At 36.8% G+C, this 275,814-nt stretch overlaps 39 protein-coding genes, 1 long non-coding RNA gene and 2 pseudogenes across 58 annotated transcripts; 19 read left to right on the top strand and 23 right to left on the bottom strand.

Moving 5' to 3' along the window:
- The first annotated feature begins 1,526 nt into the window (after window positions 1-1,526).
- LOC117612265 (probable indole-3-pyruvate monooxygenase YUCCA5) lies at window positions 1,527-3,180 on the top strand. The gene is made up of 3 exons (XM_034341037.1): window positions 1,527-2,198; window positions 2,299-2,670; window positions 2,896-3,180. Exons 1-3 carry the CDS (start codon window positions 1,527-1,529, stop codon window positions 3,121-3,123), a joined length of 1,272 nt encoding a protein of 423 aa, XP_034196928.1. The 3' UTR covers window positions 3,124-3,180.
- A 3,928-nt stretch (window positions 3,181-7,108) lies between these two features.
- Window positions 7,109-10,375, top strand: LOC117612269 (glutaredoxin-C5, chloroplastic). Its single transcript, XM_034341042.1, has 5 exons — window positions 7,109-7,612; window positions 7,745-7,818; window positions 8,337-8,411; window positions 9,595-9,621; window positions 9,972-10,375. Exons 1-5 carry the CDS (start codon window positions 7,329-7,331, stop codon window positions 10,046-10,048), a joined length of 537 nt encoding a protein of 178 aa, XP_034196933.1. The 5' UTR covers window positions 7,109-7,328; the 3' UTR covers window positions 10,049-10,375.
- LOC117612268 (glutathione transferase GST 23-like) lies at window positions 10,354-11,127 on the bottom strand. The gene is made up of 2 exons (XM_034341041.1): window positions 10,819-11,127; window positions 10,354-10,728 (listed from the first exon to the last, which is right to left on the bottom strand). The coding sequence occupies exons 1-2, from the start codon at window positions 11,125-11,127 to the stop codon at window positions 10,369-10,371; spliced, it is 669 nt and encodes a 222-aa protein (XP_034196932.1). The 3' UTR covers window positions 10,354-10,368.
- Window positions 11,128-15,477: 4,350 nt separating this feature from the next.
- Window positions 15,478-16,526, bottom strand: LOC117612266 (glutathione transferase GST 23-like). The gene is made up of 2 exons (XM_034341038.1): window positions 16,170-16,526; window positions 15,478-15,987 (listed from the first exon to the last, which is right to left on the bottom strand). Exons 1-2 carry the CDS (start codon window positions 16,479-16,481, stop codon window positions 15,625-15,627), a joined length of 675 nt encoding a protein of 224 aa, XP_034196929.1. The 5' UTR covers window positions 16,482-16,526; the 3' UTR covers window positions 15,478-15,624.
- Window positions 16,527-17,166: 640 nt separating this feature from the next.
- On the bottom strand, window positions 17,167-18,086 carry LOC117612267 (probable glutathione S-transferase). Its single transcript, XM_034341039.1, has 2 exons — window positions 17,778-18,086; window positions 17,167-17,687 (listed from the first exon to the last, which is right to left on the bottom strand). The coding sequence occupies exons 1-2, from the start codon at window positions 18,084-18,086 to the stop codon at window positions 17,328-17,330; spliced, it is 669 nt and encodes a 222-aa protein (XP_034196930.1). The 3' UTR covers window positions 17,167-17,327.
- Window positions 18,087-19,932: 1,846 nt separating this feature from the next.
- On the bottom strand, window positions 19,933-20,816 carry LOC117612263 (probable glutathione S-transferase). The gene is made up of 2 exons (XM_034341035.1): window positions 20,508-20,816; window positions 19,933-20,417 (listed from the first exon to the last, which is right to left on the bottom strand). Exons 1-2 carry the CDS (start codon window positions 20,814-20,816, stop codon window positions 20,058-20,060), a joined length of 669 nt encoding a protein of 222 aa, XP_034196926.1. The 3' UTR covers window positions 19,933-20,057.
- A 1,090-nt stretch (window positions 20,817-21,906) lies between these two features.
- On the bottom strand, window positions 21,907-23,086 carry LOC117612261 (probable glutathione S-transferase). The gene is made up of 2 exons (XM_034341033.1): window positions 22,761-23,086; window positions 21,907-22,416 (listed from the first exon to the last, which is right to left on the bottom strand). Exons 1-2 carry the CDS (start codon window positions 23,067-23,069, stop codon window positions 22,057-22,059), a joined length of 669 nt encoding a protein of 222 aa, XP_034196924.1. The 5' UTR covers window positions 23,070-23,086; the 3' UTR covers window positions 21,907-22,056.
- Window positions 23,087-24,343: 1,257 nt separating this feature from the next.
- LOC117612260 (probable glutathione S-transferase) lies at window positions 24,344-25,134 on the bottom strand. Its single transcript, XM_034341031.1, has 2 exons — window positions 24,826-25,134; window positions 24,344-24,735 (listed from the first exon to the last, which is right to left on the bottom strand). Exons 1-2 carry the CDS (start codon window positions 25,132-25,134, stop codon window positions 24,376-24,378), a joined length of 669 nt encoding a protein of 222 aa, XP_034196922.1. The 3' UTR covers window positions 24,344-24,375.
- Window positions 25,135-25,834: 700 nt separating this feature from the next.
- On the top strand, window positions 25,835-26,891 carry LOC117612262 (probable glutathione S-transferase). The gene is made up of 2 exons (XM_034341034.1): window positions 25,835-26,218; window positions 26,349-26,891. Exons 1-2 carry the CDS (start codon window positions 25,910-25,912, stop codon window positions 26,706-26,708), a joined length of 669 nt encoding a protein of 222 aa, XP_034196925.1. The 5' UTR covers window positions 25,835-25,909; the 3' UTR covers window positions 26,709-26,891.
- A 78-nt stretch (window positions 26,892-26,969) lies between these two features.
- LOC117612259 (protein LOW PSII ACCUMULATION 1, chloroplastic) lies at window positions 26,970-29,365 on the top strand. The gene is made up of 5 exons (XM_034341030.1): window positions 26,970-27,292; window positions 27,758-28,330; window positions 28,427-28,477; window positions 28,749-28,907; window positions 29,050-29,365. Exons 1-4 carry the CDS (start codon window positions 27,090-27,092, stop codon window positions 28,885-28,887), a joined length of 966 nt encoding a protein of 321 aa, XP_034196921.1. The 5' UTR covers window positions 26,970-27,089; the 3' UTR covers window positions 28,888-28,907; window positions 29,050-29,365.
- A 59-nt stretch (window positions 29,366-29,424) lies between these two features.
- On the bottom strand, window positions 29,425-30,745 carry LOC117612264 (photosystem I reaction center subunit IV B, chloroplastic). The gene is made up of 3 exons (XM_034341036.1): window positions 30,327-30,745; window positions 29,788-29,853; window positions 29,425-29,690 (listed from the first exon to the last, which is right to left on the bottom strand). The coding sequence occupies exons 1-3, from the start codon at window positions 30,603-30,605 to the stop codon at window positions 29,586-29,588; spliced, it is 450 nt and encodes a 149-aa protein (XP_034196927.1). The 5' UTR covers window positions 30,606-30,745; the 3' UTR covers window positions 29,425-29,585.
- Window positions 30,746-31,608: 863 nt separating this feature from the next.
- LOC117612258 lies at window positions 31,609-34,753 on the top strand. Its single transcript, XM_034341029.1, has 8 exons — window positions 31,609-31,857; window positions 31,978-32,052; window positions 32,159-32,293; window positions 32,384-32,455; window positions 32,729-32,824; window positions 33,100-33,235; window positions 33,312-33,369; window positions 33,459-34,753. The coding sequence occupies exons 1-8, from the start codon at window positions 31,728-31,730 to the stop codon at window positions 34,536-34,538; spliced, it is 1,782 nt and encodes a 593-aa protein (XP_034196920.1). The 5' UTR covers window positions 31,609-31,727; the 3' UTR covers window positions 34,539-34,753.
- A 3,810-nt stretch (window positions 34,754-38,563) lies between these two features.
- On the top strand, window positions 38,564-44,122 carry LOC117612256. Of its 4 annotated transcripts, none has more exons than XM_034341027.1 (6): window positions 38,564-38,922; window positions 39,914-40,060; window positions 40,430-40,512; window positions 40,659-42,527; window positions 42,963-43,113; window positions 43,210-44,122. In XM_034341027.1, the coding sequence occupies exons 2-6, from the start codon at window positions 39,922-39,924 to the stop codon at window positions 43,914-43,916; spliced, it is 2,949 nt and encodes a 982-aa protein (XP_034196918.1). In that variant the 5' UTR covers window positions 38,564-38,922; window positions 39,914-39,921; the 3' UTR covers window positions 43,917-44,122. The 4 variants fall into 4 exon arrangements, with proteins under 4 accessions (XP_034196918.1, XP_034196917.1, XP_034196916.1 ...); XM_034341026.1 differs by lacking the exon at window positions 38,564-38,922 and adding an exon at window positions 38,945-39,041; XM_034341025.1 differs by lacking the exon at window positions 38,564-38,922 and adding an exon at window positions 39,097-39,672.
- A 1,733-nt stretch (window positions 44,123-45,855) lies between these two features.
- LOC117638719 (tetraspanin-18-like) lies at window positions 45,856-48,896 on the bottom strand. The gene is made up of 6 exons (XM_034373813.1): window positions 48,245-48,896; window positions 47,835-47,934; window positions 47,218-47,298; window positions 47,011-47,115; window positions 46,336-46,539; window positions 45,856-46,195 (listed from the first exon to the last, which is right to left on the bottom strand). Exons 1-6 carry the CDS (start codon window positions 48,553-48,555, stop codon window positions 46,139-46,141), a joined length of 858 nt encoding a protein of 285 aa, XP_034229704.1. The 5' UTR covers window positions 48,556-48,896; the 3' UTR covers window positions 45,856-46,138.
- A 1,739-nt stretch (window positions 48,897-50,635) lies between these two features.
- LOC117637709 (GDSL esterase/lipase At4g28780) lies at window positions 50,636-52,693 on the top strand. Its single transcript, XM_034372687.1, has 5 exons — window positions 50,636-50,924; window positions 51,025-51,152; window positions 51,302-51,544; window positions 51,795-52,044; window positions 52,283-52,693. The coding sequence occupies exons 1-5, from the start codon at window positions 50,657-50,659 to the stop codon at window positions 52,513-52,515; spliced, it is 1,122 nt and encodes a 373-aa protein (XP_034228578.1). The 5' UTR covers window positions 50,636-50,656; the 3' UTR covers window positions 52,516-52,693.
- Window positions 52,694-54,825: 2,132 nt separating this feature from the next.
- On the top strand, window positions 54,826-60,831 carry LOC117637994 (protein NLRC3). Of its 2 annotated transcripts, none has more exons than XM_034373079.1 (16): window positions 54,826-55,267; window positions 55,360-55,462; window positions 55,557-55,625; window positions 55,728-55,844; window positions 55,947-56,020; window positions 56,286-56,388; window positions 56,556-56,598; window positions 57,102-57,164; window positions 57,630-57,859; window positions 58,622-58,742; window positions 58,836-58,939; window positions 59,167-59,280; window positions 59,362-59,532; window positions 59,624-59,767; window positions 59,877-60,022; window positions 60,355-60,831. In XM_034373079.1, the coding sequence occupies exons 1-16, from the start codon at window positions 55,198-55,200 to the stop codon at window positions 60,504-60,506; spliced, it is 1,824 nt and encodes a 607-aa protein (XP_034228970.1). In that variant the 5' UTR covers window positions 54,826-55,197; the 3' UTR covers window positions 60,507-60,831. The 2 variants fall into 2 exon arrangements, with proteins under 2 accessions (XP_034228970.1, XP_034228969.1); XM_034373078.1 differs by having other exon boundaries at window positions 54,884-55,267; window positions 59,609-59,767.
- Window positions 60,832-63,473: 2,642 nt separating this feature from the next.
- On the top strand, window positions 63,474-73,441 carry LOC117636829 (CLIP-associated protein). Of its 2 annotated transcripts, none has more exons than XM_034371513.1 (21): window positions 63,474-64,141; window positions 65,151-65,306; window positions 65,413-65,475; window positions 65,653-65,721; window positions 65,861-66,026; window positions 66,520-66,681; window positions 67,037-67,134; window positions 67,620-67,694; window positions 67,805-67,873; window positions 67,962-68,047; window positions 68,194-68,311; window positions 68,411-68,509; window positions 68,596-68,944; window positions 69,114-70,915; window positions 71,152-71,253; window positions 71,862-71,966; window positions 72,066-72,140; window positions 72,222-72,290; window positions 72,466-72,534; window positions 72,802-72,903; window positions 72,999-73,441. In XM_034371513.1, the coding sequence occupies exons 1-21, from the start codon at window positions 63,809-63,811 to the stop codon at window positions 73,158-73,160; spliced, it is 4,329 nt and encodes a 1,442-aa protein (XP_034227404.1). In that variant the 5' UTR covers window positions 63,474-63,808; the 3' UTR covers window positions 73,161-73,441. The 2 variants fall into 2 exon arrangements, with proteins under 2 accessions (XP_034227404.1, XP_034227405.1); XM_034371514.1 differs by having other exon boundaries at window positions 63,502-64,141; window positions 69,198-70,915.
- A 2,277-nt stretch (window positions 73,442-75,718) lies between these two features.
- Window positions 75,719-77,028, top strand: LOC117637851 (two-component response regulator 24). 4 transcript variants are annotated; one of them, XM_034372889.1, is made up of 3 exons: window positions 75,719-76,011; window positions 76,236-76,554; window positions 76,648-77,028. In XM_034372889.1, exons 2-3 carry the CDS (start codon window positions 76,339-76,341, stop codon window positions 76,825-76,827), a joined length of 396 nt encoding a protein of 131 aa, XP_034228780.1. In that variant the 5' UTR covers window positions 75,719-76,011; window positions 76,236-76,338; the 3' UTR covers window positions 76,828-77,028. The 4 variants fall into 4 exon arrangements, with proteins under 4 accessions (XP_034228780.1, XP_034228779.1, XP_034228782.1 ...); XM_034372888.1 differs by having other exon boundaries at window positions 75,727-76,011; window positions 76,296-76,554; XM_034372891.1 differs by lacking the exon at window positions 75,719-76,011 and adding an exon at window positions 76,037-76,087 and having other exon boundaries at window positions 76,296-76,554.
- A 449-nt stretch (window positions 77,029-77,477) lies between these two features.
- LOC117637888 (chaperonin CPN60-2, mitochondrial) lies at window positions 77,478-81,607 on the top strand. 2 transcript variants are annotated; one of them, XM_034372937.1, is made up of 18 exons: window positions 77,478-77,675; window positions 77,795-77,819; window positions 77,908-78,039; window positions 78,220-78,379; window positions 78,470-78,645; window positions 78,742-78,837; window positions 78,987-79,091; window positions 79,258-79,344; window positions 79,427-79,516; window positions 79,621-79,701; window positions 79,817-79,885; window positions 79,994-80,071; window positions 80,170-80,265; window positions 80,419-80,518; window positions 80,601-80,704; window positions 80,860-80,965; window positions 81,081-81,159; window positions 81,266-81,607. In XM_034372937.1, the coding sequence occupies exons 1-18, from the start codon at window positions 77,638-77,640 to the stop codon at window positions 81,369-81,371; spliced, it is 1,728 nt and encodes a 575-aa protein (XP_034228828.1). In that variant the 5' UTR covers window positions 77,478-77,637; the 3' UTR covers window positions 81,372-81,607. The 2 variants fall into 2 exon arrangements, with proteins under 2 accessions (XP_034228828.1, XP_034228829.1); XM_034372938.1 differs by lacking the exon at window positions 79,621-79,701 and having other exon boundaries at window positions 77,501-77,675.
- A 4,479-nt stretch (window positions 81,608-86,086) lies between these two features.
- Window positions 86,087-90,293, top strand: LOC117637008 (transcription factor PIF1). Of its 5 annotated transcripts, XM_034371741.1 has the most exons (10): window positions 86,087-86,403; window positions 86,494-86,612; window positions 86,692-87,279; window positions 87,316-87,502; window positions 88,575-88,673; window positions 88,785-88,850; window positions 88,988-89,053; window positions 89,215-89,601; window positions 89,692-89,767; window positions 90,055-90,293. In XM_034371741.1, the coding sequence occupies exons 2-10, from the start codon at window positions 86,524-86,526 to the stop codon at window positions 90,057-90,059; spliced, it is 1,563 nt and encodes a 520-aa protein (XP_034227632.1). In that variant the 5' UTR covers window positions 86,087-86,403; window positions 86,494-86,523; the 3' UTR covers window positions 90,060-90,293. The 5 variants fall into 5 exon arrangements, with proteins under 5 accessions (XP_034227632.1, XP_034227631.1, XP_034227634.1 ...); XM_034371740.1 differs by having other exon boundaries at window positions 86,692-87,502; XM_034371743.1 differs by lacking the exon at window positions 86,494-86,612 and having other exon boundaries at window positions 86,692-87,502; window positions 90,055-90,237.
- On the bottom strand, window positions 88,826-89,873 carry LOC117637011. Its single transcript, XR_004587134.1, has 3 exons — window positions 89,662-89,873; window positions 89,243-89,455; window positions 88,826-89,113 (listed from the first exon to the last, which is right to left on the bottom strand). It is a non-coding gene; the product is annotated as an uncharacterized LOC117637011 (long non-coding RNA).
- Window positions 90,294-90,645: 352 nt separating the features above from the next.
- On the bottom strand, window positions 90,646-92,998 carry LOC117637009 (zinc finger HIT domain-containing protein 3). Of its 2 annotated transcripts, none has more exons than XM_034371745.1 (7): window positions 92,795-92,998; window positions 92,654-92,685; window positions 92,503-92,547; window positions 92,126-92,212; window positions 91,220-91,342; window positions 91,058-91,108; window positions 90,646-90,928 (listed from the first exon to the last, which is right to left on the bottom strand). In XM_034371745.1, the coding sequence occupies exons 1-7, from the start codon at window positions 92,866-92,868 to the stop codon at window positions 90,888-90,890; spliced, it is 453 nt and encodes a 150-aa protein (XP_034227636.1). In that variant the 5' UTR covers window positions 92,869-92,998; the 3' UTR covers window positions 90,646-90,887. The 2 variants fall into 2 exon arrangements, with proteins under 2 accessions (XP_034227636.1, XP_034227637.1); XM_034371746.1 differs by having other exon boundaries at window positions 91,254-91,342.
- Window positions 92,999-93,758: 760 nt separating this feature from the next.
- Window positions 93,759-96,872, bottom strand: LOC117636757 (26S proteasome regulatory subunit 4 homolog B). Its single transcript, XM_034371416.1, has 6 exons — window positions 96,296-96,872; window positions 95,628-95,873; window positions 94,771-94,940; window positions 94,472-94,688; window positions 94,230-94,370; window positions 93,759-94,084 (listed from the first exon to the last, which is right to left on the bottom strand). The coding sequence occupies exons 1-6, from the start codon at window positions 96,776-96,778 to the stop codon at window positions 94,001-94,003; spliced, it is 1,341 nt and encodes a 446-aa protein (XP_034227307.1). The 5' UTR covers window positions 96,779-96,872; the 3' UTR covers window positions 93,759-94,000.
- Window positions 96,873-98,994: 2,122 nt separating this feature from the next.
- LOC117638860 (S-protein homolog 24-like) lies at window positions 98,995-99,588 on the bottom strand. The gene has a single exon (XM_034374017.1). It carries the CDS (start codon window positions 99,550-99,552, stop codon window positions 99,112-99,114), a length of 441 nt encoding a protein of 146 aa, XP_034229908.1. The 5' UTR covers window positions 99,553-99,588; the 3' UTR covers window positions 98,995-99,111.
- Window positions 99,589-114,489: 14,901 nt separating this feature from the next.
- LOC117638634 (S-protein homolog 1-like) lies at window positions 114,490-114,978 on the bottom strand. Its single transcript, XM_034373729.1, has one exon. It carries the CDS (start codon window positions 114,976-114,978, stop codon window positions 114,490-114,492), a length of 489 nt encoding a protein of 162 aa, XP_034229620.1.
- Window positions 114,979-116,912: 1,934 nt separating this feature from the next.
- On the bottom strand, window positions 116,913-117,353 carry LOC117638633 (S-protein homolog 1-like). The gene has a single exon (XM_034373727.1). It carries the CDS (start codon window positions 117,351-117,353, stop codon window positions 116,913-116,915), a length of 441 nt encoding a protein of 146 aa, XP_034229618.1.
- Window positions 117,354-121,884: 4,531 nt separating this feature from the next.
- On the bottom strand, window positions 121,885-122,706 carry LOC117612200 (glycine-rich protein 23-like). Of its 3 annotated transcripts, none has more exons than XM_034340958.1 (2): window positions 122,266-122,706; window positions 121,885-122,226 (listed from the first exon to the last, which is right to left on the bottom strand). In XM_034340958.1, the coding sequence occupies exons 1-2, from the start codon at window positions 122,624-122,626 to the stop codon at window positions 122,138-122,140; spliced, it is 450 nt and encodes a 149-aa protein (XP_034196849.1). In that variant the 5' UTR covers window positions 122,627-122,706; the 3' UTR covers window positions 121,885-122,137. The 3 variants fall into 3 exon arrangements, with proteins under 3 accessions (XP_034196849.1, XP_034196850.1, XP_034196847.1); XM_034340959.1 differs by having other exon boundaries at window positions 121,885-122,247; window positions 122,287-122,706; XM_034340956.1 differs by having other exon boundaries at window positions 121,885-122,706.
- A 7,360-nt stretch (window positions 122,707-130,066) lies between these two features.
- On the bottom strand, window positions 130,067-131,227 carry LOC117638496 (annotated as a pseudogene).
- An 8,872-nt stretch (window positions 131,228-140,099) lies between these two features.
- LOC117637959 (B3 domain-containing transcription factor ABI3) lies at window positions 140,100-143,797 on the top strand. The gene is made up of 6 exons (XM_034373026.1): window positions 140,100-142,567; window positions 142,703-142,795; window positions 142,917-143,017; window positions 143,179-143,225; window positions 143,319-143,395; window positions 143,504-143,797. The coding sequence occupies exons 1-6, from the start codon at window positions 140,663-140,665 to the stop codon at window positions 143,660-143,662; spliced, it is 2,382 nt and encodes a 793-aa protein (XP_034228917.1). The 5' UTR covers window positions 140,100-140,662; the 3' UTR covers window positions 143,663-143,797.
- Window positions 143,798-145,166: 1,369 nt separating this feature from the next.
- On the bottom strand, window positions 145,167-148,780 carry LOC117638632 (LRR receptor-like serine/threonine-protein kinase RCH1). The gene is made up of 2 exons (XM_034373726.1): window positions 145,858-148,780; window positions 145,167-145,675 (listed from the first exon to the last, which is right to left on the bottom strand). The coding sequence occupies exons 1-2, from the start codon at window positions 148,778-148,780 to the stop codon at window positions 145,167-145,169; spliced, it is 3,432 nt and encodes a 1,143-aa protein (XP_034229617.1).
- Window positions 148,781-150,927: 2,147 nt separating this feature from the next.
- Window positions 150,928-153,489, top strand: LOC117636294. Its single transcript, XM_034370724.1, has 4 exons — window positions 150,928-151,274; window positions 152,404-152,465; window positions 152,596-152,700; window positions 152,988-153,489. Exons 1-4 carry the CDS (start codon window positions 151,043-151,045, stop codon window positions 153,135-153,137), a joined length of 549 nt encoding a protein of 182 aa, XP_034226615.1. The 5' UTR covers window positions 150,928-151,042; the 3' UTR covers window positions 153,138-153,489.
- A 171-nt stretch (window positions 153,490-153,660) lies between these two features.
- On the bottom strand, window positions 153,661-156,014 carry LOC117638630 (annotated as a pseudogene).
- A 502-nt stretch (window positions 156,015-156,516) lies between these two features.
- Window positions 156,517-159,567, bottom strand: LOC117636293 (alcohol dehydrogenase-like). Its single transcript, XM_034370723.1, has 10 exons — window positions 159,412-159,567; window positions 159,077-159,213; window positions 158,619-158,665; window positions 158,101-158,426; window positions 157,917-157,999; window positions 157,747-157,822; window positions 157,577-157,638; window positions 157,385-157,480; window positions 156,938-157,099; window positions 156,517-156,833 (listed from the first exon to the last, which is right to left on the bottom strand). Exons 1-10 carry the CDS (start codon window positions 159,446-159,448, stop codon window positions 156,717-156,719), a joined length of 1,143 nt encoding a protein of 380 aa, XP_034226614.1. The 5' UTR covers window positions 159,449-159,567; the 3' UTR covers window positions 156,517-156,716.
- A 165-nt stretch (window positions 159,568-159,732) lies between these two features.
- LOC117637232 (pentatricopeptide repeat-containing protein At5g48910) lies at window positions 159,733-162,048 on the top strand. Its single transcript, XM_034372072.1, has one exon. It carries the CDS (start codon window positions 159,927-159,929, stop codon window positions 161,832-161,834), a length of 1,908 nt encoding a protein of 635 aa, XP_034227963.1. The 5' UTR covers window positions 159,733-159,926; the 3' UTR covers window positions 161,835-162,048.
- A 1,420-nt stretch (window positions 162,049-163,468) lies between these two features.
- Window positions 163,469-166,577, top strand: LOC117637231 (putative kinase-like protein TMKL1). Its single transcript, XM_034372071.1, has 2 exons — window positions 163,469-165,048; window positions 165,690-166,577. The coding sequence occupies exons 1-2, from the start codon at window positions 163,626-163,628 to the stop codon at window positions 166,328-166,330; spliced, it is 2,064 nt and encodes a 687-aa protein (XP_034227962.1). The 5' UTR covers window positions 163,469-163,625; the 3' UTR covers window positions 166,331-166,577.
- Window positions 166,578-167,095: 518 nt separating this feature from the next.
- On the bottom strand, window positions 167,096-171,805 carry LOC117637229 (probable pectate lyase 8). Its single transcript, XM_034372067.1, has 7 exons — window positions 171,559-171,805; window positions 171,407-171,460; window positions 170,746-170,811; window positions 168,165-168,807; window positions 167,967-168,070; window positions 167,724-167,862; window positions 167,096-167,512 (listed from the first exon to the last, which is right to left on the bottom strand). Exons 1-7 carry the CDS (start codon window positions 171,678-171,680, stop codon window positions 167,297-167,299), a joined length of 1,344 nt encoding a protein of 447 aa, XP_034227958.1. The 5' UTR covers window positions 171,681-171,805; the 3' UTR covers window positions 167,096-167,296.
- A 4,068-nt stretch (window positions 171,806-175,873) lies between these two features.
- Window positions 175,874-177,782, bottom strand: LOC117637230 (protein LATE FLOWERING). 2 transcript variants are annotated; one of them, XM_034372069.1, is made up of 3 exons: window positions 177,426-177,782; window positions 176,774-176,871; window positions 175,874-176,682 (listed from the first exon to the last, which is right to left on the bottom strand). In XM_034372069.1, the coding sequence occupies exon 3, from the start codon at window positions 176,678-176,680 to the stop codon at window positions 176,045-176,047; it is 636 nt and encodes a 211-aa protein (XP_034227960.1). In that variant the 5' UTR covers window positions 176,681-176,682; window positions 176,774-176,871; window positions 177,426-177,782; the 3' UTR covers window positions 175,874-176,044. The 2 variants fall into 2 exon arrangements, with proteins under 2 accessions (XP_034227960.1, XP_034227959.1); XM_034372068.1 differs by having other exon boundaries at window positions 176,774-177,782.
- A 316-nt stretch (window positions 177,783-178,098) lies between these two features.
- On the bottom strand, window positions 178,099-183,758 carry LOC117637228 (sterol 3-beta-glucosyltransferase UGT80A2). The gene is made up of 14 exons (XM_034372066.1): window positions 183,288-183,758; window positions 182,886-183,076; window positions 182,499-182,741; window positions 182,173-182,284; window positions 181,814-181,984; window positions 181,416-181,479; window positions 181,239-181,296; window positions 180,943-181,120; window positions 180,392-180,522; window positions 179,716-179,818; window positions 179,490-179,566; window positions 179,138-179,185; window positions 178,904-179,053; window positions 178,099-178,500 (listed from the first exon to the last, which is right to left on the bottom strand). The coding sequence occupies exons 1-14, from the start codon at window positions 183,439-183,441 to the stop codon at window positions 178,333-178,335; spliced, it is 1,848 nt and encodes a 615-aa protein (XP_034227957.1). The 5' UTR covers window positions 183,442-183,758; the 3' UTR covers window positions 178,099-178,332.
- Window positions 183,759-186,010: 2,252 nt separating this feature from the next.
- LOC117638727 lies at window positions 186,011-193,295 on the top strand. Its single transcript, XM_034373825.1, has 9 exons — window positions 186,011-186,273; window positions 186,514-189,774; window positions 189,858-189,944; window positions 190,782-190,934; window positions 191,283-191,446; window positions 191,530-191,677; window positions 192,058-192,180; window positions 192,268-192,355; window positions 192,798-193,295. The coding sequence occupies exons 2-9, from the start codon at window positions 186,943-186,945 to the stop codon at window positions 193,001-193,003; spliced, it is 3,801 nt and encodes a 1,266-aa protein (XP_034229716.1). The 5' UTR covers window positions 186,011-186,273; window positions 186,514-186,942; the 3' UTR covers window positions 193,004-193,295.
- Window positions 193,296-193,425: 130 nt separating this feature from the next.
- LOC117638728 (3-ketoacyl-CoA thiolase 2, peroxisomal) lies at window positions 193,426-198,657 on the top strand. Of its 2 annotated transcripts, XM_034373826.1 has the most exons (14): window positions 193,426-194,003; window positions 194,199-194,275; window positions 194,390-194,474; window positions 194,579-194,705; window positions 194,793-194,891; window positions 194,967-195,034; window positions 195,118-195,225; window positions 195,311-195,388; window positions 195,460-195,592; window positions 195,739-195,835; window positions 196,106-196,229; window positions 196,322-196,430; window positions 196,649-196,732; window positions 196,851-197,168. In XM_034373826.1, exons 1-14 carry the CDS (start codon window positions 193,899-193,901, stop codon window positions 196,958-196,960), a joined length of 1,404 nt encoding a protein of 467 aa, XP_034229717.1. In that variant the 5' UTR covers window positions 193,426-193,898; the 3' UTR covers window positions 196,961-197,168. The 2 variants fall into 2 exon arrangements, with proteins under 2 accessions (XP_034229717.1, XP_034229718.1); XM_034373827.1 differs by lacking the exons at window positions 196,649-196,732; window positions 196,851-197,168 and adding an exon at window positions 197,393-198,657.
- Window positions 198,658-244,415: 45,758 nt separating this feature from the next.
- LOC117638629 lies at window positions 244,416-245,426 on the bottom strand. The gene is made up of 2 exons (XM_034373725.1): window positions 245,190-245,426; window positions 244,416-245,072 (listed from the first exon to the last, which is right to left on the bottom strand). The coding sequence occupies exons 1-2, from the start codon at window positions 245,424-245,426 to the stop codon at window positions 244,416-244,418; spliced, it is 894 nt and encodes a 297-aa protein (XP_034229616.1).
- A 9,038-nt stretch (window positions 245,427-254,464) lies between these two features.
- On the top strand, window positions 254,465-274,315 carry LOC117638628. Its single transcript, XM_034373724.1, has 5 exons — window positions 254,465-254,634; window positions 272,467-272,519; window positions 273,200-273,261; window positions 273,393-273,481; window positions 273,772-274,315. Exons 1-5 carry the CDS (start codon window positions 254,465-254,467, stop codon window positions 273,803-273,805), a joined length of 408 nt encoding a protein of 135 aa, XP_034229615.1. The 3' UTR covers window positions 273,806-274,315.
- Window positions 274,316-275,814: the final 1,499 nt, after the last annotated feature.

The following is a 275,814-nucleotide window of genomic DNA, read 5'->3' as shown; positions in this document are numbered from 1 at the left end:
CAATTGACGTGACAATTTATTTATTTATTTATAATAAATAAAAGGGTGTATTCAAACATGAACAACTGAAAACAAGATATCATTTGCAAAAAGAAATTGATAAGATGGTGTCTCTGGTACTGAATTGGACAAAGGTATCATCACTTACTTCATCAGTAAAAGAAAAAAGAAAAAGCCAACAGAATCTAACCCAATAAAAAAAGGACCTTAACTTATAGACTAATAGTCTTAAGTTTGAATTATCATAACAACTTCGTAGTGTGTTTAAACTATCATTTGTCGTTTGTATTTAAAAAGAAAAAAGGAAAGCAAATAATATCATAGAGCATAGCTAACAAATGAGTTGGACAAATGTGGGGCCAGGGAAGGCGCTAGCGTGGTGTGGAGGGGATGGGCTTTGTGGGCCGAACACAGCTTTACCAGTCGCGATCCCAATGCACGGAAACTTGCAATGGCGGAGGGGGTCCAGTTTCCTCCTTAAGTGAGCCCCCAACAGCAAGTTGGCTCCTTCACTCCACGTGGGCACAGTGCTCGTGCCTCCCAGTCAGCATCCTGCCACGTAGGCATCAACTTCTTAAGATTTTTTCCCTCTTTTCATTTTTCAATTATTTTTTTCAATTGTGGGCCTAATTAAATCAGTTGAGGATGACGTTCCTTTCCCAACATCCTCTCTCTCTCTCTCTCTCACACACACAATTTTGTGTATATATACGATGAATTATGAACAAATACTCACAATTGCATTATTTTGATATCTATAATTCCAATTTTATTTTAATGTGACTCATTTATAATTTGAAGACTTATCGATAAGGAGATATTCCTTTTTTCTACGAATTACAATTTGATACATATATAAAAATAATTCATCAAACTTCTGCACACATGTCACAGTATTATTAACATGAATATATAAACTTTTACTTACTTGGTAAAGAATGAAGTATTTTCTTTATATAAATGCATGCCTCCTTGGGTGATTGAAGCATATTCCTCTCCTTTCTTATTTCACACACAACAACAATCAATTCTTTAAAAAAAAAAAAAAAAAGGAAAAAAAAAAAGAGGCATCTTAATGAAAACTTTCCAAGAAAAGAATAATCCAATAAAATAATTGCAAAAATAAGATCTAATAATATAGTGTTGAGAAAATATTGTGTGATTATTAAATAAAATAATTAAAATAATAATAATAAAATAAAGCAAAAGGCAGCCCAAAGCTTATGACTTGGAAGTGAACTCTCAGAGGCATTTAACTCCGCACACTCCTATCACAGCACCTCTCTCATCTATTTAAGCACCCTCTCCCCCTCCAAACCAAACTCACTATTCTCTCAACAAAGTTCTTCATTTGCAAACACTTCAAAAAAACATCAACAACCAAAACCTTCTCATAGATCTTTGATCTATTGCAACAACAATCACTTCCAAAACAATCCCAAATTGTTTTGTGCTTCAATCCCATTACTCTCCCACAAACAAACAAAAAACTCACTCTTTTAAAGTCTACTTCTTTGATCATCAACATGGAGTACATGTTTCGTCTAGTGGATTATAAAGATTCCTTCGCTCGCCGTTGTATCATGGTCAATGGCCCGGTCATAATTGGGGCCGGACCATCAGGACTAGCAACTGCGGCTTGCCTCAGAGACCAAGGAGTGCCCTTTGTGGTGCTTGAAAGAGCTGAATGCATAGCATCCCTATGGCAAAAACGCACCTATGACAGGCTTAAGCTTCACCTTCCCAAGGCATTTTGCCAACTCCCCAAGCTTCCATTCCCTGAAGACTTCCCTGAGTACCCAACAAAGAAACAATTCATTGACTACCTTGAATCATACGCCAAACACTTTGAGATCAACCCAAAGTTCAATTCTTGCGTCCAGTCTGCAAGGTACGATGAGACAAGCGGTTTCTGGCGGGTGAAGACCGTTACCTCAACCGAGTCGACCCGGTCCGAGGTGGAGTACATTTGCAGGTGGCTCATAGTGGCCACCGGCGAAAATGCAGAGTGTGTCGTGCCGGAATTCGATGGCTTGTCGGATTTTGGAGGCAAAGTTGTGCACGCTTGTGAGTACAAGTCTGGAGAAAGTTTCAGAGGAAAGAAAGTTCTTGTTGTTGGCTGTGGAAATTCAGGCATGGAACTCTCTCTTGACCTCTGCAACCACAATGCCTTGCCATCAATGGTGGTTAGAAGCTCCGTAAGTGTTTGATATAATACAACTTTTTAGCTCATTTCCTTTGATGGGTTTTAATCTATTATGGGGTTCTGATAAGTTTTGCTCTGTCTTTGCTGTACAGGTTCATGTCTTGCCTAGAGAAATGTTTGGAAAATCGACATTCGAATTGGCGGTTCTGTTGCTGAAATGGCTGCCCATTTGGTTGGCTGACAAGCTCCTCTTACTGTTCTCATGGTTGATTTTAGGAAGCATTGAGAAATATGGACTGAACAGGCCTTCTGTGGGACCAATGGAGCTCAAGAACATGGAGGGGAAGACCCCTGTTTTGGACATTGGAGCGCTGGATAAAATTAAGTCTGGTGGTATTAAAGTGGTTCCTGGAATCAAGAGGTTCTCAAGTGGCCAAGTTGAGCTTGTCAATGGCGAAAGGCTTGATATTGATTCAGTTGTTCTAGCTACTGGCTACCGCAGCAATGTCCCTTCTTGGCTTCAGGTGAGAACATTTACAAAATGAAAATCCTGTGTTACTTTTGAAGAAAAGCCTTCCCCACAACCGTTGTATACAAACGGGGCCTCACACATAATTGTCACTTGACCAGTTATTGTGAGAGGCGAACTGCATACACCGGTTGTATAGGCGATTAAAAATGTATTGTATAGAATATTGTTTGGTATTTTTGTTTAGAGTCTAATCTATTTTTTGCTATTATGTTAACAGGAAGGTGATTTCTTCTCCAAGAATGGATTCCCAAAGCAGCCATTCCCACATGGCTGGAAAGGAAATGCTGGGCTCTATGCAGTTGGGTTCACAAGGAGGGGGCTCTCTGGTGCATCATCTGATGCCATGAGAATTGCACAAGATATTGGCAAGGTCTGGAAAGGAGAAACCAAGCAGATAAAAAAGAGAACCACAGCTTGCCATAGAAGATGCATTTCCCAGTTCTAAATATGTCCATTCATTCAGATTGACCGTCCATTGACTTCAGTGTTTAGTTGGGGTTAATTAACTCATGGTGTTTTAAATTTAAAAAAAAAAAAAAAAAAAAACTGAAAAGAAAAAAAAGTACTGTATATGCAAAGAAAAGAAACAAACAGATAGCACATAGACAGAGCCCTCTCCAAAGGCCCAAGTTTTGAAAATGTTTGGGCATTTTGTAATTTGAGGATGATGAGGCTTCTTCTTCTTCTTTTATTTTTTCTGAAATTCCATACAGGTTTTTTTTGGTTTTTTGTATCATATTAATCCAATGAACAAGTTAAATGACAGGGTTTCCAATTCAATTTCGGTTTTATTATTCTCGCAAACCGCCCAGACTAACCCTTCTATCCGACTTACCAACAAGTTTTCAGAAAAGCCCGATTAATTTACTTCAAAGATCAAAAAATCCCCATTTAGCACATACTCTTTAAATTTAAGTATAATTAAGAATCTCCATGGTTTAAGTTCAAGTGTTAAATTAACAAGTTCCTTCCCCACTTTCTCTCCCTCTTGCATTAATTTTAGAGGGATTTTCATGTGCAAAGGTTCCTCATTGTTAGCTAAGAGCTACTTGAAGTAATATAGCTCTAAGAACAATATTGCTTAAGCTTACACCATGTTTCCCAAAACCCATTAAAGAAAAGGGCAGCCCACTAATTCAGTGTTTCAGATTGTCAACTTGCCATAAGCATCTATATCATAAGATGGGTAGGACCCATCTAGGACAGTGCAACTCAACTCCTCCATACCCACCACCTTGTTTTCTCTCTCTTGAGAATTAGCCAAATTCCAATATGTCTACAGATCACCAGTCTTTAATACTATTATCTTGAGGTTGACCAACTTAATTATATGCTCAAATAAAATATCAATCTTTAAGCTTCTGTTGCCTTGCACATGGATAGAGCCACAAAGCCCTCCATGAAAATTACAGTTAAATCTTCTCTGTAAAGGGTATCTAGAGAGGAATGTATACACTTCAAAACTTTTGAACTGATTTTGTAATGTTATGTAATATTCAGTTGTTTAACACATTTGATTATGTAAAGGAGCTCAAGACCTTCTTGCAACTGTGCCAATGACAATTTTAAATTGCTCATCATGGAGAAAAAGGCAAAGGGGCATGATGCATATAATTCTATTAGCAGAAAGTAAAGCAAGCTGAACAGATATGCCTGTGGTGTTTAGGCAGCAGATTAGGAGATTATTAGGTCATTTAAGTGTGATTGTGACTAAGAAGTTATAAAGGAAAACTGGCACAAAATACTTTTCTAGACTTGAGAAAACTACTCAAGTTCCTTTCATCCACAAAAAAAACTTTGTATCAGCAGCCACACACATATAGTTTGTTTTCAGTGAAATAGGTATCCAACTATCACATTCTCATGCCTTATTTAGTTCCTACACATTCTATGCTTCATCATTCTGGCCAAGAGAAATACCAACCTCATTAAATGTGAATGAATCAATCTACATGGAGGGGACAACAAACTTCTTTGGAATTAGATATCCATGTGCCTTATTTAGTTCTTACTTATATCATCCCCATTGAATGCAACTGATTCAATGAACAAAAGACAGATTATTGGATAATTTTCATAAATAGAAACATGTTGCACTGTCAGATCAGACACCAAATTACCTGTTTTCTGCACAAAGACAAGATATTATCCAGATTACAGGCTTAGTTAAACTGCCAAAAATGCTACCAAAAGAAAAAAATTCTCAAGTTTAGTATCGAAGTTGACATTGTATGTGTTATTTGGATTTTGGTAGACCTTAAATTATTTTTTGTTGTTGTTGTTGGACTCAAAGGTGATAGTGTTTTATTATTGATGAAGGATGAAACAAGTATTAAAATCGGGCTCTGACCTAGAGGATTAGGTGAGTATCTCTACACCAAACCGGGCTCTAACCTTAAAATTAAATAACATGGAAGAGGGAATCCATACTTTTTGTTTTTGTTTTTCTGTCAGATGTTTTGAAATCTTTAACTTTCTAAATAATATGACTGAAGCACATCAACATAATAGATTTTTAATATCTTTTGCATTCTGCTGCACTGCAAAGTAGCACATGAAAGGTTACCATAAGAATTAAAATGAGAAAAAATATTTGGAAAAGAAAACATGGGACACAGAGAGCAATATCCATTGAGTCAAAAACAGTATGAGCTTTCCTCAAAAACCTGACTGCGGATAACAGCTGCAGTTTGTCCTCTTCTCTCTGTTCTTCTGCCAAGAGACATTTTCTGCCAGTAACACTAAAATAACACATGGGATGGCCACATTTCTTCATTGCCACAATCCCTTCACTTGAAGGGGCCAAGGGCCCATTTTTCTTCTGCTATCACAAACCATTGGAGCTTGTAAAATCAGAATTTGTTCCTTCACATGTTGTGTCTATTGCAGGCTGAGTTGGTGGACCTAAAAGGATAATCCGTAGGATCTGCATCCTAAAGTAAAAGAAGTATCACAGGAAATGCAACACTTTGTTTGGGCTATAAGCTTTCTGATAAATCAGTATCAACTATGAACAGGCAGAAAATTAAGCTGCAGTGTCTGTGTCCAGCTGCATCAACTGTTTTAGTACTCTTTTTAAGTACAATTGAATTGACTGGTGCAATCGTTTGCTGGATGGTACGTTGTGTTTGTAGGATGCTGTCACACACTCAGACAGATACCCTTCCATATTTCGTTCATCTCATGATTTCCTTTCCCACAATCACAATAAACTTTTCTTTTAATTCAATTCAGATATTTCATACTAAGGCGTTTTGGAAGTGATTTTGGGAGGGCCAGAATCAATTATGGGGAGAAGCAGCTCTCACGTGTTTTTCCATATAATCACTTTAAGTAAGCGATTTTGAGTTCTCATTTGGGAGTGATGCTGGATATCGACTTATGTAGAATCACTCCCAAACGAGTCCTAATTCCTCTTATATCATTTGCTTTAATCAACCCAAACTACTATGGTTATTCAAAATTATTCTTGACATTATCAATGGAGACTCCTCCAAGTTTATCTATTCTTCAGATGACAAATAATTCAAGAAACTTGATTTTGACTACACTTAACTTAGAGAGATCAAAGTCCAGCATTCAGAAACATGTATTAAACGCATGGAGGTAAACAGCAAAGATTCTTATGAGTATATCCAGGTTGGATAGACAAACTCAAGCTTCTTCAACTCAGGTTGTAACCTCTTACTTGACACCCTGAGTTGGCAGCCCATCCTTTTCTTTTATCTTGTCCAATGTGGGACATAAACTGCCTGTTCATAATTAAGGTTGTGTCTATATGGATCCATTGCAACCAAAACCTGAAACCAGACAGCAATGAGACTGAGCATGCAACAAGTCTTGCCTGACATAGAGACAGAATTCATAAATGTGCTATGATCATTACTCAAGTTTTGGCCTGAGATATATGCATGTATATCTGATGAAGCTGCAATGAAGGGAAAAAGAAATGTGGGAAATAGGTACGTTCCCTATTGTGTCCTCAAAGAACACACAATATATCACAGCTGGTTTGAAGAGTCTATAGAAATGCAGTAGCTGAGATCATGTTTCATCATATATATTGAGGAGACAAAACCTGCTATCATTTTACAACCAAAATGGTTATGATCTGTGGCCTAAAATGAAAAGGAATACTGGATTGTAAAACACAAAAACTATCACTGATTATAATCTGTGATTTCTTTTTACTATAAAATACCCAAGTATCCATTCTTTGTAGGAAAAGGAAGCCTAAGATAACTATCATTGGTGATGATAGCCAACTAGGCCCAGATTGTGATCAAGATACACAACTTAAACCCAATCTTTTTTACCCAAAAAAAAAAAAACCAATCTTTCATCTTTGAAGGCCCATCAGCCCATAGCCAACTGCAGGATATGATATGCTTGGCTTCTGTGGCTTTGTGAAACTTCCACAAATTAGTCCAACTGCCAAAGGCTTAAACTTAAACCAATGGCGCAACCCAGTTCCTGTTTTCTCTCTTCATCTGTGAGTGAATCTCAAAGAACCTGAAAACTAATAGTCAAAAACCCAAACAAGAAAAAGCCAAAAAGGAAGGAGAATCAAGCAAGCAAAGCAAGGGATTTGCCCAAACAAAAACAAAAATAAACAAAAAGCTCCAAGAAAGCTGAAGCGAGACAGCAACAATGGCAGTCTCGTATAACCTCACCAATTTCACATCTGTTTCTCTAAATTCTGCTCGCATTCTTTCTTCTACGAACAAGTCCTCCATTTGCTCTGCTCCTTTGAGCAACAATTGCAGCCCAAGAGGCAGCTCAAGCATAAGCCTTTTCAGCATCAATGGCTCAAGAAGATGGAGATCCTTCTCTGTTAAGGCCATGGCTTCCTCTTTCGGTTCTCGGCTCGAAGAGAGCGTGAAGAAGACGGTGGATGAGAACCCAGTTGTTGTCTATTCCAAAACGTGGTGTTCGTGAGTACATACATCTCATCAAATCCCCATTACTATTGGTTTCGTAAATTTTCAATTTTCATGTTGATTGTTTTGTCAATTTGGTTTCTTTTTGAGAAATTTGAAATGGGTTTGTTGGAAATTGGGTTGAAGGTACTCCTCTGAGGTGAAATCGTTGTTCAAAAGGCTTGGTGTGGAGCCGATGGTCATTGAATTGGATGAACTTGGTATGCTTTCTTGCTCTCCATAAAATGCCAACAATATGCAACTTTGTTTTTGTTATCAAATTTCAGTTTAGGTGCTTGATGGATGAAAATGCATTCTAAGTCTTTGCTTGCTTGAATTCTCGAGTGTGCAGTCATGTCCTTTTAGATTTAATGTAATTTGATAATTTAGCCTCAGTTTTCTGTGCCCCAGATGTAGCAGAACAGTTTGAATGGAAAATTTGAAGCTGATTATGCATACAAACGAACAAATTGTTGAGCTCCATTCACCTTATGAAACAGAAAGTTTCTAGCTTGTGCAATGTTCGAGATAATATGTTTCTAGAATTAAGAAAGGAAGTGTGCTTTTGTACACAAAATTCATAGGTTTTTCGTTTTCTCCCCAATTTGATAGGGTATGTTTCTGTTTGGCTTAGTTTGAATGTTGAGAAGTATTGTTTGATTCCTACTCTGTTTTATCACTTTTGTCTTTAGACTTGATCGAATTATGCTTAAATTTGAAAGCCATTTCTCTCTTTCAGGTCCCCAAGGGCCACAGCTGCAAAAGGTATTGGAGAGGCTTACAGGACAGCATACTGTCCCGAATGTTTTTATTGGTAAGAAACACTCTTTGTGATTCTTAGTGGTTAACCTAAACCATCTCAATTATGTTTTTCTCTGCTCAAATAACGAGACCTGCATTAATATATACATGATGGATCCAAGGGCGGACGCCCGTTTAGGCTACCCTAGGCTGCAGCTCTGGGTAGCTTAGTACAAGTATTTCTTCTATATAGTATCTCAACATGATGTTTATTGCAATTTGTATACAAATTCAATTGTCCTTGATACTCGTTAGGAACTGTAGTTCGTTGAGTGTGTCATTTGATAAGTGCAACAATAAATTCAATAAGTATATACGGGAAGTAACCGTTGTTGATAAATAACATACTCTTTGATCAACAAATTGTTTGTCTTCACCGCCAAATCTAAAATCAAGTCTAGATATTATACATATGTGGTTTGGGGTAGTTTTTTATTTTATTTTATTAAAAGTTTGAAAAGTTAACCAAAAGGTGACTTGCTGAATCCTTTTTTCCATTCTCTTCTCAAACACAAATGTTCCTATTTTTCATTCTTTTCTCCAAACTCAATCTCAAGGTTATATTCCCTTCTTAGTTGTTTTTTCAAACACTCAATCTCATCCTCCAAGGCTGCATACAAAAGTAAGTAAAGACTAAAGAAACCCCCTGAACTCTCTTTTGCTGTCTTTTTTTTCTCACTCTGTTTGGTTACTGAGAAAATGCTGGAATAGAAATGAAACTTCTTGGATTCTTTAACAGTTTGGAGATCTCATGGAGTCATTTCTTGAAAAATGTGATTTTATTTCTCTATCCCCTGCTCCCTGTTAATGGTCAAGAGTGTAAAGGTGTGAGACATACGACCAACACTGTTTTACTTTATTACTGTAGAAGCTGTTACTTCTAAATATCGAAATGGTTATAAATGTAAGATTAGGCAATATAGTAAAGTGCTATTAGAAGAAGAAAAAAATGTTTGCTGTTTTCCAGATTTTGACTTTATACTAGTTCTATCCTTAGTGCGATTTCTCAACAGTGGCTGATTGGCTTATCAGGCTTCTATGTTACTCTAGTTAAATTCTTTATTAACTGATAGGCACTACCTGAAGAATGATATTACCAACTAATGTTTTCGAAGTAAAGTTTGTCATATTTTAATTTTTATCTTATTGGCTCTTTAATGATACTAGAAGCTCACACGTTTGTTTCTTTTATGCAGCGGGGAAACACATTGGTGGTTGTACAGGTATGACATTCTTACATGAATGTTGTTATCTTTTATAGCACTGGTTTTTTAGCAAAACTTTGTTGAGTTAAAAGGGAGTGGAAAGTTCAGGGTTCAACTCCATGTAGGGTCTAAGGATTATAATACTCATAAAAACATACATGACCAATGTGCACGCAAAAGTTCAATAAACAAGCAAATATGCAGTACAGAGAACTCTTCCCTTTCTGAATAAAAAACTGTGTATCTTCGTGTTGGTGCTGCTAGCTAGTTATAAAATCTCTGGTGACACAAAGTGAAAAGATTAAAAAAGAAGTTGAACAAAGGGAAAATATTTTAATTCTAATGTTGCTCTTTATTCTGATATGCAGATACTGTGAAGCTATACCGAAAAGGTGAACTTGAACCTTTGCTGTCAGAAGCTAAGGCTAAAAACGCACAAAGCTAGCCCCACAACCCAGCATGTATTCACTTACAGAACCTGTCTCCTTGCAGTCTATGAGTTGAAAGAACATACGCCCCATTTCTGCTCAACAAATTGCAATGATTAGAGAAAATATATTATGAAGGCTAATTCGTTTTCATAAACCTTTATGATTTGGCAGTTAATGAAGGGTTTGTGAAGCTTATGCAGAGTTTCAAAGGTATCTAGATGTTGTTGGAACTATTCTCTTATTGGAATGTAGAAGCTTATTACTTTTATTTATTTTTGAACCTTTATTCTTATTGGGTTCATGTGGTATACTTGGAAATATTAAGACTTGGATATCAAGAAGTTGCTGGCTTGGCATGTACCTCCCTTAGTTGTTTCAAATAAGCTAACAGGCGGCTCTTATCAGGATGATTTCCTTTAATCACAGGAACTTCCTTGAAATTTTTAATCCATGCCTGTAAGCGAGGGAAGCTATTGACTTCCAGTACTTGTACACCAGCTGCTTCTTCGATGGCCTCAAGCCAGAATGCTATCCATCCAAAGGCTAAGTCTGTCATCCCGACCTTGTTGCCATCGAAAAACTTTTTCTCCCCAAGGCCATGCTGTTCTAAGATTGTCAGAAGTTCTTGGGCCTCTTTTGCTGCTTTTGCTTGCTCATCTCCAGTTTTTTTAAGGAATCCGAAAAAGTTTGGCCTCTAACTTACACAAAAGAACCAGTCAGTGAAAAGGTAACATTTTATATGAATCGAGGAGAACAAGCCAAAAGATAAGGGAGATTTGATTACCTTGTCATCTCCGAACTTGGTCCAAAACCGAGCCATGGCCCTTGCATAAGGGTCATTTGGTAGCAGAGGGTTCTGAGGCCACGTCTCTTCAATGTACTCAAGAATAACAGTGGACTCTGCAATTGTTTTTTCACCATGAAAAAACACTGGAACCTTCTTATGCACTGGGTTACAATGAAGAAGCAAATCACTCTTATTGAATATGTCTTCTTCTACATATTTATATTCGACACCCTTGAGTTTCAGAGCCCATATAACCCTGTAAGCATATGGACTTGCCCAGAACCCTAGTACCTTGACTTCCTCCATATTGGTTTAGTTTGTGTTCATCTTCTTACTCTGGTGGGCATATATATATGTATACCTGATTGAGTGCAATTCAAACCTGCTTGGGCTCCAAGATATGTTAGGTGGAGATTACTAATTATAATTTGCCGTATTGTTTGACCAAGTAATAATAATTCATTTAAATTTACTAATTAGTCTTCAAATCCTGTAATTTTCAAAACTTCTTTAGGGTGGGTGACTTTTCATTATTATTCATATAATATATGATGCGACTTATACGTTTGATAACTTCCCTCCGATTTGTTTTAAGGATTAAGATTTTTTATATTATCTGATGTATCTCTCTAGAAAGTATTGATATATTTAGAGTGCTGCTAAACGAACCCTAAAATCAACTGAGTACACCATACTATCAAACTATTTATTGAATTACTAATTTATCCTAATATAAAATGATCAAAAATAATATTTTGAATTGTGAAACAAATGTAATTTTAGTAAGTACACCCTACTCACCATATTCAACTCTAATCAAACATAAACGAAAAACCCTACTTCAAAAACTCTGTTATTTCCTTTTATTTGACGATAAAAAAGATTTAAAAAACTCCAAATACCAAGCGAGTTCATACGTGCTTACTTGGAATTGAAACTGGAATTCGGTAATTGTGTATTGAAATTCTAAAAAAATTGAAGAAACCCAATTCAATTTGGGTGAAAACTAAGAAAATAAAGATTGAAACTTTTGGGATTCGAGTTGAAGAATCTGCTTACCTGGGAAAAATAGATAGAAACCCTATTCCATTATGTAGTTGAGTGAGGTACATGGGCTAATTCATTCAAACTCGAATCAGGTAAAGTGATGCAGAGAGAATTCAAATATAAGGAAAATTAAAAGATAAAACTTAGGAAGGCCCATTTAGTGGTTGAAGGAGAAAAAGCCAGACACACTGATCATACAAAGATAGGATTTCTTAGGGGTATGACAGGACCCGATCCTAATTCCACTTTGGAATTCGAGTCGGACCCTGTGCGTGTCTGACACCTGGCGAATGACGGGCACAAAAGACCTTTTTACCCTTCCTATTACAACTACGTTTTAAAACCTCCTTAGACTCCTGCCAAAAATTCGGCAGAGTCTCCCCTGTAATTTGTCCAAACCCAAAAAATTTCACCTGTTAAACAAGCAGTAATATTCACACCAACTGCCAGAATAAGTAAATTAAACATTCACCAGTTCTGGTTCTCCACTCTAACCAGATATCAGAGCAGTTACTAAATATTTACAAGAATTTAAGTACTTTACAACAAAATCCTACTTTTCGTGGGTGACGCGGGAGTTAGGAGAAGGCCCGGTGGTGGATTCCTGTGCACGTCTACTGCCTGGGGGCGCAAAACAGTTGAAAGTGTGAGTGGACAAAAAGAAGGTTCCAGAAACTAATATGTGAACATAATAACCCCCATTATAGAAAAATAACTATGTAAATCTGAAATTCGACTGCATTCAACTATAAAGCATTCATATAAACATATATATATATATATATATCTATGCAGATGTAAAATATGCTCAAATGTCGAGAAAACTTGTATAAAATTTTTGAAATCAGTATTTGCATAAAAGCACTGAAATTCCTTCAAAACTACCACCTAGGTGTACCCCTGTAAAATCGTCAACTCCCCTGGCAGGTCTCGGCGACACACAGTCTATCCGAGCCTCAAACTGGTAGGATTCAGGGGACCGCAGTCAGCCTAATTCGCTGGCAGGTCTCGGTGACACACAGTCGACTCGAGCCGCACTGGCAGGATTCAGGGGACTGTAGTCAGCCTGATCCGCAAATCCTGGCAGACCTCGGCGACACCAAGTCAAACCGAGCTGCAAATCCTGGCAGACCTCGGCGACACCGAGTCAAACCGAGTTGCAAATCCTGGCAGACCTCGGCGACACCGAGTCAAACCGAGCTGTAAATCCTGGCACTCACGGTCCGAGCGTCCCCGAAACTCGTGAGGCAAATGTCAAGTGCACTGACAAAACTGAAAAATAAACTGGATGTCCGTAGACATCGGTCTAACTGAGGGTAATCACCATAACTGGATACATGGTGGTTTTAAAATAAACTATTCAAGAAAAGTCTGGTAATTAACTGTAATTTGATAAAACTGAACTAAGCTGTTATTTCCTCTGATATAAGTCTCACATTCTGCTTTTTATATTACTTTAGCATAATCGGCTAAGCAACGTATAAATGAGATATTTAATTTCACAATCAAGCTAGGAAAATCACAATGAATAAAACTTATTCAAGATCAAATAATGAAATTTATTTATAAAAATCATTTATGAAAGAAAAGTCCACTCACTTCTGGTCCGAGCTAGCTGGACCTCTTGAAGGTCCCTCCTATAGTTCAGTCTGGCCCCTGGTGCCTGATAAATCATGAATATTAAATTAATAAAACTGCTCAATAAAAGTATTAAATTAAAAACCCTGACCCCCGGCTTCTAGAATTGCATGCACTCACTTTAAAGTAAATCCTATGCCCACTTAGCATTTCAGACATTTACAACGGTCTTAGAAGACTTGAGACCTCAAGAAGCGATAAACCGCCAAACCGGTCGATCCGGAACCCCGTGGGGTCCATGACCTCCAATGGCCGATCTGGGATTCCCTAACGGTTCCTCACAGAGACAAACCCATAACCTACTGGTTTGACCCGAATTGGACGGTCGGATCAACCACAATTGTGTAATCGCTTAAATTCCAAACCCTAGCCCTAGGGTTCGCGATTTCGGAGTATCCGGGACTCCGATTCGTGATCCGTTGAATCCTACACGATCCTGAAATCATGTAGAACGAAATATCTGAAATTGAGTGCGATCCAACGGCTCGACGGTACTACACCCGGGAATCGCACAATATGAAAAATCCGTTCGGGACTCAAACGGAATCCAAATCGAGATCCGCAAAATCCTACGAGCTCGTGACGACACGAGGATCGCAAAAATACACAGAGTCACTACACTACCCTCACCCACGCGCCGCCACACACGCCGGCAGCTTGGGTGTCCAAAGCGATAACGACTCGCCGGAAAAACTCAAAACCAAGGCTCCAAACTCCTATCCTAGGTAAAACACCACATTTGGAGCCACTTTTGTTCTTGGACATACCCCAAAAAGTGGCCGAAAACGGCCGATCACGGAGGCCGACACTCGGCCGAATTTCAAGTCGAAAATTGAGTGATCTACGGCTAAAATCGATGAAAACCTATCCAACCATCAGCTAGAGCACAAAAAATAGGTGAGAATTCATACCTTACTCGAAAGATTTGGTTGAGAATTGAAGGAGAACGAAGGGTTGGAAATTTAGCCCAAAACCAGTCGGTTTTCTGGGCTTTCCGGCGAGCTCCGAGCGGCGCAAGGGTAGAGACCGGTTGTGGCGTGATGGCGAGGGCGAGGCGGTCCCGACGGTACCAACGCCGTAGGTCGGGGTGGCCCGTGGCGGTGGCTGGCTGATCGGAAAGGGAAAGGGGGGCGCGGGCGTCGCGGGAGGGAGGAGATCGAGAGGAGAGAGAAAACTGAGGGGGGGAGAGAGAGAAGAGATAAAATCTGACTTTTTTGTTTGAATTACCGTTTTGCCCTTCCCCATATTTTGACCGTATTTTCTTCGTTACAACTCCGATTCGAGTCCACTCCGTGTCTACGGACTCGATTCGTCGTGCTCTATGCAACGGCGTAAGTGGAATTGTCAAATTCCTTCTCGGTCAAAAAGTCAACTTTTTCCCAATTAAATATGGTGAGGGCAAAATCGTCTTTCTTCTAGAATAAATTAATAATTAATTTAGGATATTTTGTTTTGGGTTATTACAGGGTATCCCAACAAGATCATCATGATACATGCATCCCTAAATTGAACTTCTTATCTTTGGTTTTGTCCGTTCTAATTTAAGATCCGGTAAACATCATTTAATCAATTAAAGAACCACATAGCAATGGCTAATAATAAATCAAAGGGAAAACAAGGGGCTTTCTGATACCTTTGAATCAAAGCTTCTCAGTAATGATATCCGAATAATTTAGTATGCCACTTGACCTTGATAAATGTTGTTACCAGATTCTTATGGGTTTGCTGCTGTGTGATAGAGTTGATTAGGGTGTATTCGGGGTATTTTTGGTAATTAAATAGGGTGTACTTAGTTAATTTTACATTTTAATTTAAATATTAGGATATACTTAGATCATAGAGTGTACTCAATTAATTTTAGAGTTCGTTTAGCAGCACTCTATATTTAATGGACGGTTACAATGATGGTGCTCAAGTATAAGGCCGAGAAGGTCAACAGTAAGTGAAAAGAAAAAAAAAAAAATCCGAAAGTGGAGACATGTAAAATTGATCGAGCTCTTTTTTATTGGTGATTATTAATTAAGTAAAATACAGAAACAACAGTACATCAACTAATATAACATGAAAGCATGCCATTATATAACAAATCCTACACCAGCAGGTACTAGCTTGTTTTGTTTATGCATCTGCTGCAGAAGCAACAAATGTTGCTCTTCGGCCTTTGAAGTAGGTCAACATTGCACTGCGATCTGGAAGGCTCTCTTTGATTGTGGGAAACTCCTTGAAGCTTTGCATCCATGCCTTCAACTGAGGAAAGCTGTCATCTTCCAGCACCTTAACCCCAGCTGCTTCCTCCAGGACTTCCAGCCACCAAGCTATCCACCCGAATGCCAAATCAGCCAATCCAATCTCGTCGCCGCCGAAGAACTTCTTGTTTCCCAGGCCATGCTCTTCCAAGATTCCAAGACTTTCCTGCGCTTCTTTGATTGCTTTCACTTGTTCTTCTCCAGTCACCAAAAAGAAGCCCAAAAAAGCTCGGTTCTGCGTTACACAAAACAAATGAGTTAGTTCGCGTTCATGTATAAACATGCTATGTTGTTAGATAGTAGATATCACAAACATATATATATATATATATATTTAAATATTCATATAAAAATTCATTCATGGATGCAATTATTTTGACAACATAACGTGTCAAACTGTTGAGAGTGATTGATTACCTTGTCCTCTCCAAACTTTGCCCAGAACCGAGCTTCGGCTCGTTGGTGGTGGTCTTTTGGAAGCAGGGCGTTGTGTGGCCATGCCTCTTCAATGTACTCAAGAATGACAATGGACTCTGCAATTGGTTTCCCATCATGAACAAGCACAGGAACTTTCTTATGCACTGGATTATACTTCAGAAGCTGATCACTCTTGTTGAATAACACATCCTCTTCTACACACTCATATTCCACACCCTTGAGTTTTAGTGCCCATATAACCCTGTAAACATATGGACTAGGCCAAGCTCCTAGTAATTTCACTTCTGCCATTTTTGTTACGTTGTGCTCTGCGTTTCTAGATGTATTTATACCCAACCAGCCAACTTGGTTACCTGCTTGAGCTACAAGTACATGGTTTGAAGGATTGGTGGCGAAATTGGTTTTTTCATGACACTTTATAAAGTATGATATCCTTAGGTGTTTGGGTCAAGATTGAAGACTGAAAAAGATATGACCTCCTTTGCATGGATGGGGGGGGGTGCATGGGCGGACCTACGTGGGGCCCGGGCCGGGCACTACTCGCTTTTTTTTGTGAATCCGGGCACTACTCGCTTTTTTTTGTGAATTCTCTCTCTCTATTATTTGTTGCATTGCATTTACTTTTTGTTGTTTTTTTTTGTTTTTAATATTATATAAGATTTTATTTATGTATAATATGTATAAAGATGTATTTAGGGGTAATGTTCATTATGTTTGTTGATTATGTATATTTTTATTTATTTATAATGAAATTCAATTGTACCATCAAGTTTTTAATATAAATTTCACCCGACTAACTTTCAAATTCTAAATTCACCATTGTGGGGTATCTCTCAACTTTTGTCAATTAAAGTATATGTATAATGTCACAAGAACAAATCCAGACCAAACTATGCATAAAATATAAAGTTTTTATTGGGATTCTATAACTTCTATTAGTGATAAGCTGATACATAATATCATTGTTTAGAGGCTCGTGATCTGTGATTGAAAATAAACTATCTAAACCCAATGGGTCAAAACCTATTTTAGGCCGTGGCTATGAGCCAGCCGGCCCATTGCCGAATCCTAAAAGTTTAGAAGCTTATTACATTTATTTATTTTTGAACTTTTTTTCTTATTGGGTTCATGTGGATATCAAGAAGTTGCTGGCTTGGCATATACCTCCCTTAGTTGTTTCAAATAAGCTAACAGGCGGCTCTTATCAGGATGATTTCCTTTAATCACAGGAACTTCCTTGAAATTTTTAATCCATGCCTGCAAGCGAGGGAAGCTATTGACTTCCAGTACTTGTACACCAGCTGCTTCTTCGATGGCCTCAAGCCAGAATGCTATCCATCCAAAGGCTAAGTCCGTCATCCCGACCTTGTTGCCATCGAAAAACTTTTTCTCCCCAAGGCCATGCTGTTCTAAGATTGTCAGAAGTTCTTGGGCCTCTTTTGCTGCTTTTGCTTGCTCATCTCCAGTTTTTTTAAGGAATCCCAAAAAGTTTTGCCTCTAACTTACACAAAAGAACCAGTCAGTGAAAAGGTAACATTTCATATGAATCGAGGAGAACAAGCCAAAAGATTAGGGAGATTTGATTACCTTGTCATCTCCGAACTTGGTCCAAAACCGAGCCATGGCCCTTGCATAAGGGTCATTTGGTAGCAGAGGGTTCTCAGGCCACGTCTCTTCGATGTACTCAAGAATAACAGTGGACTCTGCAATTATTTTTCCACCATGAAAAAACACTGGAACCATTTTATGCACTGGGTTACTCTGAAGAAGCAAATCACTCTTATTGAATATGTCTTCTTCTACATATTCATATTCGACACCCTTGAGTTTCAGCGCCCACATAACCCTGTAAGGATATGGACTTGCCCAGAACCCTAGTACCTTGACTTCCTCCATATTGGTTTATTTTGTGTTCATCTTCTTACTCTGGTGGCTATATATATATATACCTGATTGAGTCAATTCAAACCTGCATGGGCTCCAAGATATCAGTAGAGGTTAGGTGGAGATTACTAATTATAATTTGCCGTATTCTTTGACCAAGTAATAATAATTCATATAAATTAACTACTTAGTCTTCAAATCCTGTAATTTTCAGAACTTCTTTAGGGTGGGTGACTTTTCATTATTATTCATATAATATATGATGCGACTTATAAGTTTGATAACTTTCCTCCGATTTGTTCTAAGGATTAAGATTTTCTATATTATCTGATGTATCTCTCTAGTAAGTATTGATATATTTAAATGGACGATTACAATTGTGGGGTATCTCTCAACTTTTGTTAATTAAAGTATATGTTATGGGAACCAAATTAAACCTAAACTCTAGGTCAAATGATTAGGCCAATCAATTTGGGAATTATTTGACCTAATTAGGAATTACCTAACCTAATTGGGAGTTACATAACCTAATTGGGAATTACCTAGTCAAATTAGGGGTTACTTGAACCTCACCAACTATACCAACCACACCAACCTCACCAACCTCACCAACTACACCAACCACACCAACCTCACCAACCCCACCAACCTCTCCAAGGCCACTATAAATACTTGGTCACGCACAAGGATGAAGAACGTCAGAACTACTGCTAAAACCTCTATAGAGATCTTCCCTCACAGAGCCTAGCTACCTCCTCTCTCTCTCTCTCTTTTACATAAGGCTCCGACCGCCCGGTTATATTATAAACATATCTCTGTACCCTATTAGCTATTGTTTCCTATACAATTCAATTGAACTAATTTAGGCATCGGAGGGCCTTTGGCCAACCACCCCCAGTGTGGTCCTCATATTTGTTCTATTTTGCAAGGAGAAAAAGGCAGCAAAGAAGAAAAGGGAATCTTTCGAACCGAATATTCTCGTGGGGAAATTTGCTCCCACATATGTACGTAAGTGATAATATCACAACATTTAAGTCATGTTTTGATGCATTTTATAAAATTGTTCTGTAAATTACATATTGATTATTTCTTTTATGTTACAATTGTGAATTTGAGTTCATAAAATATTTTTTTAACTTATTGAAAAAGAAAAAAAAAACACACACACACATAAATATACATATAAAGTAAAAGGTCATATTCAGAATGTTCGTCTAGGACTCCAAAACGTAGTACCATTAAGCAGAGCACCATTGGTGTTCTTGGGCCACACTCAAAATTTCTTGAAAACATGTACCAATTGGTCAAAAATCTCAAAATTGCTTGAAAAGTCATGTCAATTGGTCAAAAGGTGGCCAAGAAGCAAAATGTGACATCCCGTTTAATATTCCAAAAGGAAATTTCAAGAAATGGAAGAAGTGAAGCTGTTTGGAACTTGGCCTAGTCCATATGGTTACGGAGTGATATGGGCTCAGCTCAAGGGTGTGAAATATGAATACATAAAAGAGGACTTGGCTAACAAGAGTGATTTGCTTTTACAATATAACCCAGTTCACAAAAAGATCCCAGTGCCCGTTCACAATGAGAAACCCATTGATGAGACTTGGCCCCAAAATCCCCTGCTTTCAGATGGCCCTCATGAGAGAGCCTTAGCGCGGTTTTTGACGAAATTCATAGACGAAAAGGTGATTTTATATATTTTTACATCATACAAATTCACAATTTGACAACAAACAAAGCTAGCCGCACAACCAGTCCATGATTTGAAAGAAAGGACGCTCCATTCTACAGCACAAGGAAATAAAACACAACTTAAAGAAAGCAAATCACAAGATCTTCAATAGGACGGTTGTCCAGCAGAGATGACAGCAGAACCCCAGACAAAGAAGATGAGTAAGGAGCAAAACACCGTGCAGCACAATGTAGAAGCTTATTACATTTATTTATCTTTGAACTTTTTTTCTTATTGGGTTCATGTGGATATCAAGAAGTTGCTGTCTTGACATGCACCTCCCTTCGTTCTTTCATATAGGTTAACAGGCGGCTCTTATCGGGATGATTTTCTTTAATCACGGGAACTTCCTTGAAATTTTTAATCCACGCCTGCAAGCGAGGGAAGCGATTGACTTCCAGCACTTGTACACCAGCTGCTTCTTCCATGACCTCAAGCCAGAATGTTATCAATCCGAAGGCTAAGTCTGTCATTCCAATCTCGTCACCGTTGAAAAACTTGTTCTCCCCAAGGCTATGCTGTTCCAAGATTGTCATAATTTCTTGGGCGTCTTTTACTGCTTTTGCTTGCTCATCTCCAATTTTCCTAAAGAACGCAAGAAGGTTTGGCTTCTAACTTACACAAAAGAACCAGTCAGTGAAAAAGTAACATTTCAAATGAATCTAAGAGAACAAGCCAAAAGATTAGGGAAATTTGATTACCTTGTCATCTAAGAACTTCATCCAAAACCGAGCCATGGCCCTTGCATAAGGGTCGTTTGGTAGCAGAGGGTTCTGAGGCCACGTCTCTTCAATGTACTCAAGAATAACAGTGGACTCTGCAATTATTTTTCCACCATGAAAAAACACTGGAACCTTCTTATGCACTGGATTACTCTGAAGAAGCAAATCACTCTTATTGTATATGTCTTCTTCTATATATTCATATTTGACACCCTTGAGTTTCAGAGCCCATATAACCCTGTGAGGATATGGACTTGTCCAGAACCCTAGTACCTTTACTTCCTCCATATTCGTCTAGTTTGTGTTCATCTTCTTACTCTGGTGGGTATATATAGGTATATACCTGATTGAGTGCAGTTCAAAGTTTCAAACCTGCTTGGGCTCTCAGTCGAGGTTAGGTAGAGACTACTAATTATAATAATTTAGTAAATGTAGGTTTTGCCCATAAAAAAACTTTCACTTTTGGAAAAAGCCAAAACTTTTCCAAAAAAGACAGAAAAACCTCTCAATTTTCAAACCAAAGACATACAAATGTAAAGGATTCCTTAGGAAATCAAAAAAATAAATAAGGGCAATTTTGTCCATTTTGGCTTCTTTTAAAAATTTTCTCTCTCCTTTGGTTTTTTCCAAAGTCTCCCTTATAATTTGCCGTCTTGTTTGACCAAGTAATAATATTTCATATAAATTTACTACTTAGTTTTCAAGTCCTGTAATTTGGATGTGTGTTGATGTTGAATTGGCTAGAATGATGTAGGTGTTCCAAGAATTGTTTTTACCATCTCATTCATTTTCGCCACTTAAAATTAATTTTTAGGTTGTTTCCTGCTGAATTTTTTTTTTATATATATAAAAATTTCTGTTCAAAGACTAATTGTACGGCAATTGGATTGATTATAAGTTTGATTTTGGTGTTCTTTTCTTAGTTAATGTTTAACAAGGTGATAAGAAAGTTGTAAATATATATATATATATATATATTTTTAGATAAGGGTAAATTGGAAAATAAAAGATAGCTTTTCTGATGCATTAATGACATTGTTTTAGTGTAAGTAAAGTGACACATGTCATAAGAAAAAGAGATAAAGTCAACAAGATAAAGTTAGAAAGAAAATTGTTAGCATTCCCTAATATACCCTACCAATCTAAACACTTGAGCTACAAGTACATGGTTTTTACTTTTAAGGATTGGTTTAGAGTTTAGGTGTTTGGGTCAAGATTGAAGATTGAAAAAGATATGACATCCCTTACATGGGTAGGGTACCTCTCAACTTTTGTTAAGACTCGGAAGTGTGCCCCTCTAAGTGTATGCAAGTTAGTGATAATGTCACAAGAAGAAATCCAGAACAAACCATGCATAAAATAATAAGTTTTTATTGAGATTTTTCTCACCCATCTAAAATTATTCAGCATTTGCCTCGTGATTCATGGATCGAAAAGAAACGATCTAAACCCAATTGGTCAAAGCCCATTTTGGTCGGCTATGTATGAGCGGACCCGCCCATTGCCGAATCCTAAAATCTCTATGTATCTATGTTCTTGCTGATGCAGTAAACTTCTCTCCTAGGGATTTGAAATAGGCCAGCAATGCATCATGTTCAGGAAGGTTTTCTTTGATCACAGGGACATCTCTGAAGTTTTTGATCCAAGTCTGCAAGTGAGGAAACAGATTAGGCTCTAGCAACTTGACACCAGCTGCTTCTTCCATCTCTCCTAGCCAACCGGCTAGCCATCCAAATGTCAGGTCTGCCAACCCAATTGTGTCTCCTCCAAAAAACTTCTTCTCCCCAAGCCCATGTTCTTCTATTGTTTTCAACACTTCTTGCGCTTCTCTTTTTGCCTTATCATGTTCTTCACCAACCGATTGAAAATATGCCCTAAAAATTGCAGTCTGCAAGGCCCAATGCAACAGATATGAATAAATCAAACCAGGCCCAATTCAATATTTTGTTTGGTGTTTTGTTTTTCTTATTAGAATATTTATGTTGCTAAACATGATATTAAAAGACTAAATTTACTCTTCGCTAGGTTTATTTTATAGTGGCTTTGTGACTACTTATCAAAAGGCAAAAAAAATCCAAATATATGTGCATGAAACATTATTAAAATTTAAATGTTTCATCTTAGGCCTTCTAATTTTGCAAAATCAGTAACAAATTTGTTTGTCAAATAATGTGATATGTTTTATTTAGACAAAAATAAAGTCATGTAAGCAAATTTAAATGTCTCACATACCTTGTCTTCTCCAAACTTAATCCAAAACCGAGTCATGGCCCTCTCATAAGGATCATCTGAAAGCAATGGATTATGTGGCCAAACTTCCTCAATGTATTCAAGAATAACAATAGACTCTGAAATTGGTTTTCCGCCATGAACGAGTACCGGGATCTTCTTATGAACTGGGTTATACTGTAAAAGACGGTCACTCTTGTTCATGAGATTTTCTTCCACATATTCATACTTAACACCCTTTAGCTTTAGAGCCCATGTGACTCTGTAGCAAAAGGGACTAGGCCATGTTCCTAGTAGCTTCACCTCTTCCATTTTCTGTGAAGATGCGGTTTTTCTTTCTAACTTGCTCCAACCAGCGGGTTAGCTTTGTTTGTCTTTATAAGCTTTTGGTTCAAAGGTTAGGTCAAAAGTTAATTTGTGTATAATATAAATAAATAAATAAAGAATGGCCATTTCGTATACTTTTCTGTTTGTTTGCCAAGAAATTGACAAGTTGAAATGCGTGTATATAATCCAAAATTGGAGTTACACTAGGCATAGCACCATTGGTGTTCTTGGGGCACACTCAAAACTACTTGAAAAGTCATGTCAATTGGTCAAAAGTTAAAATGAAACATCCCGTTTAATATTCCAAAAGGAAATTTCAAAGCTTTTTTTCCCAGAATATAATATATACCCCGCCCGTATGGTATGGTTGACTGAATTGGATTGGATATATTAGGATAAGATTGGATTTTAAGTAGTTATTTGGTGCAATAAACATCAAGTTGAGATTGTAAGACTGGAACAAAATAAAATAATGAATACAATTCTCAATGAGACTTGGCCCCAAAATCCCCTGCTTCCGGATGACCCTCATGAGAGAGCCTTACCGCGGTTTTGGACCAAGTTCATAGACGAAAAGGTAATTTTATATATTTTTACATCATCCAAATTCATAGTCGACAACAAACAAAGTTAGCCCCACAACCCAGCATATATTCACTTAGAGCATCCACAATGATGCTCTCTATTTCTTAGCTAAAATTTGGTTAAAAATATGATAATACTATTTTAGGAGCTCTCTAAAAAATTTCAACTCCAACCATACTCCCTAATTTGGAGAGTCATAAATGCTATAACTCTTTTTTGATTGGTCCATTTCTATTAAAAAATAAAATAAAAAATATTTAACATTAAATAAAGGTTTGAAATACTCATTAAATAAAGCAACATTAAATTATAAGGGACTACTAGGAGTCCTTTCTCTCTCCTCAGATTTAGGAGCTCCTAAAGGACTCCCTATTTTAGGAGGTGAATAGGGAGCGGGGTTGGAGTTGTATTTTTACAATTCTTCCCTAAAATTTGTCTAAAGAGGTGGTTTAGGGACTTCATTGTGAATGCTCTTATAGAACCTGATCTCCTTTCGGTCTACGATTTGAAAGAAAGGACGCTCCATTTCTACCTCTACAAATTTCACTGATTAGAGAAAAAATATTGTGAAGGCTAATTCATGCAGAGTTTCAAAGGTACTCTAGATGTTGTTGGAACTATTCGCTTATTGGAATGTAGAAGCTATTACATTTATTTATCTTTGAACTATCTTTGAACTTTTATTCTTATTGGGTTCATGTGGATATCAAGAAGTTGCTGGCTTGACATGCACCTCCCTTCGTTCTTTCATATAGGCTAACAGGCGGCTCTTATCGGGATGATTTTCTTTAATCACATGAACTTCCTTGAAATTTTTAATCCATGCCTGCAAGCGAGGGAAGCTATTGACTTCCAGCACTTGTACACCAGCTGCTTCTGCCATGACCTCAAGCCAGAATGCTATCCATCCGAAGGCTAAGTCTGTCATTCCAATCTCGTCACCGTTGAAAAACTTTTTCTCCCCAAGGCCATGCTGTTCCAAGATTGTCACAAGTTCTTGGGCGTGTTTTACTGCTTTTGCTTGCTCATCTCCAGTTTTCCAAAAGAACTCAAAAAAGTTTGGCCTCTAACTTACACAAAAGAACCAGTCAGTGAAAAGGTAACATTTCATATGAATCTAGGAGAACAAGCCAAAAGATTAGGGAAATTTGATTACCTTGTCATCTCCGAACTTGGTCCAAAACCGAGCCATGGCCCTTGCATAAGGGTCATTTGGTAGCAGAGGGTTCTGAGGCCACGTCTCTTCAATGTACTCAAGAATAACAGTGGACTCTGCAATTATTTTTCCACCATGAAAAAACACTGGAACCATCTTATGCACTGGGTTACTCTGAAGAAGCAAATCACTCTTATTGTATATGTCGTCTTCTACATATTCATATTTGACACCCTTGAGTTTCAGAGCCCATATAACCCTGTAAGGATATGGACTTGACCAGTACCCTAGTACCTTTACTTCTTCCATATTCGTCTAGTTTGTGTTCATCTTCTTACTCTGGTGGGTATATATATAGGTATATACCTGATTGAGTGCAGTTCAAAGTTCCAAACCTGCTTGGGCTCTCAGTAGAGGTTAGGTGGAGATTACTAATGATAATTTGCCGTCTTGTTTGACCAAGTAATAATAAGAGAACTCATATAAATTTACTACTTAGTTTTCAAACCCTGTAGTTTGGATGCATGTTGATGTTGAATTGGCTCGAATGATGTAGGTGTTCCAATAATTGTTTTTATCATCTCATTCATTTCTACCACTTGAAACTAATTTATAGGTTGTTTCCTGCTGACTTTTTATTTTATATAAAAAAAATTCTGTTAAAAGACTAATCTACGGCAATTGGATTGATTATAAGTTTGATTTTTATGTTCTTTTCTTATTTAATGTTTAACAAAGTGATAACAAAGTTGTAAAAATAAAATAAAAAATAAAAAAATAAAAAAATTTGGATAAGGGTAAATTGGTTCTGATGCATTAATGACATTTGGTATACTTTTCTGTTTGTTTGCCACGAAATTGGAGTTACACTAGGCAGAGCACCATTGATGTTCTTGGGCCACACTCAAAACTACTTGAAAAGTCATGTCAATTGGTCAAAAGGTATCCAAGAAGAAAAATGCGACATCCCGTTTAATATTCAAAAGGAAATTTCAAAGCTTTTTTTTTTTTTTTCTTTCTTCCCAGAATCATAATATATATGGGGGCTAGGGCTTGAGGAAGAACACAAACAATTCAACAAGAAATGGAAGAAGTGAAGCTGTTTGGAGCTTGGCCTAGTCCATATGGTTACAGAGTGATATGGGCTCTGGAGCTCAAGGGTGTGAAATATGAATATATAGAAGAGGACTTGGCTAACAAGAGTGATTTGCTTTTACAATATAACCCAGTTCACAAAAAGATCCCAGTGCTTGTTCATAATGGGAAACCTATTGCTGAGTCCTCTGTGATCCTTGAGTACATTGATGAGACTTGGCCCCAAAATCCCCTGCTTTCAGATGACCCTCATGAGAGAGCCTTAGCGCGTTTTTGGACTAAGTTCATAGACGAAAAGGTGATTTTATATATTTTTACATCTTTCAAATTCATAGTCTGACAACATAATATGTATTACTTTCGTAGATTATTAGCCTTTTCGTTCATTAATAATCAAATGGAAATTTTCAATTTGTGTGATCAAGCAGGGCCTTCCATTTGCTACATTCTTTATGGCTGATGGAGAAGAACATGAGAAGGCTGCAAAAGAAGTCAAAGACCTACTCAAGATCTTAGAAGAGCAAGCTCTAGGAGAAAAGAAGTTCTTTGGTGGAGATGAAATTGGATTGGCTGACTTAGCCTTGGGATTTATAGCCTCCTCTTTTGGAGTCATTGAGCAACTGGTTGGTGTCAAAGTGCTGCACGCCAATGACTTCCCTAGATTATGTAATTGGATTAACAACTTTAAGGAAAACCCAGCAATCAAACAGAACCTCCTTAATCATGATCAAATGTTTGTGTACTACAAGCAGAAGAAGGAGATGCTTATTGCTTCAAGGACAACATAAAATTGCTTATTAGTAGATTTCTTGTTACAGTAATTGTTCTTGCACTATATAATTCATAATGCAGTGCTCATGTTTTCCTCAGTTTTGTGTGGTCTGATTGAGTTATGGATTTATAAAATACTCCATGTTCTAGCTATGGAGAAGCTCTTTACTTCTAGCTAGAAACATGTGGTGATAAGCTCATGCTGGAAAACGGTGACGTTTACGGCCAATAGAGAAGTGCTTTTTTTTTTTTCTCAACAAACAAACAAAAGGGAAAGAAATAAGAAGGGCTGGGATTGGGAGGAGGTGGCAGTATTGTGATCATCAAATATGGCCTCCCAAGAAAACAGTAGAAAACTGTCACAAGCAGCAAAAAAAGGCTGAGTTCAAGCAGTGGCCATGGCTTCTGTCGCAAACGGTCCCTTCCACATTCTCAAACCTCCAAACCATCCTGGTTACAAACTCAGTAGTGGTATCAGAACGACCCTCTGGTCATTCTCATGTACCAATGCACCATTTCTCACTCCGCAGACCTCAAAGCACAAGTCTTCAACCATCATTTGCTTTGCAACTGATAAGCAAACTTCTTCTACTGAAATCAGGTCTTCACCTTTGTCGTTTTCGCTTCCATGTATTTCAACATTCAGTTTATCTCTTTTCCAGTATTTTGAGAATGATTAATTGTTCCATATGATAGAATTAAGCTCCACTATATCTTAATGTTTTCTTGGATAATTGGATTTGGATATGGCAAAATGACCAAAAAAAAAAAAAAAAAGGCTTTGATTGGTGGTTGTGCCATAGTGTTGCAATTTAAATGTAACAACTTTTTTCTCTAGTGATTATTGGTATCAATTTTTACTTCTCATTTCTGGGCTAATTCTACCTATTTCTGTCATTCATGGAACTGGTTCTAAAATGAAGTAGATAGACTAGGGAATGGGGTTGTTTCGAATTTTCAGCATCTTTGCTGACTTGGGTTTTTTGCCTTCCAATGCCTTATGCTGTATGAGCTTATGTTTTACACATCAGGCTTCCTTGTAATCATAGTTTTGTTTGCTTCACAGTTCCACAGCCAGGATTAGGAGTGAAGTTCTCACTCCCTTTCGCTCCGTTCGGATGTTTTTCTATCTTGCTTTCATTGCAAGTGGTGGTTTAGGAGGACTCATAGCAACCACACAGTTAATTGCAGCACTAACAAACCCATCAAGAGCACTTGACGCCCCTGAAATTGCAAAGGGTCTTGGGATAGACCTTGGAGCAGTGTCTCTCTTTGCATTCTTGTATTTGAGAGAGAACAAGGCCAAGAATGCACAGATTGCTAGGCTCTCAAGAGAGGAAAACCTTTCGAATCTTAAGCTCCGGGTTGATGAAAAGAAGGTCATTCCTCTTAGCTCTTTGAGAGGGATTGCTCGGCTTGTAATATGTGCAGGCCCTGCATCAGTCATCACAGAAGCTTTTAATCAAAGTGAACCCTACACTGAAAGGCTTGTGGAACGAGGGGTGCTCGTGGTGCCCTTTCCTACAGATGGAAACTTACCTAGTTTTGAGTTTGAAGAAAGTGAAGAGACTAAGGAGATTACTGCAAAGAGGAAAAGACTATGGCAGCTGACACCAATTTATATTCCTGAATGGACCAAGTAAGTAAACCATGTTCAAAACAATATAAACTTGTTCAACTTTAAGTTGTTCTTACTCCTTCTTCACGCACTTTTATTTTTCCTTGTAAATGGTAGGTGGTTAGATGAGCAAAAGAAGCTGGCAGGCGTCTCCTCTGACTCTCCTGTGTAAGTGTTTTCTCCAGGCTTACTTCTGTCTTTAATTCCACTAATCAAAGTTCAAAGATCATTGGATTTTGAGTCTACAAGTGCCTTATGCTCGCTCTTGCCATTGACAAGACTTTCCCTTTTTTCCTTTTTGAGTTTGAAGCATATAGTTTATTAGGTGATTTGGGCTTGAATTCGTGAATTCCTTTACTCAACAATCAGTCTATGTTCTTGGGAATATTAGCATAAGATCGCTTCTTGAGAAATTGTGCATCTTTTTGTTTGTCTGCAGGTATATATCTCTTCGCCTGGATGGTCGTGTTCGTGGCAGTGGCATTGGTTACCCGCCTTGGAATGCTTTTGTTGCACAGCTACCACCTGTAAAGGGAATGTGGTCTGGTCTTCTTGATGGGTTTGATGGAAGAGTTTAAGAAAATATTTTGTGTCATAGGTTAGTTTCTAGTTCTGGATTACTTGAAATCTTGTAATGTGATAGGTTATTTCTAATATATATACTTCCATTTTCTTTGTTATGTGGTCAGCCCTTCCTTAGAAATAAAATTCTGTTTTCTTTTGCCCTTTGAATATTGCAGTAGGATCAAAGGCATGATATGGATATGCAGCTATTTCAGAAATGGAAAATCCTGTTTGGAATTGTTTTCGGCTTCTATGTGGCTAACAGGTCCTGCTATATATGCATGCAATGTCAAGGAAGCAACCAAAATGGGGGATTTGAGGACAGTTGACAGAGAAAAGAGTTGTTTTGTCCAAAAACAACTTAAACTAATCTATACATCAAGCCTTGTGATTGTTGACTTGCCATTTTCTGAGTCGGCTTTCTTTTTTTTCTTTTTGTTTTGGAGTTAACAGTCACCTTGATTTGAATGAGTTGGTTTGAGCTACTTTCCACCTGCTTGTTTTGAAGAAAAAGCTAGAAAGAACAATATATATGTTATATACTCCATGAATAATATCAATTTGGACTTTTGGCAAAAAGTGATTGAACTTTGAAACTTAAGAAAGAAAAGGTGGAAGAAATCAGAGAGTATGGATACACAATAAAGGCACAAACAAGGAAGAAACTGATAGAAGGAGAATTAAGATTACAATTTACAAAGCTACTAAAAACTCATTTAACTTCTTCAATCTCGTCCAAAGCATAGTTATTTGTGGACACATTGGCATAGTTAACTTTGTTGAATCGAACGACGACTGGGTAACGGGTGTTGGGGTCCTGTAAAATGAAGATCAACAGAGCAAATTAACAACTTAAGCAGACCCTTTTCTCATTTCATGTTAGTCTTAATTGAGAGAGAAGTGAGAAGTCAGACCTGATCCACAGCTACAACAGATCCAATGCCTTTGAACCAGTAGGACTCCCTCCTAAGAATCTTCACCTGCAAAGTCAGCGAAAGATTCAAACTAGTCAGTGACTCAATATCTCCATAGTCTATTGCACTAAAGAACATATATATTTCTGGCCACTAGAACATATCAACTGATCCTTCTGCTAGTTTTTCTTCTGGGTTTAATTTGGTTTGCCAATTCAGCAATTCCCAAACAAACCAAACCATTTAGAAACTTTATATTTTCATTTGTGGTCCTCTGAATTTTCTGTTTATGCAACTAAAACTAAACAAGACCATTTCATTGTACAAAAGAACATGTATTTCTGGCCACCATAACATATTATCATATCTCAGCGGACACACAAATTAACTGATGCTTGTCCTGGTTTCTAGTGATTCTCATTCTCTCTTTTTTCTGAGTTTAATTTGGTTCTCAATTCAGCAATTCCAACTACAAAACTATTGACAATTCACTCAAATAATACTTCGAAAAAGAATTCTATTTTTTAACATGAACTAACCTTGGTGCCTCTCTTGGGTCCAATTGGAGGTGGCTTAGGTTTAGGAGCAGCTGCCCCTTCTGGTGCTTCCTTGGTGGCTGCTGGTGGGGCAGCAGCTGCTTCATCAGCTGCCCTGATCACAAACCTGGCATTGTTTCTGGTGTTGGTGTTGGGCTTTGAAGAGAAAAACAACATGCTACTTCTGCTGGAAGCAGAGCCTGTGTTGTTGGCTGCTGCAACATTTGGTGCCACAACAAAGCCTGAGGCAGCTGATGCCATGCCACAGCTAGCCATAGCCATATGTGTAAAGTTATGTGCTGCTTGCTGCTGCTATGTCTTCTCTCTTGCTGGCTGTGAAAGACTAAAAAGTTAATGGCTATAATTAAGACCACCAAAACATTGAGAGGCTTTGAATGAGTGAGTGCTGAATTTCTATGCTCTCTGTTGGAAAACAATTATCTGATCCTGCAGACGTGAGATAAATCGTTGCCTCCACTAGGGTGCTGACACCTATGCACCATATCCTTTTTGTTTGGATAATATGTGATTACATGTCATCCTTGCCTGCGTACTTGCTGAGTGGGCCAAACCAACCTTTTCTCTTCTTTTCATTTTTGCCCTTTTCTTCTCTTGAAAATTCTTTTAAATAATGAAATTGAACTTTTCTAAGAAAAGTAAAGAATTTATTATTGCATTCCACTTCATAATTGCTTAATTATTGGGGAAATAGTTGTACAAATTAACATTTTTATTTAAAGTATATTGTTTGCATAAAAAATTAAATTATTCATATTTCCTTATAATTAAATACGATTCTAAACTTTGTCAAAAAACTAAATACGATTCTAAATTTTGTCAAAAAAACTAAATACAATTCTAAACTTTATAAAAATAAAAATAAACTAAATACGATTCTTAAACTTGGATGAAATTTCTTAATTTAGATTTTAAGTTTTCTAATATAGTTCTTATTAAGTAGGATGTGTCGTTTATAAGATTTGAACTCAATTTGTACTACTACACCGAATAGTCACTAATTTTGTTTTTCTTTTACTACTTTCAAAAAAATTTCAAACGAACACTGGAAAGAAAAGGGGACATAAGAAGAAATGTATTCTTGCCTTCTTAAGAAATGTTTTATTTTCCTAAAAAGAAAAGTAATGTTTTATTAATTTTTGAAGAAAAAAAGAAAAGAAAAGAAAAGATCATCAATAGTCAAGAAATGCCAAAAATATGCAGATATTTAAAAAGGCCGTATCACGTGCCGTTTTGGCGCCTTAATGCCCCTCTTCCAGCTCTCCTCGGTCCATATTCAACCGCCATTGCCTAACGAAACGTTTCAATTCTTCAAAACAAGAAAACGAAGCTAGGGTTTTAGCTGATGATGCTGATCACGGACCTCTCAATCTACGTTAGGGCACAATGAAGCGCAAGACTTCCGAACCTAACCCCAAAGATCCACTGCAGATCCGAATTCCATCACATCAAGGGTTTCATGGGATTCGGAGCTCCGATTCCCGATTCCCCGTCACAACGACCCCGAGAACCGCAGGTCGATCCCAAAACCCTAGCACTAGTCGCCTAGTTAGCTTTGAATATGTTGAAATTTTGATTCTTAATGCGTCGAAGTTGAATTTGAATGCTCCCGTTAAAAATTTTCATCTCCTTGTAGATATCAGCTGCAAGAAAAGAGTCAGATTTACAAATCTTGACAATGAAGATCAGAGACCCCCAAGATGTGAATTTGGTACTTTTTTCAAAATGTTCAAGTTCTCAAATTTGTCATATATTATTTTGGGTGATTGAAATTTGTTTGAAATGTTAATAATCTGATGCAAAATGTATCAAATCAGCTGATAATGCCAAGACTTCCGAGTACGCCTTCTTCAAGAAATTGAAGGAAGGTGCAAGCCATAAAGCTCATTCTTATTCTCTGCATAAAGAGGCCTGCCAAACAAACAATTCCAAGTCAAGGGACTGTTCCACAAGTAATTATTAAACTCTGAAAATAGTGTATTATAGTGTTATAGCAATCTACATTTGCTCAATTGGTTTATGATGAATTGCCTGCTGTGCAGACAGGGTCAACATGGTCCAGAATAAGAGAGTGGACGTGAGGTCTTCATTTCTAAACGAAAATGCTACACCGGGTAAGTTTGGCTCATTCATTCTCCTACCACCTGGACTTGACAGTGCATCAAAAACTGAGGTTTTCAATGTAAAGAGGCATAGTTAAGCATACTGCAGAAACTGGTGTGGCAATCATTCTATTAAATATAATTTTGACAGGAATCTGTCCTATGTGCCTATTTGGATTGCTTTCAACCTTAATGGAAAATTTCGGGCATGCTTATATTGTGAAGTTAAACCAAAAACTGTGTACTTTAACATCGAAGTTACGAGTGCAACTTCCTTCTGTGCAGAGCTAAATATGGAGAAAGCTTGTGCAACCTTGGAGGGTGTACACAGAAAACAAAATGATATGGTGGAGGAATATGAAAATTCCTTGAGAAATAAAGGTAAAGGAAATTTGTATATGAAACCTCTACATTTTTTGTTATACTTATTTGGTGGCCAAGGAGATGGAGGGAAGGGAAATATGAATCTTATAAATTGGAAAAATCTTTACATTAACCTTCCAAAATTTATTTCTTTCCATCTACTTCATGACCCAATGTTGCTTTCTTTCTATCTGCTTCATGAGTATCACTAGTTATGCAGTTCTGATTAGGTAAACATCAAGAGTGTTTAAGCATCTTGGGTTGACACTGTTAAGTTAATTTGAATCATTCAGGAAAAAGATTTACCCATTTTGAAGAGACAGAAACTGAAAACAGGCATGCAGACATTTTTTATAGGAAGAGACAGAAGCTATGTCAGTGGGTCGCAGAGACTTCCTTTCCTGAAATTGATGAACTCTGCTCAAAGGGGTTAGACATATGATGATCAATAAGTTCTTTTGCTTTCTTTATGTATCTTATTGAGAATTCAATCATATTTTCTCAGGTACGATTTTGTTTCTGTGCTCCTCAGTCGGCTGGTCCCCAAGTGCAATGAGAACAATGTATCCTCTATTACCTTTTTTATGTGGATTATTGGTTCTACACGTTTTCTTGGTTTTCAATTACTATGAAAAAGTACTTGCTCTTCCAGAAATTGAAGGATCCAAAGTTAACGCAAGCAGAGACCAATAGCAAGGCTATATCACTTCCATCTTATGAGTCAGATATTGACTTCAAGGAACTTCCATGGAGACCTACTAGAAACTTTATGGAACTTGATTGTGGCCCTTGCTTGCATGATACGATGCCGTCTTGTTGGTCCAAGAGATTAAGCGAGAGGATTTTCTGTTCCGATTCTCCAACTAGTTACGTTTACAAGAATCATCTTCAGTACAGAGTATGGGAACCTGAGTCTGAATTACTAGGAGGAAGTGCAATTTCATGCACTGAGAGTGACTCACATTCTGTTCTTCCATTCAAAGAATATGGATTGGTTACATCTGGACATGTCAAAGAGATGGATGCATTCTGTCAGCCAAATGAATATTTGATCAAAAGAGAGCTAAGCGTTCCTATGCTGGGTTGGGATTTTGGCAGCACGAAAGAAGATAGAAACTCATCGGACTTAACAAGATATGGAGCTGAACACAGATATGCATCCTTAGCCAGTTATCAAAACCATGAAGTTCTAAGACATTGTCTCGAAGGCAATGACGATATACGATCAGGTTTCCCCCAAATTCCCTTAACCTTGTCGTGTATAACGAACTTTATTAATCCGACTGAAGACTGCATTGAGGACACAGCCTGTGAAGTTGGCAGCACCATATTTTCTGTCCAAAATGACCATTGGTTTAGGAGCAAGATCATCCATGAAGGGCACTATCTTCCAAATACAGAATCTCTCCTTCCATTCAGTGGTTCCTGGAGAGAGTATTATTCATCAACTTTTCATGCTCTACAATTACCAGAACAGGAAGACATATCTTCCCGCCTTCTTACTTACGACAACGATAAGTACGAAAGAATCCTAGACGACTCCAGTCAGGCAAGAAGCCTTGCTCATTTCGTTGAAGATAATGTTAGCATCCATGAGAGCTCAGCCTTTTGTCCCCAGGTACCATTGGACACAGAGAAGGCATGGCCCTGGCTGCTTGATAACTCAGGCTGGGATAGAAGTGAAAGAGAAGTAAATTTTGATGATAGTGATGTCGATATATTTTTACAGTGAAGTAAATTCGTATGGTAACTAAAATTTGATATAATCTACTTTCATCCCAACATGATTGCATTAACAAACTCATATAGGGAAGGGAAAAAAAAAGGTTCAAAATGAGAGTTAATTTATGTATTGCGTGCCCTTTTGCGTTTGAATTTAGATGCACCAGATTGTCAAAGTGGAATTTATGTGATATTATGCAATTATGAGATTTGGTCCCAATGATATATTTCAATCAAAGTACTTGAATTGAAATTGAGTATAAGTGTTTTTTCATGACCTTTCCTGCTTGGGTAGAGATGATAAACGATCACAAAAGTTTAATTAATGACGTTGTTGGAGGAGGGCCCCTAATTAGGTCCCTAAATTTAGCATCTAATTTAAGTCACTATCATACCTTCTTTTTTTTTTTTTTTTTAAAGTGATATTCTACTTTAATATGACTATAGAAAAGGAAATTCGAATTCGGGTGCAGAGTTGGGGGAATATATCCGCTCTAGTCAACTTGTCTACCCATTTGTCTTCTCTCTTAGCATGAAAATGCTGATGTGGCAAGGCAAATGAGATTTGCCTACTCTTTTGCCTTTTTCCTTGGATTGGGAATGCTCTAAGTCCATTTATGCAAGTCATTACCATACTTGAGAGCGAGGGAAAGAGAAACAAGTGAAAGTGAAGTGTTATCAGATTTATACTTTAAATTGAAACCTCATCTTGGTCTTGTAATTCATTAATTTTGCGATTAACCAATATTTATTTATTTTTTAAAGACCCGGTTCATCAGCATGAATGAACTCTGTGGTCCCACTTCGCCACGTCATTTGTCCCCACTTTGTCTGCTGACGTCATTAGTTGTATCCCTCGCATTCATTTTGTTCACATTCTTCATCGGAGGAGTTGCTATTCGCCACGTGCTCCTCCCTCTTCTAGATCTAGTTGGGTCCGTTTTAACGATTTTACCATGATATCCTCGCGAAGAAAATTCTTTCGCATCAGATGAGTTTTTAGCTGTGTATGAAACAACCCTCTCTACGTACATGAAAATAAAAAGTAAGGATTATTCACTTGGAAGGATTGGTGGTACAACCTTCCCCTGATGATTAGTAACTTCATTACGGACTAAAAAAAAATTTTGTAACAAGCAATTGGAAGATGAGAATTTACATAAATATTTATTGGGTGGTTAGAGATTTCGAACTTTCATACACATAAATGGAGGTGGAAGAGCTTAACCAACTGATCTCTAGACTAATTAAAATTACATCTCTTGACTGATCAACGAAAAAATTGTTTGTATACAAAAGTTTCCCCTCTGTATAAAATTTGTAGGTGAATTGCAAAGTGAATGGTGACAAATGTGAAAGAGCTCTATGGAGGTGACACTTTACCTCAGAGTCAAAAGGGGCTAATTGGTTTAATCCATCACTTTCGTAATGATAAAAGGATCAATTAACCTTTTAAATCTGCCATAATCTTAATTGGGGGACTTGACCAATGGAAACAAAAAAGGGGGTCATTGTCATATGCATGTGCGCCCTATATGCTTCACCATTGACAAAAAGACTAAAGATTTGCGTCCCCTCCCAGATTTTTTGCCGGATTTAGTTAACTGACCACTCTAAGCTTATGCACACGCTTCTAAGTTATATGCATATGTGACAACAAATAAATATTTTAAAACAACTATTAAGAATCTATCTTTTTCTTACATAATTAGGACCAAAAAAGTGGAATTTTGATAACAAAGAATAATATAAAGGAAATATTGTCAGAATTTCATCCAAAAAAATTGACAGGGAGTAGCTCAACTTCTCATAAACTCCTTATAAGGTTTTATAACTTTTTAATGTGGAACATTTTCACCTTTACATTTTCACACGCCTCCGTACAAAGATAAAATATATTATGTAACATAAAACATGTGTGGCCGTTGGACTTTCACACGTGAACAACCTCCGCTATAATACTATAAAGGAAGTTAAGGTTCCACCCATAAATCAATTGACAATGAATGGAGTAACCCAACTACTTTTAAGCCCGTATAAAATTTTCTAACTTTCTAATATGGGACATTTTCCCATATTCACATTCTCACAAACTAAAGTATATTATATTTTTTATGAGCCTCTTATAATCTTCCTTTATAAAAAGGCCATTAATGGTTTGCATTATTGTTTTTGTGGAACCAATTGAACCCCAAAATTGGATGAGCATCATATTAATTGTGTTAGGAAAGAATGAGTTTTATTTTTATTTTTTTTTAGGAGAAAAAAAAAAGAAAAAAAAAAAAGAACGCTCCTACACCAATGGTGTCGTACTCTTTTTAATTATGAGCAAAGAATATCTCGTCTTGTAAGTTCGTAGTGGTTGGTAGTAGGTCCTTCTTTGTAGTAGCCATGTTGAATATTATTATTGTCTCCATTGTCAATGTCAATGATTTTACCGTTGAGATTTCATGTTGCTAACCAAGCTACATTGCCCCATGATTTATTTTACCCTATACTATTCCATTTGCTACAAAAAAAATTTTAACTTTTTTCACCTCCATTTGAAACCTAACACACATGATGTGACAAAAGTAGTTTCTTTCACATTCACAACATTACCTAATAAGGATTTGTTACGCGTGATGTGCGGACTATTTAACTGAGAATCATGTCTGTCAGAGAGTTTCTCATAAAAATACAAAAATATATCGCCTATAAAAAGTAGTTGGGTTATCTCAATAACTGAAAAGTGTATCGTGCTTAAATCCAATTCGAGTTCACGGTGCTTGAGGAACTAAATGATAAAAGAGAGGACTTTTAGTTGTATACAACAAAATTTAAGTTACATTTTTATAAGAAAAAGCTACAAACAACCTATTCATTATTGTAAATGGCTCAGTTGCTAAGTGAACAACCAACAATCTATTATTTAGTATAAAAAGTGCATTATGTTAATACTGCATCAAGACAATTGTGCTTATTGTTTAATTAGACCAATTGGGCGCCTTCCTAAACGTTTATTTATTGGTAACTTGCTTTTAATTATATATATATATATGTGTGTGTATTAGAGGATGCATCTTTTCTGCCCTAGCCATTCTAATTAGACAACAAAAATATATAAAGAATCTTCTTATCTTATATGATTAAACAACTTTAAAATGCATGGCATTTCATGCATTGGAAAATTGTCTACTCCATTTCTTTTATTATATAATTTATCTATTATGTAGCTATGGACATTTAGTCATTAGGGTTGTGCTAACTATGCGATACAAAAATATATAAAAAAACATGCATGGGCATGATCGTTAGTTGTATTTATTTTATCTATAAATGATAAAAATGTTTTTGAGGAATTTTTTTTATTGAGAAGGGTAATAATATACTAAATTTACACATACAACACGGTTGATAGGACTCGAACTCAATATTTTGTCTGAGATAGCAATTACTCCAAACCATTACACGAGTAAGTCATTTGCATAAATGATAAAAATTTGATTTAAACTAAAGAGTGTAGTTTATCTATCTATTATCTTTTTTGGCTGACATGGTAGATAACAATGTTATTTGTACTCAAAAGTGCAAATAGGTTTGTACACGAAAACTATAAATATTATTAAAGAAGATGAAATTGTTAATACACGATGAAAATAGAAAAATTAGTATTTATGTTCTAAATTAAGATTCACGCGCTTTACGATACACTTCATATAAAATTGTGAATTTAATTTAAAACGCACGTAATATCTCCCAATTTTATATATTTATTTATCCATCTTATCTCATGTATGAGTTGTAAATTTATTTTTAGAGTGTAAATAACATCTCCGAGCTCCATTTAAAATTAGAATAAATTAAATTATTAAAAACGGAAATAAGATAATCGGATAAAATTTCACTTTCACATAGGGGCCGTGGCATGGGTGATAGCAAACCCAATAAGTTTGGCGCACAATCGTATCAGAATCACTAACGAATAGCCCACAACTGTAAATATCCCAAACTAAAAGGGCATAAGTATAAAAACCGATACCTTCGTGTAAAAATATTATTATTGTCCTGATTATCCTCCACTTTCCCTTTCCTTTCGTTTTCGCTCCCTCTCTCTCCTCTCTCTATATCGTTATCATCTGGTTGCTCTCTCTCCGCGTAATCGAACCTCATAAATCAATCGTAATTAAACAAACCATTTTCAAGTCCGAGACACACACACAGAGAAAGTCGGTGGAAGAGAGAGAAGCAGCAGCTTAGCAGAAGAAAAGAGAAGCCAAAACCACGCCACAAGCACACACAGACTCAGAGCCGCCGATCTAGTCGCCGCGTCAGATGCCGATAGCTTCTCCGGTCGAATCTCCGCCCACATTATCGCCGGCATGACAGTCTCCGAGCACCTCGCCGGTCACTAGGTCCCAATCTCTCTCTTACTCTCTGTCTCTCTGAATGCTGCTTGGAGCAGTGTCAGAGATTGTGGCTGAGTCGTCCTTTTGATTTCACAGTATCTTTTTGTTTCGGGGTTGCCTTTTTGGTCTCTCTCTCTCTCTCTCTCTCTCTCTCACTTTTTCTCCGATCTCGCACTTATCGAAGTTCTTAAGCTCTACTGATAAGCGAATCTAATTCCTTCTCTCGCTGGATTTACTTTTCTGCTTAGCTAAAGCTGTAGACTTAGCAGCTTTCCCAAACATAATAATATTCTCGCTTTTTGTTTAAATTTAGCTCAATGATTTCGTCTTAATTAGTTCACTTTTGGTTATATTTTGATCTTAGAAAAATCGTTACTTTTTGGATTCTTTGCTTTTTTGAGGTGCGGGAGCTTGTATGTGATCGGTGTTGTTTTTTGAATAATATGTGTTTGGGTGGAGTTTGTTCTGCAGTGACGCGACGCATAAATTGATTGTGATATTTCAACGAATGAGCTGAATTTTCACCTTGCATAACATTCTATTTGTCTCTATTCTCTCTTATACCGGTGCCCTTCTTCTTTTACTCTTTGGAAAATCAGCTCCCTCTCTCTCTCTCTCTCTCTCTCTCTCTCTCTCTCTCTCTCTGGGGCTTGCAGCTTCTTCCCTAAAAATATCTGGGTCTTCAACTGTTTTTGATAAATTGGCTTGCTTTCCCAATTGAGATTTAGGCGTCAAGCCGGCAGCTTTCCCACTAAGGTTTGTTTGTGTTGGTTTTGACTGAAAGAGAAAGATATTGATTTTCTATCCGTAATTTTTAATCATGTTGAATTTTGTGCTTGAAATTAGTTTTTTTGCCCCTTTCTTAGTTTTGTTGGAAGCTGTCCTGTTCAACGCTTTTGTTTATTTTCTTGGAATTCTTTGACTTTAGTCCTTCAACAAATGAAACAAAAAGTGATTGCATATTGGGATTAATCTACTGAAGTATGTGATCACGCAGGGGTTCAAATGAACGGGATGCAGATCAGTAAATCTCACAACACAGACAAGCCTTTCCCAGGATGCTTGGGAAGAATGGTGAACCTCTTTGATTTGAGTACTGGGGTTTCTGGAAACAAGCTGCTCACCGAAAAACCCCACCATGATGGTAATTTCCTTTGATATAATCTTTTATTTATTGGTAATCGGTGGCATATTCTAATTCTTTGTGGATCAACTTCAAAAATTAAGGTAATCCTTCACTTGATGTTGACTGTATTCTTGCAACTACATCTCTTCCCCCTATTGCCCTATGTGAGTAGATTTTGAAATACTATAATAAGTTACTATAATGTCCCATCAGACAAAAGTTTGAAAATAATTAGCATTGCTTGCTTGATTGAGGTTTTCAAATTTCAATTGTCAAATTCCTGTTCTCAAATTTCTTTGTAATTTAGTCATCTTTTTGTACTTGCTTCTCTTATGCAATTGGTAGTCATGCGTGTCAAATATAGTACTGATCCATCAGTTTTGGTAGGCTCTTCACTCTCAAGGAGTCAATCAGATGTGGCAACAATGTTGGGTCCTCCTCCATTTGGAGATCACATAGATGATAAACTGGTGAGTTTTGCAGGATTTTGCTCGGACTAATGTAATTTGTGCCCACTGGAGAAACAATTTCAATGCAAAGATGTCCTTTGTTTCTTATTGGATCATAGTCTACTGCAGTTTCCTGATTTGTGTTTACATTTGTATGTGGTATTTAGATTGTGCCTGAGTTGAGAAGAAGTTCATCAAACAATAAAGTTTGTGGAACACCCATAAAGATGCTTTTAGACCAAGAAATGTCAAAAGAAGTGGAGTCTAAGAAGAATCCACCCAATGTGGTTGCAAAGTTGATGGGGCTTGATTCTCTCCCACGAGAGCAGCCTGATTCAGCTTCACAAAGATGTTGTTCACAATGTACTAATCATTCCAGCACGCCATTGGGATGTTGGCAGCAAGATGGGTTTTTGGACAAGGGAATGCTGCGTGAATTTCATCAGTGTTCAAAGCAGAATGATTACAAAGATGTTTATGAAGTCTGGCAGCAACCGCAGAAGGCAAATTATGGAAGAAATAAATCACCGCAGAAGGGAAGGTGTAATGAAAAAGTTAATGAGAAGAAGATGGCTCTTGTTCGTCAGAAGTTCATGGAAGCAAAACGCTTGGCCACGGATGAGAGGCTTCGCCAATCCAAGGAATTCCAAGATGCCCTTGAAGTATTAAGTTCGAATAGAGATTTGTTCCTCAAGTTTCTGCAAGAACCTAATTCCTTGTTTTCTCAGCATCTAAATGAATTACAATCTATTCCTCCTCAACCTACCGAGACAAAGCGGATCACTGTTCTCAGACCTTCAAAGATGGTTTCTAATGACAAATTATCTGGATCAGGGGACAAGAGCGATGAACCCACAAAGAAATCAGCTCAGGTCAGTCAAGCAGCTGCATGGGACAAAAGCCACCATGGATACTCTCCTATTTCTGATCAGAAAGTTGATGACTATCCTGTTCAACCAACTCGGATAGTGGTATTGAGGCCTAGCCCTGGGAAGACTCCTGATGTTAAGGCTGTGGTTTCTTCACCTACCTCATCACCAACAATATTACACAGTGAAAACTTCTATGAGGAACATGAAGATGATGAGGAGCGAGAATCAAGAGAAGTTGCAAAGGAGATCACACAGAAGATGCGTGATAATTTGATGGGTCATCGGAGGGATGAAACTTTGATTTCCTCCGTCTTTTCCAATGGTTATACCGGTGATGAGAGTTCATTTAACAAATCAGAAAATGAATATGCAAATGAAAATCTCAGTGATTCGGAAGCTATGTCACCTTCTTCTAGGCATTCATGGGATTACATTAACAGGTTTGGCAGCCCTTTTTCTTCATCCTCCTTCAGCCGTGTGTCATGTTCTCCAGAGTCATCTGTTTGTAGAGAGGCGAAGAAGCGACTTTCTGAAAGATGGGCTATGATGGCATTAAATGGGAATCCTCAGGAACAAAGACATGCCCGGAGGAGCTCTAGTACATTGGGTGAGATGCTTGCTCTTTCAGAGATAAAGAAGCCAGCAAGATGTGAGGATGAGAGCAGTCAGAAGGAACAAGAACCAAGGGAATCAGTTTCATGCTTAATTAATGGTTCTAGTAAAGAAGAAGGTGTGGATGATTCCCCCAGAAATCTTTTGAGGTCAAAATCTGTCCCTGTATCTTCTACAGTATATGGTGCCAGGGTCAATGTTCAAGTTTCAGATCCCGAGGATGGCAAGACAGATGTTCCTAAAGAGCTAACTAAGGCAAAGAGCATGAAGTCATCGTTTAAAGGGAAAGTCTCAAGTTTATTTTTCTCCAGAAATAAGAAATCAAATAAAGGGAAATCTGATGTATCTCGATGTTACAATGAAAATGAATCTGCCCTTGCTGAACCACCAAATTCTCTGGTTCCTCCCGGTATAATTAGTGATGATGCATCTCAGTGTGCTAATGATGGTGGCCTTGAAGGGTGTTTGTCTCCTGCTTTATTTGGATATTCGGGAAAAGAATATCCAGATGTAACAAATATGGGACAAAGACAAGGCACAGTTCCACCGGAGGTAGTTCAGTTTTCTTCTTTGTCTGATATTTTAATGCTTGCTCTCTTTATTAGTTCTAACTTGCCCTAAAAAACAAAAACAAAAAACAAACAAAAAATATCAGAAGAGAAACTTAGTTTCGTAGGATGTATTTTGTTTGACCTGTATCTGCAGCAACCTTTAAGCAATAAAATTTGGAATGTAGATGTCTATGTTTGTGATTTTGGTAACAAACAATGTGTTATACTTGGCACAATGGAATGAGTGATATGGAAAAACCATAAAACGATTGTTCTTGCTATATGGAGCAAAATGCATGCATTGTAAATAATCATTGTTCTTAAAACCTGAGCTATTCAGTGTCTTGTTGTCATGAACGCTGTCAACTGCATGGATTTAAGTTATCATTAATGAATGGTTTATTTGATTTGTTTTCTCTTTCTCCAAATTTTGCAGGCAGGGTTGTGTGTGACTAGGCCTGTGGTACCTGGAAATGTTGTCGAGAATCCTGATCAGCCAAGTCCAATATCAGTTCTAGAACCACCATTCGAAGAGGATGACAATATAATTCAGGAGTCCTCTTTGTATTTGAAGCCAGACCACCTAGGTATCTCTCCCCCCTCTCTCTCTGTATTTTTCTATGGCTTTTTGTTAATTCCCTTAATCATTGCCTTATTTTACGATTTTTGTGTGTTAATAACAGGAAGACATCTCAAGTCTAACTTGATTGACAAATCACCACCTATAGGATCAATTGCCCGGACACTCTCATGGGATGATTCTTGTGCAGAGACTGCGACACCATATCTATTAAAATCCCCTTCAGTTTCCGCTGAGGAAGAAGAACAAGACTGGCATGCCATTGTCCAGACTCTTTTATCAGCAGCTGGCCTAAATGGTGAGGTGCAGTGTGACTCGTTTTTCACTAGATGGCATTCACTCGAAAGTCCTTTGGACCCATCTCTCAGAGACAAGTATGCCAACCTAAATGACAAAGAGCCTCTGCATGAGGCTAAGAGAAGGCAATGGCGATCAAGCCGGAAGCTTGTATTCGATTGTGTTAATGCAGCCTTGGTGGACATCACTGGTTATGGGTCAGACAGCGGCACAAGAACCATGTCATGTAGTGGGGCCCACGACAGGTTTTCAGAGGGTGATTCTTCTCTATTGGCAGACCGTGTGTGGGGCCGAGTGAGGGAATGGTTTGCCAGTGAGGTGAGGTGTGCTTTAGGGGAGGCGGGGGACAGCAACAGCCTGGTGGTGGAGAGGGTGGTGAGGAAGGAGGTTGTGGGGAAAGGGTGGTCTGAACATATGAGATTGGAAATTGATAATTTAGGGAAGGAAATAGAAGGGAAATTGCTGGAAGAGCTCGTGGAGGAGGCTGTGGTTGATTTGACAGTGAGGACATGACCGAACTTTTGATTCATTTTCCATTTTAAATTTTACTGTAACTCTCTTTCGCTCTCTCTCTCTATTATTTTGTGTATTTGATTTTCAACAATGGTGGTGGCCCTAACGCACCTTTAATTGTTTAATGCCACAGATGTTTCAGTTAATCATTATTTCATAATTTGTGACCACTCTGTTTATATACAAGTGTACAATATTATTTGGCAGCTGACTTTTGTCGCACGTTCAAGTCTCTCTCGTTGTTTGTAAGTGTGTACTTAAATACAAATTGAGAAGAATTGCAGGACTTCTGTGTCAATTTGTTGTTTCAAAATTACGTACAACTTTTGCTGTGGAGGTGGTAAGATTATTTTATTTTTTTGAAGTACAAGCTACAGTTTAAATTATAAGGAAATGAAATTTTTCACATACATGATTATGATAACTGAAGATTTGAACTTGAAATTGAAACTTTTGATTGGCAAGTCAATGCTTTTTTCCATTAGGTTACACCATATTGATAAGGCTATGGTGTTGTTGTCATATTATATGGTTTATATATTTTATGGCAAGATTCTCCTTTCGTTTCTATAATTTATAGTTAACGTGCATGAGGGTAAATGGGTAAAATACACCACTTATTTGACCCCGTTGTCGGTCGGTGCAATTCTGTATGCTTCAAAACAAAGCATTGGCAACCTCCTAAATTAAATAATGAAATAATGAAAGAGATATTTAGTGATATACCCATTTCTAGCACTAATATTATAAATAAACCCTACACAATTGAATTCCTATAAACAAACCAAAAAAAAAACCCAAAAAATGATAGCTAGCCTTATTGAATTTAATATTGATTATTAAATTACTTTGATGCCCTATTGAGTGCTTTGGGTATTTTTATGAGATTTTGGGGTTGGGCTTGTTTTAAGAAATTGATGGCAGTTTTGTAATTTATAAGAAGTTAAAAGCTTTTTTGTTATATTGTAAATGGGTTTTGGGTGTGTTTCTAAAGTCCATTTTATATAGGGTATTTTTATAATTTAGGCCCCCATATTGGGTATAATAGTGAATCTCCCATAATGAAATAATGAAATAATAATATGTGATCAAATTTGTCGGTTGGAACTTGTTTCAAGACCAACCAAATTTTCTTCTCTGTGGGTTTAATTTAATGTTGTGGTGGTTAAATATAGAAAATATTTCAACTGAGCCTTAAGGGAAAATAGTTCAATTTCTGTATACACATTTCAGATTGTGACCAGACAAATGATTACCAACAGAACATGTCATGTATCAGATAAGTAAATTAGAAAGGAACATCTCTAGCTGGCAGACAAATGATGTACATTCCTCACAAGTCAGAAATCAAAATGCAATAATAAGTTTGCTAAGGCCAACCGCGGCAGTCCACAGAGTTAGTGCCCCGTGTTATATGTAAGTTCTTCTCCTACTAAAGGGCATAATGAAAGGGGCAAAGATTTTCGCATGAGAGAGGAAGAGAGAGAGAGAGAGAGAGAGAATTGCAGGTTCTTTTGAAACTAAGAACCAAATCATCCTCCACATAATCATATGATCATTGAAGTCGATTTTTTCTCTGTTACCTTTTCAAATTCCAACCAATCATATATTGAGAAAAAAAAAAAAATCAAAGAACTTGGTGGCATTTCTTAATTAGGAATGAAAAATAAGAAGAAGAATGGTGACCACATGGTACTGGTACTGGACAAGTAGTAGTAATAGTACTAGTTATAGTGAGGACAGGCAAAAGATATCTCGTGAATCAAATAATAACACTAAATCTTACTGGCATGCACTTCTTGACAGGTGAACGAATCCACAGGGTCACGGGAAAAAATGAAAATGAAAGGGACGACAAAGAGAATCTATCACCTACAATAGCATGGATAATATAAATGTCATGTTTTTCTTGTTTTGTTTTATCTTAGTACTCACGATGTATATGAATCACAAGCTTTTTACTTTTACAATTAATAACATTAGCATCTTACCAGAAACATGCTCAGTTGATACAAGGCAAAAGCTGGCAACAAGCAACCACACTTTTGAAGAGTTATATACATACATACACCCCAACTTTGTCTCCAACACAACATTCAGAAAAGAGAAGAGAAAAGGATTGAAGCAAAGGAAAATTGATATACATTTTAGTATCAATGGAAATTAGAGGCAGTTGCCAATCGATTTTCCTGATCTGTGAGATGGAAAACCTTCAACTAACTTCACTGCTTGGATTTCGTACTTGCTGATGCGTTCTGATTCACAGTGTTCAACCCATACTGCACAAAGTACAAGAACGCTGTGATTAGGGAAGAAAACGATATTCATATTGACAAGATATGAAAATCAAGATTGAATACTGACAAATTGGGATCAAAGTATAAACTTCGTAGATTATGGCAATCTTCAAACAAAATACCTTATCTCTTATCCGTGAGCTCCAAATGTCAGAATGAGTCCCTCTCCCATCACCCTTGGTTGATCCAGACGCTTGGCTTAACTGGTTATTTAACAATGGCTCCCTGGTTCTACCCCTAAAATCATAATCATCTTCAACGTCATAGTCAGCTTTGTGAGTAGAAACCATGCCTCGCAGAACCATTGCTAGTAGTAGAGATAAAGCCTGATGTTTCAAGAAAGATGAGTATAAGAACACAATCACCAGATTCCATAAACATCAATAGAAATCCTAAATGCAGTCCGTCCTTTTCGAACAAAAAACAAAATTAAACAGATCCTGGAAAGCAAAAATTGGACATCTGCACCGGAAAAAGTTATTCGCAATAGTCATCTTCACTGATGAAACATAACTCTAAAGCATCTCTAAATCACATACAATTAGGAGTTATGTAATTGGTTCAAGTCAATTAGACACAATTTGTAAGCTATGACATATGACATATGAGAGAATATTTTTGAGAAACTGTTGAAAAGCTGTCACCGAAGGTAATCAGTCTTAGGCCATTCAATGTGCTTTCATCTAAAGGTCCAAATTTTGAAGATATTATGTAAATGGAAGAGGGAAATTGATCTTAATCCTATGCAATTATAAAGAGAACAATAAACGTTATCACTATAATGGGCTACAGGATACCTGTAATACGATGACAGCAAGCCCAGCCCACCTACAGACGTCAGTATTATCTTGGACAAAAGATCGAAGACTGTCAAGTTCACCAGTTGGGTCAAATGGAAGATCCTGTAGAGGTATGAAGAAACATATTACTTTGATTGGCTAAACCGAAGGATGAAATCCCACGCACACATATAACTGAGTTTATTTTTCTTTATAGAAAAGCACCTTTTCCCAACGATGATCAATTGCAATGAATGCCACCAAAGCTGCTTCTAGTAGAGTGAGTACTGTTATAAGTATTGTGTACTGAAATGTTTGAACAGTTAAGAAAAAGCTAGGGCACAGAATGTAATGCAGAAACTGTGGATTGAAAATCACGTTCATTAAACTCAACTTGCACGGCATATAAAAAATTGTTGTGAAACTCTACATCAAGTTCAATGCCTCAAAACCATTTAGTTTAGTGCTTGTGGTAAAGCTTCTTATTATGAAGGATATTCAAATCCCCCACTACTTTGTCTGGACCCCAGTATACGCAGTGGAAACTAGTCATCTAGTTTCTAAGATACAAAATTTTCCAACCAAAGAAAATGGGGGGAATGACAAAGTTAAGCTGAAGCCTTTTGTTTTCAGGTGACTTGTAAAATGAACACGATTACTCTAGTTTCTTCCTTTTGTTAGCTTAATACTTCTAATAAGCAACCAAACTGAGCATTCACAAATTATGAACTTGTCATTTCAAGGGTCTAGAAAGATTAATCAAAGACTTTAAAAGTTATGGCAAAGAAAGCAGAATAGTTTCTCGGCTGAAAAATAGTGCAAAATGTATAGGCTAAGGATACAAAGCACAGGCAGCAGCCATTAATTGATTCCGCTGCAATACAACCTATGAAAGTAATGCAACAGATCAAAACGCCCAATCCCATAAAAGAGTAGATAAACCTGCCATCAAGAAAAGCATCAAATGAATAACAATCTGAGGAGTCCCTCTAGAAACTTGTCTTCAACCAAACGTGATACATGAGCATTTAATGTTATCTAATCAACGAAAATTCAAGACCCCAATTGCCCACAGCCCAAAAGAATCCCCAAATTCATAATTACTGAATCAAAATCAAAACCCTGAAAGCAACTTCCTTAAGCTACCCAGCTCAAAGAACCAAAAAAAAAAAAAAAAAACCAAACTTGATCCAAAATCAAACATGACACAGAGTTGTATATATATAAATAAAATTAGGAAATTTGAAATTACCAAGGCGCGGGAAGCTTAAATGAATTCAATCCCAATCCCTCATCGAACCCAGAGACCAAATGGACAGCAAAATTCAAAGGGGTGATCTGATCAGAAGTCTTGGCCGTTTCGGAGCTCAACAAGAGGGAGGAGAAAGACGAAGAGTCTGGCGAAGGAGCTGAAGGTTGTGGGACTATAGGAATGTGATTGTTCCACTGGTTGAGCATCCATGCCGAGTAGACTAAGATTGAAACTCCGATGAAAGCTTGAAGAAAGTTGAGGAATTTGAGCACGAAAGCTAGGGATATGTGGCAACACGTGGGACGACGCATTCTTGGTTCTCAGGAGGAGATGAATTTAGAGCTGAAAACCCTAACCCTAATCAGCTATGGGGCGCGCTCAGTGGGAGGTGGAGATTGTGGCAAATTGGGTGCTTTCCTTCGCGTATTTGCTTTGTGGTTTTGATTTTTTGTCTCTGTTTTCTGTTTTTTCTTTCCCGTGCAGTAACTGATTTTTGACAAGGGATTTTGAGTTCAGGGCCTTCAAAAGGCCCTAAACCTAAAAAAGTCACCGACTTTCAAAATGTGTTGTAGAAATGTACCAACCGTAATGTGCTTCTGAAATTCACCAGCTGCCAGAATGTGTTTGTGTCTTCGCTTCCCGGAACAATCACGGTTGACAATCATTCACACATATTACTTACTTTACAAGATATATTTAGTAAAAATAAATAAAACTTGACCATTTTTTAATTTAAAAAAAGAGGTTAATATTACAAATACGAATCTTCTTCGAGTAAAAATTTAAATGGAGTTTGAGTACGAATTTGAATTTAATTTTTGAACATGGGAAGTAACATACACCTAACCTTATAAATACATTTCGACCAAAAAAAAACTTTATAAATACATCAAAAGCAACTTTTTGTACAATAAACTATGAGAATGTGAAGGTAAAAAGTTTCACATTGGAAAGTTGAGAAACCTAACAAAAGCTGATAAGGAATTGAACTATTCCCCTCATTGCCAATTAATTTTGGAATGAAACCTCAACTTTATTCATGTTATCAGAGCGAATTAGCATAAACATCATGCGAGAAAATATTAAATTAGACAAGTGTGAACAAGAAATAATAGAAGTCATTGGTTTGGTTTCTTTAGAATTGGGCCCATTAAACTTTGTTGGGGGTGGCTTTTTTATAAAATAAATTTTCCACAATTGAAAAACATCTTGTCAAATTACTTTGGATCAGATTTGGTTTAATCAGATCTTCTTTCCGGTGGCAATGAAGAATATGTCGACAGAGGAATTTAATGGCCTGAATATAAGTTGGGATTAATGTGGCCGAACACTTAACCAGTGGCCTTCTTTGACTATAAAAAATCAAGAAATGTTTTTTTTGAAGTGACCCAAAAAAAAAAAAAAAAATCAAGAACAACATAAATATGAATATAGGTACTTATAATATGAGGCTGAGCATGAATGTTCTTGTAATAGTTTGTTTCAGTGTACCTTTTGACAGTCGATAAGAAAAGAAAACATGGTTTTATGTTATTAATAGCCGTTTGTTTGGTTCTCCAATAACTCATCACTCCATGTTAATATATATACATTATGTTGTATATCTGCATTAACAACATCAATTACTAGATAACTAGGAAATCATGGCGAAATGTGAATCCGCAATCACGATGTTATTATAAACGTACTTAACTTTAATTAATGATTATCTGACAATCACTGATGAATTAACGAAAAAATAGTATGGAATGTTTCATCATATGCATACGTTGAAATGCAGTTGGAGTGCTTTAACTCCATAGATATATATTGCTTGCTTTATTGACTTGTTCTTGCAAATAAACAGAACCCTAGCTCCCCAACTCTCTGCACAGGGAGAGAGAGAGAGAGAGAGAGAGAGAGAGAGAGAGAGAGACAGATTTCAGCTACTCCAAGCCAGCCCATTTATGTTTTTCACATGGCGCCCAGCTGCATGGATATTTAATTAATTATTGACCAAGCTGGGTGGCTAGCTAGCAGTCTAAGCTAAGTAAGTGATCTATAATTGCAAACCAACAAAAGAACAAGTGTGACAATTCCGTTGTCATATTAAAATTAATGAAAACGACTTATTCCCACCTTTCTCAGCCTCTAATTATACCTTATTTTGCGTTAAAATTCATGTTAACTACTGCTTTTCCCCTCACAAAAGAACACAATTTTCTGTTTTTATTTTGATGATTTCATGCATAATGCAGCTCAAACCTCGATCGATCTCTTTCATATTTATCATATGATTTGACTTGTTTTCTCTTAAGCTTTTGCTTTTTCTCATTGTGCTACCTACCTAAAAAGCTCTCCCAAGTCACAACAGGAACTCTATAAAACTACAACTCTTAACTGAAGAAAGATAAGTAAAGCTAAAGAGAGCAAATGCCTGCATTAGTTTTCATGTCAACTTCTAGCAGCATGATGAGGGTCTTAATTCTTATTGTGGCAATGGGAGCAGTTTTAGAGCTTGCACCTCAAGCCGAGGCAGCTCGTGCTTTCTTTGTCTTTGGGGACTCACTGGTCGACAGTGGCAACAACAACTACCTAGCAACCACCGCCCGTGCCGACTCTCCTCCCTATGGCATCGATTTCCCTACCCACCGCCCCACCGGCCGCTTCTCCAACGGCTTAAACCTCCCCGACATTATCAGTACTATCACCATCTTAATTAGCTAGCTAACTAGTTTAATTTTATTACTATATAATATCCCTCATAATTATGTGACATGTATGAATGTATGTATACATAGGTGAGGAAATAGGATCTGAACGCGTGCTCCCATATTTGAGCCCTGAGCTCACAGGACAAAAGCTGCTTATTGGAGCAAATTTTGCTTCTGCAGGAATCGGAATCCTCAATGATACTGGGATTCAATTTGTAAGTCCAAATTCTACTTTTTAACACATGAACATTATCACGCCACGTTGCCTAATTAGTACTTTCTGGTACCATACATTTTATTTAAAACCTTAATTAACCCTTAAATGAAAAATCTAATTGAATAATTAGTTGATTTAATCCCGCAGATTACCGTAATAAGGATCTTTAGGCAGTTTCAACTTTTCCAACAATACCAACAACGGCTCACGGCGCTTGTCGGAGCACCACAGGCAACAAAGCTAGTGAACGGCGCACTTTACCTCATGACGCTTGGTGGCAATGACTTTGTTAACAACTATTTCTTGGCACCTATCTCCCAAAGGTCTAGCCAATATTCCGTCCCCGAATTCTCTCGTTACCTTATCACTGAGTTCCGCAAAATTCTCCTGGTAAAAAAATTAAAATTTATGAATTTTACTAGTATTAACCCTCATACGTACAAGCGAAATTTGACCGTTAATACATTGTGACATGCATACGTAAATGGTCAAGAATCGCCAATTCGTACATGAGTCAGTGTTATACCATCCCTCTATGTGCCACATGGCAAAATCTATATGTTGACTCATTGTGGGCTCAATGTACATCAACAGTTTGCGTGAATGACCATCGCATATCTTGGAATCTAATTGTTTGCAGAGCCTATACGAATTAGGAGCCCGAAGAGTGCTGGTGACCGGTACCGGCCCATTGGGTTGTGTTCCATCTGAGCTGGCCAGAAGCGGAAACGATGAGTGCGATCCAGAATTACAAAGGGCAGCAGCGATCTTCAACCCACAGCTGGTCCAGATGCTTCAAGAACTCAACACCCAACTTGGTTCAGATGTTTTTGTCACTGCTAATGCCTTCGATATGAAAGAGGACTTCATCTCCGACCCCCAGAAATTTGGTTTGTCCTCAAAGCCCTTAAAACTAATCTTCTAATTAATTAATCATTAGCCTTTGAAATTAATTTAATTTGTTTCATTAGTCGAATAATTAATTTTCATACTGTTTTTTTTTTTAAATACAAACCATAGTATAAATTATTCTAAATTAAACTAATGTATCGAAAGGTAAATTTAAATTTGAGTGTAATGAGACGGACTCACTAACCGACTTAACTCATATATGCATTTTTCATGCAGGTTTTGTGACAGCAAAGGTGGCATGTTGTGGCCAAGGACCCTACAATGGGATGGGACAGTGCAATCCGACGTCAAACTTGTGCCCAGATCGGAATCTGTATGCCTTCTGGGATGCTTTTCATCCAACTGAGAAAGCAACCAGGCTAATTGTGAAGCAAATTATGACTGGGTCTACCAAGTACATGAACCCAATGAACCTAAGCACCATAATGGCCTTGGACTCCAGGACCTAATTAATTCCAATTAGGCTGTTAATTACGTGCTTGGTATTTAATTAAGCTTTCTATCTTCTATAGTTATCTGCCGTTGATTATGCAATAGCTCGTTTTGGCTCTGTCAAATTAATTGACATGAGACTTAATATGTAAGAGCTTAATCAATTGCACAAAGTTTTATGCATTGTTTTGGAGCTTGGCAAACAATTCAATTTTATATGAACCAAGGGTGGAGCCACCCTTAGACTAGGGTGATTCCGTCTCAGTCTAAATACTTATATATAAAATAAAAAAAATAAAAAAATTTGTTTTATTTTTAAGAAGTACGCTCTATTTAGTGAAAATTATTCTACCCCATTTAAGAATGAGGTTTTATAATATAAGGACAAATAGGATGGCATAAAGATAAAATAGTTCAGAGGCTCCAAATAAGAACAAACCTGTCCAGTTATTATGACCATGTCATTCGCCGATAGTGACATCGACAATGAGTGCATATATTTTTTTGCTAAAATGATTGGTCTCTAATGGAGTTTTTTTATATTCATTTTTGTGCTCTTGACATATAAAGAAGAAATGGGAGTAAAAACATTTTAAGAAAATGAAGCAACGAAACTCTAATCGTAAAATCCTAGGTCGAGTTACGTGAGTATCTAAGTCTAATCGAGTCATAAGTGCCCCATAATAGTCTTGTGGTTAGGATTTGAGGCTTGAGAAAGATTTGCGTAGAAATTAAAGGAAAGAAGTAAAAAGAAACACAGTGATTAGCGTGGTTCAGCTTAGTTTGCCTACATCCATGGTACAAGAAGGAAGGAACTCCTATTCATCATAAACATGGAATTAGCTTCTCTGGTACATAAAAAGCACTCATACAACAGCTAACTGGCACACATCAGGTACCAAGCTACACTCATGAAGAAGAGCCCAAGACAACTAACTCCACTCATCCAACATAACAATAAATGAAGGGAATAAGAGCATCTCCAAGAGACTCCCTAAATTTTATCCAAATTCTAGCTAAAGTAGCTAGAAAGCTAAAATAGCTAACCAATTAAAAGGTGGTTCCTCCAGCAGTCTCTCTATTCTAGCTAACCACAAATATTTTATTGTTTTAAATTTATTAAAAAAATAAAAAAAAAGAACCCAAAAGTCATTGTCTCAACCCCACCGAACCTTTTTCTTTCCTTCTCTCTCTCTCTCTCTCTCTCTCTCTCTCTCTTCCAGCTCTTTCTTCTCTCTCTCTCTCTCTCTCTCTCTTGCGCAGCATCAGTTGGCGAGTCTGAATTTCTCTCTCCCCATCGCTACATGTAGCGATCCAAAATAGCGAGAGAGGTAGCGAGGCTGCTGGAGGGCAGTTTTTCCTTCATTTTTGCTAAAATGGCTAGAGATAAGGGAGTAGCGATGCAGCTGGAGATGCTCTAACTCTGTACATATTCTAATACTCCCTCTCAAGCTGATGTGAAAATGTTAATGGTGCCAAGCTTAGAGAGAAACTCTTGAAACTGAGATGAGGACAAGCCTTAGTTAAAATGTCTGCCAACTGCTCATTACTTGTAACAAACACCGTTTGAATGACATATGATTGAACCTTTTAACGAACAAAGTGACAGTCAACGTCAATATGCTTGGTCCTTTCATGGAACATGAGATTAGACATTAGAGGCAATATGCATAGCAGCTTGGTTATCACAGAATAATTTTAAAGTCCACAAAATTATTTAAGATAAGTAAATATAATTAATTAGTATTTATTAAGTAATTTATGAAATTAATTAAAATAAATAATTATTCAAAATTTTTTTGGTGAAAATAATAATTCATTAAATAAAGAATAATTAAAACATAAATAATAAATAATATAATTAAATACGGTTAAGATATTACTTAATTACAAATATTAAACCAAACAAATAATTTTGTATAAAAAATAAAAAACAAAGTACACAAAATAATTTAAAATAATTAATTACTATTTATTAAGTAATTTATAAAATTAGTAAAATATTTAAATATTAATTATTCACTAAAAAAATAATAATTAAAAAATATTTTACTAGTTAAAGTAATTAAAAAAGAATAAGATGTTATTTAATTACAAAAAAGAAAACCATTTTGTGCAGTATATTTAAAGAGTATAGCCGCGCGGCTATACCCTTGAATATTATAATATTGTTCCTACGTATAACCGCCCGGCTATGCATTTAAAAAATATTAATATTAAAAGAGTACGGCCGCTCGGATATTCTCTTTAAATATTATAATATTTTATTCAAATATATTTTAATTATGCTTGCATATTGTATATCAAGTCATAAATTTGTGAGAAAAATATATATAACTAAATTTAGGGTCATAATCTTTTGCTGAGATTATATGAAGACTATTGCGCGCCGCTTCGCAATTGGAGACGACTTGTCGTTTACATCGTCTCTTCTTCACTCTGCTGAAGCTACGTCGTCGTCCCATCCCTTCGTCTTGCAGCTCTTGCTTGACTCATTTCTCTATCTCCCACCCGACCCGACCCGACCCAATCCAGAGCTTCTTCTTCTTCTACTTACCGTGCTTATCTTTTGAAAGCTTCCCGTCCAGTCCTATAATCTGCAATTCCAATTAATTCATAACGACAATAAGTTTGATCCTCTCAGAAAATTATTGGATTTTTTGAACAAAAGTGCAGATTCGGATTGTTTTTTCTGAAGCATGGGCGAAAGTGAAATTCCATCTCTGGTTTCCTTGTGCATAGAGGCAGTAAAAAACGAGCTGGTTCGCGGTAATTTTCTGAAGCTCACGCTTCCATGATTTATACAAAACCTGCATTTACTTCAGAAAAAAAAATATGGTTAATTTCGAGCTGGTTTGCAGGCGATGATCTTTTACCGATTATCAAGGAGCTTCCAAGGAACTTGGTTGATATTCTAGCTTCGAGACTGCCTCCATTGGCTTTAGAAAAGTTGCAGACCGCAGTGTACGTCGGAACCTAATCAAAAGCTTACAACAATTCGAATTTCTCAAAATTTCTAACTTTTTTTGGATTATCATCCGGTTTCTTCGTCAAGCAGGCCTTTTGACGATCGAGATGACCATGATTTCGCCGATGAAGGCCTTAGAAATGGTAGAAAGCGTGGAAGGTCTGGAAGAATTGAGTTTTTTTTGTGGGTATTGTTATATTGTTTTTGTTTGGTTGACTGTAGAAAGGAATTTAACCTGCAAATGCTTACATTTTGTTGCAGGAGTTGGAATTTCAGTACGGCATGGAAAATTTTAGTTAAGTCGCGGTGGCCTAATCTTGGCAATCAGATTGAACCAATTGACTGGCAACAGATGTATTGGGAAACGCATCTTCAAAAGTATGCCTTTTTCTTTGCTTCTCAATGAAAGAATAGAGATTCGATTTTCTGTTCATGAATGATTTGCCGTTTTTCTTGTATGATACCACAAACAAACAACAGTTGCTTAGATGAAGTGGCAGAGATAGCTTCGCTTCCCTCATTTGATGGGCGCCTTGGTGAAATCGGGATTTCAGGTACTTGCTACTAGGTTGCTTGATTTTTATTAAATTCCTGTTTATCTGGGGTGAAGTACATTTGTATATATGTGCTTTGTCAATTACCAATAGAAAATTTTCGTTTTGCTACGTTGCATTAGAAACTTTCTAATTTTAAATTGAATTTAGCAAGTTAGTTAGTTTCCATTTGATTTATAGAAAGGGTGTCCTTTTGCATTCACTGATGGTCTTGCTAATCCCGTAAGTGGTCTATCTTATCATATTTTTATTTTATTTTGTGCAGACTCTATATTGAAATTGATAGGCTTTGAGGGTTGCATGGATACTTCAACTTGTGATTATTCCAAACTATATCACCATTGCCAACAATTTGGTTATTATGCCAGGTAAGAAAGTATGTTATGAGAGCATGGTCCTATGTCCTTCTGAGACTGGAGGGCTGGTTGCACAGTCAAATTTTAATGGCTTGTCCCTTTGCCTATGTACACTTCTTTCTTTCTTTTTTCCTGTATGCAAAATTATCTTATCACATGGTGTTCTTATGTCTATGCAGATGCCTGAGACTTCAAAATGTTCTTTGTAGTGCAGAAATTTCTGTAAGTTATTCTGCTCATGTTGAGATGCTGTTGACATGTGGAAAACACTTTGTATATTAAGTATTAACATCTGAGAAAGAACGGGTTCAACTAATTCTCCTAAATATAAAAGTCTTAATCATCTATTATAGGTGCTGTGAGTCTGTTGTGAAAGTTTTATGAGGCATGCTATGCATAATCTATCTGGTCAAACCCATCTCTGTGGTCAATGTCATGTTTTTCATGCGTGACTGATTAGATGGTTGCTAGAGGATCAGAATGTTTGTGCATAATTTGTGTGTGTTTGTCTCAAAATGGAGCACCCCCTCCCCCAACGAAGACACACAATAAAAAGACATCAATGAAGTTGTGAGGAATAACTTGCTCAACCATGTAGTTGATCACACTTAGTTGGAAATTGAGTTGAACAATATACCTGTTCTATGTGCATGCTTGTAACTTAATGGCCTCAAGTGCTTTACGTGCAAGTCACTTTGCATTAGTGTAATACTAATCTGTTGCAGCATTTATTGAGGAAAAGCCTGTTGCAGAGCTTGGAACTAAGGTGGATCAGATCCAAGGAGCATGTAAGCTCAGTTCATTTTTCTTTGAATGTTGCTAAGATGGAATAAATATCTTTCTCAAGAACTGACTACTCCCCAATAAAAATAGAGACCACTCTGAAAATTATTTGGGCAGCCTAAGCTGTTTCTTTTAAGTGCCTTTTTCTCGTCTCAAATTTTCTGTGAGTGGGTGGGATGATGGTTTAGTGGGCAGCCACTCATAGTTTAAAAATAGCCATCTGTTAAATGCATAGAAAGATACTGCCCTCGTGCTGTACATGCTATACCAAATTACAAAGTAAAACAGAAATCTTCATTTTCATGTGGTCCTGGTGTACCTCCTCCACATTATATTTTGTAGCTAGTAGTCACCTCTCATACTATAGAAATTATATAGAGATCAGAGATTGATGTGTACGTTAAATGCTTCCTTTCAACTGCCTGAGTTATGATTTAATCAAATGCCTGATCCTATATGCATTTCTACAGATTGATGGACTATGCAAACTTCTGAACCAGAACAGTGAAAGTTTAACATCACTTGAGTTCATTCACTGCAAGCTTTCTTCAGATTCTATCAATGCAATTTGTAGTTCCCTACCCACAAAGAATGTGCAAACACATGGGATAAAAAACTTCTCAATCAACACATCAAACTTTCTTGAAACAAACCCTGTTTCCTTACCCCTCGGACTTGTGTCATTTTTGTCATCAGGAAGGTATGTTTGCTTTTCCAATCTCAGGCATCATTCAAATCCATCCAATTGTTGATTGGTTGAACTGTCTGCACAAAAGCTCACAAACGTTGAAAGTAAATATCATGTTGCATGCTTGATATGTAAATATCATGTTGCATGCTTGATATGTAAATATCAAGTTGCATAGCTGGTCTTTGGAGGCTTGTTTGTTTTAATATATCTTCACTTTATTATGTTCCTTTCAGGATTTTTGCTTTGGAGAATTCAATTTTGTTGACTGAGGCCCTTTTAATGCTTGGTTTCAAACTTTTATTTAGTGCACTTCGCATAAGTTTCTAGTAGCACTTAAAAGCTTGTTGAACCAAAACATTGACAGAGGAACAGACAAAACTAGGTTAATTACTTCTACAATAGACTCTCGGCCATTTACAACCACAAGAAGATAGAATTCTTTTTGTATGTGTATTACTATAATGTATATTTTTTTCGTCTTTTTTCAATTGTATATCTGTGGCCATTCCTTGCATCTACGGGTGGCAATATGTCACACAACACCATGACACAACCCGAACACTATTAGCACTGTTCAACTAATATTATATTAGTGAAATGTTAACTTTCTCATTTTTGTGATGAATAGTATGAGTTATTGTTTATTATTTTATTATTTTTTGTATCGCTTTGCGTGTTGACCAACCCGTGGGTTGACACTAATAATTATTAAAAAATAATTATTCCAATGGCATTTTTGTGCTTCTGAAATCTGTCTTGTTTTGCTCTCAGGTCCTTGTATTCTTTAAAACTCTCTGACAACCACCTTGGCCGCAATTTTGCAAAATTGGTTTTTGGTACTCTTCTCAATGCTTCGTCTAGTCTATCCATCCTTGACCTTTCAGATAACAATGTGAGTGACGCAATTCCTTTAACAAAATTAGTTTGTACTTTTTTTACAATTATCCTGTACGACTAACATGAAACTTTATACAAAATCTTTTAGATATCAGGCTGGCTTTCTGAACTCTATTGGAGATCACCAAGTGGTCCCCCAACGCCTTTGGGAATTGGAAAGTCCTTCCAATCATTACGAGTGCTCAATTTAAGGTATGATTTCATAGTTACTTGGGCCTTCTGTGCAATTTTCTATTCCTCAACAAGAAAAATGGCAGTTGTAAAATAGATTAGGGAACTCCGCAAGGTACTTTTCATCAATTACCCCGTTCATGAGCCTGATGTAGTGGTTGTATAAGTTGTATTCCGTGCTGCTACACAGATCCTATGTTGAAAAGAAAACAAATATGAGGGGTTTAATTTTACTTCTCTGTTTATAGGGGAAATAATCTAAACAAAGATGATGCAGATGGTCTTAGATACGCACTCGTTCATATACCTAATTTGGAGGTCCTAGATATGAGTGATAATCCTATTGAGGATGCTGGAATCAGGTTGGTTGTGTTTTCAATCTCCACATATGCATTGAGCATTTTAGGCCCAAAGTCTAATATTCTATATCATAAATGTCTCAGGAGTTTAATTCCATATTTTGTCGAAGCTTCCGAAAAATGCTTTCCCTTTGCTGATTTAATGTTGGAGAACTGTGAGCTTTCCTGTAATGAAGTGACTTACCTCATAGACACCCTCTCAACCCTACAGAGACCATTGAAGTCTCTATCTGTTGCTGATAATGACCTTGGCAGGTTTGTCTGGATGGCACTGGCTTAGACGTTTTACTTCTTTATTTATGTTTTTTCTCAATATTTACTGGGTTGATAGTTCACTATTGTGTAGCCAAGTGGCAGCAGCTTTGGGAAAACTTTTGTCCACATCAATTCAAATACTCAATGTTGAAGGTATTGGATTGGGTTCATCTGGTTTTCAGGAACTACAAGATGGCATAACTAAGGAGTTGAAGCTAGTCAAGGTCAACATAAGGTGTGAAAGAATAACTTTATATTTTTCTTCTACTTTTTTATTATTATCTATTTATATACGCTTATAGCTGATGGCCAGGAAATTTATCGTATTAATAAATTATGTGTAGCAAAAATCGTGGAGGAATTGAAACTGCAAACTTTTTGTCAAAGCTCATATCAATGGCTCCAGAACTCGTTACAGTCGATGCTGCATATAATCTTATGCCTTTAAAATCCTTGACCACCATATGCTCGGCCCTTAAAGCTGCTAAAGGTATTTATTAACTGTATCGATTTTTTCTAAGTAGCTAATGGCATCTGGTCCATTAACTTTTGTGCTGCCACGAGTTGCCTTGTCGCTGGTAAATAATTTGGACTACCAAATATTAGGTTATCGCGGATTAACTGCGTGTTAAATCTCAGTTGAATCTTTGATCTTTAACCCCCTCCCTCTTTCCATTTTTTGGTTCAATGGCTGATATTGGATAAATCAATTAGAGTATTCATGGGAGATGTTAATGGATAGGAATTGAAATTATTTTATATGTCTGTGTTCTGCTGCTTTGTCTGAATATAAAACCGAGTTTAACTAACTTTATTGATTAGGAAATATTGAGCGTCTGGACTTGAGGGGAAATATTTGGGATTATCAACCAGGTTATGCTTCTATGCATGCCGACATACAATGTAATGGAAGGCCTGTTTTGATTCTTTCGTCGTCACCAACTCCAGATGCACCCTATGACGATGATCCGTGAACGGGATGGCTCTCATAATATATTTTTCATTCAACTATCTTATGCCAATCACCCACTGAAGTTGCCAAAGTTTCTCCCCTGTGCAACAAAACTAAGCAGGCATTAGGCTGATTAATGTGATTATGTATATTATTTACCTGCCTTCCCGGCTGTGATAGCTATATCAAGTAATTTTAGGCTTCAGTTGTGAGTTCTTGTCCAAATGTACTAGTTTCATGTGTTGTAAAATATATCGATTTTGTTTTCAAGGTTGATTTGATTGTATTAGCATAAACTGCTTAAGTTTGGACCTCCCATATAAAAGGTTGAAGGGGTTATTGCGATTTATGTAGCAGTCACATCCATGGCTAAGGAAAGAATCCATCGCATAAAGGAGTAAGTTGTTGTTGCCGCCAGTCGCTAGTACTAAGATGCAAAGCGAAACATCACAACAGCAAGCAAATTGTTGCTCCTAGCACTAGAGGGTATGGTGCAATGGTAGCAAGTGCGCGTCGGTGATTGTCAGTCGTATATTAGTTTGGATCTCACTATGTGACCCACACTCATATACAGAGTCCGTGGGCGGGCTGTCCTTAGAAGAACTCATATTTTCCTCCCCTGTTGCAGATCTGCAAAATTCACAATCTTGATTATTGCTCATCCAATTGCTGAAGAAGAACATTATTAAGTATAGTATTGAATATGGATGCCCAAGCTGATCTTACCCAACAACCCTAATGAGCCAAACCAACCAGTAAATGTCAAACTATTTATAAACATATTGGCATCATCCCCACTTTGATTATTAAAGTATTAAACTATTAAGCATGTATGGCTAACCTAACATGATGAAGCAAGCAAAGTGAAAGTGGACCCCTTTTTTTTTTTTTTTTTTTTCCCTTTGATATTCTTTTTATTTCGTGCTGTCCAGAAGAGGTTGTTGGCTAGGATTTGTCATGAAGTTAGGCTTTTTCTTATTTGGGCCGTTTTAATCATCCTCTTTTATAATCTTATCACCTTCCCCTTCCTAATCTCTCTCTCTCTCTCTCTCTCTCATTTAACAAATATCATATGATGGCACCTTTTGAATGACCCGTGAACAAACAATTTGTCACTCATTTCTGGTTAAACTTATTATCAATTTTGTGCCGCATGATCGCTCATCGTCATCATTATCATGGCCTCGAGAGACTTCAAGCAGCCAAAATATGGGGTCCCATATTATCAACCTATATGACGTAATAATAAGTTAATACGGATTTGTAAATGACTTGCAACTTAAGTGGTTAAGAGTAGTTACTATTACACTCAAGATCATGTGTTTGAATCTCCTTCCTTCATTATCGATTTCGTTAATACGGATTTTGTTAAGATCTTTAAACCATTGGATCATGTATTAAAATTAATTTTGCTGACTACGGGTGTAGTAAATTTATCCAATTATGCCAACAAAATGCTTTTATAAGAACATGAATTCAAGTAAGGGGGTGGAAGAAATCTTCCCAGCCTGGATTCTGCAATTTAAAACAAAGAAGATTATGGCTCGTTTGATTATTTCCACAATTGAAAAATATTTCAGGTTTGGTCTTCTGGATGCCAACGTTGGGCAGCCATTAAGAAATGCAGTACTTGTCAAAGAAAATATATTATAAGCTCACTCAATGCCATTCTGGTACAGACAAACTTTGCATGGAATTGCAGCTTCATACGGTGAAACATATTTAAGAATATAACCAAACATTATCCCCCTAACGTCTCTGTTCTTGTTCCTTTTCTGTTATTAGTTCATGAACAAACATTGCTCTCTTTTTCTAACATGTGGGTCCTTTAGATTCCAGATATGGGACCATGGTCCTCCATGTGAGAGCCAGGTAGGAACAACAAGCAATGCTTTTGAAGAGGAAAGGTACTTGCATTTTCTGAGATTGCCAATCTAATGTAAACTGCCGATGAATTTTCGACTGTAATACTGAAAGATGGAAGAATCGAACATATAACTTCTAGTGTAGATGAGGTAAAATATTTTGAACCATTTAATGACCGTAGTTTTTGTTTAAGAACATTAACCGATCAAAATTAAATTAATGAGTTTTTCTTACTCATTAGAACTTGTTACTTAAAGACTCATTCATTAATAACTGTCATTAGGAGGTGACTTAATTAACATTGCATTTATGCAAAGAAAATTTACCATCTAGCCTATACAAATCGGTTGGTTTGTTCACCTAATTTTTTACCATTCTGGGTAAACCAAACATGCATGTGGCTGGAAAAACCCTAATTGGTGGTTTCGCAATTGATTAAAACACAAAAGAAAATGACATTCGTACTTGTAAACTTTGCAAGAAAGTATTGATGAGTGTTGCTTTCCCCAGATCATACTTGGTGTTAACATCTAGGTATTGAGATTGGCCTACCCCAAGAGTCAGATTAAATGACAGTGAAATTCGGGAAATTATTTTTATTTTCTAAAGAAAATTATTATGATTTTCTTAAGTGACAATTTGATGATATAACATATAAATTTGACAAATTGTGCCGTTAAAACCATACATCAATCAATCTTACTTAATATGCGGTATCGTTTGATAAATTAACGACACAATATCAAATTATTTACAAAAAGAGCATAACAATGTAATATATGAGATTATTTTATTAGAAGAACATACCATACAACTAAAGCTGTAAGGCACATTGTAATGTTAGAAAATTATGGAGATAATAAACCATAATATTCATATAAAAATCCGTTTGATTTAACAATCCAAATTAATAATAAACTGAACATTGAGGCCCAGTCACCCACCCTATCGATTAGGATTAATATTTAAATATAGACGGAAAATAATTAAATAAACAGACGTGACAGTTCACTGTAGTAACTACTAAACAGTAAGAACACAGTGGTAGAATCCGTAAATTAAACAGAAAACAGGGGTAAAGTTTCAAGCTGCCCTCAACCACAAGGTGCTTCATCTTCTCCTTCAATCTAGCCTAAAAGCCAAACTACCCTCCCTGTGTCTCTTTCCCTCACTAAAATTATCCCTCTCTAAAATCTAAACCAACATCTTTCTTCAACCTTCAGACGCGGGGGAAGACCCTGTGAATTTAGCCACACTCATCCTCCGAATCTCTCTCACACATTCTCTCTCTATCCACATTTCACTTTCAGTCACTCACTAACTCCATCAACACCAAACGCCATTTATCTCTCTCCTTCATCACTCCCTCTCTCCTATGCCCTAATTCCACACCAAATCCACCAGATCTGAGCCCGCCCGCACCAGATCACGCCCCTAGCGAACCCCAGCCTTGCTCCGATGGAGGAAGCTCTGGAGCTCGCACGTGCCAAGGACACGAAGGAGCGCATGGCGGGAGTGGAGCGCCTGCATCAGCTTCTGGAAGCGTCGAGAAAGAGCCTGAGTTCGTCGGAGGTGACGTCGCTTGTCGACTGCTGCATGGATCTTCTCAAGGACAATAATTTCAGAGTCTCTCAGGGCGCTCTGCAAGCCCTAGCCTCCGCTGCTGTGCTCTCCGGCGACCATCTCAAGCTCCACTTTAATGCGCTTGTTCCCGCCGTCGTCGAGCGTTTGGGCGATGGAAAACAGCCTGTTCGCGACGCCGCTCGGAGACTCCTGCTTACTCTCATGGAGGTTTTTTTTTACTCTCTCCCGCTTTTGCCCTCTGCATTTTGTCTAATTGTCTCAAATGTATTGCGATTATAGACTCGTGGCGAAATCATCGAGGTTTCTAATTATAGACTTATGCTAAAAGATGATAACTTGTTAATCCTAACTTGCAAGTTTGCATGAAATTGTTGTCCAAAGTTTCTGAATTTTCGTATGTAGTTAGAGACCAATAGAGTTTTATTAGAGGTGTTTTTCTGTACGGTCTAGTTGCCTTAGCTTAGATGCACCTCAGTTTTCACTGGTGATATTGTGATTTTTTTGACTTCGCCTTATGGATTCTGACCAATTGGGTTGCTGATAACCCCTTCCGGATAATATCAGATTTTCAATTATTGGGGCGCACTTGGAAAACAGACTTAGTGACCTGTACTGTATAAATACTTGAACCTTTTTTGAAGTTGAAATTTCTCTGAAGAGCATGAAGAAGGGACACGATGGGTTGTTATTATTACATAAGTATTTACCTGATTGGGTAGCTGTGCGTCTTAGATTTGTTGTTGGATAATGGAAGTCATGTTCATCATTTGACAACTTGATATCTCAACACATATTTAGTATACCTCATTATTTCAGTCTGTAACTTGAAAGATGAAACTACAATGACTTGAGACATGCACATTCTGCTGGGCCATAGTTTTTGCCTTTTTTCAAAGCATAATTTTAGAGAAGGTTTTTAATTTTAATGCAATTAGTATTGCTGTGAGTCATCTCTGCATGTGTGTGGTGGGCACACTGGCTAGTTACCCTTCATTTTCATTACATAGGAATAGGATAGGAGAAACTGTTCCTGTGATCCATCATCAAATTGTTATCCTGTTCTTTTAATTAAAGCTAATAGATGCCAACTATTTTAATAATTCCTTTTTAGTATACTTCTGATTTTGTTATCCCGAAATGTATCATGGTTTGCTTCCAAATAAATGTTCCCACTGAAAGATAAAGGGGGCTTAAATCTCATGTTCTTTGGCTGCAGGTTTCTTCTCCAACAATCATTGTTGAAAGAGCAGGATCTTATGCCTGGGCACACAAAAGCTGGAGAGTTCGAGAAGAGTTTGCACGAACTGTCACCGCAGCAATTGGACTTTTTGCAGCAACTGAACTTCCATTACAGAGGGCTATACTTCCTCCTGTAAGTTTCTTGATTTCTATGAACAAAATAAACATTTTTCTTTCTCCCCAGTTCAAATAATGTGGGAAACAAACTAAAAATGTTCTATATTTCTTTGGAATAACAGATTCTACAGATGTTGAATGATTCAAATCCTGGTGTAAGGGAAGCAGCTATAATGTGCATTGAGGTTAGTAGTACTGCTGTACTGGATTTATACTTTGAATTTGATTTGTTCTATAAAAAGTTTTTCATGTAACAGTATCAACTTGGTTCTCATATTTCTTTCACCTTTGCTAGGTTGGGGTTGGACTTATTGAGGTAATCTGACTATTATTCTTATTTGTTTTTTCTTTTCTATTCCCAGGAGATGTATACACAGGCAGGGCCTCAATTCCGTGATGAACTTCAGCGGCACCATCTTCCTATGTCTATGGTATATGCAGTTTATTTTCCCAGATTTCTTTTTCCAAGTAGAACAACTATTATTGATGAATGTGTCAAATTATTCCGGATGTCAGATGATGTGGGTTGCTCCTTGGGTTTTATTCTTTCTATAAAATGTACAATTGCAGGTGAAGGATATTAATGCGAGGCTAGAGAGGATTGAACCTAAGGTTCGTTCCTCAGATGGACTTGCCAGCAATTTTAGTGCTGTAGAAACAAAGCATGTGAGCCATAACCCCAAGAAAAGTAGTCCAAAGGCCAAGAGTTCCTCAAGGGAGGTGTCTCTTTTTGGAGGTTAGGATGCTTTGTCCTTTAGTTTTGAAAAAGGTCATGAGATTACGTACACTCACATAATTTATTCAGTGATAAATTTACAGTAGTGTACATGTATGAATTTATATAAAACAATATGTTGGTAAGTTTTGAAGAATCCGTTACTTTCAATTTTCATATCCCATGGGTTGTCTTAATTTTTAGTTGTGAAAGTTAGTTGATTTGTTCTCTTTATACAATATGATGAAAGGCCATTTTAAAAATATTTTGTGGGATGATGGGATTTAATGTGGTAGTATTGCAAAATTTATGACGTTGTAATTTCATTTCTAGAACATGTTGGTACTGGGTGCTATTGAAACATATAGGCACTATAAAAATCATTTGTACATGTAGTGATTTGAATGGTTTGGATTTTGCACGAAATATTCTTGCCTTATCTGTGGAAGTGGTAACATTGATTGTTTGCATAATTGATATCTGTTGAATTGTTATCCGCTTTTGTCCCATGCAGGGGAAAATGATGCTACTGAAAAATCCGTAGACCCTATTAAAGTTTATTCAGAGAAGGAACTAATAAGGGAAATTGAGAAAATTGCTTCTACCCTTGTACCAGAAAAAGATTGGTCAGTTCGCATTGCTGCGATGCAGAGAATTGAAGGGTTTGTATATGGAGGTCTGTATCCCTTACTCTATTGCAGTTCCTACCCTGTTCTTCCTGGGTGGGCGTGTGAGACATGCATGTCTACTTGAACATTTTCTGCTCTTGGAATGCTTAACATATTTATGCTTAATTTTGTGTCATAACTGATGTTGATTAGGTTAAACCATAGTATTTTTGTGTGATTGTGTTCTTTAAATCTCTTTTCTCAGGATTCCTCATTTAATTCCTCTTTCCCAACTTTAACCCCTTTTCTTTGTTGATAACGGAAATTCAGTATATTTATTATAAGTAATAATAGTGTGAAATGGCATGTATCTTCAGAAAAGATTACTGGCTTGTAATATTTTGAGTTCGTATATACATGCAGGTGCTACTGACTATCAATGTTTCCGGGGACTCTTGAAGCAACTTGTTGGCCCTTTGAGCACACAATTATCTGATCGAAGGTCTAGCATAGTAAAGCAGGTGCGCTAGCATATTTTTGTATTTTCCAGGTGCCTGTTCATTGATTTCTTCCTGTATCCTGGAACCCCCTTTAGGAGATTGATTCAGTCAATTTTTACCAATCTGCAGCTTTCTGTTATGAACAGTTTGCTGTCATATGATAGTTGTATCATTTTGAAATCGATATTTGCGGAAATGTTTGTTTATTAGCACAAGCAACTGCATTTAATCAAATACCCTACGAACAAATAAATATCTTAATAATCCGTTACCCTAAGCTGTTAAAAAAAATTATGAAAACAGAGGTGGGGACTCTGGTTAGTTCCTGCTATTCTTTGCAGTTGTTGGCCGGACTTTTGGATTAGGATATTTAGCTCTGGAAAGATTTGTATAAATAGTGGTACAAATTTCAAAGGCACTTGTTCATGTTGTCCATAACCTCTTAGATGTTTTGTCCTTGTTCATGTAGCTTTTGGGGTTCTAATTAGTTGGCTTTCTTTTCCTAGGCTTGCCATCTGTTGTGCTTTTTGTCGAAGGAGCTTTTGGGAGATTTTGAGGCATGCGCAGAGATGTTCATTCCAGTAAGTTGATTATTTCCTTGCCAATTATCAATCCTCAAGTATTCGCTACAAAAGGAAAAAAAAATCCTCAAGTGAAAAGGTTTTAACTGATTTTATCATATTGTAATCAGGTTCTTTTCAAGCTGGTTGTGATTACTGTACTTGTAATTGCAGAGTCAGCAGATAACTGCATAAAAACGGTAATTCTAATTCTGTTGATCTTTTACCTTTTTAGAAAAAAGAAAGTTGTTCTTTAAAACAGGATTCTTGCACTTTATTACTTCCCAGATGTTGCGTAATTGTAAAGTTGCTCGTGTGCTTCCTCGAATTGCTGATTGTGCAAAGAATGACCGTAATGCAGTACTTCGTGCAAGGTATAACCCTCAACACCAATTCATCTGTGTGCAGTTATGTGTTTGTTTTCGTTTCCGTCACTATTACTTATTTTTTACAATTCTTTTATCATATCTTTTATAAAAAAGAATGCTCTTGTTGACTCATTTTTTATCTTGTGTTGTAGGTGTTGTGATTATGCACTGTTGATACTAGAGTATTGGGCTGATGCACCAGAAATACAACGATCGGCGGATTTGTATGAAGATCTAATAAGGTGTTGTGTGGCAGATGCAATGAGCGAGGTATTCACATCAAGGATTCATATATTGTTTTTTATGACTTGTTTTGAAATTTCATGTTTCAGGATTCATATGTAGAACTTTCTGTGTATAAATTGACAGGTCCGATCGACTGCAAGAATGTGCTATAGAATGTTCTCAAAAACATGGCCAGAGCGTTCCCGACGATTATTTTCCCTATTTGATCCTGTTATTCAAAGGGTATGTCATTTCATTTCCTTTGTCAGAAGGGTGATTGTATTATATTTATAGGTGAAGTATTTTTAATGTTAAAAAGATTTGCACAGTTAATCAATGAAGAGGACGGGGGAATACATAGGCGTCATGCTTCTCCTTCTGTTCGTGATAGGGGTGTGTCATATACTCCCCAGCCCTCTGCTGCTTCAAATTTACCTGGATATGGAACCTCAGCTATTGTTGCAATGGATAAAAGTTCAAGTTTATCCTCAGGCACTTCTCTATCTTCAGGACTACTTTTGTCACAAGCTAAATCACTTGGTAAAGGTACTGAACGTAGTCTGGAAAGTGTGTTGCATGCAAGCAAACAGAAGGTCAGTGCAATTGAAAGCATGCTTAGAGGTTTGGATTTGTCTGAGAAACATAATTCTACTCTCCGGTCATCAAGTCTGGATCTAGGTACCTAATATTTTTGCCTATATCTTAGTTTTCTTTCATTGCAGTATAATTTGTAAATATCAGTATAGGTGGCCTTAGATAGGCCCTGGAATGAACAAAGCTGTCTGAATTATCAAAATTGGATTCATTTGTGAGCGGCTAAATTGTTCTCTTTTTGCCCCTAGTGCAGGAGTTGACCCTCCATCATCTCGTGATCCACCATTCCCTGCTGCTGTCCCAGCTTCTAATCATCTTTCAAACTCTTTAATGGCAGATTCAACTACCTCAAGTATCAATAAAGGTAGTAACCGCAATGGTGGCTTGGTTTTGTCTGATATCATTACACAAATTCAAGCTTCCAAAGATTCTGGTAAATCGTCATATCGCAGCAATCTATCAGCTGAAGCGACTGTCTCATCATACACAATGAAGAGAGCTTCTGAGAGAGGCCAAGAAAGGGGTTTCATTGAAGAGAACAATGACATTAGGGAGGCTAGGCGATTTACAAACTCTCAAATTGATAGGCCGTATGACTCACCTCACAGAGATGGAAACTTTAGGGACTCACATAACAATCACATCCCCAATTTTCAAAGACCGCTCTTAAGAAAGAATGTGACTGGAAGGATGTCTGCAGGCAGGAGGAGAAGTTTTGATGATAGCCAGCTCTCACTTGGGGAAATGTCCAATTATGTAGAAGGTCCCACATCTCTAAATGATGCACTGAGTGAGGGACTGAGTCCATCTTCTGACTGGAATGCTAGGGTTGCCGCGTTCAATTATCTCCGGTCTTTGCTGCAGCAAGGCCCAAAAGGCATTCAAGAAGTGATTCAGAATTTTGAGAAAGTGATGAAGTTGTTTTTCCAACACTTGGATGATCCCCACCATAAAGTTGCACAAGCAGCTCTTTCAACACTTGCAGATATTATTCCATCTTGTCGTAAGCCCTTCGAAAGTTACATGGAAAGGATCTTACCCCATGTTTTCTCACGGTTAATTGACCCAAAGGAGTTAGTTAGGCAGCCTTGCTCAACAACTTTGGATATTGTTAGCAAAACTTACAGTGTAGATTCCCTCTTGCCTGCTTTGCTCCGTTCGCTAGATGAGCAGCGGTCACCAAAGGCCAAATTAGCTGTTATTGAATTTGCTATCAGTTCCTTTAACAAGCATTCAATCAATACTGAAGGTTCTGGTAACAGTGGCATCCTTAAATTATGGCTTTCTAAGTTGACACCATTGGTCCATGATAAAAATACTAAACTAAAGGAGGCAGCCATTACATGCATAATATCTGTCTACTCCCACTTTGATTCAATATCAGTCTTGAATTTTATTCTTAGTTTGTCAGTTGAAGAACAAAATTCTTTGAGAAGAGCCTTGAAACAGTATACTCCTCGCATTGAAGTGGACCTTATGAACTTTTTGCAAAACAAGAAAGAGCGACAGCGCCTAAAGTCTTCTTATGATCCGTCTGATGTAGTTGGAACATCTTCTGAAGAAGGATATGTTAGTGTCTCAAAGAAGAGTCACTTCTTTGGGAGGTACTCTGCTGGTTCTGTTGACAGTGATGGTGGCAGGAAGTGGAGTTCAACCCAAGAATCAGCCATTGTCACCGGCAATGCTGGCCAAACAGCTTCTGATGAAGCTCGGGAGAACTTGTATCAGAATTTTGAGACTGGTTCCTACAATGATGTTCTCAATTCAAAATCGAAGGATCTGTCTTACACAATCAATCCCGTGAGTCAGAACTTGGGATCCTGGACTAGCCCACTGGATAATATGGATGGTAGAGTAAATTTGGAAGGCTTGTCTGCTACTCCTTGCATGGACGTTAATGGTCTTATGAGCTTGGACCATATAGGGGTTGGTGAAAACATTGGGCATGATAGTGAAGCTCCCGCTGACTTGGAGCCTAATCATGAAAAACTTAAAGCTTTGAAAGTTAATTCTACACCAGACACAGGTCCCAGTATCCCTCAGATACTTCACCTGGTGAGTTCTTTGACATAATTAGCTCAAATTTTTCGTTAGAAATATTAAGTCTGTTATTAGTATTTTGTTTTAGCACTTTTTATGTTTCTGAACAGTTATTATCGTGATGAAAACCTATTTGAATAATTTCACCAGTAATCTACTTCTCCAAACAGTCAATATTGATATAATTTTACACTTTCTGGAGCTTTACCGTTGTATATTTACTTTTCTGTTACTTGCATGTGTGTGTATAGATTGGCAATGGAACTGAGGAAAGTCCTACAGCAAGTAAACGTGATGCACTTCAACAGTTAATTGAAGCTTCCATAGCTAATGAGCACTCTGTTTGGACCAAGGTTGGTTAGTCCTGACCTGTGACACACTCTCTCTTATTCAATGTATGTGTAAAGTTTTTAAAGGTTATATATAAAACACAAATATGGAATATATAAAGATGAAAAAGAGGGAGTGCTTGCAATGAATTAGAAACTGAGAAGTTGACAAATGTTTGGTTATTATTGATAAAGAGAAAATGGATAATGTTACAACTGATCCATATTTGTACTTTTTACCCTTCCCTGATTTATTAAATGCTAGTAAATCTTGTGTGATAGATTTTGAAGCGTTTGGTGTTTGAAAAAAGAAAAAGACAAAGCTTTGGAATGGTGTTAGCATTGAGGGTCACACCAACATCGAGAATTGTTTTAATAATTGATATAATAGTGACATGTATTATGTAGAAACATGGATTTCAATTAGGGGATGACAAAAATCACCATGTGCTGCTGATTGTGTTGACTGCGCAGTGAAAGTCTATGGGATGAGGGGCGTCACACTTTGTTATTGCACTAGAGAAACAAACTACATATAAACCTGTTTGTGTGTATAAAACTAGAAATGTATGATGTATGCACCAGAGTATTCTCAATCTTATATTAATAATTGTTTTGTGGTATATGTGCAGTATTTTAATCAGATTTTGACAGTTGTACTTGAGGTATTGGATGATTTTGATTCCTCAACTCGGGAACTCTCTCTTTCATTGATCATTGAAATGCTTAAGAACCAGGTCTGTCATTTATTTTTCTGGATATGTGTTGCGTGAAAAGTATTTAGTTCCTATGTATTGTAATATTTTATTTATAATATTGGTTTTATTTGTTTGTAGAAAGATGCCATGGAAGATTCTGTTGAGATTGTAATTGAGAAGCTGCTTCATGTTACGAAGGATGTAGTTCCCAAAGTAACTCTTGTTGAACTAGTTCTTTTTATTCTACGGTTATTTTGTTTTCCATGTCTCAAACTAATCTAAATTCATGTTCAGGTTTCAAATGAATCGGAGCACTGCTTGAGTATTGTTTTGTCCCAGTATGATCCATTCAGATGTTTAAGTGTATGTATTTATATAACTTGTCTATACGAACCCTATCAAATATTTATTAGCACACAAAAAAGGGGCACAGAAAAATAAAATAAAAATCAGAAAACCTTTGAGTTTATTGTTTGGCTTTTCCCCTCTACTTTGTTGTGATCACCATTGATGATGCTGTCAATTGTTGATGCTGCAGGTTATTGTCCCTTTATTGGTAACTGAAGATGAGAAAACTCTTGTTACCTGTATTAACTGTTTGACAAAGGTATTTTACTTTCATGTATTGGAGCTGTAGTAGTTGGTTTCTAGTGACTATCGATTTCGCACATAAATTTTAGTTTAGCAGGGGTTTTTATTTATATTTATTATTTATTCTGGTCCTTTTAGAAACTATCTTGAGCATCTTACAATCAACTCTATTCCAGATGAAAGAAGTGATCTGTTTTCTTCAAAAAACTTTGCATCGCCATTTTAATTTTGCGTTTAATTTAATCAACTAATATGTTGCTAAGCCACTTGTTCTTTTCTTCAGCTTGTAGGCCGGCTTTCACAAGATGAACTAATGGCTCAATTACCATCATTTTTGCCTGCACTTTTTGAAGCGTTCGGAAACCAGAGTGCTGATGTTCGCAAGGTAACGGTTATTGTTTGTCTGATCCGTATCCCTTAAATTACATAAAGGCCCAGCCTACTCTAATGGGACTGAGTTGTTTCATTTATGTCGTGCAGACTGTCGTCTTCTGTTTAGTCGATATATATATCATGCTTGGAAAAGCATTCTTGCCATACCTGGAGGGGCTCAACAGCACACAGTTACGGTTGGTGACTATATATGCGAATCGAATTTCGCAGGCCAGGACAGGCTCGCCGATAGACACTAACCACGATTAGCGGATCGGTTCATTTAGGTACGAATTGTGGGTTTGGGTGGTTGTTGCCTCGTTCATCCGTTGTGTATTTTGTATATTGTGTGAATGCATTTTGACTTGTATTTTTTAATTTTATTTCACATGTTTGTATTTTCTTATTCTTTTTCAAATTCTCATGCGTGTCTGGTTTGGAGGTAGAGAGTGCATTTTGTGGGAAACAATTAGTGTTACAGCGCACATATTGTAATCTAAAATTTTCCCAAACAGCGTTTATATATAAAAAGAAAGGTTTTGGAATTAACATTCAATGAAAAGTTATTACGAAATGAGCTTCATATATTCGGTGTTCTTGTTGCCATTTTATGTGTTGGGTATGAGGCTATGAGCCATAACCAAGGCACGAGGATTCTCGTCTTGTCATTTATACGGGATGAATGTACCCGAAAAGAAAAAAATTTATAATAGGAAAAGGGAAAGATTGAGAACAATATTGCATGAGTTTTGAAGAAACTACCAGAATGATGAACAGCAGCAATAAAATTGATAACGATTATTTTTTTAAATGAACGAGGGAGGGAGGGAGATTTAAACTCAACACCTCTTTCAACATTAGAAAGAAACATACCACAAATAGAAGTGTAGAATTATTCCTAACAGTATGATCAGTCACTCACTGGTGCAACAAATTCATCCCCAAAAAGGTGAATGTGAAAACAATTTCTTGAGTCGTGCAAACCAGCAAAGAATGGTAAAACTTCAAGCGCAACACATGATGATCATTAACTATTTTGTTTTTGAAGTATTTGCATTATAGTTAATATAGATCTTAAAGTGCTTGTTGGTGAGCCCTTAAATTTCCTTCGATAGCCTCCCTCTTGATGCTTGAGGTACAACTCCTCCTTTATGCAGGATGGAAGAGGAACATGCATTTCTTGATGCTGGTGGTGATAAGTTACCGTAATCTCAGAACCCCTTTAGTCCATCCAAGTGTGTTCCGATCCTGCGAGAGCTCGAAAACTAGGGGTAGACGGGGGCCAGGCAAATAATCAAACCAAAGCAGAGGACTCTCTTAATAAGTCTTATGTTCTTAATGTCTTTCTGCTTTCTTGTTGGAAGGCTGATGTGCCTCGTGTCCTACAAACTAAAGTTCATCATAGTAGTAGCATTTGAAGAGAATAGAGTTCTTTGAACTCTTGCGTTTGGTGTTAGATTTGCCCTTGAAGAACAAATAAACACTCAAGAGTATCAGACATGTGTGCTTGGCCTCTGAAAAACATTGCTGCAAGTAACAAGGAACACATCATGGAAAACTATATATGCTCCCGCCAAATTGGTTTTAGATTTGCCCAGTTGAAATAGACACAAAGAAAGCATCAAACTTGTGTGTTGGCCTCTTAAAAAGAATGTTACATGAAACACATGAACCATGCTCTAAATTTAAGTTTTGGTGCATATTGGTGAAACGTGGAAAATATTTAGAGAGAGAGAGAGAGAGAGAGAGAGAGAGAGAGAGAGAGGTGGGCATGACATTCTGGGATCAATTGGTACAATCATTGAAAGCTTCACTATCTACTAGACTCCTAGACAATCACGTCAAAATCTCCAAAAGATTCTTGTTCTGTGTAGTCTGTGCCGCATAGAATTTAGAGTCTCTCTCTCTCTCTCTAAATCCCCATGTGGTGCTGGCTCTCCGACTTAAAACATATAACCAGTTTAAGTAAGTATATCTATATATGTATATGTATGTACATCCTGATAGCTAATTATAATCACAATAATTATGAGCATTACGTGTGATCACGGGTAGATCAGTTTTTTTCTTTTTCAGGTGCCTAAGTGTTTCTGGCATCAATATGTATATTTAGTCCAATTACAGTGACATATAACCATCACCATTATGTCACAAAATGGTCGGGCATAATTGTGTATGTCTTTTTTCAGAGTTGGGTCAGCATGGAATTGAAAAACCTACCACTTTTTTATTTTTTTATTTTTATTCGTAACGTTACTATTTACATGACTTATCATGTGTTCCACTTTCACGTCCAAAACGTTATTGTTAACATGATTCATCACGTGTTACACTCAAATGCTCAAAACGTTACTATTTACACGACCTATCACGTGTTCCACTTACACTCAATCTGTCTATATGTCATGAATACCGTTCGTAAAACAATTTGTTAGAAAGTAATCGGAAAAACGGGTAAAGCGATAAGTTTTAGATTTTGAGTCTTGTTGTAAGCAAAGAGAAAAGATCTTATAAATAAACAAGATTCTTGATTGCAAAGTTACAATGTCAATGAATTTGGACACTGATTTGGCAGTCGAGAAGCTAATATGATTCCTTAAGAAGTGAACCAAAAAAGGTAATATTTCAAAGTATGGAAGTTGTGTGCCGTGTTGGATAACATGGTATAAGTTTCTTTCTACTTTTAATTTGGGTTATTAAATTAGACCAAAAAAAGAACAAATTTGGAGCTATTAAATGCTGAACTTAGAGGGTGAAAAAAAGAGAGCAAGTAGCCTCAACCTTTTTACCTTTGCTGCTGTCATCCATATTTCAATTTTGCAAAGAAGACCTGAAAGAAGGCAGAGGCGTCTGATTTTTGCATATCAACAATTAAGGAAAAAATCAGCCATTGTTAGATTTTCAGATTCTCAATTAAATCCTAGTGATACTCTGTGTATCCCCACATGGCCACTTTTATCCTTTTTCCTTCTTTTTGTTTTTGTTTTTGTTGTGGAGTATCCTTTTTCCAGTTGCTGCTGCTGCTTTTTATAAGTAGATTGAAATTGCAGCATGGGAAGGAGAATTAGCAGAAATACCATTCTTAATCTCTTGAAATATCTGCGTTCAGCAGCATCTTAAGGTACCTTCTGACCCTTTTGCTTGAAGACTTTAATTCTTTCTCAAGTTTACTGCAATTCAGTTCATCTTTTTGCAAGGTATAACAATTAACCAATGGTTTTCAAGCTCATAATGAGGAAGTAATTTGAATTCTCATGGCTCCAAATTCTCTCACTCATAAGAGTAACCTCTCTGGGACATAATGCTGAAAATATATTGGTTTCTTTTCTCTCTATGTATATACAGATCTCTTTTTTCCTGCCTCAAATTAACACAAGCTTCTCACACTGGCTGTTGTGTATGCAGGAAAAGAAGTTTGTGGGTTCTGAATAAACCAAGAAGGGAAACAATGTTGAAGAACACAAAGGCAGCAACCAAGATAACCGCGCTTGTTGTAGACGATAGCATGATCAACCAAAGAATTCACCACAAACTGTTGGAAAATCTTGGCATAGAAAACCAAGTTGTGGGGAATGGGAAAGAAGCCGTTGATGTCCACTGCTCTGGAAAACACTTTGACCTTATTCTCATGGACATGGACATGCCTATCATGAATGGCATTGAGGTATGAAATTAAGTAAAAATAAAGACACAATTCACAACTGATGTTGCCTGTTAATGTTTCTGAATTATGTTTGTGCTGTCTTTTGAATTATAGGCAACAAGAACACTGCGGGCAATGGGAATTCAGAGCACAATCGCAGGCGTTTCGTCACACTCATCCCTCAGTGAAGACACACAAGAATTTATAGAGGCAGGCTTAGATGACTACCAAGAGAAACCATTAACCCCTGATAAGCTAGTTGCCATCCTCCATAAGGTTAATCTCCATGTCTGAATTTCATGGATTAGTATTAAGACTCAAAACAGAAAGGTCAGGTTATCCATGTAATGTAACCCTCTGACCATCAAGTAGCTCTTGAGATGTTGTGGTGGGTGTGATTAATTAACAATTCAAAGCTCCCATAAAAAAATTCATGTAATCAATATGGATGTTGTTCCTTTTGGTGTGTTGGTGGAATGGTTTGGCTCCTAATTACTATTATTCCAAGAAAATCTAATTAGTTGTTAGAAAATGGTAAATTATTTCTTGTAAAATATTTTGGCACAAAAAAAGTCTGTGATTTGATGAGACAAATGTGATTATTATTATTATTTTTCCTACCAAATGAAGTTGGTTTTCATGCATAGTATAGCATTCAGAAAGTCTTTGCATGCATAAAATCTAGGAGAACTACTCATCTAAAAAATAAATGATATATTCTTAAAAAATAAAATAAAAACAAGATCATAAGATTAATAATTTGAACGAAATTATTTATTTCATTGGACTAAAAATTCAGCTTTATTAATATTGGGTTAGAGAATCCGACCCGAGAAAAATATTGGGTCAGAGAAAATTGGTCTACAGAGGGTCCAAATGGAAGCCCACAGTCCAGCATTGTCAACAGAAGGGTCCGTGGCTTTCGGCCTTAGTAAATGGATCTTGCCTTCTCCAAACCCCCCAAAACCCTAAACCCTAACATAAACCAATTCCTTCTAGACTTTTCTCTGCTCCACAATTTATACTCTCCTTCTCTCTGTCTCTTTCTTTTACCTGAGAGCTCATACTTTCTCATTCTACTTCCCTCTTCTCTGCAAGTTCATCATGTACCGCTTCGCCGGCAGCCTCGCCTCTAAAGCCAGGTACTCGCATCTGGGCTCTTTAAAAATTCCGACTTGTGGCCAAAAGTCACTTTTTTATAATTGTTTTCTCATCTGGGTCTCTCTCATTTTTCTCATTTTGTATTGATTTGTGGTTGTAGGTTGGCTAGAAACTGTACCCAACAGGTACTTATTCTTCCTTTTCCCTTTTAAAGTTGTGATTTGGTATTGTTTAGTTGTGTTTTGATGTGACTTAGTTTTTTTTCCTGTACAGATTGGTAGTAGTTTGATTTCGAGAAGGAACTATGCGGCCAAAGATATCAAATTCGGTGTGGAAGCCCGGGCATTGATGCTCAAGGGTGTGGAAGAGCTCGCTGATGCTGTTAAAGTCACAATGGGGCCAAAAGTGAGTGGCTTTGTCCTTCTTGATTTATTTGTTATTGATTGATTGCGTGCTATGACTTTAGAACAATGATGTGTATATTGATGGTAATTTTTTGCGTTTAGTTGTCATATGCTTATATTTACATCTTGTTGATCATTGATGTTGTTTCGAATGGTTGACTTATTGGTTGATTTTCCACAGGGACGCAATGTTGTTCTGGAACAAAGCTTTGGGGCCCCTAAAGTGACAAAGGATGGTGTCACTGTAGCAAAGAGCATTGAGTTCAGAGATAAAGTCAAGAACATTGGTGCTAGTCTTGTAAAGCAGGTCGCAAATGCTACAAATGATGCCGCAGGGGATGGTGAGAGTTCCATACACTATGTAAAAGTGTTTGTAAAACTTTGGGTGATCAGGAAAACAGTGACATGAAGGTTGTTATTTGTGTTTGCAGGTACCACTTGTGCTACAGTCCTCACCCGCGCTATATTTACTGAAGGATGCAAATCAGTGGCAGCTGGAATGAATGCTATGGACCTAAGACGAGGCATTTCAATGGCAGTTGATTCTGTTGTGACAAACTTGAAGAGTAGGGCTCGGATGATCAGCACATCTGAAGAAATAGCTCAGGTCTGGTTTGTTTTAATTTGGGAATTGAGAGAAATAATATGAATGCCTAAATTTTATAATGACGTTGTTTTTTATGAAATCTTTTTTCATGAAAAGGTTGGGACCATATCAGCTAATGGAGAGAGAGAAATTGGTGAACTAATCGCTAAGGCTATGGAGAAAGTTGGCAAAGAGGGTGTTATTACCATTGCTGTAAGTTGTTTCCTTAGAATGTTCCTTTGTTTTCAATCATTTTTTGTGAATAGTATCTTATTCTGACATGTGGTGGGGCACAGTAGAGCTTCTCATCATTCTCTATATGCATCTGATGTGAATTTTGTTTTGCTTTTGAATTGTTTCAGGATGGAAAAACATTGTATAATGAATTGGAGGTTGTTGAAGGAATGAAGCTAGATAGGGGATATATATCACCTTACTTTATTACCAATCCTAAGAACCAAAAATGTGTAAGCATATTTGTCATTATTTGTCACTGTTTCATTATAAGCCTATGTTTCATGGTTCTTTAGTTGGAAGGCTTTTTCTTTAAGTTATCGTGGGATTATTTAGTTATCCCACTTTTTTTGAAGCTGCTCCATTGTGATTGATAACTAGATGTTTTAATTTTAACAGGAATTAGAAGATCCACTCGTCTTAATCCATGAGAAGAAAATCTCAAATCTAAATTCGATAGTGAAAATATTAGAGCTGGCATTGAAGGTAAGTGTTTCTCTGAGGGGATTATTGAAATCTGGTGGATATACTTCTCTTATTGCTTTGACTGATTTGTTGTGGGTCTCAGAAGCAAAGACCTCTTTTGATTGTTGCTGAAGATGTGGAAAGTGAAGCACTTGCTACACTCATTATAAACAAGCTTCGTGCTGGAATTAAGGTGATCCTTGTATCTTATATTATCTACTGACTGTGTCCACTGTCAAAAATTGTTGATCGACTATTATTTCATTGTTTTGATACGATTCTGTTAATGGAATGAAGGTTTGTGCAATTAAAGCCCCTGGATTTGGAGAAAACAGGAAGGCAAATTTGCAGGACCTAGCCATTCTTACGGGAGGCGAGGTAGTTTCATTTCGTGTTTTCACTTTTCCTTGAAAACTTTAAGCTATTGTGAGACTGACATGAGAACTGCTTTGTTTTCATTTTCCTTTTTTTTTTTTTTTTTTTTGGGTTCTAGGTAATAACTGAAGAGCTTGGTCTGAACCTTGACAAAGTTGGAGTAGAAACACTTGGAACCTGCAAAAGGGTGAGATATATCAAGTGATTTGTTAGCATATGTTCCTAATCTTGGTGACACAATGTCTGCTCTAAATAAGTTGAAATATTTTATGACTTGCATGGTCTGGTATTGTAGGTTACGATATCAAAAGATGACACTGTTATTCTTGATGGGGCTGGTGACAAGAAAGCCATTGAAGAAAGATGTGAACAGGTTTATACTGATTCTTCTTGTTTAATCGCTTCCAACAACTATTCTGGGTTCCAGTGCATTTGTTAACCAGATATGCGGACTTTGATTGTTTGTGACAGCTGAGATCATCAATTGAATTGAGCACTTCTGATTATGACAAGGAGAAGTTACAAGAGCGGTTGGCAAAGATTTCTGGTGGTGTTGCCGTTTTAAAGGTTGGTTTTCCTTATTGTTTTCTGTCCCTTCTATTCGTCCGGGGTGACAAGTTTAACTTCAGGAACATCTTGCAAGCATTTTGCTGTAATTACCATTTGCAATATACTGGTGCCAGCTCTTGAAAACAAGTCTGATTGAGACCTACTTTGTAGATTGGTGGAGCGAGCGAAGCAGAAGTTAGTGAAAAGAAGGACAGAGTAACTGATGCTCTAAATGCCACCAAGGCTGCTGTAGAGGAAGGAATCGTACCTGGTAAGTCGTTTTTCCAGAAACATATTTTGTTTGTCTTGAATTGGTTTATATCTTATAGTAAGTAAGAGCTTCCAATGTACAGGTGGTGGTGCTGCACTTCTATATGCCTCAAAGGAGCTGGACAAGTTGGCAACTGCAAACTTTGACCAGAAGATTGGTGTTCAAATTATTCAGAATGCTCTTAAGGTTTCAATAAAAATCTGTTCTCCTTTATAGTTTCTTCTCATGCTCTTGGGTTCTTTCTGTACTGCAAATAATACAATTTCTTAACTTAGAGGCACAGCTTTATAATTTATTCATCTACATTTTATCTATCTTACCATTTGGTTCCATTCTTATAGATGCCTGTATCCACAATTGCTTCTAATGCTGGAGTTGAGGGGGCAGTTGTTGTTGGCAAACTATTGGAGCAGGACAATCCTGACCTTGGATACGATGCAGCAAAAGGTTGGTCATCTTTCTAACCATTGAACAATCACAGAAAAGGGTGGCTTCAGTTCAGGTGTAGTTCTAGCATTGAAAAAAGTTAGATGAAAACTTATCCTTGCTCTGCTCTTTTCAGGTGAATATGTAGACATGATAAAGGCAGGGATCATTGATCCATTGAAAGTCATCAGAACCGCCTTGGTCGATGCCGCAAGGTAATTCAGAGTTCTTTATAAGACCCTTCTTTTCAAGTTAATTTCTCTTTCTTTAAGAACTTGCTGCAATTCTTCAAGCAAGCATCTGAAACTTGTCACTTTGCAGCGTGTCCTCGTTAATGACCACGACAGAGGCAGTTGTCGTTGAGCTTCCCAAGGATGAGAAGGAAACCCCTGGAATGGGAGGTGGCATGGGAGGCATGGATTACTAGAAGTTCTATCAACATGTTGGATTCAGTAGAGGCTGCTTACTCAGGCTCACACCTTCCTCGTTTATCCTTATTCAAATTGAGTTCTCCAATTTCTCGCTTTTACACTCTTTTTTTTCTTCAATGGTATTGGAGGCTGAACATGAATGTAATCATAGTGAGAGAAGTTAATTGTGCAGGAACATTTTACACCAGTTGTAGTCTCTGGTGGTATTTATGATTTTGTTGTTCTCACCTTCTACTTTCTTAGTCTGCATTGTGAGGAAAAAAAAAAAAAACTAATCTTGATAATAAAATATATAAAATACTGGGTTAACCCGTGATTTATAAGATTCTGTGCAAAAACTGAAAATAATGGTATAGTTAATATTAATAAGATTATTACCGTGTAAATTCTTTCATAAGGCATGCATTAAATAAACTGAAAACGTATAGGATAAGGTGATATTGGGGAGATGTTTGCTCACATACACGCTGTCAATGTGCTGTGGGTTCGAATGAAGTTATGATGCTTTTTGATTGGACTATACCCAGGAGCCAATTAGAATTTGAGAACAAGCAAAGATTGTTGTGTGGTTATGGAGCCACTTCGTGACGGGAGACCACTTCTTGTTAAAGGCAAAGAAGCAAAGTAGTTGGTGAGGAAGGAAGATACGTGGGTCACCCAAGGTGGTACTCAAATGACGGTGAACTGGCCAACATGGCATGCTCACTCATTGCCACGTCTGCACGCCTTACGAAGAAGATTCCTCTACTATCTCCATACATATGCTTCTATTTCACTCCTGTATTCGATCCTAACAATATATATTTAGGGCCCGTCTTGAGGAGAGCCGAGTGAAGGAAATACATAGGGTCCTTTCTTTGTTGGCCTAAAAAATCCCACTTATTAGAACCAATAATTTGGACTAAATCCGTCACATAAATATTAGACGACTAACTAGGTAAAGGACTCGAGATCGATTTTCATGATTTTTGAGAACGGTATATATTTGTAATGAGTTGTAATAAAAGCAGTCTTCAATTATTATAATAATAATAAAATATAAATAATAGTCTAAACTAAAAGGTGGATTTCTCACACACAATACTAATGTGTTATGAGAGTTCTAAACTCAAATCTCTAGCCTACAAGTCAAAACTATTTTTCAGAATTATACTCATTGACAAAAATACACAAGAAGAAAAAACTGATAATTCGAAATAAATAAAAAAATATGTATGGAAATGCATGATAATAATTAATCTGATTGACATAAATTTCTGAGCCAGTGCTGAAAGGAATTTATATAGGGTAATACTAATAGGTAAGCAGTGACATCCTTGTGTTAGAATGGTGCCAAAGACGACTTGTCGTGTAGCCCTCCTCCTCCGGGAGGGTCGCAGAGCCCAAGCGAGAGGCATTGGTTAAGAGGGAGAGAGGAGGGCATTGACCAAAGACGACCATACTTAATATTAGCTAGTTGTTATGATGGGAAAAGAATCCTTATGATATGCTGCCAGCAGCACATGGGATGCTATGGTAGGCCTCTATTTTAATATTTATTTTATATAATTATAGCTTACTAATTTGAAAAATGTTGCAGGTTTTTGGACTCTTTTAGTAAGGTCTGATGTAACGCATGTCAGGAATTTTTCAAGTATATGCTTTATTGCATTGCCAATGGAACAAGACATAAGGATGTAATTTCGTCTTATACTTTTACAATTCATGTCTGCAGTACTACTACTAGTGATCACAATTAGTGTGCGTATGCTCTGATTTAGTTCGGTTTAGGTTTTAAATTGAACACCGACAAGGATGGAGCCATCTAAAATTTATAGCCCACCTTTTTAAAAATTCATGGCTCCAATCATATCGAATCAATGAATCATCACGGATTTAATTTGATTCTTGAGAGAGAAAGAGAGAGAGAGAGAGAGAGAGACAATGCATATGAGAAAACAGTAGAATGATGTTCCTATTCCATGTCCATTAATTTATAGCCAACAGCTTCGTTCCATCACAAGTTGGTCTTATTTTAAACAAGTTCGACAACCAAATCCCTAAATTAGGTTACTGATAACACAACTCCAATTGTTTTCTTCGGGCCCACGCCATTAACCTAAATCCACATGTATTATTCTTTTTAATCAATACAGTTTGACGAGTGCCATGCATGCATGCAAGCATGTAACATGGTTACATGGCATGACATGGGCAATGGAAATTAGAGTCCACGTGTCAAATATTTAAGTATGGCTTTGTTGGCCTAAGATTCTGTTAGAGAGGAAGCCGCTAATGAATTAAAGTTTAAACTTGGCGACGGTTTACCGTTAATTGTCATTTTCCAAATAAAGCAATCCCACTCACGCCTAATCATGCTATATAATATAGATATTTTGTGATGGGGAAACCTTGCAATCTTTTAATTATTTTTAATTAGAATTAGGATGGTGATGCGTGCAGACTGCGACAAATATAATCTGAAATTAATAGTGAGATGATAGAAGATTAAATTATAGAGGAAGAAAGTACATAGATGGTTCTGATTGGGGAGCATGGAGTAGTAGGGAATAAATACCTACAATTACTCGCATCAGAGCATGAATTTATTACTGACGTTATCTTGTGTTCTTAAGCAATGAAATATATTTTTGCACGCTAAAATTCTGCCAAGATTTCACCAAGAAAACTAACTTAGCATCATAATGAGTTGATTGGGATGTTTGACTAAGCAATTAAGGGTCTGTTTGGTATTCAATTTGAATTCAAAATTTTAAACTCAAAAACATAATTTGAGTCCAAAAAAAAAAAAAAAAACCTTTTTGGTAGTCCTATTTTTAAAAACTCGAACTCAAGAACAACTAAAAAACACCTAAATTATTAAAAACAAAAAATATATGTTTTTCAGTTTTTTTTAACAACTCACAAGTTCTCAAATTTTTAAGATTTGAAAACAGTTTTTAAGTTGCATACCAAACAAGTTTTTGAATCTTAAAAATAAATTTAAGAACTCCTTAATCAAAGTTTTTAAGTTCCTTATTTGAATAGAATACCTAACGCCCCCTAAATAATCATCCGTCAACAATATAAGACAAAGCAAACATACATAAGTTACATAACCCACATTTCAGGTAAAATAAACAAAAAAGTCAAGGGTGAATGAATTTCAGTTGGAAAAAATAATCATTATCGATTCAATTTTGCATCTCGAAACCCTGTCCAAACAAAGAAAGAAGCACGAGTTAGATTCTCCATCATAATCTAAGCATGGTCCTAATCAAAAATTAGTACGCAGATGAAATAATTAAAACCGTACGTCATCCATTTTGTTCATTTATTAATTTCCATAAGTCAAAAAAACAAGAGAGAGAGAGAGAGAAAAGAACAGAAAAGGCCAGAGCGCAAGTGGGATGGTGTGTGCCAGAAGATGCAGTCTTTTTCTTATGAACCAAATATTGAAGTGGCAGTTAACAACGGACGGTTGTAATTAGTCATTTTCATCTTAACAAAAAGCTAAAACCTTTGAGAAGTCGAGGTTATACCAGCTGACTAGGGAAGTGATGTTGTCTTATTGCACACAAGTTCGAGTTTTTCTGATTTAAATTATATCGTTTATGTATAAATAAAAACTATAATAACTTAAATTTGTGATAAATATGAATTAGACCAGATGACTACGACAATATGTCTGCCTCATTGGATTGGATCCCTTTTGTTTCTACAAACAAAAAGACAAAAACTCGAGTTTGCGTTTGCGTTTAACTTTAACTGCATGCTTTATATTATCAAACATTAACATATAACATATCATAAAGAGAGAGTTATGGCGAAAATGAAAAAAGAAATGGGGCTCATCGCTTGGGAAAACACAGAGTCTTGCATAGCGTCAAAATTTCATTTCGTCTCTTTCCTTGCTATTATTATTATTATTATTATTATTCGGAGGGCTTATTATCACAAAACATCCCTGAGGTTTACGAAACTATCAGATTGCATCCTTAATGTTTTTTTGTGTCACTTATGGTCCTCAAAGTTAGTATGTGGAATCACAAATGGTCCCTGACGTTAGGATCTGTCAAAAACTCTGTTAGTTTGCTATCGTGGCATACATATATATCACAAAACATCCCTGAGGTTTACACACTTATCACAAATGGTCCTTACGAATTTATTTTTAAAAAAATTTAAAATTCATAAAGTTTTGGTTTTCTTTTTAAAATTATTTATAAATGAAAAAATAATTTATAGAAGGATTTTAATCTTGAGGACCATTTATGAATCCTAAACCTTTAGTTTTTTTTTCATTTTTAAATTTTATGAATTTTAAATTATTTTTTAAAAACTTCATTAGTTTGTTGATGTGGCATATATATGGAGCCCACATCTACAATAATATAGTGTCACATGTATTTAAAATTTAATATATATTTTAAAATAATTATAATTCATAAATTTTAAAAAGAAAACAAAAATTTTATGAATTTTAAATTAAAAAAATTTCGTAAGGACCATTTGTGATAGGTGTGTGAACCTTAAGGATGTTTTGTAATATACATATGTGCCACGTCAGCAAACTAACGGAGTTTTTAACGGAACCTAACGGCAGGGACCATTTGTGATCATACATGCTAACTTTGAGGACCACGAATGACAAAAAAAAACATTAAGGATGCAATCTGATAGTTTCGTAAACTTTAGGGACGTTTTGTGATAATAAGCCTTATTCGGAGAGAGAGAGAGAGAGAGAGAGAGAGAGAGAGAGAGAGGGAGGGAGAGGACCTTATCTTTGTGGAAGTAGCTAGCTAGTCGTGTTAGTGTTAGGCTGCTTAGCCCCGCGACACACTGAGACAGAGACCCCCCCAACACCAAATCTTCTCTTAGATTTCGCTCCATTAATTTCCCAATCAGCACCCATCTGCGGTTCCCACACTTGGAAATTCCCAGCCACCCAATTATTCCATCAAAGTACTTCCTCAATCTCTGCATCTCTGGTCGGTCCAGATATGGGGAAGAAGAAGTACTTCCTCTTCCTTTGTATAATTTGAATCCGTAAGCAGCTTCATCTTCATCCCCTTTTTATGGTAATTTTTGTTTTTCTTGTTAAATTTGGTTCCAAGTTTAATTTTTGATTGGGTTCAGGACTAATTTAGTGATTCAATAAAAGAAAAGATGAATCGGTGCGTCCCCGATTTTGAAATGGAGGATGATTATTCAATTCCCACTTCCTCTGCCCCGAACCGCCTCAGAAAATCATCCCTGTAAAAATTTATCTTATTTTTCAAATTTTTTCAAATTTATTAATCGCAATTTATTTATGACATACATGACATGTTGCAGGCCAGATGATGAGATCATGGAGCTGCTATGGCAAAACGGTCAAGTTGTGATGCAGAGCCAGAACCAAAGGCCTTCGCCTAACAACAAAAGGTCGTCACAGGCCCCATCCAAATACGACGCCGTCTTGCCCGAAGACAGAGACATCCCCAGACCCCAACCCCATCCCACACCTCAAAACCACCAGCTGTTTATGCACGAATACGAAATGGCCTCTTGGCTTCAGTACCCTCTCGTCGACGACCCCTTTTGCGCCGACCTCCTCTACCCCGATTCCTCCACTGTTCATCAAACCAACACCAACACCAACACCAACACCATCGCCGCCGCCGAACTCCGGCCTAATCCTATTTCTGCGCCGCCGTCCAAGCCGCCGGTTCATCCGCCGAGGAGGACCGAGCTCCAGAACTTTCTCCACTTCTCCAAGACCAACAACACGGCTAGGGTTTCGGAAACGGCACCGTCCAGCTCCAAGAGCGTGGTGAGGGAGTCGACGACGGTGGTGGACTCCTGCGATACTCCGCTGGTGGGCCACAGCTCTAGGGCTTTGGATTCGGGGCTCGACGGCGGCGGCGGCGGAGTGACTGCTGGTGCTGCGACGTCGTTTGCTACTGTCGCTACTGCTAATGCTGCGACGTCGTTTACTGGGAAAGAGATTATGACGTGTGAGATGTCGCTGACTTCGTCACCCGGCGGCTCCAGTGCGAGTGCCAGCGTGAGCGCTGAGCCGATATCGTCTCAGAAGCCGCGGGCGGACGAGGATCGGAAGCGGAAAGGGAGAGAAGCCGAGGACGACGGCGAGTTTCAGAGCGAGGTGAGTGAGTGAGTCTGAGTCAGCACAAATTTGTTGTTTTTTTTACTAATTAGTGATGATAACGATAACATTTTCTGTGAAAATTGAAATTAACTAGTTTCCAGAAATGGAAAATAAATAAATAAATAAATAAAATCCATTCTTCTCTTTCCCAAGGTGTTGTTTGTTGCCTGGTCTCGGCTAACGTGCGCAGGTGGAGGGGGGTAACGTCGGTAATCGTGCGCACTGCGTCCCCCAGTGCCCTAGGCTATAACCCTATAGAAACTCTACATCCAATATGTGCCTTAGTGTTTTTGGGCCCCGTCACTTCAGTTGTGCGCCGTACACGTGGCAGTTCTCTGCTTATGATTAAAGTTTCGGACGTGTACAGTACAGTAGGAAGGAGGAGCATAAATTTTTCTGACAATAAAATTGAATGGAAGATGATTGGTAGATGGTGTAGGTGGCAGTGAATTTCTAGTGCAACTGCATATACCCCTCTGAAAATGATTTATTAATCATCATGGGCTACACGTGGCTTTTCACAGGACTTGTTTGTTTCTTCGTCCCATATTAGCCTTCCTTCTGATTAAAAAAAAATAAAGTAGCCTTCCCTCATTATCTGGAAACTCTATTTATTTATTTGGTAAATTATCTGGAAATATACTATTGATGTGGGATTATTTATTATTTATTTATATTCAACAAGAAAAATGATAGTTCTATTACTTTTGATAGGGCCTTGGAAATGGGGTTTTTTTTTCTTTATTAGGATTCAAAGTCAGTTCATGGTAGTGTAAGACAGTAGAAAGAGTAGCCAAATTGGTACTTGGTGTGTATGCATGCATTGACAGAAAAATATGTTTAATTGGTTTTGTTTGGTTAGATATGTTGATGCCTTTGTTAATTGTGAAACCATTACAAAAATGTAAAGATGTTAAGTTTATAATGCCATGTATAATTCAGTTGGTGGGATTGGTCAGGGCATTCACGTTTGTATTGTACCTTTCAGATGATGATATTTCCTGTACTCATTGCAATTTACTATTGGATATTAGAATTAATTGTTCTTTTCTCTGATGATTTTAAACAGGATGTTGAGTTTGAATCTGCCAACGGAAAAAAACAAGCCCGAGGATCAACGTCTACAAAGAGATCCCGTGCTGCCGAGGTCCACAATCTCTCCGAGAGGGTCTGTACTTTAGCTTGAACTATAGCTTCGCTGATAAAGCAAGTTGTTCAGCTTCCTTCTCAGGTGACGTTATTTCTCTTGAAAATGGCTAAGTATTGAATCTATGTGCAGAGACGTCGAGATAGGATAAATGAAAAGATGAAGGCTTTACAAGAACTAATACCTCGTTGCAACAAGGTTTTCATACTAATTAAATCTTTTATGGAATTTCACAAGCATTTTGAATTGCTTTCTCCATTAGATCCAAATGCGGTTTCTTTTTTCACATTCTAAAAATACTCTCTCTTTTTTTTTTGTGTATTCTGTATCATCAGTCAGACAAAGCGTCAATGCTGGATGAAGCAATTGAGTACTTGAAATCACTTCAGTTACAAGTACAGGTATGCTCTTGTCTCGTTTTCCACTGCTATATATGGAGAATCAATCTTTTGTCACTCTAACTGTGAAAAATATCCGAGAAAGAAATAGTGAGAAGAGAAAAGATCAATAACGAGTTCATGCATTATTTATGATACCAATTAGATTGTAACAATTTCTGCAGATGATGTCCATGGGATGCGGCATGGTACCTATGATGTTTCCTGGTGTTCAGCAGTATATGCCGATGGGGATGGGTATGGGAATGGGAATGGGCATGGGAATGGAAATGGCGGGCATGACCCGGCCTATGATGCCATTTCCGAATGTGCTAGCTGGTTCATCCATGCCAACAGCGGCTGCACATTTGGGACCTAGGTTCCCTGTGCCACCATTTCATATGCAGCCTATTCCTGCAAATGATCCTGCCAGAGTTCAAGCAACAAATCAGTCAGATCAAATGCTAAACGCGCTTGCTGCTCAAAATCCGAACCAATCACGTGTGCCAAATTTTGCAGATCCTTATCAGCAGTTTTTCAATCCCCAGCAGATGCAGTTGCCACTACAGCCGGTATGGTGTTGGTTCTAACATAAAATTATTACGTACAAATTTTTCTTCACATAAAATTACCTGTATTCATGGCTCCATTTCTTGTTACAGAATCAAGCAATGGCCCAGCCTAGTAGCAAGCCAAGTTCCAGCAAGGGACCTGAAACTCACGAAAATCATCAATCAGGTTAAAATACTTTTTAGCTTTTGTTTTACTTTGTGTAATTTTCAAGATTAGTTCGGTTCTCCCCTTGATCCCAGTGAATTCTTACAATCTTACAAAAGTAAATACTTTCATCTTTAAATTTACCTGATGATTTGTTAAAGAGATATGACCCATCAGTAGGTAGAGTCAACTGTCCACTGCCATTAGAATGGTAGTGCATTGTGGTTTTAATGTCGTTCTAAATTATCGAGGGTCGTACTCGTATGGAAAGTGGAAGAACTGATGGTGAAACTTTTTGTGCATTGCAGGTTGAAGTTGGAAGTGGATGGATAACAGAAGGCTCTTTGCCTGCTAAGTTTTGTAGTCTAAGCTCTGAGAGTAGTTTTTTTTCCTCCTTTTTGAGTTCTTGTGAGGCTAAAATGCCATATAACAAAGCTAACATGTAATTATTACAACCCCATAGCAATATATTTACCATTTTCCTATTTGGATTTTGTCGCTCTCAGAAGCTGTGAAGGGTATCAAGTTCACAATGAGTGATCATAAAGTTCATGGGACCAGATCTAAAGATGGAAGATGCTGATAGATCCTTCTGGTATCGTTTTCTGCTTTCATGTGATTTGCAAAAGCAGCCCAAGATAAAAATAAAGGTGTCTGCCCATCAATTCATTTCTTGAGTTGTCTTTTTCTTGGTGAAAAAGATATGATCAAAATCCCCAATAACACTGGAGGACAACCAATATAAGTCGAAGGCAAAAGTCTACCTCGGACAACTTTGTGCTCAATATCTGGCAAAGGCATATTGATCACATCCTCCACCAAAGATGCGAGAATATCTTTAACCAGAAATCCTATTTTCTTTGCTTTATTTTACTGGTTAACCATAAAAGAGTAAAAGATGCCCGCAGGAAACTCGAGAGACATTTATATTCTAACTATAAATTGTTTGACGAGATTTTCTTCAACTTACATCAGCTATTGCACATTAAAATTTCCATAGTTCAAACCTGGAACCCGATTACAAAATTCCTGACCATGTCCAAGATGGAAGCACAACATTCTTAATGCGTTTCTTGAAGTTGAAGATGTCTCGATAGTGGAGAGCTTTAAAATCAGATTTCTTCCCTGTGTAAATTGTCCTTCACGAAGTGCTTGTAGTTATGAGCCAAGGGTAGATAGGATCTGAAGACAGAAATCCAAACAGTATTTAGAGCTCAGGCTTTTATTCAAGTGAACCGATGATGATCATATGGCAACCAAAACAATTTAAAGCAGAGAGTATTCTCTAATAGTAGTAACAGAGGGCATCACCTTGTCCGTAAATATCCGAAACACATCCACACCCATAGCTTTCTCCAGTTCCTGATGATAGTATAGAACACGATTACCAAACATTATTCTCCATTTTAGTCAAGACAGTTTGATTTGACAGTATCATGCCTAAATGAAAAACATTTGATAAAGGAGAAATACTTTGGTCTTGATTGAAGTAAATGTCCCCACTCACTTTCTCTGCATCTGGTGAACAATCTATATTTAGAATGAGCTTCTGAAGGTTTTCATCTTTCAAAGCACTGCAAATTTCACTGGAAGAAGCTACAAAAGGGAAAAAAAACGAGGGTTGATAATCAGGGGGAGCAATCATATCATTTGCAGATTGAAAACTGTTATGTTCTTATTAGTTGCCTAGTCCAACAATTTCCTTCAACCAGAGATTCTAAGCGGGATAATTACCATCAAACATGTAGATGTGGGACAGTTCTCTGGAGCCAAACCGTGCGGCAAAACAGCTTTGGTGTATGTAGATAAATTGTTGCCTAATCTAGCCTACTGAACATATAGATTCCCTAAAAAGACCAGCAGTTAACATAATTGGAACCATCGTAAATTACTATAAGTCACCACATTGAGTTTCGGGGAATGATGATGGCCAGATGATGGCCAAATGATGGAAAGAAACAAGAAAAGTTTACAAGAAACGATAACACGGTGAAAAAAGTTCAGAATAACCAACACCATAAACCTTGGCTTGTCTTCTGTTACAGCCTACTTGCAGAAACCTCCTTAGTTCTAACAGGTTTGGTTATCCTCGTTTTGGTTTCAACCAATAAAATAACCTCTTTTTGGCTTCAGCCTAGATGACAACAGCCTCTTTCATTCTCTCATTTTACCTTAAAGGCGTTAGATTAAATCTGGCATGAACATCATTTATACTTCTAAATATTTTGGAACCTAGGTCTTAGTATGCCCCATAAAAGGGTCAATGTTTTTCAAAAGGTGAAGGGATAACCCTCCACTTTCAAAGTTCCCCAACGGCCATCTTGTGTAGCTAAGTTAAAAACTCTAATGCATTTCCAAGCTTAGTTATAAAATCCTTACCTACAGCCTCTAGTTGCAGCCTTTGCAGCACTTCACTCGGTTCCTCAACAGTTAATGGCCTATCTACCCGTGATTCCGGACCTGTGGCTGGAGAATAAGAAATCAACAACACTAGAATTCTCAGAATCCTCAGAGAGGACAAATGTCTCATGAAAATATCCCAAAAGGCAATGCAACATGAAGAAAAAATAATGAACAACACAAACATAACAAAATTTCCTTTTAATAAGCTGTGTGTTTATTGAGGTAGGATCACAGACATAAATTGAATCCCATACAATACTTTCTCTAATACGTATCAACAAAAACACTACAAATTAGCATTTAGGCATATGAAAGCAGATTAATTTAATGAAATTAGAGTGCCAGATTCTTACTTGGTGAATTTTCCAAGGAAGACACTGGCAAAGCACATGGGTTTTCTGCAAAATTCGTATATAAGCTCAAATTAGTCCCAGATTAACAACAGAATAAGCAATTAACTAGCTTTTGAAATTCATAATTAATGATAATAACTAATACGCCCACCCTTGTGTTTCTTGAAACAGGCTACAGAACAACTGCAAGCAAAAGAATTTCATCTTTATAACGAATCAGATACCAGCAAGAATCAAAAGGGTTTTCAAAATAGATAAAACTGAGGATATTGGTGAGCTGCGATGAGCTTACTAAGGCGCAAGGCATGAGGGGCACTTGTACTTGGATTGTGCTTCGTTGCAGACTTGGCACAGTCGAGGACCCATTTGGACACTCAGTCCCGCTTCTAAAAGCTTTCGAGGATTGAGACGGAAAGTTTTCAAGAAAATATTTTCCAGGAAAACGAACAGAAGCTAAGGGGATGAATTAGAGCCCACGCACCGTTTTGTTTGTAAAGGTATTTTTTTTATTTTTGGCTACGAAAATTAAATTAAATGGTTTACAAAGGAAAGAATATCAAAGAACGAATTATGACATTTGAGTAAGCCCTAAAAACTTCAACTTTAAATTATTCCCTGAAAAAAGTTCAATTTTCTTTGTAGTTAACTTCTTTCATTAAATTGGAAGGGTTCAAGACTAATCCTGATTTATTTTCCCACTTCAAATTTATAGAGAAAATAAAACATTGGAAGCAAGATAATGCATGAAATTATAAATTCTCTTATCAAGATTTTCCCTAAATTTCATTAATTTCATTATAGGGTGTTCTATAAATAAAGGAAAATAATTGCCTCTTTCCTTGAAAGTAGGAGCTCTTACTTTCCTGCCAATCACAGATTGACATGTGTAGAGATTTTTCTTTTGGTGATTTTGATGAATTATTTTTACATGTGTCAATTTGTAGGAAGCATGAATGCCTCCTTTCACAGAAGCAGTGTCCATAAATAAAACACAATGTCAAGTTATTACGATTAATTTTTCTTTTCTTTTTCCCAATTTTCTGAATTGTCGTCCCTCTTTTGGAGAATTTAGTTGCTTGAATGAATCCAAGAACGTAAAATTCACTCAGTAAACACGTTGACAAGCACACAAAGGCTAACGTAATGAGTTTCCAAATCGCGCGGCAACCCAAGCTTAAACACATCCCACATTTTCTTTAAGCAGACTTGATATTTTGTGCAATTTTTCACAGGCATCATCAAGAGACACGTCAAGCTTTGAAATGAAGCATATGGATAAACGTAAATAATCGGAGTTTCCTTAGTTGGTTTCCGAAGGGAAGGCACTCATGATTCTATAGTTGAAGTATTACAACCTCCATCTTTCAATTAAGGATGCTAATCATTACTTAATATTGAATCCAACCAAAACACAAGAAACTTGAAATAGAATTTAAGTTGTAATACAGAACACAAACAGAACGGCTGTGTCTTCAAAAGTACATGCGGGGTGATTTCATCACATATATAGCCCTTCTGGACCCCCTTCTTTCTTCTTGAACATCACCTTTTCCTTTGCCTTCTTGAAGTCTATATGTGTCACCTGATGCACACAATTTAAATGTAACACCCACGTTAATTACAATGATTAAGCAACCAGTTGAATCAAACACAGTAAGAAATGATAAACAAATTTCAGAGATTGAAGATGGGGAAGGGAGGTTGGAAGATCAAAGTGTCTTTCTCACCTTCATACGGCGCTCTCTAAAAGCAAGCAAACCAGCTTCAGTACATATTGCCGTTATATCAGACCCAGAGAACTCATCCTTGGTCATAACAAATTCTTCTAAGTTGACATCATCAGCCAACGTCATCCTGGATGTGTGAATCTGCAATCAATAGATCCAATCATCGTTACTCACAACCATAAAAACTTGGCACGTTTCATGTTGAATTTGTTTATTTCTTATAAACAGTCGTGTCAATTTACCTGGAAGATGCGCCTCCTTGTTTTGATATCAGGAAGAGGAAATTCAATCTTCCTATCTATTCGGCCAGGACGAAGCAAGGCTGGGTCAAGACTCTCAATTCTATTTGTTGCCAATATCACCTTGACATCTCCTCTTGAATCAAAACCATCTAACTGGTTCAGTAACTCCAACATGGTCCTCTGAATTTCACGTTCACCACCTGAATGGGCATCATACCTGCAGACAAAAGATCATCAGGAACATTTGATTAACAGTAATTTACAATCTTTTCATCAATGTTCAGGGGCTTGCAGCTCACCTCTTTGTACCAACAGCATCAATTTCATCGATGAAGACAATGGAGGGTGAGAGGTCATCAGCAACCCTAAAGAGTTCCCTCACTAATTTTGGACCATCTCCCAAGTACTTCTGAATCAACTCACTACCAACAACACGTAAGAAAGTTGCAGATGTTGAGTTTGCCACTGCCTGAAAAAAGTGAAAATAAGCTTACAAGCTGAGAAGATAATTTGACAAGAAGAGTGCAGATACAACAAATATGCCATAAGCAAACATCATTGAAAGGAACTCTGTGGGGCACTCATAATTTTCGTAACTGTGACAGTAAAACTTTGAAACTAGACAGGTCCTTGCAACAAATTTTGTCGGTGCCCGCTCTGACCCAAACGTCTATTGTGAGTATGCTATCGGTGGGTGCATGAGATAGAGGTGGACCCACAAACATACAAACAAACAGGAAAACTAGCAAAAGCAATTGCTACTGGTGTCAGCATTGCAAAATACACAAAAATGGCGACAGAAATAGAGAGCAAACTATAAAATCACAGAATGAGAATAGATGCAGCAACCTGTAGGAAGGAAAATATCAGTTTGATGATATTTGACACCCAGCTAATGACAAAAGCATTCCTATGGCATGTTGCATACAGAATATGATACAAATTGGAAAACAACATGGGAAACATCAGAAATCTTGCAACTTAATTAAAACAGTGAAGCAGGTGACACACCCTAATTTTTTTGTAACATGTGCAAGTGGGGAGGATATTCTAGTGAACAAGACAAAACAAGGATACAAAAAGAACAAATAAATACAAGCAAAAGGTGAATTGGCATGCTGTGGCCAAGTGGAAAAATAAAAAATTGGATCCACACCTTTGCAAGCAAGGTCTTGCCAGTTCCAGGCTCTCCATACAATATGACTCCCTTAGGAGGCCTGATACCAATGTCTTCATATAGTTCCGGATGCGTCAGTGGGAGCTCAACTGCTTCTTTAATCTCCTGTATTTGGGCATCTAATCCACCGATGTCAGCATAAGACTCCAGTGGAGCTTTCTCAACTTTCATGACAGACACCATTGGATCAACTTCATCTTGAAGAAGCCCGACAACAGAAAGCACCTGACAAGGAACAACATTTAACACACTACCAATCAAAACCCACACAAATAGATGAATCAAAAAACAACAGCTGAAGTTATACCAACAGCAAACAAATATAGTTTGGTTTATAAACACGGGTAGAACCATAAATGTAGCTATTTCATATAGACCAGATGACCGCTTAACAGTAAATGACTAAGTATCATCTTTAGCAGCCGAATGGAGACTGTCTATGCAACTAAGCATCACAGTCTGATTAGGTTTCGAGTGCAACAAAATCACAAACTAAATTGCCCACATTTCCCTAACCATTTATCAGAAACCCAAACAAGCTAAATTCCAATTTCCAATCAACAAAAGCTAAAATTAACAAAACTAGCATCAACAACCAAATAACGACAGCCCAATCAAAAACCCTAAAAACCCAATACCCCAATTACCTTATTATGCATCAAAATGGCACAACCAGGCTCGAGCTGGTCCTTATCTACAAAGGATAAAATCCCAACATAGTACTCAGGCCCAACCGAAGACGAAACAATCGCATGGTTCTCGTCAATTAGCTCCTCTAGATTCCCAACGCTCATCGGCGAGCCTCGGAGATCGTCGACCTTAGATCTATCCTCCTCGGCTTTCTCTTCCTGCGGCTTGAGCCGCTCCTGGTTCGTCACGAACTCTTCCTCCATAAGCAGATAGTCCTTGATTCTATCCAGCTTCAGCAGCCGAAGCTTGCACTTGGTCAGCGGCGTCACGGTCGGAAGCCGAGCCGCAGCCTCCGGACCCTTCTGCTTGCGCTGCTTTCGACCGACTCGGGCCGGCGGAGCCGCCGGCTCGAACTTCTTCTCCTTCTTATCGTTCCCGTCGGGCTTTCGGTCGCCCGGTAGGCCTTGCCGGTTCAACCCGCCCGGAGTTCCCTGACCCATTTCTTGGTTTTGAGAGAGAGAGAGAGAGAGAGAGAGAGAGAGAGAAAGTTTTGAAGGGTGCGAAGTTGTCTTTAGAAACAAGTCACTGAATCTGTGTATGCGATGCGGCTATATATTATAGAGAATAGGCTGTGTTTCTATTCGGGATTTTAATTGGGCCTTCACAATTAAAATAAGATTATTGAGGCCCAATATAGGCCTCTTAATTGGTATCTATCCAAATTCAATTTGAGTTTTAAGTGAGCCCAAGGTGTGTATGCCTAAGATCGCCTAGTTGTTTTGTGAGTTCCTTTGGCTCTACATTAACCACGTGTCCAATAATAGTTCTGCAATTGATCGGGTGATTATTAAGGACCCTTTATTATAATTGTTTGTCATCTTTTGCTTGGAAAAAAAATCTTAAGACTTACAGATCAGTGATTTTAGGTTTGAACCCTCATTGCACATGTGCGAGAGAAACCTCCATTTCAATTATTAAAAAAAATTGACTTAAAAAAAAAAATCGTTTCTTGTCATATTGAATAAAGATCCACAATTTATAAGCATTTAAATTTATCGAATGGGATTATAATCAGAAAGGAGTTATACAATTATTTAGGATCCAATTCTTTTCTCAACTTTCCCATGCAGGTGATATAGATTTGAAGCACATAATATTGTGAGCCATGTGTGAGCCCATACATCGTCTAATTTCAAATTAAACCGTGGAGAAACCAAATTGAAGATAAATATAGCTAGAAATTAAACATGATCAAGTAATGAGAATATGTTTTTTATTATCTATATCATCACCACCTACAAGCAAGATGATCATTTTATACATGATCTTTGAAGTTAGGATGATTCCCATCTATGCATGAGATGATATTGTTGGTGGTGATAATCAAGCAAGGACATCCCATCTTCATTTGCTCTCCACATGCAATCTCCATCACCACAAAACTTGAGAAAACCTTCTTCGGCAGAAAAGGCATGGAAACTGGCTTTTCCACCCCTCCACCACGTATCGCAGAAGAAGAGAGTTCTCTTAAAAATGGCAATCCGAAAATGCCAATTGAATTCGTGATTCGCGGGGATATGGTGAAGCCCGAGATCATCGTCCTTGGATTTACAATGAACTTCCAGAGTCTCGTTTTGGAAGCTGTTGACAACATGCACCCGTATCTTGTCGAATAGTGAATCAGTGACTAGTGTTTGGCTCATCAGACAGACTAGAAAGATAAGCAAGAACATGGAAATGTAGGATTGGCATGGTTTGATCTTCATTTTGGTTGCTGCTAATTTGGCTGAATGTTTCTGATTCTCTAGCTTTATATAGTCTTAGGGTATTGGGTGGTCAAAGATGATATATACAAAAAAAGAAGAAGGTAGAATTAGCAGCTTGACACGAGTTAAGCCATGCATGCAGCATGTTATAGCCTCTGCATATATATCTACACTTGGAATAGCATGCGATGCATTTACTGCTCAAGATATTATCCAAGACTAACTGATATATGATTAATTTTTTGAATCGAAAAAATTCAAAAAGAAAAAAGAAAAAGTGGGGTTGGATATCTTTGGTTGTTACAATCAAATCGCCTCTGATCTTATACCTAAAGAAAAGGAAGGGATCAAGCTTTTGACAAATGGAGAAGAGGATAATCAGATCATGTTGTTGGGCTTTTCAAATTTGAAGTGATTCTCATCCTCAGTTCTCCCAAACCCCAGTTTATAAATAGCATGACAGCAGCTAACAAAAGGAGGGTCCGAGAATGAAGAAGCCAAAAGACAGCCTACGAGTTAGCTGCTGTTGTCTCTCTTTTCAAATATCCGTGTTCAACTCTTAATCAAAGTCACGGGTGTTTAACCCTCATTTAAATGGGTACTTAATCCTCAATGAAATACTTCGTGTGATAAATCTATCATTGGGTGAGAAACCCACAAATTTTACTTGAATGAGAAATTCATTATTTGATATAAAACCTATAAATTTTTTCACTTGATCATGAATTATTATTTGGATGAAATATATCCATGGATCGTATGGGTGTTAAATCTATTGAAAAAAAATACCTTGGTATGAAACCCACAAAGTAAACCATGGTGATTAACCCACCAAAATGAAGGCTCGGGTGTTTCAAATCCATCAAACAACAGTCAATTTATTATAGATTTTTTTTTTATAAAAAAAAAAAAAAGGCCCATGAGCTATATCTCAAGTGCCTTTTAAAAGAAAAAGAAAAAACAGTTCTTACAACCATAAATATAAAGTCCATGGTTTTTTATTTATTCCATAAGTCCTCTTGTACCACAGGCCAATCTGAGCCTCTGACCTTGGTATAAAGACCAATTTAGCTCTCCCAGTCATAATATTTCACATCTTTTAGTCCATGCATGTCATGCAAATATATCCCATCATCCCTAACCTTCCAACTGCAGTCCTGGAAATTACAGAACTTGAGAAACGATTCTTCACAGCTGAAGAAGCGATAGTTGCCGCCATGGCTGGATTTGGAACCCCAACTTAGCTTGCACCAGTATTCGGTCGAGACACATTTGTCATTGTGGAAACCAACAGTGAAACGCTGCCCATTTACAATCCAATGGTCACCCAGATCTCCACCACCAGACTTGCAGCGCACCTTCAAAATGGTGTCATGGCTCAAGTGGTTTCGAATTTCCACATGGTAGTTGCCAGACTGAGGACCAAGACCAACAGTACAGGAATCTTGAGACATGACAAGTGTTGAAATTGCAAGCAACAAAATGAAGTGGCTAAAGAAGGGTTTCATGGTTCGGGATTTTTCTAGCTCGATAGATGGATTTTCTTATGCTTGAAAATGTGAATATTATAAGCTTCTTTTTTTCATTTTTATAGGCGGAGAGAGAGAGAGAGAGAGAGAGAGAGTGAGAGTGGGTGAGATGGGTTTAGAGAATTTATGCCATGATTAATCTGGTCAATTAGGGTGGTAGCATGGTTTAACATGAAATGCTGTTGCAGTACTAGAAGAAATACTGAAATAGATGGAGTAGGTGAAAGTTGAAATATTGCATTGAGATCAACTCATAGTGAATGCTATTGCAAGCAAGGAAACCGAGTAGCTGAAGAAGGCTCTTGTGACTTTGGGCTATTAACAAGAATAAGAATGATGGAAAAAAAGACACAACAAATTGAGCAATGAAAAGAATAAATGAAAAAGCCTTTGGGACTAACTTGGTTGGTGAAGGGGAAGTGGAGGAGAATGATAAGATTAGGAAGGTGACGAATTCATATATCCAATTAATGTACTCAATAGAGGTAACCGACCAATTTGTTGTGGTTGCATTGTGATTATTAACATAGAGCACGAATAATTATGCATTTTACACTACAAAGCATAAAAAATATTTGTGCCTAAAGCCCGATATTGTAGCAGTGAAGGAACATTAATCTATTGAAATTTCTGAAAATTCAACTGTGTTGATTTCTGACTAGAAGGGATTGATAAGGAGTTAGACCTTTGCATTTTCTATGAGCCACTTTTTGATATTGATGATAATATAAACGACATGTCTAAACTCCCTTACATTTCGATAAAAAAAAATAAAAACTCCTTTACACCTAAATTCGAATTCCGATAAACTAATTAATTTAGTGCAGGCCCAAATGTTTGTGTGGAACCGAACAGGATAAATTCCTAAATAATTACCAACGCAATTTCCACCAAATTCATCATCTTCCGATTTGCAACGGACTATCAACAAATTAATAAAAAAAACTAAAATTAAAAATTAACAAAGTAGCCACAAAATTCTTATTATATTAATTTTTCCGAGGTTGAACAAACGAAGCCTTAATGTGAACCATACAATGAGTCTTTTTTACATCAATTTCATACTCACCATTTATATTTGAGTTGATATTCTTCTTGCGTAACTGGTCAAAGACCACAGGAATAAGGACACAAATAAAATATTGTTTTTTTTAATATTTGACACAAATAAATTATATTTGTACTTATTTCTTATAAAACACGAATAATGGTGCTAAATTCATGCACATAGGACACGATTTTACATTGGACACAAAAAATCGTGGCACAAATATTATATATTTATTATCTGATACTTTTTTAAAGGAAAAGTAAGTGATTGTTTAGACAGAAACAAAAAAAATTGTGTCTTTATCTGACTGATGTGACATACCAGACGCAAAAACCATTTTGTGCCTAACAATTTATAAAAATTTACATATCTAGTAACTTTTTTAATATATTTTTTTTCGAAGTAAAGTTTGAGGAAAAGAAGAGTGATTTAAAATTGCTTTAGAAAATTATTTACATTTACCAAAAATGTTATGATTATTGAGAACTAACTTTCAATTGAATTAGAACCACTCTTTTGATCAAAGAGGGAAGCTTCATAGGCAATTTCCCATAAGGGTGAAGGACCAACTTCTTCATTGGATTATGAGAAAGAAAAAGAAAAAGAAAGTTCAATATTTAAAGATATAGACTGCCATTAATATTGTTAGAGTGACTTGCATGAGCTTGAGAAATGAGGAGGACACCCGTTATTTGGATGCCAAGTCTTGTTTTCACTCTTCTTTTCCTCAAAATTCCATAGTGATACGCATGATCTGCTCTCTCTCTCTCTCTCTCTCTCTCTCTCTCTCTCTCTCTCTCTCTCTCTCTCTCTCTCTACACAGATGATTTAGAAGATATGCTGACTGAAGCTATGCTTTCTCTCAACACTATGAATGGCAGCATTAAGTTTTCAACCTTCCAGGAGTTTTCCTTGCACCTTCCAAGAGCTTTCTCTCAACACTATGACGAGTGAAGGATCAACTTCTTCATTGGATTATAAGAAAGAAAAAGAAAAAAAAAAAGTTCAATATTTAAATTCATTGTTTGCTCTCTCTCTCTCTCTCTCTCTCTCTCTCTCTCTCTCTCTCAAATTCATTGTCTTCTTTTTCACTTTTCTTTCTTCCTCCAACTTCCACAGTGATCAAATTGAATCAAATGAGAAAAAGTCATTTAATATATCCCCATTGACAGGAAAAAATTCTAATTATTTTATGGGGTTTTATAATAGTAACATGTGAGCTGATGGCTTGAAAGATTGTATAGAAAACAACTGAGAAGCAAACAAGGCCAGTCAAAAAAATCACAAGGAATTCACTTGATTTGGTGGAATGACTTAAGTTAGAAAAATAAATTGTTAATGGCTGCAATTAAAAGGCTAATTCAGAATTAGTGCTGGTAACCCTTTTTTTTTTGTAGAAGCATGAATGTTTTTCAATTGATGCTAAAGATTATGTGTAAAACAAAGAATGTAAATAAATATGAGTCTGTTCTGTAGAAGATAAGCTCTGCTTATTATTAAGTAATGTTTAGAGGCAAAGGAGATCACTCATATATTTACATATATGATAAATACTTTTTCTGCATGCATGTCAATTCTCTTTATTTGATTGTTTATGGTAAAAATGTGTTTGTTTATGGTCTGGATCTGAATTCAAAGACTTGTACTAGTCACTTTTAACCTAGAAGCTGCCCTTTGTGATAGATTTTGCAAACTTGCAAACAAAAAGGAAGAGAGAGAGAGAGAGACAACAAGTGTGCGTACGTGTGTGTGTGTTATCTGCCAGTGCCGCACTGCCACACGACACTGAAAAGCTATGGGAGCAAAATTCCATAGTGTCACTTCACACATGAACCATTCCAATAAACAAGCATGCAATTTGACCATATCTTTATTACAACTTTATCTTGGGCACAAAGTCTTCTTCAGTTGTACTATTGACCAATTGATTATAGTTATTGTTACAAGGAAGATTGGAACGCCTGGAAATATTTAAAGTAATGTTTATAGTTGTAGAGAGGCATTATATTAAAATCATCGTCCATTAAAGAAAAGAAAATAAGACAAACTAATGAGAAGGAGGAGGGGAAGAAGAAGGGGAGAAAGTAATTTTAACTCTTAAACCACTGAGAAGAATATCCATGCATGCAGGGCATGACCCCGAACATATCATTTTTCTAGGGAAAGAAAGAAGATGGAAATTAAGCTGTAAAAAATTATAAAAATAAAGAAAAAATAGTCTCCTAGTCACTCATTGGTGACTTTTGACCAAATGATTTGGTGATGATGGGATTTTGAATAATAATAAATAAATAAAAAAACAATATCATGAAACGCCCGGAGATGGTAAATTTAAAAGTAATGTTTTTCTTCTGATGGTCCTCCATTACAATTTGATGGATGGAAAGTCATGGTCTTGACGGCGTGAAGGCTTGAAGCCTCTTACTATTTTCAGTTGTAAAATGGTGGCCATCTCTCTACGGCTGTAGAGGACCATGTGACAGAGAAGAGGAAAAGACATTTTCCATAGCGGAGTGGGGAAGAAGAAAAAGTACTGAAATGACATGAAAATATAGCAGTTTGTGGGCTTGCAGATCTTAACTTTGCAGCCATAACGATGGATTCAGTACCCCGCAGCAGCAGCAGCAGCACAGCTCACTATATTTTTTTGGCCGGTTCAAAATTAAGTATGAAAAAGCAACCATGAAAGCCCACACATACATACACACAGCAGTAACACAGATTAACATATTCAGATATGTCCATCATCCATGGCATATGTCCAATAGAACAAAACTCTGTTTGTTAATCTCAGAGAGAGAGAGAGAGAGAGAGAGAGAGAGAGAGATCAAAGAAAACCCAATATTTTATGAAAGCCATGAAAACACTACAGCAACAACACCATTCAAATTACCAGAAAGAAAGAGATCAAAGAAAACCCAGTAGCATTTTATTAAAGCCATTAAAAAACTACAGCAACAACACCATTGAAAGTACCAGAAAGAAACAGACTAAATCGGCTCCTGTATCCATATCTATGGCGGTGGGCTAAGGGCTTGGGTAAACGTGGTTGCTGATGACCTTGTTGGCGTTTGATGTGGTTTCAGAGGCTCCAGCAGAAGCTGAAGAACTATTAGTATCATCTGAAACAGGGCAAAAGCATTGGACAATTTTATCAAACATCATCCTCTTCACTATCCTCTTCTTCACAGGGAAGACACTGCCAGGTTTTGGTTTGAACAACCATGGCTCAGCCTGGGTTTGATCTTGAGATGGGCTAAAATTCAGCTTTATGGGCTCCTTTGGGTTGTGCTCTGTTTTTGGGCGGAGGAGGTCTTCTTCCCCATCTGGGTTCAAGTGCTTCAACGCCTTCTCTGCATCTGCAGTTTCCTTCATTGCCATCTCTCTCTTTCTCTCTCTGTGAATGTGTGCTTCCTTCCGTATGTGTTAGTGTGCTTAAATAGAGATTGGTCCTCTGTTGTCATTGGCCATTCTTTCCTGGCCAAATGCAATCAGACCAAGTTGGTGTGTGGACTCCACAGCTGGCCTTGAGGCTTCGTGGAGGGCTTTGCTTTGCACATGGGACATGGCTGGCTGGTGTTCAATCTTGGAGGTAACATTTGGCCAAAAAGGCCACAACATGTTGACCTCTCAAGTAAATTTGTTAGATTTGATGCTGTGTCTCTGAATTTTTCTTTTTGGCGTCCCAAAAACTCTCAATGGATGCACCAATGTGGTACGGTGTACCCTAGCACGGTGCTCTCTCTCTCTCTCTCCAGGCACCCTTGCACGGTGCACGCTCTTTCTCTCTCTCTCTCTCTCTCTCTGTGATATGCATGGGGCCAGTGGGTCCAAAGTGTATCATTACAAGCAAGAAAATTAGAACATTGACCCCCCAAAAAAGCAGTTCAAAACCGGCCTCCATTTGTTTTATGGCTTATTATCACAAAACGTCCCTAAGGTTTGCGAAACTATCAGATTGCATCCTTAATGTTTTTTTTTGTCATTCGTGGTCCTCAAAGTTAGCATACATGATCACAAATGGTCCCTGCCGTTAGGTTCCGTCAAAAACTCCGTTAGTTTGCTGACGTGGCATATATGTATATCACAAAACATCCTTGAGGTTCACACACCTATCACAAATGGTCCTTATGAAAATTTTAAATTTTTTAAATTTAAAATTCATAAAATTTTTGTTTTCTTTTTAAAATTTTATGAATTATAATTATTTTAAAAAATATATTAAATTTTAAATACATGTGACACTATATTATTGTAGATGTGGGCTTCATATATATGCCACATCAACAAACTAATGAAGTTTTTAAAAAATAATTTAAAATTCATAAAATTTAAAAATGAAAAAAAAAAAACTAAAGGTTTAGGATTCATAAATGGTCCTCAAGATTAAAATCTTTCTATAAATTGCTTTTTCATTTATAAATAATTTTAAAAAGAAAACCAAAACTTTATGAATTTTAAATTTTAAAAAAAATAAATTCGTAAGGACCATTTGTGATAAGTGTGTAAACCTCAGGGATGTTTTGTGATATATATGTATGCCACGTCAGCAAACTAACAGAGTTTTTGACAGAACCTAACGTCAGGGATCATTTGTGATTGCACATACTAACCTTGAGGACCATAAGTGATACAAAAAAACATTAAGGATGCAATCTGATAGTTTCGTAAACTTTAGGGACGTTTTGTGATAATAAGCCTTTGTTTTATAGTTGTTTCCTTTTTATTTATATCATAGATCTGGGATATTTATACCATTTCAGGTCTACTACAGTTACTGTTAATAGTTTTTTCTTTTTATCCATACCATTGTTGGCTCACTTAGATATGGATTTTTTTTGTTTTGAAGGTGATTATCTGCTACTTAGGTCTGGAGTGTTTTTTTGTTTGTCTGCTCTTGAAATTGAAGACTCAAAGCGTGAGCTAAGGTTGAAGGTGTGACTTCTAGTTTTTTATTTTATTTTACTCTTTAGTTGTATTGAAATATTGTCTCCTACAATTTTAATTTGATTATATACTTTTTTGGGTGGTTGCACTGTAGCTATTAACAAAGAGCACGAATAATTATGCCTTTTACACTAAAGAGCACAAATAATATTGGTGCCCAAAGCAGAGTTCAATCTCTCACAATTGGATGCATAGATTCATGGCATTACATACAAACTGCAAATTAACAAATTAATCCAAAAACAAAATGCGAGAAATTAAAAAAGAAATTTAAACGAGTAGTGAGAAAATGCTTATAATATTATATATTGGATGTTGAACACAGCCACTCACAAGATCATCTTGCGAACAATTGAGTACTTTTCCACATCAATTTCATTTATCCCATTTATATTTTTGTCGATATTCTTTGTGGGGATAATTAAACAAGTTAACCCCATCATCTCTTGCTAACCACATACAATCATTAGCACTACAATCATTCAACAGACCTTTTTCATCGACTTTAAACGCATCAAAAGACTTATGTCCACCGTTCCACCGCAGGTTGCAAAAGAAAAGAGTTGTATCGAAAAAGTTGGTGCGAAACTTCCATTCAAATTCCTGGTTCACTGCAAGTTCATGGATTCCCAGATCGGTGTCTTTGGATTGACAATGAATTGTAAGAGTGTCTTTTGACAACCCGTTGATAACATGCACCCGGTACTTGTTGAAAAGTGAATGCGTGACTTGGGTTTGGCTGAGGAAGATAAGTAGGGCAAGTAAGAGCATGGAAATGTAGGATAGGCATGGCGCCCTCATTGGCTTCATTGTTTCTGTACTTGGTTGCTGTAAATTTAGTTGAATTTTTTTAAATTATGTATTTGGGTTTAAATAGCTATCATTTACTGATTAGTCCAACCTGTGGATAGGGTCAAATTCATTTCAATTCATTTACTTACCAAATAAAAAAAGTTTGCGTTCATTGTATTAGTTTTTTTTTTGGGGTCAATGTTCACTGTATTAGTTCATACCTATTACTGGGTGAAAGAAGATATGTAACTGAAACAGAAAATTTAATGTATTCGCTTGGTGCCAAAGAATAAGAATTAATGCCATTTGGCAATTTAGTTAAGAATTAATTCCTTATTTTACCAATATTAAGATGAAGTCAATTTTCCAATGGGGTTTAGCCGAGTGAAAAGCGGCCTCAATTTGCAAATGAATGGTCTCAAGTTCGAACCCCATGTCACCTTGATGAAAAAAAAAATCATGTCAAACAAAGTAGGGCAAATATTCAGTTATATATTCTTCTCCGATATAGAGGTATTTATAAGGAAGTACAACATTAAATAAAATAGGAAAAAAATCTAAATTACAATAGGAAAAAAATCTCAATTATAATAGGACTAGATAAATGGGTAAGTAACTAAAATCCTAACTAAGTAAGGAATTGCCAACAATTTGTATGCGTGAGAAACCCTCATACCCTTTATACTGTTATACATTACACTATGACTTGTAATAAAAAGAAAGAAAAAAGATGAAGATGAAGTTAATATGCAGATGAATCTCTTCCATATCAGTTTTGGATGATTGCTATGCAGGGGATTGAGCTTATCTTGCTGCTATTCTTTGTGTGTGAGCTAAAGGACATTTTTGAGTGCCATATTTTTGGTACCACTCTTTTGGCCTTTGCTTGTTGAGTGATTTGCCTTCACAAATTTAAAAATTGTACTGCTAGACTTGTATGATTGACATCTTAATTAGTAACTAATTGCACAGTTAAATTTGCAATACATAATATTCTTGTTTTCTACAATTTCTTCTTCTACTTTTCGCTTTCTATCGATCTGAGAAATTTGATTTCTCCCTAATGTTCTTGCTCCTTTGCATCCCAATTAGATCTCCCCACCCAGTATATTAGTTAGAATATCACTTTGTGAAAAGAAGAAAAAAAATTCCAAACTCTAACATTGGGTGCAAAGATTCATTCGGTCTTACACAAAAATTAACAAATTAGCAAAAATAAAATGTAAGATATAGCATCAAATGAAACAAGTTGTGAGAAAATGCTATAATAATTTCATAGATTGGATGTTGAGCACAGCAACTCACAAGATTATTTTCCTAGCGAAAATGTGACTACTCTTTTACATCAATAATTTCATTTTTCCCATTGATATTTTAGTCTATATTGTTTGTGCGGATAATTAAACAAGTAAACTCCATCATCTATTGCTCTCCACATACAGTCAGAAGAACTACAAGAATTCAGCAAAGCTTTCTCATCGACTAGAAATGCATCAAAAGTTTTATGTCCACCCTTCCACACCAGATTGCAAAAGTAAAGTGTTCTATCAAAAAAGTTGATGCGAAATTCCCATGAAAATTCCTGGTCCACTGCAAGTTCATGAACTCCAAGATCGTCGTCCTTGGATTTACAATGAGCTGTAAGAGTCTCATTCGTCAATCCGTTGATAATATGCACCCGGTACTTGTTGAAAAGTGAATAGGTGACTTGGGTTTGGCTCAGGAAGATAAGTAGGGCAAGTAAGAGCATACACTAGTAAAAAAAACCCCTTGCGCGACCAAATTTTGCGCGACGAAAAACTATTCGTCGCGCAAAGTGACTTTGCGCGACGAAACTTGAAACTTCGTCGCTCAAAGTCTTGCGCGACCAAATTTTGCGCGACGAAAAATAATTCGTCACTCAAAGTGACTTTGCGCGACGAAAAGTAAACTTCGTCGCGCAAAGTCCTTATAAAAATAAAAAAAATAAAAAAAATATTTTTTAAAAATTTTTCCATGACGTAATTCAAACATTTTGTCACCTAAACCAATTTATTTTTGTTTTTTATTTTGTATGCATAACACTTAAGAAATTAAGCGGTATATATATTTATTAAGTAACTTTAAATTTATTATTTTAGATCGGATCGGATTTTTATTAGAAAAATATATTCTTGTTGTTCGGATTTGGTTTTTGTTAGAAAATATATATTTTAAATTGACGATCGAATTATTTCATTGTATTCATATCGGGTCAAGGAGTGTAGCAGTAAAAAATCATCAAAATCGGAGTTAAAATAACCGTTAAATCTTGATTTTTCATTATAACCGTCGAAAAGTTTTATCCCTTACTTGATCTCTGAATGTTTATTTTTTTCGATTTCTGGCTATATGATCTCGAAGTATAAACAAACAAGTTTGATGGTTGGATCGTTGAAACTAGTTTTTTTGAATGCATATGCCATCAAAACAATATATTCACTAACAATTAAGAGTTTATTTATACTTTCGTTAAATATAACATAAGATTTTGTGGTATCCACTAGTGTAAATATTTTAAATTGGTATTCATACAGGGTCAAGGAGTGTAGCTGTAAAAAATATCAAAATCGGAGTTAAAGTAACCGTTAAATCGTGATTTTTTATTTATAACCGTTGAAAAGTTTTGTCCCGTTACTTAATCTCCGAATGTTTATTTTTTTCGATTTTTGGCGTATAAGATCTCGAAGTATAAACAAACAAGTTTGACAGTTGGATCGTTGAAACTAGTTTCGTAGAATGCGTATGCCATCAAAACAATATATTCAATAACAATTAAAAGTTTATTTATACTTTCGTTAAATATAACATAAGATTTTGTGGTATCCACTAGTGTAAATTTAAATTGAAGATCAAATTTAGTCATTGTATTCATACAAGGTCAAGGAGTATAGGTGTAAAAAGTTATCAAAATCGGAGTTAAAATAACCGTTAAATAGTGATTTTTTATTTACAACCATTGAAAAGTTTTGTCCCATTACTAGATCTCTGAATGTTTGTTTTTCTGCGATTTTTGGGGTATACGATCTTGAAGTATAAACAAAAAAGTTTGACGGTTGGATCGTTGAAACTAGTTTCGTATAATGCGTATGTCATCAAAACAATATATTCACTAACAATTAAGAGTTTATTTATACTTTTGTTAAATATAACATAAGATTTTGTGGTATCTACTAGTGTAAATATTTTAAATTGAAGATCAAATTTAGTCATTGTATTCATATAGGGTCAAGGAGTGTAGCTGTAAAAAATCATCAAAATCAAAGTTAAAATAACCGTTAAATCATGATTTTTCATTTATAACCGTCGAAAAGTTTTGTCCCGTTACTTGATCTATGAATGTTTATTTTTTCCGATTTTTGGCGTATATGATCTCGAAGTATAAAAAAACAAGTTTGACGGTTGGATTAAAAAAACAAGTTTGACGGTTGGATCGTTGAAACTAGTTTCGTAGAATGCATATGCCATCAAAACAATATATTCACTAACAATTAAGAGTTTATTTATACTTTCGTTAAATATAACATAACATTTTGTGGTATCCACTAGTGCAAATGTTTTAAATTGTAGATCAAATTCAGTCATTGTATTCATATAGGGTCAAGGAGTGTAGCTGTAAAAAAATCATCAAAATCGGAGTTAAAATAGCCGTTAAATCGTGATTTTTCATTTATAACTATCGAAAAGTTTTGTCCCGTTACTAGATCTCTGAATGTTTGTTTTTTTGTGATTTTTGGGGTATACGATCTTGAAGTATATACAAACAAGTCTTATGGTTAGATCGTTGAAGTGTGTGTGTGTGTGTGTGTGTGTATATATATTTATTTATTAAGTAGCTTTAAATTTTTTTATTTTGTACATATAACACTTAAGAAATTGAATAGTATATACATTTATTAAGTAGCTTTCACCTTAATTATATTTTAAATCATAAAATAAAATATTTTTATTTTTTTATTATTCATAACAATTATTTTTATAAATATTGTGCTACGAACCAATTTTTCGTCTCTCAAAAGTTTGTGCGACCAACAGTTCATCGTGCAAAACTCAAAAAATTTGGGCGAGTACCAAAAATGGGACGCGGGTTTTTAAAATTAAAAAAAAAAAAAAAACTTTAGACTTTGCGCGACCAATATTTTTTGTCGCGCAAAAATTTGGGCGGGTACCAAAAATGGGACACGGGAATTTTTTTTATATAATTGTTTTAGACTTTGCGCTACCAATATGTATTTTTCCTCGGGCAAAAATTTAAAGATTTTGGCGGGTACCAAAAATGGGATGCGGGAATTTTTTTTTAAAAAAATAATTTTTTTAGACTTTGCGCGACCAATATTACTATATTCGTCGCGCAAAACTTTGCGAGACCAATATGTTTCGTCGCGCAAAACTTTGCTCGACCAATATATATTTTTCGTCGCGCAAAAATTTGGGCGGGTACCAAAAATGGGACGCGGGAATTTTTTTATATAATTTTTTTAGACTTTGCGCGACCAATATGTATTTTTCGTCGCACAAAAATTAAAAAATTTTGGCGGGTACCAAAAATGGGATGCGGGAATTTTTTTTTTAAAAAATAATTTTTTAGACTTTGCGCGACCAATATTACTATATTCGTCGCGCAAAACTTTGCGAGACCAATATGTTTCGTCGCGCCAAACTCTGCGCGACCAATATATATTTTTCGTCGCGCAATAATTTGGGCGGGTACCAAAAATGGGACGCGGGAATTTTTTTTATATAATTGTTTTAGACTTTGCGCGACCAATATGTATTTTTCGTCGCACAAAAATTTAAAAATTTTGGCGGGTACCAAAAATGGGATGCGGGAAAATTTTTTTTCAAAAATAATTTTTTTAGACTTTGCACGACCAATATACCTATATTCGTCGCGCAAAACTTTGCGAGACCAATATGTTTCGTCGCGCAAAACTTTGCGCGACCAACAGTATTTTCGTGACGCAAAGTGATACGATTTTAAAAACCGAAATAACTCCTCCACCATTTTCTCAATTTCTTTCTCTACTCTTACCTCTCCTCTCTCTTTCCCTCTCCCCAAATCCCACCCTTTCTCTCACACTCACTCCTCTCACTTAATCTCTCATCTCTCTCTTCACTATCTCTCACTCACTCTCTCATCTATCTTTTCACTATCTCTCACTCTCTCATCTCTCTATCACTATCTTATCTAATTCTCTCACTTCTCCCTCTCATTCTCACTCACTCTCAATCTTGCCAAAAGGTATATTCTCTCCAAATTTTAAATTTTTTTCATTAATATGTGTTTTTTGGAGTTAGTTTTGAGTTTGTGTGGGGTTTGGGGTTGAGTAAAGGGGAGAGATTGGAGTTTAGGTTGGATTTGTGGTATAACAATTTTAGGGGAGATTATGCATTCTTTTTTTTGTTGTTGTTGTTATTTGACCATATTTATTTTTTTGTAGGTAATCATCGAGACTTTGATGGCTAAAGTTGAGGATTAGGAAGCTATCAAAACATATTATCCACCACTACCACCACAATATGCTTGTATTAGGATTTTATTATTTTACTTTGTTAATTCATGTGTACATTTTGAATATTATATATATATATATATAAATATTTATTGGATAATTTGATCACTATTTTTCATATGTAATTTTATTTTGAATATGTCAATTTAAATTAAAATAATTAAGAAAAATCTTACAATTAAATTAAATTTAAAAAGTAAAAATTTGAAAAAATTACTATAATTAAATTAATATCAATTTAAATTAAAGTGATTTAAAAAAAATCATACAATTAAATTATATTTAAAAAGTAAAAATTTTGAATAAATTAATATTAAAGAAATAATAATAAAAAGTAAAAATTAGTTTATTTTAATTAAAAAATTTAAAACACAAAAAAATATTTCGTCGCGCAAATATTTGCGCGACGTTAGTGTTTGTCGCGCAAAACTCTAAAAATGTGGGCGGGTACCAAAAATGGAACGCGGGAATTTTTTATTTTTTAAATTTTTTTGAGACTTTGCACGACCAATGTTTTTTGTCTCGCAAAACTTTGCGAGACGAATATTTTTCGTCGCGCAAACCTTTGCGCGACCAATGTGTTTCGTCGCTCAAACCTTTGCGCGACCAATGTGTTTCGTCACGCAAAGTTTTGCGGGACCAATATGTTTTCGTCGCGCAAAGTTGCTTTGCGCGACCAATATTTTTTCGTCGCTCAAAGTCACTTTGCGCGACCAATGAAAAAACTTCGTCGCGCAAAGTCTTTCTTCACGATCTTTGCGCGACGAAGTTTTTGTCGCGTGAAAATTTGTGCGACTACAATGTATTTTGCGCGACGAAATTATCTTCGTCGCGCAAAGTGTAAAATGTAGTAGTGATAGAAATGGAGGATAGGGATGGTTTCATTGGATTCATCGTTTCTGTACTTGATTGCTGTAAATTTGGTTGAATATTTCTGATTACATGTCCAGGGGTTTAAATAGCCATAATTACTAGACATAGTCCAACCTTTTTATTATTATTATTATTATTTTTCTTATATTGCTTGGTGCCAAATAATGGAAATTAATGCATGAGTTATGGAAAAATAGTATCTCTTACACTTGAAGGGCATGCAAGGTCCAAAGGGTGCTAATGGATGCCATGAGGCATGCATGCAATCAAAATTCAAAGACTGCATTGATTGCTCAAGCGTCTTAGTTCCTTAAAATTAAGAAATTCCTATAATTTACAATAATATTTGAGACACCAATTGTATTTTTTTTATAAAAAATCTCGACCGATAAAATAATATTTCATTTATTCATATATTTGTAAAATACAAGTAAATTCACAAACACTAAATATAGAATCTCGGGGATGTTATATGTTTACATAAGTTGTTGCTCAACATCTAGTATTGTTTTTGAATTATCAAGATATATAGGGAAATTTGTTATTTTGTCATATTTATTTTATGTTTCTGGATAAGAATTATTAGGTTATTATTAAGGTGCCTCAGGAAATGGAAATTTCAAATTGAATGCGACATGTCTTATTCTCTATGTCTCTCCTTCTCTCTCTATCTACCATAATTATACCGACTTTTCAACTTTGTATTCAACTAATTTCTTCATTTTAAAATTAAAAATAAGAAGTCATCAATATGGTCTAGCCTAGTGTAAAATAGTTTTGTTGATCAGTTTAGAGATTTTTGTAGAAATGTCACTTGAACTTATCATTTTCAATTTTTCAAAATCCATGATTTATCATCTGACTTAAACATCATTCAATTTTCCTTCCATTTAAAAGGGTATTTCAGTCTTTCCATTTAAAAGAATATTTTAAAATGAAAAAATCATTATATAAAAAATTGTATTTTAAAAAAAAAATCTCACCTTCCTCCATCCCAAGTGCTCCACCGGCGGCTCCGACCAACCCCACCCACCTTGAAATTCATCCTTCCTTCCCTCTTCACAGTCCCTTCCTCCATTCTCCACCCCTTCCTCGTTCTCTCTCTACCATGGAACACCTATCCTCCCCACACAAATTCCCTCAGCCCACCCAGACTGAGTCCACCTTTTTCTTCTTCTTTTTTCTTTTTGGTATTTTTCCTGGTGATGTGTTTTTGGGAAGGGGGTTGGGGTGGGGGAGAAAAGGAGAGAGATGTCTCCTTTTTCTCTCTTTTTTCCCTTGAAAATGGAAAGACTAAAATACCCTTAAAATGGATGGAAAATTGGATGGTGTTAAAGCCATATGACAAACCATGGGTTTTGACAAATTAAGGTGAGATTTCTCTTAAATTTTTTTTTAAATTGACAAATTGAAACTGATGTATAAGTTCATGTGACATTTCTATAAAAATCCCATCACTTTAAGTAATTATCAAACCATATGCCCAACTTCAGTTTATTTTCCAATATATAACCAATTTAAACTCGTCCAAATTTCAATTTAGATTCGAATTGGGTCAGCGTGAGCTTGTCAAAATTGCAAACCAATTTCACATAATTTATTGGTCTGAAATTCTTTATTGCATATGGGTAGTGATTTGACATCTTCCTTTACAACTCCTTGGATCATAACTACATGTAGGAAGTGCAACTCCTTGGATCATCATCTTAATTAATTAATTAATTACCACCCTGGTTCCCATTGATGCTGAAGCTCGTCACGGCCTTCAGGAGTGTTTCTGATATAAATCCCATCATCTTTAGCAACCCAAAAGCACTCTTTCCAGTTGCATCTGTAGTGAAGCCAACTGCTCTTAGACTCATCCTCATGCCAAAACACCTGAAAATTAGCGTGTTGATGGTTGTTGTGGATGTTGCACCAGAAAAGCGTTGTTCCACCGAAGTTCTCTTTGAAACTCCAGTTGAACTCATTCCCGGGCAGAACGTCACGGATTCCCAGATCGTCGTCCTTGGATTTACAATGAGCTACCAACGTTTTTGAAGCCCCCATTTGATTAACAACATGAACAACCCATTTATTTATCGGATAACCCAAGTTGGTCTGATTAGCTGAGTTTGCATGATATGGAAGAGCCAAGGCTGCTAAAAATATTGCAGCAAACACAAAGAAAACCACGTAATTGGGTTTGAAGCTGAAAGGAAATATAGTCATTGTTTTATCTCTGGTTTTGAGCTGCAAACTTAGTTTTCTTGTTGGTTTATATATAGGTAGCCAAACTTGGGTATTTATTAATCATTAATGGAAGTTTGTACTATTCATTTAATTATTTGAGGAGTTATCTGCCTCTTTCTTTTTGTTTTTTGATTTTTTAAAGATTTTTTTTAAACTCACACACACGATATGGATGTTAAGACTCGAACCCAGAATTTTATTTGGAAAATAATTACTCCAAACTACTACACTAGTGAGTCGTTTGCAACTTATCTGCCTCTTTTGTGAGTTTTCACACATGCATGTAGAGAAAACGAGGAGTTACATTGGCAACTCCCATAAACTTTTTGTTGCACTCCATTTTTCATTCTTCAAATTTGGCGACCACTTTTCTCACTCTTCTATTAACTCAAATTTCATTTTTTAGTGAAATTAAATATATGGCTGTAAATGCAAATAAAGGAATAAATTAATCTAAAATCAAATGTAAGATGGCTAGGTAGTGATAAAATGCTAACGTTGTTATTTTCACCATTGTCTTATATTTTCTTTTTTATTTTATTTAAAAAAAATTTAAGATAAAATTATCCTTTTATAAAATGACTTCCAAGGACTCAGGGAAGCATGAACCTTTGTCTTCTTCTCCTTCAAATCCAGATAACTATGAACACCAACCCCGCTATACAACTCTTTGTGCCGAGCTCACATGCAAGTAGCTTCGTCTACGAAAAATGTTTGCATAAAAAAAGGATTTATGGAATGCTTTGTTGATAGATATCCATAAATCCTTAGGTCTTAGATAGCAATGGATGAACCTTTGTTTAAGATGGGCACACCCGCTTTTAGTGGAAAAATTAGGATTTCACATTAGAGGGAGCCTTCACAAAATTATAAAAAATAATTAGTGGGTTCTCATTTTATTAGGGCTCAAGCGCTAACCAGTTAATTAGTTAATATACATTAACTACTCATTTTGGCCCACTTCATACTATCATTTCATATTGATTGATAATATATACATTCATTATAATCATAGTTCTTATGAATTCAAATGTTAAAATGGTTGAAGATTAATCTCATCATCTACACTATTCAAACTAAAAAGAAATACAAAAAATGTCCATAAATCCTAATGTTAAACAAAAGAGGAAGAGAAAGATTTTTTATTTATTTTAAAATTGAGAGTTTTTAGTGCAAATATATCATAAACTAATCTTGATTTAAGGGAAAGCACTAGACGGGTGATTTTAAGAAGTTTTCAAGAAATTAATCATAAAACGAGAAATTCATGTCTGGGTGCATTTTAGACTACATGAAAATAAATTTAGTTTAAAAAAAAGACCATATGAAAGAAATAAACTTTGTATAAAATAGGAACACTTGGAGATAAATTGAAGATTTTGCTGTGTTAATTTTCATAGAAGTGTTTTATAAAATTTCTATATAAAAGTATGAACATATATAGAACTGAACTTTCTTTTGGTTGTGAAAATATAAGTGATTAAACATTACGATTTTAGGAATAATGGTGAGTGGGAGGTACGGTACATGTACATGTGTGGGGAAATAAAACGGGCACTCTAAAATGCTTATATACCTTGGCGAATTAATAGCATTATGGATGGAAATAAATTTTGTTTGGAAGGAAATCCCGAGAGCCATCTTGACTATTTTTGCTAATGCTCAGAAAATTCGTGACTATTTCTTTCTTATCAACAAAAGTCTCTAATGTTTCGTGTATGAGAATTATCTGGTTATTAAAAATGTGTTAATGAGGAAAATTGTCACCGAAACTCAGGAAAATGCTACCATAATACATGTAACACTTTCACATAATTTTCTGGGCTGTATTCTTTATTGCATCAGTACTGGAAACTGGACACCCTAATTCCTTTTACAATCACATAGTTGTTGCCATGATCATCAAGCGTCACCTACACCTCCCATTTATGAGAAAACTCATCACGATTTTCAGGAATAATCTTTATGTAAATCCCATCATCTTTCGCAATCCAAATGCAATCTTTCCAATTGCATCTATACTGAAGCCAACTATGGTCACCCTCCACCCAAAACACATCCAATGCTGCATGCTTCTGGTCCGTGCTCATGTAGCACCAATACAACGTCGTTCCAAAGAAATTCTCTTTGAAACTCCAATTGAACTCAGTCCCCGGTGCAAGGTTTCGCTCGCCTAGATCGTCGTCTTTGGATTTACAATGCGCAAACAATGTTTTTCCGGCGCTCAAGTTGTTAACCACGTGCACATGCCATGTATTATAACGAATTCCCACAGGGCTTCCAAGACATGGGGCACTGAGGGCTAATATTGCTACACAGACGAAGAAAACCACATATCCTTTGAAAGCTCTCATTGTTTTGTGTTCTGTATGTAACGTTAAGGTCATTTTCTTCTTGTTTTATATTGCCAAATTGATCTGGTTATGGAACTTTGGATTATATCCATATAACTCTTTTCCAAGTTTGCATATTTTCATAAACGGAAAGCATATTAATGACGTTCGACTATAGATTCATTGAATTAACTAAGGAATTATCTGCCTCTCTTTCCTATCCATAAGGTTTTTTTGCCATCCTTTTTTTTTTCTTTCCTATTTTCTAAAATTATGAAATACTTTGAAGCTTAAAGACGATCAATTTATGGCTATGCGTGGAAGTACACTTGTGCACCTGATGTTGTCGGTAGAGTCCTTCGTATTCGTAATAACGTTGTGTGGTTATCTGTATTTGTATTGATTCACTGACAACTTTTATGCTTATAAATGCATGTTATCGTTTTTATCTCAAAACAAAATTATATTTGGTAGCATCTTATTTAATTGAATAAAATTCAATTCATTGTATTGTATCGATGATGTGGTCCTTATTGCTTTTTGGATACAAATTAAATACAACAAAAGAGGATAAGCACGAAAGAATAATTAACAAAGATTTTTTATTAAAAAAAACGAAAATTATATTTTAAAGAAGATGCATATACAACCTCAATTATTAATAAACATTAAAATTCTAAATAAATTGGACTGTATATTGAAATCTTGATTATTATCATCGCCATCCATCTTCCCATTTCTTGGCAAACACATCATAATCGTTTGGGAAATCTTTTATGTAAACCCCATCATCTTTTGCTATATAAATACAGTTCTTCCAATTGCATTTCTGAAAGAGATAGATGTCTTGCCAAAAGACTTTTAGGGCAGCATGGGCGTTGGCCTTGCTTATGTAGCACCAAAAAAGAGTTGAGTGGACGAAGTTTGTTCTGAAACTCCATGTCGTATTTGCCCCTTGCGGCAGATTTTGAATGCCCAAATCATTGTCTTTGGATTTACAGTGGACCGACATAGTCCGGTTGTCGTTCAATCCATTGACGACGTAGACATGCCATTTTGTGAATTCTGGAAACACTTCGCTATTAGATGAAGGAGAGCACCAGATGGGGCTTATTGCTATTGCAAAAGCAAGAACAAGTAGGTGGGTTTTGGTGATCGGGCTCATTCTCGTGGCTATTTTTCTTTCCATTTTGCTCCAAGTTTTCGTTCATTATGTAGTTGGAATTTTAACTAATATATGATGGCGTGGGAAGGTTGGTATTTATGTTTTGACACGCACAACATGAAAATTATGACGATCCACAAGCACATTTGACTTGAGATTTAATGAGATATTAATTCATAAGAAAGGCCTTGGGAAATCGATTGCATGCACAATATTGGGAAATAATAACGCTAAAAATAAATCTAATGGATAAGCGTGTTTATATCATAAGAAAATAAGAGTTGATTAGTGTTAATAAGTTATTATCAGAAACTGATCGAGTTGATGAGTGTTACTAAAATATGAATGAATATTGCAATATCAACACAATCATTGCCATAGTCCAAATTTTCTAATATGCGTCGAGATACGAATAATGTAATTGGAGTCGGGTATTATGTCTTCCCTTTCAATTTCTAGTATTCAATAAAGCTTTCCCTTCTTTTTCCCATTTTTTTTGCTCTTTTCATTCATTATATACTTGGAATTTTAACTAATATGATGGCGTGGGAAATGTTGGTATTTATGTTTTGGCACGCACAACATGAAAATTATAACAATCCAAAAGCACATTTGACTTGAGATTTAATGAGACGTTAATTCATAAGAAACACCTTGTGAAATCAATTGCATGCACAATATTGAGAAATAATAACGCTAAAAATAAATCTGATGGAGATGCGTGTTTATATAATCAGAAAATAAGAGTTGATGAGTGTTGAGAAATTATAATCAGAAACTAATAGTTGATGAGTAATACTAAAGTATCAATGAATATTGCAATATCAACACAATCATCGTCATAGTCCAAGTTTTCTGATATTCGTGGAGAGATAGAATAATGTAATTGTTGTCAGGTATTATGTCTTTTTTTTCGATTTATAGTATTTAATAAAGTTTTTCCTTGTACAGTCAAGATTTCTTTAAAAAACAAAAAAAATTTCTTTTACATCGCAAGTCATTCAATAAGGACATAGGGTGCGTGATATTTGATATCTTGTACGTCGTCGTCTGGTGAGATCTAACTTATGTCGCATTTAGATGAGGTGCGAATGTGATATCCTAAGTTCACACCCTATGTATTATAAGAAACAAAAAAGAAAAGTTGTTCAATTTCTTACCATATATTATATTTGACATGTATTGTTGCAAAGATTAATAAATTTGTGTGACAAGAAGAGTATGGCAAGATTAATAAACAATTCTTAAATCTATAAACATAAATATAAATATGATATTATAGGGATGGTTAAAACGAAATCTTCTTGTACTTGTAATTGGCACAGGGGGCTAGCTATTGAATTTGATATCTTGAAAAGCATCTAAACTAAGTATGAGCCCAGCGTACGTATTTGTTTTGGGGAATGTCTAGCAAATATTCCGTGTCGTCCCTGACATCCCATTTGCACTCTCTGAAATCGCACTTTTTGAGAAAATCATAGTCACACTTGAACAATTGGGAGGTGCCAAGAGGAGCATCTTGTGTTGCTAAACGGCAATCCCATGTTGTTGTGCCCAAAATGTCTGTGTGGAAACTAAAGCTGTAAGTCTCTCCCTTTCGGAGCCAATGCCTGCCCAAATCATCGTCAAATGATGTGCAATTCACCTCCAACTTGATGTTCCCGCTAAATCCGTTTCGAATGCTGACTTTGAAGTCACCAAAATAATAAGGAAAGTTAGCGTTGCATTGAGCAGCCATGGCTAACAGCATCGTTACAAGTAAGAAAATCGCGTTTCTCGACATGGTGCTCATGGTTTGGTTTGATTTGATATGGCCTATTCTTTCTTATTATAGCTTTTATAGGCGGATGATGAGTGTTTATATACGTTCAGTAAGAGATTAGTGTAACATCTGGAAATTAAACTTAATTGTGTGCAGTTTGTGACATAATTAGTCTCAGGTAATTATAAGTAGTAACAGTAAGTAATAAACTTTTTGATAATCACAAACGTATTGAGGAAAGTTGGACATGGACTTATAAATTTGACCCAATTTGTTTTTCCCTTGTGGATATGCTCTTACTGATGAAGCTAGCCTGTAGAAAGAACCCTATCTTCAAGTGCTTGTCCCAGATCAATTGCCCAACAAAAAGTGCTTTTTGAGCCTATATTAAACAAAATATTCATGACCTTATCCTTATGTGGTCACGCATCTCTTAAATTAAAAGTTTCAAGAGAAAGGGAGAATAGTATTTATTTATTACACTAATGGGTTGATAATTGATACATTTTTGTTTAAATGAAGACAGATTTAAGGAAACAAAAAACATGGGCCCATGGAATGCTTTTTGTGCTATCATGAAGGAAACATGTATATCTTATATACGCGCTCAATCTCTCAACTACATCTACATGCATGTTCTTTTACTGCACATAGCTTCTCAACTAAAAAAAGAAAAAAAGAAAAAAATCACAACCAAAACACTTGGGAGATCCACATGGCCACTTACGAAGAAAACCTTAGTTGCAGCGGGGATATTACTGTTTTGCTATCTTCGGCTAATATACTTTGTAGAAGTGTTATCACGTGTGTCATAACGTTACTAACTGAAATAATAAAATAATAATATCCCCATTTCATGTTAGTCTTTCTCCTAACTTTGGCCATGCATTATAGTAGAAGCAGAAGGTGGTTGTTTGCTGTAGAGGGTGGATGCTTTTCTGGTTACTAATTCAATTCACTCAATAAATTGAGCTGCCATCCAAGCTAACACTTGGGTCACCTCATTTATGGTTTTATATATTTTTAAATATAAAAAAATTGACCAGACGTATTAAATTTTTCACACATTATGTGTTCAGTCTCGATCTTTACTGAGTTCCACACATTTTTGTCAGGTGACAGAGAGATGGAGAGTTATTGCTCACTGATGCTCCAGACTCAAACCCAGCATTGCAACACATAAACTCATTCATGGCCTAGAGCTCTTTCAATCGACCAAGTTAATGCTAGGTTGGTCAAGTGGGTGATTTTGCTTTGAGGAATTGATGGCAGGCAAGATTGCCACAATCAAAAGTAGACGTACGAGAAATGCTGCATTTTTCTGGAACAATTTATCATTCATTTATTGTAGCAAGAAAAATAGAAGAAGAAATAATGTACATTTCTTGGTCAAGTTAATGATGTTCTCATTTTTTAATAAGGAAAAAAAAGGACGCAACACGAGAACTTCCTAAGAGGGTAAATGACTTTTTTGGTGATGGGTCTAATGATCATGACCTTCATGACTACGATTGCTTCCATTATTAAATATTTATTCAGACGAATTCTCGGAATGTTTTTTCTTTCTTTTCTTTCTGGGAGAACTTTTGTTAGAACAGAAACATTTACTGGTTTAATACTAAAGATAAAGATCAAACATTTTCTTGATATAATATTAAAAAGGCACAAGGAAACATTTTCTTGATATAATATTGTTTGACTGACTAGTAACTAGGATTAGGAAGACACAAACGAAATATTTAAGAAAATACCCTCAGCTCATGAGTGATGACCTCACAGAACTAAACTGCTAAACACTTCAACAGCTAAACTTCAACATATTAATCCCATAAAGAGGTAAACACACAACACAATCAATCCCATATTTGAACTACATCTTCAAGGGTAGGGAAGAACACCACTTCCACCACCGACACCGCCACCAACGCCGCCACCAGCACCGCCTACTCCACCAAGACCCCCCAAGCCTCCGGTGCCGCCTCCTAAGCCTCCTAGACCACCCAAGCCTCCGGTGCCGCCTCCTAAGCCCCCTAGACCACCCAAGCCTCCGGTGCCGCCGCCTAAACCACCAAGACCACCCAAGCCGCCTGCACCACCCAAGTCACCGATTCCACCACTACCACCACCAAGCCCGGCAACTCCGCCTATCCCAGTGCCTCCACCAAGTCCGCCGCCAAGATCACCACCAACACCAGCCCCTGCTCCAGCAAATGGAAGCCCATTGCTGCCAATACCAGAGAAGCCACCAACGCCACCGAGGAAGTTCTTTTGGTCTTTGAAACCAGCGTCATTCGCTGTAGGCACGTTTCTAGCTGTAGTGTGAGCTACAACTAGAGCAAGAACCAGCACAATGCACCACCTTGCCATCTCTCTGTTTCTTCTCTCTCTGCTCTCTTTGTTTTTTCAGTACTTGTGGTCTCTTTAGGTCACTTGGTTTGTGGAGAAGGGTTTGAGGGTTTGCTTATAAAGGCAAAAACAGCGGTGAGGGGCAGTTGGGTGTAGTAAATAAGGTTAAATGCCGGCTTTGGTAGCTAGCTTTCTAAAGCTGTCTAATATTTCCCAGGCTCATCACTGTTTATGATTTACTTTAGCTAGAGCCTTCATTAGCTTAAGCCTAAAAGTGCTTTTTTTAAAAGTTCACAAGAAAATCAACAAACCGCAATATATTTCGAACAAAAATCGGTTCCAATTGTTGCCAGCAAGACTAATGGCATGCGTTGAAGGCTAGCTCTAGCTGTTTGAATTTTCATCAAAACAGAGCAAACAGAGTAGCAGCTTCTACTCCAGCATGTGACCGTGGACATATAATATTGCTTGTTCAGATTCAATCAGATGATGACACGTGTACATCTGATACAAAGACAGCTAGCTGACTGACAAGGGCCAAGTCTGGACTGACCGCTATAAATAAATAAACAATTCATTGACCACCACATTCATCATATATATGGCTTGGGTTTGAAGTTAGAAGAATGCATTGCCAGAACTCAGAGTCAGAGTGCAGATTTTCTGTCAATTTTTACTTTATCTTCCCAACTGTTTTTGTATTCTTTGAATTTCAACCATTAACCATACATTCTAAACCAACCTCCACATTCTAAATTGGAATTTTTTTTTTCAAATCTTTTTTGCCAAATTAGGAGGGAGAGGGGGGAAAATTCACACACGGGTAGGGGGGAAAATTCACACACGGGTATCGTGGGGGCTTGAACCTAAGACTACTTGGGAGTACAAAAAAGGCATGAGCAAATCCAACTCATACCCTATTGATATTTTAATTTGGTATTTAGGCAAGTTTGGATATTGTCTATGGACTTTTAAAACCTTACCATATAATATAGGAAAAGAAACGCTCCAAAAGCAACAAAATCTGATATCAATGTAGGAAAGTCTCTATATATCGCCTTTTAGACTGTCGCTTGTATAAATAAAAACATACAAATTATTTCATTTTTCATCAACAAAGGAATTAGAGATGGCCGCTGGCAAGCTTTCTCCTGCGGTTCAGAACTTGGTTGGCTTTCTCTGCATCGCTTTGCTTTTGGCTTCAGGTAATTAGGCTCCTCAAATCTCTTATGAACTACTTAATTAATAAGAATCATGTATCTAATGCACACTAATTTTCTAGGCTACTTAAAATTAATGCTGTAATTTTTGACTTAATTTTGAATGGATTAATAGTGGCAGGGCCAGCAGGGGCAATAAGAGCACCAGTTGTTTGCCTGGGACCATGTTCAGACTTCAAAGACTGCAATGGGGCTTGCATAGTCAAGCAGCATCCCAAGGGGGGCGCCTGTATGGGATTTGGGACTGAACCTCCGACTTGCTGCTGTAATACTAATGTTTAGGTTTTAATTTACAAATAAATTATTAGGTTCATCAAATTTACCCAATTGCATGCAGCTCTGTAAGTTGTGACCTTCAAAATTTTGAATTAATAAACTTTGGGAACCTTACTACAACTGGACTAGTACCATGTCCACTATTCTAGAAGGTTTCTTTTAATTTGCTGCTTTTTTATTTATTTACAAGACATTTGATATTTGAGGGATTTCTCGATTGAAAGATACATTATATATGGGGAGATTCAGTTTTGATTTTTCTTTAGTTATAAATCATGCTAGGAATGGAAAATTTTATTTGTAAACCAGAACCAACAAAAGTCATCACATAATTATATAGTATCTCAGAGTATGAAATTAATTGTTTGACAGAAATCCACTTAAAAAAAAGAAAAGTACTACCAAATGGTTAAACACTGCATAATTTGTTTGGCTAAACACTAATTAAGTTGTAAGAAAACCACTGCCAAGTCTTGATCATCCAAAAGAGGCAGCTCTCTGCATAATGTCCTCATTCTGGATGATTGTTCTGTCCAGCCCCTTTTGTGATCCAGAAGAAATCACCACATCAAGCTTTTCAGGATCAGATAACAGTGCAGTGCCCTTCAAGAAATAAACTATGATTAAGCAACCAGTCATTGAAAAAGAAAATAATGTCATATGATGTAGAGAGAGTAGAAATATAAACCTTGATCAAGCCTGAGAAATCCTTTGAGCAGCTCTCAGGAGGAGCAGGCAACAACTTTGGTGCAGGCTTTTCCAACCCCACCTTTTTGTGATTCAAATCCAATCACCACATCAAACTTTCCAGGACCAGATGAAGATGCAATGTCCTTTAAGAAATAAATGATAAAGGAACTAGTCAATACAAAATAAATAAAAGGATGCAATTTGAAGAAGCTAGCAGAGAATTAATATATAGAAACCTTGGTCGAGCCTGAGAAATTTTTTGAACACCACTCAGGAGCAGTAGCAGCAGCAGCCACAGCCCCATGCGCACTGGTGCAGGCCTTTTTGTTAGAGTTTTGTGAAGAATAGTGGAGAGAGAGCAAAGAGAATACACTAAGAATCGATTCAACAGAAACTTTTGTATTCAAATGCTCTAATCTAAAAAGAGCAGACTCTGTGTGTGCTATATGTTCGTTAGAAAGACCAGCTGGATACAATTACATGCTTTGTATCACAGCCCTTCATCTACAACTGCTTTCTAGAAACATTACACTTGGCTTGTACAGCCTTTCACTACTCAAGCCTAACACCTGTCATTTTAGTGACTAAGTGAATACACCATTAGCTAAATAGGCTTAGTTACACTTTCTATCAGCTGACTATTTATATTTCAACACTCCCCTTTAAGTTGTGAGCTGATTTCACACCAAGCTGCTCTCTAAGATAGCAGAAACGATCTTTAGCTAGAGCCTTTGTAAAAATGTCTGCTAGCTGCTCATTCGTAGGACAATAGATTAAATCCACAATTCCTTCTTGCAAAGCATCTTTAATAAAATGGTACCTTCGATCAATATGCTTGGTTTTTTGGTGGAACACAGGGTTCTTTGTAATGGCAATAGCTGAGATGCTATCACAGTGCAGTGGTATGGCCTCTGTTTGAAATTCTCCGAAATCTTCCAAAACGAATCTCAACCAAATAGCTTGTGTTGTTGCTTCAGAGGCACTAATGTATTCTGCCTCTGCAGTAGAGAGTGCAACGCAGTTCTGTTTGACTGAAGCCCAAGCAAACACTCCACTTCCAAAAGAAAATGCATATCCAGAAGTGCTCTTGCTATCATCCACTGAGCCACTCCAGTCACTGTCACAATAGCCAATTAGAACTGCCTCTTTTCCCTTCACATACTCCAGACCATAGTCAAGTGTTCCTTTCACATATCTAAGAACCCGTTTTGCTGTTCCAAGATGTTTGGTGGTGGGGCAGTGCATAAACCTTGCAAGCAAGCTAGTTGCAAACATAATATCAGGTCTTGTAGCTGTGAGATACAGCAGACTTCCAACGATCTTTCTATATTGCTCCTCATTTGTGGAACCACTTCCATCATCCTTACTTAATTTTTCAATTGGAACAAGAGGGATAGCCACAGGTTTACAGTCACTTAGGCCAAATCTGCTTAACAGGGTTGATGCATACTTTCTTTGACGAAGGAAGATGCTAGTTGGTGTTTGAATTACTCCCATCCCCAAAAAATGGTGCAAGAGTCCCAAATCTGTCATCTCATATTTCTCCATCATATCTTGCTTGAATTCTTCCAACATTGCTTGGTTATTTCCAGTGTAGACTATGTCATCTACATAGATAGACACTATCAAGATGTTTGCTTCACCTCTAGTCTTGACATAAAGGGTAGCCTCACTTTGACTCTTTGTGAAACCACACTCAGCAAAATAACCATCAATTTCACTATACCAAGCTCTTGGCGCCTGTTTCAAGCCATATAGAGCTTTGTGCAGCTTGTAAACCTTGCTTTCACTCCCCTTCACCACAAAACCCTCCGGCTGATCTATATATACTTCTTCTTCTAGGATACCATTTAGAAAAGCTGACTTGACATCTAATTGGTACAGCTTCCAACTCTTCTGTGCTGCTAATGCAATTAGAGTTCGGATTGTGTCTAATCTAGCCACAGGTGCAAATGTTTCATTGTAGTCTACCCCAGGTTTCTGAGAGTATCCTTTAGCCACTAACCTTGCCTTATTCTTCTGCACTGAGCCGTCCAGATTTAACTTGGTTTTAAACACCCATTTAACTCCAATAACTGGTTTTTCTGTAGGTCTGTCAACAAGCTCCCATGTAGCATTCTTCTCTATCATTGACAACTCATCTTTCATTGCCTTTATCCATGACTCATCCTTTACAGCTTCATCAAACTTCTTAGGCTCCATAATGCACAGATTGCATTTTGCTAAAATATCATCCAGCTTTCTCCATTTCAATGGAGTATGATCAAAACTTTGAGTGTCTTCTACTCTGCTGCCTATTTTATTTGATTCTCCTTGTGAAACACTTTCTCCTGACATGAAACCATGATTTTGATTTCCTACAGGTGTTTCAAATGGTGTTGCTTCAAAATTCCTAAGCTGCTCTTCATAGTTCATCACTTGCACTTGATTCTCAGCCACTTCCTTCCAATTCCAGATTGCTTCTTCATCAAATACAACATCTCTTGACAATAAGAGCTTCCTAGTGGTAGGATCAAAAACTCTATAACCTTTTTCACAAGTAGCATAACCAACAAACACTCCCTTTGTGCTCTTGGCATCCAATTTCTGTCTCCCTTCAGCTGGTTTATGTACAAAGCAGACGCTGCCAAACACTTTTAAATGAGCAACACCTGGTTTCCTTGTACTGTAAGATTCAAAAGGAGTTTTGTTTCTGAGTGCCTTGGTAGGACATCTATTCAATATGTACACGGCAGTGTGTACAGCTTCTGTCCATAGATAGTAGGGTAGCTCCTTCTCATGTAACATAGCCTTTGCCATTTCTACCACCGTCCTATTCTTCCTTTCTACCACTCCATTCTGTTGTGGAGTATACGCCATAGAAAACTGCCTTTGAATTCCTACCTCTTCACACAGCTTATCTAATTCACTTGATGTAAACTCTCCTCCTTTATCACTTTTTACACATTTTACTTTAAAACCACTCTGCAGCTCTACCATAGACTTAAACTTTCTAAAGCAATTTAGTGAATCAGACTTGTATCTAAGGAAATAGACCCAAATCATTCTTGTGCAGTCATCTATGAGAAGCATGAAGTATTTGTTACCTGCAAGTGACTCATTTTGCATAGGCCCACACAAGTCCATGTGTATTAACTCAAGAGGAGTACTTGTCCTCCATGCTTGGTTCTTTGGAAACCATTCTCTATGTTGTTTCCCAAACTGACAGCCTTCACAGACTCCATTTGCAGCTTCCAGATGCGGCAGACCATGCACCATCTCCTTTTCCTTGAGCTGGTTTAGCCCATTTAGATGTAAATGCCCCATTCTTTTGTGCCAAATCCAGGTAGATGGAGACACACTAGCTCTTAGTGCAATAAAGTCATTTGAAGACAGTGACAATGGATAGCATCTGTTCTTTCTCATTGCCACCTTCATGACAAGATTATTCAGTGAATAATCATCAAAAATATTGCACATGCTGCTTCCAAACACCAAATGATAACCATGTTCATCCATTTGGCCTACACTCAACAAATTTTCTTTCAAACCAGGCAAATACATGACTTCTTTGATATATTTTGTACCAGACCCTGTGTCAAGTACTAAAGTCCCCATACCAATTATACCTACAAGCTCCCCTGTTGGCATTTGCACCTTGCCTGTGACATTTGTGTTTATGTCAATTAGCAGCTCCTTGTTCCCAGTCATATGGCTACTACAACCACTGTCTATATACCACTCTCCATTTTCACTCTTCTCTGAGATTGCACAGCTTGCATAAAACAAATTTCCCTTTACTTCTACTTGGCTTGCATTATTTGCTTTATGCACTCCTTTGTTTGCAGTACAGTCCCTAGCCCAATGTCTAAATCTATCACACTTACAGCACTTAGATTGACCCTTATATCGACATTCTCCAAAATGAAATTTAGAGCATACTTTGCATTGAGGCTTCACTCCATCTTGATGCACATATTGTGATCCATTTGCGTTCTGTGCAGCACCAGCTTGTTGTGGCTTAGGTCTAGACTCCCATGGTTTGTTGTTAGACTTCCAATTTTTCTGAGACTTAGCAGAGCTAGTTTGAGTACTATTCTTGTTCTGCCCTTGTGTATTGACTGAGAAAGAGCCAAATGCCTTCTCAGCTGTGTGCACATTATGCATGTCAAAGCTTGGCTCTACAAAATTGCAATGACCTCTTGCAATTCAATAGTCTCCAAACTCTTTGTATTTTCAATCACCAAGCAGATAGGATCATATACTTTACTAAGACTGATTAACACTTTCTGAACTAGCCTCTCATTTGGTAGCACTTCTCCAAATGTCTTCATTTGATTTATCAATTCATTCAACCGGGTGAGATATGCAGTTAGAGGTTCATTCTCACGCATTCTCATATATTCAAATTCTCTTCTGAGATTCTGAAGTTTCACTGACCTGACCTGATCACCACCGTGATATTCAGTATAGAGCATATTCCACGCCATTTTGGCTGAGTCGGCGTTGGCAATTCGAGGAAAGATCTGGTTAGAAACTGCATTCTGTATAATGCCCAGAGCCTTCGCGTCCTTCATGAGCACAACGATCATCTCTGCATCAGCTTCTTCTTCAGATGACTCTTCAGCTTTCTTCTTCATCTTCGAATCAGAGGTTGGAATCCCTTTTTCTACCAGACTCCATAGTCCAAGAGATTTGAAAACCGTTACCATCTTAATCCTCCAAAACTCGTAGTTCTCACCGGAGAAAATTGGCGTTCTCACCTCCGAGCCTTCAGACCCAGACATCTTTTGGTTCAAATCAATTTACTTCTCTTCTCAGATGCTTAAACAGAGCTTCAGGTGAGCTTCAATAGAGCTCAGTGACTTCACAGATTACGCCCAGATCTAAATGATCCAACCTGGCTCTGAGGCCATGTTAGAGTTTTGTGAAGAATAGTGGAGAGAGAGCAAAGAGAATACACTAAGAATTGATTCAACAGAAACTTTTGTATTCAAATGCTCTAATCTAAAAAGAGCAGACTCTATGTGTGCTATATGTTCGTTAGAAAGACCAGCTGGATACAATTACATGCTTTGTATCACAGCCCTTCATCTACAACTGCTTTCTAGAAACATTACACTTGGCTTGTACAGCCTTTCACTACTCAAGCCTAACACCTGTCATTTTAGTGACTAAGTGAATACACCATTAGCTAAATAGGCTTAGTTACACTTTCTATCAGCTGACTACTTATATTTCAACACTTTTCACCCCTGCCTTTCTACACCAGCATTGGGGAATACTTCATTAATTCCTATTCAGAATCATCTTCAGCTTCTCCAACATCGTAAACTTCCCCATCTTCCTTAACTTCATCATCAGCAAACTCATCGAATGACCTCATATCAAGCTGGTACCGCAGAATTCCTCCAATCCCCCCGAAACCTCGACAGAACTGTCACCCCTCTTGTGATTTGTTGGTGACAAACTCAAGAGTACAACCAAAGCTCTTGTACTCATCAGCACCCATCTCCAAAGCTTTTAGTGTGTCACCTACACCAACAACATACTTTCCTGTATCCTGGTTAACTTCCTCAAAGTATTTGCCTAACAAGTGCTGCTCCTGTATAAATTTCACATTGAACAGAATCTCTTGAGACATCTTAATAGCATGATTAAAACCTTCCTCCCCTCCATAAGAAATATCCACAACTTTCAGTATTTTGGCCTGCAGACGAGGATCAAACCTACCGACTCACTAAGCTCAGTTTTGAAATCAGCTGATCCTGCCAGTATTAATCCTGTAACATTGGGCTGGTTGGTGGCTGGATCAATAAAAAGGTTTGTGGCAAGCTCTGCTGTCTTGGTAACATGGTTGTCGCAGGCCTCTTGTCCAATACGAGCAAATCGAGCAGCTGATTGCCCTCTTCTTGCATGTTTCTTTTGGGAGGTGAACAAGATATCTGTGAAGCACCTCCCTCACATTACCACTCAATGTTCCAAACATAGACTCCTTACCGTCCATGATAATGAAACCAAATTTCTCATCAGATTCTAAATGAACAGTCAGAGCTTCAGTATGGAACTTGTTGTCACAGAGGTAAAGAGACACATTGATGGGCTTGGAAGGCTGAAAATCAATCGTGACCTTCTTTTCCTTGCCATCTTCCGTAACAATTGTTCCCGTATACAGAACAAGCCCATTAGGAGGAACCTTGTTGTAAAGCTTGAGCCGCTGCTGAGCAGATGCAATTGCTCCTTGAACAGATTGACGATTCACCCTGCTTTTGATGTTGGAAGCGGATCCTAATTCTTCACTGAGCATCTTCACAACTTGATGTATTTTATCGCGAGGAGGTACGATGAGAGAAATCATGCTGGTGCCATTGCCCCTTGCAGCTTCAAGCCCCTTGATGAGCTTCTTAATTTTCCACAACTCAATGTTCTTATCCGGAGTCTCATGACGATCTTCCATTATGAGGATCAATTACAGCAACAACAGAAACAACGGTTGAGCAGCCTGTCCTGAAAATAACAACTTCAAGGCAAAACAATAACAGTTGAGAATGTTAACAATAAGAATGAAAGTCAAACAAAGTAGGGTCTCCAATATGGAGGCATTTATAAGGAAGTACAACCCTAAATAAAATAGGAAATAAATCTAAATTACAATAGAAAATAACCCTAAATTACAATAGGAAATAAATCTCAATTATAGTAGGATTAGACAAACAGGTAAGTAACCAAAAATCATAACATAATAAAGAACCAAAAACCTAACTAAGTAAGGACTCGCAAACATTCTCTATGTGGAACTTATCATTATCATGGGTTAAGTTTTGGATTGGCAGTATGAGATTGATATGACAACCTAGTTAACACAAAAAACAGCAGAAAAAACCTCCTAACAAAAGAAAATATGACTAACTAGTTTGGCATTGCTATGCTTAAAAAAAAAACTACTTCCACTGTGCTGCGAAAATAATTAACTGTGAAAAAAAAGTCTAGTAAACTATATTCGAAAAACTGCCGATTGAGAGGATGAAACCACAAAGAGGAATCGAGATGGAGAGTGCGATATGAGATTAGGTTTTGAACTTTTGATCGAGAAAAAGACAGGATAAGGCGTGTAATTGTATGAAACAAATATGGCAATATGGGTAATTTTGAAAAAAAGCAGCCTACTTCTACTTTACCAAACACCTAATGTGTAAAAAATTTAAAAATAAGCTGCTTCTAAAAGAAGCACAGCACTCCCAAACGCGGGCTAAGAAGAGGGAAGGAGTAACTCTAACTCACCTGATGGATGCCCTGCTCCGGAACCGCGCAAAGCTAAGAGAAGTCAAAGAAAACGAAGACCTAAGGCCTCTCTATCTTTATATCTCTTTATATAGCAGGTGTTTTGATCCCGGCGCGTTTAGGATTGTCTTTCTTAGGGTTCAAGTAATTCAAACGCGGGTTCAATTAGCGGTTGAGTTTCTCCCTGTTTTCTTGACTGGATCACGACCCGATGGTCTCTTTTGGGCCTTAAAACACTTGACTTTGTTCCATCTTTTTTAAAATAAAACTAAGTTCCATACAGATAAGCCCGATTACTTTTTCGATACCAATGATAGTTTAAACCCTTGCATTGCACCTCTTTTTTTAATATAGAACAAGCGATCATATGTTTGATGTCAAAGCAAACTACAGTTGAACTAAAACATCAGAAATGATAAGGGTCCCCATACCACAAGGATGTTTCAATTAAAGAAAGTGTGAACCGAGCAAGCCTATGTGAAAAGTTTGGAGAAAATAACAAGTCTCTCCTTATAGTTTTCTTCTCCTTTATTATTACTTTGTACTTGTTCATTCGAGTGCTAAGCATAATCAAAATTCCAACACACTCTGACAACGACTCCACCACCTCCTAATCCATTATATATACTTATGGAATGAGCCATTCCTAAAATGTTAATTTGTTTCCACCAATTAATCCTGAAAATGCTAATTTGTTCCCACCAAGTAATCCAAATTCCACAGCAACGTACCTTTTGTATGACTGAAAAATCAATTGCACGATAAAAATGCTGAGCAAGATAAACTGCCAGAGAGATCATCCCATGGAAGGAATCCATTATGCAATTTGTTCCCACCAAGTCATCCAAATTCCACAGCCGCGTATCTTTTGTATGACTCACAAATCAATTGCACGATATATAAATTTTAAGAGCATGCAAGTTATCATCAACCCAAAAAGAAGAGAGAAAAAGTCATTTCATCAACAAATAAAAGAATCAGAGAGATGGCTGCTGGTGGTAAGGTCTCTCCGTTTGTAAGGTTTCTCTGCATTGCTTTGCTTTTGGCTTCAGGTAATTAGACCCTCAACCTCTCATCAATTTAGCCGCTTCAAATTACTGTCGTAATTATGAATTTAAATTTGAATGGATTAATAGTGGCAGGGCCAGCAGGGGCGCTAAGAATAACAGAAATTTGCCAGGGTCCATGTTCTGATTTCCCAGACTGCCGTGGGACTTGCATATCCAAAAAATTTCCCAAGGAGGGCCTGTGTATGGGATATGGGACTCAACCTCCGGCTTGCTGCTGTTTTGTATAGGTCTAATTAATTAGGTTGCCCCTCAGTTATCTTCATTACCACTCATCATTCTCATCACCGTTCCTCATGCTTTATTTGTTATATTAACTTTTGTAGTGTTACATGCCTTCAATTATCTTCATCACCACTCATCATACTCGTAACCATTCATTATGCCATATTTGTTCTATTGACGGGTACACAATTTAATTAGTTGCACAAATTATATAACCAAATTAAAGATAACATTAAAATTTGAAAGCTCACACATGTTGCTTCAAATCTGGGGTCGTCTCGTCTATCCTCTCAGTCTCAGCCTGAGAAGAATGAACCATCATTGGTTATACAAGTTATGCATTTCAGCTGGCAGCAGCTGGGTGCTTGTGAAACGTACTTATGTGTGATTCTTTGAGGGGCATGAAAGTCTTTGCAATTGAATCTTTGACCAATAAGAGTTGATTTCATAGATGGGGACGCAATGTTTGACATCAAAGTTGCAGAGGATAACATTCGTCTCATGTGGGTTTCAGATATAAAATAATAGCTTGGTTTTCGTAGTCAGCGGCGGTGGTGACAAAAAAGGACCAGAAATAAAATGGATGGATGACAAGATTATAAGGAAGAAGGAAATTACAAAAATGATACTATTTTATTTTAATTTGGATTCACGATATTTTTGGGGTTTTTTTAAATATAGTTTTATGTATGGTTTTCAGTGTTGCTTCTTTGAAGTTACATTGTTCAATACAGCAACCTCATTTTCCTATATTATCTCAGACATATGGTGTAGCATTCATATTCGATTAACTTGTGTATTTGCATTGGACATGGAGGATTCATATTTCATTGTTGTAAAAGTAATGAAAGATGAAATTTTATGGGTTTTATAACAATTAATGTGTTATAAAAGTAAGAGATGATTGTCATATGTCATTGTTGTAAAAGTAAGAGATAAAAGGTAAACTTTACGAAATTTGATCACAACGAATGTTTCATTTTGGTTTTATTTTTTCAAGGTATGGATGTCATTTGTGTAAAGGTAAAAGATGAAGGATAAAATATTATGGCTTTTGATCATAACTAATGTGTCATTAAGGTTTGGTTTCCTCGTGCGATGAGTGTCACGTGTCATTGTCGTAAAAGTAAAAGATGAAAGATAAAAGTTTACGGATGTTGATCATAATTATTGTTCTATTGTGATTTGATAATCTTGCGATATGAGAGTCATCAAGCATTGTTGTAAAAGTAAAATATGAAAGATAAATTTATGAATTTTAATCATATTTAATGTGTCATTGAGAATGAATTTCCTCGAAGCATGAGTGTCTTCATAAATTTCAAATTTATTAAACGATAGTAGTACCAACTGAGTTTTAAATTTTCCACATTAACCTTTAAAAGAAATTAAAAAGAAAAAAAGGTTCAAAGGTTGGATAACATCACCCATATCCACATGAGAGCTCACAAGCAAAAAGTCGTAATAGAACAAATCCAAAGCGACTGTGATGTACGGAAGTAGAGAAAGCCTATTAAAGCAGTGACAAATGGCATGAACTCTCCCATCCCAAAACCCAATAGGAAGCAACCATCTACTAAAACTGAAACGGGTCTCATGACCACTAGGACTTATTACAAATACGTGGTGGTGCTCGATTGGTCTGTCATGAATGGTTGAGCTGTTTAGGTGTGAATGTAACTGGTGTTAGAGAACGACGTCAGATATTGGAAAAGACCAAGTGAGTTGAAACGGACCAGCTTGATTGGCAGATGCAGAAGGAGAGAGAAAGAGAAACAAGGGTTGCGCCAGTACATGGACGCATTTTATAGAGAAAACATAAAGAAATAGGGAGAATAAAATATTAAAGAGAGATTTAACCATTTCATAATTTTCACTCAAATGAACTTGTTACATGCTTATGCAATTTATTACTTTGGTTATATGCAAGTGTGAGTTAGATTCGTTGATAAGGATAATGAGCTCGTCCCTTTACACTAAAGTTTGAGTCCCAAACTAATGATGATGAGGTTAATGATGAGGTTGTGAATAAAATTGGTTAAGGCTGAGGCATCGCATGGCGGCACTATTCAGGTGGGAACAATGGCGGGTGGCACAAAATCTGGAGTGATTCTTTTTTATTCTTTTTCTTCCTCTCCCTCTCTGTCTTTCTTACTATGTGTTTGGATTGTGGGTTGAGATTCAAATTAAAATCACACTACTCTCAGACAAAAAAACATGAACCAAAAAATCAACTGACTTAAAATAGGTTTTTTTATTATAAAAAACTTGTCATTTTGATATTATTATTATTATTATTATTATTATTATTATTATTATTTGTCTAGTTATCTTGGATGGTGTTGTTGATAGAGCGGAGAGTATCAGATGCTTTATGTTGCTTCTGTCTGAGGGCGGGTCCTTTCACTCTTTTGCTTCCTTAATCCAATACAGTCTCTCTCTCTCCCAATCGCTTTGCACTTATACGCGTACATATGTTGTAGCATTCATTATTCCATCAAGAATTTTATCAAAATTAAGGTGTTTAAAGATTTTATCATAAGTAATGTACCATTGAGTTTTACTCTCCTCACAATATGAGGGTCATTTGTAATGGAAATACTTTTGCTTACTATTTTAACTCAAAATATTATTCGCAATACTTGATATGTATTTATGGGTATAACCATAATTAACTATTTACTTTGTATTTGTGGAACTATGAATATACTCATGGACGTGTGTTGAGAAGAATGGTGAAGGTACACTTTGGGTTAAAATGGTGAGCAAAAATGCACTCATTTGTGATTGTCGTAAAAGAAAGATGAAATATATTATCTATGGGTTTTCATCATATTTAATGTTTGACTGAGTAATCATATCCTCACGATTTAATTAGCATTTGTCATCGGTTTGAAAGCAAAATATGAAAGATAGAACTTCACGAGTTTTGATCATAATTAAAGTGTATTTAGGTTTTGTTTCCTTGCGTCATGAGTGTCATTTGTCTTTGTCGTAAAAATAAAAAATGAAATATATATATATATATATATATATATAAATATTACGATTTGTTCCCCAATTAATGTGGCATTGAGGTTGGTTTCCTCGCAACGTAAGTGTCTTATGTCGTAAAATATGAAAAATAAAATTTTATGAGTTTTTATCACAATTAATGTGTTGAGGTTTAGTTTCTTTATGGCATAAGTATCATATGTCATTGTCGTAATGAAAGATAAAGTATACGAATTTTGATCATAATTAATTTGCCATCGAGATTTGGTTTCCTCGCTACATGAGTGCAACCTATTATTGTCGTAAAAGTAACAAATGAAAGATACAATTTTACGGATTTTTCTCGTAATTAATTTGCCATTAAAATTTGATTTTTCTCGTGATTATGTGTCACCTATCATAAAGGTAAAAGATGAAAAATAAAATTTACGGTTTTTTATCATACTTTATGTGTCATTTAAACATAAGTATCATTTTCAATTATCTTTCTTTTTAGTGAAAATTATGTTTTGTTTGGTTGCCAAAAGCATCATTTGTAATTATTATAAGAGTAAAAGATGAAATATATTATCTATTCATTGAATTACAGCATCATCGCGACATGATTATCATTTGTCATTTAAGCGTGTGAACACTTAAAAGAGAAACATATCTTAAATTTATTAGGGTTATTAAACCATCGTGTTAATTGAGTCTTAAATTTTTAGGATAAACTGCTTTTTTAATATGAAAAAAAAGAAGAAAAAAAGCTCAAATGTGGGGCAACTTCACCGAGATCCACAAACAAAAAGTCGTAATAGAGCAAAGCCAAAGCGACTGTGATGTACGGAAACAAGAAAGCCCATTAAAGTTGTGACGAATGTCATCAACTCTCTCATCCTAAAAACTAATAAGAAGCAGCCATATACGAAAACTAAAACAGCTCATGTGACCGCTGCGGTTTATTAGGAATGCGTGGTGATACTCGATTGGTCTGTCATGATTGCTTGGGTTGTTTAGGTGTGAATCTAACTGGAGCCAGAGAATGACGTTAGAAATAGGTTAAAGACATAGTGAGTTGAACGAACGAGCGTGATTATTGGCAGTGCAGAAGGGGGGAGAGGAAAAAAAATGAAAGGCTTATTATCACAAAACGTCCCTAAAGTTTACGAAACTATCAGATTGCATCCTTAATGTTTTTTTTTGTCATTCGTGGTCCTCAAAGTTAGCATGTATGATCACAAATGGTCCCTGCCGTTAGGTTCCGTCAAAAACTCCGTTAGTTTGCTGACGTGGCATATATGTATATCACAAAACATCCTTAAGGTTCACACACCTATCACAAATGGTCCTTACGAAATTTTTTTAATTTAAAATTCATAAAATTTTTGTTTTCTTTTTAAAATTTATGAATTAAAATTATTTTAAAATATATATTAAATTTTAAATACATGTGACACTATATTATTGTAGATGTGGGCTCCATATATATGCCACATCAACAAACTAATGAAGTTTTTTAAAAAAAATTTAAAATTCATAAAATTTAAAAATGAAAAAAAAACTAAAGGTTTAGGGTTCATAAATGGTCCTCAAGATTAAAATCCTTCTATAAATTGTTTTTTCATTTATAAATAATTTTAAAAAGAAAACCAAAATTTTATGAATTTTAAATTTTTTTAAAAAAAATTCGTAAGGACCATTTGTGATAAGTGTGTAAACCTCAGGGATGTTTTGTGATATATATGTATGTCACGATAGCAAACTAACAGAGTTTTTGACAGACCCTAACGTCAGGGACCATTTGTGATTCCACATACTAACTTTGAGGACCATAAGTGACACAAAAAAACATTAAGGATGCAATCTGATAGTTTCGTAAACCTCAGGGATGTTTTGTGATAATAAGCCAAAATGAAAAGGGATACGTCAGAAGTGCATGGACACGTAGTAGCAAATGGTAATCCCTGCCGCTTCACTCACGAATCAAGACAAACCTTGTTATGTCAATTATCAACTTCTTCTTTTTTTATGTTGTTTAAATTTCTTAAACTCAACATCAATTATCATTCTAACTCTAACCAATAGAAATTACAAAATCGAAAATTAAAAAAATTACAAATCCACTGGGTCCATTCTCTCTCTCTCTCTCTCTCTCTCCAGTTTATGGAGGAAACATAGAGAAAAAAATATCGAAGAATTTTGACCATTTCATTTTCCCTAAAATGAACTTATTACGTGCTTTATGCAACTGTTTTGATTACTTTGGTTATATGAAGACGTGAGTCTCTCTCTTCCCTCTCAACCCCCCTCTTTTTCTATATCCCTTTTTTTTTTTTTTTTCCTTTTCTTTCTTTCCCTTTTTTTTCCTGTGGATCTTGGTTTTGTTCTTGTTGTTTCTGGCTGCAGGTTTGGTTATAGGTTTTTTTGGTTTGAGTGTTTTTTGCTTGGCTATAATAAGAGTTATCGGTGGTGTTATCTATCATGGCAGAGGTGGCGGCGTCGATGTCGGTAGAGGTAGTAACTGTTGCTATGTTGATTCGTATGTGATGTGGAACTATAGACACCGCGAAACACCATTGTCGCCATGATTTAGTTGCCGCTTTTGGCCCACATATACAGGGTTTTGGCTCCAATTCAATGAAAGTTACCTATTATGGATTTCTTCAATTGCCGAAGAGGATGTAGAGCGATGTTCTTGTTTCTCGTTTTAAGTATTAGGAGTTTGCTATAATTTTTATTTTAATTCTCAGGAACTCTATAGGAGTTTGCTATGTTTTGTATTCTAGTTTTCGACTGCAAACCACATCTGTCTTTTTTGCCGTTGCACGATGAAGATGTATTGTTAGTTTGAGTACGAGTCCTTCAAGATGCTGAATCAGGGGTTTGAGTAGTTGAATTCATATTACTGATTATTCATGTGTTTACTTCACATAAAAGAATGCATAAGCAAGCGGAGCCCACATAAAACAATTTTCGAAGGAATTGAACTCTTGCGTGAGATGTGGTATTCTAATTTATGGAGAACTAACCCGAAATCCATCTTTTTTACTCATATCCTCACAAAACTTTTAAAATTCCAAATTTGCAATTCACTTTAACCTAATAATTTATTTAGAATAAGTGTATTTTAGCAATAAAACTACTTTCATTTCCAATTCATGATAATTTAGTAAACAACTTTAATGAGAATTCGGATTCCAACTCTTCAGTTCAATTCATCCTAACCCGATTATGCATTAGTAAATGTGCCATTAGGGTAATTTGGACTATCGCTTGGCTTGGTTAATTTTTTTTCTTTTTTTAATTAGCAAAAGTATGTTGAAGAAAACCCTAATTAGAGGCTGTTAATGTGAAATGTGGGTTAATGATGAAGTTGTAAATAGTAATGGTAAAGGCTGAGGCACCGCATGGTGGTACCATTCAGGTGGGAACGTATGGCGGGTGGCACAAAATCCGGAGTGAGGGCTAAGAAAGTAGCGGCACGCGGTTTTGTTTTCTTGTTTCTTTTAATCCGTCTCCTTTATTGCACTCTCTCTAAAACTGCCTCTCCATCTCTTTGGATTCTTTTCTCTTCCTATCTCTCTCTTACTCTCAGAAAAATAAAATAAAACCCGAGGAAAAAACCATTTGAACTTATCTATAAAAAATAAAAAAACCCAAAAAAATAAAAAGAGAGAAAAAGAAATAAACAGAAGTTGGTGCAAATACAATGAAACCTCCCAGAACAAACCAGAACACACATGGGGGCTGTTGAGCTTTTTCCCTCCATTTAAGCGTGCGTGCTCTCATTCTTGCAGAGGCTCCTGCTCTGTTTGTCTTGCCCTCGCCGGACTTTTGCAGAAAGAGTTGGTGGTTTTGGTAATCTCCTCTCTGGTTTTCTGTTAATCTCGGTCTTAGCGCAGAGATTTAGTGTTTGGAGAGGTCGATGTTCTGAGATAATGACCCAGTTAAATATCAGCAGATTCGTGGGTTAGAGAGCAGTGACGTCGCCTTCTGTGGTGGTGAGATGACTTAAAATAGGTTTTTTTTTTTATATATATAATAATAAAATTGTTGTTTTGATATTATCTTTGATGGTGTTGTTGATAGCGCCGAGAGTATCAGATGCTTTATGTTGCTTCTTTATGTTGCTTCTGTGTGAGGGTTTGATACCAAAAGCGGGCCCTTTCACTCTTTTGCTTCCTTAATCCAATACAATCTTCTTTCTCTCTATCTCTTTGCACTTATCCGTACACAGAAGCAGAAAAAAACTTAAACCCTTCTCTCTCTCTCCACTATCTCTTTCACAAAAATATCTGATACCAACAGAAAGGGAAAAAAAATCAGTTATTTGAGTAAAAAAAATGAAGGGGAAGCAAGTTCAAGTTCATCATCATCAAGATCTGCATGCAGGAGATCTTCATCATCACCACATGAAAGATGTAAATATTCCAATCTCAGATGGGTTTGGTGGTGGTGGTGGTGCCATGGAGGAACTGGAAGATCAGGAGGATAATTTGGGTGTGGACCCAAGTGAGATGTGGCTTGATGACAATGACCAAGAAACTGCTCTCCTTGCTGATGTCAATGACCCTTCCATCTTCTACAATGACCACTTCCCTCCTCTCCCTGACTTCCCATGCATGTCATCTTCTTCCTCCTCATCTTCAACCCCTGCACCGGTCAAGTCGGCCACTTCATCGTCCACCTCGTCTTCGGTCTCCTCGTCCTCCTCCGCGGCCTCCTGGGCCATCTTGAGATCGGACGCGGAGGAAGATGGGGAGAGAAGGAACCACCATAACAGTTACAACCACCTCCACCAGTACTCACAGGGTGATGATCAGGCGGTTGATGCGCATGCCTTGTCCTCCACCGCCTCGATGGAGATCTCTCAGCCGTCGGATCTCAGCAGGGAAGGCGGAGCCATGGATTGCATGGGTGCGATGGAGACTTTTGGGTACATGGATCTGTTCGAGTCCAATGAGTTTTTTGACCCCTCCTCCATTTTCCAAAGTGACAGCCTTTTAATGGAGCAGTTTCAACAAGATGATGACCACCAGCAATTACTAGCGCCCCACCAATTACAAGACCCTAATGAAGCCACTGCAATTATTCCTCAACAACAACAACAAGAAAAGGAAGTTGCAGTTCGTGATGAGGAGAATAACAAGAAGGATGATCAGAATGAGAACAAGGAGCCGGACGACATGGCCATGGTGTTCTTGGAGTGGCTGAGGTCAAACAGAGAGACGGTCTCCGCTGAAGACTTGAGAAGTGTGAAGATCAAGAAGTCGACAATCGAGTGCGCGGCCAGGCGGTTGGGGGGAGGTAAAGAGGCCATGAAGCAGTTGCTTAAACTTGTGCTTGAGTGGGTTCAGACCAACCATCTCCAAAAGAGGCGCAGTAATAGTATTACCACCAAAGACGCCGATATTGTTGCCCAAGACCCTTTTCAAAACCCTAACCCTAACACAAGCCCTAGAGTTCTTGAATCAAACCCTGCTTGTAGTTTCACCCAAACTCCTTGGATGGCACCGCCGCCACATGCAGCCTATGATCAGGCCGGGGGAATCCTTGTCCCCACTCCGCCTCCGGCAGCTTACCCTTCCATGATGGGGTACATAGCGCCTGACCAGTATGTTAACGGGCCAGGTCCATACCAACCATCACCGGAATATCATCACATGATTGACTCTGGCCAACCTACCTGGCCGTCGTCTCCGTTCGGCATGGGAACGGCCCATTACGGGTCGTTCCCGGACAATAACATTCACCTAGCCCCTCCTCCACAGCATCATCCCCAGGCTTTTGCCGGGTATGGAAGTCAATACCAGCCTTACCAATATTTTCCATTGAATGGTGAGCATCAATTGATGAGGTTAGGGTCTTCAGCTACGAAAGAGGCGAGGAAGAAGAGGATGGCGAGGCAGAGACGGCTTGTGTCACACCATAGGCATGGACATCAGCAGCAGCAGCAGCACCTTAATGCTCAAATGCCGGATCATCTCCTTCATCAGCAGCACACAAGGCTTGTTGGGAACGCAGCCGATCTGAATTGCACTAATTCTGTGCCACTACAAGCCAATCCGGGCAACTGGTTTTACTGGCCCACTGCTACTGCGGCCCCGTCCCCATCCCCGGCCATGATGCCTAGCATTACACAAGAGGCTGCACCGCCTCCTCCGGTGCAGCAGATGGATCGGCCGGCTAGTACTCAAGCACAGAATTACAATCAGGGGCGTAGTAGTGCTGCACAGGAGAGGCGCCAGGTGGGTTGTGTAATTTGGTGCAGTTATGCTCAACATTCTTAATTGGTACAATATTAATTGATTGGGGATGATATAGAAAACAATTTTGATCAACTAATTAATACTTGCTTGCCATTGTTTTTTTTTCTTTTTTAGGGATGGAAATCTGAGAAGAATTTGAAGTTTCTTCTGCAGAAGGTGTTGAAGCAGAGCGATGTGGGTAGTCTTGGAAGGATTGTGTTACCAAAAGTACGTCATTAATTTCCTTAATCATCATTTGAACTGACTCTTCACTTACTTAATTGAAATTGGTTATACTCATTTTGTTAATTGCAATTGTTGGTGGTGTTGTTAATTAATGATTAATTAGAAGGAAGCAGAAACCCATCTTCCAGAACTGGAGGCAAGAGATGGGATTTCCATCCCAATGGAAGACATTGGGACTTCTCACGTGTGGAACATGCGCTACAGGTATTCTACAAATATTGAGTCTATTAATGTTCATGCCATGTTCATTTTTCAATACAAATTTTTTGTTTATCAATGTTAATTAATTGTTTTCGATACGGTCGTCCGAGAAATTGTAAGTAATTATTTTGCTCCTCTTTTTCTATCTATATGTGGAGTTTCAGGTACTGGCCCAACAATAAAAGCAGGATGTATCTCCTAGAAAACACAGGTGCACATAGCGCAATTTTCTTGCTCTTAATTTATCATGAATTGTTGTTTTGTTTTCTGAACTTGTAATGGATTTATTATTATGTGGTTGAAGGAGATTTTGTGAGAGCCAATGGACTCCAAGAAGGGGACTTCATAGTCATCTACTCAGACGTGAAATGTAACAAATATGTATGTTTATTAGTAATATCCTAATCAAACACTAATCTACGAATTAATTAGTGACTAATTTTTCGTATAATGTTAATTTTTTGTGTGTATTTATACATTGATATACAGATGATACGAGGAGTGAAGGTACGGCACGCCGGGCCAAAATCAGAGGGCAACAAAAGGCCGGGAAAATCGCAAAGGAACCAGCATGCAAGCACTCCAGCTGGCACTAATGGTTCGTCACCTTCCTCAGCCTCAGCCTCAGCCACACACAAGAAACAGTAAAGTGAGAGACAAGCAAGCAAGCAAGCAAACGAAATCTAAACAGAAGGCCACATCTTCCTACTTTGTTTTTCTCTCTTTTTTCTCTCTCTTCCATGCTCGAAAATGGATGGACAGGTCACAGATGGACGGTAAAGATTAGCCTGGGGAGTTGTTGAAGCTCCTCCTCATCGTTAATTGGTCGATTTTCTCTCCAGTCAAAGTCAATGTAGATTACTGTCTCCAAAAGCGATCACACTGCGTTTTGAAAATATTCAAGCTTTTTTGCGCAGGTTGGTTCAGTCGGTATGGCAGGGCTTTTGGTTTTAGAGATGAAAAAAAAAAAAAACCATCTGACGTATAGAGGGTTCAAAATAGTGTATGATTATATATATATATATATATATATGTTTTGGGGTTGCAGTGTCAAAATGTGACCCCAATTAAGTGTTAATTACTGGGTGTTGTGTTTTGTTAATTATTGATGTTGTATTTTGTAGAACTTAATTCGTAAATCATGTATATGAGAAGGGATGTATAATGCTCGCTCATTCATTATATATATGCATGTATGTACTAAAAAATTTCAAAAAAATCATGTTTGCATTGCTGCATGTGGTTAAATTAATTATAAATTGATGGTCTGATATTTGATCATATTGAAATGTTTGTGTTACATGCAATTATTGTATAATATTTGCCATTTCTTAAAGTTTTCGAAAGGTCTTTTAGAATATTTGTAATGGGAAAATTTTCAATCTTTTCTTTAAAATTTAAAACCATTTAATTGATTTCAGTGGGGTATAGCTTAGGTCGTTGAGTTCTTTCACCTCCATTTTTTGAACACTTAATGAATATTTGTGTAAATTTCCCTTCTCAATTGCTTGTAAACTATTTAATTGACCATTTAGAAAGTTCTACAATGTATGGTCTGCTTAATTAATTACATTCTCTCAGTCGTTTTATGGTGAGACTATCATATATAGTCATATATAGATCATAGATGTGGATCTTTATATTAGTTATAGGAATCATCTTAATAGTAACTTCACTTAAATTTAATGAAATGATCTTGTATAATAATTTTACTTAAGTTTAATTACAATTTTACTTAAGTTTAATGAAATGATCTTGTGACTAATATAAATTTAAAGTCCACATGAGCGATCCATATATATATATGTTGCTCTCACCATAGAATTTCGCTACATTACCCATAGTCCAGTCCGTACATATTTCTTGTTTGATATGGCCCATAATCCATATGACACTACGTGCCCAAACGACATACACTGGAACGTCGTTTGAAGTGGTCAAACTTCATAACCAGTAGTCAAACTAAGTCAAATGTCAACCAAGACAAGGATCACCTCTACATAAAAACCAAGAAGTGACTTTCGCTGCTTCTGATTATTAAAACTTCTCCTCAATTTTACACAAAGAAAAACCTGAGCCTAATTTGAAACAAAAACTCAAGCAGAAAACAAATTTCTAAGCTGAAGTCTGAAATAACTTCTTATTTGATCAGTTAACTGTTGTTTTTGACATTAGGGGGAGAAGTGTATATCAATGAGGATGCAGAGAAGCTTGTGCTGTGACTTGAAGGGTAAGAAGAATGCTGCACCACCATGGCTGATGAGGTTCCTACACTGCAACTGATATTTTCTCGCCCTTCATTTTCAGCAGAACCATTGAGAAGCATGTTAGCTTTCATGCACTCTTCTCTCTCCTGCCTTATTTCTTTGAGCATTGCTGCTACATCTTTCATGGTTGGCCTGTCATCTGGGGTTGAGTTTATGCAGAGCAAAGCCACACCTAGTGTCTGCAACATTTCTTCGATTTCGGATTCAGGCCGGGCACGTAGGCTTGCATCCAGAACTTCAACTCCCCCTCTCCTCTGCCTTACCCAATCCACAATGTGCAGGCCATCTGGTATGGTTGGATCAATTGGTTGCTTCCCTGTTAGCACTTCTAGCACAACTACACCATAGCTGTACACATCACTTTTCTCTGTTATCTTCATCATGTATCCGTATTCTGTAAATCAAATCCAAGAAAATGTGGAGCATTATTGTTTGTTGCTGCTGTGGATGAAGCAGAAAAAGCAAGGGAGAATAATGTACAATTGTTTAGTTATTCATGATGCAGTTTATGGCCACTTTTTGTTTATATACATACTACTTGAAATTTATAACGTAGCCATAAGAATTTGTACTAACCAGGAGCAATATAGCCATAAGAACCAGCAACGGTGTTGGAGGATCGAGCGAAGTCTCCTTCATCGACAAGCTTGGCAAGCCCGAAATCAGCAATGCAGGAGTCAAAGTCTGGACCAATGAGGATGTTGTTGGCCTTGATGTCCCTGTGAACAATTGGAGGAACACAGTCATGGTGCAAATAAGCCAGGCCCTGTGCCGCTCCCAGTACTATCCTGTATCTCAGGTCCCATTCCAAGCAGTTACCACTTCTTTCATGAAGTAGGCCACCCAAGCTCCCATTTGGCATGTACTCATACATTAGCAACCTTGTGTTTCGATTCCAACAGCAACCCAAGAACCTAACAATGTTCTTGTGGCGAATCGAGCCAAGGGTCTTCACCTCAGCAGAAAAGGAATCACGAACTTCTGCATTGATCCCGAACCTGTCATTTTGACAATTGTATCGTGTAGCTATTGTTGTTGGCCATAGCTTCTTTATAGCAATGTCTTCGGTTTCCATTTCTGCCCGGTAAACAATTCCTGAACATCCCTTTCCTATCACATTGGTTTCCACCAGACATTTCAGGACTTGGTCAACCGTGAAATTTACCTTCTGGAATGGAGTAAACTGCCAAGGCCAAGAGTCTCCTCCCATCTCGGAATCATTGTCCTCTCCCATCATCTTTCGTGTTCGATACACTGCAACAGCCCCAAAAATTGTCAAGGCAATGGTCAAGGTTGTCAGCAAGCCAATGGCCAACTTAAGCCTCCATGATCTCCTGAAACCGCCACTTTTTGGCATGCTCATTGTTGTACCATTGCTGAGGAAGCAAAAGTCATGACCTCTAGAGCACAGTCCTTCGTTTCCTGCCAGGTCCGTTACTGACAACTGCCGAAACAGCTTTTCATCAGGAAGATAGCCGGTGAAATTGTTGTATGAGATGTTCAAAGAAACAAGATTTTCGAGCCCGGATAGTGCCAACAAGTCGCCTTCAAGCTTGTTGTGTGAGAGGTCTAGTATGGATAGCTTATTAAGAGCAGAAACCTGTGGTGGGATTATCCCAGACAAGGCATTGAAACTCAGGTTTAAAGCAATGTCAAGAGCTTCAATTTCAAACAGGTCCTCCGGGATTGTACCAGTGAGCTCGTTGCTGCTAAGATCAAGTAGCTGAAGGCTAGAACAGCGACCAAGCGAAGAGGGTATTGGTCCCGAGAGTGAGTTCTTGCTGAGGATGAGCCTGTTAAGTGAAGCAAGCCTACCATAACTCTCAGGAATCTGACCCACAAATCGATTCACAGAGGCATCCAATACCTCAAGCCTAGTGAGAGAAGAAAAAAGGCTAGGCAAAGTACCTCCAAGGCTGTTGTTACTTAAGTTCAGCAGCTGTAATGCACTGCATTTTCCAATTTCATCTGGCACTAGACCAACAAGATTGTTTTCAGACAGGTCAAGGAAACTAAGATTGTCAAGGAGCCCAATTTCTTTTGGAATCTCTCCACTGATTCTATTGTTTACGAGGCGGAGCCGGATAAGAGAACTACAGTTTCCAATCACTGCAGGTATGGACCCCGAAATTTCATTCGAAATCAAGAGAAGCTTCGTTAAATTTTGCAGCTGAAACAGGCCAGGAGGTAAGCTACCAGTGAGGGCATTGTGTGAGAGATCAATAGCTTGGAGGCTCTTACAACCAGCCAATTCTGATGGAATGCTACCTTCAAGTTTGTTCTGCCAAGCGAAAAAGACTGTTAGCTCTGTCAACATTCCCAGCTCAGTTGGGATTAAGCCTGATATCTGATTAGTATCAAGCTGCAACTGCAAGAGTTTTGTAGCACTGGAAAGAACTGATGGGATTGAACCAGAAATGTTATTGTTACTAAGCATAAGATCTTCAAGATTTGAGAGGTTTCCAAAAGATTGGGGTATGCTTCCAGAGACAGAATTCAAAGAGAGATCTATAGTCTTCAAGCTTCTGCAGTTCCCAATTTCCTCAGGAATGTTCCCAACAAGATTGTTCTGCCACAGCAATATCTTCTCCAGCTTCTGAAGCTTACCCAACTCTGGTGGCAGTAAACCAGAGAGGTCATTCTCATACAAAAATAGATTGACAAGCTCAGAACAGTTGCCAATATCCGGTGGAATCTCACCGGATATCATGGTAGTATAAACCGAAAGCGTCTGAAGCATGCTTAGTTTACCCAATGATGCAGGGATGGAACCGGAAATTTTAGTATCAGCAAGACCAAGCACCTGCAAATTCTTGCAGTTTCCAAGCTCATCCGGGATTTTTCCTGAAATGTCTTTGTTGCCACCGGCACGAATAACTTCCAAGTTTAATAGTTTGCCAAGCTCAGCAGGAACACTCCCACTGAGATAGTTATCAAATACAAGGAGATTCTTAAGGCTGATGCAACCACCAAGCTCTTTTGGTATCTGCCCAGTGAGCTGGTTAGAGTTCAAAATCAAGTCCTGAAGATTTTGGAGCTTTCCAATGCTTGAAGGAATAGAACCCACAAGACTGTTTGAGCTAACATCAATCACAGTAAGTGCATTACAATGACCAATATCAGATGACACTGTTCCAGTGAGGTTGGCACCAGAAATGATGAGCCTTTGGAGGAAGGCAAGGGAGGAGAGATTGGAAGGGAAGGGAAGGGCTAGCTCAACAGACTGGATATTTAATTCAGTGACAAAGTTTTGGGGAGAGCAAGTTATGTAGGACCAGCTGCAAGGGTTTTGGTCTAAAGGGTTCCAGTTGGAGAAATCTGATGAAGAAGACGGTGAGGGGGAGGGAGAGCTTTGAAGCCATGAATGTAGAGTAAGAACCTCAACATTTGCAGCAGAAGCAGAACAAGTTAGAAGTGTGAGGAGGAAGAAGAGCAGGAGAGAATAGTGAGAGAGGAAGTGGTGGAGGTGGAGGTGAGTTGGGAAGAGTTTCCTCGGCATTTGGTGGTGGTTGTGGGAGATACAAGACTTCCTGATCAGCAGCATTGGCATTGCCAAACTGCCTCAAAACACTAACCACACTCTACTTGGTTTTGCATTGGGTCTCTCTCTCCCTCTCTTTTCTTGATTCTTTTCTTAAACTCTACTGGTTTTCTATAATTAATACATCCTTTGCAGTCAAGCAAGAAAAGGATAGAGAGATGAAGACAGATAGGTTTTAAAAGAATAAAGAAAGCAGGCACACCAGCTCCACCACCTTCACCTCGGGGTTCTGTTTCTTTGCTACATATTTTTGAATTGAATAGGGCTGTTTGCTACACCATGTGTCTTGCATTGTTTTCCTCAATAGGTTCAGTGAAATGGGCTGTTTTTGGTTTTGATAAAAGAGCCCCTCTTATGAAGGCCATTTGCCACATTATCTTTGATTCTCTCTTTGCTTTTTTGACTACAGAGAGAGAGAGAGAGAGAGAGAGAGAGAGAGAGCTACATATTTGGTTTCAAAATTTTCATTATTTTTTTTGGGTCAAAATTTTCATTATAGCTAGCTGTTGTTGGCTATAGAGTGAAGAGGAAGGTGGTGTAATTGAGTGTTAAAATAAGGAGAGGCATTTGTTAATTATGTCTGTCAACTGTCTCTCTGGCCATGCCAAATTCTTCTCATTTGAGATTTTTCCCTTCCCGAAGACAAAAACAGGCAGCAATGGCAAGAATTACTATTATATGTAATATAACACAAAGGAATTCCATGTGACACAGTTAACAAGATAGGCATCAGTTACTCTTTCTAAGTTCTATGACAAATTCATCTCTGAATGCAAGGCATATCATTGCACTTCTTTCTTCTTCTTCTTCTTTTTTTTTTTTCCTTTCTTTTTTGTTTGTAGGCTTATTAATTTGTAATTTAGTACACCATTATCAAAATAAGAAAACCATAGAGTGGGAAACTATGCCGACTACTAAGGTCAGAAGCTCTTCATATGTTGATAAGCTAGAGATGCAGCCTTGTTGGTAACTTATAATAATATAAGAGCATCTATAATTATGCTCTCTATTTTTTAGTTAAATTTTAGTTTAAAACATATAAAAGTTATTTTAGGAGCTCTCTATAAAATTTAAACTTCAATCGTATTCTCTAGTTTAGGGATTCATAAATGCTATAACTCTTTTCTCATTGGTCCATTTCTATTAAAAATTAAAATAAAAAATAGTTAGCATTAAATAAAGGTTTGAAATACTCATTAAATAAAGCAGCATTAAATTATAGGGAGCCACTAGGAGTCATTTCTCTCTCCTCATATTTAATAGCTCCTAGAGGTCTCCCTATTTTAAGAGGCGGATAAGGAGCATAGTTGGAGTTGTATTTTTACAATTCCTCCCTAAAATTTGTCAAATTAGGTGGTTTAGTGAGCCCATTGTGGATGCTCTAAAGTATTGTAATTTAGTCAAGAGTTAACTGGTTAGTGAGTCAATACATTTTAACGGATAAGAATATAAAGTATTGTTGCCTACAAAAGACAACACACTATCTCATCCAATTGACCTAATTTACGTTATGATAGTTTAATTGTTTTTATAAATATATTAAAATTTGTTAAATGTTCTAACAAGTCAATTTAAAAATAAAATAAATACCACAACTTACTAATGTGGAAACAAGAAAGAAAAGTTATAATTATATATAGCACAGGCCAGAGAACAATGTTGGCCATGGGGCCAAAGTTCCAAGGCATGGTTTTGGGAAACTCCCACTAAGGAATCTATCCACGTTTCAGTGTTGACAAAACCTCCCCAAACCTATGCAACAAGCTTCTTCTCATCAATGGATCAATTAGACCAATTGGCCAAGACAACGAGCTTGTTCCGCTGTACTTAAGTTCGAGTCCCCTCCTCGTACTAAACTTGTACACACACAAAATAAATCAATCTCCATAGCTTCAAATTATGATTAACTATACATGAATAACCCCTTCCGAGGATTGGACTCCATGAAAATAGCCCAGGAGGCCCTTAAAACTCAAGCCCAATTACTAGACCATCAAAAACCAGAAGAACGGAAACTCGCGGTCCATAACTCTATGGGGCTCTTCGTATTTACAGTCGAGAGGATCCAAATTCAATTTTGGGCTTAGCATTTAGCGATAGCTGCTTGTGAGGCTGGGAGAGAGAGAGAGAGTCTCTTGTTTTTTTCTGTGTAAAAGCTAAAATGGCGGTTCAAGCTCTCAATTAGTCTGCGTGAAGTAATCAAATTGGAGAAAGATATTGATGGCTGGCTCAGTTATGTTGCAGAGCCTCTGCTGCATAATTCCACACTCTCCAAGATGTTACAAGAATCAAACCCTAGCTTTCTCTCACTCTCAATTCTTCTCTTCTAATTCATTTTTAAGGTTAAAGAAGCAGTCTTTGGTCTCAGCTCTTCAAATTAGTAAGAGGCAGAGGACTCGGAGGTATCGCTCTGTTCCTGTTGTGTTCGCTGCACAGTCCAATTTCTTAAAAGGTTAGCTAGCTGCACTTCCCTGCGTTTCTTCTTCTTCTTCTTCTTCTGTTTAGTATTTATGATCCCTGAACATTGTTGTTTAGTGGGTTCGTCGAATTTGCTATTTTATGAATCGTGTTTTTATATTTTTGGTTTTTGGATTTTGATAAAAGGTATTTTTGCAACTGAATAGCATTGTATTGGTGAATATCTGTCGAAAGCATGTTAATTTCTGTTAGATTATGACAATTTTTAACGTTAAATTGTCGAGTGTTCGAAAAATCCGCCTAGGCGGGGCTAGGCGGCCACCTAGGCGGCTAGGCGGGAGTTAGGCGGCCTGGGCGGGTCGGTTCCTTTTAAAAATATATTTTTTTCCCCCGACTTTAACGCTGCCTCTCTCTCTCTCTCTCTCTCTCTCTCTCTCTCTCTCTCTCACGAGAGACCACCACCACCAGGCCTCCACCCGCGACGACCACCACCAGGCCGCAATTAATACAAAATAATTACAAATTTTAAAAAAAACGCCTAGGCGCCCGCCTACCGCCTAGCGATTTTTAACATTGATTGTGGATTTCAATTCAGTGCTTTGGAACTCCGGTGATTAGTGGTTAGTAGAATGAAATTGTAGAAGCAGTGAAGCTGTAACTAGAGAATGGAACCGTTTAGAAAAGCTTGAATCTTCTTACGTTAAAGAGTGATCACCCGTTAATCGGATAGTTGAGAGAACTGGCTAATCATCCATACCATTATCCATGGGAACTTACCATTTGATGGGTGAAACCTAGCTGACGTGCTGCCATGTGCAGCAAGTGTGATTTTGTCACGGCAATTTTTGTTATTTTAAATTTGTCTTTCTTATGCATGAAAAGTAGGTCAAGAAGTCTCTTCAAGTACGACCCTTTCATGCAGGCTAATTTTGAGTCAGAATTTTGAAGTGTTAGGACAAGATTTTAATTTTCTGGTTGAGATTTTGAGTTACATTATAATGTGGACGACATTGGTTGTTTACATCCAATTCACAGTGTTTCTACCTTTCTGCTTCACATGAATTACTTTTGCTGCTGTCCTGCTCATACAAAAGAGCAAATAGTTACCCTTGAGTTTTATGTTTACATTTGTGTTGACTAGTGGTTTGAATTGTGTAAAATAGTTGTACAAACAGTTTGGAAGGTTGGGAAAGATGGAATTGAGGCAGGAACCAATCTTGTGCCGGTAAGTTATGTTTAGTCTACCCTTTCAAACTTTTATCGATTGTGCAATTTCAAGGCAGGGTGTTTTTCTTGCTTTTAGTACAAATTAAAGATTTTTGATATTCTGTTTGCATTTTGCATTTGGGTGCTAGGATTCTGTGCCAAGATCAATAGCAAGGGTTTCTGTGACAGTAGTTGCATTGGCTCTTTCACTCTTTGTACTCAAGTCTTTACTGTCTACAGTTTTCTTTGTGCTGGTATGTTTCTATCTCTCCTCCTGCAAGAACAGTAGATCGATGATGTTATTTTGACTTCGCTTTTTCCAAAATGTATATGAAGTATGCATGTGCTACCATTTGTGTGTTTGTGTTCTAAAATCAACTCCTTTTTCTGCGTTATTAATTTCTATAAGGAAACGAGATGCAATGTAAACAAGTAAATTTCCTCGTCAGTAAGAGAGCATTATTCTTGTATAGACAGTCCTTATTTTTGAAGTACATAAATATTATGTGATTGTAATGTACTAAGCATTGTATGATAACAGGCTACGATGGGACTTGTATACTTTACATTTATAGCTTTGAATAAGGATGAAGGGCCAAAGGGGGGTGGGGGCACCACCTCTACACCAAAGGAGGAGGGGATGGAGGACAGTCTAGAAGAAGCCAGAAGAATCATGGAGAAGTATAAGTAACATCCTCACTGGTAGGGCTCATTCACTCAATTTCATATCATTTGTGGTGATGCTTAGAATTCTGATTAATAGAAGAAATATATATGTTGTCTTGATGCTTAGAATCTTCAAATGAATGTCAATTCAGTTTTCAATACCAATTTCTATGCTTTGCCGAATTAAGCTGTTAGGAAAGGTCTAGCTAACCTGACTCTGTGTGAGGCATCCATTTCAGAAAGTGGATCTTAAGTTACTTGTAATCTTGTAGTGTGCATGGAGAATTTACCCATTGCCTCATTTGTGGAAGAATATGATCTGCTTGCTTACTGACCCTTCTGTACATCCTTGGATTTAGCTTGCCTTGGTTCGACTATACCAAGCTTCCACAGAAAATTGTAACGACGACAAATTAAAACAAAATGGAGCTTCAAACTTCGAAGCCCCCTCTCCACCCCTCCATTTTCTCGCATTTTCCCCTCAAGAAACAAGCAATTAAAAAAACAAGTTTAAAATCATAAGGAGTGAATTTTTTTATTTATTTAATCACTCCTTGTTGAATTTTTGGACTTATTCAGCAAAGAAAAATAATTAAAGTTTTTTATTTATTTCTATCTGATATTAATCCTACTCTTCCATGCTAATGATGCACCGCAAGCCTTCCCCCCTCAACATGTAGTCAAAGGCTTTGTTGATCTCTGAGAAAGGAACTCGATGAGTTATAAACTTCTCTACTTCAAGTTTCTGTCGGAAAGTGATCAAAAGGCATTCGTTAAAATCGCAGAAGATTTGAACACCTGAAAATGTATTTGAATATTTAGAAGAAAATTCGGTTACTTTGTTCATGTACATGTCCACAACAGAGGGAAGGTCAGTCCGAGGTTTGTAGTTCCCGAAAGAGGTTCCCTTGAGGGTTCTTTCATCAAGGAAATTGAAGGGGGTAGTCTTGAAGATTGCATCTGGGCTTGGCACTCCTACAAGCACGGCCACACCCCAACCCTGTCTCAATCCAAAACCCAGAAAAGAGATTCAAAACAGAACCAACCCTACCCTGTAACTTGAGCCTTAAGTTATTACCAAATATGAAAATGTAACTGCTGTAATCTGAAAAACATACATCATGAACACATTCAAAAGCGGAGATAATCGAATTAATGTTGCCGGTGCACTCTATGCTTCTGTCGACTCCACCGTTAGTCATCTCAGCAATAATCTGTTGGTGTCAAAGGTGATTTACTAGTGGTTATAACTAATATCTTTAAGGGGTTTTTCTATAAAGAACAATTTTTCACCTCTTGCATTGGCTTGATATGGTCCCTTGGGTTCACGAACTCATTTACTCCAAAGTTCTTGGCTTAAAACCATGGGAAATAAAAATATCAAGCAAGAATTTGTTTCTTATGTTTTCCAGGTAAATGTTAAACCATGATAAACTAATGAAAATGTACAAAATTACAAGTACCTTCCTCAAGCCTCTTGGGATTCAAGTCAACCCCAATAATCCTTGATGCCCCAGAAATTCTTGCACCTTCAGCAGCCTGAAGAAACATATAAATAATTATGAATACCACATGGGAAATAAATGGCAAACTACAACAATTCAGGTCATGTCAACAAAATTTGTCCCAAACTTACTGCCAGGCCAACAGCCCCAAGTCCAAAGACAGCAACTGAAGCTCCCTTCTTTGGTTTTGCCACTTTCAGAGTAGCACCTAATCCTGAATGTTTATTTCCATTTTTTGGTGAGAAAAACGTTTACCATTACACATATCATCAAATATGCAATAATATTATGCTCTGAGAGTGTAACACTAAACCTGTTGCGACACCACAACTGAGGATGCAGACTTTGTCTAACGGTGCTGACGGATCGATCTTGGCAAGGCAGCTTTCATGGATGACTGTATATTCACTGAAGGTAGATGTGCCAAGAAAGTGATTAATAGGAGTCCCATTCTTGGAAAACCTTTGTTTCCCATCACCAATCATAACTCCCCTATCTGTATTGATTCTCAGCAGGTCACACATATTGCTTTCCTAGACTTGCAATGCACGCAATCCCCACACTCCCCTGTGAAAACTGGAAGCAGATGATCCCCAGGCTTGAGGTTTTTAACGCCGTCCCCAACACTCTCAATGACTCTGTTATGAAAATCAGCATTTGCATTCGTAATGTGAACTAAACCAGGTTATGGAAGCCAAGGGAGGGGAAAAGGAAGAAAGAAAAGGAACCAATACTGTGAAAAATAGTCCATTCTGAAGCCAGAGGAAGTAAGATTCACTTAAAAGCAACAACGTACCCAGCTGCTTCATGACCGAATATTCTCGGGGGAAGAGACCAGTCTGGCTCTGAAGTTTCATAAAGAAACACATAACAAATAAGTAAAAGATTCAAACTTACTCTAAATGGGAAAGAAAAAAATGAAGAAAAAAAAAACCAAAGAAATGGAAAGCATTCTGATAAAAATAGAACCGACCTTGGCTTCCCAGAAGTGGACATCAGTGTGACAAAGTGAGGTATATTTGATTTTGACGCTCACTTCATTAGCCTGGGGTGGAGCAACCTCTACCTTCTCTATCACCAACGGCTTTCCTGCTTCCCATGCGACCGCCGCTGCAAAATCAAACAACGGGAGAGAAAAAATCCCATCTTTCAAAATTAAGAAATTTTAAAAGGAAGCAAATAAATAGAACCAATTTTACAATGTTCCCAATTCAAGAAGTTAAAAAAAAAAGCTTAAAAAGTATGAAATGTTGCATTGGTATACCTTTGCTGGTGATCACACGGACAGCGGTAGCCGAAGTGTTGTAGAGTTTGGGGCTGATGAAGCGAAATTTTTGGTTTTTTAGGAGCTTTAAGAAATGGTCATTGTGCACCAAAGTTCTAAACCTCGAATACATTGTGTGTCTTTATATATGTACATATATGTAATGAGTGCACAGGAGTTAGAGTTTTGTACTTAAAAACCAATTGAAAAATCCAATTGGCAACCAAAGAGGTGATATTGAGAATCCATTATATTCAAGAGCAACACAAGTTTTGTCTATTTTAGAGAGGTTGTTGAGAAAAAATGGCCTCCAATAACCACTCTGCAGGACTCTCTCTTTCCTTCTATTGTGAGGAAGGCAAAGATGGACTGGCCACACCAACATGTAGCTAGGAGGGGAGAGAAAATGAGGCACTTTACAAACACTTTGATGAATTAACCGGAAATGTGATGGACTACACTTGGCACAAATTTGATGAGTTTGCTTTGATTTTGATTAGGAAATCGCATTTTAACTAAATCTTTGGAGGGAGGGGAGAGAGAGAGAGAGAGAGAGAGAGAGAGATACCCTGTTTTGTTTTATCAAAAAGTCTGTTGGTTTATATATTGTTTAATCAAATATGGAAAATTGGAGATTGTACTTGAACTCGTCTTATTGAAAGTGTATTCTATAATTTACTTATTGAACCCAACTTGACTTTGGATGGAGGCTGATAGTTTCCATGTCAGGTTACACAAAATATTGCTTAAGCAGTGTGAAAGTGCATACTTTGTTGAATACTTAAAGCTGTTCATCAACGAAACTTATTGAAGTTTAATTATGAACTGATAGCAGCTACTCTTCCATGCTAATGATGCATCGCAATCCTTCCCCCTTCACCATGTAATCAAAGGCTTTGTTGATCTCGGAGAAAGGAACTCGATGAGTTATGAACTTCTCTACCTCCAGTTCCTGTTGGAAGGTGAAAAGGAGAAATGCTTTGTTCATTAGAATCCATGACAGACAAATTGAACACTGATAAAGTAAACGAGAATCTTAGAAGAAAATGATGTTACCTTGTTCATGTACATGTCCACAACAGAGGGAAGGTGTGTCCTAGGTTTGTAGTTCCCAAAAAATGTTCCTTTAAGCGTCCTTTCATTCAGCACATTAATCGGCTTAGTCATGAAGACTGCATCCTTGTTCGGAACTCCAACAAGCACAGCCACACCCCATCCCTGTGATACCAATCAAAACATATAAGCTCATGACTGCAGATGCAGCTGAGGGTAGAATGTAGATAGACAAGTGTTAAAGATGAACTAGCACACACAGGTCATCAATGATTGGTACAGTCAATTCAACCTAGAGTTTCATGAATTCTGAATTGGAGCCACCAAAGTCTGAAGCCTAACCCAAAACACAATTATTTAAATTTTCATCATGGAACCATCACAACTAGGCCAAATTGTATCTCCAATATTAGCAATCAAAATGTAGCTGCTGTAATCCAGAAAACATACATCATGAACACATTCAAAAGCCGATATCATGGCATTAATATTGCCTGTGCACTCTAAGCTCCTATCAACTCCACCGTTTGTCATCTCAGCAATAACCTGTTGATTTCAAAGATCAATTTGAAGGTTGGATATAACTTAACTATCTATGTGGATTGATGTAGCAACATATACAAATAAAGAATTGTTTTTCACCTCTTGCACTGGTTTGTCATGGTCCTTTGGATTCACAAACTCATTTACTCCAAATTTCTTGGCTAAACCAGGAAAAAGAAAAGGTTTTGATCAAGAATTTGTTTCTACGTTTTTCCATGAAACTACCTGTTAAAACCATGGTAAATGACAATGGACAACATTGTAAATACCTTCCTCAAATCTCTTGGGATTTCGGTCGATCCCAATAATCCGTGATGCCCCAGAAATTCTTGCACCTTCAGCAGCCTAGACAAAAATATATCAGTAAAAATACGGAAAAGGAAACAAATGCAACTATTGGAATTAAGGATTTGATGAACAAAATTTTCCCAAAACTTACAGCCAGGCCAACAGCCCCAAGTCCAAAGACAGCAACTGAAGATCCCTTCTTCGGTTTTGCTACATTCAGGGTGGCACCCAAGCCTGAAATTTATAAAGAAAAATGCGTATCACACAAAATGATTAATTATAGAATGTTCGGATACATAAATTATGACCATAATGCTTTGAGTATGACAGCAAACCTGTTGAGATGCCACAACTAAGGATGCAAACTTTATCCAAAGGTGCCAGGCGATTGATCTTGGCAAGACAGCCTGAATGAACAACAGTATATTCACTGAAGGTGGATGTGCCAAGAAAGTGATTAATGGGAGTCCCTTTGATAGAAAACCTTGGTTTCCCATCACTAAGCATGACCCCTCTGTCTGTATTAATTCTTAACAGGTCACACATATTGCTTTCCTCAGACTTGCAATGCGCACAGTCCCCGCATTCTCCCGTGAAAACTGGTAGCACATGATCACCAACCTGGAGGTTTTCAACTCCTTCCCCAACACTCTCAATAATTCTGTTAAAAAATAAGCATTTGGATTCTTAATTTGGACTCAGACTTGCAAGCAAGGAAAAACAAAGAAACAAAGAGAATCACGACTAGAAAGCAATTAAACACCTCTCAAACTGTTTTGGAGCACAATATTCAGTTAAAAACATGACGTCCCTAAGTTAGAGCATAAGGTAAACTTAACATTAAACAACATACCCAGATGCTTCATGGCCGAAGATTCGAGGGAACAGTGGTGTCTGACCCTGCAATCCCAGAAGAGAAAGATGAAACAAATAAATAAATTTAAACTTATAAAGGAGGAAGATGATCAGCCACATGCCAGAGAAGGAAAGAAGAACAGTGCATTTTGTTGTCAGAGTTCACATATGCTTTAGATTTTGTTGGCAAAGTTCACAGGGGCAAAGAAAAAATTATCCTGTAACTGTTCTAGAACGGCATCCCAATTCCATTTTCGATTTCATGACATTTCTCCAAGAAAAATGACTAAATTAGGTGTACCACTGTATCCTTAATTTCAAACCACAAGCAACTCACTCCAACACTAAAATGAAATGTGAAGTTTTCAGAACCTAGCAATTGTTTTCTAATTAAATAAAGTAAATGAAAATATTAATCCCTAGAATCATATATACATGCTTAGATGAATTACTGACCTTGGCTTCCCAGAAGTAGAGATCAGTGTGACAAAGTGAGGTATACATTATCTTGACCCTCACTTCCATGGCCTGGGGTGGAGCAACCTCCACCTTCTCTATCACCAATGGCTTCCCTGCTTCCCATGCAACCGCAGCTACAAAAGCAAAGGACAAAAAGCCTCCCATCTTTTAACAAAATCATAAATTGCTATGAAATTGAGAAACCCAAAGGAAGCAAAAACGATAGTAAGAAAAAGCATCAATTTTGCTACCTACCCAATTCAAGATGTGAACCAAAAAGATGATCAATAAACTGAAATGGCTTAAAAATTAAGAAACTTTTTTGTTGGTACCTTTGCAGGGGATCACAAGGCCAGCAGTAGACGACATTTTGTAGAAAATGGGGGTTAATGAAGCAAAAGTTTCCCAGTTTCTTTTAGAAATGAACACACTGTATACAAGGTAAAGTTCTCAGTCTGGTGTGGTTGTATATACAATACATGTAATCAGTACACAGGACAACTCATTTGTCTGTTTCTCTTAAAACAGAAAAACAGAAGAGTCCAACGGAAAAACCTTACCCATCAAAGCTTATTACTTTTATAGCCTTAGAAGATATTTTGAAAATGAAATACTCGTATTTTGTGTATATGATAAGAATTGGATATGAAATTATGAATAGAATTGGACCAACTTTAAAAAACTTGAGCCTTTCTCTTAGAAACCTTAAAATATTCCAAAATATTAAGATCTTTCATATGAATTATCTGAAAACTAATAAAGCTCAACTGGATGATATAACAAGCTTCATGAAAATTGCAATCTATCCGGAGAGTTGAGCTCAAATTTTCTCATTGACCAAAATCCCATGAACTCCACCATCTTCAAGCCCACAACTCCACCACCGTCCCACCCATCTTCACTCTTCCCACAAATCACAGCATGCAAAACCATCAGAGACTTGCATCAAGTCCACGCCCTCTTCATCAAAACCCGCCAAATCCACGACCCTCTTGCCGCCGCCGAAATCCTCCGGTTCTATGCGCTTTCAGCTCACCGCAATATCGAATGGGCTCGCTCTGTTTTCAACCATATGCAAACACCCAATTGCTTTTCTTGGAACACCATCATCAGAGCTCTTGCTGAGAGCTCTGTTGATGAGCACCCACTTGAGGCTCTGCTTTTGTTTTCTCAAATGGTTTCTTATGGTTTTGTGGGTCCCAATAGGTTCACCTTCCCTTCTGTGTTGAAAGCCTGTGCTAAAATGGGGAATCTTGGAGTGGGCAAGTGTGTTCATGGGATGGTTGTGAAGTTTGGATTGGATACCGATGAGTTTGTTGTTAGCAATCTTGTGAGGATGTATGTTATGTGTAAGGTTATGGAGGATGCACATTTATTGTTTTCTAGGAGTGTTGTTGTTTGTGGTCATTTGAATGAGAGGAAGCAAGAGGGTAATGTGGTTTTGTGGAATGTGATAGTTGATGGGTATGTGAGAGTTGGGGATGTTAGAGCTGCTAGGGTGCTGTTTGATAAAATGCCTCAGAGAAGTGTAGTGTCATGGAATGTGATGATATCTGGTTATGCGCAACATGGGTTTTTTAGGGAGGCCATAGATTTGTTCCGTGATATGCAGATTGAGAATGTATATCCAAATTATGTGACTTTGGTTAGTGTCTTACCTGCGATATCACGGCTAGGTGCACTTGAACTAGGGAAATGGATACATTTGTATGCCGGTAAGAACAGAATCGAGATTGATGATGTGCTTGGTTCTGCATTGGTTGATATGTATTCTAAGTGTGGGAGCATTGAGAAGGCACTTCTAGTTTTTGAGAAACTGCCTAAAAGGAATGTGATTACTTGGAATGCCATAATTAGTGGACTTGCTATGCATGGTCGAGTGGAAGATGCTCTAGATTATTTTAAAAAGATGGAACTTGCTGGTGTGGTGCCTAGTGATGTAACATATATTGGTATCTTGAGTGCTTGTAGCCATGCAGGTTTAGTGGAGCAGGGCAGATCATTCTTCAACCACATGGTTAATGTAATTAGCTTAGAACCTAGAATTGAGCATTATGGGTGTATGGTTGATCTGTTAGGTCGTGCTGGACTGTTAGAAGAAGCTGAAGAGCTTATACTAAACATGCCAATTCAGCCGGATGATGTTACATGGAAGGCGTTGCTCGGAGCTTGCAAGAAGAAAGGGAACATCGACATTGGCAAACGCGTGGCAGAGGTTTTGATGGACTTGGCTCCTCATGACAGTGGATCATACGTTGCTCTCTCAAACATGTATGCCTCTTTGGGAAATTGGGAGGCGGTTGCAAAGGTTAGATTGCAGATGAAGGATATGGACATTAGGAAAGACCCGGGAGGCAGTTCGATTGAGCTTGATGGAGTGATTCACAAGTTTGTGGTGGAAGATGAATCGCATCCTCGAGCCAGAGAAATCCATTCAATGTTAGAGGAAATCTCCAACCAGTTGAGCTTAGAAGGCCATAGGCCTGACACCACTCAAGTGTTGCTCAACATGGATGAAGAAGAAAAACAAAGTGTTTTGCATTATCACAGTGAGAAGATTGCAACTGCCTTTGGCTTAATCAGTACAGCCCCTCAAACCCCTCTTCGAATTGTTAAGAACCTGCGCATATGTGAAGATTGTCACTCTTCTCTAAAGTTGATTTCAAAAATTTATGAACGCAAGATTATCGTCCGCGACCGCAAGCGCTTCCACCACTTCGAGCAGGGGTTATGCTCTTGCATGGACTACTGGTAATTTGTCAACCAGAAATGCAATTTGCAGCCATTTTTTGCAATTGTCTCTCAAAGAACCCTACATATAATCATTTCAACTGTATTTAGATTCTTCTCCTAAGCTAACCCTTTTTTGTGTTACTTGATGAAATGTACAAATGTGTGATGTGTGACATGAAGTTTTCCTCAGAATGGTGCATGCGTACTCATTGCCATGGAAAATTTCCTTGAGTTTATGAGTGAACTTTTAATTTCCACACTTTGTCCAGAGCAAGACACATTTCATTAGCATAACATGAAAGTCAAAATCCCAAAATCTTCAGCCTAGTCGCATGCAAACATAGACAAAAGGGGTTTTCAGAAAGCAGAATCATTAAACAGAATGATTAAGCAATTCAATTTGGGGAAACAAAAAAAGTGAGAGTTTATGGTGATAATCTGGATTTACTTATGAATAGTCAAGGAACTCAATCTGCTGTGAACATTTAAATTTAAATTGGAGGAATGATTTCTGTATCTTTGCCTCATTGCATCATTAGGGTGCAACCGAAAAGAAGCAATCAGTGTGTCTCCACCATGCTGAACAAGTGGTCGACTGGGTAAGATAACAAAATCTCCTTTGATACTTTTAAGTTTCATTGGCTGCCCACCACTTAACATACAACTTCCAATAAACTTAATTATCTTAGAAGAATCTAATTAAGAAAGGGATGGATGATAAAACCATGCCAGAAAATGAATGATTAATTTGGCATAAACTGGCGTGAGTTTGAACAGAAATGCCATGAAATTATTTTCTGAAATTAATTTCTACTTCTTACAAAAAAATTTATAGCTTAATTAGTTAAGAGTATTTACTATGCACCCGAGTTTCTAGGTTTGTCTAATATGAGAGAATATGATTTTCTGTCAAAGGTAACTCCCAAGCTAGTACATTGGATTCTAGTATATTCTAAAATTCTGAACAATTGAAGGGAAAAATCAATACTAAATTTCAGCATGACCCACAGGATGGATAGGTGGAACTCACTACATGTGAACAACACCTTTAACACCCGTCCTTTATCCATTTTCATGTTAACCTCTTCTACTTCTGCTAAACTTTTGTAGCTTTGCTTTGTGAAATCTGACCCACAACCTGTCAACCACAAGCATGAGGACCCACTGGATGCGGCGGATCAAAGACCATCAAAGCCGACACTCACTCACCATCTCCACCCTTCAGTCAACGAGTCAATTCGCAGTCAAAGACGATGGACACGTGTATGGCATTAGATTAAGGACCACGACAACTTGCATACACCTGCACTTACACTTTGCCTTGAAAAGACAAGACTTGGTGGCTTCTTGCACAGCCAAGCTTTCTTTCCCTCAAACAAAGCAACCTCCTGCAACCCTATGAACTTAAAAAAACCAACTAATTCCAAAGGTGGGCGTGCACGGTGCAGAACAGGATTAAATATCAAAAGCAAACCCAATAATTTTATTGAATGAAGTGAGAAGTGTTTTGTTTGTCATCCTTTGAGAATGAGAGTAAAGATCAGCTGTAATGGTGCTCACAGTATGATTATCTTCTGATAAAGTTTGAAACTTTTTGTATAAATCCGACGGTGGATAATCAACATGGTACGAATTCATATGACTGTGTAATCAAAACAAGGCCCTATAGATAATAGACTAGGAGATTGCTCATAGTCAACACTCTGTCAGCTTTTCCAAAAAAAGAGAGCTTCTTTGAACTGCCCACCACTACAATACCACCTTTCCTCTTTCACTCTCTCTCTCTCTCTCTCTCTCTCTCTCTGCTTCATTCATGGAGATTTTGAAACGTTTCTTTCTCCACACTTTCCTCTTCTACTTCGTTGTAGGGTTGAATATTAGCTCACCCACTGAGTCTGCTTCTACATCTTCTTCTTCTTCTTCTTCTTCTTCTCACTCTGCAGATGTTGAGCTTCTCTTGGGAAATATCAAAGCTTCACTGCAAGGTAACACTCAGAACTTACTCTTATCTTCATGGAATTCCTCTGTTCCTCTTTGCCAATGGAGAGGCCTCAAATGGGTCTTTTCCAATGGCTCCCCATTGCTCTGCAACGACCTCTCTTCACCCCAATGGACAAATCTCTCTCTTTCCAGAGACCCATCCCTTCACCTTTTCTCTCTTCAGCTCCCATCTGCCAATCTCTCAGGTTCACTCCCCAGAGAGCTGGGTGAGTTCTCTATGCTCAAAAGTTTGTACCTTAACATCAATTTTCTGAGTGGAACTATCCCTCTGGAGCTTGGGTACAGCTCTTCCCTCTCTGACATTGATTTGGGCAACAATTTGTTGAATGGGGATTTAGCACCATCTATATGGAACTTGTGTGATAATCTGGTTTCACTTAGGCTTCATGCTAATTCACTATCTGGGTCTCTTCCTGAACCTGCATTGCCAAACTCTACCTGCAGAAATTTGCAGGTTCTTGATTTTGGTGAGAACAAGTTTTCAGGGAATTTCCCTGAGTTTGTTACCCAATTTGGTGGGCTTAAAGAACTTGATCTTGGGAATAACATGTTTTCGGGTCCAATTCCTGCGAGTTTAGCTCAGTTGAACCTCGAAAAATTGAACCTTTCACACAATAATTTTAGTGGAGTGTTGCCAGTTTTTGGTGGATCAAAGTTTGGTGTGGAGGATTTTGAGGGAAACAGCCCTGGACTTTGTGGGTTACCTTTGAAAAGTTGCAGTGGAAGCTCTGGGTTGAGCCCTGGAGCAATTGCTGGTATTGTTATTGGGTTGATGGCTGCAACTGTGGTTTTTGTTTCATTGTTAATTGGGTATGTGCAAAACAAGAAGAAGAACAGCAGGGCAGAGAGTGAAGATGAGTTAGAGGAAGAAGAAGATGAGGAAAGTGGTGGCGGTGGTGGTGGAGCTGGTGATCAAGGAAGGCTTATCTTGTTTCAGGGCGGCGAGCATTTGACATTAGATGATGTGTTGAATGCCACAGGACAAGTTTTGGAGAAGACCAGCTATGGGACTGTTTATAAAGCAAAACTTTCAGATGGAGGGACCATTACTTTGAGGTTGTTGAGGGAAGGTAGTTGCAAGGATGGGAGTTCTTGCGTACCTGTGGTAAAGCAATTGGGAAGGATTCGCCACGAGAATTTGATTCCACTGAGAGCTTTCTATCAGGGGAAGAGAGGGGAGAAGCTTCTGATATATGACCATCTTCCTCACAGAACCCTTCATGATCTTTTACATGGTATGCATATTTTTCGTTCTTTTCTCTCTACTTTGTTGCTAAGCAATTATCCTGTGAGATTGAATAGTTTATGGTCTTTGCCATATTTTACAAAGAAATGAGCTTTAAAATACTTGAGTCTTTTTTGTCTTGTAACTGATAGATCTCTAAATACTTCCAATTGTATGTCTTTGGCCTCTTGTGATTGTTAAAACATTTAAAAATCATCAATTGTCTCATATTTGGTTAGTTTGGAGCGATAGATATTTGTAGCATGATTACACACAAAAAAACAAGCGTTTACATGGTTCACTGCCCTTGTCATACCTGAAAGGATTTCAACAACCACCATAGGATTACTTATACAATTTCCATGGATATGAAAGAGTGGAAACTTAATTACGGGAACCCACACTTTACTGTTCTGTAAGAGTCAGTTCCAAAGTTCATAGAAGCCCACTTACTTTAGAAGAATTAGCAGTAACATATTATTTTTAGGCCCACTCAACTTAAGCAACTTCAAAATCTCTTTGGACCTGGTCTTGCACAATCAATGACCTGTAGGGAAAGAATCGACAGGTTATTTTCTACTATTTGGTTACTTGTGGACACTCACTGCAGATTCATTTAACTAACTTTTCATTTGTTTTGGTTGGATGCAGAAACCAGAGCTGGCAAACCTGTGCTGAACTGGGCTCGGCGTCACAAGATTGCATTGGGTATAGCTAGAGGACTAGCATATCTTCATACTGGTCTTGAAACGCCTATTACTCATGGGACTGTAAGATCTAAGAATGTGCTTGTGGATGAGTTTTCTGTAGCTAGGCTCACTGAGTTTGGGCTTGACAAGCTTATGATCCCTTCCGTAGCTGATGAAATGGTGACCATCGCAAAGAATGATGGTTACAAGGCACCAGAACTTCAAAAGATGAAGAAATGTAATTCCAGGACAGATGTTTATGCATTTGGAATTTTGCTACTGGAGGTTTTAATAGGCAAGAAGCCTGGTAAAACTGGGAGGAGTGGTGAGTTTGTGGATTTGCCTTCGATGGTGAAAGTCGCGGTTTTGGAGGAGACAACATTGGAGGTTTTCGATGTGGAGGTGTTGAAGGGGGTAAGGAGTCCCATGGAAGAAGGTTTGGTTCAGGCACTGAAACTTGCAATGGGTTGCTGTGCTCCGGTTGCTTCGGTTAGACCCTCCATGGATGAAGTTGTGAAGCAGTTGGAGGAGAACAGACCAAGGAATAGGTCCACTTTGTACAGCCCCACAGAGACAAGGAGTGAGATTGGCACCCCATTTTGAGCTTCCATTTCCCAAATGTTAAAATTATGACTTTAATTGATAATCTTGTCTCTCTCTCTCTCTCTCATTCAGTAGAGCATTGTAGTTGATGGTGGTGATAGTGTTTCTTTATATGGTGGTCATATTTCTAGGATGAAAATCAATTCATGGTCTAAATGTATTTTATGACAATGCTTTCTCTTAGTCTCCTTCTCAAGCAGTGTGCTGGAATTTATGAAATCTCAATATATTTATGTTTATGCTGCAATTTTGATGCAGAAGATAAATGTTTCACTATAAAACAATCTGTTAAGACATAACGCACATAATCATCTTTGTAAGAATCAAGAAGGTCTAAGTTACATATTTTATATTTTTCATGCTTTATTATTATTTTAGCTTATCAGATTATTGGGTTTTAGTTTGTTTTTGTTTTTGTTTTCCTGCCTAACCACATGACAAGAACCAAGAGGTGACAGCTTCATTAGGTTTTGCATGCAAGTCTGAAACAAACTAGTTGGATCAAATGTGCTGATGTTTTTTAGATCACATGCAAACAATGTGGCCTTGTCATCATGGCTACGCGAATTATGCATTGATAAAGTTTTTGTTGCAATCAAGGGAAACACAGAGCACCAACATTTTATAGAAGCGATGTTGAGTTAGGAGGTTCGAAAACAGAACATCGAGTGGGTTGGGAGGTTCAAACACAGAAACTCGAGTGTAAGAGTAACTGTCAAACATTAATTGACTAAAGTTCATTTATATGGACCAAAGAAGACAGAGTGCAAAAAGGTAGAAATGTGATCGCTAGAATAGAGAAGAAAAAAAATGTACACTTTTTCAAATATTGGATTGGGGGACAAATAGGGTGGGGAAGCGATGTAAACATAATGGCTGCAAACTCACCAATAATTAAAGGAAGAAAGAATGAGTAATAATTTCTTTTCTTCCTTTTTTTCTGTTTCTTTTTCATGGGATTGATAATTAACATTGGTAACCCCTCCTGCAATTAAGAACACCAGCACCAGCTGTGATGGTGCCAACCATGGAAGATGACTTGGCCCCTAAGCTTGAGGCCCTGGCATAGCTCCCTGCAGCTCCAGCTCCTGATGCAATGAAATAGGCTCCATTGAGCAGCAGGTCTCCTTCTGATCTCCAGTTCCAGTGCTTCCAGTTATTTGTTTCAACTCTATGTGTCACCTGAAAATATCAAGTAAATTGTAAATATTGTCAAATTCCAACCTCATCATCCTCATCAATATGAAAATTAAACGGGGTTTAGTCCAATAAAAACTTGCATATCAATTGTCTTATGTTTGAAACCCCCTCTCCTTGTAGTTTGGACTATCTTTAGTATATTTTTTTTAAAAAAAAAATTAACTTCCTTATTTTATTTTATTGAAAATTATACCTCCTTGGCAAAGGCATTGTTGGGAGCCAGATATCTGTTGCCCTGGCTATTAATGGTGGGTTCAGCACTTCCACCGATGGCATACATTTCCCAGTGTGTGTAGTCATTGTTCACCACATGGAAATACCCGTGCCTACACCTGCAAAATTAATTAAATTGGGGACCAATTAGAAAAACAATAAAAATAAAAACCAAGAAGAAAATAAGAGTTTTAAAAAAATATAATACTTCAAAAATATTTACCTTGGCATCCTTTGAATTAGCCCCTCACCAAAATGATTGTAGGCAATGGTCACTTGCATTAGCTTGTCCCTTGTGTAAGAGTCACTGTGACCCAATAACATAACCTTTTCCAAATTACCAAAATTAAAAGGTTAATTAGTCTCTAATTAGCTACTAATTACCTTGAGAAATTAGGGTGAATTAAGTAAATGTGTGCACCTCATTATGGTGGGTAAAGTAATTGTTGGAGATGGTAATTGCAGTTGAGCCCATTATAGCATCAATAAGCCCATCAGCACAATTGGAGAGAGAATTATGGTCTATCCAAATGTGGCTCGACCCAAAAATGGAAATCCCATCCCCATCAGCAATTGTCCTCCATCCGTAATGACTCGGTGAGCTCCGGACCATGGCATTTCCTGTGGGCTTGCAATCATGGATGTGCAGCCCGTGGATGATGACGTTGGTTATGAATTGAACGGTGATGCACGCTCCATATGCAATGTGGACATTGACCCCACGCCCATCAATGGTCTTGAAGCTGTTCATTATGAGCTCTTGCTTTAGTGTGATCACCATGTCATGCTTGAACACAATCCACAACGGCTGGTCTTGGATGACCGCGTGGCGGAGGGTTCCGGGCCTAGGGTTGATCGGATCATCATCTCGAGGGTTGTTCACGACGTAGTACTTGCCATCGCGGCCACCCACGGCATTGCGCCCGAATCCAATGCCGCAGTTGGCTAGGCGCTTGCGGTGGAGTTGCCAATGAGGGTCACATCTCCAACAATCATCAACGGGGTTCCCCGTTGCGCATGAAAAAAATCCTAAATTTCTTCTCTCCGTGCTATTCCGAATGCTCCTGAGAATAGTAAAAAAGAACAAAATAATCCCATTATTAATCAATTTTTTTTGTAATTATTATGCATTGCAATTATAGTGTACATGTTCGGGTGAGAAAAAGCATGTGAACCAAATAATATATTGTCACACACATGTGTTAGGGGCCATGTGAATAAATGGTAGGGACAAAAAATATTGCCAATTAAATAAAACATACGGATAGAGGGTTACGGTCCATACGGAAATTGGGTTCTTATTTTGTCCTATTTTTATTTATTTATTTTCCTAAATTTAGTGACACAAGTAATAAATGGTGAGGTGTAGGCTTGTGTGTCGGTGGAGGTAAATTATTTTTTAAGAAAAAATGAGACATTTAATGAGGTCATGGAGGACCCATTGAACGACGTAGTTTCTGTCAGTTGGGCAGCTGCAGGATCAGCTAAAAAAATTGAGGCAAAATTCTGCTGAGAAAAAAAAAAAGTCTTGCAGAACAAAACCAGATCTGTGATCTGTGATTTGTGGTTTTTGGGGCTTGCCTCTTTGCCAGGCTGGTGATGGGGAGCAAAATTTATGTTAGCCTACCCCACTAATTGTGTGGGATTTGCATGAAAGTAAAATTATGATCTATACATAAGTGAATGGAACAGTAGACACAGAAAAATAGTGAAATGAACAGTTTTTCACACTGCTTTTTTTTTTTTATAGACCAGACAAAATAATCATAGGAGATGGGTGAAATCATGATAGGTTTTGACTCTTGAGTGCATTGTATTCATCATATATATAAAAACATTGGATTCTGAAATGTCAATTATGCAAGTTTGGTTCCCATGATTGGGATATGGAAAGGTTTGTAGTTCAAATCGATACCGACATAACAGTTTTTCAATTTCGACACTTTAAATTAAATAGAGAGTTTGTTGTCCTGAATAAAATGGATAAGTACATATGTAGAGTTTCCTATATAATAACGATTTCGGCACTCTAAGTTTAGTAATTATATTAGGAGTGTCGAAAATCGCTGCCGTGAAGAAAATGGATGGGTACACATGGAGAGGAGGGTCTTTAGAGGGCAATTAATTAGGGTTATGTGAAATATGGGAAAACAAGCCGAAGGTGCACAAACAATTGTATTGGCACATAAAGCTAAATGTGCCTGGAATGAGATTTGGATAAGGAATGGGAAAGAAAAAAAAGACAAGAAAATAATAATGCAAAAGCGTGAGGGACGGATCTGGGGACATGAGCATGTGGGAGAGAAAGAAAGATTGCTGCATGGTGCAGCAAGAACATGCCAACGTGGTGGTTGATTCCCCAGAATCCAAAAGCACAAGTTCACCCAATCGATTAACAAAAAAGTTCAAAGCCAAATTCCCATTATAGTATCATAATAATATGCTATTAATATTATATAAAAGTAATAGACTAGGATTAGTCATTATAGAATATAATGACACAGAATTAGTATCACCAGAAAGAGCAGAAACTCAACATGATATTGTTTTGGAGAATATTTTATATGCCCCAAAACGATGTCGTTTTGGATACTCAATGAAGTACTTTTTGACCATGACAGACTGGTGGGTTAAAATTACAAGAAAGTGGTCCTTGGCAATTCTTTTTGGATGCTAAACCCTAATGTGCAGGAACAGATTGCAGAAGACCAAATCTAACCTAACAGGATTGCTTCCCTCTGAAGTGTTGACCATTTTGACTGGAGTTTTTGCGCGGTAAAATTGATTTTGACTATTTGACTGGGAATTTTAATCTACATGCAGAGGAGGAGAAATTGGCATGCGGAAAGGACATGTAAGAAAAACAAGTGGGGTTTATTAATTAATGTAATTAATTATGCACAAATCGCATGTGTCACTTCTTTTCTGTGACCCCATAAAATCATTAAATATTTTTTTGGGTAACATGCAAATCAGAAAAAAGAGAGCAAACAGAGACTTACATGTCAACCATAGAGGCAATCTCATCTGGATTATCCACTGCATGCTCATTCAAAGCCTCATCCGACCTGCAAACAGAGAATTATTTCCACCAAGTTAATTTTCATGAATTCTTTTTTTTTTTTTCTTTTATACAAACGATATCGAAAAAAGGAATTTATACAAAACTTCGAATACATAAATAACTACTCGTAAATCCTTGGGCTATAATACCCATACACAAGTTTGCTTCTTGTTTTTTTAATTAAGAAAGAGTTAGTAAAAGTTACTAACGTGAACCACCTAATAAAATAAGCACAAAGAGACAGGCACCGCCCGATAAGCGTGGAGAGAGAATTGATTATGGGAAAAGAGAGATGATTAACTATAAATTAATTTAATTACTTCAAGCATTCAGATTAAAGGGTACTTTCGTACGTGAAAAAATAAAAATCATAAGAGTTCAGAGCAAGGTCAAGTTAAAAGGCTCTGAGTTTGAACAGAGCAAGAACAGGGGAAAGCTATGATAACCAAATAAACGGCCTAGATTCTTCAGATCCAATCCCAATGGCTTAACGTTGTACCCTTTAAGCCATTTGGACGGACCAGATCGGAAGTAAACTACACCTGAAGATCTGACACTGAAGCTGAAACTGAAAATAAAAAAATAGTACAGAAACTGACCAGTCTGCCATTGATGAATTCTTGGAGCTCTGTAACTCCTCTGTTCCGACAAACCTACCAGAAACAAATTATAATGCAATGAGCACTCAAAATTCAAAGACTCCAAATTGAGCCAAGCCTATTAAAATGCAGCTGAATTTAGATAAATATACCTTGAATTTACAAGCTTTTCATTCTCTGCGCTCACAAACAGAGCTTGAAGAAGCACCATTGTTGAAAGTAAAGAAAACAAGCTCAGAGCGACCCCCATTGTTGCTGAATACCTAGCTCTCATTCTCTTTCTGTATCTATGTATATATCTCACAGAGAAACAATGTCTCTCTCTCTCTCTCTCTCACTCTGTTTCTGAAAATTGCAGAGAGGAAAATATGGAGGAAGAAGGAAAATGGAGTCAAAGAAAAGTTGTCATGGCGCCGTCTTTATATAGTGAAATGGGTTGGCCTAATTACTTCGCTAAACTCACTTAAAACCCTGGTTAAGTTAATATTTGATCAGGTAATTTAATTTTTTTCTTTTTTATTTCAAAAGTTGAAGTTTATTTAGCAATATTTAACAACCTTTTACCGCCACCTTAACCGTCGCTAACAGACTCTCCCTCCCATCACTCTTTAAGTCCGCCACGTGTCGAAGGTGTGTGTGTCGGTCATCACGTGCCGCACCCTCTCTGCTCACGCCTCCGCCAACCGCGAAGGCCCACGTCAGCTCATTTATTTATATTGTTTTTTTTACTGAACGTGCTGTCTTTTACTTTGTTCACATACGTACTCGCAGCGAGTTCTAATGGAATATACTCGCGGGCTTTTTGAGCCACGCAGCCACGTGGGAGTAACTGAATTTTCGGTAAGTGTATGAACTGGCTCGAATATAAAAGGGTACGAAATTGACAGGTGTCCTCCCAAATTCCAATGAGTACGGCATCAGAGTTTTGCGATCTGCTAGGTTACCGGTTCTTTCGGTAAGCGTCCGTACTCAAATCCAATTAATGGGCTTTCCCTTATTTTAATAGATTTATATTCTCAAATTATTTTTCCACCTTGGCAACGTTGGCATTGTCGCTTTTTTTTATTTATTTATTTATTAATATTGGCATTATTATTGTGGCAATTTACAGAGTTTCCCTAATTACCATTTTCAAGGAAGGATCATATGTCCCCATGCAGCCACCGTACTGATATTCATAACATGCCTTTCTTTTATCTGTAAATTTGAGCCTTTATTAACTTTTAATAGTGGTGAAATTAGTAAGGGAGACTTTCTTTGGTAAGGCGATTGAATCATGTCATTCGTTCAACCACACACATAAATAAGTATGACTCTCTGCCTGTATTAGAATGAGATCAATGTAATTTTGTGTGAGATCTAAATACAATTAAATTCTCTTATTTATGTGTGGTCAGACGAGTGACATGATTCACTCGCCGGACCAAAAAAATTTCCATTGTAAAATGACGGGGAAAATCCCATTTGATTGGACATCGAAATCCACTTAACAACACATAAGCCCATAAGAGTGAGGTGTCTAAATTTGTCGTTCCATTAATCACATATATATATATATATATATATATGCATTCTTTCAATCTTATCCACTCATTTTGAACTTTGGCAGTTCTTACAAGATTTGGATAGATTGGATTCAGATCCAGGGATATCAATCAAAATCAAAAGCTCATCATTTTGTTAGTTACAACATTTAACAGCTTTATTCTCCCTTAATTACAAACCAACAAACGCTATACAAAGAAGAAACCCTTGCATAAATAGATGATAATCTAATGAACTATTCAAGAATAAATAAGCTGAATTTGAGGGTGGTGATTGAAATAGAAGTCTGATTAAACATGATCAAACGTACCTAACTCAACCGCATTTTTTGTCAAACGACCCATTGATTGATTAGACGTGAGGTAAGCATCTATGTAAACCCATGTTTGTGTAGAATAATATTTAGCCTAATATATATATGCCTCTATCTATTTCTTTCTAAATAATTCTACTGTACGAGAAAGAGAATCAAATTCAGGCATACAAAGAATAAACACACTATCTCGATCAACTAATCTAATCCACGAATATCTGCAAAATTATTATTTCATATTGATCCAATGATTTTGATGTTTTAGTGCATGCATGTAAAGTCGTCCCCAAAATAAGTTGTGCAACCCACTAAAACACACACACACAAATATATTATGCATGTATGTATGTTAATTGTTGACAAAGTCAATGATATTTAGTATGGTAGAATACTTTTTGGTATATATTATTTAGTTTGGTACAATATTTTTTTGGATTAATATTGAAGGATGATAATGAGATATGAGAGGTGGTATAAACTATTGCATTTTGAGTATTTGGATGTGTCCAAGATAAGTCAAATACATTCTCCTCGGCACGTAGGCCTTGCAGGTTATGGGCATGTGATCAGAAGCGAAGGAATCTGCCTATCTTATTATTTTCACATGGGGTAGGCACATTAATATATTACTTAGCCATATGCATTTACTTAATCAAAATGTAGCCAATCAGAACCTAGGATTAGTTGGTTAATCCTAGTCTTTTTATATTAAAAAAATATTGGAATATTCTTCTATTTTATGTGCTAAAAGCTAAAAAATAAAAAATAAATAAAAACATATTCAACCAATTAAAGGAGGCATATATTGTACTTCTTTCCCAAATGTTTGCTCCATGATTTCCGCCTATAAATGGAGGGTTAGATCTTCGAGTTCAATTTCTCATATATTAAATATATATATTTCAGGTAAATTTATTCCTTTTTTTTTCTTATGTATTTTTTTATAATTATTGTTACATACATATTTGAGAGAATTATTGTGGACATGTTAGGGCCAAGAGGTATATAATTTACAATTGCCATACAGTGGATGATTGGACTGCGGCATTAATGCCATGAACTCTGCAATATACTTTTTCTTTCTCCCTCGTATTGTTTCTTCTCCTATCTTTTTTCGCTCAGAAAAATTCATTTTCCCACCTGCATTATTGCTATACACACCAAATCCAAGTCCCATCTTTGTCTATCCATAAAACCTAACTTAATCCTCCAAGTCTCAACCTTGTTCCATATTCATAATTCATCACCAAAAAAGGCCAGTTCTCCGGAAGTTAGTAAAGTTTGGTTGGTAGGACGATTGTGGAATGAACTGTAAATTCACACATCATTCAATTCACGAGTTATACAGAGCCGGTTTGTGTGACCAAACTTTATCTTATTTTCTCTTTAGTGTGTACACAAACTTCGGAATTACTCGAGAATGCATAACAGAAGGGAGACTGGATACCCACACAAAAAAATATTGTCAAACATATAGATTGACTGAACGACAGCTATGGCATCAGAAAAATCCATCTACAATGACCACAACAATTGCCTAATTGAGCCTTCTTGTGATGCAGCCAGAGGATCATATTCGTACGCGTGTACTGTGTGTCCTTTTGAGTTTGAGACTTGTTGTTGAATGTCATTATTGGCCCACATGGGGATGTGTTATCCATATATGTGATAGCTTTATTTGTACCCACCGTATTACACAACCCATGTTACTTCATTGTTGTGCTGACCTGTGTTTATTTTCCCGCTGGCAAAAGCAAACCCAACAAATTCGAGTCTTTCACTATTCTTAAAAGTTGGTTTGTGGCCATTCATTTTCTCCATTAGGATTCTTCATGATGCCTAAAACAATGCTTACCATGCAAGGCACCTATACGGCATGTCGTTTTTACACTCATATGTATGTGAATGTGTGGATGGATCTGTTGTTTTATGCTGGCCCAACATTTGTTTTATAGGCCATTGAGCTTTCTCCTCCGCTCTAAGTTTCATGGCCTCAGTCGTATGAGTTGGGCTTTTTTCTTTGATCTGAGCTTTGCTCTATGAGCCCATAACCAATGCAATATCCAAATTCTTACATTTTGGGTCCAAAATTATGGCGCCGAAGAGCATCTCTAAGGGCAGATGCAAAAGAGTAGACAAACCTCATTTGTCTTGCCACATTAGCATTTTCATGCTCCAAGAAAAGAGGTAAATTGGTAGGTAAATGAGTAGTGTTTTTCCAAGAGGCAACTGAACAGGCAACATGCTACATCAGTCTATATAGTACACTTTTGCCTACTTCGTTTACCTATATAGCCTTGGAGATGCTCTAAGAATTTTAATTTTTTTGGTTGCTCCACTGCAACTAAAATTCATATTCAAACCCAAAATATGAGTTGGGGTTTGGGATTAAAGTCACATTTGGGTTAGAGTTAGATATTGTTCTAACCAAAACATTGTGAACTAAGAGCAGGGTTTCTAACCCAAATATGAGTTGGGGGAGGGTTTCTTTTGTTTTTGATCAACTGAAGAGAAGGGATTCAAACTTGGGTAGAGTTCAACATTTGTAATTAAAATGAAGATATTCTTGAACAATGACCTACTATGCCTAGTCTTTGCCATGCAATACATCAAAATAATTGGCCAGATGGTAAAATCTCATTATAATTGGCAAGTACAAGACCTAAAAAATGACAAATTAAAGCTAAAAGAGATGTTTATTATTGGGACCAAAAATTGCAACTTGATCTCTATGCAGCTGCTGCTATATCCATAATCCAATTCCACACCATCTCTATTTTCTACAAATGGAGAGAAAGATCAAGCTTTTGCTCTTTACCCTTATCACCAATCCCAGGACTGTGATTGCCATTATTCACTGAAGAATGTTGAGAGGAACCTCCTCCTCCTCCTCCACTGAAGCCATTGTACCTTGTGCTTCTTTGCCAATTCAAGAAACTCTGCTCATCCTCCTCACACTTATAACCATTAATGTTATTGCTTGATGAGCAATTTCCACCATAGTACGCTAAATTCTCAAACTTGGCTCCACCGTTGGATCCGAAACCGTCGGATGAGAATTGCTGAGGGCTGGGAAAGTATCTGAGGTTGGCTGCATGAGCAGTTATATACATTGAAGGATGCAGGAGGCCTAGATGGTGATGATGGTTTGGAGCAAAAACCATTGGCGGTTGTGTAGTGTGTGAAAGTATTGGGAAGTTCATTGAGGATGCATATTCAGAAGCTCGTTTGGCCTTTCTTGCAGCTGTTCTTTCCTTTTTGTGAGCGTTTTGGTGGCCTCCCAAGGCTTGAGAACTGTAAAACTTTCTTGAACAGAAGAGACATGGAAAAACTCTTGAGGTGGTTGTTGTATCTCTGTCTTCTTCATTGCTTTCTTGATCGACATGGGTTGTGCCTTTCTGATCCTCGTCTTCCATGGCTGCAAACAAAAATTAAAAACTGATGTTGTGAGAGAAATGGAAAAGAACAAAAACCCAATTGAGAAAACCAAATAGTGTTGAGGAACTAACCTTGAAAAAGTGTGGAAGAAATAGTTGAGTTGGGTTAAGAAGAAAGTGACAGAGAGAACAGAGGAAAGAATGAGAAAGATGGAAAAAATGTGGTATATCTGATCAAAAAGTGAAAATAAGGGAGTTCAGAAGCCAACTTCTCTCAAAGAGTTGGAAAATGTGAAGAGTCAGTATAATTATTAAATAGAGTGCTTGAAACAGAGGGGTGTATGGGCTTGGGAACAGAAGGGATAACAGAGAGAGAGAGAGAGAGAGAGAGAGAGAGAGAAGATTCCATTTCCCAACTCCAAATTTAATCATCTCTTGTAATTAACCAATCACTCAATTGACCCTCAGCATGCAAAAGCAACTTGGATTGAATTGAATTAAATACTTTCCCCAATTAAGGTTTTGGCTAATCAGGTCCCCTACATTTATGAAAAAGACACTGCTGCCCTGCCCCAATCAAAACCAGTGTGATACAACCTGCAACTCTTGAGTGGAACGGTTTCTTATCTTCACCAACTCTGTTTTTGGTAATTAGCCAAGTTGACAATTTTAAGAAAACCCAAGATTAATGAAAGTCAAGTGGCTAATTAATTAGAGAGAGAGGGGGGTGGGGGAGAGAGAAGCAATGGAAGAAGTCACAGAGTGTCAGAGTAGCTAAGCTTACATGATCAGGTTTGTGATCTCCAAAGGCCAATATGGAACGATTGGGTGACTTAAAAGCTAAACTCAGTCCCCCACTTGTTCTGGGACTCTCTCTCTCTGCATGCAGATGGGGAAATGGCTTCTTCTGCTAAATTAATCCTCTGCTTTTTTCTATAAATGGTGATGGGGCTAACGGCCACTAGTTTCCTCTTCTCTATTCTCCACCGCCAATCCCATGTTGTAATTGGTCATTTTTATTAAATCCCATTTTAATTTGCATGCAATCCTCCACTGCAATCCCACGTCACACTGTCACTTGCCCAATAAGAGAATCCAATACTTGCCAATCAGCACGTCTCTGTTACACGTGTCACCAACCCAGTAGCTGAAAATAGCCAGAACTGCGTCAGAGTTCCATGCCACGTTATCTTCTGGTTTGTGAGAATCAAACCATTGTTTTGTTTTATTGTCCAAACTCGGAACCACAGAAGAGAACTTGAATGCCAAACAACCATTTCATAATATAATTATATAAAAAAATTATATATAAAAATTAAACATTTTATAGCCTAGAACTGCTTGCGACAGCAGACAGACAACCTCTTCGCTCTTTGGCCCCAAGTGAATATTTCTTTGGGAAAAAAAAGAGGAGTTTTTCATTTGCAAATTAGTGTGGAAGCAACAGCATTAAAAAATGTACAATTAATCCTTGGGGAGAAATTAGAACAATCATGGCTTTCTCTGAATAAATGTTGAAAGTGAACAAAATAAATAATTACAAATTTTCAAGTAGGGTCGAGAATTATGAACAAGACTATGAGTAGGGGCCTGAATTTTCTATTTCTTTATAAGCACAGTCAGGACATCTATTCATGCTATACTGTGATAAACAGATTGAATGGCTAGTCAAAAATGCCATAGAAAGACTTTCAGGAACAACCGAAACATCTGCTTACAGAGAAAAGGCTTGATGGCCCTGGTTCTGGCTCGGGGTCAGGCTTTCTGCAAGGAAGATGCTTAAAGAAGGCCTTCACTGCACCTGTTACGCCATCCTCATTCTCCATATCCTTGGCAAGTTCAACAGCACGCTCCTTCACCTGGGATAATATTTGGGTAAGTTCATTAGGTGCTTTTCTTCCCAGTATCCACCATGATAATAAACCTTCTTAGTATTTCATGAAGATTTCTTATTAGAGCCAGACTAAAAAAGTTAAGGCTTGCTTGTACTTTCATAAGTACTGATGTTCTGGATGTTCTTATATGCTGGAACTTCTAAAATAGAAACATTGATAATGGTGTATTTTTTTTTTTTTTTAAACAAAACCTTGTCGTATATCTTAATGCAGCTGGATTGAAAACTTTTGGGATGCATCTGGCAACAAATTCTAGATTTACAAACTTGCACATCAAATCTTGTCACTCATTTTAGAATCTAGATGTTCAAATGTATGCAGTCAGTTCGCAAATCCAACTTTTCTCAGGAAAGAGATAAAAAGTTACCTTCGGATCAAGCATAAACTTTATTGCATCAACCAACTTGGGAAGTGAGAACTCATCAACAGCAATGGGTGCAGGGCCCACTCCTCTGGCATGTACTCGCTCTCCCCAGAAAGGTTGGTCTCCGAAGAAAGGAACAATAGTTGTTGGACACTAAGATAGAAAAACAATGTACATTTAGGGAAACACTAAAGAGCTGAAAACACTCAACAATAAATTAGGTTATAAAACAATTACTGCAGCTTTTAGACCAGCAGCTGTTGTTCCAGCACCTCCGTGATGCACCTGAAGCCAAATCAAACCATAAGAACTGTCTAAGATCTAAAACTACTTTAAAGCATGTCGAGAAACAAAGAGTTGAAGCCTGGAAATATTAAGAGATTGTAGAATAAAATTTTAAACGTTACAAAGCCACCATCCTAATATTTCACATCCTCTTGCCCAGTGCACAATGTTCTCCTATAGATCTCAAAATCATACTAAGAATAAAAGATGGAACTCATTGGTGATGTTCCTTTTTTCTATTTTCCCTTTTCTTCAGTTTAAAAACTACAGAATGAAAACTACAAAACTAAGGTATTCAGCTCACCACAGCCTTGCATTGTAAAAACAGCCAGTCATGAGGGCAGTTGTCCAATAAATATATGAAGTCCTTTGGTTCAGCCACTGGGAAGAAACCAAATCAAGTGAAATAAATTAGTGCATTCCAGAAGTCAGCTAGATAGGCAATAAAATGGAAAAGGGAAAAAGTAGGACAGCACCACGCTTGTAATAACCATGAAATCATACTAAGCTTGTGGGAACTAAAAACTTACAGTTTCCAAGGCCACCCCAGCCTTTGTTGATGATGCCCCTTTGCCCTGTCTTTTCCAATGCTTCCACAATTATCTGGGTCATTTTTTCTGGCTCTTGAACAGGCTGACGCAAGGCAGTAAATTCTGGTCACAGAAAGCTACATTTGTATGCATGAACGTAGGTATGTGCATTCATATATACGAATGTGCGATTGTGTGTGCGCGCACTTGTGTGTACACGTGTCCATGCATGTGATCTGCATAAGTATATGTGTGACTGAAAAATAATGTAAAAGAATGTCTACTGAAAAACACTAGTTTTCTTTATCCTCGAGACGGTAAATAATTTGCCGTTGTCTACTAACCAGATCTAATATTTTAGCTCACAGTAAACTAACCACAAATAGCAATCCCAATTGCGTATCTTAAGGTTTTTCGAAGATCATTTCATGTTATATACAATATAATCATAGAATCAAATTGATTGAAAATGGCATTGCATTTCTCCTCATAGACGATCTCAATTTTAAAGTGAATTAATGGTGTCCTTAGAAAGTCAATTATTCTATCATAGATGGGTAATTATCGAGTCCATCCTCAAGATTGGAAGCAAGTCTCAAGGCTTCTCAAGTATGCTTCAACATATATATTGTATATTAATGAGTAATGATTAAAAAGATTTATAAAAAAAACTCACCAGGCTACCGAAACCAATATATATAGGCTTGTCACCAGCTTCAAGCCACTTCACAAGTAGTTCTGGAGGTTCATAATTTGATGCAAGATCAAGGAAGCAAAATCCCACCACATCAACCTTAGGTCCCCAATCTGCAAACCAAGTATTATTAAGTAGAAAAGACTGACAGACATTGGCATACTTCCCAAGATTCATGCCTTCTTAAGCCACTGTTTTCTACTTAGTCAATTAAACAGAAAAAACTGAATGAAAACTGAGGAGAACAGATATAAGTATATATCATGAAAACAAACACATTTAAATCAATTACTTGCTTTGAAGGGGTGATTTAAAAAAACATGTTAAGAAAGAAAAGAGATATGCCCTATAGATGGAGGGGTCTGATACACTATCCTAGACAACACTGTGTGTATTATTGTCACTCAGCCTACAGCCACAGTTTTTTTGAACCCAACAAGTTTCGAAAACAACCCTACCTCATTAACCTGAGGAACTCCAAATGACTATAAATGGAAGAAGAACAACATGCAAATAAAATAGAACTAAAGTACCTTTTGGTTTAGGAACAAGATGGGGACTCCATATATATCCATGTGGCACATCAGAATCAGAGCCTTGTGAACCACTTAAATATGTGACAGGTCTTAGTTTCAACTTTTTCTTCCGAACATCATTAATCATGTCTCGTATACCAAGCCAAATTAAGGAGTCAACAATTTGGTATGAAAGCTGAAAATTTGTGTACGCCAAAAGTTAGAACTTATTATAAATATGAAAGTGGAAATCGGATATAATTTTCATAAACATTTAAAAAGAATAAAGAAAGGTTGAAATTCACACGACTCACCCTATATCCAGTTGATTGCTTGACGCGGGACAGAGGATGTGGAAATTCACTAGTTGGCCTGGTAGGAAAAGGTAAAACATCCACAATGCATATTTAAACTTTAAAGAATGACAACAATGACAAAACATTGACAAGCTATACAACCCAGTAAGATTCCATTACCCAAACGAGACTTACGTCCATGGCATCGTAAAAAATATATGAAGAGGTATTTTTAGTGCCTCCGCCACATGAGTATGCCCTAAAGAACATTTGTGAGGTTAGTGGTAAGCAAAGCAATCGAAGTACTCTTTCTGAAATATAACTGAATATAACTATAACTTTCAATATAACAATAACATGCACATGTATATTAGGGGATGACGGTGTAATCACTTCAGAATCCACAAACTCTTTAAAGTGGGGAAAGGAACATTGTTTTAATAGAGTTACAAAACTGGAAATAACATTTACAACCAAAGATCCCACCCACCATTGCCCAAATGCAGAGACAAATATTTTCACCAAAAAATCCAATTTATATCACCAAAAGAATTTAAATGCTTACTTAAATTATGTAAGTGTCGAGAGCTAACCATATGCTGGGGGATTTGCAATGATTGCATCAGCTTTAAAAGGGATGCCAGAATCCATATCAGGCTCTTTGCAAGCTGGAAGTAAGGAATATATAATTTCCTTTATTTGATTACGCTGAATAGGAATCTCAGAAGGCCCTGATGGCAGGAAGCCTTTATTTTTAACCATATCTGCTCAAGAAACGTAGAAGTCAACCAGTTACACAGAAATTATAAATGGAATTCATATTCAGCTTTGACAAATATTTCAAGTTTACTCGTACAAGACAATCAATATACGTCAATATATACTAAAAGACTAAACATAGATTGCTCAAAATCACCAAACGAATCAACACATAGGGCATTTCGGTACATACAACCAGCAAGGACTTTTGGATCGCCGCCTAAAGGGTAAAACTCCAGACCAGCAGTCAAGACAAACTCTTTGAAATTTGAATGAGTAGCTAGTCTTACACGATGGCCATAGTCCTGCACAAAAATTATTTCATAAACAAGTTTGAATATGTGCACATGACCATCCTGAATAGCAATAACTTTCCAAAACAAAAATCAAACTCTTAGTCACAAATTATTTTTACTAAGATCATAAGAGTTTATAACAGCTAATCATGTTATAATAATGGTCACCACTTTAGACATTTAGTCTCAGAAATGAAAAGACATTTATAAAAAGTCCAGTGACCTGCAAACGTTTGCCAATTGCAATAAATGGCTGCACATCTCCACGCGTCCCGACAATAAGCATTACTATTTGCATTGGCGGTATGTATTCAAGATTTGCTTCATCAAGAGGTTCATCATCGGCAGCTTCAGTAGGAGCAGCTTTGTACCCACCACCAAGAGACTGAGGTTCAACATCCCCTGGAACTTCAAATTCTACGGTCCCATCATCTTTCACGGTAGCTATTCTGTTTAATAGCTTAAGCTGCACAACAAACAACGCATTGTAATCCCATTTGCCTCATTCTACACATCAATTGTGACTAACACTGGAACAAGCTTAAGCCTGCAATTTTCAAATGATACAAGGAACCAAAATAAAAACATCATCTCTGATAATAACTCATACCTTCTGGTGTACCGAAATTTTGTCGTTAAAAATCCTTGCCGCGTCTTTGGGCAATATATTTTGATGTCTGGTGCTGTCAGTTTTTGATCTTTCTAGCTTAGGCGGACCTGAATTTGATTCTACTTTTTCAGTCTTCGATGATATCTCCACCGGTAATGTGTTCCCTTTAGACAAACTCTCGCTAGAAATTCCTAAGTTGAGAAGAGAGTAAAAAAAATCAGATGATGCATTTGTAAATTGGACACCAAATCTCCGGAATTATAGTATTGCTTGTTTAGAACGCAATAAAAACATAAACTTCAACTTTGCTCCGCACTATAGTAAGTGCGCAAATTCTAATAAATTTTCCTGTATTTTCTCAGAAACCAAACAGAATCTAAATTTGGAGCGAAACCTACAAACCTGTAGAGCTACTGCCACCGTGGCCTCTGGCCACTGTACTCTCCAATTCTACACTATTCCCGCTACTTCCGCCTCCAGTTTCTTCCTCGATTCTCACCGGACCCTCTCCAGAAATCCCCAAAGAGCTCCGTCTATTGTCCGTCGGCTCCGCCATGACTGCCACCGAATCCGGCGAGCAGTCCGGGTGGCGTGGCTCGTTGTGATCCAGATCCGGCGAACCTCACAGAAAGGCTGAAACTTGAGTAGAGAGTGGCGTAGAGCGTGTTTGGATTCCGAGAAAGTCTTCCAAGATTCCCGAGAGCGAGAATCTTACGCTCTCCTGTCCTCCGGAACACAAGGCCGAGGATGAGGAGGCGAAAGGAAAAACAAAGAGAAAAGCACGTTCGAAAAAAGTGGGTGGAAGTGCTTTGCTTCCTGTTAATCGCTGCAAGGGGTGATTGTGTTGTGCGTTTCGTTGAGTACGCGACACGTATGCAAACTGTTCGCGTGACCTGTATTTTTTTCTCAGCCGCGCTGTTTAGATGTTTTTTCCAAAGGACAAGCAAGAAACACAATTTTCGCGCTTTCATTTTACTACCGTGGTACGAAAAATGCTAACGGAACTTGCTCAAAAGAATTTTCACGTCCCGATTTTGGAAAATATTTTTACGTTAATTTACTGTTGCCTTGTAATTTTGGTTTAAAAATTGATGTTAAATACTACCGTTAATTGAGATGGCTCCCTATATACTTTTTAATTTATTTAATAAATTACTATCGCTTATTTAGTAAAAAACAATTGATATTAATTTTGGCATGCTAGTTAGTAAGTTCGGTTTTAAGGAAATAATTCTCTTTTGAGTACGTATTATAATTCCAAGTGAAAATGTACCAGCCATGTTGATGATTTGGAGACCAGGTCTTGCTTTCAAACCCAACTCCACATGTACGCAAGGTCCAAGTAACTAGATACAAATAATTTATTGGGCTACTGGCCCAATCGAGGCATATGGTAGCCCAGTCCATTATCTATAATATTAGGAAATATGCTAATTACACATTCGCCCTTTTCTTCAGGACAATTCACTATTATTAATAAATTTTCGATGTGACCATAATACTAACACGAATTATTATAACATTTGTATTTTATTTATAAAAAAAAAGGATTAGTAATATTACGTGACAACACGACAGTTACATTCAAAGAAATTTGTTGCTCTCATCCCACATACTTCGTATTTATTAATTTATTATAATATTTGTTACATTCTACACTCGTTATATCGTTGAAATAACGAATTATCGATATTTCGAATGTTGTTATTGAAGTAGCCCTACGGCTATATTTTATATTCTCACTGCACTAAGAACCCGACAATAACTCTCAACTACATGAGCATGACACTTTTTGACCCAAGTAATGGAGTTTTTATTTTATTGTCTTAGTGATTATTATTACCAACACTTCCGCTTGACGTGGTGGTGGGATTTCAATGCCGCAAAATGGTCACTCCATTTGCCTACTCACCTTTTCAGTTACCAACTCTTCTTGCCATATGCGAGTAACTCAGAGTAATGGCAAATATTTGGGTGACAATGTATGTCCACAATCAAATCAATAAGGACTCACATATATATATATATATAATATGGTGTCACATTTGTGCACTCAACACATGGTCGATCTTTATCAAAATCAAAGCCGCTATCAATATGTGGGCAGTGTTTATTTGCACATGTGCGTGAGTGATTTTCAATTATTTATTAACGAATAAGCGAATTTCTTCTACCGACAATCGAATAATTTCAAATTATTGATACATGTATAGCTCTCACTGTACCAAGGACTATGAGTCACTCACTGGACTGTTTCTAGCAAAATCCATGGCGTATAGGTACCTCTAAGTCTGCAATTAGTGGGCAACAATGATCTTGACGGCAGAGGAAGGAGTCTATGAATGTTTGACAACAACTAACGGCTAACAGTCAAGTCAACACAAATATCAAACTTAGCAAACTTTGAGAAAATAAGAAGTCGGTGTTGAGTGTTGACATGTTGTCATGGTGCGATGGTGCCATGGTGGAGCCATTAGCTGTCCTGCCAACCAAAAGGCACCGTTGACAACCTAAAACCATATTTAATACACACCCCTCCCCTAATTGGTTAATATTTTTGCCATATATTGTTGCCAATGCAGGCACACTACATGCAAATTAAACACCAAAAAAAAGATAAATGTTGTAACAAAAAAAGGAGGAGGTAGATGTCCCTTTTGATTGGTGAAGAGTGATTTTAGTGGCTAGAGGCTAGGGCCCACATGTAACATTTTTTTTCCCCTTAAAAACATACGAAAACCACCTTATTTTAATATATGCTTTCGTTTAAGGTTTAATTTCATATTCGTAAACTAACTTAGAGTAAATACGAGACAAATTTTAAATTTAGGTTTTTTTAAGCACACATAATTACATATGTACGCAAATTTTATCATATAACGGTGATTGTTATATTCATGAGTAAATCATGAAATATTATATAGAAAGAAGCTATATTGTTATAATTTATAACTAATGACTGGTTTTGTTTTATTTTTTGTTATCATTGGTATTATCGTTAATATTATTCTGGAAAAAAACTTCAAATTTGGATTTTGAATTGGGGGTTCCCGTAGGATTTAGATGAATATTTAAAACAAATAAACTAATGAAATGAAATAAAATAAAATAATATTGTTATTTGTTATTGATACAGTAAAAAGGCAATACCGTGGGTGGGTCGATGCCGCTTAATTCTCGGCAATGTCGCTCTCCGACGCCCGAGATTGAACCTGTAGCCGTAAGCCACGCTCCCTTTTCATCTCCAAATCCCCTCTCTTTCTCTTTTTCCCAATTTTCCCTTATTCTTCTTCTTCCCTCTTCACACCAATGACAGCTTCCCAGCTCCAAAACCCAGTTGCAACACACAGACAGAGCCACACGCACCCCCCTTCGCACCCATCATCAGGTACTTGAAATTTTCAATTTTTCTTCTGCAATTTTGTTCCTTTCCATTTTGATCGGTACCCATCTCTGTATTAAGCATGCCCACTTGAAATTCGCTTTTGATTTTGTGGTTTTATGCTGTGTGTGATATGTTTAGCCCCGCTTTGAAAATGTTGATGGTAATTTGGACGATATGTTGTTGATTTTGATTTTGTATGATGGGTTCTTAGAGAAATTGTTTTATGGATCTGTGACTGTGCAGGAAACGATTTGCTAAAGAAATTGGACTTCGATTGTTCTTGTTTGCTGGTCTCAGCTTCTACTAGTCCAATCTGCAAATGATATTCATTTCATGTTTGTGATTGTATAGGCTGCAATTGAACAAACACATATAGATAGAGGGATTATTTTTCTGTAGAAATCGGTGGACTTTGGTAGTTTCCGGTTTGGTGATCGGATCATAGAAAAATACTGCATCAGTAACCGGAGGAAGATGTACAGGGTTTATGAACTTGATCGTGATTTGCCACGAAAGTTATTTTAATAGAAAAGATAGCTTCTTGATGACTGTGGAAAAGAAGTATTGGAGTTGAGGCTTGCTGGTATGAAGAGTGACTTGTATGCCTGTTCTTAATTTGCCAATTTGAGGATAGGGGGTTATAGGAGCTCAGGTAGCTGAGTCACCGTTCTTATGCAGCTAAGCAGGTCCGAGCATTTTTTTGATACCATGACCAATGAGGTGCCTGGCCCATCAGGTCAATGGATCCAGAAAGAAGCAACCTTAGTTGTTCCAAACAAGGTTAAGAATGTACACAATCATGTATCTGTACAGACAGGGGAGGAATTTTCCATGGAGTTTCTTCAGGATCGTTTTGCAGCAAGAAGAGTTCCTGCTGTGACTGATAGGGTTGAGAATTGTGAAAATAAGGTTGGATTGAATTATAATCAGAATTATCAGCTGGGCTATCAGGATCTTACTGGTATTCTGGGGTTGAGGAGGATGGATTCTGAGTGTGCATCTGATACATCTGATTTTGTCTCGGCAAAAGGGTCGTGTAAAGAGATTGAAAACGACGTTTGTGTTGACAAGTTAAGCAGATGCAACAGGGAGGAAGTTGATAGCAGACAAGGATCAAGGAAGGCTTTTGGAGAACTGAATTTTGACCGGGCTGGTTTTGGACCAACTACCCTGCCTATTTATATGTCTGAGTCCCCTCATTCCAACAACCTTAATGGGTCAGGAGTGTTGGATGGTTCTCAATCTGGGAAGATGAAATTTCTTTGCAGCTTTGGTGGAAAAATTTTGCCCAGGCCTAGCGATGGGAAACTCAGGTATGTTGGGGGGGAGACACGGATTATTTCCTTCAGGAAGAATATCTCGTGGGAAGAGCTTGTGGAAAAAACTTCTGGTTTTTGCAACCAACCTCATACGATCAAGTACCAGCTCCCAAGTGAGGATCTTGATGCTCTTATATCTGTGTCATCTGATGAGGATCTTCAAAATATGATAGAGGAGTACCATGGGCTTGAAAGGCATGAGGGTTCTCAGAGACCACGGATCTTTTTGATTCCTTTAGGTGAATCTGAAAATACATCTTCCTTTGAGGCAGATAGCATACAACAAAGCAACCCTGATTATCAATATGTTGCTGCTGTAAATGGCATGATAGATCCTAGTCCTAGGAAAAACGGTGGAGGGCAGAATTTGACTGAAGCAAGTCAACAGGGAACCAAGACTTCGCTATTTCCTATGGAGATTAAGAGTGATTCTAAAGTCTTGCATCCTAATCAAATTTTGAGTGAATCCCAGAATATGGCTAGGTCTGCCATTCAATCTCCTTCTTTTTCTCCAATTACACATCAACGAGGAGATTCCAAGAGTATTCATTTACAATCACGTGGGGTTAACTCATGCCAGGGTAGTAATGAGAGCAGCAGTTCTTTTGTTAGTTCTCAACCACCACCAGAGAACTCTAGCATCAGCACTGCAGGTTATAAAAATCATCCACTGGGGACAGTAACTTTTATGGAACCTGGCCAACACTATGGAGGACATAGTCACAACCGCAATCCCAGCAAAGATGCTACATCTGCTTTAGCTTTTGGTCAAAACGAAGGTGATTTTGATGGATTTTCTCATGAGAGGCCAGTCTATAAGGAAACATTAACTCCTCCTGACAGGCCTATCTCACACCCAGAACATCCAAAGGTTATGTTGTCAGGATCTAATGATTCCATTGATTGTCATCATGGCATACCACATGCGTTTTCTGATTCAAAACTGCAAGAGAATGGAGGGAGGTCTATATACTGTTCACAAGAAGGCATGAGCCCATCTTCCCCCTTAAACTTCCCAAAAGCTCAATTGTCATTGCTGCTGAACTCAGGTGCCTCACAAGAAAAGCCAACCCAACTGCATGACAATATCGAATCTTTCAATCCTCAGCTGCAAAATCAGTTACATGGTAAGGAGTCGATTGGATTGCAGAGAAGACTGGATTTGCCAAATTCTTCTCCATGTTTAGAATCTTTGGGCAGGAACGAACATGCTTCCAAAGTTAATGGTGATATTCCTGACAAATACTGGACATCTAAAAAGAAAGATTCTTTGCCTTCGGAATTGACAAAGAAGTTCAATGAAAAGGATCCTTTCCTTCATCAAGATGAGACCCTTTATGGGACAAGATCACCTGCCACTGGTGTTGAGTATCGGAATGGATTGCCTAATATAAATCCCAACCCAACATCTAGTTTTGCGTCTGAGGTTGTCATTCCTGCAGCCATTAGTTTGAAACCTTTGGTAGATAACAAGATGGAGGAACCTAAGAACTTCCAACATGACAAAACCCCTGTCAATATTCTTGTCACGAGCCAAAGAACTGCCAATGATCAAGGTTGTGCTTTGACAGGGACTGCAAATGGTGAACAAGGACAGGATGTTTCAGGGGCCAGGAATTCTGAAGTTGCAGGATTATTTCCAAGTACTAGACAGCATTCTCGTAATGAAAATTCTTTGGCAGATCTCATCTCAGGGTTGTCCGATGGCCCAAACTACCATGAATCTGCACGTCCGCAACTTGTTGCAAGTCAAAAGGATATAGGTTTCCAAGAACCCCTGCTAACACACTCTGCAAAGATGTACCCGTTGACAGTTCTTGATGACCCTGAGTTGCAAGACAGTGACCATAGGGTGTTGCAGAACCCAATCCAAGATGCTGCGTTTAAAAGAGGGGTCTCTCTCATTGATGATGACTTTGTAAATTGCCCTGATGAGAATGCTGAGAAGTTGAGCTCGAATGTTGTTGAAAATGTTGCTCTGAGACAACCAAAACCCCTAACAATGAGTAATGATAAAAAGCAGTTGGAGTCAGTGATAATTGTAGAAGACGTAACCGACACTATTACTCCTGGCATTCAGTTTTCATCAGTAGTTTCCCCATATTCTGAGGATGAACCCATTGGTGATCTCATGTCCCCTACTGCAACAGAGGTGGAGAGCATCATTCCAGAGTCTGAATATGAGGTAGAATTGATTAAATTTTCTGGAACTGATTTTGTAAATTATGTATCTACTCGTGGGCTTGAATTCCAGCTTGTTATTTGTAGGATGATAGGGCCGGTGAGGGAGACAAGAATGAATCATTTAGTGACGCAATGATAGCTGAAATGGAAGCCAGCATCTATGGCTTGCAGGTATTCCTCCAATGTCTTAATTTTTCCTGATTAGGACATGTTTTCATTTAACATATTGCAAATGCATATTTTGTTTCATGTTTGGCAAAATTGTATGTTTGCTGACTGGAGCCTCTGTCACTCCAGCGTATGATGCAGCATGCTATATAACATGTTTTGACGAGATTTCTTGGCCTTGTCAGTGAACACCAAGGACATTAATAATTGTGTTGATTGGAAAGTGTAAAACTGATTATTTATTTCTTTAAAGAAGAGGGAGTTCTTTACTTTTTTATTTTCTAAAAAAGATCTATAGCATCTGATGGTTACATATGATGAGATTATCTTCCTGGTAAATATAATGATTCTCATTATCAACCTTTCTCATGCCTCCTAAATTCCTAATACTGTGTTTTTGCCTAATAAGAAGAGACGGTTCTTGCATCTCTCGCCTATAACCACTTAATTTGGAGTATACAGTTTTGACTTGTGGTCAATTTTTCTTTAGGGATACAGAGCTCAATACTTTGCTGCAGTGACAAAAGTTATTGTGGAGTTTCTGACTTGATAATATTTATGCGTGTGTGTGTAGTCTATAGAGAGAGAGAGCTATATTCACTGATAAACAAAGGGATGTGTGGTGCAGTTTGCTTACTCATGAAACAACAAATCACTCATGCATGTGTAAATTCTCATACTGTCTTTGATTGTTTTAGATGGGGTGTGTGTTGCTCCTTTTGTATGACTGAAATGCCCTCTCTTTTGTGAAAGACCAGCTTCCTGTCATTTTGTCCTTTGTGGGTACTCATAGAAGTTTGGTTTCTTCATGCAACTGAATCTTCTGAATATGATGTCCAGATTATAAAAAATGCTGATCTGGAAGAATTACGGGAATTAGGATCTGGTACATATGGAACTGTTTATCATGGAAAATGGCGGGGAACAGATGTTGCGATCAAGCGAATTAAAAAGAGCTGTTTTGCAGGGAGATCATCAGAGCAAGATCGACTGGTGGGTCCGTTGAACATTCTTTCCAATCTGTTTGCTTTATTCTTTCTCATTTCCTGCATAATTGGTGTTGAAGAAAGTCAACATCTTAGAACTCTTCCTTGGACAATAAGCCGTGACATTGAAATTTTGATTAATTCAAAGATTCTTTGGCTTCTGGCATTTGTTATATTATACATGCCTGTCCTAAAACAGGGTATCATTTAAATCTGGAATATGTTGTATACCTTATAGACAGCCAAGTAGTTATCTATAAATTTCAGTGATAATTTGAATTCTTTATGAATACAAATAATTTTAATCGTAATTTGACACACATGTGAAGTTGATAGTTGAATTTGGCTGTACCAGACAAAAGACTTCTGGAGAGAGGCGCAGATCCTTTCAAATCTTCATCATCCAAATGTGGTTGCATTCTATGGGGTAGTACCCGATGGAGCTGGTGGTACGTTGGCAACTGTAGCTGAATTCATGGTCAATGGGTCACTTAGGCATGCGCTACTTAAGAAGGATAGGTAATTTTGATATCATTTCTTTCCTTTATTTGCTTCTTACAGTTTTTTCTGCATATCTTAGAACATGGGGATTCATTATGCAGATCACTTGACCGTCGTAGAAAGCTTATAATTGCAATGGATGCAGCTTTCGGCATGGAATACTTGCATTCAAAGAATATTGTCCATTTTGATTTGAAGTGTGACAATCTGCTAGTCAACTTGAGGGATTCTCAACGACCTATATGCAAGGTAAATTAGATTGACCAAGTTTCATATTCAAGGGCTGACATAAATGCACTTCATAGGAAAGCATTTTTCTTTGTAGTCTTTATACAATTCCAGACCGTGAAATGCCTTAAAAGAACTGCAAATTTTAGCAAAACCATATAGTAAGTATTTCAATGCCAACAGTTTCCCTGATCATGAAATTGGGCAGATCCAGTGGGAGCTTTCTTTTCCCTCACAAAGAGGCTGGAAAGTCATAATTATACAGCCATGTATCCTTTGTGGGACCTTTTATGTGGAAGTTCAGCCAAATATCACGTTTCTTTCTTTCTTTGAGGTTTTCCCAGGAGACTTATTGCTTGGATTTTCCTTTAATACTGGTGATTGGGGTTGCATGCTTTTAGGTTGGAGATTTTGGTTTATCGAGAATCAAACGCAATACTTTGGTATCTGGTGGTGTGCGAGGAACTCTTCCTTGGATGGCACCAGAATTATTAAATGGTAGCAGCAGCCGGGTTTCTGAGAAGGTTAGTAGAACTGTTATGCTTGGTGCTGTAATGTAGAAGGCAAAAACGGATTGGTTTTTTAATGTAATTGGCATTATTTTTTGACAGGTTGATGTGTTCTCGTTTGGAATTTCAATGTGGGAGATCTTGACTGGGGAGGAACCATACGCGAATATGCATTGTGGTGCCATCATTGGTAAGATTATGTCATGGACCTTCTTATCATTAGTATTGATTTTGAATGGAAGTCCCATGTGATAACTGAAGGGCAACAAAATGAGTTCTTTTATAAAAGAAATTTTGTTGATTCAAAATCTCTTGGTGGAAGTTTTAGCTTTCTTTCTACCTTTTCAAAAATGTTATGCTTGGTGCTGTAAATCCTTGCTTCCATTTGGACCATTTGTTGCTGTATGCATCAGGATATTAATTCATGGGTCTCTTAGCTCAAGGTAGAACATATCTTCCAACCATACCTCGAGCTAGTAATTTTTAAATTCAATAGCAAACATAACATTGACGCCCGCAGACTTAGTTTCTTCTATTTTTGCATGTTCCGCTTGCTTTAAATTACAATTAGTATGGATTCTATTTATCTTTATTTTAATTTTTTCACCTGATTTGGAAACTTTTGAACACAGGGGGAATCGTGAAGAACACTCTTCGACCTCCTATTCCAGAACGTTGTGATTCCGAGTGGAGGAATCTGATGGAACAGTGCTGGTCACCTGATCCTGAAATCCGGCCATCATTCACTGAGATAACTAACAGATTGCGAGCTATGTCTAATGCACTTCAGGCAAAGGTACCTCAGAATCAGACAAGACATATGAAGCCCAACGTTTGACATTCTTCAGGTATTGGGTTTCTCTAGTATCTCCAATGGAAACCCTCATGGTTGAGGAACAAAACTTTGAGGCTGATCAGTTTATCCTCACAATTTGATGGTCGATTGATTCGTTCTTCTGTTGATAAAGAGATCATATTTTTTTATTCTTTTGTAAAAGAAACACCGGGTCATACTAGCATGCAAGCAAGAGACCATCTACAGTTTTCTGCTAAGTTTGGTGTCCATGTTTTTTGCTGGAGAAACGTTTGTCCATATGTATATACACAGAAATTCATAGAGCTTTGGTTTATCCGCCCCCTTTTCTTTTCTTATTATTGATGCTCAGTGTAAAAAAAAGAAACACGCGCATCGGAAATTATCTGGTCACCGAAGACCTGTATTCACCAACCTTTGATAATGATGGCTCCAAAAGGCGGAAATAAAGGAAAAAGAAGCGAACTTGCAGCGCAGCCTTCAGTCAATGATTTTGATTTGTTTTCTACTAGAAAAGAAAAGGATTCATAATGGTTTTAAAAGTGGCCTCAAATGGAAATGAAAAGATTATGGCATGGCACCACAAAAAAATAAAAATAAAAAGTTGGTAGAGACTAGAGAGAGAAGCAGCAACTGAGCAAGCCAAACGTTTGGTTGCTGTGAAAAACGTGGGGTATTATTTCCTTGTATTTTCCCCAATGGCAGCCACCGAGCAAATGGGGTCTCATTATTGTTTCAGTGCCTTTCCCATTGCAGTTGACTAAGTGGGTTCGTCTTGTGGTCAATGTTTACTTGGAAATTCAAGAGGCCAACCTCATTTCAACTATAAAAACGCATAAACCATTGATTAATGTGTTACTGCTCCACAGTGTGTGATTGATTGAAATAGCTTTCTGCAATTCATCTTGGAGAGAGAGAGATGGAGAAAGCGCATAACAGACAGCGTGTTCTGCTTCAGCATCTGTTGCCCAATTCTTCTTTTTCCGCTGCTCCTCCTGAAACCCATCAATCTGCTGCCCTGTCTGTAAGTTTATATCCATTTTCGATAATCGGATTTAATTGTAGTGACTCTTTACTTGGTGTTCTTGTTTCCAGCTTATTTTCTCTTCAATTCTCTTCCTTTTCAGTTTCATAAAAAAAAGGAACGAAACTTTGATTGTACCTAATTTTGCTTTATGTTATGTAGCTGATTCTTTTTTCTTCATAATTTGTTTGTTAGGCTTCAATATGTGCTGCTGGGGATAGTGCTGCGTACCACAGAACAGCTGCTTTTGGAGACGATGTAGTGATTGTGGCGTGAGTAATTAACTGATCTGAGAAAGTTCTTTAATTCCTTTATTTTTTTTGAATATTTGGGTGGAGTTTATGCCTTCTCTATGTTAAACCTTGCTGTAAAATCATGTTAAATAGAGCCTACCGTACTGCCATTTGCAAAGCAAAGCGAGGAGGCTTTAAGGATACTTCACCTGATGATTTACTGGCTCCTGTTTTAAAGGTTAGCATACACTTCTCAACTGAATTCCAGAGGAATGAATATGTTTCATAATTATGTGGTAGTTATCTTATTCTGAATTTTCATTCGTTTTACTTTTTGTGCAGGCACTAATTGAGAGGACAAATTTGAACCCAAGTGAAGTAGGGGATATAGTTGTTGGTACGGTTATGGCACCTGGCTCACTTAGAGCAACTGAATGCAGGATGGCTGCATTTTATGCTGGTTTCCCTGGTAAGTTTTAGACTATATTTGGTGTTTTAAGTAATTTATTTATATTTGTTTTAGTCTAAAGTTGTATGATTCCTCTGTTTTGCCCAGATACGGTTCCCATCAGAACCGTCAACAGGCAATGTTCATCAGGCCTTCAGGCAGTTGCTGATGTAGCTGCTTCTATAAAAGCCGGATTCTATGAAATTGGTGAGAGAATATTCTGGATTAAGTATTATTTTAGGTGGTCTCCATCAGTGGAATTGACCTTTGTTTTGAATGCAGGTGTTGCAGCTGGATTGGAGTCCATGTCAGTTGATAAACTTGGCAGGATGAACAAAATTAACCCTAAAGTATATTCCATCTCTAGTTGTTTACTTTATAATTTGTTTTACATGAAGAATGTTCTTTTGAGATGAATATATGCTGTTAACAGGTAGATACCTTTGCACAAGCCCGTGACTGTCTTCTTCCCATGGGTATTACCTCTGAAAATGTTGCACAGCGATATGGTGTGACACGGCAGGAGCAAGACAAAGCTGCTGTGAGTTTTCTATCTGTTGACAGGCATTAGCTATTTGATAAACTCATAATGCTGAAGCTGTAGTTTCATGAATTTATTTGTATAGGTTGAATCACATAGCCGTGCTGCTGCAGCAACAGCATCAGGCAAATTCCAAGATGAAATTGTCCCTGTATCTACTAAGGTAAACACAGAAATTTGGTCTCCTGGGTGACTGTCTTTCATTTTTCTGTAATTAACTATTTGTATGCATAGATTGTGGATCCGAAAACAGGAGAGGAGAGGCCTGTTACAATTTCTGTGGATGATGGGATCCGGCCAAATGCAAACATGAATGATTTGGCAAAGCTGAAGCCTGCATTTAAAGCAGATGGGTCTACAACTGCAGGTATTTAATCACTCAATTTTCATGACGCCCGCTGCTTGTAAACCATGACAGTATCTTCATTTAATTGTACACAACTTTTTCTTTGAGTGAGATGTTTTTGACTTGTATCAAGCATTGTGAATCAGTTCATTGTTTTTGTCTCTTAGGAAATGCTAGCCAGGTGAGTGATGGTGCTGGAGCAGTTCTCCTCATGAAGAGAAGTTTAGCTATGCAGAAGGGGCTTCCTATTCTTGGTGTTTTCAGGTATGAAATTTATACTTCCGTGAAATAACATTTAACTCATCACTTAAACTTTGAAGATTATTATGCCTCTTGAAATGACTATAATATCGAAACAAAAAAATCATAGCAAATTAATGAACCATAAGTGGAGAGATGAGCTGCTTGAGGTTTGGTCATTTATTAATTTTCTTGTCAGTGTTAATTGGTGTTATTTCCTTGTGATAAGTTTGTTCGTGAACTAACAGAAGCGTGATTTGTACCTTGGATTACAATTTTCTCCTTTCCATGCAGGGGTTTTGCTGCTGTTGGTGTTGACCCCGCTGTCATGGGAATAGGTCCAGCTGCTGCAATTCCAGTTGCGGTGAAATCTGCTGGTCTGGAGCTTGATGATATTGATCTATTTGAGATAAATGAGGTAGTATAGTGCTAATGATTTCCATAACATTCATGATAAATATGGTATGGCTTGAATTATCTTAACTATGCTGTTTTATTGGTTTCCTATAGGCATTTGCATCTCAATATGTATATTGTTGCAAGAAATTGGAGCTTGATCCTGAAAAAGTCAATGTTAATGGAGGCGCTATTGCTCTAGGGCATCCTTTAGGCGCTACAGGTATATTAAATTGTCTTAAATTACACATTCCCTCATATTTTGCTGCTAAGCTATGAATTCAAGTGGATATGTGATGACACAAACAGGCATGTACATTTCGTTTAATGCTATCATCTGGTTTAATTACTAATATAACTAGTGAACAAAGAGGAAATGCAATCACATTATTATTTTTCTATAAGTTTGGTGAATAGAAGTGTGATATCTATGTGTGTTAGGTGCTCGCTGTGTTGCAACTCTATTGAATGAGATGAAGCGTCGTGGCAAGGATCACCGCTTTGGTGTGATATCCATGTGCATAGGTTTCTCTCTCTCTCTCTCTCTCTCTCTCTCTCGCACACACGCACACACATCTTCTTCCTGGTTACTGAGAGCTTGTGATAATATAAGACGTGACTGAGAGTGTGTCCTTTGTTGCAGGCTCCGGTATGGGGGCTGCTGCAGTTTTTGAGAGAGGGGACTCAGTTGATAAGCTGTGCAACGTTAGAACAGTTGAAAGGAACAATCTTTTATCAAATGATGCTAGGTAGATAATTCAAGTGCATCTTGCTACTTTTGGGCTATTGGCTTGTTGAATCATCAAAATAAATTGTTTCCGAGAGTATGTATGGATCTTCCTCACAAACCAAAGGGAAAAAACTATGATGAGAATTAGAGAGATTGTAAAATGTCAAGTTATGAGTATTTTAATAAACCTTTTCGCAGTTAGATTTGCTGTCTAACTAATCTGCCTTTGAATCATCTTTCTTTTTTACTTTCCCTTCAGCTCATACAAATTACAAAAAAGAAAAACTAGAAGCACCAGCTTTTACTGTTCTACACTTCTATTCTATTTAGTGACATGTCCAATTTTCCATAACCCTAATCAAAGGCAGGTCTTAACAGAGCAGAGCAAATCATAACCAGTCACTAAGAAAAACTTTTCTCCTATGTTTATCAAAATCATTGTTCATAATTGACAGGAGACTGGTTTGATGGTCATAAAGCAAATCACTCAGAAGATGGACGAAGAAAATAAAAAAGTGAAGAGAGGACCTAGTCAATGACTTCTTCAAATGTTATCAACCATGATAATTCTTAGTATACCTTAATGGTGAAATGTCTAGGAAGCTTCCTCTTTGGTCAAAAGAATGTTTCTGAATCATTTCAAACTTATCAACATTCTTCAAGCTTCATTTTGATACACAATAAATCAATGACCATTTTTCACTAATCAATATCATGTGAAGTATAGTAAGTGTAACTTTCCTCTGACTTAAACCACATTTTTCTTTCCATATATTCTTATTGACTTGTGCTTTTTAGTTCTAACTTTTCCAGAGACAAGTTGGTAGTGCCAGAAAATGTTGATAAAATATGGGAAGTGGACGACCAACACCACGTACTGTCACCTACACATCCCACATCCCATTTCATTTTTGACAAGTGATTTTACCTCATTCCCCTGTATGTTCTTTCTTGAGTTGGTCTTGGATTTGCCTTCCGATTTCACCAATTCCCTCTCACCTACAGTTCTTTATCATTTTATTTAAACACACACAGAGAGACAGAGACCACCCACAAACAAAAACACATACACATCACATCACAACACACAAGAAGAGAGAGAGAGAGAGAGAGAGAGAGCAAAATGGCAGCGAGGGCAAATATTGAAGGGGCAGAGAAGGGGCTGATGAAGATCAAGCAGAAGAACCCAGATGGGAAAAACAAGAAAGAGGCAGAGAAAATGGTGAAGTTGAAGCTGGACACAACAGAGAAAGTGGAGATGAAGAAGATCATGGTCCTGGAAGAGCCACACCAACTCTCATGGTTCAAGCAAAAAGCTGCAAGTGTATTTCCCGCCAAGAGAAAATCAGTGAAACGCATGATTTTTGATCGTTTAGTAGTCTAATTTGGCTCTGTGGTTTCTCACTCTTCTCCTTCCTCATCATCAGCGGTTGGAGTGGCCTCCAAACCCCACAAGCCTAAAACACCAAACACCACCACCACCACCAACACCAAAGAAGAACAATTAATCACATACCCATTACCCACCAAACCCGTTGTAATACATATAATTTAGCACCTTCTCTTTTGCTCTCTCTTTCCAAGTCCACTTAATTCTTTGTTTTCGGCTTTTCGACTCTGTTTTTAATTTAATAGTTCAAGGTCTCTGCTTTTGATAGTATTTTGTGGCTACGGTCTGATTGTTCTTGCTTTGCTTTTAGTAAATGATTCAATGTCTCAACACTTGTGGCTTTTGATTCACTGGCTTGTTAACAAAATGTGCATCAATTTTCGATGAGATTCATAGAAGCCCACATCAGACAGATACACACCCAAAAAATAAAAAATAAAATAAAATTCTCATATATAAAACTAAAGCAACCCAGGAAACCAGTTTTTGAAAAGGGTTGGATTTGTGAAATTCAACTTTAATTAGGTGGACAAAGCCATCAAAACAAATAAATTAAGCAGAGAGTTCTAAATTAATGGTACCATTTTTTAGTTTAATCATGATCATTTGGATTGGACTGGACTGGATTGTTGTGATACATGTGATCAAAGTCTGCAATTGCTCTGGGACATCATCCTTTAGGCGCCAGCTAGTAGCTACAGAGCTATGCAGAACAGAGTGACATATCTGGATGAAATTGGACCTTCTGCCGTGTTAGTTGCTGCTGCTGCTGCTTGACAGTTGACACTCATGCATGCTAATGAACTTGACTCTTGAACATTAATACATTATACCTCTTTTTTTCTTTTTCAATACTAATGAATATTATAGAAAATATATGGGATCATATCATACACCTAATCAAATCAAATCAAGAAGAGGAATTGAGAAGGACACTAATCCAACAAAAACAGAAAAAAAGAAAAAAAGAAAAAAAAAGAGTGGAAAACAGCTTGATTGCTTTGGGTAGCGTCATGTGTGTGTGGCACTGGCAATTGAATAGTTACCATTGTAAATCTCATCTACTTCCTGGCCTATACGATGTGAATGCGTTGGGATTTGGACCTTTTTCCTTACAGAAAGAAAGATACCAAATTGTTTGTGCCGTGACATGACTTGTATGAAAAACCGCTTTTTCACAAGCACCTTCTCAACAACGTCATATTCTCATAGAAAGATACCATTGTCATGAGATTTTCTTTTTGGAGGGAAGATTGGTTTGAAAGTCAGAAAGAACTTTACTAGTGCCCTTCTCAGTGGTTTAAGAGTTAAAATTACTTTCTCCCCTTCTTCTTCCGCTGCTCTCTTCTCACTAGTTTGTCTTATCTTCTTTTTTTTAATAATTATATTGTTGGATGAACGATAATTTTAATATAATGCCTCTCCGCAACTATAAACATTACTTCAAAGATTTCCAGGCGTTCCAATCTTCCTTGTAACTATAATCATTTGGTCAATAGTACAATTGAAGAAGACTTTGTGCCCAAGCTTTGGAAAAAGTGGACTGGCATGACAGAATAATACAAGATAAGGTTGTAAAGATATGGTCAAATTGCTTGCTTGTAGATTGTAATGGTTCATGTGTGAGTTACACTTTGGAATTTTGCTCTCATGGCTTTTCAGTGTTGTGTGGCAGTGTGGCGCCCGGCAACAATTGAAGAAGACTTTGTGCCCAAGCTTTGGAAAAAGTGGAATGGCATGACAGAATAATACAAGATACCAAATTGCATGCTTGTAGATCGTAATGGTTCATGTGTGAAGTAAGATTTTGGATCTCAATAATCATAACATCAGTTTTCTTCCTTGTCAGGTTTACTTTGATTTTTGGAGTTTATTGCTTGTCGTCAAAAAATTGTTCTTGCAGCAGGGTCTCCTCTCCTGTGTAAACCCAAGTCATGCTTTTATTTTAATGGAGAGATTATTGGTTTGAAAGTCAATAGAACTTTACTAGTGCCTTGTTTCCATATTTTTTTCCAAATCGCAACACTTTAGTTAAAGTGGCTTACATGCAGCCTAACCTGTGGCCCTAACCAAAGAGGGCCCCAGATTAATTGGCCTTCTCCTAGCTCTATCTAAGTCACATATGGCAAAATCTACCACAAGGGGCAGCTTCTAGGTTTAAAATGACCAGTACAAATCTTTGGCTCTTGGGAACCTCTCAGATTTACACGTCTTTGACTTCAGACCATAAACAAACACATTTTCACCATAAACAATCAAATAAAGAGAATTGACATGCATGCAGAAAAAGTCATTATTATATATGTAAATATATGAGTGATCTCCTTTGCCTCTAAACTTCACCTAATGATAAGCATAGCTTATCTTCTACAGAAGAAGAGACTCATATTTACATTCTTTGTTTTACACATAATCTTTAGCATCAATTGAAAAACATTCATGCTTCTACAAAAAAAGGGTTACCAGCACTAATTCTGAATTAGCCTTTTGATTGCAGCCATTAGCAATTTAATTTTCTGACTTAATTCAAAGTTCTCAAGGTTGTGGAAATAATGCAATTATAAATCACTAGAGATTTAAAAAAAAAAAAGTGACATATGAACTAGTGTTTGGGCTCCCATCTTGTCGAGTGCTTTTGTGGTATCTCTTTCAACTTCGTTACTTTCTTTTGTAATTGTCCACATCAAACCGACGCAAAACAAAAGAGAAAGAAAGAAGAAAGAGAGAGAGAAAGGAGTGGCATACAATTGAAGAAGGCTTGTTGGGAAATTGGAATGAGCATGACAGAATAATATTCAAGATAAAGTTGTAAAGGGAGATGATGTTGAAATCAGGTAAGTAGCTTTTTAAACACGGTGTTAATCAGACTAGGAAGAAAGATGCCACTACTCCACCAAATATAAGATAGGACTTAATCCAAGCCAAGCCTATCCTAGACAATTCTTATTATTAATTCTGTTCTAGCCAATCCTATGTAACAAACGGGGTCTAAAAAGATATCCATTTAAGCACACCAACACAGAAGGAAGGAAGCACACATTCACAGACAGAGAAAGAGAAAGAGAGAGATGGCAATGAAGGAAACTGCAGATACAGAGAGGGCGTTGAAGCACTTGAACCCAGATGGGGAAAAGGACCTCCTCTGCTCCAAAACAGAGCACCACGCAAAGGAGCCCATGAAGCTGAACTTGATCCCATCTGAAGATCAAAGCAAGGCTGAGCCATGGCAGTCGTTCAAATCAAAACCTGGAAGTGTCCGCCCGGTGAGGAAGAAATTAGTAAAGACGATGATGTTTCATCAAATTGTCCAATGCTTTTCCTCTGTTTCAGATGATACTAGTAATAGTCCTTCAGCTTCTGCTGGAGCCTCTGAAACCACCACATCATCAAACGCCAGCAACAAGGTCATCAGCAACCACGTTTACCCAGTCTAGGCATGCAATTCTTTTTCTGTTTCTTTCTGGTAATTTCAATGGTGGTGTTGTAGTTTTTTCATGGCTTTCATAGAATGCTGGGTTTTCTTTGATCTCTCTCTCTCTCTCTCTCTCTCTCTCTCTCTCTCCCTGAGCTTAAAAAACAGAGTTTTGTTCTTGGACATATCTGAATATGCGAATCTGTGTTACTGCTGTGTGTATGTGTGGGCTTTCATTTCATGTTGGCTTTTTCGTATTTAATTTTGAACCGGCCAAAAAACGTATGGTTTGTTCTTTCTTGATCAGGATTGAAGTTGATATGATGTGAAAAAATTGGTGAGCTAAGCGAGACAAAGTGTCATAAAGTTAGGGTCAATTCAAAATGAATAAAACACAGAGAGCTGTGCTGCTGGTGGGCACTGAATCCATCATTAAAATAGTAAGGCTTCAAAGCCTTTTCACTCCGTCAAGATAAGCCAGAAAAGCTCAAGTTAACCCCATAAATGGATAGAGATGTTTAGCCAAATTAAGATACGTTTTTAAAAGGAAAACCATGACTTTCCATCCATCAAATTGTAATGGAGGACCATCAGAAAAACATTACTTTTAAAATCCCACCATCACCAAATCACGATCCCAACTATAAATATCAATTGGTCAAAAAGTCACCAATGAGTTTTGATCCATCATAGAAAATGATGTTCAGGGTTCCACCCCCAATATGCATGCCCTCCCTTTGTATCAACATCATCACTCATGTTAGAGGGGCAGAAAAGGGAAAAGGCCACTTAATCTAATAAAATTATGTTTTCTTTAAAACCAAATTATGAGCTAGGTTCATTGAATTATATACACTAACACACCCCCTGAAGTTTTTCAGTTTTTCCACAAGCTACCTTCTAGTTTCAAAAATCAAACGAACACCCTATAGGATATTAAATTGTTTTTATAAAACACCCTTTTCATTGATGGTTCGTTCAAAAATTATTGATTTTATTTAAAAAATATAAAATTAATACAAATGACAAAATTAACTTCAATGATATATAAAAAATATTTGAATGTAAAATCAACAAAAAAAAATTTTGTGAAAACAATTTAAAACCTAATAATATGTTCGTATAATTTCTAAGATTTTAGAGTCTTTCAGTGCAAAAACCGAAAACCTCTAAACGTGTTAATGTAAATAACTCTTCTTCACATCCTTGAAGAAGACAATTATTAAATTGGTTTTTTTTTTTTTTCTCTGTCTAATTATTATTGCGGGCGGTGACAGTCTGTGGAATGTGACGACGTGGGCTTTGACGCTATAACTTTACGTCCGTGGTTGCGTCACAAGTCACGGTGTAACATGCCATGCATCATCAAAAATTGCTATGGAGTTAAACTTGGGCTTAATTAACTGTTGTTACTTCGAGTGAGGCCTTTGGGCCAATTAATCTTTAAATTATAATTGCAGTATGGCTATAAATTATAAAGTGGAGATGAATATCATGGTCCTGAGGTTGCAGCCAAAAGTTGGAAGTTTATTTCCCGCCAATAGAAAATTCACGAAAAGGCATGATTTTTATTTTTATTTTTATTTTTATAGTATAAATAATAGTCTAAACTACATAGAAGGGGAATTTCTCATACACAAACACAATTATGATGATGTGGGGATGTTGGAGAGTTTTCAACAATATAAGGCAGGCGACCGGTTGTCGATAAGAAGCGACCGATCGTTCCAAGTAGAAACTTTAGTTTGTTGTCTCGGTATAATGTGATCGTCTCAGAAAAATGGCCAGTCGTTTGATACAGAGATGCGATTTCCAAACAACTTTTCAATCTTAAGTTGTATCTCTTGATGCCTATATGTTTGAGTTAAATATATGAACGTTAAGAGCAATTCATAAACATGAAAATAAGTTAAAAGACACTCTTAAGTGGTACCTCTTGATTTTGATTAAGAGGTGCAATCCAAGAGATACATGGATTCAAATATGTGCAATACCTCATAAAAAAATATGAATCTAAGAGTGTGTATGAAATTATAGAGGAGTTTGTATCCTTTCTAAATAGGTATTACAAAAAGATATGAAATTATATCTAAGAAATATAAGAAAAATCTAAGAAAGATATCAAAGTTCAATCTCTGCTATTCTCCATCTAGTTTCACAACGTAAAATATCTAGAGGTTATTTTTTGCATCCTCTCATCCTCTCACCTTGAAGCACAAGCATCTTTCATCCTCTCATTACTTTAGGCTCCAGCTATTAGCTGCAGGTATACTGAAATACTAATGAAACATAATACTAAATATATCGCAATTGAATCGTTAGTATTTATTTTTATATATATACACTCAGGGGAATTAATGCATAGGGATTTGGGCTTATGGTTCTTAGCCATGAGATCACCTGCCGCATAAATCAATGGAGACATAAAGAAAGTGACAAATGAAATCCTTAAATAAATCAATGACCATTTTCAATAATCTTAATAATTAATTTGAATAATCATGGAAAGTAAGGGCGTTTGGTATCCTATTCAAATAGGAAACTTAAAAACTTAAATTTTTCTTAAAAGCAAGGAGTTCTTAAATCTATTTTTAAGATTCAAAAACTTGTTTGGCATGCAACTTGAAAACTATTTTTAAATCTTAAAATTTTGAGAATTTGTGGATTGTTAGAAAAAAAAACTGAAAAAACAGATATTTTTTGTTTTTAATAATTGGGGTGTTTTTTAGTTGTTCTTGAGTTTGAGTTTTTAAAAATAGAGTTACTAAACAGATTTTCTTTATTTTAAACTCAAATCCTATTTTTGAGTTTAAAAAGTCAAATTCAAGTTGAACACCAAACAACCCTAAACTTTCCTCGAACAACCTAATCAACTTTTATTTCCATGTGTTCTTCTGATTGACGTTCATGTTCATACTAGGCAAGTGGTAATAGGGCACCTTCTACAGTGCACCTGGCGCATGGGTGCACCATTTGTCCTTTATGAAATTAATTTGTAAAGAAAATAGAAGAGAACCTGCTATAACAGGTCGAGGTAATAGGTTTTCTCTTGGGCCTTTTTACGCTATAGCATCTCTCCCTCTCAACCGTAATTCCTCATCTCATTTGAGATTTTTTTCAAAAACAGAAAATCTCCCACTCTTCTATCACTTGCTCTCTCAGTCAGAGACATTTCAAATTGACTTAGGGTTGGATTTCTCATCTCTCTCTTTGAGTTCAATTCCTTCCACAACAGCTCCTCTCCTCCTCCTGTAACGACGAGATGAATATCAAACAACCCTAAACTTTCCTCGAACAACCTAATCAAGTTTTATTTCCATGTGTTCTTCTTATTGACGTTCATGTTCATACTAGGCAAGTGGTTTGAAAATACATACCAATCAATCTTACGCAAGTGGTAGTGCAAGAAAATGTTGAGAAAATATGGGGAGGTGAGTGGGCCACCAAAGCGACGTGTGATGTACACATACCATTTCATTTTTAAAAGTGATTTTGTCTCAATCTCACGTGTGAACACTTTTGGTTTATAATTCACTGACTAACAAAATGTGGATCAAATTTCTAAGAGATTCATAGAATCCCACATCACATACACAAAAACCCAAAAAAAAATATTTGGTTCATGAGACATCTACTTCATGATGATTAGATTGGATTTTTGTGTTGCGTGTTGATCAAAGTCTGCAGTTGGCCTGGACATTATCCTTTTGGCGCCAGCTAGTAGCTGCATGTATACAGGAGAGTGACATGTCTTGATGAAATTAGGTGTTCTGTTGCGGCTGGTTGTAAGTGTTATGGAGACAACAAACACTTGTATCAACATTTCATTGGAAATATTACTTCTTTTTCTATAAAATTAAAATAAAAAAAACTAAACATTATAGTAAATGTTTGGGTAATAGGCATATATTGCCTTAATTTTCTACTTATTATGGATTTAAGCCTTGCGTGATGAGCTGGATTGGACTGCACTTTTTAAATTAAATTTGACTAAAGTTTAATTGAGTCATTATTTGATGGACTTAAGCGTGATTCGAATTGATATAACATCTTGGTTTCAAGTCCAAAATAACACGAATTCTGAAACCCAACCTCTCATACATGGATTTCAAACGGGCAAGACAAGGGCAAGTCGAGCGTCTTCTTAATTTACATATACAATTGAAGTTGGTCCCAAAGCTATAATGGCTCAAGCAAACAGGATAAATCAAGAATGCAAGAAGGGGAAACAACAAAATTTCTATTAGGATCCTAGATCTAATTAAATCAAGAAGAGGAATGCAGCAGGAGAGACTCATCCAACAAAATTGTACTAAAGTTGTATGAAATTGGCTGTATTTTCTTTCTACCTCTTCATCTTAAAGTCACTTTTCATGTCCATATGAACACTTCAACTTTTGCTCTCATGGGCTTTTTCCCAATCCCCACCTTTTTGTGTCTCTTTCTTTCTTTTTCTTCCCCTCTTTGTCTATTTTGCAAGTTGGTAAAATCCGGTGACTTTGTAAACATGTTAAATCAAACTAGGAGGAAAGATGACACTACTACTCCACATACCTGGACCGTTTGAATTGGCTCAAAGGTTTCGTCATACTAAGCCAAGTGCTAATTATTGTCTAATCAAACCAGAATATAATTAGAAAGAAATATGTCAGTGGGAAGAAGCTAAGGAATGAGAAAAATGAAATGTATTGATGCCTCTTCTTCTTGCCATAAATTCAAGATTACAAAAGATCTTGATGTAAATGTATTGAAGCTGCATGTTCGCCCCTCTAGTGATTGGAACAACGGGTTTGTCCAGCAAAAAAAAAAAAAAAAGGACAGAGAGATGCGGAAGTAAGAAAACTCTTTCGTAGTCAACATCACTCGCCCCCAACCACCCCCACCACCACACGTTGTGAATTGACGCAGGGGCCACAATGGAAACATTTTTCTCATCTATTTAAACTATCAGGGAGCTTCCCACAATTCCTCAATCAACAGAGAAGAGATGGCAATGAAGAAATCTTCAGATGAAAGGAAGGCGCTGAAGTACTTGAAGCCAGATGGGGAAGAAGACCTCCTCTGCCCAAAAACAGAGCACAATCCAAAGGAGCCCATGAAGCTGAATTTGAGCCCATCTCAAGATCAAACCAAGGCTGAACCATGGTTGTTCAAACCAAAACCTGGCAGTGTCTTCCCTGTGAAGAAGAGGTTAGTGAAGAGGATGATGTTTGATCAAATTGTCCAATGCTTTTGCTCTGTTTCAGATTGTCCTTCAGCTTCTGCTGCTGGAGCCTCTGAAACCACCACATCATCAAACGCCAACAAGGTCATCAGCAACCACGTTTACCCAAGCCCACCACCATAGATATGGAATGATTTTCTGTTTCTGCTCTGCTAATTTCCTGGTGATGTTGATGTAATCTTTTCATGGTTTTCATAGAATTCTGCGTTTTCTTTCATCTCTCTCTGAGCTTGAAAAGTAGAGTGTTGTTGTGATGGATGACATATGTGAATATGCGTATCTTTGTTACTGTGTACAATGTGTGTATTTTTCAGATGTGTATGTGTGGGTTGCGTTTTCATATGTTTCATTTATGGACCGGCCAAAAAACATATGGTTTCTTTTGATATGATGTTAAAAAAATTGGTAAGCTAATCAGCTAGACAGTGTGTTATAATCTTAGAGTCACCATCAAAATGAACAAAACAGAGATATACATATATGGTTAGAGATGTCAGTTTAGCAAATATCCATCAATCACATCTATGATCTGTACATGGCGCCAAATTTCCAGCCAGAGATCTGCATATATGTCTATCGAAAGTGGCAGATTACAAAACCAGGCTAAGCTAATCCATCTAAGATTCACTGTGCAACCGTACAAATAATTACTCCTGCCACAGGTCATTTCAGCTCTTTTTTTCCATGTGAAATGCCTTTTCCTCTTCTTTGTCACATGGAATTGAAGATTTTTCTGTTTTCTTTCTAATTTCCAAGATTAGGAGATAACGAATTAAAGCAAAGTCCTTCCTCAGTGATAACCATCTTCGTCAATCACCATATCCTCCTCTACTCAGCAGCAGGTCCCCACACGTACCCTGCTGCTGATGACAAGGTGACGCAATGGAATATGTAAGGTACTAGGTAGGGCCTACAATCGAAGCTTAATTTCCTCATATATTAAACTCGTAGGGCACGGCTTCACACAATTCCTCATAAACACAGAGGAAAGGAAGAAGCACACACTTAGAGAGAGAGAGAGAGAGAGAGAGATTACGTACATGGCAATGAAGGAAACTTCAGACGCAAGGAAGTGCTTGAAGCCAGATGGGGAAGATGACCTCCTCTGCCCCAAAACAGAGCACCACCCAAAGGCGCCCATGAAGCTGAAGTTGAGCTCATCTCAAGATCAAAGCAAGGCTGAGCCATGGTTGTTCAAACCAAAAGCTGGGAGTGTCTTCCCAGTGAAGAAGAGGTTAGTGAAGAGGATGATATTTGATCAAATTGTCCAATGCTTTTGCTCTGTTTCCGATGATACTAATAGTCCTTCAGCTTCTGCTGGAGTCTCTGAAACCACCACATCATCAAACGCCAACAAGGTCATCATCAGCAGCCACGTTTACCCATGCCCACCAGCATTACTATAGCATATATGCTTATGGATAGAAGAGCTGGTGTTTTACTATTTTTAGTACACACAGCCATGCCGTTGCTTATCTGCTTCTGCTAATTTCTTGGTGATTTTGATTGATGTAAACTTTTCATAGCTTTTTTTTATTATAGAATTCTGGGTTTTCTTTGCTCTCTCTCTCAGTGCTTTTCATTAGATTCATAGCAGCTTATGATTAATCCGGAGTTTCATAATAACCCCCCTTTTCGCAAAGAAATCCAGATAAGCTCTGAGCTTGAAAACCAGAGTTTTGTTCTGATGGGATGGCATATGTCATATGTGAATATGCTAATTTCATGGTGATGTTGATGTAAACTTTTCATGGCTTTCATAGAATGCTGGGTTTTCTTTTTCTATCTGAATCTCTCTCTCTCTCTCTCTCTCTCTCTCTCTCTCTGAGCTTGAAAAGCAGAATTTTGTATCTTTGTTACTGTTTATGTATACGTATTTTGCAGATGTGTAGTGTATTTGTGGGGTTTGTTTGCGGGTTGGGTTGGGTCGCTTTTTCATATTTATTTATTATGGATCGGCCAAAAAACTCATGGTTTCTTTTTTTCCTGATTTAGTATTAAAGTTGATATGATATGCAAAATTGGTAAGCTAATAAGCTATAAATTGGAGTGAACTTGGGACACCATCAAAATGAACAAAATCTTATCAAAAAAATCAAAATGAACAAAACAGAGGGAACTCCGCTGCTAATTGTGAATTATCTTTGGCCAATTTCGATATGCCATATGATAATTTTTTCACACAAATTTTTCTACTTAATTAGCGCCCTAGAGGAATAGCCTAGGAGGTTCATTACAAAAGTTGATGAAAAAGTTGTGGAATTGGCGAAGACCACCATTTTACAACTGGAAATAGTAAGGCTTCAATTCAAGTCTTAAAAGACTAGACAGAAAAGTTTGAACCCCAAAATACTTAGAGATGCTTAGCCACCAAATGAAAATATGGATATGTTGTTGAAAACCATGACCTTCCATCCATCACAAATTGCTTTACAATAAATAAATATTACTTTTACTATTTCCAGGGGTTCCAATCCAATCTTCCTGGCAGCAGATTCATGAATCGGTTTGGTCTTTATATTATTCAAAAGAAAATCCCATATTATTACCAAATCAGTGTCACATCGTAAACTATAACCAATTGGTCATTAGTCACCAATTAGTGCCTAGGAAACTCTTCTTTATAACTTAAATTTCCATCTTCTTTCCCTAGGGATGATGTTCAGAGGGTCCCACCCCCAATATCCATGGCATGCAATATGCATGGATGGATGGTACACTGAAATATTAATTTGCTAATCCGCATTGGCTTGCTCACCGTCACTCATGTTAGTGAGGCAGAAAAGGGTAAAAGCCTCTTAACTTGATAAAATTATGTTTTCCTTTAAAACAAAATTCCGAGTTTTTTTTTTCAAAAAATAATAATAATATGAGATCACTGGTTTGTACATCAAGATCCTTTTTCTATTTAGTTAGACCTCGTTGACATAAGCACTTTAATTATCGGGTACTAGCTTAGCTTGGTGGATAGAGTTAAGGGTTGTCTCATTGCTTCTGGGCTTAAGTTTAGAGTACTTTTCACTCATGGTGCCACAACAAAGGGTAAGGGCAAGTATGGGCAGACACTATTTATGTGAATAGTGACTACCCTACCTGTTTTTATTTTGCTTTTCCACTCATTGCCATGGTAAGTAAATGCAAACACTATTCACATGAGATATGATGAGAGAAATTTGTATGAAGTTTTGGTGTGAGAAGTGAAGAACATGGTTAAGTATTTATAAATAATAAAAAATTCTGAATGTTTTGGTATTTTTTTAAAAATTATTTGATATTTTTATAATTTTTTTGGGTATTTTAATTGGTCTCTGATATCATGCTGACATCAACAAACCCAAACAATAGCCCAGGTTGATGGAGCCCATTTCTTACCCCGACTGACCTTCACCACTAGAATTGGTTTTTAGAGGATGACCTACACGGGTAGAAGTACTCTTAGAGTTGGGTCGAAGGCCTAAGACACCAAACACAACCACCAACAAAGAAGAGCAATTAAGCACGTACCTACCATTACACACCAAACCCATTTGTAATGCACATACTTACAATTATAATTTAGCACCTTCTCTTTCTCAGGTTACGACATATTACACGGAGCTTCATGAAAATCGGAAAGGCCTCCATCTTCCTCGTCGAATATTCCCTGTCATGATGGCCTCTGTACATACCCATTTGATTTCGAAGAGCCTCACTCTCATTAGTCGCTTTCTCTGTTGACTGCACCTGGCCTTCATTTTCTTTTTCTTTCTTTTAGGAAAAACCTCGGCAAAGTCTGCATCTTTGATTTTAGTGGGATTACTCGTTTGTTGCTTTCTGTGATGTGTGAGTTTTTGTTTGCTCTTGTGCCCACTTGATGAAAACAGCCGATGTCAAAGCCATTGAAATCTCTGCTTAACTAACTGAGGAATGAACATTATACAAGGACCACATTCCAAAAGGATCTTGTCTGAAATATTGCTAGTTCCGTGTTCATGTGAATGACAAAACTGTGATTGACAATCTATATATATAGATATACTAGGACCAAATTCCTATATCTATATATATTTCCTCAAGAAAGAAATTGTTGACACCATGTTGACCTCACCTTTCCCCTTAAACAAATTCCACCAATTAAAGGATAACCCTTGTTTGTCATTGTTAACAGTTTAGAAGAGGAAGCTTAAGAATTAAGAAAGTTAGAAAGAAGAAGAAGATTCAAGAGAAAATGATATGCTCCGTATACAAGGGCGGAACCATACTAAGCTTGTCTTTGTCATTTTAATTTTATTTATTTTTATATTACTCCATTTACTTAAGTTTACAATGTAAATAAGGAAGTACCCCCCATTTGGATTCAAATAAAAATACTAGAAAATCAAATTCCCACCAAATCAAAATATGAAAAATCGATTTTAGTGCAAAATACGATTTCGGCTAAAAATGGTGGCTCATTAAGTCAATATATACTTCATACTAAAATCCCATAAAATCAAGTTTTCTTATCTGATGTGTGAGGAATAAAAGCCGCAAAAAATTATCTTGAGAAAATGATTATTCCGAAAACCCATTTTTCATACTTATTAATCAATATTTTTACATAAACCAATTTTTCATGTATGAAATGAATGCATGAAGGAACCTGAGGTCAATTGAGGTAAAAAGCCTTAGATGTTCAATCCACTATAGTGTTAAACCATATTTGGTTTATGTTAAAACTTATTGAAAATTAGTCTATGGAGCTATGAACTAGCTTGGTTTATATGATTTAATGTTTACTTTTATTTCTACAAAGACTACAGAAATTTTAAGTACCAAAAAAAATAATCATTAAATTTTAAGCTAATAATTTTAGCTAGCCCACCCGTTAAAAAATTCATGGTTCCGCCCTTATCCGTATACGGATTTCACAAAAATGTTTACAATCGTAGTGTCATTAATGTTTAATATCTCAGTAATCAAAACTTAATAGTCTAACTAATTACAGTTAATACTAACTAACAATACGTAAGCACACACGTGACAGTTTAACTGAATATAAACTAACTAATATTGTTATCAGTCATACCTCACATCCTACCAAAGGAGGAGTAGCTAGCCATGCCCCCTCCCATGCCTTCTCAATGCCCACGCCCCCCAAAGCAGGGGGAGGCCATGTAGAATCCCCAAATGAAGGAAGTCATGCGTTCTCTACCACTACTTGGACTACAAAAGGGAGCTCACCACCTCCAAGCAAAGGATCCAGCAGCCGCCACTTCTCCAAGAGCTGTCCAAAGCTATCCCAAGCTCCCTATTTCTCTTCTACTAGAGCTCTCAAGTCTCTCTCCCCATATCTCTCTCTCATGTACAATGTAATCTCCTATTCAAATACAAATACAAAGCCAGAAACTATAGTGGATGTAGCCCCATTATAGGTGAACCACTCAAACACCTGTGTTATGTGTGTGATTATGCCTTAATTTCTTTAGTACAAATTCACCCGTTAACAGAAATATACAAAACAAATTGTTTGTACCGTGACTTACCGAGTAAACAAGGGTTCATCTTGTCAAATACTTTCCTGGCATCTCCTTCAGCTTAGTCACTTTCTTTCATGCATTCTTGTTAATGGCTTCCACAGAATCTGATTATTTTTTCTTTTTTCTTTTTTTCCAGATATATCCCACTTCTTTGTTCGATTATTTAACTCTCAAAGAAGGCTCAAACCAACCAGGTTTTTCTGTTCTGTTTTCAAAACCAACCAGAAGCCTAAAGCACCAGACGCCGAGAAGAAGAAGATTGTGTTCATCATCAGCAACCACATCTACCCAAGCCCACCATATATAGCTTATCAGTCTTATACATGTGATATGAAAAATGTAATTTTCTGTAACGCTGTGATATATTATCTGCTTTCTTTTGCTGGGGTCTGATTTAATTACAAAAATGGTCATAGACATTGTTAATTACAAAAATGTCATATCAAAGGAGAAATTGTACTATTAAGTTAATCAATTCCAAGGAACATACAAAGCACGCTTTAGCTAAGGAAGAAATTACTAACACCGATTTAAAATTAACATTGCCATCTCTTAATATATAATATCTGGACAATATTTAAAAGAAGGCAAATATATAGGTTTTTTTTTTTTTTTTTTAACCCAAAGACCTCACTAGGCTATAGCCCACCGTAGCCCTCGTGGTGCCGGCGTGCCTCGTTATTTTTGTGTAGTGAGAGACTTCCTTTTGCATCTTCACAATTATCTTCATCTTCTTCCATTTTAGGTACCAGACGTCCTTTTTAAACGATGCAATCCAATGTCTTTTTGAAGCCATTTTCTTTCACAGCATGCATATTCTGCTTAAACCCTTCACGATAAGCTTCATCTGAATCGATTTTCGTAAGATTTGCATAACATTTATTCAAATCTTTTGTAAACTTAAGTTGCTCATTGATTTTATTGAATGAGGAGTACTTAAAACCTCTAGAACAAAACCATTTCCGGTACATGTATGACACTACTTGAGAAATACCTTCTTCTACCAATCTTTCCGGTTTCATATCACCAATTATACCTACTGTTGGAATAAAAAAATCACAAAAATCACAAAATATTGGAACGTGGGATTGGAAAAAGGTGGGGGGAAGTTTGGAAAAAGGTGGGGGTCTCCAACCAATGAAAACGTTTAAGAGAGTTTAGTGGCTCCTATTTTTGGGGGAGTTGGTTATTCAATTTTTAATATAAATATTCTGCATTAAAGAAAAAAAAAGAAAAAGGAGGAGAACAGAAAAGAAGGAGAACACGACAGAAGAAGAAAACTGTTGCAGAAGGAAAATTGCAGGAGCACAAATACAAGAGGAGACATTTTCACAGGTATAGGGATTCTGTCAATTAATCCTCATCGGGTGGCAACCCACAAACCAAATTATATGGATTATTAATCCATCATGGGTGGCAACCCGCAAATAAAACTCTTGGATGATAAATCCATAATGGGTGGCAACCCTTAAATCATGAACAACAAATCCATGAGCGGATTCCTGTTTAACAAAGCTCTGCGGAGCAAAAGGAAATCCTTTGAAATGGATACAAAATATTGGATACAAAATCCATCATGGGTGTGTAACCCTCAATCAAATACCCTGAATGGTATATCCATTTTTGGGCATAAAACTCATTCAGTGGGTTCTCAAGAGCACAAATCCAATTTGGGTACAAAACCCACAAACAAAATCACTGAGGGTTTAATCTCACAGCAAATAAAAATAAAACTGTGCTTGAAAAGGAAGACAACCATGTTGGCTGTGGCTCGGCCTGATGCTGCAGATAGCAGCAGCAAATAACAAAGAAGAAGGAAGACTCCTGTCGAAAGAGAAATGGGGAAAAAGCTTCGGGGGTACTGTTGGCCACAACAAACAAAACTTAAAACTAGTTGGGCTTGTGAAGGAAATTTTAAAAAAAAAGAGTGGCCACGTTTTTGTTGGCAGTTCCATATGGCAGCTTTAAAAAAAAAAAGCTAAAACCAAAAAAAAAGAGAAGAGAGTGGCTGACGCCACCTTGTTGGAGTTGGAAGAAAAAAAAAGCAAAACAAAGGACAAAAGACTTGGTGTTGCAGAGAAAGAGAAGAAGAAAAGTCAACAAGTAAAAAAAAAGGAAAAGGGAAGTGGCTGTACGCCACTTTGTTTAATTTGCACATGGATGAAGCCTTGAGGTTAGGCTAACAGGAAGGAAAAGATGTCAGTTTAGGTGAAGGGGCAAACTGTGACCAACAAAGAGGAGTCGTACCTTGTGGAGGTTTTCTTGTGAAAAAGTCTGACAGTGAGGCAGTAAATAGCTAATGGCATGAAGTTTGAGCCAGAGTCAGTCTGGCACTCTAAATAGAGCAGAAGTGTCTTAGCAGTAGCGTAACTCTTTTCCAAGTCAAAAATCAGAAGTCCTTTACAGTCTCTATCTCTGAAGTCCTAGTTCAATTGTGATTGGTTTTTTGATAAACCAAATGAGCACAAACCAACAGATAAAAAATATATATGTGCTAAAGGGCTCATAGTCAAATTACTAGGTTATATTCCCTTTAATTCTTAAAGGCCCAATATATTTAGTGGGTGGCCAAATAATTACCCATTAAATTTATAGAGGCCTAGATTTCTAATTTCCTATCATATGGTTAATGGATTAATTCAACAATCCTCATAGCCATATTTGGGTCCAATTGCAAATCTTGTCAATTTTAGAAAAATAGTGGGTGAATCAAAATTGCTTATTGTTTTTCTTGGACATTGACAAAAAAATAAAAATGGTACAAAACCATCCAAATTTTTCACATGGGTCATCTACCCATGAAAACTCCAATGAGATTAAATTCAAATATCTCAAACACAAATTCTCAATTAATGGGCCACACTTACCCATTATTCAAAATTGCTCATTAATTTTCTGGGACATTGACAAAAAGAAAAAGTGGTACAAAACCATTCAAAATTTTCCCATAGGTCACCTACCTATGAAAATCTTCAAATCGTCTCAAAGACACCAACTCCACACTTACCCATTAATTTCTAAATTTTTCGAACTACGTTGGTTTGATCCCTTTAAAAGGGTACGTAGGCAATCTAGAGATTCAATCTAGATGCAACCATCCCAAACATATTTTCATATCGAATCCCTGGTTTATTCAGCTAAATTCACTTAAACTCCTCAATCAAACCCATTCAAATTCTTCGTTTTGCGATGAGTCATTTATTCATCATGAATCTTTGAACTACGAGTGGCTTGATTCCCGCAAGGGATACGTAGGCATCCTGAGGTTGGACTTGGGAGCAGCTGCAAAATCAAACACACACGTTCTGTTTCTTTATGATGGAATCAAAGGGTTTCCCCTTGAAGCAAGGGATTGTAATTAAGAGACTTGCGTCTCGAATGGGTCGAACCTAAAATAATAAAACCCCATTATTTAATTAGTGGTGGTGAAATTATATTAGGAAGATCACCATTTTCCTTCAACACCTACAAAAAGAACTCATTATTGAGGAAAAATAAGAACACAGAAATAGAGAGTTTCATACAATATTATACAAAAACCTATTAGACCAACAAAAATTTAAAGCACTCTTGAGGGTAGGCATAAGTTTAAAACTTATTATTCTTTTCATGCAAATTATTTGTAGTGAATAATAAAGCCTAAATCCATATTCATACCTTGAAGCCTCAATCATGCATGCATTAACTCATGTGCCAAAGTCATGCCCACTGTAATTAAGGAAGATAAAACGTTAGAGTTATTTAGATTTTTTAAAAATAAATAGTATGATTGCTTTATAGACTACAAATGAATTACAGAAATTGAATTTTGCAACGGGGAATGATGCAAAATCCCTCAGTGTCAGTAACGTACTCCGGCCGTCCGAATAGAAGTATAAGTTTCTTCTCTTTGTTGCTGCTGAAAAGTGCTGCAAAACTTTCCACCATGGTTAATTATCAATATAGTTCATTTAGCTAAATATTTTTTAGTTTTTTAGAAATATATAGCTAAATACTTTATTAAAGAAGGAAAATAATTAACTCCAGAGTGGATGAAATTCTTAACGTCATGATAGGCTTGAAATCCCAGATACGGGTGGCTATTACGTCCCGAGGCATCAAAAGTAAGAACATAAAATAAGAACTCGATAATTTTTCTAATAAAATAAAAGCCAAACAAGTTATGGAAAATTTCTCGATGAATTAGCTATCTTTTACTACATTTTGTTTAGACTTTTCATCTTGCATGTACAGTAAATGAAACTTTGGCACTTTCTCTATTTTTGCTCCAAATCTCACCTCAAAATTCTTTTTACGAATTATACTCATCTCATCTTGGTCCACTAATGAAATAGGAATGTCTGCATCGACATTGAGATTTAAACTTGTATAAAATCTAAGCACATTCCTTGCATGGAACAATATAGGATGAGGATCTTCAACGATGTCTTCCCTTTTCTTGTTCAGTTCCCTTTATTATAGGATGAGAAATCTATCACTCGTTAGACATAATGAAGAGAACTGAACGAGCAAATGGACGACACCGCTAAGGAACTTGGGCCTAGTGAACTCATCTGTTCATTATATCATAAATATTGTTCATTTATCATAAATATTGTTCATTACATAAATATTGTTCATTACATAAATATACTTCAATATTTGTACAAATTTCTTGTAAATTGAAGCTGCTAATTGGTTTGTATGGGGATTCAAAACCGCCAGACCAAAATCACGCCACGTACTTGTGTGACTCTTCATGTAATTCATTGCCCAGATTAAAGGTACAAATCACATCTATGTTGTGTCCACCTGTTGTTCCAATCCAATGAAGTTTACTATTAAGGTAAACACCCCGAATTGTTTATCCTTCAGCTTCACCATTATTTTCACTCACCACTTTTCTCCATTCTGTATCCACTCCAAACCTGAAAATAATAAGGAGCTTCTTTATGGACACAATTGAGAGTAGTTTATACAATTTCAAAATATTACCAAACTCGAATCCAACGGATTGTGGCTTATAGTGACTTGGGAGTACTGGAGGCTTATGGGTTCTTCAATTAGGGGGTTCCAAACGTAGTAGGTCTTTCTTTCTTTTCTTAGCACCATAATTGATGCTCAAGCATGATTTTTCATATTTGAAGCCCAATTTTCTGATTTTGAATTTTCCTCTTTTTCCATATTTCTTTTGTAGTGTTTGTTCCTACATCAAAGCACTACACATACATAAAATTAAGTAAAAATCAATGGAATAGTGTCATGTCTTTGTAGAAACATACTAAGAATATGATAGTGAGGCAAAAATTCAAACTTCTTATTTACACCTTAATTTCCTGTATAGCAGTCGAATGGAAACTAAAAAAAAGAATCATGCCTATATGTAGAAACACATCCAGAAATGAAAGCTAGTTCAGAATTCAAACATGTTAGTTACACATATGGGCTTCCCAATTTAATTACAGTGGAATGGAAATTAGAGAAGAAAAAAAATAGGAAAAAAAGAACATAAACTAGGGATTTATTTGAGAATGTTATCAAGGAAAAGAACTACAAGGACAAGCATACCTTAAAATTAATGTGCATGCAACAAAGTTTATGAGGACTAACCAGAAATGGAAAATTTGATGAACTTCTTGGTTTCTTTCTTGGAGGTCAGTGCATTTTGAGAAAATGAAAATGGTTACTAGGTATAGATAAATTACACATTTTATTAGCCAACAAACTAATGAAGCACATTTAGGTAATGAAGCGCATAAGAAATCATCTAAACAAAAAGAATCCAATGATTAAAATTGCAATTATAAGAGGAAACAATAAATTCCTCAACGAAAACAACATATAAAGTGTAGAACAAAATACAATCAAAGAAGACCACAAACCCAACCTTAATGGTCTCTCATCTTCATCCCTCTTTTGTATCTCATGTTCCTGCCTCTCTTGTATGAGACACCCAACTCTAGTGTCGAAAAACGGATGACATAACTTGATCGACATTCTCTTGGTCATTGACCACAATGCCTGCCTTGCTATAACACTCCTTTCCACTATTTCCACCTTTTTTCACTATTTCCACTCCTTGTTGTAACGCAGAAGCATGGGTTTATGGATCCACAAACGTATAAACCCAAAAGGATAAACTGAAATCCATCAATGTCAATGACTGGAATCCACCTACTTGTGTGACATTACTTGGCAAATACATTATCTACCCATTTTTCCATTTCAAAACCGCCAATTGGATCTAATGAAGGGAACTAAATGAGAAAATGGAGGATATCGCTGAGGATCATCAACCTAGCGAACTCCTTTGTTGATTATACCGTAAATATGCTTCATTATGTAGCAAACCTATCACTCGTCAAACATCTCAAAGGAGCTGGATGAGCAAATGGACGAGACCGCTGAAGAACTTGAGCCTAGTGAACTCATATGTTGATTATACCATAAATATGCTTGATGACATAAATATAATTTCATATTTGTACAATTTTCTTGTAAATTGAAGATACTCATTGGTTTTGTACGAGGAGTCAAAACACCAAGAACGAAACCATTCCACGTGCTTTTTTTCCTTTTCAAAACCACCAATTAGACCTAATGAAGGGAACTGAACGAGAAAATGAAAGACATTGCTGAAGATCCTCAACCTAGCGAACTCCTATGTTGATTTATACGATAAATATAATTCATTACCTAAATGCGCTTCAATATGATTGAATACAAATATTGCAAACATAGATAAGAAAGATCCTTACATAAGAAATCATCTACACAAAATGAATCCAATGACTAAAATTGCAAGTATAAGAGGAAACAACGAATTCCTTAACGAAAACAACATATAAAGTATACAACAAAATACAATGAAAGAAGACCACAAACCCAACCTCAATCGGCTCTCATCCTCATCCCTCTTTCATATCTCGTGTTCCTGCCTCTCTTGTATGAGACACCAACTCTAGTGTCGACATACGGATGATGTAACTTGATCGACATTCTCTCTTGGTCATTGATCACAATGCCTGCCTTCGAGGAGTTTGTAACATAACCCAATAAAATTCATATTTGTAATGGGATGTTGTAATAATCGCCTTTATAGAAAATTGGAATGTTGCCATTAATCACAAAAACGACGGTTCTCCTGTCTGAAACCTATCACTCGTCAAACATAATGAAAGAAGCTGGACGAGGAAATGGACGACATCGGTGAGGAACTTGAGTCTAGTGAACTCATATGTTGATTATACCATAAATATGCTAGATTACATAAATATACTTCCATATTTCTTGTAAATTGAAGCTGCTCATTGGTTTTGTATGAGGATTCAAAACCACCAGAACAAAACCACGCCATGTACTTATGTACTCTTCCACTAATTCAGAGCCCATATTAAAGGTACAAATCACATCTATGTTGTGTCCACATATTGTTCTAATCCAATGAAGTTTACCATTAAGGTAAACCCTGAAGTATCTATCCTTCAGCTTCGCCATTAACTTTTCACTGACCACTTTTCTCCATTCTGTATCCACTCCAAAGCTAAAAATAAGGAGCTTCTTTCTGGACATAACGAGGACTAGTTTATACAATTTCAAAATATTACAAAACCCCGAATCCAACGGATTGTAGCTCATAGTGACTTGGGAGTATTGGAGGGCTTATGGATTCTCTAATTAGGGGGTTCCAAATGTAGTAGTTCTTTCCACTCCTTGCTGCAACATGAAAACACATGTTTACGGATTAACAAACTTCTAAACCCAAAAAGATAAACTGAAATCCATGAGCGACTCTTTTCAAAACTTTTTTGTTTTCTAATATCTACTAACGAATATTAACGAATTCAGCAAACTCCTTCCTCAGTCAATTGAAACAATAAATTACATTTACTTCTGAGAAAGGTTGGTATTGTGAGATCACGACGTCACTCGCAAGCAAAGCTTCAAGCGGCAATATTGATTAGAGAATTCTTCACCACCTATCATTTAAATGAGCTTTCTTTAGGTCATTTTATTCACCAAACATGTTACACACCACAATCAATAACATTCTAAGTCCTTCGTATTTTTATTACAAAACGTTTCTGAAATTGATGTAACTATCAGGTTGCGTATTTTTTTTAAAATAATATTATTCACGGTCCTTAAGATTAATAACATTGCTTCCCTTTTTCCTGGGAATGAGGCATTCATATCTTCTGCAAATCACAGTTGACACATACACAAAAATAATTTATCAAAAACACACCAAAAAAAATAAAAATAAAATCTTTACACACATGTCAAACTATAATTGACATTCTAGAAAATGAGGTAAGCATTTTTCTAGAGTTAATATATGTGATCACAAGTAGTCCATGATGTGACTTTCCTTTCCTAAATATGTTAGTTTGCTTGGGTGACCCATATGTGAGTTTCACATATCTCAGATTTAAATTTAGAGACTAAAGACGCACATAATTTAATTTTCTAGAGACTTGGAAGGTTGGCAAATGGTCGAATGCGTCACTATAGTCTATGGCTGAAGGGACTTGCGTTGTTCGCGGGATGTTCACATGGGATCATAAGGACAAATAAAGTGATGTGTCATTTTGATTAGATGCTAAATTGGACTGTGTGTCTAATTCACCCAACTGCTCATATGAGCAAGTCCAGCAGTGGCATTGGACTCGGGCTGGGGGGGTTTGGGCGAAAAAACGAAGTCCAGCAGCGAAGATGTAGCCCGGGCGAGTGTGGGGTCCACCAAACAGGGCAGACCCGAAGGCGATTTCGGCCCGAGCTCGGGCCCGAGGGAGAAGACAAAATTGCTGACGCTAAAAAATTTCGAATTCACCGCTACAGTAGCCGCCAACGGCTACTTGACACGTGGCAGCCTCTGGTCGCTCCGATTCGAATTTTTTCTTCAATCCAACGGCAGCCAATTTTTCTGCAATAAAAAATTGAAAAAAAATCGAATTTTTTTTTAAAAAATACACAAAAATTACAGAATTTTTTGTGTATAAATACCAACCAATACTCTTCACTTTTAACACCAAATCCTCATATATTTTCTTCTCCTTCTACTATTGTTCACTTTCTCCTCAAAATTTATTCACTTTCTATTCAATATTTTTTCACTTTGAAGTTGTAATTTTTTTCTATCATATTATGGGTTCTTCTAATGAAAATGGAGGGGCATGGAGCATGATGGAAGATGTTAGCTTGTGTGAGGCTTGGGTCCAAGTTAGTCATTGTCCCGTAACGGGCAATGAGATTAAATTTTCTCATATGTGAAAAAAAATTCATCAAGCATTTTGTGAAAGGGCAATTGGTTCTACACGTACAGAAATGACATTATCTAGTAGGTGGAAAGTTCTTAATAAAGAGTTGGGGAAATGGAGAAATGCCTTAGCAAAAGCGATTGACAACCATCGAAGCGGAGAAAATCTTAGCAGTGAGGTAAATTATTTGTCATTTTTCTTCTATTAATTTCTATGTCATATTAATTTTTATTTAAATGTTTCTTGCAATTTATATATTTTGTTAATATGTCTCTAGTTTTTTTTTAATACATGTTGCATTTTTTTAAAATTTCTTTAATTTCCATTAGTTTTTTTTTACATGTTGCATTGCCAATATTTTATAAATTTTCTTGCATTTCCATTTAATTTTTTTTATAGATTATGCAAGCACAAATGTGGTTTGGTGCTACTGGGCAAGGGAAAAAAAGTTTCAACCATACCCATTGTTGGGAGGTGGTGAAGACTTGTAAGAGATTCCAAATTATTCCAACCGGTCCGACGGTAGTCTTGAACGAGACTCCACTTCATGAGACGCCGGCATCGGATTCACCTATGGATTCCCCGATGAGTCAAGACTCACCCATTGAAAATGAGCCAAGGCCTATTGGGAGGAAGGCGGCGAAGGCGAAGAGAGGGAGTAATTCTAGCAAGAATGCATCTAAATTTTTGGAGGAACTTTCAAAGCACCAAGCCATGAGAATTGAAATGGACTTGAAACAACAAGAGCACGATATGGCTATTCAAGTAGAATATGCAAAAGAAAGGGAGTATGTACGCAAAGAAAGGGAGTATGTACGCGAACAAAACATTGAAAAAAAAAGATCGGGAAACCATGGCCATGGATACAAGCCATATGTCCCCTGAAACAAAACAATTTTGGAAGCTAGAACGAAGGGATGTTATGAGACAAAGACTTTTTCGTGACGATGGACCTAGCAACACGGATTGGTTAAATGATGGAAACCATTAAAATAGTTTGTTTGCCTTTCATGTCTTAGTTTACTTGCCTTTGATTTCATTGTATTTTTTGTTTTGTTTAATTCATGTATTTTATTTTATTAGTTGTATTGCTTTTCTTTTAGTCAATAAAGAAAATATTCAACAAAAATCCTTTTTATTCAAAACATTCCATACATAAAAAAAAAACCACAACCAAAGCATAAAAAAAAAAAACAAACCACAACCAAAGCATAAAAAATAAACAACCCACAACCAAAGCATAAAAAATAAACAACCCACAACCAAAGCATAAAACATAAACACCCCACCCACAACAAAAAATAAACAACATACAACATAAACATAATAAATTAAAAACAACTTCTTCACTTCACTTCATTCACCTTCATTTCCTTCATTGCCTTTCACCGCCCATAAATGCTCCATCAAGTCAACTTGACGGTGTTCATGAATATATGACGATTGCATCTCCGTGTAGCGATCAATCATACGGGGCATGAAACTACCGCCTCTAACCAACGGTTCATGCTGCATTGCTTCTCCATTTGGCCCCACTGGTTTTTCATAAATTCGTGTTAGGGCCGTGTCCATGGGATTTGGTTCATACACGTCATCAGCATCGTAATCATATTCATCTTCCACAATCATGTTATGGAGGATGATACAAGTCATCATTATACTCCTAAGCACCTCCTCGTCAAATAGACGTGCCGCGCCCCTGATAATAGCCCACCGAGCTTGAAGGATACCAAAGCACCTCTCAACATCTTTTATGTACCCCTCTTGATAGCGAGCAAAAAAATTTTGCTTATGGGATCAGGGATGTGGAATTGTTTTCACAAATGTTGTCCACCTCGGGTATATGCCATCAGCTAGATAATACCCGTTCTGGTAGATGGTATTGTTAATTTCATATGTGATATTTGGGGCTTCACCTCTCAAAACATCATTGAACACCGGGGATTGACCTAGGACATTCAAATCGTTTTGAGATCCGGAAACTCCGAAGAAGGCGTGCCAAACCCATGTATCAAAACCAGCAACTGCTTCCAGGATGATACTTTTCTGCCCTTTTCTATTTCCGTAGTCCCCTTGCCAAGCAGTTGGACAATTTTTCCACTGCCAGTGCATGCAGTCAATGCTACCAATCATGCCAGGAAATCCTCGAGACTCAGCTTTTTGGAGAAGCCTTTGCAGGTCCCTGGGCGTAGGTCTGCGGAGGTAGTCTCTGGTGTACAGAGTTTCCACTACATCACAAAATCGCACCAAGCTCTCCAAAACAGTGGACTTCCCCATCCGAGCAATCTCATCCACCTGATCAGCAGATGACCCATACGCCAACATTCATATCACAGCTGTGAACTTCTGCTCTGGAAGAAGTCCCAAATTTCCAGCACAATTTCTCTTTTGAACAAAATATTCATCATAATTGCAAATATCATGCATGATTTTATTGAACAAATGGGGTTGCATTCTATATCTCCCTCGAAAATGAACATCAGAGTACAGAGATTGTGGGATAAAATAATCTTCCATAAGATTCTTACCGCGTGAATATCTATGTTTGTCCACATTTGGGCGACGGCCTTCTCGTGAACCACGGCGACCCTGGTTTTCTTCCTCCAACAAAGCAACTGCTATGCCAAGTTGCTCATCTAGTTCTCTCTGCGCCCTTTTGCTTGCAGCTCGTCTATGCATTCTTTCTCTAGTTTCTCGCTCTTGCCTCTCCAAAACCTCTTCCATGTCTGCCATTGAGAATGGAGAATGAAATCTAAAATTTGAGAAATGAAAATGTAGAGAAGAACTGGTGTGGGAGGTATGAGCTGAACCTCTGGTTTTATAGAAAAATGTACACAGATAGATATGACACGCGACGCAATCTTAGAGGGTGAAAATCTTATCTGAAATTTGAAATTCAAATGAAATTTCAAATTTCAAATTTATCTGAAATTTGAATTTCGAAATGCATCTGAAATTTGACATTTTGAATTTATCTGAAATTTGACATTTTGAATTTATCTGAAATTTGAATTTTGAAATTTATCTAAAATTTGAAATTTATCTGAAATTTGAAACCGAAAATCTTATCCGATATGAATAGTATTGACACGTAGGAACCCAAAAATCTTATCCGAAAATATTATCCAAATTAATTGTTTAAGTAAACAAAGTTGTGAAAAAAACAAAAAAATGAATAGTATTTGCCATGGCAAGCCCCAACTGCTGGAAACACATTTTGCTGGAGGGGGCTAGGGCAGCCACTATTCACGTGAATATATGGCATTATATTATTATAGAATATATGGCATTATATGGCATTATACTAATCCATATGGGTTCTATATATGTGCCACAGATCAATAAATCAAGAGAGTTTTTTTTACGAAAAATCACGACATAGACTACTCATAAGCACACATGTTAATCTTGAGAACCATGAATGACAAAAAATAAAAAACAAAAAAATACGCAATCTGATAATTTTGTCCACCTCAAAATACGTTTTGTGATAAAAAGATTACTTATAAGTAATAAAGTGATGTTGAACTACTTTATCTTTTTCTATGGAGAAATTGTGATTCCATATGCAACAATGGTAGGTAGTGCAATTTCCATTAACTTCTAAGGATGTATGTGTGTGTTCAAATTGAATAAATCAAATTCTAACTGCACAATCGATAATAATATTCCATTGCTTGTCTTCCATCCTCTGAAGATACATCAACTTGGTACGTACCCAAACACTTTTTCATACTTTTTACCCTCATCTATTTAAACTCGTAGGGGATGCCTTTACACAATTCCTCAATCATCACAAACACATCAACACAGAAGGAAACACACACTCAAAGAGAGACATAAATATATAATATATACAGAAATCTCTTATGCGAATGTTCGGATGTTATTATATCGTACAGATATCATGTATTTTCTACTATCCCTCCATACTTTCCTTCTTATTTATAATAGCATCCGCACAATAATAATATCATGCAAATAAGAGAATAATTGTAAATATATACACACACACACATTATGTTGGAATTTTAAAAGGTTTTAAAAATTTAACCATTTTATTTATTTAATTATTTTGGCTGTTTTATTTTATTTATTATGGGGATTATAAATATTTAATATTTAGGTTTTATTTCTGGTTGGTGAATGCCTTAATTTTGTGGTTGGTGGACTTTTATGGTTGGTGAAGGTTACATGTTTTTGGATGCCTATAAAAGGCCACTCCTCCTTCACATTTGAAATACACACAATAACACACATTATATTATCAGAATATCACATACACATTCTAATTCTCTCCTTGTCTACTTTTATATATATTCTGTACTTTATATTATTATTATTTTGGGCAATGGTTATGTGACTTGGATACCTATATCTGTCTGTGAACGTGCTCATAGCGGATCTTGAGTTTGTGTACAAGGGGTCGTATCTTGGAGTCTTGTAGACCGTCAGTACCTGCACGTAGGGAGGCTACAAAGGCTTTAGGACAGCGTCTTTGACGTGCTTCACCGTACCAAACTCACCTTCTTACTTATTATTTATTTTCCCTTACTTACCTATTTATTTGTTTTCTTCAATTTCATTATACCTTCAAAACTTTCCAATTTGTTTATATGTTATTTATAATATAAATATTTTGTATTTGGATTTACGGAAAGAGGAAAATTATTATTTTTTATAACACATTACATACATGATAATGAAGAATATACTGTCAGTAAAGTATATATGTGGAGAGATGCCAAAGTAAACACAATCCAAAATTTCACAAACCTAAACAAACCATATGTGAAGAGAACACAATAAAAAATTTCACCAACCCAAACAAACCATAGGTGAAGAGAAAACTAAGAGAAAGTTGAACAAGCTTTAATTAAGTGAATTAACTCTATTGAAACTTGATAATATATTATATGTAGAATTAGATAATTTTAAAAATTCACAAATATGGTTGTAAGGGCAAGGAGGAAGTCTGATGTGTCCACCAAAAAAATAGAGAAATAGGTGAAAAAGACTGTGTTAAATATATATATATATATATATATATATATAATAGATACAGGGGAAAGTTTGTATATTTTTATCATTCAATGGCATTGGGAACAAGTCAAACGATGAAGGTTTTTTCCCTTTTTTTGAACGAAGATCAGTTGCGTTATTATGTTCTTGGTTTGCCTAATTCCTTTTTTTTGAACAAGTCAATCGATGATGGTTTTTTCCTTTTTTTTCGAACAAAGATCAGTTGCTTTATTATGTTCTTGTTTTGCCTAATTGTTAATGCCACTTTGATTGTGTCTCTTGATCACTTTTCTATTCGTTTCTTACCTTCCATACCTTTGAAATTGGTCACTAATTGCATGCTTCAAGGGAGCCTTGTTACTCATCCCTTGTATTTTCTATCATTAGTCAATGTCCAACTTATCCCTATATGACTTTGATGGCATTCCAAGATTTCCACCTAAAGGTGCTTCACTCTAAACCCAGTCTTTGCCTCAATGAAACCTATTCTTTCCCGTTAGTCATTTAAATATTGCCTTTTTTTTGAAAAATTCCTAAATCTGTCACTACATAAAAATGAGATTCTTACAATTTAAGTCTTTATATAACATATATTAATATACATATTATTATGTTTTGATATATATATATATATATTGAGCACTTCCACTTATTTGTCATGGCAAAAGGGAAGGGAAGGGACAATGGCAGTTACTATTACATAAATAGTGTCTGCCCTATCAATTATTTGATGCATTTCCACCCATTGTCATGGCAACCCAAAGGAAGTGAAGAATATGGTTTGGTATTTATAGAAAAACATTTTTGAATTTTTTATTTTTTATTTTCCAAATTGTTGGTATTTAAATTGGCTACTGACGTCAGCTTGCTCAGGCAGCAGCCCAAGCAAGTCTTGCCTTTGAGCTTGCCCAATTTCATGGAGCCCACTTTTTGCCATGCAATTTTTTCCTCGGTGGAGATTGGTTTTGGAGCCTAAGCCCCTTTTTACCATGGAAAAAGGGGATGAGTGGAAGTGTTCTGAGTATTGGAAAAGGATGACACATGTGTGCTACAAACTTAATGTCATGCATTTGGACTGCATAAGTTATTCTACAATTTTATGCCACCTTATATGGCAGTTGAGCTGAACATACCACATCACTTAATTTCGATGTGAATTTTGTTATGTTTCATAATTTGAATATAATAAATAAATAAAATTTGCCTTCTTGCCTCCCTCCTTCTCATTTCGAGAATAAATGGAAAACAATTGACAAAAACAAAAAACAAAAACAAAAAGAGTAGATAAAAAGGAAGAACAAAATTAATGCAATAAAATAGGAAGATCATCCAACACAGATGTAAGAAATTTTCAGCCATAAATCGTGACCCATAGTCTTGAATATGATAGAAAACAATTATCTAAATCCATCTTTTATACCAGGAAAAAAATACGAAACCATTATTTTCAGCAACAAAAATAACAATCGATCAGAGATAGAAAACTGTGGTCGTTCGTACCCTTCTTTGTTTACTTATATTTTTTCAATTTGTCTGTGGTTGGAGTTCCATTGCAGTGCAGTGCAGTTTGGGTTGGTTGCGAATGAAAGAAAACGGGGGGTAAGGAGGGACGAGATTGGGTCGAATATGAAAGACCTAATCCATTTTTGATGAAGGACTTTTTCGTCAAAAAAGAAATTTTGATTAAACAATCAATCATAATATTATATTAAAATGCTGGTCAAACATTTCTCATCTATTTAAACTCGTCCTCAATCATCCTAAACACAACACAGAAGGAAGCACATACTGAGAGAGAGAGAGAGAGAGAGAGAGAGAGAGAGAGAGAGAGATGGCAATGAAGAAAAGTTCAGATGCAGAGAAGACGTTGAAGCACTTGAATCCAGATGGGGAAGAAGACCCCCTCTGCCCCAAAACAGAGCACCCCCACCCAAAGGAGCTGAAGTTGAGCCCATCTGAAGATCAAACCAAGGATGAGCAAAGGTTGTTCAAACCAAAAGCTGGCAGTGTCTTCCCGGCAAAGAAGAGGTGCCAGCGTCTTCCCGGCAAAGAAGAGGTTAGTGAAGAGGATGATGTTTGATCAAATTGTCCATTGGTTTTGGTCTTGTTTCAGATAATATTACTAATAGGCCTTCTTCAGCTTCTGCTTCAAACGCCAACAAGGTCATGAGCAACCACGTTTATCCAAGCCCACCGCCATAGAATAGATATAGGAGCTGATGTAAATTTATTGTTTTCAGTACATACAGCCTGCAGGCATGCAATTGTATTTCTGTTTCTGCTAATTTCCTTTCTGGTGACGTTGACGTAATTTTATCATGGCTTTCATAGAATGCTGGGTTTTCTTTGATCTCTCTCTCTCTCTCTCTCTCTCTCTCGGCTTTTATTAAAGTTGATGTGATATGTAACATTGTTAAGCTAAATAAGCTAGAAAGTTCAATTAAATTTGGGCCACCATCAAAATGTATGAATAGCCATGGTCCTTGATTAGAGGAATAGCCAAGGAAGTTTATGAAAAAGTAAAGACTTCAAAGCCACATATGTTATTGAAAACAAAACCATGACTTTCCATCCATGACCATGCATGATATCATCCAATCTTCCTGCCACCAATTCCATGACCATGCATGATATTATTCGAGATCCCATATTACTATAGACCACCAATGAGTGACTAGGAATCTCTTTTTTTATTTTTTTATAACTTCATTATTTCCCTGTCCGCACCCTCAATTATCAAATATTAAATTAAGTCGTTGGAAGAAAATATGAAATTATTAGGAGAGAGTCAAATTGCGGGCCGAATCAAGCTTTAACTTGACGTAACATGCCATGCATAAATCAAAATGTTAAACAACATAACCAGGACTAGATCGTGTGACAAAATCAAAACTTTTGCATATAAAGCCCCCCAACTGGGTACGTATTATAATTTGACTTTGTGTTCATCATGTGGCCATCTCTTTGATTTGCTGTTTTGGAGGAAAAAACGATAAGTTATGGTGCATTTTGATACATTTTATATTCAACCTTGTCACATAACCTAGCTCGACGCTTCCAAATTGGAAAATAACCTAAACAAAGGTTATATATCAATCACATTTAAACAAAGGGATGGCCTCTAACAAGGGCGGAATCAGGAAATTTTTAATTGGTGGGCTATCTAAAGTTATTAGCTTAAAATCTAATGACCTTTTTTTTTTTGGGTACTTCATGTTTCTAAAGTTTTTCTAGAAATAAAAGTATAAATTGGAATAAAATAGTAAAAGGTAGAGAGTTAAAATCATGAGTATTTATTAAGAGATTATGTTTCTTAATTGAGCAAATAAATTAAATATAAGATGATTATAGGCCTATAAAGTTGAGTGAACAATGGTTACAAGGCTACATTTGAATGGGCTACTAAGCTTTTATGGGGTGAATAACATTAAAATAAATGTAATATTTTTAATTTAAAAAAGAGGCTACTTGGGCTAGAGCCCATTGTAGCCCTCTACCTAGTTCCGCCAGTGGCCTTTAAGGGCACTTTCAGCAAAAGGCCTTTCGCCCAGGCACTTCCAGCGGAAGGCCTTTCGCCGAGGTAGGACAGGGCCTAGCCCACAAAGACAGTTCCAGCGCCAAAGGCAAGCCTATGCAAGTTTGGGGACCACCAACCTGGGCAAGGCCTCAAGCAGAATCAGCCCGTGCTCTTGCCTGGGCAAGTGATGTAATGCTGACATCATAATGACATCAACAACCAATTTAAATAACAAAAAAATACCAAAAAAATCAAAAAAAAAATTATACATAAATACCTAGCCATATTCTTTACTTCTCACACCAAAACTCTATACAAATTCATCTCCTCATATTTCATGTGAATAGTGGTTGCCCTTGGGTTGCCATGGCAATGAGTGGAAACACAACAAGCTTATGCCAAGGCTGCCACTATTCATGTGAATAGTAACAACCCTTGCCTCCCCTTGTCCTTTGCCATGACAAATGAGTGGAAGTGCTATAAGTTTCTATAAAGAGGAGAACCTAACCTTAATCAATAAGATAAATTGACATTGGGTACTAGCATGTGGGTTATATACAAACAGAAATTCCATATGCCACTTTTAAGAGCACTTCTGCCCATTTGCCATGATAAATGGCGAAGTGTAACACCCCGACTCCAAAATTAATCCCTTATTTAAATTATTTAAGTGAAATTACGAATTTACCCTTGTGATAGGGGTATTTTAGCCATTTTCTTACCTAGAAAGAGTTTGGAGTAGTGACTGGAAAATTTTTGGGTAGATCGTAGTGAGATGAGTCTGTAGACACGCGGTAGGCTTGAATCAGAGTTGTAACGAAGATTTGGCGATCAAAATAAGTTCAGTGGCAAACTTGTAAATATTTTGAAAAGTTTGGTAAAAATTTGATTTTCACTCCTTTCTCTCTCCTCGCGCGCGCACAGCTACTTCTCTCTCCTCTCTCTCCCCAAAACCGTCACTCTTCTTCTCTCTCTTCGATTCTCGCGGCACCGTCCACGGCGGGACTGAGACCGGTCCCGATTGACTCCCCTCGAAGCCCCGAACCAAAACCACCCAGTTTCCTCTAATCCCGGCCACGATGTTGACTGGTTTGTACCGATTTTTCGCCGTCGTCTCCGCCGCCCAATCTCGGTGAAATAGGTGAGGGTTCTTATTCTTTTTCCGAGTTCTAGCTGTCTGTTGCATAGGATTGGAACGATTTTGAAGTTTTGAAAGTTAATTTCGAAACCTAGGTTTTGGCCGGATTTCAAAGTGAAATTCCGGCCAGTTGCTGTCCCAATTGGACCTCCCCGTACTAGAATAAAGTGATCCTCATCTCGAGTAGTATCTAGGGTAGGAAGGAGGAGCGGTGGTGTGGAGAATTTTCGTTGCCGGAAATTTCTCTACACACCCACGCGCTGCCGGCGAGTGTGGCGGCGAGTGGGCAAGGGTGGTGAGATTACATTTTATCCTATTGTAATTCTCATGTCGTCACGAGCGCGTAGGCGTGCTTGGATTTCGATTCGGATGTCGTTTGACTATGAACGGATTTCGCATATTGTGCGTTATCCGGGTTCGATATGTTCGGACCGTTGGATCAACTCCATTCCAAAATATGTTAATCTAGACATTCCTAGGATCGTGTAGGATTTTGCAGATCGTGTCGGAACCCCGGATGTTCCGATTCAATAACATAAAGTTTACGTTTTAAGATAACCGTCTGATCGTGTGATCGTAAGCGATCTAACCATCCGTTTTGGACCAAACTTGCAAGACGGGTATCTTAGACCTTGTGAAACCATTAGGAATTGTCAGATTGTGAAATGGAGGTTGTGGGTCCTGTGAACCCGGTTGACCCGAATTGAGAAGTTTGACCGCCGATTGACCGAGTGTCTCCCGAAGCTGTTCCATCGTCCGAATTGGGTAGTTGGACCTTAGAACGTCTCATTCCTAGTACAGTTACTAGAAACCTGGGAAATTAGGATATTTAATTCAAAGTACTCGTTCGAAACGCTTTGTATTAATCTCATATACGTATTCTGAAATAGGTACTCCGACTACGCATACGTAGCAGGCGGGACCTCTCAGGGTCAAGCAGCGTGGGACTACTTGTCAGTGGACTTTGTTTTCAAATCTTATGCATGGTTTTATGATGGGAAATATTATGCATGATGTTTTAAACGGTATATTGGATATATTATTTATTCAATTGTTGAAAGTGATATTTTTATGATGCATTGGAAATATATTTTGGGTTTTGACATATTTGAGTATCTTGAGTATGTATATATGGATTTTGAGAATTTCTATATATGTTTGGCTATGTGTGGGATACTTGGGTTGTTGAGATGAGATTGTGGAAAGTGATGAGGATAGAATGTCAGTTTGGAGTGCTACAAGCACTAACCTATGTACCTCCCCGGATTTGGAACTTGGATACGGAAACTTGAGATACTTGGAATTGTCGAAACCTAGGGCATCCTTGACGGGATGTTGCTGTAGACCCTTGATTGGATAGTCTGCGCGTGTAGGGCTGGTCACAGACATACGAATTTTGAGGCTATCGACTGTATGTGATGGCTGAGAGTTAGTCCCCTAGTTGGACAGCTCGTTCCCTAGCCACATGGTGAATTGAGGAATTTGTGTTATGTGGACTTTGCCATGTGGACTAGTCAAACAATCCCCTGGTTGGATTGTTTCCCCGGTATAACTAGGTGTGGTTATATTATATTTTATATATATATATATATCGTATATTATATAATTATATATATAGCTATTCATTCATTCTTGTTTCTCGGTAAGGATACTTCTTTGCCGGTCGTGCCAATGGGTATGCTTTCGAGAGTTTAGTTGTAAAATTTATAAGTTTTGGATGGTGGGTTTGTAAAGCGTTCTTTATGGATTTTGGACTTGGTATCTGGTTCTGATTTGATTATATATATATATATATATATATATACTTGATTATGATGTTTTGGGATGCATTTGGATTTTCTTGCATGGTTTTCTAACGGCAGGGTTATACTATGTTGGTTTACAGTGAATGAACTTAATTTTTGTCCACTCACAATTTTCTGTTATGCGCCCCCCAGCCAGTAGTTGATTGAGCTCCACAAGCCGAGCCGGATCGTGTGCTTACGAGTCTTAAGCCTTCGTAGGAACTCTTTCATCATTTTATTCAAGTTGAACTCTGTTATATTGAAATTGAAATTCTTAGACATGCTCTATTATCGCCCCTGTTAGGGTTTGATTTGTGAGGCCGAAGGCCTTTGTTGTAAACTGTTTAATCACTTTAAAGCATGCTGCCGGTTGGATATGTTAAACTATGAATTTTGAGCACGTTGAAGATTTGGGAATTGTTCATTTTACAGGGGAGACTGCCAAATTATTGGTAGAAAGTCTCGAGTTTTTAGTATGTGGGCCCGGCATCGGAGTGATGTTGGATTTAAGATGGAATTCGCTCCGGTTTCCGGGAAATTCCGGGGCGAGTCCTGTCACAAAGGTAAGCAAGCGCAGTTACTGTTCATGTGAATAGTGTTTGTTATAGCTTTTTTTGTTTTGTTTTGTTGCTTTTTCACTATTGCCAACCCAAGGGCAATTACTATTTATATGAGATTAATTTTATTTATATGTATGAGATGAATAAATAAAAAATTGGTAGGTATGTATAAAAAAAAATCTGGACCTTTTAGTAATTTTTCAGAATTTTTTTCCAATTTATTTCTTCCATGAAGTCAGTATTGATGTTAACGTCTTCATGCACCAGGTCGGGCTTATCTTGCCTTCAAGCGCTACCCAACCTTGATGGAGCCCACGTCCTATCCGGGCTAGAATTCATTAGTGGAGGGGTTTTTTCACGGTGAAACAAATTAATGAGGCGTTTAATTAAATGGTAATCTTATCTTTGGCATAGGCTTACAGCTGCTTGCCAATAATTATGAGGAAAAGTCTTGCCAGTTCATCCCGCATCATGAGTGGAAAGGCTCTAAAATCTTGCCCTTTCGCTTTTTTCTTCTTCTCAAAAAACTTGTACAAAATGGATTTTGATCAAAAGTCATCACTAGCTATTAGGCCTATAATGCTAGCTCTAAGCCTCTCATTCATTACACTTACATAGAAACCCAACAAAGAATCAAATGAATTAGAGATGATACCTCTCCTATTCCAGTCTATTGATAGACATTATATATGTGAGAAAGGCTAGCTGGCCTTATTTGGAGTAATTTTTCACGTAACGTAATAATACATGAATTAATAACTTCATACTACAACATATAAATTGATAATATCACATGACGGTGTTATTTTGATTAATTTGAACACAATTAATCATATCACAACATCTCCGGCAAATATTAAAAGAAGGCTACATTTGCATTCATTTTTACCACTGGTGCAAAAGGAGGAGAGAGAGGGTTGTTTGGCACAAGTTGAGAGGCGGCAAACCAGATCCACGTAAACAACACTGAAAGAAAAGAAAAAAAACGAAACCATTATTTTCAGCAACAAAAATAATAATCGATAAGAGATAGGAAACTGTGGTCGTTCGTGCCCTTCTTTGTTTACTTTTTTTTATATAAAAAATTTATGTGGTTGGAGTTCCAGCGCAGTGCAGTTTTGGTTGGTTTGCGAATGAAAGAAAACGGGGGGAAAGGGTAAGGAGGGACGAGATTCGGTCGAACACGAAAGACCTAATCCATTTTTGATGGAGGACTTTTTCGTCAAAAAAGAGTTTTTGATTAAACAATCAATCATAATAATATTTTATTTTATTCCAAAAATGTTGGTCAAACATTTCTCATCTATTTAAACTCGTCCTCAATCATCCTAAACACAACAAGAACAACACAGAAGGAAGCACATACTCTGAGAGAGAGAGAGAGAGAGAGAGAGAGAGAGAGAGAGAGAGAGAGATGTCAATGAAGAAAAGTTCAGATGCAGAGAAGGCGTTAAAGCACTTGAATCCAGATGGGGAAGAAGATCCCCTCTGCCCCAAAAGAGAGCACCACCCAAAGGAGGTGAAGTTGAGCCCATCTGAAGATCAAACCAAGGATGAGCAAAGGTTGTTCAAACCAAAAGCTGGCTGTGTCTTCCCGGCAAAGAAGAGGTTAGTGAAGAGGATGATGTTTGATCATATTGTCCATTGGTTTTGCTCTTGCTTCAGTTTCAGACAATGTTACTAATAGGCCTTCTTCAGCTTCTGCTTCAAACGCCAACAAGATCATGAGCAACCACGTTTATCCAAGCCCACCGCCATAGAATAGATATAGGAGCTGATGTAAATTTATTGTTTCCAGTACACACACAGCCTACAGGCATGCAATTGTATTTCTGTTTCTGCTAATTTCCTTCCTGGTGACGTTGATGTAATTTTATCATGGCTTTCATACAATGCATAACTTCATTTTTATTTTTATAACCTCTTTATTTCCAGGTTCTTTTTGGTCCAACTTCATTTATCTAGAAATGATGTCTTCAGGGTCCCCCACCCTAATCTGCTGCATGCATGCATCCCCTACTAAAATATGAAATTATTATAAGGAGAGTCAAATTGCGTGCGGAATTAAGCTTCAACTTTACGTCAAGGCTTGACGTAACATGCCATGCATAAATCAAAATGTTAAAGAACATAACCAGGCAGGTACCGACCTACTCTTTGACTAACCTATGCTATAGCCCAGGTGACTTTGTCTTTTTAATCCCACCCAATGAATAGCCCTGCACTGCTCTCTCATAATCCCCCTTACCTTTTTTCTCTCATTTTCCTTTTGGTACAAAAGGGGCCAAAGGCCAATACAAAAAACCCTGCTTCTTTTAATTTTTTGGTAGAAAACAACCCCTCTTATTTTCTTGTTTGGTAAAAAATAACCCACCCTTCACTTCACATACCCCGCACGTAGAAAATATAAAAGAATTATGTACTAGATGCTTTTTGAGGAGTAAAACTCATTATGTCATTATGATTATGATTAGTTGTAGTCTTTTGTTATCAATGAACTTCACTTTGTACTGTCAAGTTTAATAGCTATGTGCGTAAGGTAAATTTAGCCCACTTCAATTTGAAATCCTGGATCCGTCCCTATAACTAGGACGAGATAGTGTGACAAAAAAGAAAAACCAACTTAATTATAAAATTGTAAGGCCTTTGGGAAAATTAATCTTTAAGATTCTAATTGTGCTATATATAGCTATAAATTATAAATTACGAAGTCGCATATGCTTTTGAATATTAAAAACTTCAAAAATGAAAGTTTAGAACAAAGACGTACGTCTTCTTGTGTGTTGGTGTATATTACAAGCTCTCATCCTTTTTTCTTTTCAAATCAAAAATCAAAATCAAAACTTTTGCATATATAGCCCCCCAACTGGTACGTATTATAATTTGACTTTGTGTTCATCATGTGGCCATCTCTTTGATTTGCTGATTTGGAGGAAAAAACGATAAGAGTTATGGTGCATTTTGATATATTTTATATTCAACCTTGTCGCATAACCTAGCTTGAAGCTTCCAAATTGGAAAATACCCAATCGGTAGAAAGATTTATATATCAATCACATTTAAACAAAGATTAACAAAGCAGGATGGCTTCTGAGTTTCTATAAAGAGGATAACCTAACCCAATAAGATCAATTGACATTTGGGTACCAGCATGTGGGTTATATATGAACAGAAATTCCATGTGCCATTTCAAAGAGCATTTCCACCCATTTGCCATGATAAATGACAAGGACAAATAAGAGCGGTTACTATTTACGCAAATAGTATCTGTCATAATAATTTTTTATTTTATTGTTCTTCCACCCATTGCCATGGCAACCCAAGGATAACTACTAATTTTATTTATATATATGAAATTAATAAATAAAAAATTGGTAGGTATGTATAAAAAAAATTCTAAATTTTTTAGTAATTTTCCATAATTTTTTTCCTTTCATTTTTTCAAAAAAAAAAGGGTAGATGGTTGGTGAAACAAATTAATGAGGCGTTTAATTAAATGGTAATCTTATCTTTGGCATAGGCTAACAGCTGCTTGCCAATAGTTATGATGAAAAGTCTTGCCAGTTCATCCCGAATCATGGGTGGAAAGGCTCTAATATCTTGCCCTTTTGCTTTTTTCTTCTCAAAAAACTTGTACAACCTGGATTTTAATCAAAAGTCATGACTAGCTATTTGGCCTATAATGCTAGTTCTCAGCCTTTCATTCATTACACTTACATAGAAACCCAACAAAGAATCAAATGAATTAGAAATAACACCTCTCCGATTTCAGTCTATTGATTGACATTATATATATGTGAGAAAGGTATTGAATTGATTTTATTTGGAGTAATTTTTCACATGATATAATAATACGTAAAATAATAACTTCATGCTATGATATATAAATTGATAATACCACATGACAGTATCATTCTGATTAATTTGAATGCAATTAATCATAACGCAACAAATTGAATTGAATTCAAGAAATACCTGACATCAAGATGTAAAGTGAAAATTATAAAATCATCATCATCATTCATGTTAGAGAGGGAGAAGGGAAAAGGCCAATTTAATAAAATTCTATTTTCTGTAAAACAGAATTATGAGCTCTTTAAGTATGTGAGACTAAGCTAAATTTAATTTGGCCAGTGGGATATGGCTTAGTTGGTTGGGTTCTACTACCCAAGTGTGAAACTGCGTGTAGACTAGATTGGCCTTCAACTTGGTGTAAGATTTGATAAAACACTGATTTGGTGCAAATTTTATAAGGTATTTCCTTCTCCCATGAATATATATCTATATATATAAAGCTAAAGGCTGAGAATGATGAAACATTCAAAATACCAGAAAATGCCCGTGTTTAATCCAAACATTATGAATTAAAATTATTAATTAAATGAGGATAATATGGTAAATTCACACTTTTTCATATTAAAAAAATTAAAATTAAAAGAAAAATAAGATAATGAATCCTATTTTTATGAAACACAACTACCCATTATCTTTTTAATTCTAAAATAAATTTAGGCTTTTTTATATAAAAAAACCTCTCGCAAGCGCTGAAGCGTGTGCGGGGAGGCTAGTATATATAAAGCAAAAGACAGAGAATGATGAAACATTCAAAATACCAGAAAATGGCATTGGTTAATTCAAACATTAAGAATTGAAATTATTAATTAAATGAGGATAATATGGTAAATTCACATTTTTTTCATATTAAAAAATTAAAATTAAAAACAAAATCAGATAATAGGTCATACTTTTATGTAATATAACTACCCATATTATATTTTCTTAATTCTAAAAATAAAATAAAAAATAAAAAATAAAACCAATTGGCACATACGTGAGCATGTGCCAAGGGGCTAGTGTGTATATATGTATAAGTTTTTTTAATTTTTTATTACTTTGTGGTTTGGAGACTACGTGAGTAGGAACCATTGTTTTCTTCTCTTTTCTTCGTCTTCTAATTTACAAGTTCACATCCATGGCATGTTTACGTATCAGTAATGGGTATGGAAGGAAATGGAATGATTTCCATTCCTGACTTTCCCTGCGTTTACTTGCAATCAGGATTGAAAAAATAAGTGGACCCTACCTCAAAATCCGTAATCACATCCCCTCAAAACTAGGTATCAGATCAACTAGAGGGAGGTAGTTGATACGATTCTCATTCCTGTTTTCCCTTATTAACTTCCAAAAATACCCTTACCATTTTACTATAATTCCAAAACATCCCAAACCCTAAAAAAAAAAAAAAAAAAAAAACTCACGTCAAGAAGTTCAAAGACGCTCCAAGGTGTAATTGGAGTTTATTTTTTTTGTTTGAATTTGGCTCTGGACAAAGGTGTCATTAAAATTATCATTGAATTAGGCTCTTGATGTTCATCTTGTTTAACATATTGATTCCTCATGTTTACATCATCTTACTAGTTTGCTGCAGGATTAGTTTGGTATCCTTAGCCAATTTGAGAATTATATATGTGCAGGACATTTTAGTAATCAAATTAATTTGGATTCTGATTCATGAAAATTAGTAAACAATAACAATGAGAATCAACCTCATTCCTTTGCTAAATTCACATGTTTAGTAAACAGCTTAATGGGAATGATTCTTTCCATACCGATTCAATACTTCCCTGATTCCTAAATTATCTGATTCCTTACTTTCTCCATTACTGATACGTAAACATGCCTGCTACAAGTGCAACAAAGCAGTGTTTATGCCTCTGTTTAAATTTTTTTGGATATGCTACTGCTATGAATTGTACAATTTTGTTCGTGCTTCTACTTCCACAATTTCAGTTTTTGATTCCCACTTGGTTCTCACTGTATCAATTAGCATACCCAAATAAAAAAATAAAAAAAATTGGTTCTCATTGTTTATATAGATCTCCCATACAAAAAAAAAATTAATAATTTTAGTACACACCAAAAAATTTATAGTTCCACCATTGCTTTCACTCCCATGTGAACTGAGGTTCAAATCCATAGACACCCAATAAATATTTGTGTAAACCTCAATTTCCCAATCACTTGTATTAAGAAGAAGAAAAAAAAGCTTAATTTAGTTTGGTGTGGTCCTTAGCTATTAAATTGGAGTTGTGCTCAGAGGCCTTTGACCCGTCTCCTTCTACCAGGTACCAGGCTATTCTTAGTTAAGCTTGCTTTGGTGTAGCCTTTGACCTTTGCCACAATGATGAAATAAAAACAAAAACAAAAATGAATTAAGTTGTAACTTAGAAAGTGGAAAATTAGAAAACCAGGCTAAGCTAATCCATCTATTATTCAATATGCAACACCACAAATAATATCTGCCATTTTCAGGTCATTACAGTTTTATTTTTTCCATAAGTGAAATGCCTTTTCCTCTTCTTTGTCGCATGGTCCTTGATTAGAGAGGAAGTTCATTACAAAAGTTGTGGAATTGGAAGACTCCCATTTTACAACTTGAAACAGTAAGACTAGCCACACATGTACTTGAGGTCTTAGGTTTGATTCGCCTCTCTTCCACTATCGATTGTATTAACGCTTCTGGGCTTAGGTTTAGAAATTGGGCTCAAAGGCCTGCGACCTGTCTCCCTCTGCTGGGCCTCTTTAGGCCATTATTGTATTAGTTAAGCTTGCTTAATTGTTTTGGGCTCTGGCCATAGTTACAAAGATAAAATAAAAACAAAAAACAATGAAACTGGCTAAGCCAGTTAGCACTTGGTTAGATTAACATTTTGACCCCCAAAAAAAAATGATGGTAAAAAAATAAAGAAAATCATGGACCGTGTTGATTGGCTTAACCAAGTGCTAATTATGCCAATCAAATCAGACTCATTAGAAAGATGACACTCGACACTGAAGGGCACCTTTTTCTCGGGTGGAATTTGAACTGTTAAAAAAAACGGGGAGCAATAATATTGAAAGCTAAAAGCACGTGAAGAAAATATCGTCATGTAAAAGCCCTTTTTTGGGCACCTTTGTATTCTAGTAGGCAGCGTCCAAGCAAGCCCATGGAATGGAAACGCAGAATTATTTCTTGGGCACCTGTATATGACATGACTGCTGCTCTTGGTGTGAATATCCGAATTCGTCCAAGTAGGTTGCTCTCTGAGACTGATTAGCAATTTAAGAATAAATTAAATTTTGACTTTGGACAGACTCAGGATTTTAAATTTATCCTACGAGTGGATTGTCTTTTCCAAATTTATTTATGTCTTCAAGTGTCTAAGACTATAAGGGGTCGTTTGGTACGGCGGATTGTCATGGACTGGACTAAATTCTAGGACTGTCTTGGATTAGTTCGGATTGGCCTAAGCTGGATTAAGTACTGAGCTACGTTTGGTGCTGCGTCGGACTAAAAAGCTGGATTGTAAAAATAGTGAAAACCTATGTTTGGTGCTGTGTCGGACTAAAAAATAATTATGTTATTAATTTCTCTTTTTCTGTTTTCAGGTTTTTTTTTCCAGCCTTTTCTTCTTCTTCTTCTTCTCTCTCTCTCTCTCTCTCTCTCTCTCTCTCTTCTTTTTGTTATTTTCTTCTTCTTTTTACCTTCCCATTTCATTCTCTCTCTCTCTCTCTTCTTTTTGTTATTTTCTTCTTCTTTTTACCTTCCCATTTCATTCAAAAATATATTTTTTTTTCTACTTACGTTTCTTTTTCCACTGTGACCACCCCAAAAAAAACAAGAAAAAAACCTCTCTTTTTCCAACAAAAAAGCCCCCAAACCATTCAAAAACACTTTTTCTTTCTTTATCTCTCGAAACCACCATATTTCTCCAGACTAACCCAAAATCTTCATCTCCTTTTGCTGCAGAAAAAATAAGGAAGCTTGCTTCCTTGGCCTCCCTAGTTCAATTGGCCTTTGGGCTAGCTAGATCTGCTTCCGCATCCCCTTCTATTGTTGGAGGTCTTTATTGGCAGAGGCTTGCTAGATGACAGAGCCAACTCGTTGATTTGAGCTCTTTCTCTGTCTCTTGAATTCCACCAGGAAAACTTTTCCTCCTTCCTTTCAATTTGGCCAATGGTTCAATCATATTATTGGATATTGAACTTTTTGGTTTTGTTGGTTTCCTGAGTTTATGTCTATATATCAATCTGCCTTTTGACTAGCCCAAGCCAACTTGGAACGGCAACTATAGCTAATTGAGACTCATCAACAAGTTTCGATTGGAACTGTGGTGGTGGGGTTTTGAATTTGATTCAAGCAGTTCGGACTCACGTGTTCAAAATAGCGCTCTCGCTATTTTGCGAACCACATTTCGGCATCGCTATGTTAGACAAGCGAGTCCGGGGTTTTTTACACTGATGGACTATACAATCCCATTTAACTTAATTCCCTTCTTTACCAAACATGGGTTTTAAGTATTATATAGCACAGTCCAGTCCAGTGAGGCATAGTGAGGCATACCAAACATGGCCTAAGAGAACAAATTAGGAGAAGTCCTTCCTTTTTTCTGTTTTTGTTGGGTAAAAAATAATGGTCCTTCTTTAGTAGGGCCTACAATGGAAAAGGAAACAAATTTTTCTTGTCTATAAATTAAACTCGTAGACGGCTTTCATTAACACACCGAACCAGAAGGAAGCCCACAATCAGACAGACAGAGAGATTACAGGCATGGCAATGAAGAAAACTTCATCCGAAGCAGAGAAGGCGTGGAACAACTTGAAGCCAGATGGGGAAGAAGACCTCCTCTGCCCCAAAACAGAGCACCACCACCCAAAGGAGCCCATGAAACCGAAGTTGAGTTCATCTCAAGATCAAAGCAAGGCTGAGCCATGGTTGTTCAAACCAAAATCTGGAAGTGTGTTCCCGGTGAAGAAGAGGTTAGTGAAGAGGATGATGTTTGATCAAATTGTGCAAATGCTTTTGCTCTGTTTCAGTTTCAGACAACACTACTAATAGGCCTTCTTCAGCTTCTGCTTCAAACGCCAACAAGGTCATCATCGTCAGCAACAAAGTTTACCCAAGCTCACCACCATAGCTGGTGTTTTATTGTTTTTAGTTCAGGGTTGTGATTGTTTTTCTGTTTTCTGCTATTTTCGTGGAGTTGATGTAAAATTTTCCTGGTTTTCTTAGACTGATGGGTTTTGTTTCATCTCAATCTCCATCTCTCTCTCTCTTGCTTTCTTCATTTGATTCAAGTAGACATATAATTAATCCGGAGTTTCACAGTAACCCACATTTTCCCTAATGAAATTAAGATAAACCTTAAGCTTGAAAAGCGAAGTTTTGTGTCGATGTGAATGTGTGGGGTTTGTGGGTTGCATTTTCTTGGACCAACCCAAAAAAAACATACGCTTTTGAAGTTGGTATACGATGTGAAAATAGGTAAGCTAAAACAGAGAGAATAAAAATCCAAATGAATAAAACAGAGAGAGCACTGTTGTAGAGTTAAACTCAAAATCCAAACACTGGTGAGAAGAGGTGCTGGAAAGCGTTATTTGTATATTGATAAGGTTGAACTTAAATAGAACGTTACATCACCAGACTATGCTAAATTCAAGGACATAACTCCTTCTAACTTAATCCATTACTGACACTACTAATAAACTGCTCCACTACTGGGAGACTCCTAAAGACTTGGTAAACATAACAACGTGCAACATGACAACTGCTGTAACTAGATAAAATCTTAAGTTGGACTTCTACTCAGTATGTGAATGCTCCAGTTTATAGCTTCCGGCCATAAACTCTTTGGAATGGAACTTTTTGTCTGCATGCTGCATACCATATTTAATATGGTACGATTCTTCCTCTCCGCCACACCATTCTGCTGTGGTGTGTAAGCTGCCGTAAGCTGTCGGCGAACGCCATGTATAGCACAAAAATTTTCAAAGGCTTTTGAATTGTATTCTCCACCACGATCAGTCCGAAGAACCTTGATCGTCTTCTTTATCTCATTCTTAGCAACCGCCTTAAAGTGTTTGAAAGCATTTAAGGCTTCTGATTTCTCCTGTAAGAAATAAACCCATGTTTTCCTGCTGTAATCATCAATGAACATTATAAAGTACCTTTTTTCCGCATTTGAAGCTGGATTTATTGGCCCACAAATATCTGAATTGACCAGCTCAAGAAGTCTTCTAGCCCGCCATGCTTTTCCCTTCGAAAAGGTTTCCCTACGTTGTTTCCCAACAACAGAAACTTCACAAACTTCAGTTAGACAGGTTATCTGAGGAAGGCCAGTCACCATCTCCTTATCATGTAGCGTCTTTAAACCTCTAAAATTCAGATGACCATAGCGTAAATGCCACAGCCACGCTGGATCATTGACTTTGGCAGAGAAACATGTAGGACCATCTCTTTGAATATGTAATGGAAATATTCGATTTGTCATCATGTAAGCCTTAGCAATTAGGCCCCTCTTTTGGTCATGAATTTGACAAGCTCCTCCTGTAATATTGATCTCATATCCCTTTTCATGCAGTTGTCCCAAGCTCAGCAAATTGCTCTTCAAACTCGGAACAAAGAAAACACTAGAGATAGTATGGACAATGTTATCTTTAGCCCAAATTTTGATATCTCCTTTTCCCAAAACAGAAACTTTGCTGTCATCTCCAAATCTCACTGTAGTTGTGAAACTTTCATCTAATGTAGAGAAAATTGACTTTTCTCCACACATGTGATTACTGCAACCTGTATCCAAGTACCACACATTCTTTTGTGGATTTTCCATGGTTTGACACACCATTAGAATAGCCTCATCATCTTCTTTCTCTTTCTATGCAAAATTAGCCCTTGCACCCTTTGCTTTATTCATATTTGTGTAACATTCAGACCTGTAATGACCATAATTGCCACACCTGAAACACTCGACATTTGATTTGTCGACATTCAAATCATGATTGTATGGCTGCCTTTGGCCTCTACTGCTGTTACCTCCAGAATTATTATAGCCTCTATTGCTGCTGCCGGAATCATAAGTGTCTTTGTTGCTGGAATCATCATTGGATTTGTTCCCATCTTTGCTACCTCGACCTCTTTCATGGCTGCCACCTCTACCACGTCCTCGTCCACGACCACAACGACCTCTTGATGCCGAAGAATCGCTATTTGTTGAAACTTTCAAGGCATGTTCCTCAGATGTACTCCGATTGATCTTCTGCTCATGGACAAGCAAGGAACTCTGCAACTCGTCAATTGAAAGCTGCTCAACATCATTGGACTTCTTAATGGAGCACACAACGTAATCAAACTTTGTAGTCATAGATCGCAGGATCTTTTCTACGATGGTCACGTCTTCCATCTTCTCGCCATGGATACTCATCTTATTTGCAATTGCCATGGCTTTTGAAAAATAATCATTGACAGACTCTCCTTGTTTCATCTGAAGAGTCTCAAAATCTTTCCTCAGTGCTTGTAGAATGGAACGCTTCACCTTTGTTGAGCCTTAGTAATTCTTCTTCATGGAATCCCAAATTTGCTTGGAAGTATCTTTTTGGAGAATGGTCTCCAAAATAGAACGATCAATAGCTAGGAATAAGTAATTTTTCACCTTCAGATCTTTCAGCTTGGATTCATCCAATTTCTTTTGTTGTAGCTCCGTCAACACCATTCCACTTTCCGGCTCTACAATTTCACTTTCCGGCTCTACAATTCCGGTTTCCACAAGAGTCCAGTCTTCTTTAAACCTCAGAAAATTCTCCATCAACATGCTCCAATGATCATAATGACCATCAAAGCGTGCTATGGCTGACTGCACATAGTTGTCTGTAACCTTGTCAGACGCCATAGTAACTTACTGCCGTAAGTGCAATAATAGCTTACTGCTTTTGTGAGAACTTTTATGTCAGGCCCCAGTGGGGAGCTCTAATACCAGATGTAGAGTTAAACTCAAAATCCAAACAATGGTGAGAAGATGTGCTGGAAAACGTTATTGTATATTGATAAGGTTGAACTTAAATAGAACGTTATATCACTAGACTATGCTGAATTCAAGGACACGACTCCTACTAACTTAATCCATTACTGACACTACTAACAAACTGCTCCACTACTGGGAGACTCCTAAAGACTTGGTAAATATAACAACATGCAACATGACTTCCTACAGAATAGGATAATTAATTTATTTAATTAAAAACAACTGATGTAACTAGATAAAATCTTAACATTACTGGCCATGGTCTGACTCCAAATTTTCCCACCAGAGAGACAAACACCTGCCTATAAAAAAAAGTGGAGAGTTACAATACCATGCTAGAATTCACTGTGCAATGTTTGCGCGGATTATCACACGTTGACATGATGTATCCGTACTATTCCAAACTTAAAGTCCACACCACTACTCCAAAAACGGTGCAGAAACAAATGATACAGACACCCACAACTCTCCATCTGCCAAGCTAAGCTTCGTCCCAGGTAATTAAGGAGCAAATTTTTGTATGCTGGCCGGGCTCCAAGGAGGAACCCTATTGAAATGTTGGCTGTTTTGATGTAACACCAATCCATTTCCCATTAATTTTTGTCACAAAAGCTTCCAGAAGGAATTGGGGAGAGAATATGTAATAAAGCACATGGTAAAATACCTAAAAATATTTTATTTTCTGTCCCACCTTCTAATGAGAATTACCAAATCGGAAATGGTCGGATTAATGAGAGAAAATTCCAAAACAATCGTGTGGGTTAGTTTAGAATATTGCCATTGTCAATTATTTTTACGCAAATTAATTACGAAAGCAATCAAATTATGTGGACTGTTAGTCAATGTACCAAGACTAGACCAACTGGCCAAGTCCTAAACATCACTACTTTTACTTTAGTTTAACCATTATCACTAATCACTATTTCTTACTTAAGAATCACCATTGTTGCATGCGTCACGGCTTACTTAAGAATCAACTTCTTCTTTAAACTCTCCTAAGAGGAGGTTTATTAAGGGTTAACACACAATTAGCAGCACTAGTGACAAACACACACACACCTTCTCTCTAATAAAAAAGAGAAATAGTGGCAATGGCAAATTCAGGTGCAGGGAAGGCATTGATCCTGAAAGTCTCAAATGGGGAAGAAGACCAGTGCCACAGAACTGAAGAAATGGTCGACAACAACGACACTAAACCATGCAGCTCCAGACCAAACACAACTGCTATTGCCACTGTAATTCCATCAAGGAGGAGGTCAGTGATGAGGAGGATTTTTTGTTGCTGGGATTCATGTCACCGCTCTAAACGGGAATTTATTAAGCTACCGTATATTAAAAGTAGTGTGTGTGCTCGCAAGTATGTTATTATGTAATATTGAAACAAATTAACTCTTGATTATCAATATGGCTTGTGAATTATTAGATTAATGATCTGCTTAAAATTCCTACTCTATAAGTTGCTTAATGCTTATAATTCATACTGTATACAGGCTCGTTTGAAAGTGATTTTGGATAGGCCATACTTTTTCATATAATTACATTTAGTAATTTTAAAGTGATTTTGAGTATAATTACATGAAGAAGTAATTATTGACCTATCCAAAATCACTCTCAAATAAGAAAGAAAAAAGGTGTGTGACTTACGTTCCTTAAGTATTTACATGCGAACATTATTACTTACTTTCCACATACGAGGATGGAGAGTAAGGTTTTCGTTATTTATAATTATGTAAAGCGTCTTTCTTTTTTTTTTTGGATGACAAAAAGCGTCTTTCTTTTAACTGTCAGGGAGATGGAGAAAGAATGTGTAGACTTGTAGGGTAATTTCCTCAAGGAAAAGCTGATTTTTTTCTTTCTTTAATGGTGGACAACAAAGTTGTCTATTGAAGTCCATGCACTTTCTTGGCCAATTAGTCCTTTGTGGTCCGCCTTCTTTCCTTTTCACTATTTTTTTTTTGCGGCTTCTTCTTAATAGCCCCAACAATAAAATCAATCAATTTGTTATGATTTCATGTTGAATTTCAGAAATACAGGTAAATAGTTCATTAACAGTAACATTGATGTTGCCTTTAATTTAACCACCTATAAACTCCAGTAATTGTCGAAAGCCTAGTAATATTAATAGTTGAATCATTTATTATATATTGTGTATTGTATTGTATATGTAGTCAAATTTTCAATGTAAAATTTATATTCTTTAACATAAATAATAATAAAATGATAAAATCAGAAATCTACGAGATTTTGAAGACTTGTCATTCTTTGTCTTTTTCCAAGTCAATAAAGATGCTCACCTGATATACAGAGACAAGTTTACTTGATATGGAGATGTCCTTTTGACGGAAGAAGGAATTTTCTGGTTGGCATTTAGTGGGATTGGGAAAGTAAGGACACAGTTTGAAATTTATCACACTTAAGACTTTCTTTCACGTTCATTGTCGGCCACACCAAAGCCCAATTGACGAAGACGACCGACTTTTGTTGTGCCAACATAATGGCCAAAAACAGTGACAATGATAACGTTTCATTATCCAATTAATCTTATTGATATGCACGTTCATGGAAGTTGGGGAAAATTGTCCGTAGTAGGTAATTAGCCTCTGTGTATATCAATACATTAATCAATTGTTCTACAAATTTCTTGCAAGATGTCGTTAATGTCACTGCGTACTAAAATAATATAAATGTTTTAGAGCATTTTTAATTGATGTGTTAAATTGTGGACATAAAATAACAAAAATTGAAAGTTAAAGTTGCTTCAATTGAGTAATCAAATCATACATGAATTTGAAAGCTAGAAATTATTTTAATATTTTTTTAGTCATGGACTCCACTATCATTTACTCTTTTTTAAAATTTGTCCATCATAGGCCCCATTTCCATTTGCTTTTTATTTAGTTGTTATCTTTAAAAAAAAAGGTTTATTATTTAGTTGATTGAAAAAATGGATGCGGAAAACTATCAATGTGTTGATTATAAATTCTCAACGCTGGATGTGGGGTCTTTATTTATCCATCTTTGCAAAAATATATCGATAATATGTTGGAATGTTTTTTTTGATTATAATAATGTCAACATATTATCGATCATGTATTTGTATAGAGTTAAAAATGATAATGGGGCGAATCGAAGAAGAGTCTGTCATTCTCATCCCCATTCTTGTTAAGGTTTCATCCCCCATCTCAGCCTACATACATATAATATTCAAAATGGGGACTCCTGTCCCCATCCCCTCCTTCAGTCCCCGCTCCGCCCCATCACAAATATATCAATAAAAAAATTAATTAATTAATGAGAAAAAAGAAGTTAAAAACTAACCATACAATATACAAAAGCTGTGTTTTAGACTTACTAATTTTTTTATAAAAAATGTATGATATAATTCAATTTATAATATAATACGAGGAATATAAAATTTGGTGGAAGTCATAGGAGGAGGGGCTGAACAATATAATATAATATAATAATTTATTTTCAATTAACATGCCTAGAAGGTAATAAATCATAAATTTGTGTAATAAAATAATATTTTAATTTGGTAATAAATCAAACTCAAGTTTAATGTTTGTTCTTAGTTAAGCTTGTTTTGGTGTTATTGCCTTTCACCTTTGCCACAATGATGAAATAAAAACAAAAATAAAAATGAATTACAAAAGGCTTTTCCCCTTTTCCTCTTCTTTGTCGCATGGTCCTTGATTAGAGAGGAAGTTCATTACAAAAGTTGTGGAATTGGAAGACCCCCATTTTACAACTCGAAACAGTAAAGACTAGCCAGAAAAGCTAGAATATGCAGATTGCAATGCATTCTAACACTCATGTTAGACACGCAGAAAAGGGGAAAAGCCTCTTTAATTTAATAAAATTATGTTTTTTTTTTTCAAACCAAATTATGAGCTCTTTCATTTTCGGAGACTAGCTTGCAAAAAGGTTTGTTGTTCAAGCGGTTAAAAACATTTACATATGTACTTGAGGTCTTAGGTTTGATTCGCCCCTCCTCCACTATCGATTGTTTTAAAAAACATCGCTTCTGGGCTTAAGTTTAGAATTGGGCTCAAAGGCCTTCGACTTGTCTTCCTCTGCTGGGCCTCTTTTGGCTATTATTATATTAGTTAAGCTTGCTTTATTGTTTTGGGCTCTGGCCATGGTTACAAAGATAAAATAAAAATAAAAATTTATGAACGAGTAGGTTAGATTAACATTTTGACCACCAAAAATAAAATAAAAAAAATAATAATAATAATAAAGGTAAAAAAATAAAGAAAATCATGGACCGTGTTAATTGGCTTAACCAAGTGCTAATTATTTCCAATCGAATCAGACTAATTAGAAAGATGACACTCGACACTGAAGGGTACCTTTTTCTCGGGTGGAATTTAACTTTAGAACATGGGGGAGCAATAATATTGAAAGCTAAAAGCACGTGAAGAAAATCTATCATGTAAAAGCCTTTATAGGGCACCTTTGTATTTTAATAGGTCCAAGCAAGCTCATGGAATGGAAACGCAGAATGGTTCGAAGATTCGGAAGTTATAGCTACGACAAAATTATAAGTTATAAATAAATGAAAAGTCGTTACAGAGCCTATTTAGAAAGAAAAATTCAATTTTTATTGTATGCACTTAGATATATTTTCTATTTTACTTTGTGACATCAAACTCTTGAAAATTAACTCGAAGCTTTCAAATTGTAAAATACCCAATTGCTAGAAAGAAATGAACTATTTTTACTGCATCAATCACATTTAAACAAGGTCAACTTGGTTAACAACAAACTACGGATGACCTCAAACCTTAATAAAGGAGGAATTGAGCAACACCCAAACATAAAAAATAAAAATAAAAGAGAATTTAGGAAACGTCTTCATTGAGATCTGGGTAATAGAATCTACTCCCTCCCTCATACACGTGGCACTGAATAATTTATTCTATTATTCCATTACCAGTCAGTCCAACTAGTACGTTCTCTGAGAGTGATGTTGATGTACGAGTGGCAACTTGGGCTTTCGTACGAGGACATTATCAATCTAAGAACAAATTAATTTTTGACTTTGGCACACTTAAGGAACGACTTAGGATTTTAAAATAGAAATGGTTAAATTTATCTTACAAGTGAATTGTTAGATTTTGAATTAAACTAAACCTTAAAACTGATAATTTAACTATAAAAAAGCGCTAAGCGAAAAAGAAAATTGATAATCTACCAAGCTAAGAACTAAGCACAAACAATACCTCTCCAACTATAAACTACCAGTCTATGCATTTAGAGAAGTGAAAACACCTAAGAAAAATCGTTTCTTTGAAGATACAAATCAATCAGGCAACTTCTAACCAAACGCTTTTTCCTACATTTTTATCCATAAAGTCATATGGAATCTGCTTGTTGAAAGCATAGATTCAAGAGGTTTGACAAAATAACAAAAGATTATCGAAGCTTCCTTCTCTTATTCAAATTTTTTTTTGGGTATGCTTTCAAGTGTCTAAAGAGAAGTCCTTCCCTTTTTTCTTTTTCTTTTTATTTTTTGGGTAAAAAAGAGAAGTCAGTCCTTATAGTCGCTTGTCTTTGTCAAACACCATATCCTCTTACTCAGCATGTCCCCACATACCTACCTTCAATGGAATCTGGACAGGGCCTACAATGGAAAAGGAAACAAACTTTTATCGTCTATATATTAAACTCAAAGACGGCTTCATAAACATACCGACCCAGAAGGAAGCCCACAATCAGAGAGAGAGAGAGAGAGAGAGAGAGAGAGAGAGAGAGAGATTACAGGCATGGCAATGAAGAAAACTTCATCAGAAGTAGAGAAGGCGTGGAACAACTTGAAGCCAGCTGGGGAAGACGACCTCCTCTGCCCCAAAACAGAGCACCACCACCGAAAGGAGCCCATGAAGCTGAAGTTGAGTTCATCTCAAGATCAAAGCAAGGCTGAGCCATGGTTGTTCAAACCAAAAGCTGGAAGTGTGTTCCCGGTGAAGAAGAGGTTAGTGAAGAGGATGATGTTTGATCAAATTGTCCAATGCTTTTGCTCTGTTTCAGTTTCAGAGAATATTACTACTAGGCCTTCTTCAGCTTCTGCTTCGAAGGCCAACAAGGTCGCCAGCAACCAAGTTTACCCAAGCCCACCACCATAGCTGGTGTTTTATTGTTTTTAGTTCAGGGTTGTGAATGCTTTTCTGTTTTCTGCTTATATTTGCGGTCATGTTGATGTAAATTTTTCCTAGGTTTTCTTTCATCTCAATCTCCTTATACATATATATGATATATCTCTCTCTCTGCTTTCTTCATTTGATTCATAGAGACTTATAATTAATCCGGAGTTTCACAGTAACCCCCATTTTCCCCAATGAAATTAAGATAAACCCCAAGCTTGAAAAGCAAAGTTTTGTGTCGATGTGAATGTGTGGGGTTCCATTTTCATGGACCAACCCAAAAAAACATATGCTTTTGAAGTTGGTAGATGATGTAAAATTGGTAAGCTAAAACAGTGAGGATAAAAATCCAAACGAATAAAACGGAGAGAGCTCTGCTGGCCATGGAGATGGAGTCCATCCATCAATCACATCTGACTCTAAATTTTCCAGCCAGAGAGAGAACACTGCCTATAAATAGTGGAAAGTTGCAAAACCAGGCTATAAATAAGAGATATTTAGTGATATACCTATTTCTAGCACTAATATTATAAATAAACCCTACACAATTGAATTCCTATAAACAAACCCAAAAAACACCCAAAAAATGATAGCTAGCCTTATTGAATTTAATATTGATTATTAAATTACTTTGATGTCCTATTGAGTGCTTTGGGTATTTTTATGAGATTTTGGGGTTGGGCTTGTTTTAAGAAATTGATGGCAGTTTTGTAATTTATAAGAAGTTAAAAGCTTTTTTTTTATGTTGTAAATGGGTTTTGGGTGTGTTTCTAAAGTCCATTTTATATAGGGTATTTTTATAATTTGAGCCCCCATATTGGGTATAATAGTGAATCTCCCTATAAATAATGCACTGTGCTACCCCCACCATTTTACAGCTCAAATGAAGATGTGATATGTTGTTGAAAACCATGACTTTAGAATATATGTATAAACATTATTTAAGCTATTTCAGGCGTTTCCAATCTCCTTGGCAGCAGTTTCATCAATCGTTTTTATTTTATTTTATTTTATTATTATTCAGTGTCACATCGAAAATCCTAATCAATCGGTCAGTTGTCACCAACCAGTGAGAGAGCATCCGAGTAATTTACATGCAAGCTGCAAAGGAAAAGACAAGCAGGGACGGATCCAGGAATTTTATGTCGTAGGGTCATAGTGTAACGGAGGATTTAGGGCTTCAAGGCTTGGTGGGGAAGAGGGTTAAAGGTTTGTGGGGGGTGGAGATTGGGGATTTAGGTTTGAGGGTTTAGAAAATAGGTGTTTTGGAATGAAAATTCGGGAGGAAGAAGCTGGGCATCTGTTCTGTATTTTTTTTTTTATAACACCTAGACCAAAACGACGTCGTTTTGGCCAGGTCTTTTAAAAAAAAATTCGGTACTCCTGGTCCAAAACGACGGCGTTTTGGCCAGCGAGTTTTAAAAAAAAATTCGCTGCTCGCCAAAACGACGCCGTTTTGGCCAGCGCCTTTTTAAAAAAAATAACCCGGGCTGGTCTAAAACGACGCCGTTTTGGCCAGCCTGTTTTTTTTAAAAAAATTAGAAGCTGGGCCAAAACGACGCCGTTTTGGCCAGCTTCTGCAACTCCTCTCTCTCATGGGGTCACACCCCAATTCAAAGGCACCTTCTACCTTGCTTTCATGGAGTCCATGGGGTCGTTTGACCCCATTGACCCCACTGTGGGTCCGTCCCTGAAGACAAGTGCCAATGTTTGTATCTTTCCTTGGTTATGTATATATATTTTTTACTATTATTTACGTACTCAAAGAAAAGAACAAGAAGAAAAAAGACGTGTCTTAATTTAATAAAATTATGTTTTTGTTTATTTTAAACCAAATTATGAGCTCCTTAATTATCTGGGACTAAGCTAAGCTTGGCAGATGGAGAGTTGTGGGTGTCTCTATCATTTGCTACTGCACTCTTTTTTGGAGTAGTGGTGTGGACTCAAGTTTGGAGTTGGCCTCAAAGGCCTTTTTCTTGCCTCCCTATGTTGGGCCTCTTTTGGTTGCTTTGTTGTTTTGGGCTTTGGCCCAAAGATAAAATTAAACAAACAATTAACGAGTAGGGTTAAATAATGATCTCTCCATTTTAAATATTTATTTACTAATAAATATATTAATATATATTTGTTGGTCTCATACTTATTCTCTTGAAATGTTGGCTGTTTGATGTAACACCAACCCATTTCCCATTCATTTTTGTCACAAAAACTTCCAGAGAGAATTTGTAATAAAGCAAATGGTAAAATACCCAAAAATATTTTATTTTCTGTCCCACTTCTAATCATGATTACAAAATCGGAAATGGTCGGATTAATAAGAGAAATTTTAAAAATAAGTGGATTAATTTAGAATATCGCTATGATCAATTGTTTTTAAGCAAATTAATTATGAAAGCGATCAAATTATGTGGACTGTTGATCAATGTACCTAGACAAGACCAGCTGGCCCAGTCAAGTCCTAAACATCACTATACTATAGTTTAACCATTATCACTAATACAAGTGTTACATTTTATACGTATATATAATAACATTTATATATTTTGTTAATTTACTATGTCTATTTCTTACTTGAGAATCACCATTGTTGCATGCGTCACGGCTTACGTAAGAATCCACTTCTTTTTTTCTGCCCCAGTTCTAGTCTATTTAAACTCTCTCCTAAGGGGAGGTTTAAGGGTTAACACATAATTAGCAGCACTAGTGCACAAACACACACACACACATTCTCTCTAATAAAAAAGAGAAATAGTGGCAATGGCAAATTCAGGTGCAGGGAAGGCGTTGAACCTGAAAGTCTCAAATGGGGAAGATGACCAGTGCCACAGAACTGAAGAAATGGTCGACAACAACGACACTAAGCCATGCTGCTCCAGACCAAACACAACTGCTACTGCTACTGCCACTGTAATTCCACCAAGGAGGAGGTCAGTGATGAGAAGGATATTTTGTTGCTGATTCATGTCACCGCTCTAAGCGGGAATTTATTAAACTACACTATATAAAATATAGGGTGTGTGTGTGCGTGTGCGCGTCCGTAAGTATGTTATTATGTAATCTGACTTGTTAATTAATAGATTAATGATCTGCTTATAATATCTACTCTGTAAGTTGCTTGATGCTTATAATTCCTACTGTGTAAAGACTCGGGGAGATGGAGAAAGAATGTGTAGACTTGTAGGGTAATTTCCTCAAGGAAAAGTTGATTTTTTTCTTTCTTTAATGGTGGACAACAAAGTTGTCTATTGAAGTCCATGGACTTTCTTGGCCAATTAGTCCTTTGTGGTCCGCCTTCTTTCCTTTCTACTATTCATTTTGCGGCTTCTTCTTAATAGCCCCGGCATTCAAATCAATCAATCTGTTATGGATATCATGTTGAATTTCAGAAATACAGGTCAATAGTTTATTACTAGCAATACTGATATTGCTTTTAATTTAACCACTTATCAAATTCAATAAGTGTTGAAGGCCCCAGTAATATTAGTAGTGAAATTATTTATTATATATTATATATTGTATTGTATGTAATTAAGTTTTCAATGTGAAACTTATATTCTTTTATATAAATAATAATAAAATGATAAAACCAGAAATCTACGAGATTTTGATGACTTTTTGTTCTTTGTTTTTTCCATGTCAAGAAAGAATATATAAGCCATCATCTAAAGATATTCACCTGATATACAAAGAAAAGTCTACTTGATTTGGAGATGTCCTTTTGATGGAAGAAGGATTTTTCTGGCTGGCATCTAGGGGGATTGGGAAAGTAAGGACACAGAATTTGAAATTTATCACACTTTTTCTTTCACTGACGAAGTCCGCCTACTTTTGTTGTGCCAACATAACAGCCAAAAACAATGAAGACAATGACAATGACAACGACTCAACCCAAATGAGTCTTCAAGAAAATGTTTGATGTTAAAAGTCTTAGCTGGTACCTTGCTACTTTCATCATCAAATTAATCTTATTGATATGCACGTTCATGGAAGTTGGGGAAAATTGTCCGTAGTAGGTAATTAGCTTGTGTGTATATCAACACATTAATCAATTGTTCTAAAATAAAGTTTTAATTATTAAGTTGATTGAAGAAGAAAAGGATGTGGAAAACTGTGAATGTATTGATTTAAAAATAAAAAAAAGGTCTTTATTTATCCATCTTTGTAAAAATATATCGATAATATGTTGAAACGCTTTTTCTGACTATAATAATATCAACATATTATCGATAGTGTACCAACAATAAAGACCCAAAGTCTTTGTATAGAGTTAGGAATGGCAATGGATCAAGTCAAGGAAGGGTATGTCGTTTCTATTTCTATTCTCGTTAAAGTTTTGTCACCTATTTTGGCCTACATATCTGTAATATTCAAATTGGTGGCTCCGCATCCCCTCTTTCAATGGGGAAATGAATTCTCTGCCCCTCCCATCACAAATATATCAATAAAAAAAATTAATTAATTAATGAGAAAAAAGAAGTTAAAAACTAAACATGAAATATAAAAGTTTTGTTTTAGACTTACAATTTTTTTGTTTTTTAATGTGTGATGTAATTCGCTTTATAATATGATACGAGGAATATAAAATTTGGTGAGAGTTGTAGGGGGAGGGACTTAATAATATAATATAATATAATTATTTATTTTCAATCAACGTACGTAGAAAGTAATAAACTAGTGCATTATGTAACAAAATAATATTTTAATTTGACAAATCGAGAAGAATGTAAAACTCTATTACATGTTAATAGTCCTGATCTCTTGGATTACAGGGGTCCAAGAGATTTGTGGTCACTTAGATGTAAATTCAACGGTTCACTCACTCTTACACTCATTTTAAAAAACTTTTTAGATTAAATTGCAATGTAAATTATTAAATTCAAATTTAATGTTTGATATTTGACGAGAGAGATACTTTATATTTCTAATTAATTAACACAACGGATATGTAGCTAATTTTTTGCACAGAATCTGATTCCTCTTTTCTATATCCCACTTCTTTATTTTCGATTATTTATTATTCTAATTAAAAGTCCAAACCAGCCTCACCTTGCAACTATAATCACTGGCTTCTGTCAAAGCCATCTGTCTTTTTTATGGAACAATCTTCTAGAACAATTCCTATGTTCTACTTGGATATAATTTGTTGCTTGCCGGGGTGATACAAATGACTGATGACAATGTGATGCAGCGTAAGGTGATGGAACCAATGCACATCCCTAAAATTCTTCGAGAACAGAAGTTAGATGGAAAATAGATAGGTCCACTGTCTCCCAAGTGCTAGGAGAGACCTGAAAACCCCGAAACTCTGCTTCTAGTACCGCCCTAACAAGTAGAGAACTAGAAGAACGAAGCAAACAAACTCTTAACATAGAGGAAGACACTTAGGAAAGAGAGATCCACACTAACTTTATTTGAATACTCAAATCAAACTCACAAATTTGTTCGTTGCAACTCCACATATTACAAGTATTTATAGTTAGAAATGCATGCCCCCGACAATAAATATAATACATGAAGTTTAGAGAACCATCTGCATTGTGATTATCCAATTAAGTTGGTTTTGGAGATTTTACGTGAAATCCAATCTAATTAATCATCTCCATATGGTTTGAATATTTCAAACTTTATCCGGATTGTCTAAAATGTTCTCCGAGAATCGAATGAGAGGCCTTAAACAAAGTAAATATGACATGACATGTATTGGGAGGTTTTTATTGTTTTTTGTTTTTTGGTTTGAATAAGAACTTCATTAAACTGAACGCCAAAACAGCGCCAACAAAACACAGCAAACAAGACAAAGGTTAAACTAAGCTCCATACAGAGAACCGAGACAAATAGCCAAAGTCATAAAAGAGCAAAACTAAAGCAACAATTCTTTATGAAAACCTCCATGGAGGACAAGGGAGGCCATTAGAACTCCCACAAGAGATGGAGGTGGCCTGACAGCCCAACTTTCCAGTTGCTCCACTCTGATTCCAATTGATGCAGCCTTTTGCGTTGCGCGATTCAATTTCCTTGGTACCCAGCTCCAAAGAACAGATCTAAAACAAATAGAGATCTTCTTAAACTCATTCATAAGAGGTTGAATAGCCCAAACACCATTTTTTTCTCCTCCTCTGACTCCTTCCACCAGAATCTTCGAATCTGTCACGAGGATAATGTAGGTGAAATTATGATGTAACATCCCACATCGACCAACGGAGAGAGGGTGATGTGCCTTATATGTACATACTCGCCTCCATCTAGCACGAGGCCTTTTGGGAGCTTACTGGCTTTGGAGTCATGGGAACTCCGAAGTTAAGCAAGTTGGAGCCAAAGCAAACCTAGGATGGGTGACCCACTAAGAAGTTGCTCGTGAATTCCCAAAAACAAAACCGTGAAGACAGAGAGAGGGGCCCAAAAGTGGACAATATCGTGCTACAGCAAAGCCGATCTCAGGATGTGATATATGATTCATAGCAAATTTGAAAGAGCAAAGGCCAGCAGCTGCCTCTGCAACCAGAGCCAAAACGGAGTTGCTAAACCACCACAAAAAGATCCGGTAGCATTTCTAGCAACTATACCTAGCCCTGCCAAATGCCAGTCATTTTTCCGCGCTCCATCAAAATTTATTTTCACATAGTTTGACATTGGAGGCCTCCACCCCTGAGCAAGCAAGTTTGGATCAACTGAAGCATCCCCAAAAGGCACAGGAGATTTGGCCTTAGCATCTAAAAACTCCCTACAGTTTTGCATTGCTCGGTCAATTCCGGCCTCTATGAAATAGGGCCCAAGCGGATATTGGTCTTCTTTGAAATGTCATGTATATGCTTGCCTTTTGGATTTTATCTATTTTTCATGTTTGTTAAGTAGGGGACGAGGGACAAACAAAACAACCATATCTAACAAATCTTCAGGAGCAAAGAAAGAAATTGGAGGAGCAAAGTGTTGTGAAAAACACTCCAAGACCTTGTTGTTGATGGATTACGCAATTATCACATACAAGTCAAGCAAAGATAAAGCACGGGCGAACCAGAAAAGTAAACACACACACACAAAGACATATAATAATTTATAAAGGTTCGGCGTTGTGTTTGCGTCCTCTTCGGTGATCCCCTAGAAATTCACTAGTATGAAAGAACCTCTTTGGTTACAATGCATAACCCCATTTGCTCTCTCACAAACCCTAGCTCTCTTTTCTCACACTTTTTGCTCAAACCCAATTTGATGCCTTAATTTTCTCACATTATTAAAACCTAGAGTTAAAGTACCTATTTATATGATATAGGACTTTAGTACAATCATACCAGGAATATGAGATTTAAAGAACCCTCAATACTAGGAAGAAATCTATCCTAATTTGCCAAGGATCCGCGCCTCCCGCTCGAGCGTCTGCATCCACTCAAGACACCTATTTGCTGCTCGAGTGCCAGAGCCCAGTCAACTTGTCTATAGCTCTTTGACTGACTGTTTTCTTTATACCTTTCACCTCTTTTAAGCTAGTCAACTTCAACAAGTTCATACTAACTTGGGCATATTTGCATTAGACCAATGCATAAAAAATCAATTAACCAATGTGAGAGAGAGAGAGAGAGAGAGAGAGAGAGAGAGAGAGAGAGAGAGAGAGAGAGAGAGAGAGGGTAACAGAATTCAAAGTTTGTCTAGGATTGAAGTTGTCATGCCCTAGACCCGGAGGTCAGTGGAAACCTCGAGCCCGATGCGTGAGAAAATAAAAGCTAAATAAAATAAAATAAAGCTGAAACACGGGTTTAAATAAAACTTCTCTTATAAAAATAGCTCCAAAATCTTACAACTTTACAAGAAATAAATAAAACTTTATCATTCTCATCTCATTCAGCCTCAACTGGTTTAGTCCTTGACTTGCCCACTAATTCATTTGAAAAATTAAACAAGGTGAGGGATGAGCAACCACCACTCAGTAGGGACATGAGATCTTACCACAATAGATTGATATAACTAAATTAAGTAACATGCAATCACACAGCCAAATATCACATTATTAATAATAATGCATGAATGCTCTTCATCTATTCTCGTTAATTCATATAACTAGACAAGCAGACCTGCACATCTCATACCATGCTTATACCACTTGGTCCCGAATGCCCATTTATATAAACTAACACTCATTTCAATCATCCCATAATTCTCCTTTTGTTAGTCGCCTTGTCTACACCATTGATCTCCAAGCCCAAATTACCCAATTGACAATTACATCGCCGATTTCCTAGTCTATTGTTCACACAGGCTCGCCTGGACTTGGTCCCTACAATGGTCAGACTCAACTACACAAGATCCTTCCCATTACCTTCTTTTCCATAATTTCTTTATCAATCCAAGAATTCCAGCTATCACTGATAACATATGATCATGTCAATATTAATAAAATGATATAATGATAATTAACAAGACTTAAACACCCAATATCAATAATAATCAAATAATAATATCATACATAATATATTACTCACGAAATTTATTAGATCAATCTTTGTAAAAGGTCACCAAACTCCAAGTTAAGAAAACACAAACTCCAACCTCTAACTCCTCCAAGAATATTATTACCACTCTCTCTTTCTTTTTTCCTCGACCATATTTGTCTCTCGTTTCTCATTCAAACTATACATTCCTTTCTCTAGATGTAGTAAACCATTTGTAAATGCAAACTCTCTATTTATACTAGAATAAAGACGGCAACTATCAGTCTATCATTGGTTGACATGTTTGGAGGTTGAGGATAAGTGCTAACATTTGGTATTAGGATAATATTTTAATGAAGTAAAGCTAGCTAGCCACTCGGATAGCAAGGCAACAACTTTATGTGTTTACACGTCCCTTAAGCAACCAAGGAATGGTGCCACCTCCAGCTTATGTTATCTACCTCATGCTTCTAATATACATATTTAATATAATAAAATACATATAATTATTAAAATAATAAAACAACTATATATATATAATCAATTTAAATATATTACTAAATAGGCAGCAAAATATTTATTCTTCATATATTTTTGAAAAATACGGGTCTTCACAGAAGTTTTACCCAATTGGTCACCATAGTTGGTGTTTTGCTTCCATGTTATTCTAGTTTCCCCTTCGAACTTCAATATGTATAATGCATTTGGTGTTAGCTAGCCACTTGTTATTCTAGTTGGTGTTAACAACATTTACTTTGCGTCACTTGTATAAAAAAAATTTATATAAGTGATGACAATTATATCGAATTATCGAATCTCGCTCCTTTATTTAACATCGGTATATTTACACGTATTTAAATAAATACTAACCGTTAAATTAATTTAATGAATTTTAATAAGTTAGTCAGAATCAATTGGTCAATAGTCACCAATTAGTGACTAGGAAACTCATTTTTATAACATAATTTTCCATGTTCTTTCCCTAGAATTAAAAGCTTAATGCCCCGCTTAATTCCTATACGATGTAATTAAGTTTTTTGCTGTTAATGAATATGATCATGTATGCACTCTTTTAATTTGGCTTTTGGTTTTGGGGATGAATGGACAATGTACAATTGATTAGTTTAATTTATATATCCAGACAAATTAATCCCAAAGGGTGTTAATTCTAATTGTATGTTTGGCTTTTATCCTGTAATCTTTTTTTTTAAATTTTCCTAAGATAAATCTAAGGGCATGTTTGGTAGGCCTCACTATGCCTCACTGGACTGGATTGTGTTAAATAACACTTAAAACCCATGTTTGGTAAGGAAGGGGATTAACTTAAATGAGGCTGCATAGTCCAACAGTGAAAAAATCACCGGACTCGCATGTCTAATCCAGTGAGCCCCAAATGCAGTTCGCAAAATAGCACCATCGCTATTTTGAACACACGAGTCCGGTTGAATTTCCTTACGCCTTGAATCAAAACACCACAACCACAGACCCAATCGACAGACTCTGGCACTGCCCAGCTCTCCCTCTTCTCCCCCGAATTTGTTCTCCCTCATAACCACCACCCGTAAGCCACACACAGACCCATCTCTCTTCGCCACCACAGCCACCCGCAAAACCCAGAACCATCTCTCTTCGCCATCTCTGTCAGACCACCACCATCAAACCCATAACCAGCCGCCAGAGACCCAATCGAACCATCATCACCACCCAATTAGTTAAACAAAGCATCATCACGACCCATAAACAGCCACCACATACTCAGTTCAACAACCATTAATTAGTGGAACTAGAAAGAGAGAGGGGTGGGTGTTTGCAGCCACCACATATCCAGAAGTGGATATGGCTCTCTTAAAAGTTGGGGTGCAGCATGAAGAGAGAGTGAAAAGGAATGAAGGAAGAAGAAAAGAGAGGAAAGAATAGGAAGAAAAAAATAAATAGAAGGAACGGCCTGGAAAGGAAGAAAGAAGAAAAAAAAAAAAAGAAAAAAAAAAGAAGCTTTGGAAAGAATAAGAAAGGAGGAAGAAAGAAACGGGCCTGAGATAAGGAAGAAGAAGAAAAGTCAATGGGGAGAAGAGGAAGAAAGAAAATAAGAAAAAAAATAAGAAAAAATAAGAAGAAGATAATATGGTTTGAAGTGCGTGGTTCAATTGTTTGTTTAACTAGAGATAAGATAATAAACCACCACATACTCACTTATTTGTTCTCTTTTTATTTATTTTTAGGTAAAAAAAGCCTTAATTAAAATTAAATATTAAAATAATTATTTTTAGTCCGACACAACTCCAAACATAGGTCTTCACTATTTTTACAATCCAGCTTCTTAGTCCGACCCAACACCAAACGTAGGTCAGTACTTAATCCAGCTTAGGCCAATCCGAGCTAATCCGAGACAGTCCCAGGATTTAGTCCAGTCCATGACAGTTCGCCGTGCCAAACGACCCCTAAGGGTACTCTTTTGCCACCAAATAAAAAAGATATTACTAATTAAGCAACCAAATTAAGGGTACTTTAAAGCGAACTTGGGCCACCGTAAAATTGATGATCAATAAGGACATTTCTACTCTAGCAGTCTAGTCCAAACAAAATGCCCATTAGGTCTCAAAAATTATTTCCAACGCAGCAATCTAGCCCGGACAGATGGTAGGCTTCACCAAGCTTGGGTAGGTCTAAAGGCAAGAATAGCCCAAGTTATTGTCTAAGGACGATGACGTCAACATAAATTTTTTATAAAAAAAACTGAAAAAAATTCTGAAAAATTCAAAAACATTAAGAAATATTTTTTTTACATATAAATAAAATTAATCTCATATGAATAGTAATTACCTTTAGTTTGGCTTGGCAATAGGTGAAAAAGCAAAATTGAAAGGGTAGGGCAATCACTATTTACGTGAATAGTGTCTGCCCTTATTTGCCCTTACCCTTTACTATAGCACCACGGGTGAAATTACTCTAAAACACTGTATTAAGTTCAATCAAACCGGCATGGCCCAAATCACAATCATCTCTCCATTAATTAAGGTAATTAGATCAATATAATTAGGGGCACAGACACAAATGCATAGCTATAATTAAGTCGAATTAACACTCTCACTTACAATTATGTCCATCACCTGCTGCTGATATATATATATATAATTTGTGAAAAAGATGAAACTCTGGATCTAAGCTGTCTCCCAATTAGATTGATTCGAGATCAGCAGCTGGGTCCACTACCAATTCCAATTGAAAAAAAAGAAGAAAAAATTGAAACCAATGCATGCATGGGAGGGAATGTTGGGGTCACTTCTTGTTCTTGTTGGAGCTAAAGCAAAGAACTTATTGTGGGTCCATTTCCATTAGACCAATGAATAATAAATCAATTAACCAATGAGAGAGAGAGAGAGAGAGAGAGAGAGAGAGAGTAACAAAATACAAGTGTTGAATTGCTAAAAGAAAAGTCTGTCTTGGATTGAAGTTTTACCCAATTGGTCACCATGGTGTTTTGCTTCAATGTATATAATGCAGTTGTATAGAAGTCCTGTATTCGAGTCGCTTGTATAAAAAAAACTTACTGTGGCTTTTGAATTTTGTTGGCAACTTGTAGATTTGATGATTTAGTCAATTGGATTGATGCTAATTTTGATTGGAAAAGAACTCAGGCCAAAGAAAGATAGATACGCATGAATATATAACAAGGTGAAGCTTAACTGGAAGTCTCAAAGCCACACTCACCTTCTTCAACATTATTAGAACAGAATCACGGTTAGATATCTTTTATTAAAGAAAAGCTACAATTAATAATTCATATGCAAACTGCAAAGGGTACCTTTCCATTACATTAATTACATGAGTATTTTACTTACTTTAAAAAGAAGCCAATCCTATGTAAACATATTCATCATGTATATCGTGAGTACAATATTGTGGCTGATAGATTAATTGAATTGGTTTCATATCTTGACTTGGGTCTGTCAACTTTCCATGATCCTCTTGATAGTATTAGATCTTTTCTTAGTAAAAATTTACTTAGAATCTGTAGGCCTCGAGTCATTGTTTAATTTCTTTATTATGCGTTAGCCCGTTTCTTCACCTAAAAAGAAGCCAAGCCAGTCACCATCACTTGTTTTCAATACGTTCAAAGTTCATAGATGAGACATGGACATTAAACTAGCACGTTTGTTTGTATCAACATCATCACTCATGTTAGAGAGAGGCAGAAAAGGGAAAAAGCCACTTAAAATAATTTTATAAAATTCTGTTTCTTTAAAACCAAATTTAAGTTTGGAGTTGTGCTCAAAGGCCTCTGAATCGAACTTGGGTGCACTTTTGGGGAGAGGAGGAAGAGAGTTTTGTCTCAGTGATTAAATAAAAATAAAACACAATTAAGTGGTAAGCTTAGATTAACATGTTGAAGAAAAAAGCTTAGTGGCGTAAAAAGCTAAAGCTCTTGCAACAAACATATGGAAGAGGAAATCTAAAGCTCTCGCTTAGTGGCTTCAAAAAAGCTAAACCAGTCGGTGGTAAATGGATCAGATGATTCCATCTTGCGTTTACATGATTGCTTTAGGGTACACTCATACACTGTCCCTGGCTTCGGAAGGCGTTACGTTTTGAATTTTTAATTCCAACCCTAATGAACTTCATGTACGTATCCATGAACAAATTGGGACCTTCTTAAGAAAGAAATGAAAAGTATATAAAGCATTACTGCTCAAGGCCGAAAGTGTAGAGCTTTAGTTTGGGCAAACACAAAAAGGCTTTGTAACTTTTATTCTAAGGTTAATCGTTTTATTAGTCTCTAAATTTAGATCCGATTTATATTTGAGTACCTCAATTTTCAAAATGGTTCCCGTTGTCTTTTAACTTTAATTTCGTTAGGACAAATGGTCATGCCGTCAATTTTGTTAACTTTCTGTTAAATGCATGGGTAAAATGGTATTTTTGTATCAAAATTAATTAAAATATGAATAAAAAATTAAAAAATTAAAATTAAAATTAAACTCTTTCCCCCTCTATCCCAATTTCTACTCCCCAAAACTTGAATTTTTATTTTTATTTTTTCGTTGGTTGTATATTTGATTTTCTTTTATTGTTATTTTAAAGATCTTATTTTTTTAATTCACTTTTTTGTTTTAATATAAAATTACCATTTTGCCCCTGTATTTAACAAAAAAAGTTAACAAAATTGACGGTAAGACCATTTGTCCAAAGAAAGTAAAGTTAAAGGACCACTAGAACCATTTTGAAAATTGAGGTACTCAAATGCAAATCGGGTCTAAATTCAGGGACTAATAAAACGATTAACCATTTATTCTATAAATTTTGTCTATTAGTTCCTCATCCCGATCGAGAGTAAGCCGAGGATGAACTTTTTACCTGCCATAATGTTATATGGATATGATTAATATCATATGGATATGATTAATATCCACTCTTATATTATTATCGTTTCATTTGTTTTCTTTTTAAGTTTCAAAAAATTAGGGCATGTTTGGTATTGATCCAATTTTATAAACTCAAAAACAGATTTTAAGTTTTAAACAAAAAAATCCATTTGGTAGTCCCATTTTTAAAAACTCAAAAACACCCTCATTATTAAAAACAACAAAAGTGAAGTTTTATAGTTTTGTTTTTCTCTCTCCTCCCTCTCTCATCTCATCTCATCTCTATCTCTTCCTCTTCCATCTCCCATCTCCCGTCTCCCTCTCTCCTTTTCTTTTGTTAATTTCAATTTGGGAATCTAAGGTTTCTGATTTTCTGATTTTTTTAATTTCAATTTTTTTAGATCTTAAAAATAGTTTGGAGTTCAATACCAAACAAGTTTTTAGATCTTTTTTTTGTTGGATCAAGTTCTTAGATCTTAAAATCACTATTTGAAAACTCATGTTTTTAAAAAGAATCATAATTTTTTGAATTTATTTTTTTGAGTAGGAAACCAAACATGACCTAATATTCTACTTTCGACTTTATATATTTATAGCAAATAAAATATTGTCACATCAGTTAGGATTCAAAATTGATGTAATTAGTAGGTATCTCTAGCATTTTTCTTGTTATGATAGTCATATTAATTATTTTGATTTTCTTTTCCATTTTCATTGAATTTACTATTACTAATCACATTGTTATCATTCTTTCATTCCCTTTAAAAATACAATAAATTAGTGAAAACGAAAGAAGAAACAAAGAGATTGTTCAGTCGCACGCTTTAACTTTACGTCAATGGTTGCGTCCCACAATGTAACATCCCATGCATCCATCAAAAACCCCTTTATTATTCACTCTAAGTCTGACACTAATAAGGTTGAGAAATGACAAACACCAAAACCTACAACATATCATGTGCGGTTTCAGACATAATAACATGATTTCATTGTTAGTTACTTACTTCTCATCATTTCTCTCATTTGATGACTCTATTTAAACTAGATATTTTCAATTAAATTGAATTTATATTATGGCCGATGTTAGATGAACTACTTATAAATACTAGGACTGAACTTGTTAAATTGGACAAAATTTCAGCACATCATGTTTTACAATTTTTTTTTTTTTTTTAGAAGGGTGAAACTCGTAATAACAGACTTGGAACTTTAATTCCAATCCAGTTTATAAATACTCTAGTCTAATCCTCATGCAATTCATCATATTTTTCAACTTTTCTCTGAACTCTTCTCTCTGCTGTTTCTCTCTCTAAATCTCTTCACCATCTTCATCTCTTTGTTATCAAAACAAGGAGAGATGGCATTGAACTTGACCCAAGATATGGAAGATAAGTACGTGGGGGGCAATAAAGAGCCAAATAAGGAGCTGACGCCATCTCAAGAAATCACAGCCCATGAGAACAAGACTGAGAGGGAGGAGGAGCCATGGTTCAAACCAAAACCAGGGAGTGTAATTCCGGCAAAGAGGAGGTTAGTAAAGAGCATGATGCTTGATCAGATACTCCATGTTTGTCCTTCCATGGCTTCTGAATCTGGAGTCTCTGAAACCCAGGACAAGCCCAAAACATCCAACACCAAGAAGAGTAACCACGTTAACCCAAATTAATTAATTAACCTAGCTTCGGCCATGCATCGCTAGGCATGCAAATGTTCTGGATATCTAGGCATGCAAATGTTTTCGTTTATTTAATTTCTTTGTGTGTAGTGATGTGTGATGTAGTTTCTTGGCTTTAATTAATATAATGGTGTGGTTTCTTTCCCTGCTTAATAGTTAATTTTGGCCTACCAAAAACTCAAGGCAATAAAGCATAGCGTTTTGAAGTATTTGTCTTGAAACAAAAAACAATAACGAAATCTCAATGCATGGAAGGGAATGGAGGCGTCGGCCACTTGCTTAATTACAATTTCTCCAAAAGATTGGTAGTTTTCACTTTCCAGTTTCTAAATTAACTAATTTTTTGGGAAATTTGCGTAAACACCACCTAAACTTTTAGGTATGTAAACGATTACCACATGAAGTTTCAATTTTTACTATTAAACACCTCAAGTTTGCAAGGTGTAGCAATTTACCTCTTACGTGTAACTCCATTAAAATTTCCGTTGAATAAAGTCACACATTGAATATGTGATATTTTTTAAAATACATTTTCATCAATTCATTATATATAGTTTTTTGCCAAATCAATTTATTATAATTAAAAACTTACGTTTTTTAAAACTAACATAATTAAAAAGCAAAAATAAAAAATAAAAAAATAAAAAATCAACCTAATTATCCCACAAGCTCCCATTCCTCCTTCTCCTTCATGACAACCCCCTTCCTAAGCAAAATGGTATTGGAGGAGAAAGATGTTAGGGGGAGGCGAGAGATAATATGCTTGTTTTTCATTTTTTTTATATAATTATTTTCAAATTTGTTAAGTTTTTATAATTATAATATGACTTGACTTGACGAAAATCTTAACGAAGTTATACTTATACATAAATGGTAAATTGTTACACTTTATAAAATTTAGGTGATTAATAATTAAAATTAAAAGTTTATGAAGTAATCACGCACATGCTTATTCAGGTAGTATTTATGCAAATTTTTTTAATTTTGTTTTAAACGAAAAAATATGTTCTAAGATTCCATTTGCATGTGCATCCCACATACCCTCATTAACAAAGTTGAAGAACAAGGGTCCCAAAATTTCTTAACTTGTCATTTTGTCTCCGCTTGTTCCGTTTGCTTTGTTTCTAGATTCAGTGAAGAAAAAAGGCTGAGCAGCAAGATTGGAAACCACCCATCCAAACCGTCCATCACAAAAAAGAAGTTGAACTACTTACTTTAATGAGTACATATTACTATTATTACTTTGAACTATTCAGAGGGGAGGGGCTTCAGTCCTACATATATATCATCATTGTTAATACATGTACTCCCATTAGCAAGATATATAATTACGACCAAAGCCCTGAACACTTGAAGAAAACAATATTACAGTCCTCATAATTTACTCATAATTTACAGATAAACTTGGTCCCGCCCGCATGCATTTCATATAGACTTGTTCCATCCAGGAGATTATTGATAGATAGATAGTTTTCTTTTCTGTCCCGAACCAAACCCTTCTTTTTGCCACCTCTCTCTCTCTCTCTCTCTCTCTCTCTCTCTCTCTCTCTCTCTCTCTCTCTCATATGGCTGGCAATGGCATTAACAAAGTTGAAGGAAAAGAAAGGGCCCCAGTTTTCAACTTGTCATTTTGTCTTTGCTATTGCTTCGATGGCTTTGTTTCTAGATTGATTCAGTGTAGCAAAAAGATTGAAAATCACCGTCCATCACAATAACAAAGAAGAAAGTGTGTGACTTACGTTCTTTAATTATTACATTTACTAATTCTATTCTTTTCTTCTGGAACTAGTTTGATAAAGTGTTTTATATTACTCAATTAATGAATCCCTTACTGTCCACCACATACGTACGAAGATGTGGAGAGTAAATTTTTCCAGCCTTACAATTATGTAAAGTGTCTTTCTGTAATTGTCAGGGAGGTGGAGAGAGAACAGAAATCTTCAAGATTTTGAAGACTCATCATTCTTTTCTTTTTTTTCCCTGTCAAGAAAGAATATTCACCTGAAAAATGATGAAAACAATTAACCAGTGGATTTTACTTGATGTAGAGATGACCTTTTGATGGAAGAAGGATTTTTCTATTATATTATTTTTTAGATCGATGCACTAGATGCTAAGTTATATCAGGTTTGATAAAAGTTTAAATTATGTTGTACCTTGAGACTCAAAACCCAAAATCTTGTGAAATAAGGAAAATTTTGAAGCCAATTGGAGGGGTCCTATTTATTTCCTTTTGCATGAACTGTCGCTTAATGGGCTTAGAGTGTTAGTCAAGTCGGGCCTTAGTGATGAGTAGAGGCGACTTGACCTAGTCCTATATAAGCTTAAGACTATGCTCTCATCAGACACGTTCTCTAACCCTAATCTCATCATAAAGAAATAACTGAAATAGTTTCTGAGAGAGAGCAGAAGTCTTGAGCCATTTGTGTCTTTTGTTAGAGTTGTTGTTGTTGCTGCGATTGAATGAGTTCAGGAATCATTTACTGAAGGAAAATGACACTATATATATTTTTTATGTATTTCAGATTATGTGAAAGATTATTTACACTATAAAAATCTAACATTTTCTTTTTGGCATTTAGGGGGATTAGGAAATTAAGGACAAGAGTTTGAATTTGTCACACTTAGACTTTTTGTCACATTTCTAGCTAGCTACTTAAACATTGTCGGCCACACCAACTGGTTACTGATGAAGTCCGCCGACTTTTGTTGTGCCAAAAACAAAGACAACGACACAACCCAAATGAGCCACACCAATTAGCTAGCTACTTTAATCATCAAATTAATCTTATTAATTAATATGTATGTGTACACGCATGACATGTGGAGAAATTTGTTGGTCATGGCTATTGCCTGTGTATATCAACATGTTATGCAGGAAATTGAGAGGGTTAGCAGCATGTATGATTTTGTGCAGGGTCTAAAAGTGGTCAAAACGCATCCAGTTTGGTCGTTTAGATTTATTCGCTGCAAAGAGTCTAGTAGAGTCTAGAGAGTAGAAAAAATGAAGATATATATGGGAAGAGAAAAAGAAGAGAATTAAATTCACTTTTTTCTCCTCCCTAAAAGTTTATTAAAGACCAAACAATTGATATGTTGTTCATCTCTCTCTCTCTCTCTCTCTCTCTCTCTCTCTCTCTCTCTCATGGTTGCATCCAATTCACATATACATATTTCCCACGTCATGGTACCTGACGTTACCTGCTGATTCCATATTAAAAAAAATGCGAAATCATAGTTGTTATCTTAAAAAACATTGTAATGATAAAATAAAAAAAATAAAAAAAATAAAAATTCTCAGTAATTGTCTATTACGACAGAAAAACTTATATGGAACATGGATAGTATTGTTTTGCTATTCTCGTCTAATCACGCTATTCCAAGTGGAAAAGTTATCATATGCGTGATTGGCTAAAATAGCAAAACAGTGATCCCCGTTGCACACAAGTGTTTCAACTGTTATGGACATCCGGTCTTAAAAACTGAATATGTACAAGGCAGAAATAATGATATTGATAACCATTTTTTAACCCAATATTACAAAGTTGTTGCCCCTCTCTCTCCCCGCCCTCTCCCGTCTCTTTCTCTCTCCTCCCTCTCTCATCTCATCTCTATCTCTTCCTCCTTCTATCTCCCATCTCCCGTCTCCCTCTCCCTCTCCCTCTCTCTCTCTCTCTCTCTCTCTCTCTCTCCCCTAATTTTATTTTGTTTTTGGGAATCTAGGGTTTCTGATTTTTTGATTTTAATTTCAATTTTTTTAGATCTTAAAAATAGTTTGGAGTTCAATACCAAACAAGTTTTTTGATTTTTTTTTTCTATCGGATTAAGTTTTTACATCTTAAAATCACTATTTGAAAGCTCATGTTTTTAAAAAAAATCATAGTTTTTGAATTTATACTTTCAACTTTATATATAGCAAATAAAATATTGTCACAACAGTTAGGATTCAAAATTGATGTAATTAGTAGGTATCTCTAGCATTTTCCTTGTTATGATAGTCATGTTAATTATTTTGATTTTCTTTTCCATTTTCATTGGATTTACTAATCACATTGTTATCTTCTTTCATTCCCTTTAAAAATACAATAAATTGGTGAAAAAGAAAAAAGAGACAAAGAGATTATTCAGCCGCACGCTTTTTAACTTTACGTCAATAGTTGCGTCTCACAATGTAACATCCCATGCATCATCAAAAACCGCTTTATTATTCACTCTAAGTCTGACACTAATAAGGTTGAGAAATGACAAACACCAAAACCTACAATATATTAAGTGGTGATCAAGCACTCAAAGCACTAAGAATGGTAAAAGATACTTAATATGAAAAATAATATCAAATTAACATAAACTCATAAATAAGGTATTCATGGCTAGACTACATCTTAGCCCAAGCAAAAGAAAATTAGAACATAGTAAACTTATTGAGAATCACGGAGTGGTTGATGATAGACATGAGAATGAACTCGAAAACTCCCAAAAAGCTCGAAAATGGCCGGCGGCAGTAGGACTTCTCTTCGTAAGAATTGGATATTTTCCGATAGTGAAGAGTATGGATCTGCACTAGGCATGCAAATGTTCTGGATATCTAGGCATGCAAATGTTTTCGTTTATTTAATTTCTTTGTGTGTAGTGATGTGTGATGTAGTTTCTTGGCTTTAATTAATATAATGGTGTGGTTTCTTTCTCTGCTTAATGGTTAATTTTGTCCTCATAAAGCATAGCGTTTTGAAGTATTTGTCTTGAAACAAAAAAGAAACAACAAGCAATAACGAAATCTCAATGCATGCATGGAAGGGAAGGGAGGCGTCGGCCACTTGCTTAATTACAATTTCTTCAAAAGATTGATAGTTTTCACTTTCTAGTTTTCAAGCCATTTAAATTTTTAGGTATGTGTGCGATTACCACATAAATTTTCAATTTTTATCTCAATTTTACAAAGTGTACTAATTTACCTTCTACGTGTAAACTCCGTTAAAATTTCCATTAAATAAAGTCACAGGTTGAATAAGTGCTATTTTGATTATCATCAATTTTTTTTAATTTTTGTTGCCAATAATTTTATTATAATTAAAAACTTACATTTTTTTTTAAAACTAACATAATTAAAAAGAAAAAAAAATTCAACCTAATTATCCCACAAGCTCCCCTTCCCCCTTCTCCTTCATGACAGCCCCCTTCCTAACCAAAAGGCCACAGCCGCTGCTTGTGAGGCTGAGAGAGAAAGTGAGAGACTCACTGGGTGAAAGCTAAAATGGCGGTTCCATCTCTCAATTAGTAAAGTAATCAAATTGGAGAAAGATATTGATGGTATCGCTCTGTTCCTGTTGTCTTCGCTGCACAGTCCAATTTCTTAAAAGGTTAGCTAGCTGCACTTCCCTGCGTTTCTTCTTCTTCTTCTTCTGTTTGGTATTTATGATCCCTGCACATTGTTGTTTAATGGGTTCGTCGAATTTGCTATTTTATGAATCGTGTTTTTATATTTTTGGTTTTTGGATTGGGATAAAAGGTATTTTTGCAACTGAATAGCATTGTATTGGTGAATATCTGTCGAAAGCATGTTAATTTCTGTTAGATTATGACAATTTTTAACGTTAAATTGTCGAGTGTTCGAAAAATCCGCCTAGGCGGGGCTAGGCGGCTAGGCGGGAGTTAGGCGGCCTGGGCGGGTCAGTTCCTTTAATTTTTTTATTTTTTTTTTCCCTCTCTCTCTCTCTCACGACAGACCACCACCAGCAGGCCTCCACCCGCGACGACCATCACCAGGCCGCGATTAATACAAAATAATTATAAATTAAAAAAAACGCCTAGGCGTCCGACTACCGCCTAGCGATTTTTAACATTGATTGTGGATTTCAATTCAGTGCTTTGGAAGTCCGTTGTTTCAATTCAGCGATTTTTACATCCAATTCACAGTGTTTCTACCTTTCTGCATCACGTACTTTTGCTGCTTTCCTGCTCATACAAGAGAGCAAATAGTTTACCGTTGAGTTTTATGTTTACATTTGTGTTGACTGCTGGTTTGAATTGTGTGAAATAGTTGTACAAACAGTTTGGAAGGTTGGGAGAGATGGAATTGAGGCAGGAACCAATCTTGTGCCGGTAAGTTATGTTTAGTCCACCCTTTCAAACTTTTATCGATTGTGCAATTTCAATGCAGGCTGTTTTTCTTGCTTTTAGTACAAATTGAAGATTTTTTGTTATTCTGTTTGCGTTTTGTGTTTGGGTGCTAGGATTCTGTGCCAAGATCAATTGCAAGGGTTTCTGTGACAGTAGTTGCATTGGCTCTTTCACTCTTTGTACTCAAGTTTTCTTTGTGCGGGTATGTTTCTATTTCTCTCCTCCTGCAAGAACAGTAGATCGATGATGTTATTTTGACTTGCTTTTTCCAAAATGTATATCAAGTATGCTTGTGCTATCATTTGTGTGTTTGTGTTTTAAAATCAACTTCTTTTTCTGCGTTACTAGTTTCTATAAGGAAATGAGATGCAATGTAGACAAGTAAATTTCCTCTTGTCAGTAAAAGAGCGTTATTCTTGTATAGATAGTCCTTATTTTTGAAGTACATAAATATTATGTAATTCTAATGAACTAAGCATTGTATGATAACAGGCTACAATGGGACTTGTTTGCTTTTCATTTATAGCTTTGAATAAGGATGAAGGACCAAGGGGGCTGGAGGCACCACCTCTACACCGAAGGAGGAGGGGATGTAGGACAGTCTAGAAGAAGCCAGAAGAATCATGGAGAAGTATAAGTAACATCCTCACTGGTAGGGCTCAACATGAAAATAATATCAAATTAACCTAAACTCAAAAATAAGGTATTCATGGCTAAGCTACATTGTAGCCTTAGCAAAGGGAAATTAGAACATGATAAACTTATCGAGAATCACGGAGTGGTTGATGGTAGACATGAGGATGAATTCGAAAACTTCCAAAAAGCTCCAAAATGGCTGGCGGCAGCAAGACTTCTCTTCATAAGAATTGGGTATTTTCCGGTTGTAAAAAATATGGATCTCCTCTAGGCATGCAAATGTTCTGGATATCTAGGCATGCAAACGTTTTCGTTTATTTAATTTCTTTGTGTGTAGTGATGTGTGATGTAGTTTCTTGGCTTTAATTAATATAATGGTGTGGTTTCTTTCCCTGCTTAATAGTTAATTTTGGCCTACCAAAAACTCAAGGCAATAAAGCATAGCGTTTTGAAGTATTTGTGGTTTTTTTAAAACTAACATAATTAAAAAAAAAAGAAACAAAATTCAACCTAATTATCCCACAAGCTCCCCTTCCCCCTTCTCCTTCATGACAGCCCCCTTCCTAACCAAAAGGCCATAGCCCACAACAATCCATCCCTCCTATCCCACCCTCGCCCTAAAACTCCTCTCTCTCTCTCTCTCTCTCTCTCTCTCTCTCTCTCTCTTCCCCCCACTGCACAAACAATGGGCCAAGCTCTGCAAATCAATAACAAATTCTGCCATAACTAGGTTTGCGAAGTTTAATTTTACTAGCACAAAGAAAAAAGGAAAATGACATAATTGCTAAGTTTTAATGTATTAGAGAACTCTTGAGCATATCTCCCACTTTTCGTAAGACTTCACCTTGAATTGCAAAATGGTAATGGAGGAGAAAGATGTTGGGGGAGGCTAGAGATAATATGCTTGATTTTCATTTTTTGTTATAATTATTTTCAAATTTGTCAAGTTTTTTGTAATTATAATATGATTTGACTTAACGAAAATTTTAACGGAGTTAAACGTAGATGGTAAATTGTTACACTTTATAAAATTTTGGTGATTTATAATTAAAATTAAAAGTTCATGTGATAATCGCACACATACTTAAAGTTCATGTGGTAATCGCACATCCCAAATACCCTCAGTAACAGAGTTGAAGAACAAGGGTCCCAAAATTTCTCAACTTGTCATTTAGTCTCTGCTTGTTTCGTTTGCTTTGTTTCTAGATTCAGTGAAGAAAAAAGGTTGAGCACCAAGATTGGAAACCACTCATCCAAACCGTCCATCACAAAAAAGAAGTTGAACTGCTTACTTTAGTGATTACATATTACTATTTTTACTTTGAACTATTCAGAGGGGAGGGGCTTCAAATAATATTTGTTGGCTTAGCATATGTTATCTTGATACGTCATCCAGTTTTATTTGCGTACCTCACAGAGTATCAGAGTATAGGGACTAGAAAAAAGAAGAGAATTAAATCCACTTCTTTTTCCTCCGTAAAGTTTTATTAAAGAATAAGGAATTGATGTGCTCTCTCGTTCACATCAGTGCATGGCTGGAGATGGCTTTAACAAAGTTGAAGGGAAAGGGCCCAGTTTTCACTTGTCATTTTGTCTTTGCTGTTGCTTCGTTGGCCTTGTTTCTAGATTGATTCAGTGAACCGTTCATCACAATAAGAAAGAAGAAAGTGTGTGACTTACGTACTTTAGTTATTAAAAACGATGGAAATAATTAAGCAGGGAATATAAGGACATGAGTTTGAAATTTGTCACATCTATAGACTTAATGTCACATTTCTAGCTAGATATTTAAACACTGTCGGCCACACCAAGTGATCACTGATGAAGTCTGCCGAAAACAAAGACAACGACACAACTGGTGTAGATGAGCCTTGAAGAAAATGTTTGATAAAGTCTATG

Source organism: Prunus dulcis, chromosome 8 (assembly GCF_902201215.1).
Source record: "Prunus dulcis chromosome 8, ALMONDv2, whole genome shotgun sequence".
NCBI classification, from domain to species: domain Eukaryota; kingdom Viridiplantae; phylum Streptophyta; class Magnoliopsida; order Rosales; family Rosaceae; genus Prunus; species Prunus dulcis.
The sequence above is the reverse complement of the archived record's forward strand: the minus strand, read 5'-3'. Positions and strand labels throughout refer to the sequence as shown.

Excerpts from the sequence above, each read along its gene's own strand:
- LOC117637009 (XM_034371745.1), bottom strand. The coding sequence starts at position 92,868 with ATGGGTCCTCGACTGTGCCAAGTCTGCAACGAAGCACAATCCAAGTAC. Across the intron at positions 92,686-92,794 it reads CCCTCATGCCTTGCGCCTTA|TTGTTCTGTAGCCTGTTTCA; the intron begins GTAAGCTCATCG and ends TTTTGCTTGCAG. Across the intron at positions 90,929-91,057 it reads TTCGGATATTTACGGACAAG|ATCCTATCTACCCTTGGCTC; the intron begins GTGATGCCCTCT and ends TTCTGTCTTCAG.
- LOC117637994 (XM_034373078.1), top strand. The coding sequence starts at position 55,198 with ATGGGCGAAAGTGAAATTCCATCTCTGGTTTCCTTGTGCATAGAGGCA. Across the intron at positions 55,845-55,946 it reads TGGGAAACGCATCTTCAAAA|TTGCTTAGATGAAGTGGCAG; the intron begins GTATGCCTTTTT and ends AACAAACAACAG. Across the intron at positions 59,533-59,608 it reads GCTGATAATGACCTTGGCAG|TTCACTATTGTGTAGCCAAG; the intron begins GTTTGTCTGGAT and ends CTGGGTTGATAG.
- LOC117637008 (XM_034371740.1), top strand. The coding sequence starts at position 86,524 with ATGAATCGGTGCGTCCCCGATTTTGAAATGGAGGATGATTATTCAATT. Across the intron at positions 89,054-89,214 it reads CACTTCAGTTACAAGTACAG|ATGATGTCCATGGGATGCGG; the intron begins GTATGCTCTTGT and ends CAATTTCTGCAG. Across the intron at positions 89,602-89,691 it reads TGCAGTTGCCACTACAGCCG|AATCAAGCAATGGCCCAGCC; the intron begins GTATGGTGTTGG and ends TTCTTGTTACAG.
- LOC117612267 (XM_034341039.1), bottom strand. The coding sequence starts at position 18,086 with ATGGAGGAAGTCAAGGTACTAGGGTTCTGGGCAAGTCCATATCCTTAC. Across the intron at positions 17,688-17,777 it reads CCAAGTTCGGAGATGACAAG|AGGCAAAACTTTTTGGGATT; the intron begins GTAATCAAATCT and ends TGTGTAAGTTAG.
- LOC117612260 (XM_034341031.1), bottom strand. The coding sequence starts at position 25,134 with ATGGAAGAAGTAAAGGTACTAGGGTACTGGTCAAGTCCATATCCTTAC. Across the intron at positions 24,736-24,825 it reads CCAAGTTCGGAGATGACAAG|AGGCCAAACTTTTTTGAGTT; the intron begins GTAATCAAATTT and ends TGTGTAAGTTAG.
- LOC117638634 (XM_034373729.1), bottom strand. The coding sequence starts at position 114,978 with ATGACTATATTTCCTTTCAGCTTCAAACCCAATTACGTGGTTTTCTTT.
- LOC117637232 (XM_034372072.1), top strand. The coding sequence starts at position 159,927 with ATGAACTCCACCATCTTCAAGCCCACAACTCCACCACCGTCCCACCCA.
- LOC117638632 (XM_034373726.1), bottom strand. The coding sequence starts at position 148,780 with ATGCCGAGGAAACTCTTCCCAACTCACCTCCACCTCCACCACTTCCTC. Across the intron at positions 145,676-145,857 it reads TTATGGCTATATTGCTCCTG|AATACGGATACATGATGAAG; the intron begins GTTAGTACAAAT and ends TTTGATTTACAG.
- LOC117638728 (XM_034373826.1), top strand. The coding sequence starts at position 193,899 with ATGGAGAAAGCGCATAACAGACAGCGTGTTCTGCTTCAGCATCTGTTG. Across the intron at positions 194,004-194,198 it reads ATCAATCTGCTGCCCTGTCT|GCTTCAATATGTGCTGCTGG; the intron begins GTAAGTTTATAT and ends TTTGTTTGTTAG. Across the intron at positions 196,431-196,648 it reads GCATCCTTTAGGCGCTACAG|GTGCTCGCTGTGTTGCAACT; the intron begins GTATATTAAATT and ends TATGTGTGTTAG.
- LOC117612258 (XM_034341029.1), top strand. The coding sequence starts at position 31,728 with ATGAAGCGCAAGACTTCCGAACCTAACCCCAAAGATCCACTGCAGATC. Across the intron at positions 31,858-31,977 it reads AACGACCCCGAGAACCGCAG|ATATCAGCTGCAAGAAAAGA; the intron begins GTCGATCCCAAA and ends ATCTCCTTGTAG. Across the intron at positions 32,053-32,158 it reads ACCCCCAAGATGTGAATTTG|CTGATAATGCCAAGACTTCC; the intron begins GTACTTTTTTCA and ends GTATCAAATCAG.
- LOC117612264 (XM_034341036.1), bottom strand. The coding sequence starts at position 30,605 with ATGGCTATGGCTAGCTGTGGCATGGCATCAGCTGCCTCAGGCTTTGTT. Across the intron at positions 29,854-30,326 it reads GACCCAAGAGAGGCACCAAG|GTGAAGATTCTTAGGAGGGA; the intron begins GTTAGTTCATGT and ends CTGACTTTGCAG. Across the intron at positions 29,691-29,787 it reads CTGTTGTAGCTGTGGATCAG|GACCCCAACACCCGTTACCC; the intron begins GTCTGACTTCTC and ends TTCATTTTACAG.
- LOC117638719 (XM_034373813.1), bottom strand. The coding sequence starts at position 48,555 with ATGCGTCGTCCCACGTGTTGCCACATATCCCTAGCTTTCGTGCTCAAA. Across the intron at positions 47,935-48,244 it reads TTTAAGCTTCCCGCGCCTTG|GTTTATCTACTCTTTTATGG; the intron begins GTAATTTCAAAT and ends TCTTGATGGCAG. Across the intron at positions 47,299-47,834 it reads ATGGCTGCTGCCTGTGCTTT|TACACAATACTTATAACAGT; the intron begins GTATCCTTAGCC and ends CAAACATTTCAG.
- LOC117638628 (XM_034373724.1), top strand. The coding sequence starts at position 254,465 with ATGGCAAATTCAGGTGCAGGGAAGGCGTTGAACCTGAAAGTCTCAAAT. Across the intron at positions 254,635-272,466 it reads GTAATTCCACCAAGGAGGAG|ATGGTATCGCTCTGTTCCTG; the intron begins GTCAGTGATGAG and ends AGAAAGATATTG. Across the intron at positions 272,520-273,199 it reads ACAGTCCAATTTCTTAAAAG|TTGTACAAACAGTTTGGAAG; the intron begins GTTAGCTAGCTG and ends TGTGTGAAATAG.
- LOC117637229 (XM_034372067.1), bottom strand. The coding sequence starts at position 171,680 with ATGAGAGCTAGGTATTCAGCAACAATGGGGGTCGCTCTGAGCTTGTTT. Across the intron at positions 171,461-171,558 it reads GAAAAGCTTGTAAATTCAAG|GTTTGTCGGAACAGAGGAGT; the intron begins GTATATTTATCT and ends TGTTTCTGGTAG. Across the intron at positions 168,808-170,745 it reads ATTGCCTCTATGGTTGACAT|GAGCATTCGGAATAGCACGG; the intron begins GTAAGTCTCTGT and ends TACTATTCTCAG.
- LOC117612261 (XM_034341033.1), bottom strand. The coding sequence starts at position 23,069 with ATGGAAGAGGTGAAGCTACTAGGAACATGGCCTAGTCCCTTTTGCTAC. Across the intron at positions 22,417-22,760 it reads TTAAGTTTGGAGAAGACAAG|ACTGCAATTTTTAGGGCATA; the intron begins GTATGTGAGACA and ends TGGGCCTTGCAG.
- LOC117612259 (XM_034341030.1), top strand. The coding sequence starts at position 27,090 with ATGGCTTCTGTCGCAAACGGTCCCTTCCACATTCTCAAACCTCCAAAC. Across the intron at positions 27,293-27,757 it reads ACTTCTTCTACTGAAATCAG|TTCCACAGCCAGGATTAGGA; the intron begins GTCTTCACCTTT and ends TTTGCTTCACAG. Across the intron at positions 28,478-28,748 it reads GTCTCCTCTGACTCTCCTGT|GTATATATCTCTTCGCCTGG; the intron begins GTAAGTGTTTTC and ends GTTTGTCTGCAG.
- LOC117637888 (XM_034372937.1), top strand. The coding sequence starts at position 77,638 with ATGTACCGCTTCGCCGGCAGCCTCGCCTCTAAAGCCAG. Across the intron at positions 80,266-80,418 it reads GTGGTGTTGCCGTTTTAAAG|ATTGGTGGAGCGAGCGAAGC; the intron begins GTTGGTTTTCCT and ends CCTACTTTGTAG. Across the intron at positions 81,160-81,265 it reads GCCTTGGTCGATGCCGCAAG|CGTGTCCTCGTTAATGACCA; the intron begins GTAATTCAGAGT and ends GTCACTTTGCAG.
- LOC117637231 (XM_034372071.1), top strand. The coding sequence starts at position 163,626 with ATGGAGATTTTGAAACGTTTCTTTCTCCACACTTTCCTCTTCTACTTC. Across the intron at positions 165,049-165,689 it reads CCTTCATGATCTTTTACATG|AAACCAGAGCTGGCAAACCT; the intron begins GTATGCATATTT and ends GGTTGGATGCAG.
- LOC117612265 (XM_034341037.1), top strand. The coding sequence starts at position 1,527 with ATGGAGTACATGTTTCGTCTAGTGGATTATAAAGATTCCTTCGCTCGC. Across the intron at positions 2,199-2,298 it reads CAATGGTGGTTAGAAGCTCC|GTTCATGTCTTGCCTAGAGA; the intron begins GTAAGTGTTTGA and ends TTTGCTGTACAG. Across the intron at positions 2,671-2,895 it reads ATGTCCCTTCTTGGCTTCAG|GAAGGTGATTTCTTCTCCAA; the intron begins GTGAGAACATTT and ends TTATGTTAACAG.
- LOC117637709 (XM_034372687.1), top strand. The coding sequence starts at position 50,657 with ATGCCTGCATTAGTTTTCATGTCAACTTCTAGCAGCATGATGAGGGTC. Across the intron at positions 51,545-51,794 it reads AGTTCCGCAAAATTCTCCTG|AGCCTATACGAATTAGGAGC; the intron begins GTAAAAAAATTA and ends AATTGTTTGCAG. Across the intron at positions 52,045-52,282 it reads CTCCGACCCCCAGAAATTTG|GTTTTGTGACAGCAAAGGTG; the intron begins GTTTGTCCTCAA and ends TTTTTCATGCAG.
- LOC117636294 (XM_034370724.1), top strand. The coding sequence starts at position 151,043 with ATGGCTGGCTCAGTTATGTTGCAGAGCCTCTGCTGCATAATTCCACAC. Across the intron at positions 151,275-152,403 it reads ACAGTCCAATTTCTTAAAAG|TTGTACAAACAGTTTGGAAG; the intron begins GTTAGCTAGCTG and ends TGTGTAAAATAG. Across the intron at positions 152,701-152,987 it reads CTACAGTTTTCTTTGTGCTG|GCTACGATGGGACTTGTATA; the intron begins GTATGTTTCTAT and ends GTATGATAACAG.
- LOC117612256 (XM_034341027.1), top strand. The coding sequence starts at position 39,922 with ATGAACGGGATGCAGATCAGTAAATCTCACAACACAGACAAGCCTTTC. Across the intron at positions 42,528-42,962 it reads AAGGCACAGTTCCACCGGAG|GCAGGGTTGTGTGTGACTAG; the intron begins GTAGTTCAGTTT and ends CAAATTTTGCAG. Across the intron at positions 43,114-43,209 it reads TTTGAAGCCAGACCACCTAG|GAAGACATCTCAAGTCTAAC; the intron begins GTATCTCTCCCC and ends TGTTAATAACAG.
- LOC117637959 (XM_034373026.1), top strand. The coding sequence starts at position 140,663 with ATGAAGGGGAAGCAAGTTCAAGTTCATCATCATCAAGATCTGCATGCA. Across the intron at positions 142,568-142,702 it reads CTGCACAGGAGAGGCGCCAG|GGATGGAAATCTGAGAAGAA; the intron begins GTGGGTTGTGTA and ends TTTCTTTTTTAG. Across the intron at positions 143,018-143,178 it reads GTGTGGAACATGCGCTACAG|GTACTGGCCCAACAATAAAA; the intron begins GTATTCTACAAA and ends GTGGAGTTTCAG.
- LOC117637230 (XM_034372068.1), bottom strand. The coding sequence starts at position 176,680 with ATGGAAGACGAGGATCAGAAAGGCACAACCCATGTCGATCAAGAAAGC.
- LOC117638633 (XM_034373727.1), bottom strand. The coding sequence starts at position 117,353 with ATGAGAGCTTTCAAAGGATATGTGGTTTTCTTCGTCTGTGTAGCAATA.
- LOC117638629 (XM_034373725.1), bottom strand. The coding sequence starts at position 245,426 with ATGGCGTCTGACAAGGTTACAGACAACTATGTGCAGTCAGCCATAGCA. Across the intron at positions 245,073-245,189 it reads CCAAGCTGAAAGATCTGAAG|GTGAAGCGTTCCATTCTACA; the intron begins GTGAAAAATTAC and ends GGCTCAACAAAG.
- LOC117636829 (XM_034371513.1), top strand. The coding sequence starts at position 63,809 with ATGGAGGAAGCTCTGGAGCTCGCACGTGCCAAGGACACGAAGGAGCGC. Across the intron at positions 67,135-67,619 it reads GGTCTAGCATAGTAAAGCAG|GCTTGCCATCTGTTGTGCTT; the intron begins GTGCGCTAGCAT and ends TTCTTTTCCTAG. Across the intron at positions 72,141-72,221 it reads CGAAGGATGTAGTTCCCAAA|GTTTCAAATGAATCGGAGCA; the intron begins GTAACTCTTGTT and ends ATTCATGTTCAG.
- LOC117612268 (XM_034341041.1), bottom strand. The coding sequence starts at position 11,127 with ATGGAGGAAGTCAAGGTACTAGGGTTCTGGGCAAGTCCATATGCTTAC. Across the intron at positions 10,729-10,818 it reads CCAAGTTCGGAGATGACAAG|AGGCCAAACTTTTTCGGATT; the intron begins GTAATCAAATCT and ends TGTGTAAGTTAG.
- LOC117638860 (XM_034374017.1), bottom strand. The coding sequence starts at position 99,552 with ATGAAACCCTTCTTTAGCCACTTCATTTTGTTGCTTGCAATTTCAACA.
- LOC117612263 (XM_034341035.1), bottom strand. The coding sequence starts at position 20,816 with ATGGAGGAAGTAAAGGTACTAGGGTTCTGGACAAGTCCATATCCTCAC. Across the intron at positions 20,418-20,507 it reads TGAAGTTCTTAGATGACAAG|AAGCCAAACCTTCTTGCGTT; the intron begins GTAATCAAATTT and ends TGTGTAAGTTAG.
- LOC117612262 (XM_034341034.1), top strand. The coding sequence starts at position 25,910 with ATGGAAGAAGTGAAGCTGTTTGGAGCTTGGCCTAGTCCATATGGTTAC. Across the intron at positions 26,219-26,348 it reads CTAAGTTCATAGACGAAAAG|GGCCTTCCATTTGCTACATT; the intron begins GTGATTTTATAT and ends GTGATCAAGCAG.
- LOC117637228 (XM_034372066.1), bottom strand. The coding sequence starts at position 183,441 with ATGGCGGAGCCGACGGACAATAGACGGAGCTCTTTGGGGATTTCTGGA. Across the intron at positions 181,480-181,813 it reads TGCAAATCCCCCAGCATATG|GGCATACTCATGTGGCGGAG; the intron begins GTTAGCTCTCGA and ends AATGTTCTTTAG. Across the intron at positions 180,523-180,942 it reads TCTTGTTCCTAAACCAAAAG|ATTGGGGACCTAAGGTTGAT; the intron begins GTACTTTAGTTC and ends CTTGGTTTGCAG.
- LOC117612269 (XM_034341042.1), top strand. The coding sequence starts at position 7,329 with ATGGCAGTCTCGTATAACCTCACCAATTTCACATCTGTTTCTCTAAAT. Across the intron at positions 7,819-8,336 it reads CATTGAATTGGATGAACTTG|GTCCCCAAGGGCCACAGCTG; the intron begins GTATGCTTTCTT and ends TCTCTCTTTCAG. Across the intron at positions 8,412-9,594 it reads TGTCCCGAATGTTTTTATTG|CGGGGAAACACATTGGTGGT; the intron begins GTAAGAAACACT and ends TCTTTTATGCAG.
- LOC117637851 (XM_034372889.1), top strand. The coding sequence starts at position 76,339 with ATGTTGAAGAACACAAAGGCAGCAACCAAGATAACCGCGCTTGTTGTA. Across the intron at positions 76,555-76,647 it reads CTATCATGAATGGCATTGAG|GCAACAAGAACACTGCGGGC; the intron begins GTATGAAATTAA and ends TTTGAATTATAG.
- LOC117612200 (XM_034340956.1), bottom strand. The coding sequence starts at position 122,626 with ATGGCAAGGTGGTGCATTGTGCTGGTTCTTGCTCTAGTTGTAGCTCAC.
- LOC117612266 (XM_034341038.1), bottom strand. The coding sequence starts at position 16,481 with ATGGCAGAAGTGAAATTACTAGGAGCTTGGCCTAGTCCATATGTTTAC. Across the intron at positions 15,988-16,169 it reads CAAAGTTTGGAGAGGACAAG|AACCGAGCTTTTTTGGGCTT; the intron begins GTAATCAATCAC and ends TGTGTAACGCAG.
- LOC117636293 (XM_034370723.1), bottom strand. The coding sequence starts at position 159,448 with ATGTCGTCTACTGCTGGCCTTGTGATCCCCTGCAAAG. Across the intron at positions 158,000-158,100 it reads TAGTTGTGGCATCTCAACAG|GCTTGGGTGCCACCCTGAAT; the intron begins GTTTGCTGTCAT and ends TATAAATTTCAG. Across the intron at positions 157,481-157,576 it reads ATGACAAACCAGTGCAAGAG|GTTATTGCTGAGATGACAAA; the intron begins GTGAAAAACAAT and ends TGAAATCAACAG.
- LOC117636757 (XM_034371416.1), bottom strand. The coding sequence starts at position 96,778 with ATGGGTCAGGGAACTCCGGGCGGGTTGAACCGGCAAGGCCTACCGGGC. Across the intron at positions 95,874-96,295 it reads CCATTTTGATGCATAATAAG|GTGCTTTCTGTTGTCGGGCT; the intron begins GTAATTGGGGTA and ends GTTCCTTGTCAG. Across the intron at positions 94,371-94,471 it reads CAAGGAGGCGCATCTTCCAG|ATTCACACATCCAGGATGAC; the intron begins GTAAATTGACAC and ends TATTGATTGCAG.
- LOC117638727 (XM_034373825.1), top strand. The coding sequence starts at position 186,943 with ATGCAGCTAAGCAGGTCCGAGCATTTTTTTGATACCATGACCAATGAG. Across the intron at positions 189,775-189,857 it reads TTCCAGAGTCTGAATATGAG|GATGATAGGGCCGGTGAGGG; the intron begins GTAGAATTGATT and ends TGTTATTTGTAG. Across the intron at positions 191,678-192,057 it reads CTCAACGACCTATATGCAAG|GTTGGAGATTTTGGTTTATC; the intron begins GTAAATTAGATT and ends GCATGCTTTTAG.